Below are 254,440 nucleotides of genomic sequence, written 5' to 3'. Positions count from 1 at the left end.
GGTTGACCGGTGTACTAATGCCACATTAAGTGTTTGCACATTGTACGTTTATAAAATCAATTTTGGCTTATCATCAATTTATTTCCAAAATTCGAAAACTAAAGTACCACGTAAAAATTAAGTCTAGTCAATTGATCATTAGCTTTTACGATACAGGTCAGCTAAACATTTCAGTGTTCAAATATATCATCAGCAGCAGCCGCAGCCCATATTGATCCACTGCTGGATGAAGGCCTGCCCAAGATGTTTCCACTTGCTTCAATCTACAGCGTCCTTTTTCCATGTCACGTCTGCAAGTTTAAGAATTATTATTTAATCTTCCCATCTGTTATGTGGTCGTCTTCAAGGTCTTTTTTCATCTCTTGGGATCCATTCAGTAGCTTCCTTTGTCCATCTGTGATCTGTTCTTTTTTCAATGTGACCATTGCCATTTTAACATTTTCACTCTTTCAACTGTCATGTATTTTTGTTCTCAAATCCATTCATTTCTATTTCTTGTTATTTTTTAAGATATATAAATATATATATTTATATACATACATACATACATACATACATACACCCACAGTATATGCAGTATATTAATTGTCAAATTTAATATTTAATGTGAATATCACAATGAAAAACCTAATTTGTATTTCCAAGAGCAAAAAGTACATAAGTAAGTGAAGAATTAGAGGCTATAATATAGGTTCTCACTTTATGGTAATTGTTATAAATGAGATCTAAGGCAACTCACATTTGAGACAATTACAATTTAAAGAAGAAATTAACTGTATAATAAGCTAAAAATGATATAATGTGGAGTGGTTTATTCCTCCCAATTAGAGGTGCAGTGCAGTGAAGTATAATACAGTACAAAATAAAACAACCATAGAAAATGTGGGGATTACAATACATTTGAATAGCGGTCACATTGAACTAAGAAAGGCGCTTGTGTTCAGATCAGTGTGAATGTACGGTAGTGTTTGAAACAATTCACAGGATGCAAAACAGAGGACTGTGTGTAGGGTATATGGCGTCAATTTGAATAGAGGAGAGTTAGTGGTCAAAGATAGTCAAAGGAGGATGGCTCTCACTGTAATGTTGCTAGGCCTCATGGAAAAGGAAATTGGTAAATAAGGGAAAGCAACAGGACACAAAGAACGTCTGTCAGACATTGTTTAGGATTTTACCTTCTACGGCCTTGTCCTTGAAATGTTTACATTTATAATAATTACAATGATGATGATGATTATTCAGTGAAGGTAATATAGTAATACACCGTATCAAATTACCCCAATTCCCATTTACACTTATTTGACTTTGTAGTGTTAATTATTTTACTTCCTCAATGTTAATATCTTATTCTGGAGTCAGCAGTTGTGAAGCTGAAGGACAGGCCCAGCAGCCTGTGCCAGCTTCCTGTTTTGCACAAACTGAGCAACTGCCCATTGAGCCATGCCTAGCATGCCCTGGCCCCCCTGCCGAAGACCGTCAGTGAGAAGAGTTATTTTTAAAGCTTTGAAACATTCATAACAGTGTTCATATCATTCACGATTGTTATGTTATTTTTTTAACCATGAACAGCTATAGCAGCAAACAGTGTGAACGATGTCAACGACCTGCAATGAGTCATGTTGCCACAGTCATGTGACATGTTTTAGCTAATCATGCAAGCAGAGACATGTTGCCTGAGTCATTTGTTTAGGTAATGAAATCCAGTCTTTATTGTTTTGTACATTTCATTTCACACCATCCTAAAAATGAAAATGTCAAAGATAAAAAAGGTAATGACAGGAACATCGCTTCAAAGGGGAATGCAAAGTATATTATACTTGTAGTGTAGATAGCTTCATGCTATTTATATGACAAATGCATGTAAATATCTACATTAATTTCTCTTGAAAACATGTCATTTTGTTTTCTTGTTAATCCATTTGTAATTCCAGTATGGCTAATCCTAAACCTACTGGGTCAGTAGTGCTTTCTAGAAGTGCATTTCGACATTAGTTCGACATTACGACAAAAGCATCGTTAGGTTTACTTCATCTGGCATGACAGAAAACAGCAGGCTTTCAGCTGATAAATAGGAACTCGTATTCACATCCTCCTAAGGCTCCCTTCCGTGTTATCTGTTCATTGCCGATTACGAAATCATTACAATTGCTAGGCCCGTCTCAGTCTGGCTGTTCTTACCTCACTCACCAAGAGCTGCCATTGCAGTCATACTCTGTCATGTTGAGACGGAATCATTTTAAGAATTTGCCTGGAAACCTCAGAATGAGTGAGAGTGAAACAGATAGATGTCACTCTTAGGTTTGTAAGGTGATCGTGTTTTTATACTTCTAGAACTCCAGCTACATTGTTAAACTGCTGTGTAGTTCCACTCTTTGTGTACGAAAAGGAGAAGCTGAGTTTTGTCTTGTACCGGTGATTTATAACTTGTGACTACATGTACTCCCTCCTCCCACCTTCCTTTCCTTTAAATCAAGCATTTGAACTTCCCCTTCATGTACATTTCCAAAATTATTTTAGAGGATATTAATTTTAAACCATTGTGCTGAACTGCAAACTTTCAGGCATATCCTATATGTGCTATCTGGTGCAAGATATTCAGAAGACTTCAGTTATCCATTGGCAATCTTTCAAAACAGTTAGAGAGAGAGGGAGACAGAGAAACCAATGATGTTTAGGTCATACCAAACGTTAACCCCTATGCACCGTTTGTGTATGTGTGGGTCTGTACATACAATTAATTTTACATTCCTCTGTAGTAGAAGTTACCAAAGTATGACTTTTTGTTTACCTCTTTGTCAAAACTCCCCCTGAATATGATTGTAAGTTTATGTTGCATGTCTTTTTCATGTACTATTTAGTGCAGTTCAGTGTGCCAAGATAGTTTGCTTGCTTCACTTGCTTCCACTGGCTTAAAACTGCTAAAGCTGTTGTTCTGCTATAACAGCTGTCTTTTGCACAACACAGCAGTGAAAGCAGTTACCTTAGATACAGCAATAAGCCTACAAAAATACTTTCCTTCTATTATTATAATTAATTGTAAGCGTTATTACTGTTTAATATATATTTGATGTACTCAAACACTGTTGAAATAAAAACAATCATTATATCTTTATAGTATCTAAAAAAAGCAGCTGATTGAATATGTTTAGTTGGTGTGTATGACATTTACACATTACTTTCTACTTCCAGGTTTTATTTTCTGACATATGACTGACTATGGTTAAAAAAGTCCACAGAGTATCATTAAATAGAAGAACTCTATAGGCCTACTTCTGTAGGATCACATGACATACAACAAAAACACTTCAAAACCTAGTTCCAGTTTTAATGCTGTCAAGAATAGTGAGTTCTGCAAAAGTGTAAGAGAAATCAAGCCCAGGCTATTGAGTCAGTGTAAGTAAACAAAATATTAGAAAATGAGAATTCCAGATATCCACAGCTGGTTCGTGGTTGACTTGGCAAGGCTGTGTCTCGTGGGAATTAATTTGTGGTGGTTTGGTCTTTTTTTTTAAGTTTTTCAGCAGTTTCATGTTCACCTTTTTTTCATGTTTGTAAATTTCTTCTGGAGAATTATTGTTATTAGTAGTTATGGATGGGGAGGAAGAGATGAAGGGGAGGAGGGAAATTAGTAATAATATCAGTGGCAGTAGTTATATCAGAATCATAAATTATGATAATATAAACAGTGCTGTAGTGGTCACTGAAGTAGAAACATGCTCTAGATATCCACAATGTTCAGTCTGAGTTTGTGTTTCAGGGTTAATATATGTACACAATATACAATGTACACATCATATATATATAACATAACATATGGTGGGTTTCATCCCCATTAAATTTAACTCTTTAGAAGTTTGTATTACAAAATATATGAATTGCTGTACTGTGGATTGCCTTTTATTGGCAGGTAAAATCAATAGTAATCAGACTTTCTCTGTTATAAATACTCTTTGAGAAATAGCTTGAACTTTCCTGTGGCCTTCCCCACTCATTAAAATTACTCAGACTGGAAAGTCTCCTGGCTCCTACTTGTAAATGTTAACTGTTACATACCAGATGGCTTTCACAGCCAGTGACTATGGAAACAATACATATGTACGGTATAATTAAATATACTGTATATCCGTCCAGAGCAGGAAACTATTCTTTGCTGCTGTAGTTTTAGCTAAACATTGTGCTGATTTTCATTTCAGCTTTGTCTCCAAATTCCAATGGTTTCTATTAATTCCCTGTTCTTAAAAGTATGCAACATTGCTTGAAAGGACCGTCATATGTTTAATTCTCACCCAGCTGTGCTTGTTGTAATCCTTACCACGTTTATATGAGATTTTATTCACTGTATTAGAACGACTCAGTGCTTCAGTATGAACATGCTGGCAGTTGATCGGTTTTGCCCAAGCTCATGCAAATGCTTTCCTGCAACAAAAGTACATTTCCTGTGTCTATGATGTTTACTTTCCTCTGAAAGGGAAAATGGTGCAGATTGTGAGTGCAGACTTTGCACAAACACGTTACCGCTGCTGTTATGGTGCTGCATCTTATATTGCTTCTGCTTCACTTTCAGAATGCATGCAGCTTGTCACAGATGGTGTTGTGGATAAGTATTTTACACTTGAGGGACATACTGCTCTGGTCCAAAGATGTAAACTTTAGATACTGTATGTGGTCACAGCATTTAAGTTCTTCTGAAGTTATCTTACACATTGTTCGATCAACCATCCTGCTAACTACACAACTTACAACTTCACAATCACACCCTTGTCTTTCTATTTCCTCAGAATCTGAAGCTGCACTTACAGTCTTTGTGACAATCTTCCGAGAGTCTCTGCAGCTCTGTGTCCAATCTTCTTTTGGTTAAAATGTTCCAGATGGAGTTCAGGATTTCAGATTTGTATTCCCTGATAGATTTCATACAGTCTGCATGTGGTTTTTATTTTCATACACAACTTCCTTATGCAGCATCTGCTTCTAAATATGACCAGGGCGTGCTCATTCATTTTCTGTGGTAAGACTAGTCATAGAACTCCTACCGTAATGTTTTATTCTTCACATTTTTTCTTTTTTTTTTTGCTTTGTTTTATTAACCCATATCATGCAAAAAAATACCAAACATGGTCTTACAAGTTCTGTTAATGCCTTAAGAGTCAATGTGTACATGTATCTACCTGCATACAAGTGATTTCATGTAAATTTTTTTGATGTTGATGTTCTTGTAAGTTTCCTCATGGTAAAACATACCCTACTTTATTTTAAATACACTTCCATTTTATATCTTTTGACCTTTGTTTTGTTATTGTGCTGCTTACCCTACAAGGGTAATGTGAGAACTGTTTTACATTTGTTTCAATGTGACACAAACCACACTTTGTTCATTATGCTCAGTGAGACAATTCTGGTATTTCCTCTAGCTCTTGGAAGTTCTTTTCATTGTTATTAATAGTTATTTTTGTCATGTTTTCATTTTCTTTTGTCAGTTTAGAATCACTGCCCTTTCCCCTTTTGTTATTCAGCTGAAGGACAAGCTAATCTACCCCACCCTAGCAAAGGTCTGCCAAAAGGCCACTATCAGCTACAGTAAGCAGGGTATTTTGTGTGCTTATGAAGGATTTACTTGTTTTTATAATTCACAGTGGAAATTTGTGACTTACTGATGTTATTGATTGAAATTATGTATTCTCTCAGTACAGTAGCATTTTTCTCTAGTTTCTCAAAAAAAAAATTAATCCTTTTAAATAATACTGCTTTATGTATGTATGTGTATGTATGCACATATGTCCACATGTTTTAAATTTAAAATGAGCAAATCTGAGATTATTTGGATGTAAGAGTTCCAGCCAAGAGATTCATTTATTCTTATTTTTTAATAAGAGGGTCCTGTTGACAAAAGAGATGTGAGCCAGGAATCTGTCTTCTAAATCTTTTTCAAAGTTTGGTTAAAAGCTAAAGCATCTGAGATGTAATCCATACAAAGTCTTGTGCTCACTCAGACGAACAAATAAATGCAGAACTGTTGCTTTAAGTCCAATCCATGTCCAAGCTGACTGCGTGACCACATGGGGAGCCTCTTTGGCCTGCGATTTTTCACAGCCAAGAGAGGAATTCAACTGGGTTTGAATTCACTTCCTGCTGCACGGCCACCTTTGACTCCACACACACTAGCCAGGAAGAGTTTGGCCAAGCTGGAGTAAGTATGGCTACATCCCCTTATTGGGTGCCTGATGAGAATTGGATCAGGTATAGAAGTACTAAATACTCCATATACTAAATATATCCTTTATTTGTAAAGCAAACCTACTATTCAAGTAGTATATAAAAAGACACTAAAAAATGTAACTGGCACTTCACGTTGTATTTTGATTTACTGACCTTTAGTTACTTGAGTAATTACTCACTGAATAAATAGTCACTGAACAATATCAAAGCTGTCTGTTAAAGATGTCACTCTGCCATAAAATCTCTTTCATTGAAAGCCTGTTCCATGCATGCAAACCCTTCTACAACTATTTAAGAAGCAAAGTATGTTTATGTCACAGTCCATTGCTTTTCAATGTGACACAGCAGAAGACCACTAATAACAGCTGCCAGCACCAATCTGCAATTCTGATCTCCTGGAAAATGTAATTCCGAGTAAAACTGTTGCATATTTATAATGGCAAAACAGCTAAATGTACCATTACAATTTGTTTATTTATTGAGTCCCAGTCTTGATGCGAGGATTTTCGCTGCTCTGGTCGGCAGATGTTCCTACTCATCAGTGGAAACCTAGCATTACACACTCCAGGTTTTACCTAGTGATGTAATGGAAAGCTGATTGTGAATGTGGCTTTGGCAATTTTGGCAGTTTATCATGGCGACACTGTATAAACGTTCAAGAAAGAGTTTGGTTTGTTTGAGTTTCTTTTTCCCATCCATTAAATATTCCCTGACTAAAGTTCAGTATCCTATCAGTTAAGACTATGATAGTAGCTCAGAATTATGACTTATTATCCGTATTAATCAAAGCAATAACTATAACATATTGTCTTGTATTATATTATTCAGTATCATGAGACAGACCATGAGAAGTTCAAGTTGTAATTATTTTAATTATCTTAAAAACTTTGTTTCATCAAAAAGAATTGTGTCATTCAGAAATGTTCCTCCAAATTTGATTCTCCTACATGATAATGGTAATTGTGTAAAAAAGACAATATTTCAAATTTCATCACTGACATCATGATCCTTAAATGGACAATCTAATTGAGCCTCTAATAGAGTTTGTTAACAATCCCCATGATATATCTGCCTCATAGAGTTTTCCTCAGCATTTAGCCATTCTGTGGGTAAATACGTTTGGTTTTCAGTCATGTGGCTCCCTGTTCCACCATGAAATCCTTGTCTGATACTATTCCCTCTGCACTGTTACTGTAAATACTGCCAGACAGGAAGGAGGCACATAGTAAATTAAAGCACAGATGGGCCTTGTATTGATCAGAAGGGGATTTCTCCTTGAATTTATCTCTTGTGGGAAATATCTGATTTTCTTTTATTCGTAATCTACCGTGTAAGAACCGTTAGCGTGAAATTAATTATCATTGTCCCTGGGGATAGTCACCATATGCTGTTATAAGTCTAGAGATTATGAAATGTGGAGAAAGTTTCCTGTAAAGTAAGCATCTCATCTAATCAGCCCTAGTGAAGTGTAAAATAAGTTTAAAAATCAATGATACACAACACAAGCTTCTGCAAATCCTTCTCTGTTACAAAATGTGGACAATATTTTCTGTTATGCCTCTTTTAAACGTAATAGAGTAGAACAGAAACTAAACAGAGACACTGTGGCATTTCATAACATATCCCGTTAGGAATACCAGTAACACTTTATTTTAGGGCTCACCAACTATGCATGTATTGGCCTTTGACTGTTCACTAATAAACACAAAATAAGACATTTACTGGCACAAAATTAGGTTTTACAAGGACCTTATTACACGTGTCCTGTATTAATTGCTAATTGTGTGTTAATAAAGTATTTGCAACTCCTATTCTGAAGTGAAGATTTTTTTGCACAAAGTAACAGCTTATAAGCTGCTTATGAATCATCAATACCATAGTAATTAAACAACCAATGAATGAACTGAGAAAATGTTCCAGAGGCATACATATATAGGTTGTCGGTTACTATCAAAGGCTTTAGCAGACCCTATTCTGAAGTGAAGATAATATTAACATTAATTAAGATCTTATTAAGTATTAATACTTTGGCCCAAAATTGTCTTCACTTCAGAATAGGGGTTGCAAATACATTCTTATCACAAAATTAAGAATTAATACGGGATATGTGTAATAAGTTCCTTGTAAACCTTTATTCTGTGTCAATTAATGTCTTAGTTTGTGATTGTTAGTGAACAGTTAATGGCTAATACATGCGTAGTAGGTGAGTCCTAAAATAAAGTGTTAAGAGTAGGAGAACATAAAACTGTATCTGCAGCTTAAGAGGAGGAAAATTAGTCACAGCACACATTGTATCTTTTGAAATGAAAAATAAGAAATAAACTGTTTCTGGAACAATATATGTATTGTTTCTGTATTAAGAACATAAAAGTACCACAAGTGAAAGGACTTTGATGTCCTTTTAATACCTGAGGGGAGAATCTGTAATGACGTTCCCCTCACTATGAACCTACGAGATACAGAGTATATGATCAGAAACACAACCTGCTTCAAGCTGGAACTCCCTTCTGATTCGTACGTCCCGTTCAGAGACTGTTTTTCCCAGGATTTGTGTTGCACATTCTTTCTTTAATGTGTTTATAGTTTACGATTCAAATTCTACTTCTAGGTTTTAATTATTTAGAGATAGTTTTCACACCTAAAACATTTCCTTTGCTACTCGCAATGTAATAAACAAATCTCCACTTAGTTATCATATCAGATTCAGTGCTTAAGTAATACATATTCTCCTGTGTAGCTGCAGCAGTGACATTCAATTACATGAAGACGTTTAAAAGCGGTTGCTATGTATATTCCAGCCAGAACTCGAGCCAATACAAATGTGTCCATTAACACACCCACTCACAGTGAGGATCTGTGCTCTAACCATAGATCCTATCATGCTGATAAGATGAAGTCAGGGCTGACTGTGTTGTAGCCAATTTTCATCCCCCCCTTCTGACTAATAGATTTTTTTTATATTGCTCTATAGAAGAAAATATCCAATTATAGACATTTACAGACATGTTTTAATTTGAAGAATTCCTTATCAACAGAATACAATTAACACCACAGTGTGCAGTAATATAGTCTGTGCAGGACAGATGTATTACATAAACCCAGTGGAGGTCATGGAGTTCAGTAGAACACTTTTGCTAATCTTCTCCACACAGTTGAAGGTACCAAAAGAAAGAAACAAAGCAGAATAGAAAACCTGCTTCCTGTTGGGAGATCTTAAAAAACACCACTTGTCTGTCTAATATAAGATAACATGTCTTGTTTAAAATGTCAACAAAAGGGAACCAATTCCAAACAGTTTCTTTCTACTTCTCCAAACTCACTTCACTTTCTTGGCTGCATAGTAGCTGTTGACGGCGATCATCATTAATATAATTGTGGCTCCTGAAAAGTGAGCTTTAAGCCATTTGCATTGCTCTCAAGCTGACATGAGACGTGGTGCAAAAATAATTGCTTGACCCTAAGGCAATCTGGGTTTTACAGTCACATTTTTTTTGCGTTGTGCCAATCCTCCTTCAGAATCCTAAATTGAAAATACAGACACAATAGCAAAGTGGTAATTAGCAGATTTCATGTGAGGAACTGTATTTCACTGTCATTACCTTTTAGTCTTTCTGGGGGAGCATCCTGGGCTAGCTCAGTGACAGTTTGAGAACCATGATTCTGTAGAAAGTAGGGCCCGACAGATATATTGGAGCATCGATATTATCGGCCAATATTGGCCTTTTACAGAAATATTCTACTGATAACACCATGTAGCATTTTTTTTTGTTTTGTTCCTGGGTAGTAAGTGTTATTTCCTAATTGCTTATGCCTCAAAAGTATAGAAAATGGCTATTACTCCCCACAAACTTTGCTTTTGTGACCAGGACAGTGATATTTTGAAATGTATCTATTTCCAATGAGAAAATGGGCAAATTTGTGTCTTTTCGTTCACATAAAGTCTGAAAAAAACTACATATGAATTCAAATTCACATGTATTTATACTCAAGTAATACAAAAATGACAACACAAGATTTAGAAGTAATTATATATTTACAGTATAATCATAAATCTTGAAAATCTAATTACTTTTAAATCTTGTGTAGTCATTTCTGTATTACTTGAGTATAAATACATGTGAATCTGGATTCACTTCTAAATATTTTGTAGTCATTTAGCACTGAACACTATCTCATTATTTGCTCAAATGTATAGAACATGCACATTTCTCTATTTGTGTGTGAAATTGCTCATATACCTTGGTCTTTATAAAATGTTTGATTTGTGGTTGTTATTTATGATGAAAATTAATGTTAAGTTTATTATGTAAAATGTAAAAACCTGCCTTCAGTGCATATTTGACAATTTCTCTGACAGGGAGAGATCTGAGGGATCCATGCAAGAAAATGTCTGTGCTGCATGCTAACAAAAAAAAGTAAATATCGGCAGATATATTGGTTATCTGGAAATTTTACTTCCCAATTTTCTGTATCAGTATCGGACCCAAAAAACCTGTATCGGTCGGGCTCTAGTAGAAAGTAATAAGTCTTTTAATAAATCACAATAGTACTTGACGTTTGATGTGATCAAAAGGGAATTATCCCCTTAGAAAGGCCAAACAAATTTATTAACACTCTTTGAGGCGTCTGAGATCAGTTTACTGGCATCAGCTGTGTGGTCATGACTCTGATCCTCATGCTTTAACTACGATGTTTTTTTCACTCTTTTTCAAGTGTTTTAGGAAGGTCTGTAAATATATCTATAAATATATACAAGAAATTTGTGACTAAGACTAATTTAAATAATTCCCTCATTTTAAATACATCTTGAAAGATAGCGTGCTGAAGGGGTGAAAATCAAAGCTGCATGTAATCAACTTTATTTCTTTATTTTGTAAAAAGTGATTCCTTTGAAATTAGCACTCCAAAAGATATGATGATTGCAAGGCCACAATTGGTTTGAGCTTTCATACTGAACGCCTGTGGATAACACTTTTAAATCAATACTACATTTTAGGATTAAATTATGCTATTCAAAATAAGCTTCATACTCATGACTACACCAGCCATTAATAAGGTGGAATAAATAAACAAAGCTATGTTTTTGGTTATTTAAAACATATGTAAGAATAGTGTTTCTTGATATGTAATTTTAACTGTTTGCAGTTTTTGTCCTGAAAATTTGAGAGAATGGGAAAAAGCAAAAGGACATTTTATGGATAAAATAAATACATACATACATACATACATACATACATACATACATACATACATACATACAAACAATGAAAGGTAAATAATACAACAAAGCAACCCTGTTGCATATCTAAGGGACTGGCTTCCTTGTTTAACAATTTACTGATTCTGTATTTCTTTTTTTTCTTTTTTTTAATTAAACATAATGTTTGGAAAAAAAAAGTTTCCACTAGTTTTGTGTTTCTCTGATTTAAAAAGACAGATGCTGTCTCTGCTGTCAAAGTTATGTATACTGATTGTAAATGCTTCTTGATGAAATATAACCAACTTTTTTTTCCCTGTGGTTTTCTGTTAAGTCTGAGGTACAATGTATACAACCCAAACTGTTTTATACTACTATTTACTTGTTTTTAAACATGCATTAGACTGTTCTTTGTAGAAAAGCATAAACACTTTCAACCCAAGATTTTCCCAGAACAGTTTATGCACTCACATATATTAATTTCTGTAATAACAATTATGTTGATCAAGTCTGATAATGCAAACTATATAAAAAGATTGTCAACTCAACACCCAATGAATGTACTCTTTTTGTAAACATATGTCGTCTCAAAGTCGTCTGGCACTTTTAATGTTTTGGAAAATCACATTTGTGCAATGAAAGACATACAATATATTTAAGTTGTCTCTTTTATAATTGTACATACAACTACAAGTGAGGTACATTAAAAATTGCAGCATTTTTATTGCAGTTTAAGATTTAAAAGATGAAAGAGAAAAAATGCTCTCAGTAGAAGACCTAAATGTATAGAAAACTCTCACTAGTTTTCTGTACATATTCTTCAATCCTACATTATAAATACATTATAAAATGGCTCCAAGCTCATAACTAGGACCTCGTATTAGACGGACCCTAACTAATACCTGACACCACTGGAGTCTGGTTTAATAATGTGGGTAGATAGATTCTCCAAGGTCTTTTTAAAGTTCATTTGTTGCAAATTAAGTATTTGTAAGATCCACATATTAGTCATTGCTATCTTATTACATTGTAATCTCTTCTGAAAACATATCAAAGCACTTAAAAAAATATTTTACTGGGGTACAGAACAAAAAAAAAAAGAAAAAACATTATGGCACATTTTGTTCTGGTGCCCAAAGCTTTCAAAATCACCCTTTACATTTTCTAGATAGCTATACTATTTATAATGAAGGTGAATAACTGCATGAAAAAGAAAACAAATGAAAAATCTATCAACAAGTTATAAAACTGTGTGGGTAATGAATGATTTCTCAGTGGCATGTCAGGTGTTGGATCACTACACTTTCTTTACCGTTTGATGTGTTGAACAAAGAAGAGGAAGCCATATGAACCATGCTTCGGTGTCTTATGTTAATGGACACTACAACATTAAAATGGAGACCTCTCATTATGTAAAGCATAACAAAAGTACTGCACTCAGTTTGTATTTAAGTATAATGTATGCAGAGGAACGCAGTGAAAGCCGAGCTTATTAGTCCCTGAGTGACAATGTAGTTTTGAAGTGCAGCACGCTGAAAACCAGCAGGGCGTGATGTGGACGGAGTAAAGTAATACAAAGTAATTACAGGAAAGAATGTGAGCATACAAATCCCGCTGCCTGCTTGGAAATGTATTGAGTTCATTGGAGTAGGAGTAGTTTAGACCAGCCAACTCTCATTTGGGCAGCTATTAAACATAAACTTATTTTCCTTGATCCAACTCCACATTCGAATGGTTATCAGCATACCAGACTGGATATTTTTTTACCTGTTTACATTAAAACCACCCTGGATTCATCTCACTAAAATATGAAATCCTAAAACAGGAATTCCGTTTATGAATAGGAGAAGTTCAACATTTTTTGAATGTTGCTTTTACTCATTGTTATGTTCAGCATGTGTGTTTTATAATATCTTACTTCTCCAATGATGTTATTTGCCTTGTCATGCTTTGTGTTAATGACCTTTTAAAGGTCCCCCTGATGAATATTTGTTTTGCAAATGTGAGTGCATAATTAATTAAATATATTTTGGTATTCTGACTTGGTTGACCTCTAGCTTGTTTTTAAAACACAATGTGCAATCTCCAGTATTTGAAACACTCTCTGTTAATCAGGTGTTCATAGAATTACAACAAATGTTACCTACAAAAAAGCCATTGAATACCTTTGAGTACCTAAACTAACTAACTAACTAACTAACTAATGGCAAGCAAGCCAAGACAAAGGGCCAGATTCAATCAACACTTTGACCCACCCGCTAATCACAAACTACAAACCTGTACATCATAGCAGTTACATTTCTGATTAGAAGAAAGTGGCATCTAACTAAAAATGAAGCCGCAACTGAGTACAGTTCTGTAATTTATTATTGATGTACACAATCAAGAAAACACATTAACTAGCATGAACAATATCTCTGATTAAGTGTGAACTATTCTCAAGTTAGAAACAATTAAGTAGGACTGGCTATTTGAATTGGGGGCTAGACCTTGGCATTTCAATGCTCTATATAATTATGAACATGGTTCCTCCCTAACAGGTGTATCTGGCTGGAGAAATGGTAATACAATGACATCTAATAGTATAAATGAATGAGAGATGTACATACAATTTGAGAAACATATTCATCATAAAGGCCTTCCAATCTCTCTGACACTCCCCTGTAGAGAGGATATGCTCAAGTAATATTTGACCATAGATTTCTCCAAGTAGGATCTTATTTGTACGACTGGTGGTTCCTTTATTATCTAATGCAGTTGTTGCTTTACATGCAATATCTGAATCCTAGAATCAGTAAATGTTAGGCAAGTTACGCTGATTTGTGATTATTTTCAAACTTTACTTATTAACAAAAAAGACCACACATCTAATTCATTAATGCCGCTGTCAGTTCATGATTTTACAGAAGACAAACTTGCTGATTTACTGTGCCTGCTGTCCTCTGGGATTCACGGAGGCTGCTGTGAGGGGCTACAGTACAGAGAGCTGATGCTGGCTGTTTTTCACATACAATGGAGGAATCAGGCAGCAGCCGAGTTAATGGTTGCTATGATTCTGTGAGCCCCTGCAGTTGAAGGGAATGGCCAAGAATGTGAAATTAAAATGAAAAGCATTAATAGCATGACTAGTCTGTATCCAAGGGTACAATATTAATTGTGACAACTAACTCAGTCATGCACCTTTTAAAAGATACATAATTTCAATGTATGAACGATCCTGTAACGATCTGAGGACAGACTCATATTTATAAAGCTCTGTCATGTTAAAGGTTGCTATACAGTTTTAAATCATGATAAACCAAATGTTATAATAACAAAAAGAAGTGTCCATAGGGACCTGTAAATTGGAATCATGAGAGATGTGTGCCATGTTACAACTTCATTAAGTTTGTTTATAAGTAGAATAAAGCAGAAATAAAATGTCTCAAAGTGCACATTTAATTTTAATTGTCTTTTTAAGTTCCATTACTAATCCTGAATTTTGAATACATCTGTGTAGTGAGTGTTTTTTAATGTTTTGTGTCCTTTATGTGGAGGTTAAAAAACTTGTGAAGATCTTCTGAAGTGAATGACGTCCATTTTGTTGATTGGAGTGGAGGCTTCCGTCTCATAATAACTCATGAAACAATTGCAGAACACAAAGCATGATCAATTGCATGCATCATGGAAACTAAGCACTACACTATAAATAAAACTACGTCCATGAAAATCAATGAATCAAAAGAACATTTCCTCAGTTGCTGAGAAAGACAACATTTTCATTTAATTACTTTTGCTTTCTTAATCTGCTCAGTGAATCCAATCAAACCACCAATTAAATGTAGCCCCAATGCTTCAGATTATAATTGCAGTCCATAAGCATGACAGTAATGCTGTTATCAGCCTAAACTGGCCAGTCCATACCTTTCTAGGGATTAAGTAACATTAATTCAAATTAAGCCTTCTGGTTACCGTTTGGAATTTATAATTGAATTTCGGAAAAAAACAACTCCAATTCCACCCATGCACTTCCCCCCGACAATCTATAAATACCGGCTTCTAATGCATCGTTTCTCATCCCACCTCCTCCTCAGTCACAACCTGCATCCGATCTGACTGTCATCAGTGCATTGAAATGTCCCATTCAATGCACCGATGACAGTCAGATCGGTTGCAACCTCTGTAGCAGCTCCTTGGCTTATTCCTCTTAGCTAAGGGAGGTGGGGGGTCCATTCTGCCAGGCTGACGTTCCCCTCAGTCAAGCAAGTAAAACCAAATGCTTCACATAACCAATCTCTCAGGCTAACACTAAATCGGGGTTGTAAACTACTGAAACTCAGATTGTTTCATGCTGGAGACAAAAAATGTCTCTACTTTGGTGGAACTCATTAATAAGAAATTATCATTGCCCTAAAAGAGAGAATGTCTTCATAAATCTTAAAAATTAAAATTAAAAAACATATATCAAACAAGAAATTGTCATTTTGAGGTTGCAGCTGAGTAAAGTCAGTTTGGCACGTTCCCCTTTCCGCACCGATATTCCTATGGCTGGCGTGACAGATGCGTCGGCCGTGTACGTGTGAGATGTGTCTATGCTCGGTTTGTCATTGTCTGTCTCTCTCCTGGTTGGCATTGGAAGGAGCTGTAACTGGCCTGACACTGCAGTCTCAGAGGACAGTTTTGTTTTGTTCTTGCACTCCCACAGGCAGTTCCTGTTACTTTACAAAACAGCAGAAGTATTTTTTTATTTTATTGGCAAGCATTTTGTCATTGTGGTCTTTCAGAGAAACTAACCTAAATAAATCTAATGTAGATTTTGCTTTTGATAATAAAAATCTGCTTGCATTTTTGATAACGTTTTACATTTTTCTGATGTTTGACGTTCAATATTTCCTCTAATGTATTATATTTAATGGAGTGTTAAGGTGTATTCCTTGTTGTTTTTTGTTGTTGGTTTGTTTGTTTTTTAAATCTTACAGATACTCAGCTTTATTCTATAGCCTCTGTACTCTTTGCTGCCGTTACTTTGATGTGCAATGAAGGCGAATGATTACACTTTGTTTTAAGAGATAACAGGTGCAGATAGTTTAGTGTGATAATATCCTGCATGATGAATACATTTATTCTTTTTCAAGTCATTTATATTCAAATGAACAGACTTCTGTATCAGAGAATTTCACGTTCCACATCAGAAGTTTAAATGCATCATTGAAAAAACACAGTAATTACATATATGTGCAGATTAACAGCCTTTTGCACAGGTGAAAAACATCTGAAGCTCTTCACTGCATTTCAAACATGATTCTATAGATGCTGGAATTAGTCTGCTATTGAAAGGACAGACATCTTGCTAAAAATATATAGTTGTGATGTTGTGCATGATGTACAAAGAGATGTACATGTTGGATCAGTCAATGTTTGCTAAACTGTATTCAACTGCATTAATGTCCCACCCAGAAATACCAATTTGGCTAACTAAGTAAGCAAAGCCTGGCGATTAAGCCCATTAACCGTCTCATTGAAAAGTGTCATTTTGAAACAATCCAGTCAGCGTAAAGTCATTAGCCAATAAACTATTACAAATTATATAACGATTATTTCAGTACATTTCCTGCAAGACAGAAAATTATTTCAACAGAAAGTAGTTAACTACATGATGGTTTTAAATAGATAAACATTTCAAATAATTCAAACCCAAGAAACTATAAACAGCAAAACATTATCAGCTATTATGGATAAACAATTCAGTCCATAAAAGTAGGCAAGCACATCAACTTGCTTTCTACTACATTTATATATCCTTATTTACCTCAGTTACTCCCATGACATTTATTTGTGATAGGATTTGTATGGCAAGTTCCCATGGCAACAAGAAAGGAGATTAAAAATATAAGGGTTACTTATCCATAGTTATCAACAGGAAGGGTAAATAGAAGGAAAGGTGTTATTTACTTGACCATGATGAACTGGGACAGAAGTTATGCAAAGATATGTGTCAAAAAGAAACATCTAGAAGACAAGATGGAGTCCTTTCTCTGGTCACTACTAGCAAAGCATCACATCAGAAAGACCTAGAATGGCCAAAGATCAAAATATTCGGTGAAAAGAAAAGGAGGCCTGTATTATTTTGCTGGTAGTCAAACTGATTACATCCCCCCATGGTGCTACAATATATTGCTAAACACTTATGAGTTAATGGTAGCTGCAAAGTACAATTACCTACATTTATTAATTATATCACAATTTACCAGGTAATTATCCATGAAAATCTCTTCCACACCACAGAGCAAGAACATGCCAATATGTGGTGCTTGTATAACTAAATTACCAGGATTACAATCTCTCAAGTGCCCGGAGGTATTTCATGTTTATTCTCATTTACCTTTACTGTTGTAAACAGTACCACTTTATCTTGAAGGTCATGCTTTCTATGAAATGTCTAGTTAATCTGATTTAAAGTAGATGTATATTTGCCTGCTAGGTATTTAATTCCAGAGAAGAGTCAGGGGTCTGTGATTCAAACATCATGATCAAGAACTGGTGTTGCTGGATGTATTACAACACACTATTTCAAATATATGAACAATTTAAAGTAAATTAGAGCGAACCACAATATCCAGCCCCTAGTCCCCCCGACTCCCAATCTCTTGAGCCTCTCTCTTAACTGCTATCTCTGCACCTGCGTGATTGAGGAGGTGTTAAGTGCTGGTGACAGTATCAGCTGTTGGTGGATTTCCATTTCAAGACGGTGCATAGCTCTAGAAAGAGTGTGATATATAGATAGATAGATAGATAGATAGATAGTTGATAGATTTAGAAAGTCTCTATTCTGACGGGAAAGACATAACAAGGAAATAAGGATCAGAGAGGGGCTCTGCAGTGGGAGGTGGAATGGGATTTGAAATTGTGTTCAGCTATTTTAAAACTAGCCTATATTTTTTTGGACAGCGTCACATATGATTCCGGGGGGCTTCTGTCATGTCCTAATTTCAGTTGAAGGCTTTTGTGAAAAGCAGATGGCTGTTTCATAAAAACAGAGTCTAATCCCTCTTTGGATAAGCACAGAATACGATAGACGTCTCTGCACTTTTTACCTTCCTTTCCATTCACCTATGAGGGAATTAGTTAGGTCATCACCCCTCAAACATTAGCTGTGTGCGCAGGGGGCTATGAGTCTCTCATTATCTTCTCATTCAGAGTTCACTTTGATGCACTAAACAGAAAGGAAGAAAGAGGAGAGAAGGAGCTTGCATGTCACCTGCTGCTCATAATATATTATTATATGAAATAGTGTGAGCAGTTTTGGACATACCTATGTGTTTGCTCCTTAACTAGAGCTCTGAGATTGACAAAAATGTACAAGGCACCTAAGAACAAAAATACTAGAGTGCTGGGAATCATAAGTATATCATTTAGACATGAAACAAAATACATTGTTCTAAATTAAAATTATTGTACATGCAACAGTGTTTACAATGACCCACATAGGACTAGACCATTATGCAAAAATGTTACAAAATTGCAGATTATAAACACAGTCATGTTCTGTTTCACAAGTAGCCTCTGATGATAAATAATGATTGGGTACAAATACATAATTTGGGATTCATAGGTAGGTGAATGTTTGGACTTGGTCTGTGCCCTAGTTATTGCATGGCTATAGCTCTATCTGTTTGTTCTGTATAAAAGATTCCCTGAAATACATCAATTACTGGTTTCCTATAGATTCCTTACAATTTACAGATTCAGTCTAAATTATTTACAACAGCCTCTATTAACACTAGAGTTGATTCATGAAAGTGAAACCTGAAATACATGGTTGGCACTGGGGCTGGGCACAGGCTTTAAAATGTTACCTGTACAGAAACATGAGCAGGAAAGGCACCTCTACTTAAATAATGATGATCGTTCTGTCACAATAATAGAATACATATTGAAAAGCAGATTCAGGAAGTAAAGGAGTGAATAAATAAATAAACGTATCGAGACATTGTCAGGCAATTTACGTCACACTCAAAGCACAGTTTGACTGGAGCATCGTATGAAAGGTTATCTCCCTTAGAAAGAGGATTTTTCTCTGACTTAACAAGGGTGTTCAGTTGACAAAAAATAAGTTTGATACCTCTGTAATTGGTGGCCAGGAGCCTTATCAAACAGAATGATGGATTACCCATCCCTTTACACTGAAGATTGCCATTACAATGCATTTAGAATACACCTCCTTTCAGCTGCATCTAGAATAGTAGAATAAGACTTTAGATTTAATGACGAATATGGAATATGATCAAACAGTAGATCCGGGGTACATTTCACCTGTCATCGGTTACAGCTAAAACAGAGGGAGTCACAAAAACAATATAACAGTTAAATAATATATTGCATACATCATTTTCAAGAAGTAGAAATGCAGAGGGAATAAAGAGAAATTAATATATTTAGACTGGATAAATGAGTGACTCAAAAATGAGTATTAAAATAAAAATCTTAACTTAATGGGTGAAAATCATGATAAGATACACAATGGCTTATAGAATCAAAGCACCACATTAAATAGTGAGTGGATGTGTGTTACAAAGCTGGTTATGGCAAGCGGTTTGCGGATGGAAGTAAAATGTGCTGTGAACATGGCACTAATTCAAAGAGGTCAGACACAAGGGCATCCTTCTGGTTTCTGGATTACATGTGACCCTAAAGGCTCCAATTGAGGGTCCCCGCTCTTCAGATGAATTTGAAATAAGAAACGAATTAATCAAGACCTTGTAGCTTCAGGGTGTCATTAAGCCATGCACTGTTTTTTCTTTTTTAACTTTCTACCCAGAAGGTTGCATTGCCGCTGGGGCTCTCACACTGACTGCAGAAAAGAGCTGACTGCATGACACCAATTCGCAGCTTTTCATTAAAAAGAATAAACCTGAGCGAGGTGCACTCTTCCTCAGGAAACATCTTGTTCACTTTATTTTTTAAATATAATCTGATGTTTGAGAAGTTGGCTGATGATTTAATAAACTTTTGTGTCTGAAAGTTTACATTCTTTAATGTGATACATTGTTAAGAGCATTTGGAAGATTAATAATACAAAAATACCTTGGCCTCCGACATATAATGGAAACCAAACCTGCAACATCTACAAAACACCCCTCAGTTGGGACAATGAAATAGACTGATGATAGAATCTGGTTTTAATTTGCTTTCAACTGCTCTGCAGATGTTTAAAACGGCTGACTAGTCATCTTTTCTCTGTTCTGGTTTCCTGTTTTTTTTTTTTGTGGGTTTGCCAGCAACTTAGCTTTGCAGCCAATTTAAAAATAGGCATCTAGGCAAGATATTGCCAACAGTTTATTTATGTACACATAACATTTGCAGACACCTTAAGAACAAACAACATCTGCAGCACACAATAATTGTAAAGAATGTGTTTAGAGTTATTTTCACCAGATACAGTCATATTCAATTAGTTTAATCAAATGTTCACATAATTCCCTTTGTTAATCTCATTGCTGGACACTGAATCTCTCAGAGGGCAGGAGGAGTTCTGTAGGCCAGACTGGGTTAGACTGGGACAGCAGTGTGGAGTAATGTTCAGGGCTCTGGACTCCTGAGCAAAGTACTTTACCTAGATTGCTCCAGTAAAAACCCAGCTGTATAAATGGGTAATTGTATGTACAAAATAATGTGATATATTGTAACAATTATAAGTTTAAAACCATTATTTTTTTTAAATAATAATTGATGGCAAGAATGGATATCAATAATGTGGAAATATAACCCTAAGAGCTGTGGCTAATCGATGGATTGCTCTATAGGTGTTTTTGTGCACTTCAGGGCTGCATTGTTAAACGCAGAGCAGGGTGAAGATGAGGCAAAATATATACAGATTGTATAAAGAATATATGTGCTTATCTATGAAAAGAAATGCTGGTATGAAAGTGTCCCTGGAATGACAGTTGTGTTTGCTTTTAGTACTGCTTTACCGCGGAACTGGTTACGTAAACTCCCTAAATAAACTATCCATAACATTACACAATTTTCAGTTTCTTTCCTTCCTTAAAACAGAAACACGAGAGCAACCTGGCTCAGATCAAGCTTGTGATATATTTAAAATAGAATGACAACAGATACTGAACATGTCCCCAGCATACTTCAGTTCATATTTAATGGAATTAACTTATCTTTCTTCCTATTCAGTTTTATCATGATTTCAGGGAATATTAATCTTTATTTTAATTAATTCCCTGTTTTGATGTCTTGTCTATATGTGTTGTTAATTAATGAGCATAATGCACAATTATAGAATTAAATATTAAACTTTTGTTGATATATTTGTAGAAATACTTGGTATGTAATTTATTTTTAGATGTAAATATCAACTGTGCAGGATGTGTTTCTTAAATAGGGTGAAGGCTTTTGAAGCAGATGGGATTTTATTGGTGGAGATAGTTTTCAGGAATTGTTTCTATGGCAGCAGCAGCAGCAGCACTGCCTAAGCACAGTCATTCTATGCGTTTGCTGCCACCACACAGAAAATCAGATAGCAATGACATTCATTGTCTCTCGAGAACAGTTGTTTGAAAGTTAACCGGTGTATTAATAATAATAATATAACAATAATAATCTCTTAAAATGCAAGTTCTTTAGTGTTTGTTGTTTTGTACTGTCACAAAGCCATGGAAAATGACAGCAGAAGGTCAGTGTTCATAAGCACTAATTAAAATACAAACAGGGAAACTCCAAATTACATACAATTAGTATGAGTTGTTTGCATTTATTTTCTCACACTCTCACAGAGCCAAGGTCAGATCCCATGGACCCAGATTGTAGAAGCACGAAGGTTTTATGTTGAAGAGGTTATGGAGAGGATGCTGGGAAAGCGGAGGGAGTGGAGAGGCTAGTATTCAAAGGAGGCTTTCTTTACTCGGAGAACATTATAAAGTACAGGAACGAGAGCTTCATTTGTTGGCTCAGAAACCAAAGAAAGTGGCACTATTCTTTTTAGGTATCATAGAAGTAGCTGGTTTCAACACTGTTTTTAAGAAAGCCTCAGAACATTTGTATTTCACTTGAAGGAAAAGATCGTTTCCCAGGACGAATAGACGAGAGTCATAAACTGGGTAAGTGTGTGCTGCATTTTCAACAAATGTTGCAGATTTCAGGATTTATTCACATCTGTACTGCATGATTTCATCATCAACATGGTTTCAACAGGGGCTGCATTTTTAACCAGTGGGCACAATTTTTATTTTGAATGTACAGCTCATTGTGATGTCATTGGGCCTTACAAATTATTCCGACCCTCTCAAAGTTTTCAAATTTTGTCACTTTGAAGCTTGCAGTCATGACACTTAGGAATTCATGTTATATACACAACCTTCTCCACACATCCAAAGACAACACAAAAATAAAGAAAATAGAGAACTGACATGAATTAAACATTGAAAAGTCATGATTGCATAAGTATTCAAACCTTTGTCGTGGCAAACCTAAATTAAGTCAGGAGTACTGAATTACCTTAAAAAGTCACAGTGGAAATAGCCAAAACACCTAAAAAATTAAAAACACCTGTCTTAGTGAGGTTCCTTGATCAGTTAATGAATTTCTAGCAAAGACTCAACCATGAAGACCAAGGAGCTTTCAAAGAAAGACAGGGATAACATCATTGAAAAGCACAGATCAGGAGAAAGTTTGAAAAAATATCAAAGTCTCTGAATATCCCTATGAGTACAATCGTCTCAATCAACAAGATATTGAAGGTGCATTTTCACCCAGACACTGTCTAGATTAAGTCATCCCTCTAAACTGGTGAGGGATGCCAGTGTGTGAGGCCAATGACATCAGTCAACCAGATCCAGAACATTTCACAAAACTGGCCTGTGTGGAAGGGTCTCAAGACAGAAGCCATTAGTAAAAATAAGCCATCTCAAAGCAGCTGAATGATCCTGCAAAAATGTTGCAATGGGTGTTGTTGTCAGACATGACACCATCCTTACAGTCAAGCCTGGTGGTGACAGCATCATGCTAAGGGGATGCTTCAACTCAGCAGGGACTGGCAAGCTTGTTAGGATTTAAGGCAAATAGTAGAGGAAAACCTGTTTCAATCTGCTAAAGACTTCATACTGTGGCAAAAATTCACCTTTCAGCAGGACAATGATCCAAAGCACAAGGCAAAAGCAACACTGCAGTGACTGAGAATAAGAAAGAGAAAGATCCTGGTATTTAGTCACAAATTCCAATATGTGAACAAGAACAGACATGTTTTCAGAGGTGCTTACTTGCCTTGGTTAGTTTTGATTTGTTGACTTAGTTTGTATTGAATAGAGGTAGGGCACAGTATCATCACAAACTGGCAAACACCATGAACTACAAAAAAAAACTTGGAAGTGTGATAGCTAATTGTATTTTCTAGCAGACACCCTCATCCAGGGATACTTATAACAGTTATAATATAGTCCAGTATTTTTACATACAGTTACCCATTTATACAGCTGGGTTTTTACAGGAACAATTTAGGTAAAGTACCTGACTCAAGGGTACAACAGCAGTGTGTCATGTCCCCCTTTGAATTTGAACCCACAACCCTCTGCTTCAGAGTCCAGTACACTGACAAGTATGGCAAGCCAAATTATCATTTAGAGATATCTCTAAATGCATTTAAAGATATCTTCAAATATTTAAAGATATCTCTAAATCATTTAAAGATATCTACAAATGATTTAGAGATATCTGCAAACGGTTTAGAGATATCTACATAAGGTGCTTTTTAAAGATATCTCTAAATGATTTGCAGATATTTCTAAATCATTTAAAGATATCTGCAAATCATTTAGAGATATCTTCAAATGACTTCCTGTATTTTGTCTGATATTATCACTTCCTGTTTCCTTATTCAGTTACATAGAAATGAATGAACAAGTTAACAGGAAGTGATAATCTTGGGCTACATACAGGACGTCATTTGAAGATATCTCTAAATGAACAGGAAGTCATTTGAAGATCTCTAAATGATTTGCAGATATCTCTAAATGATTTGAAGATATCTCTAAATGATTTAGAGATATCTTTAAATATTTGAAGATATCTGGAATTATTTGAAGATATCTTGAAATATTTGCAGATATCTTTAAATGATTTAGAGATATCTTTAAATATTTGAAGATATCTTTAAATGATTTAGAGATATCTCTAAATGATAATTTGGCTTCCCATATGACTAGACATGTTGATATGCACAAAAGTGGTAGTTTCCTTTAAGAATTAGGCCTAATGGAACAGCGGATAGATGGGAAAAAAGTTGTATAAAAAGCATGTATTGATTGAATTAGAGTGCAACATGATTTCTAAGGAAAAGCATGCTATTTTCCCAAATGGCTAATAAATAAAAGCTTACAAAAGATCATTTGATGCAGGTAAGATGGGACAGGGTACAATTTATTGCATTGATAAAAGCCTAATCTACAGTACTTTGTGATTCAGGTCCTCTGTAGAGGGGCACTGGTGAATGTGCTCTAACATTAGAATACAATTATAAAAGCTTTTACATGACACCTTTTCCCTGTAAGTTATAATTTTCAGTTTTTATCTGTGGCAGGTAAACTACTCATAACAGCCTGCTCAATAGCAGCTCTCTGGAAGTTTTGTCACAGCAGGTAGAGTTTGGCCTCTGGCAGTTAATCTGTAATTTGAAGAAAAAAAATCCCCTGCTTTTACTTTGGACCCCCTACACTTTCATTTAATAGCACCCATTCACTCTCCTTTTAGTGAATGAAAATCAAAGAACCTTTTGGGCTGTTTGTATACAAACTGATATGAAATGACAGATTTCTGCTGCTGGTGGTTTCTTTTTATTTTGTCAAAGCAAATATAATACTGTGAATAGCAAATAATTGATCACTTAACAATCCTTCCTATTATGTTAAACCAGATTTTCTCTGTGCATAACTTTAATACTTCAGCTTTGATTTCCAATGAATCATCCACACTAATGGACTAAACCAACCCCCCCAGGCAAGCTGATTTTGTCCATTTCACAAGGAAGGAGCTATTAGTCTCTTGCGATTTAATCTGAGGTTTATAATATGCACTATGTGGACAATATGCGGACAAGGGGAAACACAGATTATAGAAAGTAGGATAAGGTAAATATTAGACACCTGTAATGTTCACCTGATTTCCACTGCATGGAATGGTTGGTTAGCTTTGGTTAGTTTTTTGCATTTTATTTAATCGAATAAATCTGAAAGTTGGTTACAATAAAATTATTAAGATTAATTTAGACATTGACAATCAAAACTTAACCCCAATGACAAAGATGGCTTTTCCATGGCAAAACATTTAAATGCAAGTTTTTTTCCTATCCCCTAACATCCGCTAATGTTACTTCCCACATCCGGTGTTAAATATCGTTCAAATATATTTTTAAAAATGACTTTGTATAAAACGCATTAGATATTTTTTCTTAATTAATAAAAAATAAACAAGCAGTTCATGTTTTGTAAAGGAGACAATGACAAAAAACATCCATAAATGAGGTATCGAGTGGGCGTATTATTTGCAATGAATGCAAGTCGAAACGGCTGTGGCTGAAGTTGTTTCCTCGAATTTAAATTGAATTACAGACAAATTCATGTTCATTTGGTAAAGCCCGAGAGGTTTGATTGTAAATCTTAATTATAATCCACATTTTACTGATTACTTGTTATATTCAGGAGGCAATATATGGTACGCTATATTATACATATGTGTTTTTATTAATTCAAGATTGAGGCAGTGTGTTTATATTTTTGATTTGATAATCTTACTTGTTAATTTTGATCCCATTTCAGATAACCGTTTTAAGCTCACGATGGCCTCCCTAAATTTAACAAACACGGCGGATATGTAAACTTCAAACTGCCACCCCCAAACATTCACACTAAGCAAGATCAATTTAATTATAAAACATTTGGATTCTGTCAATGCAGCAATCAGCATGTGTAGTGTGAAATGTACCTTGCCACCTTGCACTTGACTGTCTTCCAACTTCTTAATTACTCAACTTCCAGCTGCAACACCGGCAGATCCAAATGACATATGCGATTTTAAGGGCAGGCCGTATTTGAAACGGCGAGGGATCATTTTATTTACTGAAATGTTCATTTTAATAATCATAATATTTAAGCAGGCACCAGGTGCTAGCAGACAGTCTGGTGGATGTCTATGAAGGATACATGCATATTTATCTGAGGAAATTGGAAATTGCCCATCATTTAAATATTTATATTTTGCTGTTTTAGATTACAGTATAATTACCCTCCTTACAACCCACTTAATTCACTACATTAGTACACTTGTTAACTCTTTTTCAAGGGGGGATCCTGGTCCAATTCAGTGAAAATAACAACATGCACAAAAAATGCAGGGATTCAACATTACCAGGAGGGACCCTTTAACCCAGAATTACCTATTGAGATGTCCAATATATACCCTACCGTCTGTAGTACCTGTCCTAATACTGCAATCTGTCTGCCCATGTCTTATTCATGTTAGATTGTAACTGAAACTCTGCCAGGGGAACAAACAGCATGACGAGTTGAGCACTTATTGATAAATATTTCATCTGCCCCTCTGATTACAGAAAATCTCATCCCTCATTTCAATGAAATGGATTATCTCTGTAAGAGAATATCCTATTGCTTTCATGATAATGAAATTAATATGCCAGATAATATCATTCACTGGACTTCTGCTTTGCTTTATTGTGTGCCAATTTCCCATTGTGATGAAGACCAATTCTATTGACTCTTGCCTCGCTGTGTATTGCAGGGATGGATTCGACCCTTGAAGATCACAAGCATTAATCAGCCTGAGGAACAAAGGACAGCTTCTTGACAGGGAAACTGCATCCTGACAGCCAACTGGGATAAACACCAATTCTGTCCAAAACACTTTACTCTTAAAGGGCAAGAAGCAGCGGGTCTGCATCAACATTACCAATCAGATCAAAAATATTTCCTCAATAAATATTGCAAAGCAATAGCTGAATGGTGCGGTTGTATTAGTACAGTGGTGTTTGTTTGGGGTTTGTAGAATATTTTAAAGCCTTCTGTGAAAAGCTACCTGCAGACAAAGAAAAATTAAAGGTTAAGGTACCTCTAACTTGCCCTTATTGGGACCTGTGGTGGACATGTTTTAAACGGAATCCATGGAATAAAAGTCCAGTCTATTTGAATTATTATTTTAGTATCCAAAAAAGGCATAGTAAAAAAGGACCTTCTCTGCTCTAGTCAACCTAGGGTTTCCAACTGGGGTGGAGTTATTTGATGCTGTGGGTGCATATTTTAGGCAACATGAACTTCTGCACCCTTTCAAATGCCACAAAGCTGAGGTCCATGTGGCAAGTGTAATTACAGTACTGTAAGCATAAATAAACAGTGCCTATCTGGCCTTCCCTGACACCTGACACAACACCAACTAGACACTTTTGGAATGAACTTGGAAGTTGAGTGTTGTCAGCCAAAACCACAGAATTGCTGGCAGCTAGAGACTCTAAATTCCCAGGAGTGGACCTGGACATCCAGGGCAGTCATTCAGACAGTCATTCAATCAATGACCTCTGGATCTTTATTGACTGTATTGGGCATTACAGGTGTCACAACACCCTTGTACACTTCAGACAGTTCCTCATAAAGAATAGTTACTATTGATCAACAAACGACATTTTCACTCAAGAGTACACAATGCTACACATTTCTGATTCAGTTTGTTCCAGTGTTGTGATAAAAACATTCTAATCACAACACACTCACAGCTTCTTAATTTAGAAGTTGTAGCACTGTATATACTGTACTGTATACTCTTTATTTTGAACGTTTCTTCTTCATGTAAACTGATAGTCACTGACTGGGAATTTGGCTCAAAACTACAGCTGTTGCATGACATTTTGGTCCAGGACATTGTAAGTGATTTGCATTTTTTGATTTCCTAGTAACAGTTATACATTTGAGGAATTTATTTGATAACACACACATAAACAATGAAAGCTTGTTTGGAGCCAGAATGCACGGACACCATGCAAATGATTGTCAATTTCCCTGATGTGGAGAAGTCTTAGACATTTTGTATTATTCTTTTCAAATACCTAAGGGATCTAAAGCTGTGTGTTCAATGGAAATACACCTTTATGAAAAAGATAATCTTATTCAAATGACTAAATTGATAAGCATTATACCTTGATATAAAATAGTACTAAACACATATGTACCAATTGGTATATTTTTCTTTAGCAAGGGTACCAATAATTTTGGAGGTTACTGTATATATATATATAATTAAAGTTTCTTGCTTAAACACTAATCTTGAGTTGCTCACTGATGATCACTGTCATCTTGATGAAGGTTGCGCTGCCACTATCTAATTGAATCTAGTCGACAATTACCGGCCTCTGCTTCCTAATGCTCTTGGCTGTTCAGTCTGTTGGTCAGTGCAGGGGTCATATCTGCAGTCTTGTGCAATTTAACATTCTCATATTTATTTCTGATTTATTTTATCTTTGTTAAATTTTCGTATGTATTTATTTACTAATTTTGTATGTGTCTGTTTTAATCTGGCAGACGTAATGACATAGAAACTCCTTTTACTGCTGGGAGCTCAACCTCTGCCCTTCAGCCTCTGTCTGGAGATCCTTCCCAAAACCTGTACCAATCAACAACATATGGTTTTCCTGCAGACCCTTCGGTGTATGCTATAGCATGTAAAGCCAAGACATTAATTTTTATGGCAGGGTGTTTTAGGGTCATAGATAGCAGTTTACGTAGTCAGCTTCAGTTTTGTGGAGACATATCCAGCAGGCAGATGATTATTTGCAGTGAACTATGTCAAGAGCCAAGAGATAGTTAGACATAGACTGCATTTTACAGCTCCAGACCTGCGTGTGCTGCATTTTGATTGCACAATATGAACCCACCCTGATGATTTTCACTGCACAAATAAAGCTCCCCAAACTTTTTCAGCACACAGGGTCACTGAAGTCATATTCTGAAATACCTTTCAATCAGAACTCAAATTTCAAAGGTGAAAAGCATTATTCCTTTTTAAAAATGTGTTGGAGCATTTTGTGTGGTGATCCTGACACCAGTTTGTGTTTTGATGTTAGGGAGGAACATGGCATTTGGCCAAAATTGTTAATACAAAGGTGCAGGGAGAGGTTGTAATTAATAATCTTGCATTATATTGCTTCACATTAGTTTAGCTTTTCATTATATTGTACTGTCACAAAATGTATGATTTTATTTATTGCTATCTAAAGAAACTATAGAATTATACTATGTTTTATAACCATTCTAAAAATGAAACAATTAACTGACACACAGAAAATAACAAAGACAAAATCTTCCCACTGAGCACATTCTCTGAAACATGCTAAAATCATTCCTAATTATTCCCAATTAATGCTATGGCTGAGACCAAAGATGGGCTGTTAGTGGCCTCACAAAAGTCAATCCCAATGTGTAGTACACTTTCTTTTCTTTCTTTCTGCTATCTGGAGCAGTACTTTTTTATGTATGTATTGACTTTCAGACAGTCTGTGAATTTGAGTCCCATTACCTAGAGAATAATCTTCATCTAAGCACTTAAATTGCTTGTTCAATACACCAATTCAGATATTTAGGGGACACAAAGAAAAATAAATATATATCAAGTAAGATTACATCAAATAGACCCGAATACATGTTTGAAGCTTCTATTATGCATTCAAAGTAAAGTTATACAATTTTAGTTTAAGAAGAGAACAGCAAGGTCATCTCAGAAGTAGAGTAAAGCACATTTGTTTCAGATTAAATATACCACCACAAACAAGCAGGCTTTTATTTTTAGTTAAAAAGAGGTATACATTTTATACTGTATTGTCATATAATAACTACTGTAATATAACCATTTTACTTGAAAGGGTAGCAATGTACAGTACATAAACAAAAAGGTTTAAACCTTGAGAGTAAAAATGAATAAAACATTTTTTTTAATGTATATGTTGACTGCAGTTTATTAGTGAGATTTATTGGTTATTATACAGCCAATGTTAATCATATAGTGTTATCTATTGCCTTATCCCCCCCCCCCCCATTTAATAACCAGTGCTAGGTTATCAAAAGGCTATAAGCATTTAGAAAAAGTGAACTGACCAATTCAAACAATGGTATTTTGGAAACTGCTACATGGGACAACTACAGGGAGGCTTAATTTGATCACCATTTCGTCCCATGATGGATTTACATGCAAGGACATGGTACGTGCTGGATGATATATCCGTATAACATGTGCCTAATTTGATTGCTCAATGGGACCATTTTTAAAGTTGTTTGAATAGACTGACTACCTTAAAAAGGAACTTGTATATACAGTAGTTATCAGATCACTCTGAATCCTTTCATTTGTTTATTTTTTCTAAAACCAATCAAATGCATTTCCATTACATCATCTTTCCAAAATACTACATGGTTAAGAAAGGGAAAACAATAATTGTTGAAGGATGTGGTCAGATAGGCATGACATATCTGTTTGTGTACAATATGTAGTCTTAGATGTATTCCTGGTCAGACTTTGTTTGTGGGAATTACATACAATATTTAACTAGTACTCTATAGTCTATATGAGATTCTGGGTTAAATTACTGTATACAAGCTTCCTAAGAGTAATTAAGGCATGTAATGTAAAGCATGTAGTGCCAAATAGTGCCTCCTTCGTTGTCTGGACACTTTCTACTATGGGATTAAAATTGGAATCTATTTTGCTTCCACATTATCAGCACTTCATTAAATTAAATGTCTTCTTTTGTTTGTATCCCAAGCTCAGATAAACAGGAAGCGTCTTCAGTACAGGACCGAATTCACAGGCCTTTGATTACAGAGGGAATGGCAGTTAGCCAGATGCATTTTCTTGTTGAGCAAAATATTTCACCGTCCTTTTTTGAAGGGACATAACAGTTGCTTGTGTGTAATAATATAAAAAACATAATGAAATAAAACCACAATATTTTAATTGGAAATGAAAAAAATTAAAGTGTACTTGTATCCAGTTATCTGCTGCTGTGATAGGCAATGGAAGACCTTGGCCTTGAATAACTCCAAGTCTCTTGGACATTTTCCCAAAGTCTATGTGTTGCACTACCAAGTTCACGTGTCTCAAACCTTGGGAAATTGCCTGCATCTATGATATAAATTACTTCATTGCAAAAGTGGACAAACATTTGCGTTTTGGCATTCAGAATAAATTCTCAAAAGGACACGTCTTTCTATTGGCCTTAAAAAATACCTTAATACCCTATTTCCTCAGTTACTGCTTTTATACCTAGTCATTTACAGCTGGATATTTTATTACCCTAATTTTGGGGATGATATGGTACTGATGTCACAGGAGATGACAGATTGCTAAATAATGACAGTCTGATTCCTTTTTGTCCATATTGGTTTGGCACTTAATATTATTGGGGAATGACTTATTGGATCTTCTTCATGTTTCTGTTTTCTTTGCTCTTTGGCACTAATTGTATAATTGTTTCTGAGCACTAAGCAATCTAAAACTGACAGGCATGAGAAATGGTGCTGACCACTGATTTTCAGCAGCCGGCCTAGGTTGCTGAAAATCAGTGGTCAGCACCATCTCTCACACCTGCTGTTTAGATATAGAGCCCCTATTGCTTGCCTGGGTTATAAAGCACCGTTGAGCATGTGTAGAATTCCACTCCAGGGGCAGGAAATATGGAGGACCAGGTACAATGGATATTGTGCATCTGTTGGCATCCCACATTTGACTCTGACGTGCTTCTGTGTTACAGACTAACATGAGACTTGGGCATGGCACCTGTGCACCTGTGTTCCCTTCCCTTCAATTAATCCCCAACCTTTAAAAGAAGCCCACAGAGAACAGAAGACAGCTCGGGTGTGGCTTATGTGTGTGTTGCTGCATAGGGAGCAGAATTATAGATTGCGGCAAAACCAGACTTTGGCCATCTGGTTGAGATGTTTGAAGCATTGCCTATAGGTACAGTGATACAGACCAGACATTGATTTTATTAATCTGAGCTCCCTCTGTAAGCAGAAAGGCAGAGTTATATCTGTAATGAAAGGAAGAAACGGACACTGCTTGTGTCTGTTGGGCTTGTTTTCTTTTTTCTGCTTTCTGGATTCTGCTGCCTTATATCTGCACCTGTCCGTGATCGCGACCTGGAGGAGAAGAGAAGTTAATAGAAGTGATCCATTTACTTGCATTCCTTCACTGAAAGACTGCTGGTCCCCCAGGGGGGAGAGGAGACTCTGAGAGTTGAGTTCTGAGATAATGTGTAACGGAGGTCCTCAGTGCTCTTAAACTGAGGTGGGGGAGTCATTGTTTATCTTCTATCACAGAGGTCTACTGACTTTGTTGTTCTGCATGTAACATTTTATAGAGTTTAAAAAGGATGTTTCTGGCATCATCTTTTCATGAGCACAGACAGAATTTGGAATGACTTCATTGTCATTGTGGCGAAGTTAATCAAAAGCCCTGAAATTACATAAACCTATGTATTTTCTCAAATTATACCTCATCAATTATCTACCCATTCATTAAGAGTTCACAACCCCACAATTTAGTTATCTAGCCGTCAAATGGGCGTTCCTTGTGCAATGGGATTCATAGTGGATGAGCTTGTTGCAGTTACGTAATCACTCTCTGATTGAGAGTAGAGTGTACAAATCCCCAGTGTCAAAGGACTGCTCTTTTTGTTCAGTGAAGTTGTCACTCTTTTGGGGAGTCTGTGCGGACAGGGGTGCTGGCAGGAAGTCCAAAGGGAAGGTGGTTCAAAGCGGAGTGAGGGCTATGATTGCACATGACCCCTGCTAAATGAGTATAACAGGAATAAACCAACTGCTTGAAGTAAAACCATGTGAATCACTGACAGCATTTGTTTAGAGAAGTCAGTGCACTTTGTAGCAGTTTTATGCAAATTTCAAGACACCATGTACAGAATATAACACAATAAAGAAATGGCTATGAGGGGGATGCATGTGGCCATGAATTAATCTCTAATGTGCAAAAGTAAGTCGCTCTTTATTTTTTTATTTAATTTTAATGGTGCTGCTAATCAAATTCAAAGCTTAAAAAGAAAAATAGCACATGGACTGGAAAATTGTTTTCACTTTGCCATATACTACAGTAATTTAATTTAGCAAATGTGAACATTATGTGTTTTCCATATACTGGAACTGATTAACATAGTATGAGGGTAGAATATAAGAACAGGCAGACTAGTTATTTATAGCAGACCAAACTTAGTGTCTTTCAGCATTATGCGTTATTGTTTACCACTACAAGTCACATTGTTACATAACCCTTCAAGGTACCCCTGCACTCAAAATACCTTGAAGAGGCTTGGCAGGCCTGACCAGCAGCAAACCCTGGAGCCAAAAAGTTACATGGAAGCAGGGAAGGTTCGAGGGGAGTTCAAAAGCACAGCAAGACGTGTCGGCTGAAGTAATTTTCCCTTTCATACCACACTGTTCACGGTTTGTTTCTGTTCACTACTTATCAAACAGTCACTCAAGCTGCTAATGTGGTGGTGCATGTAGTAGTCTAATTTAATATGTCATGAATATGCCTCAGGTGATCTTAGCAGTTTGCAGTGCATATAAAGAGTTCCCAATCCCTACCGAAGCTTTTGCTTGGCTTGATCTCTGTAGACATTAAAGAAAGGTCCAAAGTCACGATTCTGATTGCTGTGTGATGAGAACAAGATCAAGCTAACAGACCCCTTTTTATAGTACGGTGTGTCCTTCAGTAATCTCTACAGATGAAAGCTTTTACATGGATCCGTGGCAGTCAGTCAGCAGTATTACAAATTGAAAACATGGTAAGTATACATGCACTACGTATATCAGATTTTATTTATTTATTAGGAGACTTATTCATGGTGAAATGTTTTCAAAACCAATATAAAGCACATTGTCAAAAAATAAATGAAGAAAAAACTAAAGTGGCTTTGAAATGCCAAAAAAGTTTGCATATGTATTGTCCTTTGATACTGAAACAAAGGATTGATTTCAAAATAACGTTTTGATCCGTCATTGCCCATGTAGATTATTTAAATGCAAATCCTTGACTTGAACTCGGATGCCATTTTAATGTGAATATTAAATGTCATTTGCAGTTGTTATGTTGTTTTTATTCTAATTGAGAAATCTGACCTTTAGTAATTTGTTAGTTTTTTTAATATATTACAGATAATATTACATATTAGCTTGGTGTAATTATTCTATTCAGGGACATAATTGTATTGCCATACCATTAAGTTTTATGTGATTGAAATTAATTACCAATTCCTTAGTGTATACGACCTCATTAAGCCATCCAATGTTTGTCCAATATTTAACATCTACTCAGCTCTCATTGAACTGCCGTAACTGCCTTAACAAAAGCAGTTTCTATCTGAACACCACTTCAATAATCTGCTGAAAGTCTGACGAAACATGAACTCTGTGGGAATGAAGACGAGCTGAATTTTATCTTCCATTGCATATTCTGAAACCTGAAGTCCGTCCTGGCTGCTGTCACAGAGGGGTAAGGGGCTCTTGGTTCAGACAGCAATAGTGTCACATGGTGGGTCTCTTTCTAATTACTGAGCCAGGCATGCTGTTGTCAGGGCTTGACTGCTGTACCCCTCGTCAGAATAGCTCACCCTGTACTAAAAGGCCTGTACAGAGGAGGTTAAGATAGTTCTGTGCTCCATATAAATCAGAACAGATGTTAAATCAGCTGGCAGCATCCTAATTGAGGATTAGTTTGCCTGTGACCTATCTCTCTCCCAAAAGCCTGCCAGGACCCTGACGTACAGCAGGTAGGGTGGCAGATGCTCTGTGGATCAATCGGGCAAGGTGTCCTGTGGTCCATAGATATTTGTACACAATCAATAAAATGAGATGTTATGTTTGAATGAAGCGTCGCTTTTAAATACAACCAATTATTGGTATTTTTAGTTGTAGTTTAATTATTATTATTATTATTATTATTATTATTATTATTATTATTATTATTAATAATAATAATAATAATGATGATAATATGGTAAGGCTTTAGATTGTGTGAGCCAATTTAATATTAAATAGATATTCAATTGATTATCAATTATTATTAAACTAAATTGATCATTAAAGTTCAAAAGAATGTTCATTTAATATTTATCCCAAACACTTGATCAATGTGAAAAACAATATCACCGAATGGAGATATCAAATTTCTTCCCACTTGTTTATTGTAACCTGGCTAATGAGTTTGAGATATCCACTTGGCTGATGTCAGATTGTTTTTTTCATGCTGACATTTTTGGTATAGATAGATATTACATTAACATTATTTTGAATTTCAAATTTAAAGTAGCTGATTATCAATGTAATGTCTGTTTAATAGAAAATTGGACCACACAATCCAAAGTGTTACAATTATTATTCATATAGAGGAGATGCAAAGGCCAGCATAACTATGTTCTTTGGCTGTTGACATACTTTATAATTTTGTAAAAGGCATCTGCTGCCAAAAACCATCATTAAATAAAACAAATCCATAAAACACAGGTTGACAGTGCAGGCACTCCCAGTACTCACAGGCAGTCAGGCCCGCATTAAACCATATTGGGCCCCGGGGCTCAGTCCCGGCGGAAAGATGAACTCGGGGGGTGCTGATGAAGTGCGGTCTGGGCCGGGCGGATTTCCATTGGTAGTGCCAATAGTAGCCTGGGCGCCCTCCCCAAGCCCCATTGGCCCCTTTGCTGGCTCGGGCCCCGGGGCTCAAGCTCCGGTAAGCCCTTGCATTAAGTAGGGCCTGTAGGCAATAAAATAGTTTTTTTTTAATTGAAAACATTCAGCAGCTTTTCTACATCAGCTTTTCTCACAAGGCCATAGTCTCACATGTTGTATTGCAGTATATGGCAACACTTCAAGATTAACTGTTTTGCTCCTTTAGTGTCTAAATGTGAAAAATATTCACTTAAACGGATTTACAACATTACTTGCAGCTGGCTTTTCTATGAGCAGAATTAAACAAGAAGCATAAAACCTCTCAGGAGAGTCACTTACCTTAAGCTTTTCACGTTATTGTATTAAAGATAAAAACAAAATGATTCAGATGTGCGGAAGAAGAAAGAGTCACCTCTCGAATATAATATGTAAAGCTATTAGGTACTCTTTCTTTTTTTTAAATAAAAACAAAATCAATGATCTGCCTTATCTAAATCCTTCCACCACATAATTGAAGATCATTCTAATTAACGAGCTTCAATTATAGGTGCAATTGGAAAGGTTTTACTGCCAAAATAATTTGCAGGAGACGGTCCTGAAACAATGGCTTCAAAACCTTACACGTTTTTTTCTTTCCTTTTCTCTTCATTTATAATTCAGTTATTTATAGAAAAAGACATTTGCAAGTAGCACAGAGGAATTCTTCAGCTTGTGTTCAAGGAAAGCAGCTTTCATTCCCTTTTTAACATTATCAGGTTTCACTTTCTAAAAAATATGAATCTGCTTCAATAAACCAATGTATCAACAAAGACAGGCTGAGGGTATTTACACAGGGGTCATGTGCCAAACTTTCTGCAACACTTTACAGTACAATCATGCATCCAGTTTCAGCCAAGCTGTGAATATATTTAGACACCTTGAAAACCATGAAAAAATGAACTAACAAAAAACAAAAGATCAGTTCTTAATTAATTATGAACACAATGAATTGAAATCTTGAAGCTTATCTTAAAATGAAAGCAGTTTAATGTAAGAAAGAAATCCCAGACCCTTTTTTTTATCACATGTAATCATCAATTTGTCTAAATGTGTTTTAGTTTAAATCTTTTTTAGTTGCCCTACATCTTCTCTTATGACATTTCTAACTTTGACTGAGTCTTTAAAAAGTGGGGCATTAGAAGACATTCCAGAGAAAACAAAGTTGGGCCGACATTAATTCAATAAATGTCTGAAGGGAGAGGCCTTTTCCGATTGGTGGTCTCTGGGAGGGACAGGGTCTGTGCACATTCTGAAATCACTTATGAATTTCTTCTCTTTCATTCTCTCTGTCTGTAAGAATGTGGTTTTGCTTTATATGTGGTAGCCATACAGATGATTTCAATTATAAATGCTGAAACATCAGAATTTTTGCCTGTGCCGTTATGTATAACAACAGGATCAGATAGCACACAGTTGGTCAAACACCAATTCCCAGACTATGACAGCTAAATGAATTCACTACAAAGAAGAAGAATATGTATATGTATGTGTGTGTGTGAGAGAGAGGAGAGGGTGTATATATAATACATTTTCATTCTCAATGATTTATTATAATATTTGAATTCTCTTTCAGGATTTAAACATCAGCACATCCGAGATCTACAAAATTGATTTAACTTCCTCATTTGAAAAGCAGGGATTATTTTAGATCTTAAACACAAAAAAATCATCAGACATTATTCAGAAAATGTAGATTCGCAGTGGAGCATTTTATCATTTTAATTGGTTTTGTGCTAAATAGGCTTTTCTTTAGTCTTTTCCACATCCCATAATTACTGTTTGAGCTTAGCACAATGGCTCAGGTTCCCCCCCGAAGTTACATAATTCACGGCAGGTTTTCACTGTAAAGACTCTGCTTAGAGTTACTGCTTAGATTTACTGAAGGCTTATCAGTGCACATTTGAGTCCATTTCCACTAAAATTACATTTTCTACTGACTGATTTATTTATATGTACATAACTGAAAAAACATTTGTAAATTGTTTGGAAGATAAAAATACCTTTTCAGGAGGACACAGCAGAAAGGAAAAAGGCATCTGACCTCATTTAAAGAGGGTATGTCAGTGGAACTATACTGACACGCAATATCTGAAAAGCTCACATCAATAAGAAACATAGACTGATGAGTTCATGTGAGGCACACTCAGGAGATGAGGACAAAGGACTTGCTTTGAAGAATGTCTTCACTCGGATTTGTTTTTCAGTCAGTCAATCAATAAATACACAGGCAGGAGTGATGCTGAATGGCAGGGATGTGTGAACCGTATCACAAACCCGAAAAATCGAAGTAAATGAAACAACAATTGGCTAATGAATTGGTCTGTACTTCCTCTGACAGTCAGATTCCTTTCCCAAGATGGAGATTTAGCGGACCGGGGCTGTCAGGGAGTCGGTGTGTGTTGTTCTCAGACAGAGAACAGTCCCTCTGCGGTTGTCATAGAAACTGATGATTGCACACTGCGCATTGTGGAGCCGAGCCAGAGGAGTTATCATGTGTCACGATAGACGGAAATCGAAAACGCAGGCCTCGGAGGCAACGCAGTCCTTCTCAGAGAGCAGCTCTCTGGAAAAAGAATGCCAAGTGTAATACTAAGGGGGGGAAGTGTGTGACTCAGTGACCTGACTTTTTATTTGTCTCTAATAAACCTTTAGCTAGGTGACTCATAAATGGCACACACTCGTTGCTTGTCACCAATAAAGCTAGTAGGATGAGGTAGGTATGGTATACAGAGGTACTTAGTAACAGCTCTTTCATGCTTTACGAACTTGGTCTGTCGTGCATGATAATAAATGACTGAATGCCTCGCATTGCAAGACTGAAGATGTTTAATTCTAATGTAACTCTGAGCATAGTTAAGCATCACTCATGAGACACAGCAGTCTTTCACTGCACATTGATTGAGGAGGGAAAGGGTAATAGTCATGTCCAGGTAGGCTGACTTGACACTATCTAAATCACCTGCCAACTTACATGACTTTAACATATGTCTCATCTTGGCAGCTCCAGCCATGATGTCTCTGGCTATATCTCAGGATCTTCCCTTGCTGTGTGTAACAAGAATATATTGGGCTTATCAGGATTCATTTTACTGTGTCCTGTCTGTACACGAGGAACATATTTTCATATTCTGCAGAGAGTAATTAGCATCTATGAATTCTTGTCCTTTTCTGTTCTGCTCTCAAAATGGGAAGCAAAGAGTTACAATACCTGGGCATTTTCTATGCATATTTATTCTTGATGGCTTTTCTTTTTTAAGTTTTAGTGAACCCGGTGTTTTAATTACTTCTTGTAGACCAAACCAAGCACTACTTAATCACGCCTCAATGGTGTCTCATCTGTTTCCAACCTGGATTCACGCTGGGAGATTGACCTATTTTTGTTTTTGTTGTTGTTTTCTTCAATATTCTGCAAACTAATTATTATAACTGGGGGGTGAGAGGATTTAAACTTAAAGTAATTACAAAGATGATGTTCTTAAATTTCCTCCAAATACAGACATGGTGATCTAATAGTTCAGACATGTTTTGCCATATTACAAGGATCATGAATCCACCTCATGGCAGTAAAAGCATTATCACAGATGTTCTTCTTAACAAGTAATTTGCTAACACAACTTTCAGCCTTTCAAATCTGAAAAGCAAAAACAAAAGACAAAATAGAAAAAACAAAGAAATTAGTCTGCATGTATGAACATGCAAAGTCTTGTTCTCTTGCAAAATCTATATAATTATTATATTATTATAATGAACAATAGTAATCCATTCCAACAATTACTTCTGTTACAGCTTTTGCACTAAGAAACCTAAGCAGAGACTACATAACTTTGTCCATTCAATCACAGTAAAGTGTAGTCTGGTGTACTTTTGAGATATAGAGAAAGGGAGGCATGAAAGAGATATAGAGATGTAAAGACGTTAAAAGGGATAGAGCGATGGCACGTGGCAATTGAAAGCTCAGTGTCTCTGCTTTTTAACAAGCTATGGACCATTTACAATGTATGAATTGAGTGGGTTTAAATCCAGCCCTGCTTAGTGTTCTGAAACAAAATGGAATCAATAGAGATAATAGTGTCTGTAAGTTATGTATATGTACCTCGAAAGCAGTTATATTACAGTGTGTATGATTTTACCATTATTTTACCACATTTGCACCATGATTTATCCATGTTTTTAACATATTATTAATATGATTTTACCATGCTTTTACCATTTTTTTTTTACCATGGTACTCCACTCTACACTTAGTAACTTACATACTATCATAAACATACCTGCTATTATACTACAGTTACTAGCTTTCTTTCTTTTACATACCATTACTGATGCTTACTACTTCTTAACATAAATTCTGCTACTACTTAGATTACAAATGATCACAGATATTATCCTTCAGATAATACATATCATCACTGGAGAGGGTGGAGAGGTACTAAAATGCTTTGTTGTTAATATTTGTATGATGTCCTGCTCGCACTTTTTAATGTTTTATTGTGTTGATTTTATAAATAACGCTTTGTTTACCTATACTGCAGCCCTCATTTATCATTCATGGTAAATTACCCTGTCAGGAATGCATGTCCATTAAATCAATATTAAAAGGACCCCGTTATACACTGATTCGATTAGCGCTCTCTTCCGCTGGAACACATCCTAACCTGTATTTACTTTTGTATTTGTCAGATGAACAAGCCAGAGTACTTTGTTACCTACTTTATTATTAACTCCATTTGCCTCTGCCACAGGATATAGAAACGAGAGTCACAGTGTATTTACATGCAGAGATGTTGAAGCCATATTCATACACACTGAGACAAATTGACTGAATTTTGTACAGTGGATTAAAAGTGCATAGTTATCAGAAAGGTTTATCATAAATCCCCGTTGGGATGTTCACTCATAAGCCAGCTGCTCCCCACTCCTTACTTCACTGCAGCAACTCAGTGGGGCATCTACTAGTCTCATGCTGGAAGTGAGTATAGTACAGCTCTTTGCAGTCAAATCATTTTGAAATATTGCTTTCTTGTGCACTTCGGATAAATCATATGTATTCCTCGTTCCATCACAGAGATTTACAGCCATCTACACGTATAATTCACTTATAGCAGTCAACACATTACACTGCCTCCCTGACCTCCATCAATTTGATTTGTTCTGTATATGAAACCAAACCACTGCACACTTAAAATCCAATGACGCAACATTAATTAGCAGTTGATTGACAATAGTGATGGTGACAGAGTTCTTTAGAGCTGGGGTGCAGCTCTTTCTTAGAAGAAGAGTGATGCATAATTCATAGAGCTAAATTCAACAAGATCAACTGCTTTCTGGAGTTTGCTTAGGAAGATAATATTAAAAATATAAATTAAAAGATTAAATGGGGGGGGGGTGGATCTGGATACAGAAGGATTTTACACAACAAATATACAAGACAAATATTTACAGTGTTTACATGTACATTAGTAGTGTCTACAATAGCCACTCACTTTGTTTGGATGTCCACTTAATTTATAGCATATCCATTAGTTGTATTTTTAGGAAAGAAAACAAATTATGTAAAGTAACTGATTGATGAAAGAGGTAATTGCTGCTTGTAAGGGCTGTTCTTTTATTGGGTAAAGAGAAAAAAAAACATCAATTCATCCATTCTGTAATTTCCCTTGACTTTTATTTAGTTTTACTAATGGTACAATAAAACAGGGCTAATAGAACTGCTACTTAAGATGTTAGTGGTTACCACAGAAACATTGATTGAGTGGATTTTGTGACGAGTCTATCTATAAGTCTGTTTGTCTTTCTGCCTTTTGCTATCCACTATTGAAAACAAAACAAACAAACAAACAAAAAAACAATAAGGAAAGCTGACCACACTAATAACAATGAGAACAAGTATATAAGGAATGTGAAACAATGAACAAAGACAGATTTGACTAAAATAATAGCTTGAAAATGGGTGTTCTAGCAAAGAAAAGTGCTGTACAGCTAGGTATAAATCAGTTTACCATGGAGCTGAAATGTTGTAAGGAAAATTTAGTAATTGCAGGAAAAACTTCATGGAAAAGTTTATAGTCATTCTCAATCTCAAATCATAGTTTTTTCTTGACTGTGTGTAATGAGAACAAGAACAAAATAAATGTGAAAATGTCTGCATATAACCAATGTTTTAAAACAGTAGACAAGACAACATAAGCATACAAATTTATTATAAGAGTTTTAATCTCTGAAAAGCAATTTAAAAGCAATGACTTACCTTAAGAGTGGTTTCACCTAGCAAACTCAGCCAGGGGCCAAGATTATGGAAAATCGCCATGTCAAAGTGTAATTAACACCACTGTGCTGTGAAAGAAAGGCCAATCTGTCAATGTCACAGGGAAATACATTAATGCTTCTTTGCATTCCTTGCAAACTTGAGCCAATTCTCACTAGATTGTTTATATTATCATCATCATCATTAGCCTATATTGATCCACTGCTGGATGAAGGCCCCCCAAGATATTTTCACTTCGATCTGTAGCTTCTCTTTTCCATGTCACGCCTGTAAAGATTACAATTTCGTCATCCCATCCTTTTCATTTCTTGGTATCCATTCAATAGGTTCCTTTGTCCATCTTTGATCTGTTCTTCTTGCAATGTGTCCAGTCCATATTCTGGTTTGTTCTCAGATCCATTCATTTATTTTTCTCTCTTCTTTCATCTCTTCTTGTTATTCCAATCATATATCTTTTCATGCTCCTTTCTGTACCATTTTTGCAATAAGTGACCAGGTTTCACAGCTGTAAGTGAGCTCGGCTAGTATGCATTGATCAATTACTTTTCTCTTCAGACAAGCGGGTAGGTTTCCTTTCAACAGCATGCTGATGATTTTAACATGTGCTCTTCCTTTTTCATGTAGCTGTCCAATTTCTTCATAAAAATCTTCTATTTCCTTGTCAGAGAGGTCTGACGTAGGTGCATAGGCTTGGACAATCTGGAGTTGATATCTCTTTGTTAGCTATTTGTTAACTATTCTTGCTTTGCTGTCAAATGTGACGATGTAATTCTTCAGTCTCCTGTGCATAATGAATCCAATGCCACTTGTGTGGCCATTTTTTGTGCCCTGATAAAATAAATGATGTCCACCCTTCAGTTCAATTCGTTTTCAAATCACATAGAGCATGAAATAGGACATCTTGAAATCTCACATCAGTTTCCATTTTGTTCCTTATACACAGCCATCATGATGATTTCCAACTTTCCCCAATAATCAGTTAATTCAAATGACAGTCCCTCCAGAAAACTGAAATGCGAAAAAAGCATCAATAAACTGTACTCCATGTTCTACCTTGTTTCACAAAATCTCTTGAAACTTCAGTTCAAAGATTATAACAAAGTCTGGCATTTCCCTGTGTCTTTGACGTCAACATAATACATGGAACAAGATGTCCAGGTTTTGTTACTTTTTATTATCCATAATCCATATCCATAAAACAATAGTTTTGTACATAAAAAAATGTATTTGATCTGATTTATCTATTTATCACATCAGAGACATTTACTCAGGAGAATAAGAACTGTTAAATTCTTAAGATGTTAATGGCATTTGTGATTTATAAATTATTCTAAAACTTGATGACATGAAATTATCATCTTAACACTCACCCTTTCATGCCAATAACTCCACAGTAGTTTAGCTAATAGATTCGGGCAATCCATTTACAAACCGATACAAACGCAGGGTGTGGAGGTCAGTCAGTAGATCAAGGAAAAAGCTTAGATGTTGCTTAAAATAAACAAGAGCAATGTATACAATCTGCACACATATAGTTAGGTCCATAAATATTTGGACAGTGACACAATTGTAATCATTGTGTCTCTGTATGCCACCACAATGGATTTGAAAGGAACCAATCAAGATGTTCTTTAAGTGCAGACTTTCATCTTTAATTTGAGGGTAGTTAGATCCAAATTGGGTGAACGGTGTAGGAATTTCACCCATTTTTATATGTGGTCCCCCCAATTTTAGGGGCTCAAAAGTAATTGGACAAACTAATATAATCATTAATTAAATTGTAAGTTTCAGTACTTTGTTGCAAATCTTTTGCAGTCAATGACTGCCTGAAGTCTGGAACTCATAGACATCACCAGATGCTGGGTTTCTTCCCTGGTGATGCTCTGCCAGGCCTGCACTGCAGCTGTCTTTAGTTCCTGCTTGTTCTTGGGGCGTTGTCTATGTTAGTTTGTCCAATTACTTTTGAGCCCCTGTAATTGGGGGGACCACATATAAACCCAATTTGGATGTAACTGCCCTCAAGATGATGAAAGTCTACACTTTGTTTCCTTTCAAATCCATTGTCGTGGTGTACGAAGCCAAAATGATGAAAATTGTGTCACTGTCCAAATATTTATGGACCTAACTGTACTTTCCGATAGATTTCAAAAGCATCTCATTTTGTTTTCTACATAAATAGTTACATGGAAATGTTCAGTATTTATTATGTTCACCTGTCCCATGAATATTTTGGTAATAAATAGAAAGCTTTTTGTAATTTGTGTTTTATATAACAGGTTGTTCCTATTTTGTGATATCTACTAGAGGATGGAGTCTGATAATGAGAACGTGACCTTTAAAGCACCCTTCCTTTAAGACAATGCATTTTTTTCTAAATATCATTTGGCAAAACATGGCATTTTTTTTTAATATTGCCTGAACAGATGCCTCTGTAAACCCTTCAACACGATCTCTAATGCTATTCATATGAGAGGGCTCTCCAGTCAAAATTGTTTAGTTACTGTAATAATTACATTGGCCTGCTAACTACACAAGCAAAGAGCCGAAACATTCACATGGCATGGAAGTAATCAAACTACTGTAGATCTTTGTAAAACCAGCATACTTATATTTAAAGTCAAATTAATTAATCTATAAAAGGATTTGATAAAAAGGAGAAAGTGTGTTAACCAACCCAAGCCTTTATCCCTTTAAATCAATACAAAATCAAAGCATGTACAGTTTTGGCGTGTGTCTACTGTCATGCCACACGAGCGCAGGTGCTTTCCTGTTCTGGGGCTCATGACAGAAGCCCATCACAAACTTCAAACACACGTTTTAATTCAACATCACATGTTCATGACTTTTTAAACAGGTGTTTGCCCCTGAATAACAGAGCAGCAAAAACACAGAATTAAATGGAAGAAAACTATTCTCCTGACGTGGATTTTTGCTCCTGCTGTGGTGCAGCTCTGATTGATCCCGTGGCATTTTCTCCATATAGATTATTTATCATGGGATTTAGTCTACATGGGATATAAAGTACAGCATGGATCACTATAATCTCAGAAGTAACATAAAACTGTTCTGTGTACATCACACTGTGAACAAAACGTGTAGCCTGTGATCCAACTTCCAAAGCAAATAAAAACCATCCCACCCTCTAGTTTATACAATGTGTCAGTCTGCACACCACAATTCCACTGCAGCACAATCAAACGCACTGAGTGAGAACATATGTGGTCTTCTCTACAGAGGATGAGTTTGCACACGGATGGTAGTCGAAGATGTTAAATTCCGCATGAACTCGGACTACAGTTAATGTTGGAACTTAATCTCAAAAGCACACATTCTGTAAAATAAATTTGAGGACCCTGAGGTGAAACAAACATTTACAAATATACAGATGAGCCTTTAGGGGAATGAGTGCAGCTGAAGTGGCAGGCTCTTAGAAAGTGAACATCAGTGTCTGTTTACTGCATTCAAATATTTATTTACCATAGCCCATAAATAGGGTTTGTCTTTTTTATGTTTTAAGTTGAGATTTCACAGTACAAATAACTATAACCGTAAAAGTACAAGTGTGACAATTCTCAACACATTTGCAGTAATTCTTTCCAGTGTGAGTTGATACGGCAGACCAGAATTTGTAACCCATCAGGAATAAATTCTCAAACAATTCTGCTGGTTTAAACAAGTCTATGCGTATGTTGAATATTCAGTTCCCTTGATATCATTGTTTTTTTGTTTTCTTAATACCTACAACTAAAATGCAAAATACATCTTCACTAGATTAATCACAGAAAACCTAATTGATGAGAACACAGAAGAGAGAGCACACTGACATTGAACTCTTGAAGCAAAAATGTTGATTTTCTAGCTCATTAGTTTACCACTTGTGTCAGTCTCCTGCCCAGTCTGTTTTATAATCACGCTTTGATGCTGTATTGATGTGTAAGTAATAACTACTTTAATGTTGCATTTTTTTTAGCTTTTGATCAGACAAACTGTAGAAAATAAAAGGTTCTTCGTGTATCAGCACCTTCTGTGTACGTGAAAAACTCTCTTAACAAATCCTTGTGAAGCCTGGGGAGATACTGATGGAAGTGGCATCCTGAATCTAGTTGGAATTTAGTTGTTCAAAACTGCAAGATGAATAAGACAAATTGTATATTGGTGGATTTTTGAGGAACTTGGCAATTTCTCAATATCCCCATTATCTGCCTGAGGTATTTTGCTGCTCAGGCACAGACAGTGTACATATAGAGGATTTCACAACCATTGGAGAGACAGAGACGATTAGTGTTTCAATCTACTGGGTCTATTATGTTTCTAGCTAAAACAATGAAAGAACAGAAAACTTAATCTGTCAATGAGAAGATGAACAGAGAATACAAAGAAAAAACACAGAAGTGAATGGCACAACAATTAACTTCCTCTATGCAGAATATATTAATTTAACAGGTCTTTCCCTACTTATATCTTTAACTATATATGTATGTTATGGTAAACCATTATAAGTTACATGGTCTGATAAGGAATCAATTACATAAACAAAAATGTAATGGGTTACTTGGGAATGGGAATACTTTTTCATTTACTTACTTACTGGTAGTTACTTCTATTCTGTCTAGTAAAAAAAAAATACAACAACACAACAACAAAAGATATATTGATCAAGCTACTGACTGTTTACAGGGAAAATGCTTTATTTACATGTCATACCATACCAACAGTACTGTTATTGAAATCTTGCAAGATAAACAAACAGGCAAACAAGAATACATTGTGAATGCCATCTCTGTTAAGATGATGAGTTTCCCAGTCTAGGGAGTACATGAGAAGATGTATCGTCTTTTGTTTTGTTTCACTTTGTGTCTAACAATAGGTATTCTAAATCTGATCCCCAGGCAAATCTTTTCCTCAGATACATTATTTGTGTTTCATATTTTAACTCAATTTGGTATTCCACACATACTGGCTTGCCTTTGTTTTTCCATTCATCTTAAGCCATACAATTCCTAGGTTAAGGCTAACAGAAGCATTTAACATTAAAATCAGTTCTTACCTCCATACACTGCTATAAAATTGATTTTGAATCCTCGGATTGATGTTGTTCATAAGTGTGCAGGGCCCCGCTTGCCCTCGATTATTACGGTTAATAAGAGCCAAGACCTGGAAAGAAAATGTAAAAAAAAATTATCTTGTGCAGTGAACTTTTAGAAACCTACCATTTCCTTCATATATCACCCAAAAAGCAATGGTCTTTCAAAAACAGCAGTGCACTAGAATATAAGCAAAGATGATTCTGTACAACGTATGGGCAGCACATGTATGTCATGTACACCAAAGGCAGATTTATACAACATTAATAGATTTGAGATCATTTTACAGCATGCATTTCATTGCATCAATTTCCAGTGGCAAATACACCTGTTGCCAATTTCCTCAAACCCCTTCAACACAAAAATCAATATTTGTTAAAATTTTACATCCAATTAATAAATAATTACTCTCAGTGGTGTCAACCTAATGTGCTTAAGCTTTGGGAAATGCTACAGAGGAAGACACAACAGGAGGATGTTTTGTTAGTAGGAAGTCCAGTACTGCTTAACCACATTTCCCCCCACAAATACGACATCTTTCTATTGGCAAACAACAGTTGCTTTAAAATTGTTCACTTTATCAGTTCAAGGCACTCATTCAGTACTTTGTCAAGTGTTAAAAATCTAACACACATTATAATAATATCCAAAGAATACAATATATACTATAGTATTATGTATCATTGTCAGTGGTATAAATTCAAGATGAAAGTCAATAAGTAAAACAAAACCAAGCAATAAAGCATAAAAAGGGTGTAGTACGGAATTAGTTCACATGGTGTTTTGTGACATCTTTCTATTCCTTCCTGTTTCTTCAGTGTTAAACTGATATTTTTATTTTGTTCTGCATAAAACTTCACTCAAGTCCTGTTGTAAAGCTCTAACGTTGAAAAGTCACTTTTATCCTTGTGCAAACCTGTTTCATTACTAAATCAGGTGCAGCAGGATGCCTGCCCTCTGAAATCGATATTTTTAATTATGAATCAATCTTCATTCATTCATTCAAAGATTTTAATTAGACGAGCAATTAAAGGGGAATGCTTGATTAACAAATTGGCATAATGTATTTTTGCCATGCCAGTCAAATGTGTGCCTATACACCAGACTGGGTTCTTAGGGGTTAAAAGTCAGAAAATAAAAAATCTATTTAAACATAAAATAGTCCGATAGAGTGCTGTGGTAAAGGCTCTACATTTTTTCCGTTACATTTGGTAGCATCTGCTCAAAATGAAGCTCCCACACACAAATTTCCTGCTGGATTACTACTACAAACAAATCTCCTTCTGGATGCCCACAGGAATCCCACTGGGAAGATCCTGCGAAACTCCTTTCAACAGGAAAAATATTAATGATTCCTGGAGGAGCAGTACAGGATCCTATACAAGTCCTACAGGATTTCTCCAAGTATTCTAAAGGGATTTCTTACGGCAACATGAAGGTTTTTTTGTGTGGACTTGAAAGTGGTATTTTTAGTCTAACATTTGGTGATGACAGCTGTGGACAGGCCGAACTCCAGGAGGACAGACACAAAAGACAATAATGGAAGCTAATAAAAATATGGTTTAGTGATGGCTTGTTCCAACACTATAATTGTCTAAAACATTTCTTTCCCCTCTCTTAAAAAAGGAGCAAATTTAGTCTGGGCTTCAAAGAGCCTTGGTTAAACTGCATAAATCTGCTTTTTTCAGTGAACGCTGTTTTGAGATTTAAATCCAAGGGAACAAAATTAAAATATATCTAAAAACAAACAGTATTTCCTTCACCAACCAAACTTTGCATCATATTGTTCATTTTCCTTCTACACTTAAATATTCAAGCAGGTGACTATACGAAGTCCCCGAGCATAAATTCCTGTGCTTCTGCTGACCGAATTACATCTCATGCATGTAGCGTACTTCCAGCTGCCAACACAAACCTGATTTGTAAGTAAATAATAAGTAACAAGCCTAACTCTGTGTTTGTAGCTTTGATGTTGTCTTTTTTCCCCAAAGGCCAGTTACAGCAAATACAGAGGATTAAATGCCATATGCAAAAATATAGTTGAAGGCAATCCAATTAAAAAAATTCAGCATATCATATCCAAACTTTTATTTTGCATTTCCTTGTTTATTAAATGAACTAACCTTTGTTCTAGCACTTTCCTAGAAATTATATACTTTGTGTAACAAATAAGAAATCACATCGTACATGAAATGGCTTTATTTTCAAACTACTGCCTACATTGAGTCTGTATATAAACACTGCAAACTAGATTGAATAAATAACTCTCATTCGGATTATGTTAAGGAGTATAAGTGGAATAGAAAAGTGGAGTGCAGTGTGATGGGTTACAAATAAGTGTTGGCCTAAAAGCTTTCCAACAGCTAAAGAAGGAAATGTATTAAGTGTTCCCTTGACACTTCTCATTTTGGTTTTTCACACACTTTTGAGGTAAACGGTTGTGTACGCATTGATACCCCACTTCTTCTGAGAGGAAATACAATTTCCACTTCAAACATGTAGAATGTCTTTTGTATTGGTGCAGTTTTATTTGCTGGACCTTTCATGTATTCCTGCATTTTTGGTAAAGATGTTGATAATATTGCTGTTATTGTTATTGTAACTATTATTAGTAGTATAATTTATATAATCGCCATCATATACATGTATACAGTATATCATATATGATATCATCATCAGCCTATAAAGATGTTTCCCTCCTGTATCAAACCACAGGGTTTCTTTTTCCAAATGTATCTATATATCTATAAGTGTGTGTGTGTGTGTGTGTGTGTGTGTGTGTGTGTAAACATAAAAATGTGGTGATACATTTGTGCTTTACATAGAACTGGTTCATGAAAATAAAAATAATATTCCCACAGTACAATTCAGTGAAATATATTTAAAAGATTGACACAGCTTGGGTTTTGTTGTTAGAAGGGGTAACTTAAATAATTTCTAAATTAAAGGCTTGGATTTCTGCTGGGAAGCAAAGCTTATAGTTGACATTCAATCTGATGCAGAACCTCATGTTTTTTATCATCTGAATCTGGGATAAAAGATCCCCTTGCCGTGTTGGTGCTGAACCTTTGTGTTTGATAGGAGCTGCACATAAACTGCAAATCTCTCTGTCATTTAAATTTTTTCAGTCTTCACAATTCTGCAAAGCCCCTTTGGTATGGAAATGCATTTCTATTCAAAGTTGAAAAACACTTCCGTTTCATTGAAAGATGTAGAGACAGCCTTATACCTGCAGGATAAATGTAATATGGAAGAATCCTCACAGATATTGTCAAAGGTCTTCAGATTCTATATTTGAGGTTTGATTATGATTTCTATCAGAGGCAAATGACATATATTGTATTATATGTTTCTGATAATAGACAGATTTGAAATGTCACTATTAATTCTAGGTATAAGTACAATTAATGTAACACCTTCTCCTGCTTTAAGAAATATGTTTTGCTTTTTATTTATCAAAACAGAGTGTACATCTGGCTTATTTTTAATTTGTTTTGTTGTTTTTGTTTGTTAAAAAAAAGGGGACAGAGATATCTGTATTATTAGTAAAAATAGCTCAGGTATAGTAAAGATGCTCAAAATGCTCATAAATGTAACTAAAATGTACAGGTTTGTACTTCGCTACACGGGTGGGTCAAAGTTTTGATTTAATCTGGCCCAAAGTTTAAAAAGAAAACTCAATTAAAAATGGAAAGATATCTAAAAATAAAGAAGCAGGTGAATTAATTAAATAATTTGATGGACTTTCAATCACCTCTGTTATTCTCTTCACACACTAGGGTTGAATATTTAATTTCACATTGAAATGAATTAGCCATTCATGCTCTTTGAAAGCTAGGCTTTTATAGTTTGTTTAAAGCTGATGTTAGTGCCTTTAAAAATCCTATGTACTTTGTCTATTGACAAACAAATCATATTAAATATGTCCAAGGGATAGATATTTCTTAGTATTTTTTTTTAAATACAGTAATTCATTAATACAATAAATTTCACACACTAAAAACTACTTTGTACAAGCCCTATTTTTTCATACAATGTATTTAAATCTTTTTGTTTTATAACCAATTGTGCAGCTGCTGTCAAAGCTTTGAGGGTTGTCTGAACCTGTTATGAATAATAAAAAGTAAATATCAAGGCCCCAGCTCAATCACAGATTAGTATTTGCAAACACATACAGAAATGCAATATACCTATATAACATCTGCTCCATCTCTCCAGGCTAAAGGCTGAAAAGGCCAGAAACTGATTATTTAGTCAACTGGATTAGAAAGAAAGGACATTTTAGGACTTTATATTATTAATATTTTTATTTGATTTCCTTCGTGTTGCAAACTATTTCTCCCCCCTGGATTTTCCTACAGCTATTTGCATCTTGTAGTCTTTCTGGATATGTAAGCTTGTTTTAGGATAAAATACGTAATCATAATTCCCCTGAACTTTACATAATGGAAGTCGGATGCCTGTTCCACTTCACACTGCATTCTCCTTGGGCTCTGTAAAGTGGACACCAGTCTACATGGTGCTAGAGAAATGTAGACCAGTATCCCCTCAGCTTAAGGAATATCCTTTGGAAGCTTAACTTTCACTCTGCAATATATATTGTCTAGGAGTCCAGTTGATTGGTTAGTATTATAAAGCTTATATCAGCTTCCTCTGGTAATTCATAGATTTGATAGAAAGATGTGTTCATCTTACTTTAAGCTTTACAACAGATATCAGTTTACATTGGGCCTCAGGTTACCTTCCAAAACCACACAGCACAATTCTACAAATATTCCCACCTCAGTAAGAAAAAGGATGACAAGCTTTGTGTAACTGTATTAGTCCAGTATAGGTGACTAATCGGATCTCATCAGAGAGAAGGAAAAGGGGAAATTAACACACTTTTAAAAACACAGAATGGTAAGGAGTTTATGTGTAAGGTTTTGGACAAACTTTGAAGGATTTTCTTCAGCTACCTAAAACGGGTGAATCTGGGCCCAATTATGAAATCCCCAGTGCCCCTTTGTGCTACAGGGCCAGTTCAGAAATCTTTGCTATTGCAGCACTCAGGAAATACTTCAGCACTGAAGTCATTTCTGTCAGTTCTGTGTAGAGGTAATGTGAATCACATTGATAAAGAAAGTGACTGCACAAGTGCACTTTTCTCAGCTGTGTAGATTTACATGATCGGAGGATATGCCAAGCACCAGTGTTTCCAGCTAAACAAACAAAAAAAACCTCCATCTATTCAGACATAGTCTGGGACCTCCATTCTCTGTATTTATATAATATATGTCTGGGAACACCAGGATTTCAGGGATTACACTAAATGAAACAGTTTACTGCAGAGAAAATAAAATTAAACCCAACAATCTGAAAAATAAAGGATATTATTTGGTATTACAAAGAATCTGTACAACCCTTCTGAAATTTCAAACTGAAATTGAAATCCATTTGTCACCCATGTGACCGCAACATCACCGTATCAATGAAGTGTTTAATTAACCTTCTAGTCTTTTAATTATGGCGTATGAAAAATAGCCAATACTCATAGCTAAAATTTGTATTTCTGATGTTACAATAAGGGTTATGCATGGGCATGGGTTATTTTATTTTTATTATTATTATTAAAGCAAGCTATTACAAAGGCATATTTGACGTTTCCTGTTCTATATTTCAGTTCAACATACATGTCTACAGTTTCCACTTGAACCTCTAGAAATATCTTTTAAAATGTGATACTAATATCTCCTGACATCATGACATTTTCAGGGAATTAGATTACTCAATGCAGTAGTTTTACTCAGTGGAATGGAAATTATTCAGAATTGTGCCTCATCAAGCTAGCATTGTTACCGATGAAAGTAAAGTGTGTGAAAGAAGCCAAATGGCAATTATGATAGCATTCTGAGCTAGTTATTACTGTTGTGTCAAAGATATGAAAAGGTAAATTGTATTTGTGGAGACCTTTTTCATGACACTTGAGGGAAATTATTTCAGTGCGATGACACATTTTAACAGAATATTCACTGATTACTTCTAATCAGATAACCATCTGTGTTTCTTTTTGCTGTTCATTCCTGTAGCAAAAAGATTTACAGATGAGGCCACATCAGTGTGATGGAAATGTTTAATCCCTCAATAGCCAGTTGTATCAGATAATTTGCAGAACAAACAAATATTAAGAGAATATCATTAGGTGTACTTACCCAGCATTGAACCATTTGATTACGAAATGTATCTATCCCATTAGATGATAGTGCTGTTTAGGTTTCTTATATGCTATATTCCATTGAAAGCTTCAAAATCTTCCCTTGGTAACCTACCCACCAAAGAAGTGGCAGAACCACATTACAATTAGGGCCAGGAATATTTATATCTGAGGTGGTAATGATGATGCCAGGAAAATAAAATGATTTCCTAGTGCTTGTGAGGAAGCATAGTTTAAAGAAGAAAATAAAATTAGTAAAATATAAAACAATCTTTTAATGCATGTATTTTATTTATAGGTATGTTTATTATTGTTTTAAGTAGTCATCTAGAAATGAAACATATTTTCGTGTATATACTCTTTGAATGGGCTCATTTAAATAATCAAATCATGTCTTGGTTTCTTCCTTCCTGCTTCTGTCAAGAATTTAGCATTTTAAATACAACTGGTGAAGTGGGCCAGATTTGGCAGCTGTGAAGCATATTTTCATCTGACTCCCGATCCCCAGCTGGGTTGAAAGCGAATCACAAACGGACATGATGTTGGGAAGCGATATCCCAGGTTGAAAATTCTGCCCTACCTGTACATTTTATAGATGAGAAGATTTATTGTTAAAATATGTTCTCACTAGGAATGTTAAGGAAAAAAAAGAAGAAAAAAGACATGGTTGCCAAATAGTGACATGAAAGGTATTGATCTAATCACGTCTTTATATGTTAGCAGTTTTAAGAAAGAAAAATACAAAATTAATTTCTCTTGGGAGAAAGACTTGCAGGTCCTTACGGACACCATAAAATGTTGTGAGATTTTCTATATTTTCCAATAGTCTCCATTCTTCTCTTGTTCTGCATGTTCTCTAACATTCTCACCATTTTTTTCTGTTAGAGAGAAATAAAAAGACCAAAAAACAACTGCAGGACCTTCTTAAATTAGTCTAGAAAGAAATTCATGGGGGGAAACCATGAACGCTACACAACCCAACGCTGCAGATGTGCCATTAAATACTCCGTCCTCTCTTGCAGCTGAGAAGTCTGTCAATTTTTTTAAATCTGTCACAGTAAATAGGCATTATAATGGCAATTTTTTTAGAAGTATCAATGGCAAAGCCTCCAGAACACATATTATAGGACTACAGAAGGTAGGGGAAGACAGACAATGAGTTTAACGTCAGGAAATTGGAGAATCTCTAATACTCACACATGGGAAGACCAGATTAGAGTTTGGCAAAAAAACATCTAAAGAACCCTGTACAGTTCTGGAACAAGAAAGTTTACAAATGAGAGGAGGCCATTCGACCCATTGTGCTCGTTTGGTGTCCATTAATAACTAAGTGATCCAAGGATCCTATCCAGTCTGTTTTTAAATGTTCCCAAATTATCAGCTTAAACCACATCGCTGGGGAGTTTGTTCCAGATTGTGACGACTCTCTGTGTGAAGAAGTGTCTCCTGTTTTCCGTCTTGAATGGAAGGAAGGAACTGCTCATGATCCGAAGCAAACCACCTCATCTGTGAAGCATGGTGGAGGTAATATTATGGCATGGGCATGTATGGCTGCCAAGGGAACTGGTTTCCTTGTATTTATTGATGATGTGACTGCTGACAAAAGCAGCAGGATGAATTCTGAAGTGTTTAGGGCTATATTATCTGCTTATATTCAGCTAAATGCTTCACAACTCATTGGACGGCGCTTCACAGTGCAGATGGACAATGACCCGAAGCATACTGCGAAAGCAACACAAGACTTTTTTAAGGTGAAGAAGTGGAATGCTCTGCAATGGCCAAGTCAATCACCTGACCTGAATCCAACTGAGCAGCATTTCACTTGCTGAAGGCAAAACTGAAGGCAAAACGCCTCAAGAACAAGCAGGAACTAAAGACAGCTGCAGTGCAGGCCTGGCAGAGCATCACCAGGGAAGAAACCCAGCATCTGGTGATGTCTATGGGTTCCAGACTTCAGGCAGTCATTGACTGCAAAGGATTTGCAACCAAGTATTGAAACTCACAATTTAATTCATGATTATGTTAGTCTGACCAATTACTTTTGAGCCCCTAAAATTGGGGGGACCACATAAAAATGAGTGTAATTCCTACACCGTTCACCCAATTTGTAACTACCCTCAAATTAAAGATGAAAGTCGACACTTAAAGAACATCTTGTTTCCTTTCAACTCTATTGTGGTTGGGTACAGAGCCAAAATAATGACAATTGTGTCACTGTCCAAATATTTATGGACCTAACTGTAAATATAGTGAGCATATCTTATAAAACATGAGAAAGATAAGTCATCCCACATTTCAAGAACATAATAGAATAATACCTCTATTTGTGGGTTATTTTCTGAAGAGGCAACTTTTGGAGGTAGTACTGCACACAAATTGTGATATGTTTTTTACACATGGTAAGGAAAAGGACTGAGACCCTGAGGCGAAGAGACCATTTATATGTATGAATAGACAGTGTGAGCATCACTCTTGTATACTCTTATAGGCAAAGCTAAAGTAAACAAACTGGTATCCTTAAGAGGGGTCAATATGTGACATTTGCATATGGGATAGGGAATGGAGCTATGTGTGTTTTTGTTCTTCAACCGCATACTTTTTGTAATTAAAGATATGATGCAATGTTTACATAAAGATGTTGGCATAAAGGCATATTGAAAAACACAAGGTCATCTATTAAAAAAAGTTCAACCTTCAACTTTAAACCTGCATGTTTTCCTTTGTGAAGATGCAAAGATCTCTTTTGTGGTGGTACTGTATAATTTTGCATGTTGGACACAACATCAATTCGTAATTATCGAGGGTTGTTTGAAATGGAAGAAAGGCTTTGAATTACACAGTAAAGCATCCAAATTATAATTAAATCCAGCTTTAACAGAAGAGTAAAACCAACATATGTGAATTTATCCCTCCCTCCCTTCCACTAATTGCAGTTATTGTGCCATTGTCTACAAATGGCAGGGGTGCTGCAAACAAAATATAGTTGGCTTATTTGAAAACCTTCTTGTAAAAACACCTCATAACAGAGGCTTAGCTCAAAACTCTGCTCTCATATGGGACCCCATATGCTTAAAGGTGTGCTTGCTCTTAAGACTTCCAGATTAATTGGCTCCTTTCTGCCCAAAGACAGCATGGCTGCTCTGTGTGACATCGGTCTCCAATAGCAGCCACCCAGCAATCAGTACTGCTGCCACACCAGGCTAACTGATAACTGCGTATATCGACAAGTAAGCATAACAACTGCTGTTGCTCTGTGGGAAAAACTGACACAGTTCACAGGGGACCCTGGCAAAAGGTTACTTTTGACAGTAGATCATAACAAACATTACAATGGAATCTTTCAAGACTTCGTTATTAATGCTGGAAACCACTAGTTGCACCTAATTAGATACAATACCGATAGAACAAAATAAACTCAAAAGTACCTGAAGATACTTTGTCTGCATGTTACAGTACTTTTTGCATGACATATTACTGGCTATGTATTATTTTTGTTGTAGAATGGAGGTTAATGTCAGACGTAGAAATAAAATAATTTAGGTTAAGAGTAGAATGCATCCAGAATAGTAGGTTAGTATCTGCACTATAATAGCAGGCTAGTTCATGTTTATGAGAATGTCTGTGAACTTTCTTATGTTTTTATGTAAGTAAATATAAGTATATTAAAGTATTATTACTACTACTACTATTATTATTTATCATACAACATAAATAGCCCCAAGAGTTAATTAAGCTGTTTTTACACCTTAACCCTTCTTACAAATACAATCCCAATAAGGAAAAGACAAAGGGTGGTAGAAGGCAACTTAAAAGTGTCACAAGGGAACAAGAAATGGACCATGGGCCAAACATGAGGCTGTGACACTTTTGAGATTGTAGTGTGGTGTACTGTGGTCAATCTATCAATCATACAGCTATAGAATGGCCTGCGCAAGAAGTAGATTATGAATAAATAATCAATCAAATCCATACAAAATGCACAACAAACTTTGGTAAGTGCAGCGCAAGAACTTTAGTGTTAATGTTTATCCAAATACAATAATAATCTTGCAAGAGAACAAGACTCGGCATGTTCTCACAGTCAGACTATTATGTTAATTAAAATTAAAATTAAGGTCAGTATAAGCTGCTTCCAGTTAGCTTTGGAATATGAACCTGTTGATCTGTGGCCTAGTTCTGACTACTGTATCTGAATCATGTTGAATTGTAATAAAAAAGAGGCTTTTATTTGTGTCATTACTTTAGTCTGTATTTTTGTTTGAGATGGTTGCTTTACTGTCAGCACAGAAAACTTCTTTAATTATCAGTTAATTAACAGACCAGCCTGAATGTGGATTAAACATTTTCTAGTATAGCAAACTATAGTACCGTTTCAAAATCATATAATACATTAATCAAATATATATAATGAATACTGTAATTAATAATAATATGGATTTTGGAATACCAGGTAGCTTTTCTGTTCCATTAGAAACAAATGGTTTTATGACTGACTGTCACACTACACAAGCCCTCTTCAGGTTTAACAATCAGGAACGCATATGGTAAATGAAACAAAATGAAAAGTCACATAGCTTAGATGTGGGGAGAGGGCACATTTAAATAAATATAAATAAATATGATTGCAAAAACACAACTCAGTGCAACAGCTCGTAGTTCCCACAGTGCGTGATTCATTGTGTTCAAGAAACCTAGAGGAATGTCCTGCCACCCCTCCAAGCAATGACTGTAACAAAGCCAACAAAAGCACTTCATACCACATGTATTAGCTATCATTATCTCTGCTTTGTATCCCACATCTGTGCAGAAGCAGTAAAGTCACAGTGTATACTGAAAATCCTACATAAAATCCTTATTGATTTAAGCCCAAGCAGACATTTCTTTCGAGAAGCTACAGTGTTCCTCTTCAGTGGGGTGATCTCGGGTTTGTAAAGTAATTTCAATAAACACAATGGTTTTCTGCAAGGAGGAAGCTCTTTGGAATTACATTAAACATCTCTGTGAACTTCTGCTAAATTCAAGCGTTCAATATTCGGTTTAACATTTCAGCTTACTCAGCAATTTGAGATACCAACAAAGGTTTGAGGTTTTCTTAGTGACAGTAGATTGATTCATTGTACTACTGCACTTTCGTAATGCTTACATATAATTTTGTATTACTACACTTATAATGTGCATGTAAACTAAATTGTCCTGGATAAGGCATCTGCCAATAAATAAATACAAATAATGCAACAGAAGGCAGTTTAGGTGTATGTATATATATATATATATATATATATACACACACACACACACAATAGCAACTCACAAGATAATGTTTTGGCATTCGTGATGTCCTTTGTTATATTTGTAGAGCATTTTTTTCAGGCTTCATTTTGTGATTTTCTAAAAACAGTTCCTAGAGGAGGGGGAAGCAGCAGATAGCACAACAACAAATTGCACATCAAACACTCATCAATCTGGCAAGAGCTTCAATGCCCTCTTATGTCAAAGCTCAGTCCATTTGTGATGCAGGGAGGCTCTGTAATTGTCTGTTTGTGTGGAAGCCCTTTCATCAACACCCTGCATTACAAGACACTGGAGCTACAGGAAAGCGTTTGCTTTTTGGTGTTTCCGTTTTTGGCATGAGCACAGGAATACCCCTTTCAGTGGGAGAAAAACATCTAAAAGTATCCTGTATCCTGCATTTCTGAGCTTCTGGGAAGTCAAAAAACACCACAAAACCTGATTTTCATTATGTTACCTTAGGTCTGCATTAAGAGATTGACTATAGAAATGGCCACTCTAGGTGAGTATTAAGTGACAAGACAGGAGAGGCAGTCATTACCGTTCTGCTCTCATTTTCTTCTTAATTGCCCAGTGGAATTTGATCGGTGAAGTCTGAAGGCACTGCTTGCTGGACTGCTTTGATTTGATTTCCCCAGCAACACAGGACCCTGTCTGTGAACCAAGGAATGCGTGTTGTAATATTTAATTTTAAGGAAACACATGGTAACATTTACCTACATATTTCAAGTGTGATTCTAATAAAAGAAGTTACACAGGCAAGCTTGAAGAACAATTGACAGCTTAATAAGCAAATAGGATCCTGAAAATACAAAGCCTTTATTATTTAATATCTTAAAGCAGTGTATATAACGGGGAAATCCCCATGCACAGAACTCCTCCAAATCCTCGGTATTGTAAAATTAAACATTTTGGTTCTCATTGTGCTCTTCAGAATCTGGGCCAAAATCTGAAACACCAACTGAATGCACAACCTTAGCTGGAATCTTAAACCATGGCAACGTTTAAAGTGATCCCAGTAGTTTTATTGCTGAAAGAAACGGCAAGCCAAAGAAAATCCCTTGGATAAACTAGCACTGGGCTGATTTAAGAGGAATCAAGGAGACTTTTCCAGAGCTGCACTATATATGACCTGTAATGAGCGAATATAATATGGTTGGGTCAGTGCAAATCCAAGTCTCAATATGGTCTATCAACCTTCATCTTCACAATAATGAAAATGGTCTCCACAGGTAGGAGCCGAGTGCTTTTCTCACCTCAGGGTTTTGAAAGGGACAGCAGCATGTCTGTCCAATATTGAAAAAAATTGAATTTTCCATAATGCAAGAAATCTTAAACCCATATCTCCATCTTCAGTTCTTGCCATTAAAATAAAGCACGTCTCCAGCTATGTGGGAGAAAAAAACACACTAGCCTTAACCCAGCAGGGAAAGACCAGTGAGGAAGTTAAAACATCACCAAGTAAAAAACATCTTCCAAGTGTAGGAGTTAGATTAAGCAAACAGGAGTTTAAAAGGTTAGTAGATACACTCAGTATCAGGAACTTTTCCTTCCTGCAATCGGACTAAACTGAATTGCACATGAATTGCCACACTTGCACACTGCCACCTACTGGCAAACATTCCTTCAGAAAGTATTTAATTGTGTGCATTTATAAGAAATTAATGAAAAGAACAGAAGTATCCAGCAGAAATGATTAATTATCGGTTCTATTGCAAGGGCACACATTCATTAGTGTTCATCTTTGAAAGAGCCGGCTCTCGTGATGGAGTGGATTGAGGGGTCAGTGTCAAAGCACTCTGCTATGGTAATGAGATATAAATATTGTAATCTCTAGGTGCTTAAATGTGGAGACATGGTTGTCTTCATTTTGTTTAAAAAAAAAAAAAAAAAAATTCTATCTATGCAGAGGCAAATAAACCATTATTTTGGGAGGTATCCCTCAAAAAAACTCCTTGATTATACGGCCACTACATTGAAGCACATGCCCCTGGGCACAACGCGACAGTCTAGTCTGTAATCAGTACCACTTGCATGTTACTTCATAACGCATCCCGACACTGTATACATATTCAATAACACGAAATTAATAAAACGTCAGCTTGAACTCTGCGTCCGTCATCCCATTCAAAATTGATCAGTGCTTGGAAATAGCTTTGACAGAAAGAAGTGAAATGGAAACTCCGAGCTCAGAAATCGATGCTGTGGCCTCGCAATTTTGGGTGCCACATGAATCGCATTTGAAGTTAAATCTAAGTATATGAATCCAATATCAGCTAAATAGGATGTGTGTATTATATTTGAAGGCATCTTTATACATTAGGAAGGTATTTTGTCCTCGCCATTTAAAAATAAAATTAAAGCATGAAAGGATTGTGCAGTGCATGGTTTTTCAAAAATCCAAGTTGCATTTATATGCAATTTAAGTAAATATGTAATTAAGCTAGATTATGTCATGTCTGACAAAAAAGGAAATCTTTAAAACTATCAGCCTTACAAAGGGATCTCCATGGATGAGGCACTAAAATGGTTACAATGTGAGGGGAATTGGAGTATTTAGCAAACTTTTATATTTTCTTAGCTTGATTGCTTAATTTACCATGCTGTATGGTTCAATATTTCCCTCTCATATCCTCCCATCTAAAACAAGATAAGGCTCATCTGCTAGCATGTACAATGTGATAAAAAATTTCATTATCAAAACCACTTTATATTGTGTGTTTACAAGGAAAACATGAAAGACCTATTTCATAAACCATAAACCACACTTTTACTGGTAATGTACAGTAGACTTTGCGTAACTTCCATTGAAGTTGTATAAAACACACACACAGGATGCAGATTTGGTAATTTTATTTACAAACATCACCGAACAATGTATAATTTGCTTAGATTCCAGTTATAAACTTGTTTTTCTAAGCAAAATCCTTGTTCCCACAAATCAAATTTAATAAATCTCAATGAAAATGAAAAACAAAAACAAAAAGCCTGTCCACAAGAACTCTCCCCATTCAAGTCAATAGTTTAAATACTCTATGTAAGCCATTGTGTATATAATAAATCTTTCACCCTCACAAAATAAATCACAAAGGCACATTTTAGATAATGTGACCAGAAAGACATCACACAATCAAACCTCGCAAGGAAATATCTTGAGGAAAAAACCCTAAGCTCTAGAGGAGGCAATACAATAGCAAGTTTCAAATACCTTTAATATGGACAAATTAACAAATGCTACTTTCATACCAGCTGAAGGTCACCAGAATGATTTATCAACCAGACAAAAGTATAATATCTAATAAAACTTCTATACATGCATATCCCTCATATAATCTGTACAAGCTTAATGCAATATTCTAGTATAAAGACATCCTATGACGCCTATTCTTTGCAATAAAAGGTCACAAATGAATTATACAATTATGTGCTACAGAATCATATCATATTATATATATATAGAGGATGTAATATATATAAGGTCATGGTCTAATTGTAGTCATTATTGCAACATTCATTTAATTTTCTCAGACATTTCTTCTTCAATCTGTTGCAGTGGGTCGTTTTTTCCAAAGCTCACATCACATGTTAGTGGGCTGTCCAGCTAAAAGGGAGAGAAACCAGGGTGTGGTTAGTAGAGCGGACATGGAAACAACCAAAGCAACTAAACTCTGTGATAACAGTAGATAGTGAAGACCTCACCCTGACAATGAATCAGCAATGATTAAACAGCTATTTGTTACTAGATTATTGTGTGTGGTATGTCATATGCAACACTGCAGTGATGTAATTAAGTAATTAATGCAAAATTTTATGTAGAAGAGATGCATTTAATTTCAGTTGTTAATAGTTTGATTCATGTCATTTCCAGTTCAAAATGTGATTTTGAATTAAGCCACCTTTAATGGCAATCCACACTGAGTTTTATGCTAATACATTGTAAATTTGCATGGTCTTTGTTGCATTTTTTAATAATACTGACTAAATGCAATAAGCCAACTTGGATACAGATCCCAGATACTGGATCCAAACAAAGGAGAAGAAAAAAAACCTTGCTTACTTTTAAATCGGACATAGCAGTTGTTGCAGTAGAGCTGGCGGTTTCGTATTCTGACTTCAGCTCCGGCTTCTGAGCCTCCAAGGTCCGAGCCGCAATCGATACACTGTGCACCACAGCAAGAAACAACCATTAAAGCATCACAACACCACCAGAACACACACACTGCACGAGATGCCTCAAGCGGTGAGAGACGTGAACCCCGAACCAGCACACCAGCCAGTCCAACACTGGGGGGTTAAGCACAAGCCAGCAATGTTAAAAGGCAATGCGAGGGAAAGAGGCAGAGATGAGCCAAGCAAAAATAAGATTTGATTTTGATGAAAGCTGAAACCAAAATGTTATTAGGAAATACATCGTAATCGGAGAGGTTTCTGAAATTAAAACCACACCCAAAGGTAAACCAAACAAAAAAATATTGGAGAGATTATGAACATACAGGATTCGCTGAAGCACTGGATTTGGCACAAAAGCAAATTTGGAGTCTGGAATGAAGTTTGTAGCTTCCATGCAATCTATAAAGACATTACAAATCTTTTACAGATGTATTAAATTCCACCAAGATTTGTTTAGGAAATTAAAGAATTTTAAAAGTTTTTAGAATCCAAACTTGGGCTCGGGATATTATAGTCTACTCAAATGTAGTAATGTAATGTTCAAATGTAGCCCTTAAACCTAATCATTTTGTGAGATAATGGCATAAACCTTCAGGACTGTAAAGGTCTCAAATATTTGGAGGGAAAACAATCATGCATGCAGCTAACCAACAGCCCACACCAGCTTCAGGTGAAAAGGTCATATAACCAGTATTTAGGGTTACATCTTTATGGCATTGCATGGAGCTCACACATGGCACATATGCACTGTAGACGGATATGGCAAGTACATTAATTTGAGTTTTAGTACACAGACATGCAGATGCGCAGCAGAACAGCACAATCTCCCCATGATGCTGGATCCATGGTCTCACCTTAAAACAAGTCAAATGATAACAAAGACCCAGAGACTCGATGATCATAGCGGCTCCTTTGCCCAAAGGTTCACCACAGTATGTACAGATTTTCTTCCCACTGACTGACCTAGATTATAGAATGGAAATGTGACTGAAGAGCTATAGTAGCTAAACATCACATTTAAGCTAGGGAAAAATAAAAATCATAAATACAATATTTTGTATTATTTTGTGTAATTTAACATCACTTTACCTTAGTAAGAATGCAAGCAATTTTACTGACAAAAAGACAAATTTACATCAGTTACATATCTTTAGGCAGAAAATTAAAGTAATATCCCACCCAACACTCAATAACTAAATTCAATAACTTCACACAGTTTATTGAACTAGCAATCAGCTTATTTAATATTCCTGGCCCTGCAGGCCACATTATATTGATACTATAATCGAGTGCACTGAAGGCGATGCCATTGGCTGATCTTACCTGCTGCGCTGCTGCAACTGGGAGTGTGATGAGTGCTCAGCAGCCTGTAAGAAGGAAGGCTGGTTCCAGGGGCCCTGCTTCAGAGAGCCAGTGGACAGGGACGCCGGCAGGGTGGAGGAGGGTGAGCGAAGGTAACTGCGGTTGGAGGTGGACAGTGCAGGGGTGGTGCGGCTTAACTCCTGACCAGAGGAAGAGAAGGATGGCGAGCCAGACGCCCAAGGAGGCTGCTTCCACGAGCTTGATCGAGGGGAGTCGAGGTTGTCAAGAGACTCGCCTCTGGAATGAAAAAGGGTTTTATGCCTTTAAACCTTACAATATATTCCCATGTTTTAGCAGCTTACATTTTCACCATATTTAGGAAGGTTAGCGTAAGCCCAAAGCTCATGTCTGGAAACCTCTTCTTACCTCCTCATCGGCCCGGCCAGGCTGACGGGCTCCTTGTTCACGCTGGCACTGCGCTGCCTGATCCAGCTGCTATCAGTCAGCAGCTGGTTCTTCTTCTTCATCTCGTCGATGATCCTCTGTCTCTCCTGCTCTGCCAGAGACAGCTGCTGCTCCTTCTTCTTCTGTGAATCTCTGCTCCAGGAGCCATCCGGGGCACCGCTGCTGGCTGAGTAACCAAGCCGTGCACAGTTAGCAAGAGGCCGGAGGTGAGGGAGCACTGCACACAAGCATCTAGGACTGAATACTTAATTGCAGCCCAGACCACTTTTGCCACATTGATACATTCTGATCTGATTGATTGAGTCAAGTATGATCATTGAATTGCAAAAACTTGCAAATCAACGGCAGGGAAATTATTCTTAGGGTGATCAAAATTATTAGAATGCTAAATTGACTTAATTGATAATTATTGCATTTCTTTTTTCAACGTATGGGGTGTAAATTTCAGAATATATGCAGGGAAAATTTTAATTGTTGAAATTTGCTGGCTTCATTGCCATGATGGGGGGTGGAGGCCATGGATTACTGGCCTTGGCGCACCTCTCTCGGGGTCAGCGTATTTCATCAGATTTACAATCTGCTGTCTCTCAGCCTCCAGCTCAGACACTGCCACCATCCTCTGGACTTTCCCGCTTTTCTTTCGCTTCCATTCCTCATCTAGCAGCCACTGGGCAATGCCCCAGTGTCTACTCTGTGCACCTACGTACATGGTCAAGCAGAGCTAAAGCACCATCGCAACAACTGTGAGCTAAAGCTGACCGCTTCTACAACAACCCTCTTCTGGTCCATCTAATCTGAGAGCAGGACTGTAGAGATGGTATTACCTGTGTGAATATTTTCTTTTAGAATGGAGTACAGAAGGTGAATTCCAGTTCAGTTAACTAATTCTGAAAATAATTTCCTGTGTAACATTTGCAAATTTGTTCTAGTCCATTATAAAGCATTCATCAAAATACTAACTATTGCACAGGTCAAGAAAAATACTGTAAGTATAGGACATTTCTATTGAATGTTTAACGGTTTGCGAACATGGATCACAAGGCCTGAACTCTACAGTAAGGTAATCTTTTCAAAGTGTCGTTTGGATAAAGACTTAAAATGTGATGTTGACAACTTTGCTAATTTGAAAAGCTCTACAGTCCTTCGCAAGATGTTCAGAGTCCAGAAACACCTTTCTAAACCTTCAATCAAAATGCCCAATGTTTATTCAATCTTTTGTACTTATGTAAAATGCATTTTCTTTAGGTGTACTGTAACTGACTTCTTAAACAGGAAATATGCAATTAATATTTAATAAAAAAACATACCCCTGCCATCTGTAGTGTAAACATCGTCGAGCTCTGAAGTAGACTTGGACTTGTTCCTAAAATAAAATAAAAAAAAGGATGTGAATGTTAGTTTCAAAACAGGCAGAAGTTCACATTTCACAGATAAACTGAGAATTTGACGATTGGCGATTCAGTCAATAACGTTAGGTGACTGTGATTAGGAAAGTGCTGTGGTATTTACACTCATACTAACCTGTCTGACTTGGCAATTTCAGGTACGATTTTAGAGAACCCATAGGATTCATCAGACCTGTTAGAACAGCAGAGAAAATAGCAAATAGAAGCAGGTTTTTACAGCAAGCGTGTGTTAAGAGAGGAGAACAGAAAAGAGTTAATGTAAAAGAACTTCAGACTGAGTATTAGAGAACAAGTAGTGGACAGCCTGTGTTGGGAATTAAACCCTTTTTAACCTGTACCTATACTTGAAACTTCCGTACATTAATGGAAATGCTGGACTCTCATTGAAGTAACAGATTTCCTGAAACAGGATCTTACCACTGCTGCTGTGGTTGCTGCTGCCTGATCCTCTCCTGCTCTCTAATCCTCTCCTGCTCTCTACGCTGTTCCTCAACCATCTCCTGGCGTCGTCTCTCCTCCTCTTGCCGGCGTTTCACCTCCTCCAGTCGGCGCTGCTCTTCCTCTCTCTGCTTCCTCTCCTTCTCCCGCTGCTCTTCCTCCCGCCGCCTCTTCTCCTCCTCCAGACGCTGCTGCTGCTCCTGCTGCTGCTGCTTCTGTCTCCTCTTCCTCTCCTCTTCTTCCGCAGCCTCCTGCTCCTGCTGCCGCAGCCAATGGGCCTCCTCCTCCTGGCGCCTGGCGGCCTCCTGCTCCTCGGCCAGCCTGTTTTGCTCCTCTCCCAGGTGTTGGTGGTCTTCCCATGGGGGCACAGGCTGGCGTAGAGGCGAGGCTGGGGATCGAGGGGTTGTTTTGGTTTTAACGTCTAAGATCTTGCGCTCCTATTGGACAAGAACGAACAGGTTATTAACAAATATATCAGACACTGAAGCAGATTTGCACACTACATGCACTGTAATGGTATACCATGACTTTATAAAACTCATTGCCAAGACTTGAGGGATGGGAGGAAATGACCCATACCTCTTCATAGTACTTGGTCCCCTCCTTCTCTGCTTCCTGCTGGGCTCGACGCCACTCCTCGTTGAGCTTCTCCTGCTCTCGTCTGTACTTCTCCTTCAAAAAACAAACACAGACAGGAGGTTAGAGCCACAAGCCAGGGAATTGGCCACACAGCATGTAGCTGCCCATGCATTTTGTGAAAGTGTTGTAGACCTGCGAGATGATGGGTCATGGGTGGGGAGGGAGAGAAGGGGTTGAGTTTCTGTAGTGGGGGATTCTATGATATAGAAACTCTATAGAAAGTTTAACAAATATTCAGACTGATGATACACACACAGATGTATGGTAAATTTCTCCAGTATCTACAGTTACCTGTAACAGGCGTTCCTGCTCTTTCTGCCACTTCTCCTGCCGCCGCCTTTCCTCCTCTGGGTCCCAGGACCAACGGTTAGAGGATGTGCTGATGGCAGGGACTTGCAGCTGATGGGTTAAGGTCAGACAGTGATTTTAGTGATAGTCATGACCCTCTGTATATTATGTATACAACAAGTTTATGCAAAATGTGTAAAAGATGTTAAAATGTAATTTCTATTTATTGTTCCCATTACCCTGTTCTTGAGCACTGGATATGTCTATCAATGCTTTGTCAACACTGATTTCAAATTAGTCAGGCCAATAAACCTTTGAATTTATTTTGCTGCATAAATGGCTAAGACTCAGTCTAGTTACACTGCAGAAACAATCACACCCATTTTACAAAATGATGCGGTTATATACCATACGTCCTGTGTGCGCTTACACAAGTTGTTAAACAACTTAAGATTCCTAGATTTACAGGCTTCATGCAGATCCCATGCTGATGAAACCTAAAAAAGATCAGTTCAATTGAAAGGAAAAAACATGCATTTAAAGAATCTGTGCATGGTAGATAGCAAGACTTACATCTGATATTGCCGACTCCGAACCTCCTAAAAAATAAAGTACAACTGATTATTTTTTTCAGATCAAATCTGAATATAAAACATCACACCTGTGCCCTTCAGAAACGAAGTATATATTCTTGCTTTTTAAAGTAAGATTCTTTTATGAACAATCAAATAAAATATTAAATATTTTAACTGAGGAAAGTCCCCAAATACATGCCCAAGCACTGGATATTAGTAAGCAAACAAAACAGGACAATCAACAACATGCACAATAGGAGAGGGACAGTTTATACAACCTGTAAACCATACCAACATATAGCACACGTGTGCAGGATTCACTCAAAGTAGTGCAGTGCCTTGCAAAAGTATTCACCCCCCTTGGCATTTTTCCAATTTTGTTGCATTACAACCTGTAATTTAAATGGATTTTTTATTTGGATTTCATGTAATGGACATACACAAAATAGTCCAAATTGATGAAGTGAAATGAAAACTCATTTAATTTTTTTTCTAAAAAATTAAACTGAAAAGTGGTGCATTCACCCCCTTTGCTATGAAGCACCTAAATAAGATCAACCAATTACCTTCAGTAGTCACACAATTAGTTAAATAAAGTCCACCTGTGTGCAATCTAAGCGTCACATGATCTCAGAATATATACACCTGTTCTGAAATGCCCCCCGAGTCTGCAACACCACTGAGCAAGGGGCACCATGAAGACCAAGGAGCTCTCCAAACAGGTCAGGGACAAAGTACAGAAGAAGTACAGATCAGGGTTGGGCTATAAAAAAATAACCATAACTTTGAACATCCCACGGAGCACCATTAAATCCATTATTAAACAGTGGAAAGAATATGGCACCACAACAAACCTGCCAAGAGAGGGCCGCCCACCAAAACTCACAGAGCAGGCAAAAAGGGCATTAAATCAGAGAGGTAACAAAAGAGACCAAAGATAATCCTGAAGGAGCTGCAAAGCTCCACAGTGGAGATTGGCGTATCTGTCCATAGGACCACTTTAAGCCATACACTCCACAGACCTGGGCTTTATGGAAGACTGGCCTGAAAAAAAGCCATTGCTTAAAAGAAAAATTAAGCAAACACGTTTGCTGTTCACCAAAAGGCATGTGGCTCCCTAAACATATGGAAGATGGTACTCTGGGTCAGATGAGACTAAAACTGAGCTTTTTGACCATCAAGGAAAATGCTCTGGCACAAACCCAACACCTCTCATCACCCCGAGAGCACTGTTTTGCCATCGGCAGGGACTGGGAAACTGGTCAGAATTGAAGGAATGATGGATGGTGCTAAATACAAGGAAATTCTTGAGGGGAAACCTGTTTGTCTTCCAGAGATTTGAGGTTCACCTTCCAGCAGGACAGTGACCCTAAGCATACTGCTAAAGCAACACTCCAGTGGTTTAAAAGGGAAACATTTAAATGTCTTGGAATGGCCTAATCAAAGCCCAGACCTCAATCCAATTGAGAATCTGTGGTATGACTTAGATTGCTGTACACCAGCGCAACCCATCCAACTTGAAGGAGCTGGAGCAGTTTTGCCTTGAAGAATGGGGAAAAAGTCCAGTGGCTAGATGTGCCAAGCTTATAGAGACGTACCCCAAGAGACATGCAGCTGTAATTGCTACAAAAGGTGGCTCTACAAATTACTGACTTTGGGGGGGCTCAAGTTGCATCTAATTTCTTGTTTTTTCACAATACAAAATATTTTGAATCTTCAAAGTGGTAGGCATGGTGTGTAAATCAAATGATACAAACCCCCCAAAAATCTATTTTAATTCCAGGTTGTATGGCAACAAAATAACAATACCAAGGGGGTGAATACTTTCACAAAGCACTGTAACTAGTATGAGCATGAGTACAACTAAATATTAGTATTCACCAATAACCTTGAGTTTTACATAAGATTTGTATTCAGTTAATGCATCCAATACCATGTCTCAAGGCAATACATAACACTTATTGGATAGTGTTTCTGTATATTTCCTACAAATTGTTTTATCAGAACATCTTAAAATAATTGAATGAAGTAAGCTCTTAATAGCTACGTGAAAACCTTACAACACATTCAATTTGCTTTGTTTTTCTATTTTAATACTATGCTCATACTGGTTAAAAATATTTTCTGTAAGAGTAGGAAATTAAGAATATAAAACCATTTCAGTGTACAACAACTTCACTCTTTATATGGTGGTATGGTATGAGATGCTGTTGAAAATACTCAAAACATTGTTGAGCAGAATATAAATAAACTGTGTAGCAACTAACACAAAAGTAATAAGTATGGCAATGAGAGCCAAGTTTTAAATCTTTAAAATTATATTTTCTAATTATACTGAAAACAGCATCCCATTGCTGTAGGCTGCAGAGGTTAACATGACACACAAAGCCCCATTACCACAAAGGTAGACCAATGAACTGAATGCAAACCCAGATGAGCCTGAAGAAAGAACAGATGCATGATGTTGCTTTTGTTACATGAGATTAATCAGAGGCCTTGAACCCAGCACCTTATTTGCAATACTAAAGAGAGGCAAAGGTTCACCACCACCAAAATAGACAGCTTTATATTTTTACCTTGTTCAAAAAACTCTGATCTCCTTTTTAAGTTTTTCAAAGAAATTGGTTCAGATTCTACACAAGAAATAAGAGAAATATAATGGACAGAAAATCCACAAAGTTAGCATACCTTCAGAAGGTTAAGATAAAAACTAGTATTTTCAAAATATTGACTGAGGAAACTGGAATAACCTTAAGTGGCCACAAATTACACATTTCATGCATTATATATACACGCACACACAATCATAACCACCAGCCTTTACAAACTAAAACTTGCAAGTGTAAGTTCAAACTACATTCAACAAATCAATTTCATACTTGCTGTTACATAGATACAAATCAAGCATCACAATCCAGTGCACACAATATCCTTATTTCATGGCCAACATCATTCTTCATTTCCCATTCACATTAATTCAGACAGGAGGACAGTGAAGTGACTGTTTTGACTTTACCTTTATTTCTTATGGTCACAGATTCCTCACGGAAACCACCATTCAGTCCTTTAGACCCCACATCCTACACAGAGCAAAAATATTCTGTTCAAATCTATTAGTTATCAGTATTAAAATCTGATTTTGCAAAACTATCTGGGTAAGTGCTAGAACTGAACTTAAACTATACAACTGGGTAGGCTAACAGAAGTCCTTCATATACAAATTTAATTAAACCTTAAAGTCTCATTATACATGTTGATTTAACTTGCTCTAAAGCAAAATAAAGACTAACATGAATTTCAATGTCACTTAACATTACCATGTGACCATTATCATCATACGAGATCGGTAATTTACTCTTTGCTCCAGAATGCTCTAGCAGGAAGTGTACTTACACGGACAGGCTGGTGGCCGAGATCTGCATTCACAGTCTTCTTTGAGGATTCGTGGGAAGCAGTTTCTGTGCTGGTGCTGATGTAATTTTCAGGAGAACCTATAAGTGTTGCATCCGTACTGGTCAGATTGACGGTTTTATGGCTTTTAAATGGTAGGGAAGGTAGGTCTCTGCCCCAGTCTGAATGATGTATGATGGTATAAAGTCATAAGTTTAATATAAACCAATGCCAAAACTTATGTTATAACATACAGAACAAAAGCAAGCCAGACAAACAGCAGTTACTACTACAAGAATGGGTGTTACGCACAGACCACCTTCCCCAAAACAAAGGCTACATATAGTCAAAGCTGAAGACAGGGTACCAAACAAGTTTACACACCGCAATGTTTGATATAATATTCGGGTTCCTTAGGTTCTTATTTGGGCTATGGACTTTAGTAGGCACCATTTGTGCAATCCATCACATACAAGGGTCTGATCGGACATTTTCCAAGGATTCCTTTGATAAAATCAGACATCAAGAATGTACTCTCAAAGGCTTAAAAGAATAGTGTGTATGATGATTTGTTTTCTTTTTCTTCCTCAAATCAACTGCCACAATAGATATAACAAGGACTGCCACTGTATCTGTAAACTTGTTGGTAAACACCTCAAATAAAACCATAGCTATACCACAGAACAAACTAAAATTTAACCATGTAAAGGTGCAGTTAAGTTAATGAAACATGGTTGCACATGGAGTATGGAGACCACGAGCACCAACACCACAAGGTGGACAGGCACAAACACACATCAGAAAAAAGGGTCATCTGGGTATAAGCAAACGGTCATAATTAGATACCTAAAAAATGGTGAACAAAGTGTGCACCTACTTGTTGCATATCTGTCTCTTTCACAGGAATTTCTGTACCTAAGTGGCCCTTTACATTTAAGATGTGTATTTCACAAGTGTTACAAATGTGAGCAACAAAGCATTGCAAATTCCACCATGTGTTTTTTCTTGTTGTTTGACCTTACTTTTCTTGCCATATCTACGGATGTCCATCTCAAGGGCTCCGTTCTGCAGTGCTTTGTCAAGGCTCTCCTTCCACTGGCTGTAGTCCATGTCCGAGACGTCATGACCATTCACAGTGAGGATCTCATCGTTGACCTGTAGCTGGCACAGCTCAGCTGGACTGCCTAAGAGGTGGAACCAAAGATGCTCCATTAAGCAAACTGCTATTGTCAGTGAACAAGTCCCGTGTATTTTGCTCACTTCAAAACTTCCTTTTAAATGCATGAAATAGCAATCTGAGAGGAGATTTTCCAGTGGAAGCAAATTAACAAGCGTGTCAAACCCAGGGGTAAGGGATAAGAATTGGAACAAATGCGCAAAAAGTTCAGTATGTATAGAAATAGACAAGGATATAAAAAACTAATCCATTAAGACAAGTTAATCAATTGGCAAAAGTGACTTGTTTAATATGCTAACCAGTGGGGTTTTAGGGTGTTTTATATTGGTATTTAGTTGATGCGTCACCTGCAGTGTAAGGAGAACTCTGTCTTAAGTCTATAAATCATTCATGGTCAATTCGTAAAACTAGCACAGCCGGTGCCTGAACTCCCAGTACGATATGTAATCCTGATACTGCCGATCCCTTAACTCAGCTTTTCTATTATAGGGATACCGTGGAATCTCCCTTCGATTAAATTATCGGAATTTCTTTGCGTCAGAAGCCGATTTGATATTTGGAAAGATTAATGCCTCCTCCACCTAATCAGCTGCAGGAAGGTGCCACACTTCACTGCACAATGAAACACACCCATAAACTACCTGCAAAGCACTCTGAGGTCCTCTGGAAAGAGAAGCAACATAAAAACAGTTAATAAAATTACTACCATTCTATTCTGACCACTGCACTGCAGGAGATGCACTTTTTTGTTTTTGAGATGCTAATTTACACAAATGGAGAATTGTGAAGCAGGCCACCCACCAAAAACAAATGATACATCTTCAACTCTGGTGCTTCACAGCTCGGAGAATAAATATGAGGAAGGAAATCGTATCGTATTGCTTACATAAATGTACTTAACATGTTTTTAACTCATAGAACAATACAATCCATTTTGCAGCGTTTTTTTTTTTTTTTCACGCCGTCAAAAAAAAAAAGCATGTGACCTTTGCTAGAGATATGATAACTTATTAACAAATTACAAGGCATTACCTGCATCAATGGACTTAACATAGGCTCCAGCAGAGTCCCAGCTGGTTTTGAATCCAAAGTCTCGACCGCTGTTCGGTTTCTGGTTCAGAATGATTCTCATGTCGCTGTACTGCTCCTGAAAAACAGAATGTGACACCTGAGGATCTAGTAACATTTCCTGAGGGAAAACTGATCCCTCCATTAAAACTAACTGGATTTAAAACCGTGCACACTACAATACAAATAAATATATTTCTAAACTGTTCCCATTATGTCTCAGGCCAATGGTGCTCACATTAGTTGGACTGAATTAGCCACTGAAGTAGTATCACTACTGTGAACAACTCTAAACGGATTCAAAGTTGTGTTTTGGTACTCTGCCGGTTTCTAACACCACCCCTCCAGTGAAATAGACAAATCCACACCTATTAAAAAGTTATGGATTTGTGCAGCTTTCATTATTCTGGTAACCAACTGACAACTGCTCATTTATGCAAACTAAGCCTTTTCAAACATGTAGCTCAGAGTGCTTTTTTTTATGGGATTGCTGACTCATCCAGGTAAATTGTAAATTTGGAAGATGTGTTGCAAGTTTAACAAAAAATAAAAATGCTTATTACTACAAACATGGTGAGGTTAACAACCAGAATTTGAGGATGAAAGAACTTCAACAGTTTAATAAAAACTCACATTTATCATTTTATTAACACTGGATTCCAGTTTAATGAAAATTACAAATGAGAACAAATTTGTTAAACTGTTCCCCTTTTTTTGTGATGTATTAAATGTCTTGCAAATATAAAGTTACAGTGAAGAGCCATCCCACTTATTTGGTTCCAAGTATCATCTCCTTCACAGTAAAGGATGAGAATGTGGGAAATTAAAAAGCAGAGCGTTCTCTCATTCTAACTCACCTGGGGAGCCACTCTGGCTTCTGGTGGCTTTGATGTAGCTCTCACCAGGGCAGGCAGCGCAGTTTCAGAGCTCATGGGAACAGCAGGCTTCAAGTCAAGTAGACTGCCTCTTTTCTGGGGCACTGGCGCAGGCACTGGCGCAGGCACTGGCGCAGGCACTGGCGCAGACGCAGGTACCGGGGCAGGCACTGGCACTGGCTCAGATGCTGGTGCTGGGGCCAGGGCAGGTTTTGTGGCAGGTAAGGAGGCAGGCACTGGGCCTTTCACATCCTCTTCCTCCTCCTCCTCCTCCTCTTCATTGCTGCTCAGAACGGAGCTGGACTGGGACCGGGCATCCTCCTCTGGCGTCATGAATTTGCTGTAGACACTGGGCACGCTGGACTTCTGAGAGCTGTCTGTCTCTCCATTAAAACGGTTATGTGCATCGTCCATCTGAGGTTGGGGGGGGGGGGGGGGAAGGGGGGGATACATTTCAGGGGGAATGTCTTTTAGAGATATCACACCTGGCTCACAGACTACACAACATGCAGGTTAAAACTTAAAAAGCTAGCTAGAAGGAATTTAAACAAATTCCCCGGATCAATAAACTGTAAACTACATTTTTGGAGTTATACTATTAAGTCTGTAAAGGATATATATTGTAAATAAAAACAAACTACTGTACACCGAAGTTAAAAGGTTTTGAAAACTAATGTTGTATATTATTTATAGGCACTGTAAATGGATCATGGAACAGTAGGTAACATAAAACGTACAAAACAGATCCACAAAAGAACTCGTACATTAAATTTGAAATGAAAGATTAAGAATGATTCAGGAACATACTATTGAAAAGGCTACATATAAAACACCAAACCAAAAAACCAAACCAAAAAACACTTACAGCAGAAGTCCTGGGAAGGGATGAAAGTCTGCTTGTTTGTGTCCCGAAAGGTCTTGGCGTAACTACGGAGGTTAGCCGTGAAGTATCAGGTCTCTGGTAGCTTCTGGGGAGGGAAGCTGAAACCCGAGCCACCCCCAGCTTTGTATCCATTGAATTGTGTTTATACAAAGGAACAGAGGTCTGTTCTTCTGATGGCTTCTGTAAAGGGCGTTTGAATTCAGTGGCTTTACTGGTTGTGCCAGGGGTGGGATGGTCTGGCAAATCGGTCTTGCCTGTGGTAACTGTGGTGGTTTTGATGGAGGAGGTAACCGCTGGGTCCTTAGATGTGGATCGCACAGTGGAGGATGTAACCAAGGTGCCACTGGTTGTGGAGGTGACCGTTTTGCCTTGCGGAGCTGGCCGAGAAGCGGTGAAAGGGGCTGCTACTCTGTTTGAGCCAGTGGAAGGATTGTCTACATCCACAGTGTAGCTTCTCTGAGGCAGGGTCCTGGAGCGGGGTTTCTGCTCGGTGAACACGTCTTCATTTGATGAGTGAAGGTCGCTGCCGTCAGACGCCGGCTTGCTCTGTTGAGAAGTCCTCTGCAGTCGGTCCTCCCTGGGGAAGGAGCGACACACTTTAGAATGAACGTGAAGAGGTAGGAGTGGTCTCCATAAACCCTCAACGGTGAGGCTATACCTTTTACACATTTAGGCTGTACATATTGGTTTTGAGCAAATAGATGAGCTATTCTCTGGTGAAAGTTGACAATCTAAGGCTGTTTCAATATTCAATTGTAAATAAAACCTAGAAAAGTTCAAAACCGAAAGATCCTGCCTTGTTTGAATAAATGCACAACATTGTGAATCTCTGAAGTAAATTACCTCGTAAAAAGGCTGGATATGAAATCAATTTATATAAACACTAAATCAAAAAGATATTTAAAAAAATAACATATTGGGGACATCATAATGATGAGTCCAAAACTTAATTTTTCCATGTCATTTCAAATACCTGGTTCCACATTTATTTTCTAATATATAAGTTTACATTGTGATTATTTCCTTTGTACAAACACTTTATAACCACTAATAAAATAAAATCTCAATTCAGAAGGTATATGAAAAGGACATTATTCCAAATTGAGTGAATGCATAACTTCCCTGAGCTGCAGTTCAATGGCTATGGGGAAATATTTGACTTCAACATGATACATGTCAAAGGACTGCAAAATACTGCCTTGATGTGGGAAAGTCTAGCAGTTTTAACAATCCTGCTGTTTCACATGAATAGCAGATAGCATGCTTAGTCCATCACACATTCCAGAGATGTATATTTATTAATCACTTGTTATTCACAGTCACAGATAATCCATATAGAATGCATTACTTGTGCAATTATGTGTTGAGAATTAAATTAGGTTGCCTAAATGTGGCCCAATTTCAAAACAAAAGGAAAAAACATTACAAAAAATATAAAAACACTGGGGAGAAAAAAAAAAAAACTGCTTGTCCTTGTTTAAGATCTTCAATTGCAGCCACACATTAATTCAAACCATATTTCTCCAATGGGGTTGCTGAAATCTGTCAAATGGCAGTGACAGAAGTAAACCTGTGCATGTTTTTTGTATGATTTACCTCGCCTCCTGCATGTCTCGGAAGGTCCTTGTTTTTCTGCCTGTATCTCCACTGTTTGAGACCAACTCAATTTGTTCCCTTTCTTCTTTCTTTTTCACAAGGTCAGAAGTGTAGCTCTTGCGACGATTTTTCCACTTGGCAAGATCCTACAGACAAAATGTCAGAAAAAATGTAACACCCATGCTAGAAAATCACTGGTATTTATAAAACCGTAATACATAAATCCGACAAAAATAAAAAGCAGAGGCAGAAATGGTCAACGCACTGATCAAACTGCAGCACGAAAGGACCTGATTTGCAGGTGTCCCAGTTCTTTTTAAAGTAGGATGCTATTCCACCCTGATTGGGTCCCATGTGTTTTATGATGCTGAGCCTGACCTAGATGCTTCGTTAAGATGGATTCCTGATCTCGGAGGTGTATTAAGAAAACTGAATACAACTATGTTAACAAGTCAATGGACTAATTAAAAGGGTTACTTTTAATATTAGCCAGGAAACATGCAATGCATAAAAGGTTTAGGTTGTAAAAAAAAAAAAAAAATCAGTAGTGCTTCCTTAAGTTACAGGGCACTAGGGCAGATTGGCAGCATAATTCAAATGTATTTTGTCAGTCTGAAATTCTGGGCGTATCTGACCGTGACTGCAGACTCCATATCTGGCTTTTTTCATGCAGGGGTGTCTCCTGGGTGTCTTTCTGGGTGTGAGGATAGAGCCACCTCACACCCAGAAAGACACCCAGGAGACACCCCTGCATGAAAAAAGCCAGATATGGAGTCTGCAGTCACGGTCAGATACGCCCAGAATTTCAGACTGACAATCAGAACCACAAGGTGACCTGAGCACATCTAGTGCTAGCAAAGGATACCACACCATCTCCACACCCCTTAGATGCAAAACCTTTATCATGTCCATTAGAACCGATGCACATTCCACTTCTGAGCTGAATCAAACAGTCCAATGAGTCGTACTCACATCCTGCCACTTGTCATCACTGTCCTTCACCATCTCCCTGATCTTCTGCAGCTCTTCAAAGCGAAACTGACGGGCAACTGGAGCCTCCTGTGTTACATCATTCATAGATTTGCTCCTACGAGTTAAGGAAAACATGCAGGTAAGATGCATCATTCCAAACTTTAACATAAAATGAGCACAACTGACACTTGTCCATAGTAGAACCTTTTAAATAGATTGGATACAAATTAAACTGTTACATTTCTATTGCACAATAGACAATTCAGTTGATAGTAAAATGCATCTACAACATTCTGGAATGTTTTCATATATAAAACCCACCTAAGGGAATTTTACTTACAGCCACAAATCTAAAAGTTTAATTGATGTGCTTGCTTTAAAGTGTCACTGGATGGCCATCTAGTGTCCAAGCAGAGTATTCATTATTAGAACGAACTGGTTTTAATAAACTCATTATAGACTATATCAAATATGAATTAATTGTCATTCCATTCCAGAATTCTATATTTATTGTAGAACAGTTTTCCAAACTAAGAGGAGTTGGCAAACCTTTTTGTGCACCAGCTAACCTGGTTCAGGATTTTTTTTTTCTTCCATAAACCCTTTGTAATAGTTGTCTCCCCTAATCATAAAATAGATTTAATTTGCAGCATTATAAACCTTGCTTACATTATAGTAACACACCCAATGCAAATTAGCCTTTGTAGCTTTTGGACAAATCAGAAAACCTGCTGCGAAGCAGGTGCTGCCCATAACGTCATTTACAGTACCACACTAATTCAGTGGAGGAAATGAAAATGCACTGCACATGAGAAATAAAGGGAGTAATCAGGTTTCATTTCCATTCAACTATACATTTTTTGTACATTATGGAACCTACAAATAAACAGAACTCCATGTTAAGCACAAAAAACAAACTTCACTTTGTCAACTTCAGTGAAGCCGATGCATTTTGCTCAGCAGTAGCACAAAGACCCCGACCCCCCCCCCCCCCCCAAAAAAAAAAACACACTTATTAGTTATTGATTACAGTTAGAAAAACAGCTGCTGCGCAAGACAAGACAGCCTGTTGGCATTTCATCCTGAAAGCCCATCAGCCAACCAAAACAAAACTTTACAAGCAAATTGCAGGTCTGCAAACAAGCATTTTTTCTTTTAACCCAATATCGACAATAAAGCTTTCAGTTAAACTTACCATTTTATTGTAACTCATGAATAACATCATGAGTAAAACTATCAGGTACCTAAACAATTGTAGAAATTCTGCTATATCCCTAAAATTAAAGGTTCCATTGGCTTACCTTTTGGTAATCTTAATAATTAAATTGGTTCTATACTTCTCTGTGAGTATCTGCTTACTCAGGTTTGTTTTCCTATTGTGAGAACTGAAAATTCCCAGCCTGGGAAATGAAGCCACAGAATCCAAAGCAATTTACATGTCAGCATTTAGCAGTGTGCAAGCTGCTGAACACAAAGCAATTGGCAGCCTGGCAGGACCACCTGATATTGAGGGAGCTATAAAGGGCATAAAACTGCACACAGGCAAACAAGCAGCATTCCTTTCTTGTCCATAATAAACTCACCCGTCGGCAGCAGGGTACATTTGCCGCAGTCTAGAAAACCAAAGAGAACCATGTGAAATTTATCAGAAATACATTCAGTGCTTGACAGGTTGCTCACCTGTTTGTGACACCACCCATCTCTGAGTTTACCCATTGGGGATGTGCTAATTTAAGAGCACATAAATGGCCAGATCATCCCTACACACTGTTGCATAGCCTGAGAATCATATCAACAAATGTTGGCTTTCAGCAAAGTATCCCCATCTGAAGCAGACTATAGGGGAGCAGGATGTAATTTGAAAAGCATCTGTGGTGGGGCTCCCTACATATCAACCAGCAGGCCTCACACAACAAATGACCAAAAAGGGAATGGTTTTCCTGCAGAGCCCCCAAACGTTGCCAACATTAGGTTAAACAATGATTAAAAATTGAAGTAGAGAAATGAGTTGCATACTTTTATGAAATACCAATGCAAAAGTGAGCCAATCAGAGTTGCTGTTAAGAAAGGTCTTCAATCAGGGCCTAATGTTATCACCAGTCAATACTACACCATGGCAGAGTGCATTAAACACTCCTCATTTAGAATACAACTTTAAACAAATACTTAAATGGAAAGTTATGTAAATCTTAAAATCATTGGATGGGATAATTTAGTAGCCTACGTGGATGTAAAAAATAGGTTTGTTTTATAGGGCGGTGTTGGTGATTCTGTAACGGACTGGAGAAAACTGGTGACTACATATGTCTATCATAACTGTGACAGGGAGACTGACTTTCTGGGTGGGATTCTGTACAGACTTCAGCAAGGGTGAATCTCTAAAGGTGACCTTGTTTAAGCAGTTTAGACAACAACCATCCCCCAAAAATGCAAAATCCCCTGAGAACATGAGCTGAAATGCCAGCCACTTCTGCAGGAAAACCTCATGGTTGGTAGCCTAGTATTTACAATGTCTCCACCCAGGCCTTGCCTGTGCTTGACCCCGAGAAATTAGACATTGGCCTCTACGGGGGGTTTCTTACAGCTTCCCAGAGTCGCACATAATACAGGTAGGGGCAGGCTCACAGTCACTGAGGGATGAATGAGTAAGGAGGGAGGTGGGAGGGAACATGAACCATGATCTATATCCCACATAGGTTCACAACCAATCAGTGACACCTGCTGCTGAATTAAGTAGGTACCAACAGTGACTCGGTTGGTCTATGCAAACCATGCACATCCATATCATTGGATCTAAATTCTGCTCAAAACCACCCCAAAAGTTTCTCCTCCCGACTCCGAGAGTAACTCCCAACGCCTGTGTGAACTTCTAGAAAACCAAAAATGACATGCTGCCTAATTTTAAAGTAAGGGTAGATGAAGGTTTTTTTTTTTTTTTTTTTTTTAAATGTCCATATTTACTCACACATGCAAGAAACTTTCAAGCAGTTTTTATTATCCAAGAGTACAAACCAAATCCCAGGCAAAAAGTAATTCCTAAAGAAATATAATTAGTAAGAATACAAGTAAACATTTATTCTGCTGGGGAAAATCATGACTCCGTGTCCTTCAGAGCCGAGAATCCACATTTACAACCATAACAGACACCATGATAAAACAAGCAAGCACAGTCAGCTCCTCTTCCTGAAAGCAGTAAGGAATTGTCAGCTGGGGAGCAATGAAACAGCCAAGTCTATTTTCAAAATATTTACAATCAAAATATTCCCAAAGTAACCCATTCACGTGATGAATCTGTGCATGTGCAGACGTGTTTTCTAACTGCCACCCTATTGGTTAAATTACATTTCTCACCCAGTTTCTCATTAAATACACTTTCTATACAAAATCCTAGAATAATTGGTATGGGGAAATGTTTATAATGCTGTATCTTGAATGTTGCCATTTTGTTTTCTCTTCAGTTTTAGTAAACAGTCCATGAGCTAAGCTACATATTCACAATATAAATCCTGCTTTTTGTTCTTGAAATAATAAGAGTAAGCAGGAAAGCTAAGAAGGTTTAACTGTTTATTCTTCACAGTTAAAATACAAGATATTGGATAATGCTATGCAATGAATGGGGATTTATTTGTAGGACATACTGTACCAAAGGTATTTTTTAACCATTATATTTGGTGGGATTAAAGGCTTGTTTAAATTTTAAGGGGAGTGTAGATCCTTCTGTCATATAGAGAATTGTGTTTATTACATTGCTGTAGTTTTAAAATGTTCTATTCTTCAAATGTACATGAACTGAACAGTCAATAACTCACCAAAACCAGTTTCTTGCTTTGGGAATTTAAACAATGGTATGATCACAAAATTATCCCAAATCACATTCTTCAGCATGCTTTTAAGGCACCGAAAGCGCAAAATGTCAAACTTCGCAGTCTGCATGCCGAGTTAGATCGCGAATGGGAAGCAGTCTCGGCAATCGAAGCAGAGGACACTGAAAACACACTCCTTACAAGTTCAAAAGCCTAACCTCTCCACCATTAGCTTCTTCTTGTATCTCAGCTGGCTAGCTTCTCGAATCGCTTTCCATTTCTGCAAGTCATCCTCACTGCAGGAAGTGGGAACGGAGGGCATTAACTGGGCTGAATCCTGGGGCTGCACCGCCCCCAGCTTGCGAAGCAACATGTCATCTGTTTTGGGATGCAGAGTACATGGTCTCTCTTCATCCTCTTCAGCCTTTTCTTCAGGAATGGGTGGATTGGGGTTGCAGAGCAGTTTGGACCTGAGGCTTGGTGGCAGTGCCCATGGCTCTGGGACAGGGACAGCATGGTACACATCAGGAGCTCCAGAAAGGGGGTGTTTTCTCTGAGGGCGGAGATGGATTTTACGGAAAAGCAGGTCATCTTTCTTAATATCTGGGGTCACCGACTCGCCCCGCCTGGGCTGGATAACTAGGTTGCTTTCAGGCTCTGGGGTGAAGCTATAGTCTTCCCTACTTTCTGCAGTCAAACTTGTGAGGTCCACAGGGTTGTGGATGGACCGAGTCCTACGGGCAAACATGTCGTCATTCTCCAGATCTGGAAGAAAGCCTTCAGAGGCACCTTCTGTATCTTGGGGGTATACTGGATTAAGATACGAGTTTCTTTTACATTTTATGACTCTAGGACCAGCAGTGGGGTCTAGTCGGGGCAGACCGTCACAGGACTCCACTAATGGCGACTGTTCAGTATCACATTTTACAGTGTGTGGCGGCATGAAAGGACTGGAAGTGAGTAACAAGAAAGAATAGAAAGAAACCTCGTTTAGTAACAGAGACCCAGAGCCAAGCCAAAAGGTCAGTTCCAAACAGTGTACAAGAAAAAAGCCTTTCAAGCAATTTATATGCTATATTTAATCAAGCTTCAATCAGACTACATTAGAACAAGGCATAAAACAAAACTTATGAACAGAAATGAAAAGCGGTTATGAATTTAAGGAAAAGCATGGATACTGTATTAAAAAGTATATGCTCAGAATTTTCAAATGGTATTAATTTCAAATTTCCCTTCAAGTAAATAAAAGCAGCACAGTACAATAATTGTTTGGGCTAATGCTTTTATATTTATACTACACATAAATAGTGATCGAAGATCAGTTAAATGCTACACTAAAAAAAAAAAAATTAACCTATAAAATGTATAGAAGAATGGCACAACTTCTCAATTGCCATTTTAAGAGGAAGCTCAAGTCTTCAAATGATCATTCAGTGGTATCGACCTTTGTTGAGCTCTTGTGTCACTGGAACAGGACATGATTTCGAGTCCGCTTTCCCCAGACCCAGCTTTGTACAGGCGATTAAGGTGCATTTCAGCAGCAGACTGGGGCTTCTGCTGCTCCCGAGCAGATAAGGGATTGTCATCACTATCAGAGTCCTCGGACGATGACCCAGACGGCTTTCGGCTACAGCAAGGACAGATAAAGATGCAAGAGAATCAAAAGGACAGAACCAACACCAGGGAGAACCAAGAAAAGATGAGCCCACTGAAATAAAGGGGAAAGTCACTGCCACAGCATGCCAAAATTCACCTGAGGATAAGTACCACCCCCATTCCCCCTACTGTGAAAGTGATGAAAGTACAGAGAAAGCTTTTAAAATGTACTCATTTGGATGAGTTTTAGAAAAGGTATATGAAAGTGTAAGAGCAGTCACAATAGGATGATGTGTTTGTAAAACCATTGTGTGAACTGATACATCTTGAACACAAATTAGCCCCAACAAACCTGAAGCCCTGGATCTTCCTATACCATGGTCTGCGCTGAGACCCCAGCTTGATCTTCTGCACATGCTTGTCTTCCTCAGGTGTCCAGAACTTGGGCAGGAATTTGTCATAAGGCACATTCACAGAGGGTTGCGGAGCCAACCCCACTTTGCGTGCATAGAGGTCATCTTTGTGTGGGTCAGCATAACCTCCTTCCTCTTCCTCCTCCTCCGAGTAGTGGCCGAGGTCAGGCATGAGGGGCTGCTCCGGAGCCAGTGGGGCACTGTCCACCTTGACAGCACCACTTTGCCGCCCACTACTCAAAAACAGCCAACCACATCATCTTTACGAGCCATGGCATAGTAAAGAAATCAGAACGATCATCATGCTCGTGATCATCATGTTCAGCACAGAAAAGTTAGTGGACGTTCAAAAACGCAGAAGCTCCAGGATTTGGTTAAGTTACATTACAGAGCAGGGCTGGTTCATTGTGTATACAGTAAGTAGCATTCCTTTACCGTAAACAGTTGACGTTACATACGTACAAACAAAAATAAATAAGTGATAAAACCAAAATTAGATTAAGCGAGCAAGTTAGAAATCTATTACTGCAAGATTTCCCAATACAGCCACGCAATTCAAGCGTTTTTTCTGTTGCAGTTTCTGACCTTATTGACCCCACTGCTGGCCCAGGTGCTGGAGACACAGCACCCGGTTCTGAAGGTAGTGGACTGCTCCTTGAAGAGCCAGCCTCCACTAAATGCGAAGGCACGGCATAGTTGGCCGGACTCGCAGGCGTGTTCATCTGAAACCTGCGACTTGCCAGATCATCCAAAAGCACATCTGGCTGCCTCCCTTCACACTCAGAGTCTGTGTCACTTTCATAGTTGTAAGCCAAGTGCAAGTTTTCCACAGCAGAGTAAGTGTGCCCGTTCTGAGGAGGACAACTCACGTGGATATCTTCTTCACTGAGGCCATCCAGAACAGAGGGCGATACCAAACACATTGGAAAAGACAGCAGGGGTAAAATCATACCAATTTCAAACCAATGAGACATAAAAAAAACAAAAAACGATCACTTAAAATAATAAAACATGAGAAAATCCAAATGTTTTCCAAATTATACGATTTCTGGGGTAGAACAGCAAAAGCAGTTATTGCTATAAAAGAAGGAATTAAGATTGGAGTGGTTTAAGGGTAGCGCTGCAGAAGGACAATTATTAGTTCTCACATTTTTATTTATTTCTCACCAGTGATGGAAAATTCCACTGGAAAGGCTAGAATTACCTGGAAAAGGACCCATCCACCTCTGTGTACATCGGGCTCGCCCAGCTCCTCCGGTTGTCTTCATGTCGCTCAGCCCGTTTCCTCCTCAGCGGCGCTGGGACGTACACGGGTTGCTTGTCTTTAGTGGGTAGAAACTGGTTGAACTGCACCGCAGGCTTTGGCTCGATCACAGCAATACGGCGGTAGTGCACGCTGTCCTTGTTCTCAGTCATCCTGAAGGCCGACTCAGACTCCACGTCGCTCCCACAGCCTGCGGAGAAGAAGCACAGTGGGTTAGCAATGCTTGGAGGGCACGGAGAGACTGCGAGCCTCAGAGCTGTGCCACAACTGAGTGCCCCGCGCAGCCCAGTGCCGCTCCATCTAGAACTTCACAAGCTACTGTTGGCAATGGCTGGAATGCTTTTCAGAGTTTTGTTAATAAACAGTGACAAACCCCCCACCAATAACATTCATTTGCAATCCCCTGTTGAATGCACTGGAATGTATCATGGGGGTGTACAATGGTGTAGAAACAAAGAGGCAGGTCCACTAATTACAACAAAAATACATTTCCAGATTTCAGATGCATGTCAGTGTCTGGTTAGATCTGGTAGATCAGCCTTCAAAAAAAAGTCAAACCACCTGCAACTATTATTAGTTATGTTTTGACAAGCATCAGGAAGGGATAAGATTGTTTCCTCACAGATTATGAAACAGGAAGATTTTTTACAGAAGATGACCACAATCTGCTTCTCGCTACTGCGGTTTAAGATAAAACCCTAATGTAAATATACAGAGAGCCGAGTTGTACTCCAAGCAAAACCTCCAGTGACTATAAACAAAGTCGTGTCCAAAAAAGCCTTTTACTTGCCAGCATATTAAGCGGTTTGTTTTGAAAGGTTAAAGTAGAACATTCAAATTTTCAATATTCTTAAACTCAAAAGAAAAACTCAAAAGTTCAGATACAAATCATAAAATCTAGGTTTTTAAGCACCTAATACTGTAGGTTAAGGAAACGCCAGAGGAAAACAATTGCAGCAATACTACCCAATAATACAGTCTCAATCCACTGTAGACCTAAAAAAATTAAGATAAAATAACCCCATGGCTTTATCAAATAGCATATTGTTGCAAACCGCATAGACTGCCACGATGTACATAATTACATAAATCACAAGAACTGCTTAGTCTGCTTGTTGGGTATCAGGAAAATGTACAAGCTCAAAGGCAACAGTACTGGGCATGACCTAGTAACTGAAAATCTGGAATGCCAAAAAAAGTGTTTTGAACTTAACTAAATGTTAGGTTTTTGGATTCAGTATTGTTAGAATTTCCTGCAGTGAATTCAAATATTCAGTATGGTCTTGTTTCAGAAACCTACTGTGGGCAAACTATTTGTACTTGTGTTGGAATGTGCAAACAACTGGCCGTCAGAAGTGCTTTGTAGCTTCGTGCCCTCCGCATTCCATGGCTGTCACCCTGTCCAGATTTTATACAGGGGTTAAAACAGTCACACTGCTTTCATATTAACAGTAATAATTGCTACCACCAGAGGGCTTTGTGCTCATACCCTTCACTCTGTGGAGTTCCTAATGACGTTCCAAATCCTTACAGGTGGTTGTAATTAAGGACTGTTAGATTTTAAAACTTTACAGTAACCATGTTCCATATACCGAAAATAGAATTCAGTTCAAGTAAGCGTTTTATTTAGGTTGCTTGTAAATCACGTCCATTTTTTGCTGCACAATGGAACAATTGAACATAAATGGAGAATCCACTGGCGTTGGAACATTTTCCAAACCTTTCTTCATGACATCCTGGTTCAATTCAAACAGCACTTGTTTTCTCATACACCTCCAAGTAATTTATTCTGGCAATACAGCACTCAGCTTACCCTCACTGCTGCCTTTCAAGGTTGCTTCTGAAGAGATGCTCAGTGATCTTGAGCTGATAGAGTCCAAGCTGTCGAGCGAGTCGTCTCTCTTGTGACTGGCCTGAATCGAGATCAGCTCCCCTTTATCTGTGTACCAGCTATCGCCGTAGCCACTGTCCCTGCCACTTCGCTTGAGACTGCCCGAGTCTTCTAGTGCCTGAAGAAAAAAGCGGGGGAGGGGGACGTTTCAGCTTTGCACTTCACATATTTGAGATGATCCGTAAAGCTGACACCTTATTTTAATTTGATCATTCACTTCAGGGTCACATTACATTGTATTTTGAGCCTCCGAATGTGTGAGTAAGTCATGACACATCTCAGCACTACTCCTTATTTTATCACTGACACTAAGTCTTCTCGGTTTTAGGATCTGTCTGAAGGGCCAAAACCACAAATGGCAAGATGTTTTTCAGGATTTTCAAAATAAGATTTATAACCGCATACTGTAGCGTCAAAACTCATGACAAATTGGATTAAAATGCCAGGCTGCGACTAATTTGACTCATTACTCTGAGCTATTATAATAAATAAGCTGCACTCTAACAGTGAAAGTAAAATACCTCAAGGGATAGAAGTTTGGTGTTCATGCAGCATTGAAATAAGAGAATACTAAAGGTGCTACAAGGAGGATTTGGATAAATCTCTGTGCTTTAAAGAGATTACGCACATTTCTTTAGTTCACCTGCTTTGACATTAACCACATAAACCCAGATGATTCAGATCGTGAGTGAACTGTGAAAGAATTCCTATTGCCATAAAAATAGCTTACCTTAGATAAAGCTGTACCCAATAGTCCCTCAAAAGCTTTTAAGTTTAGGTGAGATCCATTATAGAGTGGATCAGTCTGTGCTTTCCGACCAAGCCAATATATCGTAATTAAAACCTGGAGGGAGAGAAAATTAAAATAAAAGATTAAATAAGGACAGAAAGCATCAAAACGTATTTTAACCACTATGCTATTAGTATTTTAGCTATTCATGTGTGGTATCAAGATGCTGTCATGGGTAGTGTATGCTATGACACTTCAGAAAGGAGTGAGCTTGGCACACCCTATGAGAAATGCAACAATCTGTACCTCTATTAATCCAAGAAACATTTTTCTTTTCAGCTCTACTTTGACTGCTTTGAACACAAAAAAGGCTGTGCCATTCAAGGAATGTACACATACTACAGTACAATCAAACAGGTTAGATCACCAACATTCATTATAGACAAACCCCAATACTTACATTTTTTAACCTCCTGCTGGTCTCTTCGTGCCTGAAACGGGAAGATTAAAAAAGTTAATCATTCACAAACCCCCAGCTGGTAAAATGACTATAAAAGAATTGCAGGCATGTCCACCTCCCAGGTTCACTCACTGCCAATGCTTTAGTTTTCTAGCTGCTTCACTCACACCAAGCTCCACACCCACCTTTACAAAAGGTCACGCTATCTGTACCAACGAGGCTTGCTGCCTCCTCTGCACCGCAGAATTCCCGTCATTCAGGGCATTGGGAAAGCAGAGCACCTGCTCCACACGCTTTACACAACCCTGCTTAACCAGGAGTACTGGTCATGAGCCTGGCACATCTAAAGTTAAAGTCAATACATGGTTCTTTGAAAACTGAACAGAGAAGAATGTTTCAGATGTTGGTAACTTCTTTGGATTTTTGATTTCAATTTTTGATTTAAAGAAACCACACAATTACAAAATAGTCTTCTAAACATCGAAATAGAGATTTACACTCTGCAATCCTACCAAAGTAAATAATTAACCCAATGCATATAATCAATAGATTCAATTATAGTCAGGATTATTCGCATGACAATACAAATGGAAAATGAATTCTGCTTAACTGCAGAATATAAAGTTGTACTTTCCACCACATTCCAGCCAGCTGAATTAGTGTTATTTTTCTAATAACATCTGGCTGAAATATACCCATACGACCACTAGCAATACAATGCCTTTCCAGGATAACTTTTCTATTCATCATCTTTGATTTAAATGGCTCCATTGATTTAAAACTGCTGTGTATCTTTACCCTTGATTTATTTTTTTCTAAAACAAGGAAAGCATTTTGGGTTCCATATTTAATTTTCTCCCTCCATTTACGGCCTTTCATATTAAAATACTCATCCCTAGAGAATATGAATTGTTGAATGCAGAAACATCAGGCAGCACATTTACTATCTGGTCTTGAAGCGACATCAATACAATCACATTCTAGAGCCCAAGCGGTGTATAGATGAGAGCAATTGTGATTTTAATAGGGAGTCTGTCAGGATTCATGGGCTCTGTCAAGACAATGACCTCGACTGCACAAATCTGGAACCTCATTTAAAAGCAATTCAAACTTCAGACACCCCTCCCCACACCACATCCACTGTTCAATCAGCAAAGTGATCTAAAACTGGGGAGTTCCAAAACCAGCAAATAAAGTGTAGCAGGCAACCCCAAGAATGTGTTTGGGTCAACAATAGACAGTGCCAAACCCAGGATTCCACAGTCTTAATCGGCAAAGATTCCACAGCTGCCTAGCTGGTAACCAGGCTTGCCTAACAATTCCAGCCCACAGTCTCAATCACAACCATGTCTATAAAGCACTGCTTATACTTTGAATAGCATCCAATAATAACAGTGATCCATGCTGGGGGAGATTACTGATGGAGAAGTATGACATACTATGCTGGTCACTATGCAACCCGTTCCTGCAGTGTAGTGTAATACAGTCACGTGACATGGCTTGACCTTGCGACACATTCATTGTCCAGCTGCTGTGGAGTTTCATGACATCTGTGAAACTGGAAATGCCAGCCATTCAAGTACCAAATTCAAGTAATGACACGGTACCCAGAATACCGGTCACCTTTTACATTGAATTCATATATAGATTTATTAAGTGTCATACAGGCTACATTGAATCACCTTACAGCTTGAACGAAACAATGCAAAAAAGAGCCAGAAGGGCAGACTAGTCCATGCTGGAATCAAAACCAGGAACATGCATTTGGCAGTGTTCTCATGGGTCCCTCCTTTGTTTGTTTAACAGCCTTTTATTACTTGTGAACTTTACTACATTAAGGAAACGTTAAAGCACCAGCTGCCAGAGATTTATAGCTACCATAAAGACTATACCACGGCTTTCTAGTGTTAGAACAAAGTCTTCACTTATGGTTTTATCCAAAGATGGAGAAGTTCAGTCACATGGTAGCCTTATTAATAACAAATCATGTTTGACACTATTGTATGTTGCCTCAAACTCTGCTTCCAAAAGTAATCTGTACAGTAACATTCATCACCTATTGCTTTGTATGAACTAAACTTCTGCTGGTTATTAGATTAAGATGAGGAAATAGCCACAGACTGAGGTTGTCATTTATGAGCACCTCTCAAATACTGCTGATGAGAGTAAGAGTAATGTACAAACTTATAAAATACAACAACTTCAAAATTTCAATTATGCACAGAAATAAAACAACCAACTAGTCTTCCACTACAGTAACTATTAATAGCAAACTATCACAGGCTCCGTCAATTAAATGGTACCCAATACCCAGGTAATGTGAAATCAGGTCAGCTAAATAAAAATTGGGATTAGACAATAACATCCTGCTATGGATAAACCCAACATGACAAATGCGGCTGTCTTTACCATAAACACTCATTTCCTTCAAACAGACCTACAGTAATAAATCTCCGGCACCAAATGACAGAACATTTGCAAGTTTGTATATGAGATTTCCTTCTCCAATGAGCGAAAAAGACCCCACAGGTGTTTAAACCATTCTATAGAGAATTCTAGTGCGGAGGATATAAAGGATATAAGTAGTATTTAAGCAGTCTCTTGCAATCAAGAATTTCTACCTTTGCCCCGTGACTCAGATATCCTCTTCTCCCTGCATGCCAACCAAGGTCAGTACAGTACACTCTCAGGACACCATACCTGAATTTCATTACTTTGTACAACCAGTTTTGGGAGAGATTTCATACGGATGCTCTTACACTTACTCGAGTTTGCACACAACAGCAAAAATTGAACATGCAAGTTAATTTCAGGTCACAAGAATCTTTATTTTCCTACTAGTTTGGTGAAAGGATACATTTTTACATGAAAACTACTTCCGATACAAATTTTATGGCATTAATAATTATCCATATTGAGTAATATTCATGAATTCAAAACAGTCTGCACACTAATTTCGTATTATACTCTTGTTTTTGTTTTGCAGAGTCTAAAAATAGTTAAATGTATCGAGCCTAAAAGGTAGCCTGCTTGGTCTGTTTAATATCCACATCGGACTGCTTTACAGCTACTATTTTACACATGCCTTTGTACAGATACCTTTGTTTTACATTCGTCAGTGTGGACCGAATCTTACATCAAATCCTGAGGGTTCAAAGGCGTTCAGAAGGGCAGCTCACAATGGACATAATACACTCCAAAAAAAGAAAAATAGGGTGTGCGCACACAGGCTAGCATGGAGTGAGAGGATGGCAACAAAAACAGGTGTAGCCTTACTTGTATCCTGTATGGTGCCACACAGATTATATTTTCTTGTCAATAAATCAGTAAAGTAATAAGTAAAACATTGAAGTTTGCTTTTCCCCAAGAGAATTAAATCTTTACAGTCAGGCTAGTGAGATGAATTAAAAAAAAAAAGCAAAGCTGGAAAAAAAACAATGTCAGTGCCTTGGTGATGAATTAGAGATTGCCATGGTTAAGAAGCCTGTAATGCCATATTCTAACATTGCGTGTCAGGGACCGCTGCCAGGACTGATCACCACATCAGGTGTGGCTCTGACAGAAAAATTACAGGCCAGGTGATGGGAACTTATTATCCTGTCGTGAATCTTTCTTCAGCTCAGGCAAGTCAAGCACTTGGGACTGGCAGTCTCACAGAGAGCGCACACCCAATACAGTCCAAAAGAGGAACAGACAGATACACAGAAGGCCTATCAAAACACAAATCGTAGAACACAGCCAAAATAAGCTGCTCCTGAGGGTGCGGAGAATAAAGGATAATGTCACCTGAAGAGCACCCTAACTGTACAACGCAAAAGGCCACCAAGACAGTATAACAAAAAAAGCCAAATTCCCAGGAAATAACTCAATGTACATTGGGGTGGGAAGGTCTTCAGATTTGTTTATTATTAGGAACTGAAGATAAACCTTAAAAATCACAAGTATTCTAGCAACTCCAATCAATTAACCAATTTATATGTATTGCTATTTATTAGTTTTATTTGACCCAGCTTATGCATTTTAATTGCACCAATACGATTAAGATTCACACCTTGTCACAGGGTGGGAAGGAATTCCAAAGCTGTGTGTAATTATTTTGAAGGAGTAAATGTTGCATGCTGCAGTCTTATGTTGGGCAATGATCCAACACATCAAGGAGACAGTATTTTAGCATGCAACAGTTTGTGTCAGCTTTAAACATTAAGGTCACTTATAAACCCCCCAGACAACATTCTTGTATACGAGCCTATTGGGATAAAGCCACCCAGCTTTACAGCATCTAGAATCGCTATACTATAAATGTAGCCCAATTCATGTTAACCATAAAACACCATGTCTTGCCCCCACCCAAACTGCAAAGCAAACGTATAGGCCTAATATTTCAGATTATAGGTGTCTTATCAGCAAAAGCAAATCATGACAAGTTTTGTTCGGTCTCAGGTTAAACTTTTGTAGTTTGCCACTTCTTATCTTACATGTTATAGCAGACTATGTAGATTTATTAATGAAAATGGGTGCTCTACACTGTTTGAACAATATTAAAAGGATTTTTCAGGAAGTTATTATGAAATCCTTTTCTATTCATATTACTATACAGTTTAAATTACTAGACAATGAATCCCTGTAAAAACATGTCTGTGTCCTCATTTGTTTCCAGAATCTGCATTTTATACATTTTCACATTCTAAAAAGTGGTTTTGCATGAGTTATGAATATGCAAATGCATCCACATCTATAGGCTGATAAGGCAAAGGGACACTGCACAGCCCCACACCTTTGTCTTTTCCCACACTATTATTTATTTCTTAGCAGATGCCCTTGTCTAGGGCGACTTACAGTAGAAAGACTTCCCTTCAGAAGCAGCAGATGCCATCATGTGTCACTGGATGAGTGTAGCACAGATCTGCGGTTATCAAACATGCATTACTTATGAAGATCAAAGCTGCTGCTTCTTTGAAAAATAAAAAAAAACGGGGTTTTCCTTTTTGGATAGGGTCTCATGTCACCATGCCAGGTAACAAAGCAGTAAAGGAGAAAAATGAATAAACAAGGGAGAAAGGGCCAAATAAAGAGAACAGGCTACTGCCACAAGAACAATATATAATTTCACCACCACTAGACACTATTTCACCCTTTTGTTGTAGAGTACTATAGGTTTCGATGGCTGCAAATCTTCACCAATTTGTATCAGCCCATTAAGTCAACACTGAAAACACAAACTAGTCTGGGTAGTATGTGCAAGCATGCACGTTAGAGGTGCGTAAGGGGGTGGGCTGGGAGGGCAAAAGACAGTACACACCCTCTTATACCAAACCCTCTTAGACAATAGCAACGAGACAGCATGACAATGAACGGACGAGGCTTTGTTCTGCCAGTGAGTGAACTAGGTACATTTTTATCTTCTCGCCACTGGACTCCATGTAACATAACCCTTCCACTTCTGAAAGGCTGCCAATGAGTGGTTCTCTGGCGGTCTTCAAAATGAAACTGAACAAAACTGAGTCTTCATTAACCACTCTCTAAGGTACATTTTTTGGCTACAGAACATGGTCATAAATTAGACTTTAAAAAGATGAGTTAGGTCTTCACATTCATGTTCTATTCAAAGCATCAAATGTGTGAGCATTCATATCTCACCCAGGTTTATAGCCTTATCAGACAGTACAGCTACTATTCAAAAGCAAATCAGGGTGGGGTTGGTATTGAAATGTTCATACGTGTCGGTGAAGGGGCACACATACTGCCCTTGTTGCCCATTTATGGTAAAGATCATTTCCATGGCAGGGCATTTATTGGCTATATGAACAGTGGTGATGCATTTCACAATCACTCCATACAGAGCACGGTACAAGGAATTTGGTTATTTTAATAACTCCAAAACACATTACAACAAAGAAGCAGATCTGAATTTAGATAGGCTTATTAAAACCCATATTCAATTATTCATACATGTTTGACAAATTAAGCATTATTGATGTATAGTTTATGTATTAAGGTATTGATTAAGCTTATTTTCACAATTCTGTCATTGAGGGAAAAAAAATAGTTCAGAAACATCTGTATGACTAACACAACTAGTGTAATTTGAGAGGCACCATGTGTAAATGCAAAATAAATTCAGTGCATTGTATAAAATTATAGAACTAAAATGTGTGAGTACCATTATTTGATTTATATCATTAACAAGACCAGGTAGTTAAACTGTACAACACTTAAAACCTCAAAAGAAAAATCTCAAACAGGGCTGCTATAATTATATCAGCGGTGGGGTTTATTTTTTAAAACATTTTAAGAAAAGCCACAGAGAAACTGAGGGAATCACATGAGCACAATACCCAAGGGCAGTCCTACAGTATACTGTAAGGCTTTGTGATGAAGCTCTACCACCTGACTGGAAGAGGGAGAACTGTACAGTTTTTACATCACATAATTCTTTGCCGTCTCAAGTGCCCTTGGAGATGAAGGGATAGAAATCTGGGACACTTTTTAATAAATGTCTACAGATACTCTAGAGAAACTAGTTATAAACACACATCTGTCTAATTACATTTCAGTTTGGAGTTCTAATAGGACCCAAATGGAGCTACCCATAAACAATCCCCGAGAACCGCAAGAAGGGGAGACGGAGAAGACCCACACAGTACAGTGGGGGGAGTGGCACAGCATTACAACATTTGTCATGTTGTGCAATAATCCAAAAGAGGCTAGGGGCAAAGCTGACCTGTCACAAATTTGTCAAACATCAAAAAGTATTTGGCAAATTTACTGCCACTTGCATCTAAAAAAGTAGTGGAATGTACTTGGGGTGTTGTTTCCATCTAGTACCAGTTTGTTGCATAATCAGATTTAAAATTATAGTTGCTAAATACATGTTGGTGCTCATTCCTTTCGTAGGTAAAAATATATTGCATTCTATTCGTGCCCAAGTTCAATAACATGTACATAAAAGCAAATACAATGTATAACTGCATAAATACCTTAAAGGCGTCATCCTTTTGTTTAATTTCAAATCTAAAGAAACTGAATAGGACTTTGAAGTAGGCCTATATATAAATAGCTGTGACATGCCTAATGCACAAACTCAAAATCTGAAACCTCAAATCTAGTACAGCTCTTACACAATGTTATGATTTAGCCAGATACTCATCAAATTGGGGACTCTGGCATTTAGGTTTCCCTTTCAATTCAAATATGGAAGCTATTGCTAATTAACAATCCCCTGTGGGGGAGCGAGACATTTCCAGATGACTTGGAACAGAGATCCGTGGGAGTAGCCACTGAGGAACTGAGAGAAGTGTCAGCAAATCCACCATTAATTGCTAGAATCTAGTAAATAATTATTTACATAGTTCAACCCAGCAGGGAACTAGCCTACTCTTTGGCAGCATCAGTAGACTGATGTGTAGAAAATGTTTTGCAATGCAAAACGGATTAAAAAATTGAAATCCTGTATATCCATATTTGTTAAAAAAAATATATGTAAAAAAAAAAGTTAATATGATTTACCCAAGAAAGGGAACAAGATGTTGGAGACTAATCTTTATTTAAACAATATTTTAAGCACAGTCCTTAAAAATCAACCAGTCCATTTTGCTACTCTAAAATGGATGGAAAATGCTTATTTGACAATCTGTAATGTAAACCACATTTAAGAGCCATTTCAACCACTTCCATTGTCACTGACTGACCATAAAGTAGCCAGCTGTGCCAAGAGGTACAATGGTTTGTTGGTAGTACTCTAGGTGTTTACAAAGCAGTACTGAATTTGCTGAACATATTATGGAACACTTACTTAAAAAGCTCAGACCTAAAAGCATCAAGGTATAGTAGATTAAATGTCTAAATGAGGAACCCAGGGAAGAAAAAATAAAAGACTAATGTGTTCAAAGGCTCCGATTCATATTAGTTTGCACCAATTTTAACAGTTGCAGCTTATATAACATGCTTTATGAAACTTTAAAGCAGCTGGAGTGAAATGCAGCAGAGGAAGCAGTCTAAATAAAGCAGACACTCACTGGAATCTTGTCACCATTCCAATCAATCCAATGTCAAAAAGTGACCTTCCATTTCTAAAATCAGGGGCAGCTGCAGATCAGCAAGTCCCAGTGCTTTAGTCAGGACACGCAATGCAAGTGGTAGTTGGCTTCAGTGTAGTTGACAACAAGTCTGTTTTCTGTTTAGTATAACAGCATCAATCATTTTATTTTATCAGAGGTCTTCCGGGTTGCTAGGGACAATGGGGTGTGTCTGTTTAACTTTTGCTTGCAGCACCAGTTCTGACAGCCCTGAATTCATCAGTAAAAGGCCAGAAGATTATATTGCAAGTGCAGAATAGAATGGAAGATCACAGAAAAAAAAATATATACATTTGAGACCCATTGACAGGAACGCATCCCATCCTCAACAGGAACCAGATTACATAATGTAATGAAGCTAATAGATCATTTTAACAGCTAAGTAAAGTTCTGTAGTAGGCTCTATAAATACTGCACAGTTTAAAATATGAAACTTTACCACTGATTTAAAATAAGTTTCCCAAACAAAGTAGCCTACATAGACCTTCAAAATAATTAGTTCATTAATCGCCTAGCAATACATTTTAAAAAGACAGTCAACAACTAATTGAATCATACAATATCATGGCTGGTATCTAGCATGCAACCAAACTACAAATATAAAAAACATCTGCTTTAATCCAACCATCAAAATCAATTCTAGAAGCTTTAACTGTGCCAGGAGGGACAGGGTGTTTAAATCAGTAGGTTTTAAAATAATATTGTGAATTTCAAAAGGCTGGTTTTGTTGCCCTTTTTTCCCCCCCTTCTCCCCACGACACAAAATCAGTTGACACACCTGTAAGGGATGCTGAACAGGTTGTTCAACATACCTCATCTATCTAGCTGGTAACGCATTCACTGCCATGACCTAAAGTCACACCTCCTTGCACTTAATCTACAAAACCAGCAAATTGATAAGAAAAATAGTTTAAATACAAATAGGCTAGTACATCTTGTTAATGTGGATTACACACATGAAAATGCTATGTAACACACATTCCTTTATAACTTCTATAGCGTTTCTTTATTCTGTTCCATTGTTTTTATAGCATGCTGATCACATTCCAGGAATACTGTATGTGGATCTCCTTGGTAGACTGCTAAATAAGAAAAGACACTTGAACCTCCAGTTTAACAGAAACCTACCATGAATGTTTTGTTAAAAACACAGAACAAAAATCACCAGAAAAGTTAGGTACACCAGCTCCCTGGGATCTGAAGGATGAGTCTGTACGCTGGGCAGTATGCAAATTATTTTGCAAACAGTATTCAAACAGGTTTACCGAGTAACAATTTCCACTGGGTTCCAGATAAAATAAAAATAATAGATCAGCAGATACTGTACAAATCATAAAAGTTTAAATTCACTGTGTGGTAAAACATTGTACCAGTGTGTATATTTCAGTAGTATTACAACCACAACACACTGCTAGAAGCCATACACTTGTGAGCTGTCACTTTGAATTGTTCTCATTTCTTCAAAAACAATCTTTATATTCTGTCTTTAAAAACTATGCATACTGCCGTTATAGAATTAAATAAAACTTACTTGACAGTGACTCGTGTGGACAAGTCTTGTAGATCACCAGAATGAAACAACTGTGCTTCTTTCAATCCAAGGCGTCCACAGGCCTTTAAGAACACATTAATATTGTCCTGTAAATGGAGAGGGATAGCAGCTGTTTAGGTTCACAAAATCACTGAGAAATTCTCTTGAAAACTTGCTCCAGAATTCTTATGATCCAAAGTTCAGTTCTTCAGTACGCCAGAGCAGCAAATAAACAGTGACACAATGCAACATGAAGGCAGCACTGCCTGACAACAATGACTGACTCTTTAAACATTACCTGTTTTAGAGCGAGTGCACTGTGAGTGGGAAGGCACCAACAAGCCAGACGTCAGCAGTGGACCCGCCCTCATCCAAGTAAAATGCTCTACCCTGAGAGCCACACTGCCTCCACCCCTTCATGGCACCAACAAACTCACTCACCCACCCAGAAACTGTCAACTATTCTCGGGTGTGAGCTGTGAAGAATTCCACGCCTGTACCTTACCCAGAGCTGAGGAACACCTGAAGAATTTATGCAGTGGCTTATTATTCTGGAGACTTGTGGTTGCCATACACACTTTCCTTACGTCACATAGGTATGGTGACAAGAACAAAGCAGTATGGAAGAATATTTCCTTCAAGCTAATACAAAACAAGGGAGTGGTGACACCTAGGAATGTCTGCACTGGACCGAACTTGTGCAATCTGATACGCGAGAATGCAAAAAAAAAAAAAAGAAATTGGGCAGATAGATGGCAAGTAGTTGTCGGTACACTTGAACCTGCTGTCGGTCTCAAACATCAATCCTCACTGTGGGGCTCTTGCAGGCTTTTTAGCAGACATGAGCATTACGTGTTTAAGCAGTTACAAAAACAAATACTGGATATATAGAAAAATATGTATTACTTGGCGACATATTGTTAAGCTTTTGTTTCAATCTCTTAAGTGGTATGTTACAGCTTGTAGCAATGTCAGCAGTTTCTGGTATTTAAGTTACTGTAGTGTCCAAACATTGTAACATTGCATTGCAATGTTAGAAATCTCTGTAGCGAAGTCAACCTTTTGGCTCTGCAGCATAAGAGTCAAAGGGGGGTGGGGGGAATAAAATGTGGTCCTGGCTGCAGTACCATTTTATTGAACCACAAATCAGGTCAGAACCATGGCAGCCAGTACTACAAGATAAATAAGTGCTGCATGTATATCTATAGCTATATAAATAAAGAAGCAGGATCTTCTTATGGAATTAGTTCTAATTCCAACTAACTCCTACAATTACACAAGGTCCCCAATAATTACAGGTTTCTTACTTCTAAATATAATCCATGCTAATTAACAGAGTATGGAAAGGCTATGCTCACAGGCAGATGCAGCTCACTACAGAGTTTGAGCTTTTATGGTCTGTTCCAGTGTTTGACCAACTGATCTCATGTGACTACAGAGACCGTCTGGTTTAAGAATAATAACGGTGCTTTATCACATACAATATACCCTGTGATTAGGCTAGCACTAGTTCCAGTGGATTAGCACATGAAGGTCACATATCAGATCAGAAATGTGACCTTCACGTGCCTAAGAAAATGTATATGCATTTATTACATACACATTAAATAGCATGTTTGTTAACATACACCCAATGTATTCTCATTTACATTCTTCCAAAAGCCTTTATGGAAGTTACGCACAAGTCTGACACGTCTGCCAACAAAGTGCATTTGCATTTGACTGCAATCTTGCTTCTCATTTCATTTGATATGCTACAGGAGTCACCTCATTTTCATTCAGAGTTGTTTAGCTGCTAGTAGCAAAATACAAAATAAATGTTTTTAAGGAAGTTGTAATTGACATTTCTATTTTAAATGGAGTAGGTTAAATAAATATGACCTACACTAGTGATGAATTTGAAAACATCTCAAAACTACTTACAATATAAGAAAAGTATATTCTAAATTGTACAATATACACATTTTAGGATTATGGATAGATTGAGTTTCCTACAATTTGATTTTTTCCTGCTGCCTTTACCTCTGCTTTTTCTTCCTTCTACAAATGCATTCCACCAGCCATATTCTTGTTTTTGTCAAGTTTGCCTATGCCAGGACTGAACAGCATTCCACACAAGCAATCAAATTATTAGTCTTAATAAATAACACCCTATGCTGCAAAGTTCTCAAAAGCGTTTACAGACACACCTGTCACACTATAAAATGTTTCCTGGTTTCGGTAGGATCGAATTGTTGCAGTGGTTTAATATGTATTTTACACAGAGCTCTTAAACAAAAGGCAGTTAAAAGATCTGGCAACTTCATATTTTAATCAATGTCCAGATATTTAAAGGGATCAGCCAAAAGACTTAATATACAATCAAATGATTCATTCAACAATGTTTGCATGCACTTCCTGCCTAATACTATAATCAGTTTTTATGCCTGAAGTAGACTTGATCAGATGTATTATAGTATTCTCTTTACAGTATAGAAATTTCACATTTGTATAGTTAAAGCATAATTGTAAGATTTGAGATTTAAGGGTTTTCATTTGGAATGCAATATAGATGCATATATAGGAATATGGGGAAATGACAAGAAGTTAAACTTGCACTTGTCTCAGTTGCAAGAGGTAGTATCCTATTTTGATTTACTTCTTGCTGCATTTCTCAAAAGCACATTCCTGAAAACATCATATGGATAATTCAAGCATTCCTTGTGGGATTTTGGCTGCCACTTTGTAGGTCACAGGTCTGTTTCTGGTGTAAACAAATCAGCCCTGATGACATAAGGTACAATTATCACTTGCCCAGTAAGGCATGTCATCTAGTGAAGAAGCCTCCCCACCAGAACCTGGAACCTATCCTGGGGAGTCTAGCAGTCCCTTATGTCGAACCATGGTCCTAGTGTTGGAGGAATTATTTAATTATAAAGAAGTTAAGTTAAATTAACCCCAAGAGTAAAGTTGTTGACAATTATGTTGGATTCAAATCAATTGCTTTAGGTCTGCAAATCCCTGACAGACCTCAATTCTGCTTCTGAAGTGATGGGTTGCATAACTATTTTTTGGAAAAGCATCCGCTTCAAGAGGCTTGGAGTGGAAGAGTTTGTGATAACTCATTCATTTGGCATTCTGCACTTACAAACACACAGATCCAACACACACTTATCAGGCAGAAATGTTCTTATCAGCTCCACCAAAGACAAGTGTGCCACAATTCAGCTCTCAGAGTGACATCTGTCTCGCATCATGATTAAGCAAGAATTCACCTATATTAAGCCCTCTTCAGAAGGTTAAATCAATTTGCCAAGAATCCTGCTGGTTTGTTATGCGTGTGCTACTACATTATATTAGTGACAAACTGCTTAAAATATACATTGGAAGTTGCTATGGGCGGAAAAACAGAGAACATGTTGCTGGTATAAAAAAAAAAAAAAAAAACCTGAATAAGTACCTGTCTGGCTAACAAAAAAAAAAAAAAAATGAAGCCAACAATAGCATACCATTTTCAATACACACCATGGAATGAGCACTGTATGGTTTTCTTTGGGTAAGCTACATTCCTTACTGGAAATTACATAGGTAACCAGAGTTTCTTCGTTTGTATTTTTAAGTTCACATTTGTGAAGCACCTGTAAAACTCAACCATTTTATCCCAACAAGGGACTGATGGGTAACAATGTTCAAAACATCTTAAAGTTTCTTAAAAGATTGTTTCACACTAAATGGATCATTGTCTCACTTGGCTAAGGCAAGCTGCCAAACCAACCCCTATCTACTATAGGAACACAGCTTCAGAGATCAGGTGCTAGAGAGCAACAGTGGCAGAAGTGGTAAGGAATGTGTGAAAGTTATGCATGATATATAGCCTCCTCAGAGTCTGAAACAGCAGAGTATACAATGCTAATTAAGTTATTCTGTGATGTGCTCCCTTACAGAGGCTGGCCACCTGCCACCTGCAGTCATGAGTGTTTTCTATAAGCATTGTCTGATCTCTTCCGGACTTTGAGACCAGAATGCTCAGTGGGGTGTCTGTTTAAAAGAGGCAGATGGCCTGGTGATGATCTCAGTGGCTGCATGTGCATCTTTGCGCCTCTTACATGCTGGCGCCAAAGGCTATCATGTTCGGTCAGATTTATTAAATCTGAATGACTCAAAACCCAGATGCACCGATTCAACACCTCATTCCTGGTACCCTGCTATATCCATCTAGTTCAATTGTACCAGAGCAGGATTTTTAATCCACAGTCAAATTCTGTGATGCAAGGAATCGCATGAAGCTACTTTAGGCAAGTGTTTCAAGAGTCACTACAGTATACAAATCTTGTCAAAACACTATGTCCATCAAGCATCAACTTTCAAATGGTCTAGATCAGTGCTTCTGGATGGCAGAAGTAAGCTTTTGTAGCTTGAATGACCAATAACAGGTTTAAGAGTTTGCTCAATTAGAACTGTGCCAACAAACTTTAGAAATGTTTAGATGGGTTCCATCTAAAATTACTTTTAGAACCATTTAAATTATGTTCATCATTGGAATAAAAATGTGTCAGTAATAGCGGTTGCTGTTAAATAATTTCAAGGAATACTCAATTAATTGAAAAGCCCACTAAACTAGTTTAAAAGTGAAGTGAGATGCAACCAAATGGATTTGATTTTAAGTAAATAAAAATCAAATTCGATGCATTAAAATTTTAAATTTTCAAGTTAAGACATTTAAGGAAACGTATTCCTAAATGTCAACCCTGTGCAATGCAGGCTCATTTTCTGTGGTTCAAACACCATGAAGTAATCTCTAACTCCTTCCTTAGTGCAGAATCACTAAAATTAAATTCTCATGTGGTAAACCAATAGCCCACAGAACTACAGGCTGTTTCCAGATTGTTAAAAGGAGGTTCAAATATATAGGCAAATATGATGGAAACCACAGATCCTAATTTTCAGGGAACTTGCAGTTATTTTTCAGAGGAAGCACACAACAGCAACTATACAAGTACTGCAATTTGAGTAATGAACTTAAATCAAATATTGCATCAAGTAGTGTTCATTTTCTACTTGCTTAAAGAATAGAAAATTAAAAACAGTTATAAACAGACTGCAGTCATTTACTTACAGAATGTCTCCACGAAACAATGAATTAAAACTATTAAACTGGCAAAAGCACAGATAAATCTGTTGTGTATGCGAGTTTTCATAATTTAGTCCTAATGAGGCATATTCTGAAAGCAGCTATTATTCCTGAACATTAAGTTTATCTTCCATACAATACTGGTTCCAGTAAGTAGTACAATATGCCATTTTTCACTGTGGAAAAAAGCAGCTTAGTAAAACCGTATAAAACTCAAGTTTTCAGTTCACTGTGAAACTGCCGAGTGTCTTCCCTAAAGCATCAAATTAAAATGCTGTGCGGAACAGAGCAAACAAATGTACTCACAATAATATTTTGTCAACGCGATCGTGCAACTTGTCACAGGTCCTCTTCACCCTACATCCTGTGCGAGCACCAACCCACTCAGACACAGTAACACTTGTGCAAACAGGCTCTTAAACTCTTGCGAATTAGATTTTACCAAGATTTAAGGATATTCCAGAGCTCTGGCACATTCCCATGCCTCTAAAATTGTGCTTTATTTTTTTGCAGAAACTCAGTAAAATCACCATTTATTTTGGTGTTTTTGTGTGGGACGGCCGTCTGCAATTATATAGAGTCCTGTTCACTTTATAATGGTCTGGAAGCAGAACTAGCAGTAGCCTTTAATCTTGGTCTGCAGTCAGAGTGGATATGACATCTTTTAAAAGAACCACACTGCTAGCCCACTCACAAGCCATCTTTGCCATCAGGCATAGTTTCTGGATAGAAAAGTAAAAAGTTTAATGCCATTTAAATTTGCTTCAGTAACCACATCTAAAAATGTTGCAGCTCAAAGTCTTACAGAATTTAGACTTGCATCCAAATATTGAATGGAAGCACTTTTTGTACTCTGCAATTCAAAGCATAGATACCCGAGCCAAAATTCGAGCACGAACCCTCAGATACTAAATTGGTATACTGTACACTTCTTGTTTCCAAAAAAGACATGTGTATTTCCAGGACAAACATTGTGGATCTTCAACTGTTTTTAGCTTAACTGCATAGAGGACATAAGGAACTGTTAACCCTATATTTTAATAGCAGTGGCACAAAGAGGTATCTGAGGAACCCATACCCCACCCACCAGATGAACGGGTCTGCAAACTTACCAAACCAGCGATGGGAGTGGACAGCCTGTTGACCTTCCTGATAATCCCTGGTTTAATCTTGTTTATCAAACTGGAGAAAGAATAGAAATAAATTAATTCTGCAGTGAACACTGCCAGTAGCACTGTGTGCAAACAGCTAACATTTATTACTTCCTTTAGAGCTGGCCACCTGGTTTCAGTTTAGTTAATTTCAGGACCTTCACTCTGAAGTGAGGAGCAGTTACTTCTGTAGAGCAACACTTCACAGGTTTTTCCAGCCAATTATGCCCGAGAGCCACAAACAGGTTAAAGAGGAATGTCTTGAAGACCCTTAGAATGCAGAAATACTGAATTATTTCTAACAAAAAAAAAAAAAAAGATTACTGCTTTTTGGGGGTGCTTGGCAAAGTAGCTCTAGGCATACTACATGGTCATTTTTACAATATAAGGTCAGTGTTCTTTTGTGATGACATCTTACAGGATGACAAGTTTGTTTTACTCACCCCCTTTATCAGAGGCATGTCTCGGATTAAGATTAAGGTCAGTCTAAAGTACATTGATGTATTATGACCTATGATTCATGAGATAAAATACTACAATGAAGAAATATTTAAGCAAAGGCAATAGACAATAGGACTATAAAAAAATAAAGCATTCCTTTTCAGCATGTACGTGCCAACTTAAATTCTGATTCAATTCAAACAAAGAATGTGGAAAACAGGCCGATTGTAATCGGGGGGGAATGCTCATTAGTTAGATTCTTCTACCACATGACACCACCCACTACTTTCAACACGTAACCAGGAAACCTCCAGCAACCATAAAAGAAAAACAGCCTAGAGAGAAACAGTTTGACACCTTTCATCAAGGATAACTAAAGAAACAAACCTAACATTTTAGAAACAAAACAAACCATAAAGAAGTCCCAGCTGAATGTGCTCTACAACAAAAAAAGTCCAGCTGTAGAAGCGTTATTTCCAACACTAAGAATCATTACATTCACATAAAATATCACGGCTTGAATTTGTATCATTTTAATTTCACCTTCAATAGGTTTTCAGTAAAATCACTAATTAAAAAACAATTTTAGACATGCAGGCCTAAACCATGGTTGATGACCTAAAACCTATTGGGATCATGTGAAATCCAATAATGACGTTTATATTGATGCAAATTCCTAGGTTTCTAGATTGACACTTTCAACAGTACTGTTCTAACTTCTAACCCAGAACTTGAATCTTCATTCATGTCTATTGCATTACTAATGATTATCAAATTTCTTCTATTATAGCTGATAAATCTGTCAATTTCAAGCACTAAAACAACTAAAAATACGGGACTGTTAGCCTGGTATATTCTATAGTGGAAAGAATTTGCAATATAGAGGAACATTTTTTTTTTTTTTTTAAACTGCTCAAATTACAGACACTCCCAAAGACTGGAACACATACGTTAATCACAAATGAAAGTGAGGGCTAATTTTGGAGCATTAAAATCAAGACGCAATCCACCTCCCACCACTGAACTAGCACAGCAGCAATGTGCAACATCTGACCACATTAATTAGACTGCCGTGTCATAGAATTGGCACCTGCATGTGGATCCAAAGACCCAACCCACGCAGAGGGATCAGCCACAGCTAATAAATTTGGCTATCATCTCTGTGAGCTGATGACCTTACAGAATCAAAGGGGCTCCCACATGGCCAACACATCACCCTACTGCTGCTCAGTGCAGAATTTCTTGGCCCAGATTTCTTTTCTTAGCTATATCAGTAAACAGTTGTCATGCACAAGGGACCCTACAGGAGGTGAAAGGTGCCTTCAAAAGATACTCTTAAAAATAAAGTGCGTGTCATCCTCAGGACCACCAGCATAGAAATAAGAGCCCATTAGTGTCATTCCGAGGACCTTTCATTAGATCACATGATGTGTGCTTGCAAAGGTGGAACATGTAGTTAGAATTGTGTGACGAGTTACCAGTTCCACAGTGTACAGATATTCTGGTTGATTGGAACCATTACAACAGACTCATGAAGAAACCTGTTTTATCCCTAAGATTTAAGATAATCCATAAGGTTTATTTACATCATAATAAACATTTCAATCTTTAATTTGCTATATATAATGCGACATTCATGAAAGAAAAACAGAATGGAAGCTTATTTTGATAACCGCAACACAGATGCTGAATTACAGCAGAAATCCCCAGCCACCGTTTTAAAGCAGGGCCGTTTGAAAAGCACAAGGATTTCTACACTCGTGACTTACGTATCCGGATACAGTGGGTCACCGTAATATGTACAGACGGTCTTAAAAACCACTTTAATGCAGCATAATACACTTAATTTAAAGTTTTTTAAATTAATTGACCATCATTTGACAAAACCTTTGCAAATTGTAGGAAACCTGACTTGTGCTGTGTACTGAAGTTTTTCCTTATTTTCTTAGATCCAAAGTGGGATCTTTGGTACTTGTCCTTTGCAATAGTTATTATAGAAGGGATAGGCACTACGAGGAGAATCAGTCTGATGGCTGAAACGGCTGGAGGCACTGAAGTGAAGTGAGTCGCACCGCAACAGGCTCAATTCATGTGACCCTAAAGCCTTACCTAGAGTCTTACCGTACAGTTCAGAATATCACAGTGTAGAGATTTGTCATTGGTTTCTATGAGGCAGTTCAAAACGTGGATTTTCAAAAACACAAAGATTCAACAATCTCAGTGACTGCACTGTACAGGTCTAGATTACCAGGAATGAATTTCACAATTTAGGTTAAATACACATTTTTAAAATGGCTGCCAAAAATTGATTTATAGTTTCAAATAGAAATCTGATATTTTTTCCAAACACAAATTAGGGTGTCCTGCACCAATAAGAATTTAAAAGACTACGTTACCTTAAATTGAAATATTAGCAATAGCTTAAAAAAAAGTTATAATTTAAGTATAACTTAAAGATTTATGGAATAAAAGTTTACTTACTCGCACAGCAAAACCCCGTTTTCAAGGGCTGATCGAAAGTCATTGTTCCCAAACTTTTTCTTGGTTACTTCCTGTATGAGAAGAGAAAGAATTATTAGTCAGGAATATTTACCTGCAATAAATTCTGCAAGCTATTTTGGTTTTTGACTAGACTAAATGGAGCGTATGAATTCTGAGAAGGAAAATTAAACTCCAGCCCTCTGCTGCCAGTTTCGCTGGGATCTTGTGAAGTTTTGGTTTGTGTCAGTTTGCTCTCAGTTCTTCAGCAAACACTGGTGGACTCAGGCTGCTAGACCACAATGGACAAGAGCTGCCCAAGGAATGGCTTCAGATTACTTTCAAATGATACAACCTCTAGCTAGACGATAAAAAAAAATACCAAACAGTGTATTGTATACAGAAATCAAATCTCCATAAACCCATGTACAGTGTGCCCATTAAGTTCATTAGAAAAAAGCAATACCAAAGCACCTCGTATCATTCTGAACAGCCTTGAAACTGTAGGCTATACAATAAAGACTTCAGACAACAGTTTGTGAAAGCATATATACTCATTTATACAAAGGATGTTAGTTGTACGGAAATAAAAGAACTATGATCTTTAGTTTTTAGTTTTACAAAAATATGTCAACTGCCAAGAGAAAGCTCTGACCATGCATGAGTAAACAAATACATGTACTCTATTTCCCAAATAATTTAGATTGTGGTTTAAAAGGCTATTGTACAGCACAGGAGCTTTTTCGACTGAACCTTGAAAGTATTTCACAGAATGCGATAAACATGATGAAACCTATTGCAAGTCTAACCATGTTCCTGCAAAATATGGGTTCATCAAGATCATGATTACATTTTAATTCAGGTGCAACATCTAAATCTACAATATTGCCATTTCACTTATAGGTCAAAGAAAAGCAAACTTAATTAAAGCATAAGTCTTGTTGTGGGTTAACCATAATATTTTTAAAAATGCATTATTTGCACATTTTCCCATACTGTAGTATCTCCAAGTAGTTCTCATCTATAGAATAGCATTCCTTCGTTTCATAATTAACTGCCAGAGCTTGCTCTCCACCCTGTGAGAAATCAAGGCACAAACTGGTTCAGCTAGCAGTAAGGAAACTAACCAGTCGTGATGGGTTGATTGGTCTGGGCATGTTCCCCTAATTTTGTATGTGCTGTGCTCTTGGTAGGATGCAAATCATGCGTCACGCTACTCTTATGGCAAGTCGCACCCCTTCAAAAAAAATATTCTATTCAGAAAGGATACTGCATAAATGGCATAGCACAAAACACATTGAGCAACAAGCCTTCCCATCAGAATAACCTTAAACGGTTTACAATTCAACTGCTTTTTAGTTTATTTTAAATTATATTAATATACTGGCTAAACTTAACATTTTTGTACTGCAGTTGCTAAGATTTGTTATCACATGCCTATGAAAAGTAGGACATCCCATGCAAGCTATGCTTTAAAGAGTTCTGTGGTTTGGATCCAAAATCATTTTGTCAAATATCCAAACCTTCTGGAATACAATTGACACTGAAGTTAACCCATTATTTAAAGAGGATAAACTCACTTAGGTATCCATAACATACCAATGTGCAATACATGTAATATATACCTATTCTATGCAAAGAAAGGAAAATAAACAATGCTGCAGTTTTATTATTGCAATTATAAATTAAAAACTCAGACATTAGCATTTTATATTAAAATAATGTCAGTCTATGTTCCATTTTAAGCATGATTCTATATATATTTTTTTAATTAAATCTTGAATACAAAATATAATACAAATGAAAGGATGAATGTTTATAAAGTCATTGTATAGCTTTTTTTTTTTTTTTTTACAATTGAGTACAAATACGCTCACTTGCCTTATTAATAACTAACGGGTTATTTGCCATCCATCAATAATATAAAAAATTACTCTGAAGATAACCTTTCAAGTGGTTTCCATGAACCGATCAAAGAGGCGCAGTAATGGAGGGTTGTTTGAGAATGGCAAAAACTGTTATTAGAGGCTCATAACAGAGACTCTGGGATTTCCCAGTAAGGGAGAAAGGATTAACTTTGTTACACATCCCTTTGAATTCTAGAGCAGATACACGTTTACTATTATGTAGACAGGTTATTCTTTTTTATTTCCCCCCCCACCCCCACCCCACAGTTAAACTAGACAGTTGGGTTCCGTCTACATATGAAACCCTGACCCCTACTGTTTTGTCGGAGAACAAGTCATATTTCTTTGAACTTTATACCCAGAAGCACGGCTGGAAAGTTCTTCAGCATTCTATGAAAATACATTCTCTCACCAAAAAAAATACTGTAGCTATTTAAAGTTTTCGGTGAAGACAAGTATTCAGCCGTCTCCTCCAATTTTCCTTAATAACTACAGGAGTCAGAGTGGGGAATTTAAACAATTTAAACCAGCTTAAGTAGTAGTATAAGCAATTCAAATATGTTATGTTGTCTTACTGGGTTCATATTCCATTGCACGTTCTAACTCTCCACTTTCGGGTTTTCACCTTCACAAAATTGTTAATTGTGGATGGCAATCTAAACGGAAGACATAGAAAATCCCTTTGCATAAGAATTTATTTTGCAGAAGGATTTTGGAAAATTTTACAAATTGAGTATTTTGTTTATTGTACAAGAATGCAGCATTATTATCAGATATTTTTCAACTGGCTTCAAACCACCATACACACCACTCAATAGTTCAGTCCTCTGAACATGTCATGTCAGATTTGCTGTAATCCTATTTAATGTGCTTAATTTCCAGCACACAACTTTTCAGGGAGAATAGTTGCCACTATAAAATCAGCCAAGAGGAGATTTAGTGGTCACAAATAAATGCCATGAAACAGGCCAATATAAAAGTAACTTATTATCCAATAGTAGAACAGCGATTAATATTCTTCCAAATCAAGGTTCACAACACACTATTTAATACCTTGAATATAAGCAAGACCACTTCCATTTCTGGACAAGCAGAACTAGCACTACGTTTCCTTAGGAGTCACTTCTAATAACCCATTCTGTGCTCCTGGTGGCTTACAGTTCTCATCTCTCCACAACAGATATTCATAAAGCCTACATGGTTAACCTCTTATCTCACAATAGAAAGCTCCTCATGTTAATCCCGAAAAGAATTACTTATAAACCCAGCATTAACAGGATTAGAAAAAACAACTAAAACCGCTAAGACCGAAATACACTTCTTAATGCTTTTACTCAACCCATAATCAGATCACATTTACAACAGTAGAACAGGTCCAAGGCTAGAATCGCTATTAGCCCATTAACCACAAGACACTATGAACCCACACAATCCATGTCACTTTCCATATTTTCTGAAATGTAAATGTTTTCTTGCTATCCTCCAAATAGTTTATTGTGTGAGAATACATTAAATATTAAAAATTACAAAATATAGTCTAGCAATATGTTGTAAATCTAGTTGAAAATGGGGGGAGTGCTTCTATTTGAGTTGGGAGACTCCCCTGACATTGATACATTTCAGACCTGTTGAACTGTGTAAAAACTCAAGGACGACCTTTGAATAACAGAGTAGACAAGAGCATGTGATGGTTTGAAATCTTACCAATGATTCCAAATTAAGAAGGGGGAATCGCATGTCATGGACTGAAATCCAAAAACCTTGATCTCAATAATTTTCTAAGCCTTAGAATACAGGCAGCACAGGAACTAACAAAGTATAGGCATCTCACCAAGCGATGAGATAACAGGGTTATAGTATACAAACATTTCACTATAATTTAGGGGACACTTACATTTATGCACTCTTTAATTGTAGATTTGTAGTGTTCAATGTAGATCAATACCATTTCAAATATTGTTGTGAGATTTACTAACTGTGAGAAAGCCAAAAGTATTGTTTAATAGGCAGGACTACTCCCATTGAAAGCAGTTAGAAGTATCAAGGTTGAGTATTTGAAAAGCATTCGATTTTCATCACACAGAAGATAATGTAGGCCAATGTTACAATAGAAGAATGAAACTATTTGCTGGTAATACTAACAAAAAGCAGCTACTCTGAAAGTCTGAAAATGACTACCTTTCACAGGTGAAAACAAGGTATAACTTACTCTTCATCACGGAGGATCCTCTTACAGCTGGTTCAATTTAAATTCCCTAAGGAGATTTGCTACACAGAGGTGACAAAAATTCAGTGAATCCAAAACAAAAGTTAACCCTAAGGCCATGAGAACCCGTTACCTTCACAAAAGCAAATAATTTAGACTTTGCAGATAACCTTGAATTCACAAAACATTCCCAGCCTTCATCAAAATAACCATAAACAATTGGTTATACATCACTGAATGTAATTCAAAAAACAGCACAAGGCAAAATAATCATTTTATGTATAGTTCAAACGGCAAAATGAAATGCTCAATTTGAAATATTACTATTAATTCAAACGAGTTTTGCTCCACCAAGTCTGCATCTGAACTAGTTGCGTAATTAGCCCAATACCACACCAGGCATTGTTCATTCATGCCAGGACAATGGGAAGCATTCCTGTATCTTTTGTTTGGTTCCAGTCCTTCACTAATTACTGCTCAACAGCTTCCAGTGCTTTAATCCATATGCACAGACGGGAATTAGCTACATTTTTTAAAAAGGAGAACCAGACTATGACAAACCAGAATTGCATGGACCGTCCTCACGAAGAATGGAAAACCTATTTAAGTGGTTCCTCATGAAATGTGGTTGTGGCTTGGGAAGGGTTTCTTTAGCATATCCTACTTTTAACAAAGTCATCCAGAATGTGCTCCGTTCTACAGAGATATTTAAGTTTCCCTTTTGCAGGTAGAACAATAAATGCATTGAACATATGTTGAACATAGAGCTACTGAAATCCAAGAGAATACAATTAATTCAGAATGATACATTAAACTGCAATATCTTATTCAAGAAAGCATTAAAAAAAAATCACTTAATGAATGTAAGCACTGATACAATGCTACAAATCCTGCACCTGTTACAATTATAAACCCTTCTGCCATTGGTTCTTAAATTTGTGTTACATACAGTATGCTGAAAAATGTTCCATTTACATCAAAGACTTTACTCTGTAGATCTAGAGCCATTACAGATAAGCAAACCAACATCAAATTTCATGTACATTAAAGTAGCAGTACAGGTGCTTTACATGAGCACTTAAGGTGCCATCGTCAACTTCCTCAATAGTTATCAAATCAGTAAAAAAAAAAATGAAAGTCATATTCCCATTTTTGATATTCCCCTGAAAAAATGTCATCAGCACATCTTTCATCCTTTAGAATATCTCGGTAAAGACCATAGCAAAGGCATAGCATCTTAGTTTCAAACGACCACACACACACACACACACTTCAAATAAATTTCTTACCGATCATTAAAGTCATTACGCGGTTCAAGAGGCCAAACTGTCATTTTAAATGATTTCTTTTCAATCCTTAGGCAGCAAATGAACAAGCTAATTAAAGCACCAAAAATAAGAATTCCCCCCCCCGTGCTTCAGATTTCTCTGCAAATCAGGCTACACATGTTGAAATAACCTTTGACCACTGCATTAACTAGCATTCTCTAATGCCCAGAGAAAGGCAACAATTGTTCATAAAGGTATTCTAAATATTCTAGATTAAGCATTTAAAAATTGCATGGTTAGGGGGAAGGGAAGTGGGTGAACAACCTTGTTAACAGTTATTACTTGAACACAGGCAATTGAATCTGCTCAAGAACATTTCTCTGCATTAACTCCCGAGAAAATACTGGTCATCTAAATAGCCTACCTGACAGCATTTATGGAATTAAATGTGCACTTAAAAATATTTAAATTGAAAGGAAAGTTTAAATATAAAACTATCTGGTTTTACATAGAACCTGTTAAGCTTATATTTAGGGATGCACCAAATGTTCGGCAACCGAAATTATTCGGCCAAAAATAGCAAAAAGCACTTTTCAGTGTTTGGACGAATAAGTGAAAAGAATGAATAAATGTTACCGAAACAATTTATGGGGAAATTATTTGCGATGGAGATGTGCATGTTCGTTTAGCTGCGCAGCAGGGAAGCGTGTGGTTTGTTCACATTGCGTCTTTGCTGGCATGCGGTACTGACCAATGGAAAGGACGTTACGGTCTGTCATCATTCCTAGAGATTATACATTTTTTACCCAACCACAGACCGCGACTCAATGAATATCTAGCCAATCCAATTAAATCCTTTTAATAATGTGCACAAACCCAGAGAAGGGAGTAGCACTGAAGAGAAAGAGGAGTATGAAGAGCAATAATGCGTCACCATATAACACTCCTTCTCATGCGTTAGTGTGTTGATACAGATCCCCATTAGCTGCCATGTTATTGAATGCGATTGACTGATTTGAAAAAGATGCTCCAGCACAGTCTCTACTAGCAAGTGTTATAATTCAATAGAATGCAATGTTAGACCTTATAACACTTGCAAGTAGAAACTGTGTGAAGGCATGTTTTTTCTATACAGATGCATTTCCCTTCGGCCAAGCGTTTCATTATATTCGGTTTCAGCCAAGAGTTTTCATTTTGGTGCTTCCCTACTTATATCAATATCAAACCTCCTCCTTCTCCTCATCAATTGACCATTGGTTCAACATGTTATAAACAATGGTACACTATAGTAATATCCTCCATCAACTGGATAAAATGACAACTTTTAAACAACCCATGAAAGACAATCTCCATGTTTCAATTAACATACAATCATCACACCACACAATATGCAGCTACATTATTAAATGGCTTGGATATAAAAGTGAAAAAATCCGATTAATAATAATTTGTATTTATGAACACTGAACACAAACGTATTAGCATACACCCGACAAGATGTTTGCGACTCATCAAGGGTGACCAACTTGATGAGCTTCGTTGGATCAGACTTGAAATTGGGTAGCTGTATGTACCTTGTAAATGTACTGTATTGCGATTGACAACTTTAAATGAATAACCACAATAATTGTGTAGAATGACATGTCAGTTTATTAGCACTCGAAAGGATTATATTATTTCACAGTAAGTTTGATTTTATTACAAAGCCCAGAGTAGATTGTCAGCTGTACTTTGATTTTAATATGTCACATTAATTTTTACGATTCTGCAGCCGACACACCAAATGCATGTTTAATTCAAATATTTAGTAACCCTTAAAAACAAACATGCATGAAATATAAACAAAGATATTAAATGGCAAACCATGTTCAAAGTGTAGCTAGGCCGGTTCTAGTGTTAAGGATTCTGAAATGTAATTATGCCTGTATTAACTGAAGACAAGGTGGAATAAAAAAAAAGTTTGGGAATGTTAGGTTTTAATTAAGGATACAGATAAAGGTAAGTATGGTCTTATGGTTACATTTAGGTTGAGTATTTGTAGTAGTAATTTAGCTACATTTCACACTATAATTAAGTTTAGTGCTCAAATTAGGATTCAGTTTTGGTGTGGGCTCGGGTCACAGTTCCAGTTCATAGTAAATATCTGTTAGGGTTCTTCAGGGATAACAGATGCATACATACATTATGTACACACACACACACACGCTTGCCTAGGGTTGAAGCTCTGGCTGTTGGTAGCTTTTAAAACAAATTAGATAGTGTTTCCTAGCCTTTTCAGGCCAAAGGCACGCCTACTTGTACTGCAAACCATCTCCTCTCGCATACCTCATATAATAAACACTTACTTTGAGAGCTGCTGGAGCTTCACTTGATGCAGAGTTTTTTTGTTTTTTGTTTAATAAGTTCCTGTTAGAAATAAAGGTTTATTCTTGTGCATGATAAACATAAAATAGATGCACAAGTTCTCAAATTCTGTGGTTGGCACACCTGTTCACAGCTGATGGCACCCAGGTGGTGAAAATCATTGCATTACAATGGTAGGTATCCTATTAAGCCAATAGCAGACCTAGGTAATAAACTGTGTACACCTACCTTTGTGATGGTATTCATAGTTAATGGATTATTTTTTAAATCGCTTCTCTGAAGGAACAAAAAACATGGAAGTCTTTCTTGGCATTTAATGCGTGAATTAATGTTCATCCATGCATTAGATTAACATTTTATTTTAAATATTAATATGGACACTTTGGCAGACCACCATATTTCAACATATTAGTTAGGAAACCTTAAAAATGTAAATACACTCATCACATTAAGACAGTATGCTGTAATTCTATTTACTTTTCTAGAATTCTGTAAATTAGGTATAAGATGTGATTTAAAGTGCTGTGACAACATAATTCAATAATGAACTTCAGAGGCATGATGTCAGTTTTGCAATTTCAACCATGGATTAAAGTGCTTCCCAACAAAGTTGCTGCTAAGGCAATTACAGCATATTTGACCATCTCTGGGTTGCAGCCGTAATCATTAGGCACACAGTGACGGAATTCAGAATAGGAATGCTTGCATGCGATGCATTCCAGTCAATTTCCTTCATTTTTAACAACCTCCTATCTGTCATAATCATTAAGGGTGCCGTCAAGCCTGACAATCCGTTAATCATTGGGTCTAAGGCAAAGGAAAACCTTCTAGCTAGTCCAATCAAATTGAGCCTCCCCCTGCATCGAGCAAACCAACAAACCCGTTACGTAATGTCCCTGCCAAGTTTCAGTGGCCACTACAATGACCCAGTGTGCAAACTGCAGGAGGCCTGATGTCACAGGGAAAGCATTTGCATTCACCCCTCATGAAGTAAGAACAATATTTGCTTAGTTACAGCAATCACTGAAACCGCAATACCCTGCTGGGACGAGCATTCAAGGGGCTAAACAAAACCTTTAAAAATGTGCCCCTTTATTTATTAGTTAGACTAGAGGATAACAGTTAAATAGCTAGGACTCAATGTAAATGTAGTTTCAGAGGATATTTACATGTATAAGATTGATTTGCTGCATAAAGAGTACACATATGTTTCTATACCCCCCATAGACAAATATAATCTAAAAGATAAAGGATCACCAAAATAAAGCATATTGTAGGAAAGATTAATTCAATGTTCTTAAACTGTGGAACCGGGAACATTCAAGCTGGAAAATGCTGAATGCACTCCGTCTATCACCTATTTTTCTAGTTAGTGTTGTAACCATTATGTATACATCCATAAACAGAGATGTATTATACCCCCTTCCCTTACCTTTTAAACAGAAGGTAATTTGGCCTCTTTGAAATGTCTTGCAAAACAATTCCATCCCTTTACAAATGCTTAACCAATGCTTAACAAATGCTCCCCAACAGGCCCAGCACAGAGATCATCATTAGTTAATTTTGCTTATACTGCCACATGAAGGATTATACAAATATCAGTTTTAACAATGCATTTCATTCTTGAAATTCCTACACTCAAGGCAAAACCAGTAGGTTATAAAACAAAAACAAGCTGAAGCTGGAATACGGACATGGCAAGATGTAGGCTATAGCTTTGCAATTAATTGACCATGGGCCGAGAGGTGAATAGGAGAGATCACAGGGCAGATATCTTCTAAAGTAATTTTGTGTGGTTGTGAGTTACTTTGTTGAGCAGGTAAGAGAAATACAGTAATGCTACTTGCAGTCATCTTAATCACTACTGTACCAACAGGTGTCAACAAAATTGTTTATTTTGAAATTATGAGATGGAGATATATTTTGCACATTCATGAGTTGTATGATTTACAGTCTGGTTTTACTTAGCTAGTGTTAAGTTAATTTTCTAGTATTCGTGAACATGTACAAACTGAAATTGACAAAATGTTAATGCTTAATTAAGCAAGAAAGACAATCCTATGCAACATACATTTAGGTTGGTTTCTACTCTGCTAGGGGAAAAGCTTTGGTTTAAACTGTTCCAAGAGTCCAATTTAGTTCAAAATCATTTTGCTTTAGCTGGATCTTGCTCAAATATTTGAGCAGACCTCATAGCTGACTGCTGGGACCGTTTTTCAAGCCCCACTACCTTTCCAGAAACTTGCAAACAATTTAATATTTATAGGCTACATCATGCATGACTCTTGCCGTTAAAAGTAGTTTGTACCCTGAGTAGCACAAAAATCCAATATTGAATTTTGAGCTATATGGATATCAGAATGATCCTTATTTACTCAAGTTTCTTTATTCGCAAATGGCAAAAAAACATCTATTTTCCGGGTAATTAAATATGACAAATGCCTAGGAAAAAATAGAAGGAGGGTAGTCTTATTTTTCAAACTTGGAAAACAAGAAAATACCAGCAAAACAGAACAAAGGGGCCTGTTAGAGCCACAAACTGAAGTACAGGAAACCAGAGATTAAACAGTGTTAGAACTGTTTTTAAAGAATAAATAAGAAAAGAAAAGAAAGTGCCACTTTCGAATCTTTTAAACCTAAAGCCAAAGAACTGCACGCAGCGAGGAGTAACAGTATAGGCCACAATGAATATCTTCTATAAAACCAAGCCACAGCAGGAATAACAGGATTGCCATAAAGTTTCCATGCGTCAGATCTTGTGCTCTCAGCTCTTGGATATGCGTATATTGGGGGGGGTGCTTATTGTACAGTCCAAAAATGGTCTTAAAATGGCTCTTCTGATCATGGTGGGACAGTGGTCTTCTAAACTAATGCTACATTTACCTACACATTAACCACTTTGCCTAATTAACACATTAATCAAAAGTGCTAGAAAAGGGAATGGCAGAGGCTAAACTATAAGGGGTTCAGTCTCAGAGTACAAAAGTTTAATCCAGTCAAGAGCAGGGATTATCACCAGGATTAGTGACCCCTATAAAACGGACTTGAAAAGGACTTCTTCCCCTAATAAATCTACAACAAATCGATTTTTTTTTCTAGTTCTACACCGTAAACAAATATGCATGTCACTATTTTGTAAACTGTGAAGTGTGAAGTCACTCAATTAATGAAAACTACACCTTTAAATTTTGTTTTTAAATCATATTTCCTAAAAGCAAACATTTAAATAACTATAAATGTGGTTAAATGTTTTAGTATGTGTGCACATTAGATGGCGTTCAAATCAACTGCATTTTCCTTGATGATTTAGGTAGAGATTTGTTTTTAAAGGAAAAATATTTAAATCAATGATCTAAAACTAAATTAAGAGATGGAATTAGACTTAAATTTAAGCAACCAAAAGAGAAGATTAAAATAAACCAGGGACAGCACTCAAAAGTCAAGGAAGCAGGAAGTCATTGTGCATATTAAGAATCAATAGATTGATATTCCCACTCAAAATAATGTGCTTTTTGTTATCTGTTCCCAGACTAAATATAAACATGCTATTCACCAAATTAATGGGTTGAATGTTTAGTGGATATTTGGAATATTTGAAAACCACAAACATCAGGAAGTTTTTATTAAATGTTTCCCTAAAAAAAAAAAAAAAAAAAATTCAATCCATTCCCATATTTGAATGAATACTAAATTGTCTAAGCAAAACAAAAAACAGTAGGAGGGGGAGAATTCATAGTTATATATATATATACATACATACATACATACATACACACACACATATATAATGCTATACTGTATGCCAGAATAGAATCCTATCCATTTCATAGCTGACTGACCAGTAAGCAATTGACAGTGTTCCCAAAGTTGGATAGAGCAACCTTGGATTGCACAAAATTGAACCCTGTGGTTTAATGCGTGCCTATGAGTCTGTAGTGTTATCAGTGACAAGTGCATTCGTCATCCTCATGATAAAGAGTTGCCGTTGCACTGCATTTTTTTCCGACGTTCACAAGTTTGTTTGGCCAGACTACTTGGCCTAAATATAGCTGCGAGAAACCATGCAATATATAACTGACATTATTGTAGTCACTCATATTGTTCTAACTATGCACAGTTTCACAAAGACATCATATGAATCATATTTGCCATTTCAATGACCATTTTAAAACCCAAAATGTGATTTTCTTTATGACTTATCTATCAAAATAGGAAGTAAGGTGTGCTGGGGAGGGTGAGAAGTTCAGTGCTGTCATACAAAGTCACACGCAGTTCCTAAAACAGTCGACAATCTGTTTAAGATTATAAAAATGTATTTTGGGAACACTATTCATCATATGTACTGCTAAATACTACATTAGGACTAATCAAAATACTCAAATAATCTACATAGACTTCTTCACTTCTGAAATTAGTCCTACAGGATAGTCACCCTTTTTATTTTTTGGGAAAGACAACTGAATCTTCCACAGAAGTGAGTGTGCTAGATATCAGGGTCAGTGAACATAGATCCTTCCTCCATTTTTCAATGGAGAAAACAACTAGGCCTACACAAACACATAGCAGATACATTAGTAATCATATTTAAAAGTTTCTCAGGAAAGCATCAAATTAATCCTTAAAAAAAAAAATCCCCATACAATCCCAAAGCATACTAGCAAACTAATACTAAAGGTTTTCCAATACAATAATTATGCTTCTCCATCCAATGCATTTTACACTATCATTAATGAAGGAAACAAAAAACGGGAAATTTTAATTTACTTTGTCAACAGGCATTTAAAAAGTAGGATGTTTTTCATCACAAAGCAGTGTAAACAGCCACATCCAGTCAACATCATAACTGAACTGTTAAGAAGTTTGCAATTAGTGCCTACTAAAAATAAAATGGGCGTTTTCAGAGACTTCAGAAGGTCTGAAGAAAAACACAGGCGCCGTTGAAGATTTGACTACCGTCTAACGTGACTGAGTTCTTCTTTTCAGCACCAATAATTCTATAAGTAGTGCCTGCTGCTCAAAGAAATGCACAGCAGGTCGAGGCAGGAGCGTCAAAAGTCAGGGTTTACCAACAGCTAATGTAGTATACATACCTAGCAGGGATTCACAGAAGTCACAAAAATTAAGACCAATATACACTCACCTAAAGGATTATTAGGAACACCTGTTCAATTTCTCATTAATGCAATTATCTAACCAACCAATCACATGGCAGTTGCTTCAATGCATTTAGGGGTGTGGTCCTGGTCAAGACAATCTCCTGAACTCCAAACTGAATGTCTGAATGGGAAAGAAAGGTGATTTAAGCAATTTTGAGCGTGGCATGGTTGTTGGTGCCAGACGGGCCGGTCCGAGTATTTCAATCTGCTCAGTTACTGGGATTTTCACGCACAACCATTTCTAGGGTTTACAAAGAATGGTGTGAAAAGGGAAAAACATCCAGTATGCGGCAGTCCTGTGGGCGAAAATGCCTTGTTGATGCTAGAGGTCAGAGGACAATGGGCCGACTGATTCAAGCTGATAGAAGAGCAACTTTGACTGAAATAACCACTCGTTACAACCGAGGTATGCAGCAAAGCATTTGTGAAGCCACCAACACGTACAACCTTGAGGCGGATGGGCTACAACAGCAGAAGACCATACCGGGTACCACTCATCTCCACTACAAATAGGAAAAAGAGGCTACAATTTGCACAAGCTCACCAAAATTGGACAGTTGAAGACTGGAAAAATGTTGCCTGGTCTGATGAGTCTCGATTTCTGTTGAGACATTCAGATGGTAGAGTCAGAATTTGGCGTAAACAGAATGAGAACATGGATCCATCATGCCTTGTTACCACTGTGCAGGCTGGTGGTGGTGGTGTAATGGTGTGGGGGATGTTTTCTTGGCACATTTTAGGCCCCTTAGTGCCAATTGGGCATCGTTTAAATGCCACGGCCTACCTGAGCATTGTTTCTGACCATGTCCATCCCTTTATGACCACCATGTACCCATCCTCTGATGGCTACTTCCAGCAGGATAATGCACCATGTCACAAAGGTCGAATCATTTCAAATTGGTTTCTTGAACATGACAATGAGTTCACTGTACTAAACGGGCCCCCACAGTCACCAGATCTCAACCCAATAGAGCATCTTTGGGATGTGGTGGAACGGGAGCTTCGTGCCCTGGATGTGCATCCCACAAATCTCCATCAACTGCAAGATGCTATCCTATCAATATGGGCCAACATTTCTAAAGAATGCTTTCAGCACCTTGTTGAATCAATGCCATGTAGAATTAAGGCAGTTCTGAAGGCGAAAGGGGGTCAAACACAGTATTAGTATGGTGTTCCTAATAATCCTTTAGGTGAGTGTATTGATCCAATAGGTTTAGATTCTGAAGAATATTAGAACTCCACGGTTTCCACTTGTACGGCGATAATATAATATACATGCATTTACTTTATAACATGTTTTAAAGGGAGGAAGATAGGGATTCACACCATACCATACCAATCCATAAAGGCAACTTGGAGAGAAGCCTAGACTGAACTATACATTATAATTTGTCTGGTCAGATTTTCGAATGGTGTGCATCTGTAGCACAGTTTAGATTCAGCAGGAACAAAAAGTAGACTTTATTCATTACATCCTCTTCCTTTACTTAAACCTCTGACCATGCGAGTGGTTTAAACATTGATGAGCTTCCTTCCTAGTTCAGGAATGATGTGAAAAGGGTTGAATATTTGTAATGTTTGCTTGTATTTTTATCTTGTGGTTTAGTTGTGGAAATATTTACTTTTTCTACTGTACGTTTTAACTGCAGATATATAAATAAAGGCACGGTGCCCTGAAAACCTGTTACCCTGTGGGGATAAGAACAGTAGTACTACTGCTCTCCATTCATGTCTTGTTTACATCTCTGATTGCCCGAGTTTCTGCTACAATGATAACAGACGTTTGTTTTAAATTACAAAAGTTTTTTTCCCTAGACATCTGCAAAAGTAATGGCTTATATGAGGTTAATACAAAAAATGATGCAATGCACTAAAATTAGTTTGAATTGTATGCGTTTGCATTACTCGTTTCCAGTAGGCAGGGGAGCTCATGACACATTTGAGAAATATGTGCGCTCAATCCCAAAAGCAGCCCAAGGTAAAGCAGTGCAGACAGGGGACCCTTCCCTTTCAATTATATAAAGAGCAATTAAGATAGGACCATGCCATACAGCACAGACACAATGAAAGTGTAGTTTCACATATACAAAGCGTCTTCATAACTAGGCTACCCCACAAAAACCTTGTCATGAACATACGATGCATTTAAATGTAAAGCATGCATTTGCTTTACAAGGCAAACAGGAGTAAGAACCCATACACAATCTGTCCAAAGAAGAGAATAGGAAATCTTGCTGCGAGGAAAAAAAAAAAAAAACGGAAGAAGCGACAAAAAGTGAAGTCGCGTCCGCAGATCTGCGCGAGTCTGCGCTGCTCCACCAATGGGATCGGCGGGATTCCGCAGATCTGCGCAACAAGAGCCGCGCAGGTACATCTGCGATCAAGCGAAGTGCAAAATGAAGGCAAATCTCACCTCCACCCAGCGCTGCGCCTCCGAAAACGCCAGATCGCAGCCGACGCTGGGGCTCTCTCTCCACTCCATCGCGCAACACAGATGCGTCTGCGTTACCTCTGCACTGAAACGCACAAAACAAAACAAACATTTACTGTCCGGAAGCACGACATAGCATTGCTAAATACAACACACACACAATTGCGTGCACAGGCAAACTTGTTATAATCGCCAAATAAATACCTGAAACTAGTCAGACAAGTGGAGCGGGACGCCTGGGTGTGATCCCCAAAGTATGCGATTTCAAAATCCAACTAAGTGACCAGTCAAAAGCATTGGAAATCAGTTCACGCTTACGCTTCGCTTAATCAGGAAAGGTTTGCATGCAACTTTCCGCACGAAGCCCATTATTAACCCACTTATCTTCTAGAAACTGCTTCTTCCCTCTGCAGTGGAGGAACTGCGCTTACACATTTCACTCGCACCGAGTCGCTACAGGTGCTGCCCGTTATCCGCTAATAACATGCACTTTGAGACGCTTCCTCCGCGTCTCCCTCCCACCTGTACAGACTGAATGGTCGTCGGCGGCCCCCCTGCCCCGCTCCCTGCCGCCGGACAGCACTGCCTCCCGGGCGGGTTTACCTGTCCTGCTGCTCTCGCATGGGTCTCACAAGCGACCTCGACTACAACCGCAGGGCTGCTGCTCTCGGACCGACTGAGCTCCGGCGGCACAGACCCGGCAACTCCGGCCAACTTGCACAACCTGCGAGAGGAAGTCCCGCCCTCTAGCGCTGACTCCGCCGCCCCGCAGCGCCGCTCTTTAAACGCCCCGCTGCAGCCGACATCAGTCCTACATGCGCATCTTTCATGCCAGGTGTGCTACCTGTGGAAGCAGATTTAAATCCGAGGCAGGACAAAGCATCTGCCAATCGTCCTATATCCAAAAATGCTGAATATCCCTCTCCATGTACCCCCACATTACTGCACTTTTGTTTGGCCTTGAGGTTCCAGTGCTGCTTGGGTTTGATTTATTCATTTGCATGGCATGCACACGAAAAAAAATGGGAACCAAATTAGGAATTAGACTTATTTGACAAAATCACATTGCACACTCCTGTGTGTGGGCACGGCAGTTCAAATCTCCTGTATTGCCTAGGAGAGTATGGCACCACATCTGCGCACAATAAACGAGGTTTGTTTGAGGGAGGTAGGTGAGGCAGAAGTATGTGTTGTTATTAGATCAATTACTGAGTTCAAAACAATGTTGTCATTCCTATTTTTCAGCAGGTCGGACTGCATACTGTATCAACACAATGATACCTTCCTTATATAGCGAAGTATGGAGTGGATTCATACGTTCCTGATTGTTAACAGCAGTGTACAGAATTGTGCTGATTGTAGCCAACGATCATGATAAAAAAAAGTGAAAAAAGCTTTTATAGTTTGAGTTATCAGCAGCACAAAAATGAACACAGGTCTGCTTGGCCTCAAATCAGTTGTTGGTCATTCCAAAACATCTTAGTGTGGAAAAAAATTAAATACGGTTGCCAGTTGCCACAACAACAAAAAACAGAGAAACATGACTTAACCCATCCCAACATATTTTGCCTGGTATGTACAGTAATCTTGATAAAAAGAAGTTTGAGTTTTAAAAAAACAACCCATAAACCACCCCCACCTGGTTCAGAGAGCAACAGCAAGAGATAGAGGGAGCACCGAAGAATAAGAATGCCACACCCACAAGAGAAATGTGTTAAAGGATTTTCAGGTATGTATAAAAAACAGATTGTGATTCAGACATAAATGTGTTAAGCTCATACCTAGACATATTTAAGTCTTTAACATGTAACATTACAAAAGCATTAGGCATTATTCGTTTTCACTCCTTTCACACTCCAATATCCAACAGTTCATATTATTTTTCCAAAACTGGAGTAATGTTAGCCTTTTTTTTTTTTTTTATAAAATATTTATTTTAGGTTTGGGGGCATAAAAGAAACAATAAATGTTAGTCTTTTCTTGATGATATCCTTTTTACTTTGGATAGGTTTCCTTGTGTGATTTCTTCCACTGAACTGTTCTTAGGGTTACTCGGTGCTGAATGTGAATGTACTTTTTTTTTAAATGTAAGTATGTATCAGCAAAGAAAAAATGTAGAATTTCACAGGACACAATGAATTACAATGAGCACTGTTCAGTTTAATATAGGTACCTCAGGAGTAAACTTAAACCCAAGTCACCTTCATCTTAACTGGAAACACAGTCAAGAACACAAATCAAAATAAACTAGTACCAGCATATTGAAAAAAAAAACTTGCATGCTTTCCAAACCCCCGAGGGAGATTCAAAATGTATATTTTTTAATAAAAGCATTTCTGATTAAACGTGATTGAAGTCAGACCCTATTACTTAGCTTATAGAAATCCAGTCTTTTGTAAAACATGATACAAACAAATATATAAATCACAAAACACACATAACTGAATCTTATTTTATTTCTGTCAGCAATAACCTCTCAAATTGTTTGGTACTTGTTTAAGCACTGCTTTTAATTGCTAGAAGTGAAACATCCTTTTTGTTGTCAGTGCTGGAGCAGTTCAAATACAGATTAAACTTACCACAGTAATACTGAGCAGCCGTTAGCCAAATAAAACCACAGGATATGTTCAATATTTGTTAATACAGTACAATATATCTATATCATTCTTTAATTATGTCTCAGATGTCTCACTAAATTAGATATGGCCAATTCAGGCAGAACCATAGGTGTTATCATTCCCATTTTGTTTTTGGTAAGGTGGCTACAAACATCATGGTTGAGTCACAAGCTTTAATAGTTTTTAATTTCAGTCTCCACTACACAATGTAGAAATGTTAATGTCTTAAAACTTGCAGCACTTATGAATGGTTGGCAGTATTTCTTAAGAGTTTATCAAAAGCATAATTGGTGGTAGCGTGCCTTATACTTTGGAAAGAGCCACCACGGTAAACCTCAGCTCCTCAGGATCGCGTGCCATGAACTTCTTACACACCTCTGTAGCATCCTGGAAAAAAAAGACCAACACTATTATTATTATTTTAAAAATAAAACATATTATTATTTAGCTTTAGGAAGGAAATTGAACATTAGGCTGCCCTGATGAGATCTCCACTTTTGTACTTTATATTGCAAAAACAAAAAACATTTGTATGTTCTCATTTATAACAAATAAAAGCAAAATAACTAGAGCTTGCGAATGAGTTTATGTCTGAAAGTTACCAAACACTGTGCAAGTAATCTGACCCGAATAACCTGCTCCACAGTGACATGACAGTTGCTGTTGAAATTAAAAAAAAAAAAGCCTAATTATCTGGTTTGGCTCAGCAGTTGCCGGTCCATCAGAGGTCACTCCTGCCAAGCTGAGAACAAAACACTGTGGATTTGTCCATTTCACAATGTGTGACACTAAGGATATTCAGTTTAATATTCACAGGCTAATCATTTCTTTACATGCAACATGCCTGTAGAAACAATGTTCAGTAACGGAACCTAGCTTGTTCAATTAGACTCTTATTAAATTATACTTCAGAGGAATCTTTTCACAGTACAGGTCTGAGCAAATGTGGAATCACTGCTTCAAGAAACCAAGACAAGAAACTGGTTTCCTTGGAGACTCATCCTAAGTACAGATGATTATGGTAATCAGACTTGAGAATGAAAATAACACACCTTCAAATGTGACCATTTGCCACTCCTAGAACAGGAATGCTGAGGTATAATAACCTTTAATTATGTAATGTGTCAAATCTTCAAAAGGTCAATCTGTGTCAGTCAGTTTCACATAACTCTTTGAACTTTATTTTGTTGTACTTCAGTTGTTGATAAGGTTAAGACAATTGATTTAAAAGGGGGACTTAATGATTTAAGTCATAATTCATTGTATGTTTACTACAAGTATTCCAAACAATATACATAATGAAGTAATCCACATTGAAATTAAAATTATAATGTTAAAATTACAATTTGTTAAAGTGCGAGGAATAATTAAATTAAAGAATATTATAATTAATTACCTCTAGAAAAGTATCTTCTGCAGTTTTTCCATGAACAATTGGGAAAGGCTTGCGGCCATCTGTTAGTAAATTAATATAAAAAGATTATTTGTGACAACATAGAATATTATAACAAAGTCAGTATTCAATTCCTCTATTATTGTAGTCTGCATTGTGTCAGAAGAGTAATGTTTACACAGTTTACAGGCAATTAACTCCAATAAATGATTGTATAGGACCTCATCTTACACCATATGCTTACAGAGACAACTTAAACTGTAAAACATACATAAAATAAAATTAAGTAAATGATTCTCGTCCCATCTCAAGATATGTATTAAAGCAGTGGCTTGTGTAAAAAAAACAATTCACTGCCTCTCATTTGGTTTCTAGATAATTTAGTTTATTTGTTGATTATATACAGTCTTAGGTTCTATCCTAAACTTAGTCTTATATGAATGGGAATACGATTACAAACCACACAAACTATATATATATATATATATATATATATATATATATATATATATATATATATATATATATATATATATATATATATATATATATATATATATAAAGACACAGGAAAAATGCTATGCTTACCCAGTTCATATAACTGTCCCCCAACATTCACAAATGCAATGAAATGCAGGTCCACTTTTTCATCTATACTTGGTGCCTAATTAAAGAAAATCATAATCATAATAATTTTGAATATTCTGTGTAAATCCTAGAACTTCCATGTTCTCACATAATGGCATTTATATAGTTAAATCAAGATAGATTTCTATTGCAGTATTGCAGCACATAGAAAACGCAACAACACAACTGCCCATCACTATGTTTGAAATTTGGGGGAAATGCTTAGGACTCCTGGAATTTTCTTAATTTTTCTTTCCAGCTGGGGCATTCCATCACAAAGGTCAGGGTGAACCCTGAGAAGTGATTGACTGACTGTACAAGAATAAATTAAATACACATTTTAAACAGCATGAATAGGCTGTAAACAATAACAGTAAATCATAGTACAGCATGTATTAAAAATAAATGCTAAATGATAGTTCTGCTTGATGAGACTTCTGGTTTGGTAAACCCACCCACAATTAGCATCACATTAAAGCAGGAGTAAGCTAGAGAGGTTTCAAAACCCATGTTTCTATTTATATACCATCAAGGATCACAATAATTACAGGACTCAAACTGTAATTTTGCAACGGGGTCAAGAATATCTAATAGTATATACTTATGAGATTACTTCAGTGACGCTCAGAATTATAATTTTATTTTAGGGTCTACAAATAGGATTTTCCTTTGGAAGTCCCTAATGTACAAAGCTGTATTGTACTTCACAAGTAACACTAATTTGAGTCTTATGTAGACCTACAGTGTTTGACTTTTCATTATCAACTACATAGAACACGTACAATGAGATGCAGAGCAATAAAGAAGTGAAACAAAGGAAATACACACTAATCATTTTAATTGACTAATGTATATTGTATTTATCTGCAATTGGCTGGTTCCCTGTCCAGATCTGAAATCTTAGTTGTCAAAATCTAAATTGGGTTCCATAAGCCTGATCATAACAATAATCTGCTAGCTTAATACAAGCATGAACATTAGTCTAAATTAAAAGTTGTTAAAGTTTTAATATGCATTTGTTAACCGAGCTTATCTAATATTCAGAACCAGCAAACCAGCAACAATCTAAAAGATTTCATGACAACACTCCATGATTTGCAAGTAGATGTACAATTGGGTTTTATGATGTCAAAACACTACTGTAAGCAAGTCTCATTAAGTCCTAAGCAGATTGTCCGATGCCATTTATTGTTGGGGCTGCCTGTATCACAAATCATGTAAGTCACATTGATTCAAATATGCAGCAACTGAAGGCCATGATTTAATGAATGGAAATACAGTAATACTAAAAAGCACCCACCTCTGTTTGTCCTTCCTGTGCACTTGATTCATGTGTTACACGGATGCTCTGAAGTAATACAACCGTAAAATAAGTTTTATAGGACATCAAACTAGTTCCCACATTTAAAATAAGCAAATTAATACAGAATATCTAATAAAAGGAGATGCTGAAGGTGAAATACAGCTGACTATCTTGCGATCTTCAAAGGAAAAACTGTAAACACATTGAACTGTATTCTAGAAAGTTCTTAGCTTTCTTTAAACTTCTTTAACCCGAAACTACATAAGCATTTTGAACCATGTATTCAAACACTGTGCCATTCAGATATTGTTTTCATTGCATCTTTTATAAAATAATGTTTCTGCAAATTCATTATGAAGGTCTTAACATGCTTTGTAATGGAAGCACAGAGGAATGCATTTTTTCTTTTATGCTCAAAATACTGCCATTAGCTGAAATTCATCCTAGCACTCTCTGTAACCTTATGCTGACCCAGGAATGCAAAAGACAACACATACACATGTATCCTTAGACCCAAACATGTTAGCAAGGCAGATGTGTGTGCACTGTGATTCCAAAACAAAAACTGTGCATAATTATTGCCTGCCAAATGATGGACAAAGCTTCTGTTTTTACGGTTTTATCCAATATGGTGCACTGAACTGAAGATACCCCTGCAAAGTCAGCACTCAGATCATTCTTGCCAATCCTGGCCACAATCAACAGGTGGTCATTTTCACATATACAGAACATTTTAGAAATATAAACTTGAATTCAGTTTGATACATGTTCTATTATGAAACATTTCTAATATGTCCTACCTCATCCTTCTCCAGGAAAATTGCCTTTTGTTCTGGGCTCAAGGAACTGGACTCAATCAGAAACTTTTTCAATGCAGAATCTGGGTCTGGAAAATAAAACAGGACATATGTAAACAAAGAAAAGCTGTACATGAAAATAAAGAGAATTAACCATAAATATGTACTCTATTACTCCTTAGCAATTTAGGCTTGGCCCAAATTTAAACTTTGACTTACCACAACATTACAAACTTGGTCTCTATTTATTTATATGTAGTAAACAGTGACGTGGGTATAAGTGTAGTTTATTATGAGCGGGTAGGTCAAAGTTTAGTTTGGGCCTTTAATTTTGGGAAATCATATTTTGCAATAAAATAAGTTAAAAGCACATAAGCATATAGGCTACAGTTAGTATTTGTTTAGTTTATTTATTGATTGGAATTAAATATAATTTCTGTAGGAACAAAGAAGAGTGGCATTCAAACAAATGTATCTGAAATAATACTGATTGACAAGAAAATATTACAATGCTACTTTGAAAAAAATAAAATAAAATAAATACAAGCACTGTCTTTGCTTGCACGCTCATATTAAGGCAAATTTAGGGTGCCACCTATTGCACTGTGAAAGAACTACACTGATGGTAGAGAACAGTATAAAAGGACTGAAGTGCTTACCAAATTCCAGTCTGTCTCGGTTGTTCGCCACTGCATGAATAAGGCCTATTGTCCCGCATGCATTGCCTATTGTTTGTTTCATGAAATAAACCTCTGAACTGACTTCTTGTCCCTGTGATTTGATTTTCGCCTCCTCTTGCAGTCTATAGGACTCGTACTGGAAAAAAAATTAAGAAAATAGAGGTGATTCAACACAGTCTTACAGCATACTATTTATACTCAACAGCTGCGTCAGAAGTACCAAATAAAGATACATTTTATTTTTAGACAACATTTATTTGAATACTATTTAATAGCAGGGTTTATTCACTCTTTACATTCTCAAAAGAAGGGCTCAAGCTTGATGCTTTTCCCTTCAATTTTAAAATAATAATGTAGGCTGTCTATTTTCTACTGAAATTAAGTAATTAAGTCAATTAAGTGAACAGCTGTACCTTTTCTGTAACTGGGAAGAGAAGCAGGACTGCACAGACAGGTCGTGGGACCATACTGAGGAGCTCGGGATCCATGCCATACACATCACCAAACTGCCAGGTGGGCAGCAACCCTAACTGTCGGAGAAACTAAGGCAGAAAAATAGCAAAACATGTGTACAGACATAATATACAGAGGCATGCACCAGGTTAATATAAATGTTATAATTTTCTATTCAAGTGACTAATCTTCTTTATGAAGTATCCCACCTGACTGCTTTATTCAAGATAGACACTCTATAGAATTAAATTATATATGTTCACTGTTCTAAAACGTATGCATAATCACATATTCCAATAAATCAGATCTAATAGGTAGGCTATATAAAATAAGCTAAAATGCATACAAAGTATAGTATAGTAAATATTATTATTCATAATACTAATAAATGCATGAATGGTTAATATATTCAAGATTTGATCAAATAGGTTCAAAAGGATGCTGGTTTATTCTATAAATTATCATGGAAGTTCACTGGAACTGTATACTAAATTATTAATACTAGTTCGGCATACAATTTCAATTATTTAAAATTATTATTATTGTCTTAGCAGACGCCCTTACTCAGGGCATAAGAGCAACACAAAAGTGCAATAATACAGTTCAGTTCAAAGCATAATGCACTTACAAGTGTATAGACAAATATACGCTGTTATATTAAAATGCTCTAATACAGTACAAGTACAAGTACAAGGCCGGGACAATTGATTCCTGGATTGACATTTAGCCATGCCTAGGCGCAATAGTGTATTTGTTACACTTGGAAATTGTATGTCAATTCCTCTATAAACAGATCCTTCCAGAAAGAAATAGTGTGATTTATGCGTATTCGGGAGAACTGAAAACAAAGATGCAATTATGACCAAACTGAATCAAGCGCAGTGTCTGTGTTGCGTTGATCAGGCGGATCACATTTTTTATTTCACTCTTACTGACGGCTTCTGCGTTGACTTTCACACATTAAAGACTCACTTGGTTCATAACCTGGCGAAAAAAAAGACAAGAAAAAGAAAAACCGTTTTGCCATTGTTCAATGTGCAAGTGCTCATGAATTCATATACAGATGAAATGAATGAACATGTGATTTTATGAAAGCGAATAAAAGTAGATACGTACATCGGGGTTGGCTTCCAAAGGCAACCAGCGTTGGCCCTCCATTTCTGCAAAGATGAAACCGATCTGTGTTGTTTTAGCTTTTCTTTAAAACGTGAAACTTCCCAGCCCGTCCGCACGCCAGCTTGACAGATGAGACACGCTTCCGCCTATGTCCGGCGAACTTGAATTTAAAACACCTACCCGCGGGGGTTGCTGCCTAAACACGGACTAGTTCAAAACTGCATGACAAATATGCTTCCCTCGATTTCTATTCCAACTTCAGGGATACGTCTTGTAAACTGAATTTCTGCAGACCCAAAAGCATTTAATGTATGTATCGGTATTATTATTGAGAATTAAAAAAATCGACCACCCCTAAAATAAGAATGGAAGATGCGAACTCAGGGGGTCTGGGTGAGCGCTTTGCAGGGAGTGAATCAGCGAGATTGCGCGACACCGCGCCGCAGGATCGGCCGGTAGGGGACGCGTTTCTACCGGGAGACATAGAGAGAGGCATTGCAATGACAAAGTGAAGTAAACACACCTGACAACAATCAAAACAAATACATATACGCAATGCAAAGTTCATAAATATAGCCTACAGATAAGAAACCTGCATAGACAAGTGTTGCGCTGAGTTTCATCCAGTACTCTTGACAGCTATGCATATATAATCGTTTGCACAGTTATATTAGCTATCTATTTAATCATTTGTCCTACTAGCTTGTGAGATAAACCTAAATCATTCTACATTTTTCTAATTAAAAACATCAACAATTCCTGCTCTGATATATGCACTGCTGGAGAGTTCGACTGATGACGTCATTGACCGCTCTTAACCAACCAGCAGAGAGAAGGCACTCTGTACCCGGAAGTGTAGCTGCTGATCGGAGATGTTTGAACTGGGGCAATCTGCTGGTATGTTTAATACTTTTAAACAATTATTTTAGTCGGAAGGTTGCTGTTTATTGAATTAGCATGTATGCTCCCGAAGAAAACTTTGCTTTGAGGTGTCACAGAATGTCGTACACCATCGGTGGAAATGTCACATTAAAATGCCATATGAAATTACGTTAGTCATCGTAATCTTCCCTTTTAATATCCCCTCGTCTTCCATTCATTTAAATAAAAATAGTTTCGTTGCAATTAACAATGCATAGAAGCTTGGTTAAATGGCATCGCAACTCTGGGCAAGATCAATCCTCTAACACATGATCGCAAATACATCCTTAATGATATAGCCTACCCTGTGAAAAATATAAATCGGTTCCTGCAACAACGTGTAATAATGAGCAATCTGATGAAAGCATAAGCAAGAGAAACCTCATCCACAGCAACTTCTTAACGGGAAAAAATAACTGTTTCGTGTCGCGGAAGACACATGATTCTGCTCCCTTACTCCCTCCCTCCCATGTTAATAGGCAACATGAAGAAATTGCACCGCGCTGTTTTGAAAATGCATTTAATGCGTTACTACTTACACAGCAGTTGTAGTTGTTTGTCTGAACTGCAAGACATGTCTCAGTTTAATGGCTGGCTACGTATTGAAACCAACACACACATTTGTGATACATATAATCACAATTACCATCTTTAATCGATCCGCTGCCATATAAAGGCATCATCAAGAAATGTCCGTGTTTTTTTTTATGTACTGCTGCTCCAGATACGCCAGCAAAGCTTCTTATTTCATTTCCTTATCTTTTATGTACTCTTCTTCTAGGTCATTTGTATTGATCGGTTTTGATTCTATAGCTTATTTTATATAGCCTGTATATTAGATCTGGTTTATTGGAATAGTTTATTATGAATATTTATAGATATGAGTAAATGCATTATTCATTTATTCATTTTAGATTTTGACCACACTCTTGAAAGCATTGGAAGGTTACCTTCAGACCTGTTTGCTGAAACAGTAAGTATTCTTTGAAAAATAAACCAGTTCATTCTACCACTAATTGTAATTAATGAAACGAGGGTCACATGATATCTTTTAGGGCAGTAAAAGCCATGTTACATGATTTTCCAGCATGTGAAAAACACATACAATGAGTGACTTTGTAGCTCTGCATTCCTCCTTTTTCCTTTCACACTCTTTCCTACATTTAACCTCTATGGGTCAGCAAATCTAAGATATAATCAGAGCCAATGCTGTGGAGGGTTGATTAGGTTAAGGTGATGAACGTGATTCAAAACCTGACAGTCCAGATGTGGAGACAGATAAAGGCATAACAAAGAGTCCTGATGTATGATCCTGCTTTCTGCATCTTGCTTTTCATGTTACCAGAAAGGTACTGCCATATTTGTTTAAGTAACTATATATTGAAAAATGTAGTAATTTCCAAACTGTTGTTCCTGAAAATAAAACTTTAATTAGATATAAAATCTTGTATTATGTATTATGCAATGAGATTAGTCAGGCAGGGAATGTTATACATGATGGAAAATAAACAGGAAACATCTGAACTTGGGGAACATGTTTAAAGTAGAATATGAATATAACAATCTGGTGAACGGTTATTAAAACTAATAACCATAATCAAGTCTTGTTTTGTGTTTTTAAATAAGCTTAAACTACTTTTATATTAATTACAATATTAAGTCATATGCATTTAAAAATGATACAATTGTTATTTAAAGTAGGTGAGCAACCCAGTATTTGTTCCACTAACTGAACTATTGTTTATATGCAAATTGTATGACACTTATTGTAGGTACTGCACATTATCAATACACATTGCAATTACAGATCTTAAAGTAATAATTGTAATTATTATATATACACAGCTCCGGAAAATAAAACAAGAGACCACTGCAAAATTATCAGTTTCTCTGGTGTTACTATTTATAGGTATGTGTTTGGGTAAAATGAATATTGTTTTATTCTATAAACTACTGACAACATTTCTCCCATTTTTGTTTTCTGCTCTAACAAATTATCACTGTTACTATATGCACTTAATCATTAGTTAAATAACAACAATAAATCTGTGCTTATTTTCCTTTTCTAAAAAATAAAATTATACTTTGATGTAATAAGGTAACAAATAAAAGAAAAGAGCCACCAAACTTATACAGCTGCATGGAGTTTAACTGTGTAATTGTTTCAGTGTCAGCAGGTTCTGATTCACCTTCAAGGCCGGATACCTGCTGTGGATTCAGCTAATATCTGTGATGTGAGTCTATTTCTGTCCTTCTTTACAACTTCAAATAGTGCTTTGCACCTTGATTGATTAATATATAGTCCAAACATGCCGTTTTCTTTTTGGAACAGAGACTTCAAAATGCTGGTATCAGATTGGATTTGGCTGCTCTTGAAAAGATCATTCACATGGTTTTATTCATTTTCAGGTATTATTTTATGTTTTTTAACTCTGATGCGTACTGATCAGCATTCCTGTTATTACACACCCACCTGTTGCAACTTTTAATTTGTTTAAGGTGTTTTTATTTTTTTATTTTATATATATACACATAGAAATCTTGCCATCAAGTACTGGTTTGTGATAATATGTAAATAACACAACGTCATGGAAATACTGCACTACAGAACTTTAGATCCCAATAAAAAAAAATTGTAAAGTACATTTTTTTCAATTACAAAAATCTTATTAGCATTTAACTAGATGTCGTTTTTTTCTATTGCATTTCAAGGAAAATTTGGATACTTAATTTTTGTTCTCTGTTTTAATGCAGAACTGCAGCAAAAAACAATTTGTCTTCAGAACAGCTAGTCACAGAATTGAGTGAAAGAAGCAGCAAGTGGTCCAAACAATTTCTTCAAGTCATTCACAAGCTCTGGAATGAACAGGGGAAACTGGTCTTAGTGCATCAAGATACAAAAGCCATGATTAATGTTGGAAAGGTAAGATTTTTCTTCTGCTTTAATCGTTTAGTCAATTTTGGGTCTTAGGTTCAACTTGGAAAGGAACACAGTTTAAAGGGGAAAGAGCTTTGCAACTATGAACATTTCTTTATATCACAAGTAGATTGCTAAATCTAAATTATTGACAGTATTGATTTTTCCTCATATACTCAATCTTCATATCTTTATTCTATATTCATCCCATGTTCCCATGTTAGAGGCATGATGAGTCTAAACTTTAGAGTTTTTGCCCCCTCACTTTTCACTTGTGGTATAAATCACGTAATTTATCTGCCTATTATTTGTATTGATACATTCCTGTATAAATAATCTAATGTGCACAATCATTTGCGTGACTTGGTATTAGCCTATATTCTTATCTCCTTAGCTGGTAGATTTGCAGTGGAGACTTGGGATGGCTGTGAGCTCAGACACCTGCAGGTCTCTCAACTATCCATATGTGTCCATGACATTAAAAGTAGCTGACTCTGCAGGACAATTATCAATCAAATCTTTTGAAATGACTATCCCACAGTTCCAGGTAAGATATTTTGTCTTATTTATGCATTTTATTTTAATTTTTGAAATGTATTTACAGGTATATGTACGTATAGGAATATAATGTATATTTGCATACACACACGGTTCCAGTTCTACAAAGGTCACCCGGAAAGTAATGCCCCACATTGTGTTCTTGTCCAAAATGTAAGGGAAGTGAAACTTACCTATATAATTATCAGACTTATTATTTGCATGCAAATTACTGTCTGAAAGGACACTGAGACATTACTTTGTGGGTCACCCTCATATGACTGCAATTTGTAAATATGGAGTAGACCAATTCCATTTTCAAACAACCCCAATTCTTACAACGTCTTATCATCTTTACTTTCAGAACTTCTTCCGACAGTTTAAGGAAATGGCAGCTGTTTTGGAAACGGTATAATGAGAATGCAATGGGAATTCTAAGCATTCTGTTCAAGTCTGACCCCTCTTGCAATGGTAACAATAATGAGAATGTTTACATGTATCAGTAGTTGCAAGGTCACCTTTGTATAACTATTTTGAACTAACCTTGTGTTTCATTGCTCAGTGGGCATAGCTGGGATATTTAAAGGGGAGAAACAAATTATGTATTTTCATTTGTACTAAATACTAAAATGCATGAAAATTGTGTAATTTGATAATGCTATTGATAATGACAATTTTTGTCCGCCTCAGCATTCACGTTTATGACAAGCTTAACGACAGAAAGTGTGTATAATACATAATATTTTTGTTTTCATATGTATGATACTATGTTATGTACATCTCTTTAGTGTTACCCTGAATGTGTCCCCAATGGTACTGTGAAAAAACATTTAAAACTGTAAAAGGATCTCCATTTTCCTGTTTTATACCAATGTCAAACAAGTGTGAATGAATATGCATTCCCCACTATGATATCTCTTGCATACTATTTTAGAATACACTGATGGCCTGTTATCAGTCATCTTTAAAAACAATTCCCCCATAAGGATTTATACACCCCCCAAAATACTGGTGCCACTGTTTTCTGGGTATTTAACCCTCATTATACCATGGATTGTCATCTGGATATTGGCTTCATGTTCTGCTTCTTTGGTTTCTGCTCCCAAGTCAGCAGACTCTAGCCCACTTAAATGGTATGGCGAGAACAGAGGCTGTGCCCTGGCGCCTGCATGAATGAAACCGAACGAGGGCTCTGATAGGAGCTGCTGTTCCTATGCCAGTCCCTGTGGGCCGACACCACGTGTTCACAGAGTGGTGCTAGTGGGATTACATTGACTGCATATTTGATCTATTTCTGGGAGATGGCTTGATACTTAAGGCATCCTGTTACAGGCCTCAAGGAACTCCAGGAAACCTCAATCTCAGCTGAGAGTCCTAATACTGTGTAATGTTTCAAAGCCATTAGAATCCACAGGACCAAGAAGTAGATTTCATTATTGTCTGTTATAAATTAGCTTTGTAGAGAAAGAATAGGGCAGTACACGCCGACGGCTAACTTCTGTGTGCTTGTACTGCTCTTGTACTACAGGGCATATGGCAAATAATTGCTATAGCATTGTTTTAAGTAGAGGAGGAAAGCTTCTATTAAGTGCAATAACAGCTGCTAAGATAATGCATGATTTAAATGGGAATTTAATGGTTATTGAAGTGCCTTTTGCTCCTTCCTCTGCTCATTTTGGTCTGATCTAAATAAATAAATAAATATCTGGGCCATCTTTGATGTACTGTAGATATCCAAGAACTTAGCTTAGCATACAGCAGCTAGCTTCTTGCAACTTAACATATTCTAAATGTGTGTGTGTGTGTGTGTGTGTGTGTGAACACCAGTGCATATTTAGCACCACTGTGAAGGCATCTTGAAGGCCTCGGAGGGGTGTGCGACGTGCAGTTTCCCCTCCTACCATGAGGACGCAGCAGTGCCTTTTCCTTGCACGGTGTGGGCAAAGGGAAGCCTCCTCAGGCGTGTCGCGTACAGCCAGCCACTCCTCCTCCCGCAGCTCCAGGCCGAGCGGACCGGTCCCACCGCCGCTGCGCTGCCACACTGCAGAACAGAGCAGACAAACACCGCACAGTGCATGCAAGTTCGCAATGCAACGAAAGGGCAGCTGCAGGGATATCCCAAGCGTACAACATGGGTTAAACATGTACATGCATTTATAGCCTATATAAGCAACTTGTCAGTTTTGGCGTTTTGTTGTTGTTGTTGTTTATTTCCCTCTACGGCTGGAAAGGGACGCCACGTTTTAAAGCCGACTTGCTAATGCGGTGACGGTAAAGGAGTGCAAGTGAAAAGAAAGCCCTCCATTGCCTCTTCGGGACGGAAACCAGCAGCCAAGTCTGTCAATTTGAAGACAGGGCGGTGGAAAGGACACAGATCTGCAACCAAGAAGAGAAAGCATGTTTCTTTTTTTGATATAGTTGTATTATGAGGAGCACATGTATGTGACACGCTTCCGTATGAATTAACTTTTCTTTTCCTCCAAAAGGAAGCTTTACAGTGATTTTGTAATTGAATAAGAGCAATGATTCATATTAGTATCAGAACTACTTCCAATTCAAAGCAGTACTTTACAGATCTGTTGTCAACTTCAGTGTAGCCCGTACTTGTATACCTGCAGATCGCAGCCATAATACTTCCACGGTTTATCGGGTCGGCCTTGAGCTAAGCAGCCATGGAGGTGACGAGTAATCCGGATGACAGAGTGGCAGAGAGGAGGTTTGCGCTGTGGTACATGGGCTGGTCCTCGCTGGACCGCCGGACCACGCTGCCCATGCTGCCCTGGCTGGTGGCGGAGATCCGCAGGAAGAGCGAGAAGAACGAGGCGGGCTCCGCGCAGGCCAGGGAGGTGCAGCTGCTCCTCACGCCGCCTCTCGTCCGCTGCGTCCCCGCCAGCAGCAGCAGCCTGTCGGTGTTCATCTTCGAGCATAAAGCCCAGCATATCTCCCGATTCATCCACAACAGCCACGACCTCACCTATTTCGCCTACCTGATCAGGACCCAGCCCGACCACCCGGAGTCCGAGCTGGCGTGTCATGTTTTCAAGGCGTCAGATCCAAACCAGGTTAGTGGTGAAGTTGGTTGACTGGTACACACACCTGGCATGGATGTATATGCCTAGATATTGCCTCGCTTTGTTTTCATGGATTCATATGTATCATCTTTATTTTGTTGTTTTTTAATATTGGCATTGGCCCGGTTTTGCTGTTCCTGGCATGCTGTCACTCTGTCTGTAGTTTCTGCGCAGCATTCAGTGGGTGATGGAGTTTATACAGGATTTAAGTTACCGCACTCAGAAAGCAGCACTGGGAGTTAAATGGTCCCGTTGTTGTAGTGCAGATGTCCGCAGTTCTGCGCAGATCTGCAGAATTCCGCCGCTCCCATTGGTGGAGCAGCGCAGAACTGCGGACATCTGCGCTACATGGATGAGATCATTGGATCAGTTCTTGTTTGGGTTGTCTGGACACTTGCAAAACTAGTATTTCTTTACAAGAAGAGGATGGTATCATGCATGTGCATGCAAAACAACATCATTTAGACGCGTAAATTGACGTAAATGCTACAATTGTGCTTTATTTCCCCCTGAATACTAGTGTGTGCACAATTACAAATCAGTCCCCTGCTATGAATGAAAGGACATGAGTGGGTTTTGCTCCTTGTTTTCAGATCACAGCTAATGGTGGAGATTGCTTGTATGGGCCAAGGGTTTGGAAACTGATGGGTTAAACAATGCCCCCTTTGTCTCTCTTACAGGGATAGTTGTGCACATTTATAGGATTATCAAATTAAAATGAAATGCAGTGTTGGACGTCAGACTCATTCTAAGAGCCTTGCACATTTTTAATATTAACATCATTATTATTTTAGCCTATCATTTTCCATTTTAAGAATATTATTAATGTGATTCGTTCATTAAGAGTATATCTCAGTGGTTGAATGTGAATCAGGTTTTCTATTGCTATGTATTTTTACATCCTGATGTGTTGTCTGTAGAATTGGTTGTTTGATAATGTGATTAAGTTGTTGTATGTAATCCAAGAAGTCTCTCTGGAGTTAGGCAATGAAAGATATGCAGGTGGATAGTACAAACTGAATTGCTTTCTTTAGGAGATTGAATTATTTGGAAGCATATATTTTATTTTTTATTTTGCAAGCACATTTGCTTCAAAAGGTTTACTATGAAAGGAATGTCAAACTAGCTGGAACATAATACATGAAACGGTAAAGCTTTTAAGATTAATATTAACACAGCATCCCTTTGACTTCCTTTTACAACCTAAACCACACACACACACACAGTGCAGACTATTCCCAAATTTGCGGTTTAATTACTTCTCCTTTAATTAACTTAAATCTAGAAGGGCTCTAGAAATGGTTTGCAAAAGTCCAATACAATTGTAACATGTTGTAACAGTTTTCCTCCCATTTGTTTTGTTTTTGTATTTGGTACATAATGTATTTAAAGATAACACATGATTCCTATTATGTGTCTGTTTACCCAGATAAACTGTGCTGTTTTCTAGGCTGTCTTTGCCGACTCCCATTCATTATTTATAAAATTATCACCACACATTCAGTAGATTATACATAGGCCTAATTGTCTTCACAGCTCAGTTAAATTCTACTTTCATATGGCTTAATTCATGATAAGTAAGATACTTGTTTTGATACCAGAAATTGTTTTGTTATTATGAGGATACAACCCCCCCAAAAAAAATAAATAATTATATATATATATATATATATATATATGCTTTTCATAGACATAAAAACATGTCTGGAACTGTGTGGACGCTAAGACTATGCTGTGGAGAAGGTTTCTTTTTTCTCACTGAAACATGATCATCTATGATGCTGTTGTCTCTGCTCTTGTTCTGTAGGAAGATGTAAAAATGTATTGATTCATATGGCATTTGCCAGTTAAATCAATGTTCCATGTAGATTGTGGCATTAATACTTTATGTAATAGCCAGTACCTCGATGTTTAGTGGAGAGAGCTGCAGAAAACTCAGCTTTTTGTGCTGAAAGACCTCTGGGGGAGTGTTGTATGGAAATCGTTTTAATGATGTTGCTCTTGTTATCTTCAGCATTTAAGAATCTGACATCATTTCTGAAAAGCTGTGAAATGTCTGGTTTTCCTTTGTTAAATGCTTTATTTGTTTTAATGAGACCTCTCTTCTAGCATATCCCGAAACAGATAAAAGGCTATTGAAAACAAGGTCTTACCTTTTTTGTTTCCACCTTAACTAAATTAGAAAGAACTGTAGCCAGTGAGTCATCATGCAGCTAAAATATTTTTCTGGCACACAGAAGTTGCTGAAATTACTTTTTCACTGAGAGCAAGCATAAGTGTACTTTATTTTATTTTGGGTTTATTTATCTTTTTGACATTTATTCTACTGCTAAGTTTTCTTGAATTCTGCCAAATTCTGTGATTTGGTCTCGAGTTTGTGATCGCATCATTCTAGCAAAGCCGACTGAGATATTATGTGATTTCATAAAAAATAATATATAAGGTAATAGTTTCCAGGTTTGACTGGTAGAAGCCAACCTACTGTAAGCATTTGCTAAATATATTTCAAATAAGGAAAGAGATAAACAATTGTATCATTGAGATAAATGTCTGTTTGGTGTGTCTTCCATTCTAAGAGCAGTAATTCTATGTTTTTATTTTGAGATGTAACCAAGGCATTCTGTCACCATGTATTTACTGGACCTTGTCTACCTTCCAGGAAGCTGTGATTGTAAAGTCATAAATATCCAGATGACCTAAAAGTTTAAATTGCTATGTTCTGTTTATCTTTTCGGCCCGAGGTTTAGGATGCAGATTATTGCTTCCCCTCCCTCCCAAATCCATCTTGATGAAAAGGTAACTGTATCCCTGTATATTAAAACCTTTATGGAAGATTCTATTCAGAAGATATCAAAATATTATAATAGTTGTTAATTAGGAAGGCATCTCAGAATTGTACTGTAATTGTAGTGGGGAAAGTAAATGGGAAATCTCAAAGATCTGAGATTCAGGTGTCATGAAAATGTAATTTTCACACACATGCCATGCTTTAAAGGAATTTACTATCTAGCTATTAACCTTATCACTGAAACAACATAATTGTGTTATCATTTTCCTGTCTTTTTTCAAGGTATTGTCAAGTGTTCTTATGATAACATGATATACATTTATCTTACAGACAGAACATACACATTGTGTGAGTGAAATCACCTTGTATTTTTCCATTAGAAAGAGAGACTCATACAGAACATCACATAATGTATAATTTCCCAGCACTGATAAGCCATGAGAGATCACAGTAACCCTTCATTGCATTACAAGTAGTCTTTGTTGTTTAGAAGGGAATTAATTGGAAAGTCTCTTTAAACTCTTTTGAAGGTCAGGTTCAGAAAAAAATAAAAATAAATAAGACCTACTCTAGAGTCTTTGATAAATAAAACCTCTAACTAACCCCAAACATTTAATGGTATAATTCAGGAATGGAACAATCTAAACACTCTTACTGTATTTGATTCACATCATGTTTACAATGACATTCCCTGTGAATCAGCTTTCTGTCTGCCAGTGACTTTATTTGCATGATGCCCTAACTAATGAAAACCCCCATCAGCCACTGGGTTTGAAGTTTTGATTTAATGAAGGTCAAGGATCTAGCACATGACTTAGGTTCTGTAGCTTCTAAAACTTGCAATTATTCAGTCTGTTAGGAATTGGCATTCCACTTTCAAATTAATAACGGATTCATGTGTAATCAGAAGACCATTTCAACTAATCTACTATTGCAATTTGTTCTTAAATCTTTGAATTTGTGTATGTCTGTAGTTCTGTATCATCAAAAAAGACAAGTTTGCTTTCCCAGTGGCAATGCATCATTTAAATAACAAGAGAAGTTTCTTACACATTGTAAACTCCATTTAACCCTGAGAGCATTTATGGAGAATTAAAGAACTCTACCTTCCATAAACGAAAAGCTTAAAGGGGACATTGTATTCGGTTAAATGTAAATACACGCCTTGATATTTTTCTTCATGTTCTCTTTGTATTACTCCTGTTTACAGAACAACAGTATTTATGTACAGCTAATAAATACAGTTATTCATGACATAAATAGATTTTTCTGGAAACTAGCCCTTTGTGGGAATGAACTTTATGTAATGGGAGCTCAGTGTTTAAGAGTTTGTGGCAATGGCATAATCCCTCTCTAAATTCAGAAGAGTGTATAAATCCCCCGCCACGTCATGAAACTGGTCATTTGGCCTAGCGGGTTTGTCGCTCTGCTGGTGGAGCTGTGTGCTGCAGGGCGCCCGGAGGTGTCCCCAAAACGGTGCAGTCCGAATTCGAGTGGGGGGGTCTGGACTGCACTTGGCTGCATTTGTGTAGCAGTTGAATAATTTACAAATACAACAATGGTTTCACAGAAAATATCAGCAGGGAGTAGGGCTATATCTCCCAAACACATGATTTTAAACTAGAGAACATAAAATGTTAATAATAATCTTAATGATGATGACAAATGCAATACGAGAGAGAAAAACGTATCTTTCTTTCCATTTATTCACTCTTACGTAAACTAGTGTCAATGTGTGTGCAACAGAGCAATGCAATGTGGATACAAAACCACAAACCGAAACTTTTAAACAAACTAGATCTCTGCTTCCTTCTCTCCACTGCTTATCAACCAGCTCAAGGGACACTAACATTTATTCAAGCCACAATTAGTTATATAACAGAACAGCTATTAACCCAAATTATGTTCACAGATTTAGAATAATAACTCTTCTTTTATTTATTTAAATGTCTGGGTTTTTTCAGAGGCCATTTTACATACGCAGCCTCTTTATATATGCAGCAGAGTCTTTACCTGGACCATTGTCTGTTCACAACAAATATAATTCAGATTGATAGCTAATAAAATATCTAGATATTTTACAGACCTTTGACCATGTGTGCTGTACTGAAAGTGATCATTGCAAACATTTTGACTTTAAATGGCTGATTTTGTCAGTTGCACAAATGTTTTCCATTGCAAGCTCTTTACTTTTTTTTGACTGAAATACGCAAATTCACTCTATGTTCATGATTTGTTTTCTGCAAGAATTTACGCAACTCTGGCAATTGTAGGTCTGTACTATTTTTAGATTAGATTATTAGACAGAGAACACTCTTTTCAGCACAGACTTTACAGTGGTTGATTAAATATGACATTTTCTCTATAGATTAAAGTTTTGCAGAAGATTTTACATAAACCTAAAACAGATAGGTAGAGAGTTTATTTTTGAAAGAGACCTAATTTGACCTTTAAAAGGAATTTGCCTTGTTAACAGGAATGGATTTTGTATACATAAGGGATCCAAGCAATTTATGTTTTTATAGCTTATTTTTAATTTTTTGCATTACACTTTCATGATGGCAGATGGATTAAATGGTAACTATCCCATTTAACCTATAAAAAAGGATCAGCTTTATACTTTTTTTTTCTAAATTACAAAGCAAATTAATTGTGTACATTGTTTAAAGTGTTAATTCTACATCAATGCCATAGTTGCAGAACATCCAAGTTGTATTGATTGTTGGAATCAAGTAAAACAATTGGTCATCCATTATGCTTTACTGTTCGATGTTATCTGGCATGTGACTGATTATTTGTAATGGCTGTGTGATGAAGCTCTTATGTGTTGTATTTTTAGTTTCATGTGATTCACTGCTACTTCCAATGACAACAGAAGTGTTATTGACTTGCTTGGTAAAACCATTGTAGGGAATGTCTTTGGGAGTTTATCAAAAGGCCATGAGAGCCAAATGGCATTTTAATTCCTTAATGGAACTTATTTAGCAGTTTTGACAAATTGAACATGTTTCAAGAGTGAAGTTTCAAGTACTGTATGTGTAACTGTATGTGAACTGCGGCCCTCTGATACAAAGCTTTTCAGCCCAATGGATTTTGTACTACTTTTGGAGAACATTTAGTAGTACACAAAATTCTATTTTTAAAAACATACATGACTTAGTTTGAAGTCACTTAAAAAAAATAAAATGAAGATCTACCGACAGACTTTCACTTTCAGGAAGTTATACCCGAGAGAAATCTTTCTCTAAGCGCACACTGGCGTTCCCTTTTTAAGGAAGAGGAGCGCAGTCTAATGCACTGTTACTGTTGCTCTGCAGTGTTGAAGCATGTTTCCCCAAGCAGGTGACGGTGGAGTTGCTGCACAAGAAAAACTGGATTGATAGCAACACATGCCAGATGGGTCTCAAGGAATTTTCCGTTGGGCAAAAATATGTAAAGCTGTATTATTCTGCTGCCATGTGTTTAAACCAAAATGTGATTTTTCTTTTATTAATTTCTGGATTTTTGCAGAACCACAACGCATTCAGTAAGATAAACAACTCTCATTTTCAGATCATTAATCTTACAGAGAGCATAGTATTAAAGTTACAGTTTATAAACTTTAATACAGCTGTCTTACAGAATACATTACCTAAGGGGTAATATAAACCCCATGAGCTTATATGAAATTACATTACTTACTTATCAGGATCCCTGCTGGTTTCGCTATCCCTGTTTTTTTCAATTATAATAAAAAAAAATGCATTCTGTAGTTACATTTTTAAGGATGAATATTTTGGTAAAATACTGCAACTAGAAATTCATATGAACTTCATAATTTAGAATCTCAACATTTTCACAATTATTACATTACCCTTAACAGGGAATTTTGATTGATAGTTTAAAGTACCAGAAATGTGTGATTTAAATGGGATGATTAGTGTGCATTTATGGTGTCAGGCACTGCTACTTACATTTCAAATATCATATTTATCTGTAGCAAAGGAAACTGTAAAAGGACTTATTTGAGGATGTGGAATGATTTGCAGAATTGTACCTTGGGAGACTTTTTTTTTTTTTTTTTTTTCTCAAGGAATCCAGCAGAAATGGTTAAAATGGGCACTTCAAAATACTGGTTGGTCAGTTAAGCAATGGAGAACAGTGTAATGGGCAGCATCAGATGCATGGATATAGGTAAAAACTGGTAAAGGTAAAGACAATAGGCTATGTGTTTTGATAAAGAATGTATCGTCACAGAGGATAAATCTGATGTAGTTGTTGGCGTTTCCTGTTCAGTGCTTTCAGTGCAAGTGCTTTTCCTCCTGTTAGAAACGGAAACTGGGATTTGCTAGTATAAATGCAGAAATGCATCAATTGAAGTCTGTTCTATTTATCCCCCATTCTTTTTGTAATTGGGATATAGCCAAAGCAGCATGGCCACATTCACTTTTGCGTGTGTATTTTTGTTCTTATTAGTTTGCTCCTACTTTAAACATGCACATTTTAAGTCAGCCACATTATAGATTATACAAAAAATAACCAAATGCAATAAAATAAACCAGACAATTGCAGTGCTAATCTACAAATGCTGTTTACTTTTTATTTTTTATTTTGAGTAACTCAAATTTCAGAGTTGCTTGTTTGATATGATCCAGTGTCATGTTTGTTTTGACTCTGCACTGATGACGGAGGCACCTTGATCTTCACTCCTTTTCCACTAGACTCAGGATTTCTGATTGTTGTTTTTTCAGGTAGGTAGCAGGGAAAGAGTTAAGAGAGTTGTTTGGACCTGCATGGACTGTTCAGGACAAATTATCTGCAGCTCTCATCCGCCACACCTTTCCTGGTTTTGTATATGGTTTGAACTCGGTTATTACACAATGTAAATAATTGCAATGGATTACATTTTACAGGGTGTCAGACCTAATTTTTATACAGACCCAGCAGTCCACAGGTGAGACATGATGAAGTGAGACTTGGCTGTTCAGCACTGTAAGGAAGTTGGCATGGCGTATCATTGCATTGTTTTTTTCTCTCCACCCAATTGTACTCTTGTTTTCTGTCATGCTCATTACAACTGCAGCAAACTGTAGATTTATATCAATACTAAATTGCATGTACAAGACAATACATTAGACTGCTACCAACATAATTATACTGCACTGCAGTATGTTACTGATTACTTAATATCTATATCTCTGCTGAGATATAGTCAGTTTTAGACCAGTATAATTATTGAATTGCACAACAAATTAGTCAACATTTGGACCAATACACAGTAATGACTAACATGCATACATGCACCTGACAGTTTTTGTTTTCATCTTTTTTTATTAGATGTGATTAGATTAGAAAGTGATTTGGGAATGGGTAGTTTTATATGTACTTTGTATCAGAATGTTTGGAAGACTCTTGGATTGGAAACAGCCATGTTGCTCCTCTCCTCTTGGACTGGAGGAGGAGTGTCCATAATTGAGGCAGGGCTATAGTTTCCAGGATATTAACCCAAATTCATATGTGACATTCAGCTGTTAACGATCTGTTTACTATGTGCAGAGAGGGTGAGACAGACATGAGATTTTTAAAGGTACAGGTTGATTGCTTATGAACAAGGCTGTGTAAATAATGTGTTAAACTGAATAGTTCACTATGGACACAGTCAACTGCCAAAATTATTAAATAATGTGGAATGAATTTTGAGGCATTGAGCTGGTATTTCCAGCAGTGCATAAACACCTACCTTCAAATTCCTTTCGGAGTGGATATATTATTAATGTTTGGCAAAAGACTAAATAAAATATAGCATATGTACAGTGGGGGAAAAAAGTATTTGATCCCCTGCTGATTTTGTACGTTTGCCCACTGACAAAGAAATGATCAGTCTATCATTTTAATGGTAGGTGTATTTTAACAGTGAGATACAGAATAACAACAAAAAAATCCAGAAAAACGCATTTAAAAAAGTTATACATTGATTTGCATTGATTTGCGAGTTTGAGTTGATGCCAAAGAGCTAAATTTTGCTCTCATCTGACCACAACACTTTCATCCAGTTCTCCTCTGAATCATTCAGATGTTCATTGGCAAACTTCAGACGGGCCTGTACATGTGCTTTCTTGAGCAGGGGGACCTTGCGGGCGCTGCAGGATTTCAGTCCTTCACGGCGTAGTGTGTTACCAATTGTTTTCTTGGTGACTATGGTCCCAGCTGCCTTGAGATCATTAACAAGATCCTCCTGTGTAGTTCTGGGCTGATTCCTCACCGTTCTCATGATCACTGAAACTCCAGGAGGTGAGATCTTGCATGGAGCCCCAGACCGAGGGAGACTGACAGTTATTTTGTGTTTCTTCCATTTGCGAATAATCGCACCAACTGTTGTCACCTTCTCACCAAGCTGCTTGGCGATGGTCTTGTAGCCCATTCCAGCCTTGTGTAGGTCTACAATCTTGTCCCTGACATCCTTGGACAGCTCTTTGGTCTTGGCCATGGTGGAGAGTTTAGAATCTGATTGATTGATTGCTTCTGTGGACAGGTGTCTTTTATACAGGCAACGAGCTGAGATTAGGAGCACTCCCTTTAAGAGAGTGCTCCTAATCTCAGCTCGTTACCTGTATAAAAGACACCTGGGAGCCAGAAATCTTGCTGATTGATAGGGGATCAAATACTTATTTCCCTCATTAACATGCAAATCAATGTATAACTTTTTTGAAATGCGTTTTTCTGGATTTTTTGGTTGTTATTCTGTCTCTCACTGTTAAAATACACCTACCATTAAAATTATAGACTGATCATTTCTTTGTCAGTGGGCAAACGTACAAAATCAGCAGGGGATCAAATACTTTTTTCCCTCACTGTATATGTAATGCATTCAAGAAGCCAAAGCCCTGCTCTGATGTCCAGGGTGTGAACTGTTTGAGTGTAAAATCCAGTTCTATGATTGAGATTCATGTGCCATTTTTTTAGCATACCACTAATCCACATTTTGACCTCTTTAAGACTTTTAACCCCTTGACCTGATTATCTTAAAACCATACTTTGTTTGCCTGAAGCACAGTCGCAGTTGAAGCATTATTGGTGTGTAATTTAAAAGATGCAATATATAAAATCAAATCATTGTCATAAACTTTGCTATTGCATTTGTTATTTGTTTGGCATGAGTAGAGTTTATTGGTAGTTTGGCTCTAAATGTAGCTGGGATAGTAGGTTGAGTGAATGTTTTGTTTCCACTCATATCAATTTCTTTGTGATGCCTGCGCATATGACCTGACATGACACGAACATTGTTCTCATACCTCACCGGGAATGCAAAATGTTGCCATACTGCTGATTTCAAAAGAGCAGTGGACATCACAAGCTCAATAGTTTCACCTCCTGCTCCCGAAGCAGCCATCGTATTTTCTAGAAAAGCGAATGTGTGTGCTCACTGCGCCTGCGCCTTATTTAGTCGCTAGGCAAAGACATGGAGGGTGTGTGGGGAGTAGAAACTTCACACGGATCTGTTTTCTCAATGACTGCATACAAAACGTAGCTTATTAAAAGTAACGACTCTTCCGAAGTTAAATAAAAAATAGGCCTGCAGGTATAGAGCTGTATAGTTGCTTTAAACTGTTTTGTGAGTGCAATTAGTTTAATGCCAACTCCTTTACATGAACTGTACACTATCAGTTGCGTGGATATGGTGGAGGTGGTAACAGCAGGCCACAATCAATGACGTGCGGTCACTTAATCACAGAATCACGAACTCCTTATACATTTCGCTGTTCGAAATCGAACCTAATAATTTTCGATTTTTGAAATAGAATTGAAATCGTTACACCCCTAATAAAACCCTACAAAGACCCTATGAGTAATATTTTATAAATAACAATCTTAAAACATTAACGTGTAACAAGCACAGCTCAAAAACCCCTTCACATGTATTATACAATGTTACCATATCAAGCAAACCATCTGGACCCCATTCCTAACTGAGCAGATAGCTTTGAGGATAACTTGACAGAAGTCTGTTTTTTTCTAAAGGCTTAAAGTCCAGCTGAGTAAGTTGCCATAGCAATACATGCTTAATCGTAAACCTTCTTCAGTGCAGGTTAACTTTGAGTTAACTGGATCTGTGCAGAAAAGCTGGTGCTCCTACCCAATGAAGCCCTCTTGTAGCTTGATTTTAGTATGAATAAGACTGAGCTGTCAAGTAAATCTTGTCTCTCAGCTTTCTGTAATTTACTAACCAAGATAAGTATTGCACAATGTGTGGAGATATAGTATCCATAACTTTACCTTGTGTTAGACTAGTGGTTCTCAATCGTTGGAGTGGAGTACACCTGTATCTGCAGGTTTGTTCTCCAACTAAGCTCTGAATTAATTCAAATGAAAAGTTAATTTTACTAAATTTGCTTAATAGGACATTTTTAAATGACTCTCAGGAGTTTCATGATTGGAGACTGGGGTCCGGTTAAGGGTTTAATAATTAAGTTAGTAATAGCTCAGCTCGAACACAAACCAGCTGACACAGGTACTTCAGGAACCATGATGAGAAGTAGATAGTACCATCATCTTTTTGGCACTTGAAAAATAAACTGGTTAAACTTGGGGTTTTGTGACCAGTCTAATAGGCCAATTTGATATCTTCAGTTCTGAAGATATTTGGTTCCCCTTGCAGATAGTGCTATTGGAACTTAGCCCAGATGAGGTACCAAAAATCAATTCTCTTTCATGATTTTTTTGGAAATAAAATATGAAGTTATTAATGCAGCCCCAAACTATTTTATTGTTTAGTATATTAAATGACTTACTATTGATTGTACTGTGAAATTGATAGTATCGTAAGCAAAATAATAATTAATACATTTGAATGAAAAACGTAATTACTTAGCAGTGATGTACAATCTACTATTTTCCCAGCCATCGTTGTCAATGACTGGGTTTTGGGATTGATTCCTGTGCTAGTGTAGTCCTGTAGTGACTTTTACTTTTATATAATTATTGATCACATTTAGTGACCCATGAAAACGTGACCCAAACCTGATTTAAGGTTGAGTTTGCTTTGTTTGTAATTGTTTTGTTTTCACATTTCAAATATTCACTCTTAGGGAACTGGTTTCTCCAAGTTAACAACATTCCTTTTCCTTAATAGAAATTCTGTTTTTGATTTTGTGATTTTTAATTCATCATTGATTTCTGAAAATAAATTGTAAAGTAGATTATTCAGTATTGAATAATCACATGTTCTATCATGGTTTGAATGTAATTTATTATGGTAGGCCTGACATTTGCATACCAATTATGGTATAAAAACTAAAATCTTTGAAGGCACAGTTGTATGGTTATGATATGGTTCTATAATCTGTATTTAGAAGTTCATGTCTGCTAGCTAAATGTTGTGGATCCCTGAGCAATATTCTGGCAAGCAGGAGTTGATTGTAAAAATAGCCTTGATCTCTGTAAGACAAAAATCATCCCCAAAGGTTGTCCTATGTTTTGCATTTTGAGATCTAGACCAAATCAAAACTTTTACCTACTTGTGAATTGCAAAGTACAGACTTGTACCCTATCACAGTTTAATTTATTTTTAGAACTGAAGCCACTATTTATAAATGTATAAATCAAAACACAATAGCCCTTAGTTTTTTAAAAGTGCATAATATTATCAGCGTATTTGCCATAATTTGAATACTTTAACTTTTTTATTATAAAAAATAAAATGCCATATGTATTCCTTTGCATGCTCCAGGGAGAATACCCTTTACATAATATAAAAAGTAGTGCCAATATCAACAGTTGTACACTTATTATCACTTAAGTGATAGCATTGTATTGCAGTTATTTATTAAACAGTGGCAGGGAGATAAGGTTACAAATACATTCTTTGCTTTTTAGGTTTAACAGTTTTTGTCCTGAAGTATTTGTGAATAATTAATACATTTATTATAAACAACTCCATATTATCCATACCATTAGAGAAATTATACAAGACAGATTTATGTTTGTGTCATGATTTGTTCTCTCTCTCCGTTACCTATTCATAAGGCTTCTTCAAGTGTGCTGCAACAAGCTTATATAATTAAGTTATCACAACATCCCACATAGTCAGTTTAGTCATTTTCCTATCAAAATAAAGCTTTCATCACAAGCCTAGTGTTAATCTAACACCAGGGTGACTGAGCAAGGAAACTTTCATAGCTCAAATGCCATAAGTGAGCATTACTGGGAATGGTTCTCAGTTAAATTAAATGTCATGTGTGTACTGCAATACCATGCTGTCTAAAGTAACACTTTGCAGCTAAAATTCAAGTTTAACACAGTAACCGACAATTTTTTGTCTCATTTATTGTATTTTGAGAGTCCTAAAATTAGTAAAAACACACCTTTCTCCTTCTTCATCAGTACCAATGTACTGTACTGTACTGTACTACAACTGAAATAATATTCTGGGCCCATTGTAGATACAGTGGGGGAAAAAGTATTTGATCCCCTGCTGATTTTGTACGTTTGCCCACTGACAAAGAAATGATCAGTCTATAATTTTAATGGTAGGTGTATTTTAACAGTGAGAGACAGAATAACAACAAAAAAATCCAGAAAAACGCATTTCAAAAAAGTTATAAATTCATTTGCATGTTAATGAGGGAAATAAGTATTTGACCCCTTCGACTTAGTACTTGGTGGCAAAACCCTTGTTGGCAATCACAGAGGTCAGACGTTTCTTGTACTTGGCCACCAGGTTTGCACACATCTCAGGAGGGATTTTGTCCCACTCCTCTTTGCAGATCCTCTCCAAGTCATTAAGGTTTCGAGGCTGACGTTTGGCAACTCGAACCTTCAGCTCCCTCCACAGATTTTCTATGGGATTAAGGTCTGGAGACTGGCTAGGCCACTCCAGGACCTTAATGTGCTTCTTCTTGAGCCACTCCTTTGTTGCCTTGGCTGTGTGTTTTGGGTCATTGTCATGCTGGAATACCCATCCACGACCCATTTTCAATGCCCTGGCTGAGGGAAGGAGGTTCTCACCCAAGATTTGACGGTACATGGCCCTGTCCATCGTCCCTTTGATGCGGTGCAGTTGTCCTGTCCCCTTAGCAGAAAAACACCCCCAAAGCATAATGTTTCCACCTCCATGTTTGACGGTGGGGATGGTGTTCTTGGGGTCATTCCTCCTCCTCCAAACACGGCGAGTTGAGTTGATGCCAAAGAGCTTGATTTTGGTCTCATCTGACCACAACACTTTCACCTAGTTCTCCTCTGAATCATTCAGATGTTGGCAAACTTCAGACGGGCCTGTACATGTGCTTTCTTGAGCAGGGGGACCTTGCGGGCGCTGCAGGATTTCAGTCCTTCACGGCGTAGTGTTACCAATTGTTTTCTTGGTGACTATGGTCCCAGCTGCCTTGAGATCATTAACAAGATCCTTCTGTGTAGTTCTGGGCTGATTCCTCACCGTTCTCATGATCATTGAAACTCCACGAGGTGAGATCTTGCATGGAGCCCCAGACCGAGGGAGACTGACAGTTATTTTGTGTTTCTTCCATTTGCGAATAATCGCACCAACTGTTGTCACCTTCTCACCAAGCTGCTTGGCGATGGTCTTGTAGCCCATTCCAGCCTTGTGTAGGTCTACAATCTTGTCCCTGACATCCTTGGACAGCTCTTTGGTCTTGGCCATGGTGGAGAGTTTAGAATCTGATTGATTGATTGCTTCTGTGGACAGGTGTCTTTTATACAGGTAACGAGCTGAGATTAGGAGCACTCCCTTTAAGAGAGTGCTCCTAATCTCAGCTCGTTACCTGTATAAAAGACACCTGGGAGCCAGAAATCTTACTGATTGATAGGGGATCAAATACTTATTTCACTGATTATCATGCAAATCAATTTATAACTTTTTTGAAATGCGTTTTTCTGGATTGTTTGGTTGTTATTCTGTCTCTCACTGTTAAAATACACCTACCATTAAAATTATAGACTGATCATTTCTTTGTCAGTGGGCAAACGTACAAAATCAGCAGGGGATCACATACTTTTTTCCCCTCACTGTATATGGGAGTAAAAAACCTTTTGCCCTGTTGTCAGTTTATCTTTGGCAGGTGTCACCTGATCCAAACTAATTGTAACAGTGTGCTTTTACATTGTTAAAGCAAATTGCTGGACAAAATAATGTCTACATATAGAATTGGCTCCAGTACTGTAGCCTATATTTTTTATTGAAATGTATTGATTTAATGGAGCGGGGGGAGCGATTATGTAATGTTTTAAGGTTAAAAGCTGCATGGATTCCCCTTTTCTGTACTTGATTACTTGTGTGTCTGTTAAAAGAATCTGGGAAGTGAGAGATATTGTGAGGTCTGGAGGGTGTCCAGGCTGATAAACAATGGGTTACATGGCAGTTAGCTGTATGGGTGTTTGTTGGGGAAGAGCTCTTGTTTATCTCTACTTTTCTGTTGGGCTGCACTGCCAAAATAAGCCATTTCCATTGCTGACTCATGTTTTTTGTGTTTTGCAAACCAGGAACACCCTGTGGTGTCCTGGGATCAGTCTGGAGTGATATCAGCATATGGTTCTTGAAGGCAGTAAAAGGGAAATGCAGAGCTGAGGAATTAAACAATGATTGTGTACAGAGTGTTTTATTTCACAGTTACATCAATGTTTGTTCCTGGTTTAGAAAGATACTCTAACTGATAAACACAATATATTATGTAGTATATTGTCTCAGTAATGTAGAGATTAATGGACTGAGTCATAGAGAAGGGAAAAACTTTAAATTTTGGTAATTGAGAACCACTATACTAAAGGATCTTTGTTGAAAAAATGTGGAGTCCATTTCTATTTTGTGGAAACTGCTGGCATACATCTTAACATTTTGATATAGCTTAGAATTGCAGATGCATTGTATATCATCATGCTGCTTTATTGCTTTGTGAACACAATACATTTCCTCTTGTTTCCTCTTATTTTGCTTTTTTTTTTTTTTTTTCTTTCCTTTCGGGTTTACACTTCACTAAAAAGACCAACAGCTGTTGATGTTGAAATTCTCTCAGCGGTGTTGACTTTAGGATTGATGTTGTGCAGGTGACTGTTGTTGTGTTTGAGCACTGTGTACAGATGTAGAATGACGTGAAGGAAAAGTATGGAACAATAAACACAAAAGGATTATTCCTGTGATGGATGTTGTAGTGTTTTCTTTTTCTGCCCATATACTTGCTGAAAGATAACAGCTTTTTGCTGGTTTTTAAATGTATAAAATGTTATATTTCAATGTGAAGGATAGGTGACATATATATATTTATGTTTATTTTTGTCATGCTGTTTTGGAGCTATTTGTATGCCATTATTCATAATATCTATAATTCTCACAGTGAGGTGGAGCTGCCTTTTAATTTAATACTTTACCTTCTTCACTGTTTTCTTGTAAAACTGTATTGTCAGACATGTTTTGTCCTATTGTGATACATTTGCAGTGATAGACAGCAGGAGCTGCCAAGCTCCCCAAGTGATTTACAGTAAGTGCTCAGCTGTGCGTATCTTGCGAGGATAGCACTCGATTCTGTCTTAAATATTAATAACTATACTCTGGCTGCTTTCAAGGAGACAGAAAGAACATTCTTAAGTCATAAATATCCATCATTATTATTTATGCTACTCTATGCCTAATCAATTCTAGGGGGGAAAAACTCATTATTACTGCTTACTCAGCAGAAAAAAAAACAAGATAATCAGAATTAGTCCCCAAAACTAGTGTTTTTGAAAGCACTATTTTAAACCTGGGCATTGTAATGAAATAATCTTGCATGTTATGCTTATTTCAGAAGGAAATATGCATTGACATATTTTTCAAAATCAAGAGATTAAAGATTGCCACCCCAGCATAATGGTCCTAAAGCAAAAAGAGGCAAACAAGCAGAAATTGGCCAGGACTGTTACAGGTGCCGTTTATGTCTTTAAAGGCTGAAATAGTGTGAGTTTTGCCCCCCGATATGGAGAGTATTGATACTGGGCTGGCCTGTTCTATGCTCTCATATTTGTCAAGCGATTTCTACAAATATGGACACAGTGACAAAAAAACTGATAGCTTGTGTAAACCGTGTTTCTTTTAAGGGCAAGGATATGATTTAATATAAATTATTCAAGTGCTTTGAGTATTCAAAAATACTTTGAGTGTGAAATAGGGGTTATACTGGGGGTAGTAGGTTGTTCCAGCCTCCTTTTGGAGCAGTGCCATTCCATTAAGGCTTTTCTCAGAGGACTGCCTTATTTGTCTGTCTACTTACATTTCTCAGCTGAGCTGGTACTGGTTGGTATGTATGTATGTGTTTGTTTGTTTTTCACCGATTCAGGTTTCTGCAGGGGAGTGTGAAAATACAGGCTTTGGTTCAGGAGAAGTGTGATCTTCTGCCTCTGTCATTGAGTTTTTTCTTGTGTTCCATGGGTGGATTCGTAATCCAGTAATCTGAGCCAGAAGACAGAGCTGTACATTTACTCTTCACTCAGCAGTTCAACCAAGTAGCTTCTTTCACTGTGACTGCTGAACTCCCTTCCCAGGTTCATTATAATGTTATTTTGGTAACAAATCTGTCAGCACCTAAAGGTTATGGATAATATGTAGATATTGTTAAAAATATTGTTTGCAGTGAACAGTGTAGACTAGGTTATGTAGTTCAAACACAGGAACATTTTTTTTTTTTAATGTTGGATTGTGTACACTGAATGGAGTCATATATCAATTCAAATAAGATGTACAAATAATGTAAATTACATCTGAACATATAACACCGGAAACACAAGAGAAACACTAAAACAAAAGAGTCTTTTACAGAAAACGACAATGATTTAAAAATGTAAGACAGCTCTGATTTAGGCTGCAGCATTTTTCCAGCAGCCCATTGTTATACTTACACAAACAAGAAATCCCCTGACACAGAGCATGCTGTACACACTAATTTCCAAGTTGTTTTTCATTTGCTCTCTAAAGTATTAATAGCTCCAGAGTGGCTTGCCTTTCCAGTAAGAGTGTGCTTATGCTAGGTTAAACTCCATTAACTGCCAATAATAATTTTCTGCATTAATAACAAACACTTTGTTTTGTGCGCCTTTTATCACCTCTTTGTGAATTGATCATTTCACTGGAAAAGGGAGTGTTGATAAGATAGCAGTTCAATGTTGCCGATTCATGGAACAGGTTTGATGACGGGCATCTTGCTTTTCACACAGCGAAGGGTAGGACAATATGCACTCCACAGTCCCTGCCTACAGTGTGATTCAGAGACAGGCTACTGAGCTTGTTGTCCATATTTGAAAAAATCTGTGGGTTGTGGGATCAAAGTGTACCATATGGACTCATAATCCACAGGGTCCTAAGAGACGGACATGCAGTATTGTAAATTACTGCAAGGCATCATTGCAATTCAATTATTAGGCTATTATTTGGTACTAGTAGTAGCAGTAGTAGATTATTTTGCTGAGTGCTGACATATCTGTCCATAGGAACTCATATTCACAGTGATTGGTGAAATGTACCCTGCTAGCAGAAAGGGATTTTTATAATTTAATGTGTGAATCAAGACCTTTTTTGATAGAGGTGGATCATTTAAAATTGGAAGGCAATAAGTTTCCAAGTGGATTCTTTTCATTGCAATTGCTTTTGAAATACTTGCCAACCTTCAGTTGACCTCCAAAATGCTGTATACAGTAAAAGCACATGACAACGCCTTTATGGAGTGGTTAGACTCCAGTAGGTATTTTATTGACCAAAACTGGACTCATGGCAAACGGTTAGTAATTTCTAATACCGGTGCTGTGAAGATTCCCGATTTGTGATTGGAATGTGAAATTATTTCTAGTAGAATATTTGGCCCATGAACTTTGACTTCCCAAGAATCGTAATGAGGAGGACTACTGTTTATTTTCAGTTACTGGAATGCCATTAGTAACACACTGTGGGAAGACTTTGCATGCTTGTCAATTCCCAAAAGCTTTCTGTCCAAGAGGAATCTTACAAGCTACTACTGTAATTTGATTACAGGTTACAAAATGTGAGAATTAAAGAAAAAAATAAGGAATATTTGAAAAGGGTATACTTGGAAAAACACATCTAAATATATTTGAAAGTTAGTAATAGTTTGGTTTAAAAAGAAGGAAAAGTTATATTTTTGTTGGCATTGACACCTTATTTAATAGCAATGTTGGGTAGCCTACTTTTTAAATTGTTTAATGGTGGTAATGATGACATGGTCAAATGTATTCTTAAACAATGCTTCATATGAATTCTGTTTAGTAAATGCAACAAATGTGATGTTAGTTAAGTCATTCAAAGATCCCGTCATCTTTGGCACCTGAATTTCTTTTGAAAACAATAACAGTTCACTTCTGCAGTGTGTGCTGTATTTATAGGTCACAGATTGTTGTACACTGTTCACTGTGACCTAAAGTCTGTATGAGTTCCTGTAAAAGGAGCCAATAGTCATATTATAAATATACTTGCACCAGTTGTATGAAATACATCTATATTTTACCTTAACTCATGTTTAAACCATGAATTGCAAGCTTACAAACATTTCCATCAGTAATTCTGTAGTGAGGTTGAAATTCTTTGTGCTGTTCACCATCTTTATTAAATATGTCTTTTAAGCTGAGCTCAAAGTATTTACAAAAGTCAGAGTAATTAGATTTTCAGCTTTTATCTGCACTTTTATTCTGCAGATAGTAAGCTCTTTTGTTATTTCCTGTGAATGTATGATCAGAAATGAGGCTAATCCAGATGTGTGATCCTGTGTGATCTTTGATTTATGTATCCTGTTCAGTCACCTCAGTGTTTAGATGGGTCAGTTCACCTCTCTTTCCCATTGAATTGTTTTGGCTTGGAGCTGAAAGATAAAGTAGATCAGTAGCTGCCCATCTGTTTCAAATAAAAACACAACAGGGACATTTCAGCAAAAGGTATTTGCTCTGTTAAGCATAACATGCTCGGACACCCAGGACAGAACAATTAATGTTTTATTGTGGCTAATCAAATCAAATGTAAGTGTTACTCTATAATATCGCTCTGTTGTGTATCATGCAATGCGATATACTTTTGAAATTGTCCAATTTATACACATTGCTGCAGTTTTGTGCACTACTATGACATGATTGCAGTAATATTTAATCAAATTTGTGTTATTTTTTCTGTATTCAACTGTTTAGCTCTCTGGGGATGGACAGCTAAACACTGTACTGACTTGACCAGCATCTTGAGAAATATTGATTTTACCATTCCACAAAATTTGTTCAATTTAAATATATTTATATCAAATAGACCTGAAAAATTTAATGATCTAACTATACACTAGACAGAAAGAAATATATTCATTTTGATAACAGATTCATGTATTGCAACTTTTTATAGCTGTATTTGGTGCTTCTGTTAGGCTGTTTATGTGTACATGTATGTATGTATTTTCTTCATAGGAATAGTTTGTTGAGACTAGGTTTGCTATATAGGTGTTATGCTTTATTGGAATACATGTTTAATGAGATTTAAAAAATGTAATATTTAAAATTGAACAGTGCTTTTGGATTCTGGTTCATATTAACAAAATGTTAAATGGTCAGATATTTCTTGCAGTGAAATACGGAATGTGTTTGTAGAAGGATATTGAACAGGTGAAATCAATGCTTGTTTAGGAAAACCAAGCTTTAGTTTAAAAGAAAAAATAAAAGAAATGTAGTGGGATAATTAATCACAACAAAAACACAACAACATTTAAAGAAACCCCCTGAAGTAGAATCCACCTCTGTATCAATGAGCTCTACAAGAATTAGGCTGAAAAAATGGTGAGTGGAAAATGACCTGTTCCTGTCAGCTTCATTCATTCTTTGCTAAATAATGAGTTCACTTTATGCAGAGTCACGGCAAGTATTCTGAGCACATCTCACCGAATCTGATAACATCACAATGAGGGTGTTCAGTAATTAATCAATTCTGACAAAAGTGCAACGGTTCTGCATCATGAAGTGTCATCATTTCCCCCCCTTGTGGTGCCTGCCTCAAGCCATTATCTTGCAGTGTTAATTTGTCCGACAGAAAAATCCTTGTCTTTTCAGAGATTTTTATTTTTGTATTGTTATTTCACGGCCGTCGTGATTCATATTAGAGATTTGCAGTGAAGCAATCTATCCATCATGCTGCACCAAAATGTGCATCTGACAAACGAATGCTTGGATTATAATAACTTCTCTCAGTGTAATGCTCGTGATTTTTAGCTTTAGCTTTACACTGAGAGTTATTCTGATTCTTAATCAATTCATATTTACTGTTGTTTTATTGGGAAGTCACAACAGGAATACACCATATTATGTCTAAAGTAAACTGTCTAATCTCACATTTGCAACCTTGGTTGATTATTTATATATATATATATAATTATATAATATAATATATATTATGTTCTGTTCTGCCTCCATTTGGGGAAAAATGAAAATAGCTGCTAAAATCAGACTTCTGTTCATGCACAATTGCTCCTACTGGATCTGTGCTTTATTCATTATACCATTAAAAATGGACTGCTTGAATTTCAATTACTTGCATGGCCCATTTTTATATCTGTAAGGGATGGTTTCCTAGGAGGACTGACTGGGCAGTCTTTACTTTAGTGTATTGCAGATAAGCAGTTAGAGGAATTATCCCAAAAAGAGGTTCCCTCTTTGGCTCCTGTTGGCATTGATGTCATGATTTGTCATTCCCTTTGTAACCTGGATTCCAGTCTCCCTTGCCCTGGTCACATGACCCCACTGCAACCTTCTGCAAACTGTTAGTTTGAGTTAGTGTCTGTGAAAGCCAAAAGTGTTCATTTGAGATAATCAGTCTAGCATCTGGATGATGAGGTATCACACCATGTTGCACATTTTAGTAAAACATGTATTTTATCTTGGGCAGCAGAGAACACCAATGGGTGGAGCAGTTAAGCCACAGAAAAAGAAAAGTCTGAAGGTGATTTTCCTTAAATAGCCTCACTTGTTTCATTAAACAACACAAAAAATGTGTCCATTCCAGGGTTGTTATTTGGGGAAAGGGTCAGCAATGGTTTCCAGTAAGTTAATGTAAATATGGGTGTTTCTTTAAGAAAGGCGTGAAAACATGGCCTTATCATAACTAATTGCTTTACCCCACTTTCCGGGAGCATTTCTTATAGAGGAATAAAATGTTCCCAAGATAACAAAAAAAAATCTCCTACCTAAGTAAAGTACATTCTCTGGCTTCAGGTTTTTTCCGTGTATGAGATGCCAGTAAAGTTGGTAATGTGCGGCTTTTATATATATGACCTTGTTCAAGGAGTGAGAGAGTTGTATTTGCCACCTGTTACCCTCGAATGAGTTACTGGTTAAAGGAATCGCCGGTGGTATTGTACTTCTTTATCTGATTAAATTATAATATTATGTAATTCTCTCACTTTGCAATTCCTGTAATTTTCTTTCTGTAAAAGCCTCCACAATATCAATGTAGGAATAAGTTTCAGTTTGTGAATTATAGTGTTAACAAGTTTGTACTGTATTACATTGTGTTTTTTAATTAATTTGATTTATGCATGTTTGAAACGTATGTGAATGGTGATATTATTAGCTGTTCAGATATATAGTAAAATCAGATTCTGTTTAGGTTCTGAGAATGTAGAACTTTTCCTACTCAAATTTATTGTCATTGACATCAATTTAGATTAGTGAAGCAGGGTTCAGCCTAGTGAATTTTTTGGCTTCTGAATACTCTTCTCCTTTAGTAAGATTTGAAATATCTAAGCCTTGTACTAAAAAAATAAAGAAAAATTCAACCCCTACAAAATACATACAAGTGTTGACTTAGGCTTTATTTAATAGCTGATCCTGATACTCTTAACATAATAGACCAACATTGCAGGTTTATATCATCTCTTGATTAAATGTAGAAATTTAATTATGTTTTTTTCTGGACCTAATTGAAATATTTCCGACTGGTTCCAGGGATATTTTATATAGAATAATTTATCAAAGGTTATCATAATATACTGTGTAAAAACCCTACATCCGGTCAGTCTGTAATGCTTCAGGCTCACAGTATACAGCAACATTCTTGCTTTCCTTCCACACAGAGGAACTGTGTTGGTTACCAAAAAAAAAGTTACAAAACAAGCAGATGTATACTGCCTAATCACTTAACATCTTGTAAAGCTATAAATACATAACATGTATTATACCAAACATATTCTGCCCACAATTCAAGTTGGATTATCTGAGGAAAACTGTTTCTGTTGTCTAAGAAATTGTGCAGTTCATTCATCAGCAACAGTGACCATCAGTGAGCCAAGCAACGCACAATTAACTCCCCTTCTTACTTTTACTTTATGTTCATGATAACTTGCCTAAACATGTCGGCTGTTAATCTGATTTTTGACTTCCTTCAAAGTTTTCATGCCGTGTGCTTTAAAGTTTGGTTCGGTAATGAAGCTACATGCTCAACTTCCACACCTTGATTGTGGGTCTGTGTTATGAAAGGTAGCCTCAAAATGCCCGAGTCTGTAGTTGACGTAGAAAACGGGAACGCTGTGTTCCGGCTGTGTAATAAAATCTCGCAGGTCTGTCAGTTCTCCTTTGAGCAGAGCTACTCTTCTTAAGCATGTGTATCAGCTTGTCTTGTCTCCTATGTTGTTTTTGGCTATTGGCCCAATTCTGTTGCTGTTTTTATAGTTTTCTGCCAGGGTGCATCTGACTGTCTTAAATCAGTTTTATTACTGTAAAAGCTTTTCATTTCTTGATCAGTCCTTCAGGAGGGAAAGGAGTCAGGTTTTTTTAACCCATTTTGAAAATCATTATCAGCCTTGGTGCTCTCTGTAGTATCTTGATGTACATTTCAGCATGTTGGTGCCCTTGACAAAGTTTACACAACTGTCTTATTTACAGGAGATGCTTACACACACTATCTGAAGTACATTTTGAAGTAATGCAATAGTTTTGGTCAAATCAGGGTGATGCAGTGTTTTTGTTCACCATAACTGTTACGGTTGTTCACCGTAACTCTTAGTATTCTGTATCGCATAAAGACCTATAAATAAGCGTGAATATTATTAAACTGATGTCTTTGGTGTGTTGTCTTGAATAAACTTTACTGGCTTTATTATGATTAATTTGGAGTCCTGATTCTTGTTTTTCTTTCTTCTAAACTATGATTTACTAACACTGTCTTTACAAGGTTACTATTTATGCTGCAAAGCTGTGGCATTTTAATGTCAACAAACTATTCTCCCAACAAAGGTCAGTACTATTTGCTAAGAGCTAGGAACAACTTGGAGCACAGAGTCTTTTTATCTGAAAAGCAAATATCTCATGGCTTGGGCTTTGAACCTGGAGTAAAACTTGACTGCTTGATGTGTTTTATTAGAAAAACATGCAGAGGGAAAATAACTTCTTGAAATATCAATATATACATTCAAGACATTTCAAAAGAACTTTAATGTATCAAAAATGTAAATTATTTTATTTTTATTATAATTATTACCATACATATATAAATCAAATCATATTAAATAAGATAAGAGAATGAGGCTATACTGCAACTTATGGTGTTTGGACCTCTATTTGTGAAACAGTGGTTTATGGAAAATATATGATGCAAAAGTACGGATATGTAGGCCAGTAATCATTCTGCTGTTCTTCACCAAGCACCAGTAATTGTAAGTGTGTTGTGAAGCCATTCAGATATGTATTCCTTCTTTTAAAATGTATTTGTTGATAAGCCTCCAGTTTAGTAGTTTGAATGATGTAAGCCTCAATTTCAGTAATATACAGGCTCGGTTACAAAACTGTATGATACAGTAAGTGGAAGATGGGGTATTTCTGTAGTTTGACTATATTGTATTGCCTCTGTTCTCATGCTGATAAAGTCCTTTATCAGGTGGTTAAAAACAAACATAACGGACTGCATATGGGAGTTTATTGTGTATTGTAATTGGTACTTCTTAGTCAAGTCAGTTGGGACACCAGTAATAATTTAAAATAATCTTCTGTGGTAAGATGTTGAAACACGAGGGAAAAGGTGTGGCAAATTTAGGATGGATATTTTGCCAGCAGTGAACTTCTGTCTTTTAAGTCAATTGTTGACCTACTCAGTTGTAAGTTTAGCTCCTGCAGAATTGTTCCAATTTCCATGCCAATGAAGTAGAAAGTACCGGGGCTCTATTTGATTATAGTCATGTAGATTAGATTTATTTGCAATAAACTGTGCCGCTCTGTCTGCAACAGAAATGTTTGTTTATTTATAGTTTCATTTATCAGTTGAGATTTACATCCAGTGTTTTTCTGGTTTATTTTCTTAGTTGTTATATAGTAGCTTTTATCCTTTAGGTTTTGACCTATAACATGCCCACTGCACTAAAAAAAATGTATTTCCTGGAGTAACGGTCTGGCAGTGCAAAAATATAGATTACATCATACTGAAGAGTTTGTGAGCAGCCTTTCATCTTTCAAGTATTTGAGGAAATGGTCTAAGCATAATGAAAAACTAAGACTTCTGGTTGTTTTTGTTCAATATTACAGCAGTTCTCTCTCTTCATTTATAACATGTGATGAGTTTAATTTAAGAGAACAATGGATTTTGTTTTAAAAAAATGCTGTTTTTGTCAGGAAGCATTTTGCTAATGAATAAGGTTTACATCCACAAATACTGCTTTAAACATGCTCCTCATCTCCATGTTTAAGTAGTCACAGTCAGTGCTTCACCATACATTGATTTAGGGTATGGGTTTGAACATGCATTGGGTGCTTCTGTGCAATGACTTGCTTCTCTTGTTGTTTGCTCCAGGTCCCTGATGTGATCAGCAGTATCCGGCAGGTGTCAAAGACAGCCCTCAAAGAGGGTGCAAAGGCCAAGCAGGAGGGGGAGGAGGCTTTTTATAACTCTCAGAAATTCGAGGTCCTTTACTGCGGGAAGGTGACGGTCTCCCACAAAAAGGCTCCCTCCACCCTGATAGATGACTGCATTGAGAAGTTTAAACAACATGAGATAGACAGGAAGCGTCTGAAGTTGTTGAACGAACAGCGGGAGTCGACAAACTCCCATGCTGAGTTCACCATAGGGGATGGAGACCCCCTGATTGACCCGCTCAGCAGTGTCCTGGATTCCTCTGAGGGCTGTGGGGCTGCAGAGGCTGGGAATGGGACCAGTGTCCTCTCTGTCAGCACCAGCCAGGCCAGTCTGTATGGCTCGCGTAGTGCCTTCCCAGAGTGCATCTTGGAGGACTCAGGGCTCGATGACCAGCAGGAGTTCCGCACCAGGTGTAACAGCTTGGCTGCAGGGGTGCAGAAGAAGATGATAGACGGCAGCTCAAAGGGTCCAGTCCGCAGGAGGCATGCCAGCGCACCCACCCATGTGCAGCCCTCAGATGCAGAAAAGAACAGGACGATGCTTTTCCAGGTACAGCAACACATTTATACAAGGCTTACGGTGCACCCAGGTTTATAATTTAATTATACACCATGCTGTTAATTTCAGATGTAATGTAAACATTAAAACCATTATATAAATTACACAGAAGCCCTCATAAAACTAATTTGAGTATTGCTTCCTTTGCGTGAGTACTTTAGTTGTATTTCACAAAGCTTTTCCATCTTCTTAATCGATCTTAATCTTCTCAGATTGGTATATAAATATACAGTACTGTGCAAAAGTTTTAGGTGGGTGTGAAAAAATGCTGTAAAGTAAGTGCTTTCAAAAATAGACATGTTAATAGATTATATTTATCAATTAACAAAATGCAAAGTGAGTGAACAGAAGAAAAATCTACATCAAATCCATATTTGGTGTGACCACCCTTTGCCTTCAAAACCACATCAATTTTTCTAGGTACACTTGCACACAGTTTTTGAAGGAACTCGGCAGGTAGGTTGGCCCGAACATCTTGGAGAACTAACCACAGTTCTTCTGTGGATTTAGGCAGCCTCAGTTGCTTCTCTCTCTTCATGTAATCCCAGACAGACTCGATGTTGAGATCAGGGCTCTGTGGGGGCCTGATATGTTTGGGGTCGTTGTCATGCTGCAGAAGAAATTTGGGGCCAATCAGATGCCTCCCTGATGGTGTTGCATGATGGATAAATATCTGCCTGTATTTCTCAGCATCGAGGAGATCATTCATTCTGACCAAATCCCCAACTCCATTTGGGAAATGCAGTCCCAAACGTGCAAGGATGCAACCTCCACCATGCTTCACTGTTGCCTGCAGACACCCGTGTACCAGCTCTCCAGCCCTTCGGCAAACAAACTGCCTTCTGCCACAGCCAAATATCAGTCCAGAGCAGCTGCTGGCATTTTTCTGCAGCACAGTTCCTGTGTTTTTGTGCATATGGGCCTTGTTGCCACATCGGCTTTTGAACAAAAAAGACAAGTATTTGATGGTAAATTTTGCAAAATGTAAACACAGCTGGAGATGTGTAGGGAGTCTTCACTGAAGGGATTGGACATCGCTTTCCTTTGGCATGGTTCCTATTGTCCTTTATAAATGAGTAACTAGAGGACCTCTTTAATTATGCATGTGTTCACAAAGAGAGAGGATTACAGCCCTGGGCTCCATCATTTTTGTGGCTTTTTGACCACAAGTTTTCCATGAAGGCCACTTCTGACCAGACAGTAGATGGGTATACCAGGGTCCCACTGTTTTCTGCCAATTGCAGATGGCACTGCTGGACATCTTCCGATTGTGAAGGGAAGTAAGCATGATGTGCCTTTCATCTGCTGCAGTAAGTTTCCTTGGCCGACCAATGCCTCTACATTACTTGTCATTTAGCAACTTACATTTGTACCCATTTATACAGCTGGGCATTTTACTGGAGCAATCTAAGTGAAGCACCTTGCTCAAGGGTACAACAGCACTGCTCCACCCAGGATTTGAACCCACAACCTTCCAGTTATGAGTCCATAGCCCTAACTACTACTCCACAGTGCTCAACGTTGCCCGTTTCTTTGTGCTTCTTCAAACGAGCTTGGACAGCACATCTGGAAACCCCTGTCTGACTTGAAATGTCTGCCTGGGAGAGACCTTGCTGATGCAGTATAACTACCTTGTGTCTTGTTGCTGTGCTCAGTCTTGCCATGATGTTTGACTTTTGACAATAAACTTCAGTAACCTCACCTTGTTAGCTGAGTTTCTGTTCCTCACCCAGTTTTATTCCTCCTGCACAGCTGTTTCTGATTCAGTTAATGATTGTGTTTCAACCTACATATTGAATTGATGATCATTAGCAGCTGTTTGGTATAATTGTTTAATCAAACACTGACTATATGCCTACAAAATCCCTGACTTTGTGCAAGTGTACCTAGAAGAATTGATGCTGTTTTGAAGGCAAAGGGTGGTCACAGCAAATATGGATTTGATTTAGATTTGTCTTCTGTTCACTCACTTTGCATTTAGTTCATTAAAAAATATAATGTATTAACATGTCTATTTTTGAAAGCATTGTTACTTTACAGCATTTTTTCACACCTGCCTAAAACATTTGCACAGTACTGTATATGTAATTCTAGTTTAATTATTGTAGAACGTAATAAGAATCAATAGATGTGCATTGAACAAAAAAGACAAGTATTTGATGGTAAAGCACAGTTGTTGCATTTTCATTTTGCAAAATGTAAACACAGCTGGAGATGTGTAGGGAGTCTTCACTGAAGGGATTGGACATCGCTTTCCTTTGGCATGGTTCCTATTGTCCTTTATAAATGAGTAACTAGAGGACCTCTTTTGTTAATGCCTTTAATTATGCATGTGTTCACAAAGAGAGAGGATTACAGCCCTGGGCTCCATCATGAGATATTCTACTTATCAGAAGATGTTATGGACTTGTTTTCTCTACTTGTTCCATCAGTGAGATGAGAGCTGAATTCAAAATAGACTTATTATTGTGCTTCTTTTCATAGGTTGGCCGTTTTGAAGTGAACCTTATTAGTCCTGACAGCAAAACAGTGGTGCTTGAAAAGAATTTTAAAGATATTTCTTCTTGTTCTCAGGTCAGTATGTATATGATATGTATATAGAAAGTATTCCTTATATATTTTGTAAACATTATCTTGCATACCTTTCTTGTTCCTAAATCTTTGTTGTCTTGCTTCAATTGTTTTGTTATAACATGTAATGCTTGCAAAATATCTTTGCTTCCAAACTCCCATCATTTTGTGAAAATAAAGCATTACAAATCCTCTGGTTCTCTGCCTTCACTTTGACTTAACGTTAAAACTGACAAGCGGCGAGGACTTCCTTACAGAAGGCTTGCAGTTTGTGTTTCGGTAATCGACTTGACTGACCGGCTGCAAATCAACAATGCAATGCTTGGCTTTAGAGTACCTTGTTGCACTTTCTTCCAAAAGCGATAAGAAGATAAATTCCTGAGTAAACCCCATCAGAGCTGGAAACACTGACATGCGCTACTGACTTGAGAGCAATCTAATCCTAGATGTCCAGAAGTACAACATGTGACAAACAGTTAGCAATGCTAAAATGTATACAATGCTACTGTTGTGTGTTTGGTCTCTATTGAAGATGAATCAGTGTATTACTGTTTTTAAATAGAATTCCACTTTAGCTCTTTGAGTATTTGTTTTTTAAATGTATTATTAAAACACATAAACACGTGTTTTAGTTTTCTAGGGAGACACTAAATGCTTCACTTTTGCACTGAGTTTCTTTTTTTCCACAAAGCACATTTTGAGGTACAGGTATAAGCAGTTTCTTGCCACTGCTATAAAATATATGAAAAAGCTGTCTAATACTACAGTCAATGCCCATCTGAAACAAACACCATTATTATAGTATTTAAGATGTATGCATTTATTTTATTTAGGGAATTAAACAAACTGATCACTTTGGGTTCATCTGCCGTGAAGCCCTTGAATCCGGTCCAAGTCAGTATGTGTGCTACGTGTTCCAGTGTGCAAGTGAGTCTCTGGTGAGTACTGCCCTCCACACGAACTCCCTCTGCTACAACTCGTGCTATTTTTCGCTTCTCTTGTATTTCTTATTCCCTAAACTAAACTGTAGGTATTGTACCAAACAGAGAATGTGTAGTTTGCTTAAGTATCCATCCTTTGAAGTAAACAATCTGTTGTATGGCCTTCACTTTTTTAAGATACCGAGCTATTTAACTTGAAAACATAAAATCATTACTGGTTATGTTAAATATTTTTTGCTTTTGCATATTGACTTACAGTGCTCAGTTTTCTCGACTTTTGTCTAACATTTAAAAACAACAGTTGCATTGCAAAATCTTAGCCACCGTGTTCTTGTTTCCCTGGCAGGTTGATGAAGTGATGCTAACTCTAAAACAAGCGTTCAGTACTGCTGCTGCTCTTCAGAATGCAAAGACCCAAGTGAAGTTGTGTGAGGCCTGCCCCATGCACGACTTACACAAACTCTGCGAGAGGATTGAAGGTAAACTGACCCAAAGCCTTTACCCCTTTAAAACATAGATCTAATTTATCATAATAAATATTTAATTGAATACATTTACATTGTTTTTGATATTTTACTTGTTTTTAAAGGTCTGTATCCACCTAGAGCCAAGCTCGTCATACAGAGACATCTCTCCCTATTGACTGACAATGAACAAGCAGACATTTTTGAACGTGTTCAGGTAACTACATTGATTAGCTAACGGATTAGTGATGAAATGGCATCAGGAAAACCAGTCCATTAGTTTTAATCTTTTTTTACTGCATGTTTCAGTTTACTGCACGCTTGTTCTAATTACATATCTGCATGTTTCAGTATGATTATAACAATGACATCATATTTAATTTAATATTTTCTAAAGCTTGCCATAGCAGATTTCAGTCACGTCTCATTGCTGCCGGGCAGAAATTAAAAATATCTGTCTGGTGATTCCATCAAGACAAACCCTCTTTACTCCACAACAGCCTTGTCATCTTGTTCTGAGCTGTAGAGCCCAATAGGATAGAGCTCAGCTTGGCAAACTCCCTCTGGCCTCATGAGGAAGTTAGTGGATTTAGTAGCAGATCATTTCAAGATAATTGTTTTCATTCCTATTCTTTTCAAAAGCATTGGCACTTTTTCCTTTGTGCTGGGGTACCTAATAGTCACCTGATGTGACTTTCACTTTATATAATGCTTTTGCTTTAATTTGTTGCATCACTAGTTGAGGTTTTTGGTATTATGAATGCTTTCTATGTCGTGAAAGGTCTATATTATTCTTTGAAAAAAGTGAATGAACTCCATATTCATGTTTATTCATTGATAGATTGGTTGACGATCAAATCCAAAACTGAGTATAAGACAATGCAGAGTAATACACAATTTAAATAAACATGACAACACTGTTTTATCTTGTGTAGAAAATGAAGCCAGGCAGCGATCAAGAGGAGAATGAGCTGGTGATTCTGCATCTGAGGCAGCTGTGTGAAACCAAGCAAAAAAGCCATCTTCACATCGGAGAGACTCCCCAGGTACTGCACCCCCCACTGCACTACGAGCTTCACTGCCAGGCTAAAGCAGCTGCGGTCGCACTGGATGATTCATTGTGTCTGCAGTGAAGGCCCACCAATGGTCATTACTACACTAGTCACCATAATGCAACTGGTGAAATACTGCTCACGTAAAAAGGACAATATTGTTGTCTATAATCTTATTGCTCTGTTGACAATACAGGATTGAAAGCAGTTTCCAGTCAACCTGCATGAAAGCAAGGCTAGCTGTATTTGTCAGCTTCTCTAATGAAGGGCATACACTCACTGTCTTCAGCTGACCAGCCGTGCCTAGTTCATTGTCTTTGAGATATTTAAAGGGACAGTGAAGCTGTTGCCTTCTTTGTATGGTTCCGTGCTATAGTACTGTCCTTCACAATGAACAATTATTTTAGTGAAAGAGAAGGGATGTGGTTGAATGCTGCACTTAATATGTCACACTGTTTATTTATTTTGTATTTTGAAGTTACAGACTTCTGTAAGTGCTCCCTTTGAGGGATTGTTTTAACTTCCTCTTTACGCAGGGAGTGCTAGGGCTGTCACTATTTCACCCTTAACCTGTGAAATGAATCTGCTTCAGAGCTAGTGAGTCTGGATATCTAGTAAAACAGGCGACACACACAACACCATTCTGCTTCCTACTTCAGCATTTATTCCATTTTGTTCTGTAAGGCAAAAGCTTTTACTCTTAATCATCCATTAGTGTTGTGCTGTAGGGCATAACAGAACAGAGACATCATATTTGCGATCATCTGAAAGGCCAGCCTGCTTTACATGACACCACTATTACTGGGCAGAAAGGCCTTTTAGAGGTTTAATAGTAGAGCCCAGAAAAGATTGATTAATTGTATAAATTCTCTGTAGTATTATTTAAAACCATGTGTCTTACTATGAATTAGTGATGTATTTACACTACCGGTCAAAATTTTTAGAACACCTCCGTTTTTCAATTTTTTATTGAAATTTACGCAGTTTAAGGTCTCAGTGTACTCTGAAATTAAAGCATAGAACAAATACACAATTGGAGATAAAGAAATCATGAAATCGATTTGCTTAACAAAATGTAACCCCTTAGCTGAGAAACCTCTCTGGTACCCTTGAAAGGGCACCGAATCCGTGTGCTTCTTTTTAATCCCTAATTATTCACTGGACTTGATCTGCTTAAATTTCAATAAAAACTGGAAAAATGGGGGTGTTCTAAAACTTTTGACCGGTAGTGTATATTTGACTTAAAGCATGGGTGTGTGTGTGTGTGTGTATATATTTCGTTTATATATATTTTCTTTTATTTTAACCCTCCATGTTCTCTTGTGCATTTAAAGCCAAACTCTCCAAACAGCGCGATACCGGAGAACCTGTCCACCAGCGGCCGGTTTAAACTGGACATTCTGAAGAACAAGGCCCGGAAGTCACTCACCAGCTCTCTGGAAAATATATTCTCACGGGTATGGTCATCTGTGTTTGTTTCTTAAATTTGCCAACACAGAAACCACAGCTGCATTTGTCTTAGTGTAGTGTTGTATTAATTTCAATTAATGTATTTTAATTTGAATTAAAGCATAGTGTTTTTCTATCATTGTGACATTGTGAGTAATTTTGAGCCCAGAGTAATAACTTTCAAGATGTCAGCTTGTATTTGTCCTGGGATGTGTCTTCAATGATGCTGTCTGTCTGAATTCTCTCTCCGCTCCTGGAGAAATGCCAGCTACATGGCAGCTGCAAGTGAATGTCAGACAGACAACAGCCTCCAGGACAACTTTTTAACAATGGGAAATATGAAAAACAAAATGTATGCACGCTCCTTAAACAATTAAACATGTTGGTTAATGCTTTATTTCCTGAATTATACACATCAGAGGAAACAAACATTCTAGTGAGAACTGATATGTCATATATTTGAATATGCAAATCTATATGCCAGCGAAGCCTAAATCTGATTTCATGTAGTTCAGTTTTTGTCACTAGTTTAGGGTCCTCAGTCGGCACTCTGTGGGCCGCAGTCTTGGCAGTGAACTGTTGGGATATTAAAGGTTTGTAGAAGATACTGTGCTCTGCTCCTAATCTTTGAGAATTTGCATGCTTTCGGGTCTGGAAAGATGCAGAGCTTCACTCTGCCTCTTTAAATTGTTGGGATGAATATATTCCCCCTTATTTAGTTTTTTTTACCTAAATAGTCCTGACTTGCTTGCCTTCGTTGCTGTTATTGATGACTAAATTGCCTTCTTGTTTTCCAACTTTTAAGATAATTATTAAAACCACAGGGATTTCTTTTTTTGACCTACTTACGCCAGAACTGATGGATGAATACATACTGTTGTGCGAGTACTTGATGCAAAAGCCATTATAGACCCAACCATCTGTTTGCATTTTAAAGCACAAAACACTATTTATATTGCTGAATATGAAGCTGCTACGTTTTAATGTGTGGAATTAATGGACATGATAAGAATGTGACTATGGGGTCCATTATCAACAGTTGTTTTCAGATCAGAGCAGCTGGTTTCTGTAAATCCATAACCTTAGCAAGAAGCAAATGTGTGGGTAAAGCATAGTTTCAAATTTTACTGTTGGGAGTTGTTAGTTTGCTGTATAGTTTCTCCAGTATTGCATTAGAGAAGACAAGGCCAACTTTCAGGGGAAATAAGTTATATTGGTATCGAATCTCCTTCATAACTTGGGTTTGTGGTTAGGGATAAAAATGTTAAAAATGTTTTCTTTCTGTACTGATAGTATTATTGTTGTCATAGTACCATTAAACTGCAACTAGTTACAACTGTAATTGTAACAATAAGGCTAAATGCAATTTGTTTTAGTGATAATATTGCACATTAATTTATATGTGCCTTTTTCTGTAACTAAAATATAAAAGTAATTAATGAGTATTGTTATATCATTGAACAGGGGGCAAACAGAATGCGCGGCCGCCTTGGGAGCATGGACAGCTTTGAGCGCTGTAACAGCCACATGTCAGATAAGGTCTGTAATTCAGTTGCTTTTATCCTTTTTCATGATAATGTGAACACCACATGGGTACCGTAACACACAGAGGGGCTTGGTGCAAGAGGGACGATATATTAGGCAGGGCTGGGACTCTTCGCTTAACTTAATCAGCAATAATTGGCAGCCAGCTGTGCTTAATTCCCTCTGGCACCTATCAGAGTGGCTGGAGAAACACACACCGGCCACTGGTCCTTGGCCCATATAAAGGAAGATCGTCCCCTGCTTCAGGGCACCTGAGGGGGAGTGCAGGAGGGCATGGGAGTGCTTCAGAGCAAGAAAAACAGTTTACAGAGAAATCACTTTACTGTGTAAGAACCGCCTTTTGTCTGAGAACCCGCCTGATTACTGACCCTGGACTAGACCACGACACCCAGCATGACTAACGACCCCCAATTACGGATACGACCATAGCACTGCCCCACAAGGTGCAACCTTGTATTCAGGAAACCGAGTAGTGGCCCGACGCCAGTCAGGGAACAGAGAAGAGTGTTAGTAAGCGCCCGAACCCAGGCTAAATACCCCTAGGTATTTATTTGGCTGCATTAGCCCTTTTAAAGGACCCCTTCTGTTATTATTCTTTAAATGTATTTATTTACTGGCAGATGCCCTTATTCAGGGTGAATTTCAGTTTTCACAAGCATTACAACAGTGCAGTAATACAGATCAATACAGCGCCTGAGAATCCTCCCAACCCGAGTGCAGAGTTGCAGGTTTCAGCTGTGATCACCATCCCTCTACACACAGTGTCACAATACTTACTCAAACCACAATATATGCATGGGGTACTTTTGATGAAATTGACTTTCTATTTCAGTGTTGTTTTTTTATGTCATGAAATTGGATGGGGTTTTTTTTCAGTGATTTCAGATTGATTTTCTGTACTGTTGTAATCTACCTACAGTAGGCGCTGTATGTTAGCAAATGTGTTGTACTGCAGTCATAATCTTATACGAACAGATCTTAAATTAAACTTATTGGTCACTTTCTCTGTTGCACAGAATCTCTGACTTTCCATGTTTTCCATGCAGTTTATAAAGTTTTTACAAATCATAAATGTTTTATTTTTCTTTCATAATTTCTAAAGTCCCTTTTAAATGTGTTGATTTACTGATAAGCTATTTAAAAGACTGGCTTTTGTAATTTAAACTTATCCAAATACTGTGTGTCCTAAACTGTGTGTGTAGGTAATTAATATTCTAGAATATATTGTTTTACAGTTTGACATAACTTACTGCAATGAAGAGGTGTCCAATGTGGTTTTGGTAACAGCTTAACTGTTACTTATTTGGCACTATCAAGTCATTGTTTTTCTCTGTTAACAGCCGAGAAGTGGGGTCCTTATTTCAGGAAGTTAACCTCTTAGTTTCTTCAATGCCAAGAAGCTGTATTTGTATAACTGATGTTAATTGAATGTATGGTCTGTTTTCATATAAACTGGGATTACAGGAGCTTCTTGCTATTTTTATACAACTAACATATTAAGGGTTTTATTTCGTTTTTTTGTATCTTGCCAAGGATACTTTAGGCTGTTCGTCCTTGCTTGTATTGCTGTGAGGGTCCTGATATGACAGGTTGTCAAATTTAAGGAGATTTATTGTTTGGAAAATGCCTGCCTTACTGAATTCTCTTTTAGCTGAGTCATGGTAACCCAAAATAACAGGATTGTGTATTCCAGGATATCTTGAAAGGTACAGGAAATTGGCTGATATGTGAAGGAAACAGAGATTGTCAAGGGCTACTTTCCAACTGCAGAATGTCTAGTTGACTCCAGAAAGTGCCCTTCCTACAATGTTGTTTATGAAAAATCGCTGTTAAGGAAATTAAAAAGGGACTAATCTTGGTTCCAAGTGTGTATCGACAAGAGCATGAAGTGGCGTTAACAGGATGTGAGCACAGTAGAAAATTTGCATACAATAGATCTGCAAGTCTCTATGCATGGATCCTGAGAGTTGCGCGAGTTGTGCTGTGTTTCCTGCCACTAGCAGTACAGCGCACTAAAAAGCAGCTGTGGTGTGATTCCTACTGCAGGACTGCTCCCCCGGGGACTCTCCCCCCACCACCCCCCCAGCCTCCCCGGTGTCCTCGCTGGGGCAAGCCTTCCCCGAGGAAGACCCTGACTCGCCGCAGTTCAGGAGACGTGCTCACACCTTCAGCCACCCGCCATCCAGCAAGAAGAAGATCTCGTTCCCGGACTCCAAGGCTCACAGCACCAGGTCCCCTCTACTGAGGCAGCAGTCCCTTGCCCCCGAGCTGCTGCAGAGCAGGTACAGAGCAACTTATCTACTTTCTTTTCAAATAACTCTTACATCATTCTACCATGTGACTTTCCTTTCCTATCCTTTCTTTATTTCACATCATATATGTATTTTTTTCTAATTATCGACAGAATGTGACTGAAGATATTTTTCTGATTATCATTTCTACTGCTATAGAAGCTACAGTGTGGTTTTGTATCTTGTTCAAGTGTCTGATCAAGTGTAGCATTATTTACCTGCCAAGTTCAATGTTGACATATTTTGAGATTCATAATTAGAACAGTATTATTTTAGGGAATTGCTATCAGATGTTTTTATACTAAATAGTGAAACATTGGGTGGGGAAACTGATTTCCTGAGAAATGTATGACATATAAATAGAATTTAGGAACTGTTTTTCCATTTAATTTAATGCCTGTTGACACCTGAGCTAACATTGTTTTGAAAAAGTGCATGTTTCATGGTACTAATGAAAAGTATATACCGTATAAAACTTTAATTGAGAAATGTTTATGGGCATTTAAAATTTTTTAATGTGTTTAAAAATCTTAAAGTTACGTTTTTGGTTATACTATAGTTTAGAACACAAGTGTTACTTTGTACTTAAACTAGAGGCATGGTTAAACCCCTTGTGGTGTGCATTGAAGTTTTCTACTTACATAATTGTTTCTAAACTCACGCAGGGCCCAATATATATTTGTTCTTGTTTTACAAATTGTAAACATGCTATGTGACATTAGGTATTCATATAATTTGATCACAATCTTCAGCAGAATGTCATTAATGAACAGTTATAAGGGAAGTGTTTCTTCCATATATTGTAATACAAATTCAGCAACAATCCCGCCCACCTCCGCACGGCCTGCAGAGGAAATTGAACTTACGCTAGGGGTAATTTTAACTTTCCAGATATATCTTTAACCATATGATTAAGTATCACATGTTTATTCTGAATTAAATATGCTCCTGGAAATTCCCCATTTTTATTGTGTTTATATTTAGGAGGTAGTTTGTTAGCCACAGAATAACATAGTTAAAGGCTTGTGCTCAAGAGTTAAATTGCACATGTTGAGATTTTTTGGGGATATTCTGTAATACACTCTAGGCTTAATGTCCATTTTTAGTCTGATATCTGTAATCCCATCAAGTTGCATTTTGGTTTACCACCAAGTTCACATTTTGTAGGTATGGTCATTGCCACCCTCAAGGAATGACCAGGATTTACAGAAACCTCTTCCTCTAATGTTTTTCATTTTTTTTTTTTTTTTTTTTTTTTCTCAGTGTTTAATCTTTTTATTTTTGAACACCGTTTTAATCTTCTGTATTTTTTCTGTTGAATGTGCGGATTTATTTGTTCCCCTGGGTCTCACTCAGCCCCGTCCCGATCTTGAGCCGCACTCGCAGTGTGTCAGAGAGCGACTCCTCCTCCTTCAGCCTCCCCTCCACGTTCTCAGCTCCCACTTTCCTGAAAAACTTTTACCAGGGCTCCAGCCGGCCACTCCCTCTGGCCGACAGTGCAACCCCCAAGAGGTGAGAGGGGCCGCCCTCCCGCTCGGCCCCTTTAGCGGTCTTTTTAGGGAATGACTGGTCACATCAACTGGGTTTCTGTGTTCGGTGTCTGTTTACACTGTTAATTGTGGTCTTAATTTATGTAATTTACTGTAACACACTTTCATACTGGAAAACTGCATTATCTTTTTTCTTTTATACATGACTTTCTAATTGGAATTGCTGGGCTATAACTCAATGTGGACCCCCTCACTTGTTCTGCATGTCCATGGCTGTCAAACTTTACATAAGGGTGTCCAGCATGCCCGTTTCAGTTTTAACTGATAAAAATCTTGTGAATGAATTTTCCACTATGAAAAATCACTGTGAAACCATTGTGTTTGTCATATAAACTAACATCTGCATTTTGCTCCTTCTCTTTACTAAAATCTGTTCAAGATTTGTACGTAATCTGAAAACCAACATAGATTGAGCTCAAGTAGAAACATTTTCAATACTGGTGTTATTGTTATATGCAGAATTGTATATTGTTGAAGTCTCTGTATATTGTATTTGTTTTTAGTTTTATGATTTAAATAATATTATTTATTTATTGGCAGACTTAAAGTGTCAAATGATTCACAACTTAATAACTATTTTATACATTTTATACATAACTACAATAGCAATTAACAATAGACACGAAAAATGCCTCCATGTCAGTAGGCAAAAACCCAAACTGATCTGAGTTTTTAGGGAATGGGATTCAGAGGACATACACAGTGTGACTGTCCTCTCTCATGTCAATCTAGACTTGTCTGTGGGGAAAACTGCTCTGCCAAGGACGAACTAAAGCATGAACAACAACTCTGAGGGCTAGACTGGGTCGAAAGCCTAGAATAGAAATTGGAACTTAAAATAACTTAATAATTACTGTATTCTGAACAAAATAGTCATATTCTGAAGAGAATTAAAGACACAAGGATAGGTGAATCATCTAAATCGCATCGCAGATCCTGCTGGAGAAGCTGCATTTTAATGCTCCTGTCTGCGCTTGTCATCGACTAATGCTAATTAAGAATAGAGGAACTTCAAATGAAAGCAGCTTTTCAGAAAAGCGGTTCTGCTTTGCGTGTGAACTTGATACAGGAAAATTGTGTGTTCTAGAATGTATCTGGGTATGACCTTAATGAAGGTAATGTACCTGTTTTGTCTTTTTGTTTGTATAGTGAAACTAGTTTGAACCAGTGTAGTTTCTACTTTAAAAAGAGCTTAAAAAGAAAAACAATGTTAACTTTGATATGCTTACACAAATGTAAAACAATGTGTGTGTAAGTGACTGACTGCAGCACCAGCTCTTGCCCAGTTCAGTTTTTTTGTTTTTTGTAAACGTTTAACCAGATTAGTATTTTACGTATTTGTTTCCTATTGAGTTAATTTATTTAAGACTGAAGCTTTTTTAATTCAGTTGTATGATTGATAGGATCAAGGAGTAATACTATGCTCTGTGATACAGTACTTACATTAATTAAATGATAATGAAACGATCATATAATGCTGATGTTTCAACAAAATTTCCACAAAAACAAACTGCTTAAGTTAGATTTTTCTTCTTTTATCAAGTTCAAGTTTTGAATTTGCTCTAAAAGGACATTAAAATGTAAATTCCAGTCAGTTTTTGTTTCACTCTGGGGAATACCACTGGGTAAGCACCAATTTCTGTAACCAGATCTTTATCTCTTATGTATTTTTTTCTCTCCTATATTACTGCTTTTTCTTTGTTCCATTATTGGACTGACAGGTTGACTCAGTGCTGGGTAATGCTAAGATTCTGAACTTATTTTTGTGTGTCAAAAGGACAGTTATTACACTTCATATAAAATAAGATCTTAAGATCTTGTCTGTTTTTTTGTCAGCTCTTGCTTAAACGAGTTGCGCACAAGAGGTGCCTCCTGTTGCAACAGTGTGAAGTTAGAGTCTCTCCACAGTCTGCAGAGAGGAAGCTGTGATGCATTACATTTTTTTTTTCTTTAAGTTTTTATAAATCTTTTGCCCAGCGTGTTCTTGTCGCAGTTGGACAGTTCACTCCTGCTTTCCAATTCAGAACTGTCTCTATCATTCTGAGGCAGGTTAATAGAGTTCACCGCTAGTTACAAGGCAATTAATAAAATGAGACGGAGCCAGCTGGCTTGAACACAGCACTCTGCCGCAGTGGCCAATTGAGCTTTATGTGTGTAAGGATCCTCGTTATCTTGCACATTTTACAGGTCCCATCCCCCCCCCCCCCCCCCGCAGCCCCAGACTTTGATAGCCTCATTCACCTTGAAAAGTCTGGGATAAAGGATTCAAATTAAAATCTTGGCATGCGTCTTAATTACCTTGTACCTTCTCTTATCATTTAGCTGATTGCATTCAAAATTAAGGATTCATTTTTTGTAATATGGTAATAATCCAATTATATTTTCCAGTCTTTATATACACATTTTTATATATTTTATTGTAAGTTTAGCTATGTCATATATTTAAATATATTTTCCAATTAGAAATCTAAAGATGTTGACAGCCTGGAGCACAAAATCGTAGCAGTTATATATGTATTTAACACGGCCTTTTCCATTTTGAGGAATGGAAGGGTAATAACATTTGTCATTTTGCAGTAATTAAACTATGTCCATGTTTGTGCACTGTGCTTAATATAACCCCATGCTTGATAATATCTGGACTAAAAAGTAACCATATCTGCTATGTTCAGCAGACTGTTTTCTCAGTAAAAAAATATAATTTGCAATCATCTGTAATCTGTGTGTCAGTGTTTACTTTGTTATTGTTATTCTGAAAGCTTTACAATACTTTACTAATCATTTAATGACTAATTCAGCTTTGTAAATTACAGCACATTAATCATTGATTTTGTAAATGTATGCTGCTCTAATGGCATTTCTTTATGACATACTGTGTTGATATTTAGATGTATGTTATGTTTCTATTAAATCATAAGGCTGTACGTATTATAATTACACTCTCATTAGACTTTACTTGTATATAACAGTAATTATAAAGTTGGCAGTTTTGGAGTTAGAGACTAACTGAAGTTGGAGTTTCCTAACAATATTATTACATTCTTACTAAACTGTTTTTGAAAACATAATCTTACAGAATTAGGGCAGATGTAAAATCCTGAACAACAGTTGTTTATAGTATTTACAGCGTCAGACTATAATTGTGTAGATAATTGTGTAATCACGTCAATTTCCAGAATGTACGAATAGTTGGTAGAACAAGGCCATTGCCAAAGTCTGCTTTCAAACCTGTTTAAAACAAATCAGTAATAACACTTGAGGACGGGACGGTGCTTCACTTTGAAAGCACTCCATTCTGACTTGTTTAGCAAAATGGTTGCCTGGTCACAGCTTTAGCATTAATTTATCACAGCTCCAGCCTTGGCAGTCTCCTGTGTTTGCAGGGCTTGCTCAGTGGACTGCTGAGCCGGAGGGGGTGTGCGCGTGTTTCTCTGTGCCCTGACGATGCTGTTTGCTTCACAGCAATGGCGAAGGCAGGAAGAGGACCTTCTCCGGGTGCAGCACTGATTCCCTGAACACGGGGGGTCCTCCCCTCACCCCTCGCCGCGTCTCTTGGCGTCAGAAGATCTTCCTCAGGGTCGCCTCGCCCATGAACAAGTCTCCAGCCACCATGCAGCAGAAAGGTTTATCTTCATAATCAATTTGAAGCGTGACCTCCCACTCAACCACAGCTATAGACTGCATAGAAGATATCTTACTTTTGCTTCCTTTGAAGCGATTTTAGTTCTGCCGTTAACTTCAGACAGCAGTATCAGCACTGATAAATCAATTTTGTCTTGAAAGGTTGCGAATGCTGAAGGATTCCGACTGTCAACTGATAATATCTATACAAGTCTTCTTATGGTGCCCATGATTCAATATAGCCATGGTATGAAGGGCACTTCTCAAGTAGTCCTGGTTTAAGTGTTGTTTTGCCTGAGAGACCACTGCCGATGTGCACAGTTAACAGCAGCGTTTCTCTGTGTTTGCAGACCGTCTGGATGGGAACGACCTGCTGCCGCTGTCCCCACTGGCCCCTGCTGTGGAAGAAGACCCCCTGGCCACCCTACTACAGCCCGAGGAGCTGCCTGCTGGGGAGAGACCCAAGCGCACTCCAGAAGAGCTCAGAGTGCTGTGGAAGAAGGCCATCCACCAGCAGATACTGCTACTGCGCATGGAGAAGGAGAACCAGCGTCTGGAGGGTCAGTCACTCTCTCTCTCTCTCATGGGCACTCACACACACTCATACACAAAAACACATACATGCAGAACAGTTTACGAATAATTACACTTGGGTTTCTTGAGCAGGGGTGGACAACCACGCTGCTGGAGATCAACAATCCCGCAGGAGTTATGGGTGTCAAGAATGTAACTTGGGAACAAGAATGACCTTGGGAAATATGTAATTTTGACCACTTAATGCCATATTCCATGAATTAATTCAGTAAGTGCTTGCATACAAAAACCAGAAGCATTGCAGGAATGGGAATGGCCAATTATTATTGACAAACATATAAATAATTTAATATGGCACCAGATCTGTGTCATATTTGATATTAAGTCTATGAGCTGGGATAGGATTTAATATCTTGAAAGTATCAAAATAAATCAAATGAATGCCAAACGGTTTGCTTTCAAACCTCACTGTTTTTCAGTAGAAAAAAATCATTACAATGTGACAGAGCAACAGCACCCAGCACCACCTTGGACACAGTGAAAGTCACATTTTAGATGTTTACAAGGTGCTGTTGTTTTTCATTTCCAGAAATGTACACATTGAAAACGTAAGAGATGTTTACAGTGATCCAGTTGAGTTGACTCAATGAGTTCACATTATTCTATTCACCATGGATCAATTGTCCAAACTGTCTATTTTATACATTAAATATGATTCTTATCCTTTTGTCAGTATATTTAAATCATTTTTTTTTAACTATTACCAATCTAAACCACCGATTATGATGCAATGATGAAGAAATCATTGATGTTAGTCAAAAGTAGTCGAGTGTTGTTGACAGAAATGTTGACACTCTGGCCCTGTTCTAAAGGACTGAGAGGTTGAAGTGAATTTATATGTTGAGATCAGCCTCTTGAGAGAGGAAATCAATCATACATAATCACAGTACTCCTTTTTGTATAACTGAAGTCAAGTAAGATCATATTTCATTTGATATTCAGTTTTATTTGGTCACTTGATATTTGTTTTGTCTTTTTTGTGCTGCTGAGATGAATTAACAGTGAATGTTCACTTTAAATAGAAGGTAAGATAAACCTTCACATTGCACTGAGTTTTGTCTCTAATCCAATGTAATGCATGTGTTGATTTTATTGGATGGAGGGGGTACTGGATTTTTTTGGCATGTGGTCCATTTGTTTTATTTAATTTATTTTTAAATTCACTGGGTCCTGAAGCAGTTTAGAATCATCATTGCATTGCTGGTGTTATTTATTATTAGCAACCAATTGTACAAGGCTAACTTATTTTGCCATCTGTAGTCTTCATAATATTAACTATTTCCATAGCTGGGTGTTTTAGTGTTAGGTGATGGGATGGTGGGTGTTTGTCTGTGTGCCTGTTTTATTAGTGGTGGATTTCCGTTTTTTGTTTTGACAAAGGTGTTTAACCGCAGTGTCGTTAGACGACATTAGACATAGATGTTCCATATGTTTGGCAGCCAGCAGAGATGAACTGCATACTCGGAAGATCAAGCTTGATTACCAGGAGGTGGGCCAGTGTCCGAAGGATGTTCTGGCTGCGTGGGACAAGAGGCTGAGCGTCCCGGTCCGAGCCAAGACCAAGTGTGACATGGAGGAGATCCACAGCGCCCTCAGCCAGGGTGAGAGCTGCACTTGTCACTGCGCCTCTCTCCACGGTGGCAGACACACACATTGTACAAATGCATGGCAAACAGAAGCAGAAAATTAAATAAACCAATCATACTTGTGTGTGATTCCATTCATCTCCCTTGCAAAAGTCAAGCATGGTATATTCTGGCCGGATATATACTAAACCCAATGATGGAACTTGTAATCCAGTGAGATGACTGATATTCCAGCCGTGAGCTTGAAATGTGCACTAACAGTGTGCATGTGTAGTGAAACCGATCTTGCACCTTAATCTTCTTGTAACAACCCTGCCAGACTAAGAGTATGGCATGCCTTTCTCGTTTTTGTATGAAGGTGTACCAAAGACTCGACGTGGTGAGATCTGGCAGTTTCTGTCGCACCAGTATCGCCTGCGTCACCGGCTGCCCTGCAAGCAGCAGCCACCGGACCTCTCCTACAAAGAGCTCCTGAAGCAGCTCACTACCCAGCAACATGCCATCCTCGTTGACCTGGGTAAGCTTTCTATTACGGGACCCCTGCTCTCTGCTGAAGCCAGAAGGGTACTGTGTCCTACAGCGATATATTATGATGTTTTGTTTTCTTTTTGTTTGTTTTTTCTGAAACTATCATGAAGATAATATTTCAATCAGTGTTTTCGTACCCATGACAAAATGATGACTACAAAATAAGTACACACACTGGAGAGTGAGAGAAAAATAATTTTATGTTGCTCTGCAGTGCCATCAAGTGGTACAGTATGTACAAAATGCTTGCTGCTCCTAATGCCTGGGAATAGACAGACATTACATCATGTTAATGGCGTTATTTTTGTTTCACAATCAAATATTAATCATGTTGAATATATCCTATCTTCTGCCAAATTGGAAAATGAGTCCCCTGGTGTTTTTCGTAAATGTTTAAGTATGGTTTTTCAGTGATTCCGTTCCCCGACACTTCAGTAGGTAAGAAAGTCTAAGGCCATATACAATCATTATTATAAACTGGAAAATAAAATGTATGTTGAGTGAGAAAACAATACAGAATTGTGTAATTCTGCTGGGAATTATATTTTAATTAATGTTTTTTGTATCTCGTGTATCTTTGAGAATTCTATGGCACCTCCAAAATAAACAAAAAAGAAAATGATTTTAATAAGGGAGTGGTAAGCTAATGATGTACAGTGGTGCATAGTATAAGGTCTCTCTATTCAGTATCAATCACAGAAAAAATATTCTGAAAAAATAAAATGGTTTCATTAATGATAGAGATGAGGGTGGGAGTGGTCTTAGTTCAATTTAGGTTGTTTTAAATCCATTAGTGTTAGAGTCCCCAGGAAACATAGGCTTTCGTTAAGGTTAGGTTTACTTTTCTGCTGAATTTAACTGTATTAAACATGGATTGTTATGGGCCTATCTTGAAATGTTGTTGTTGGCTAAGGTTTCAGTCCAGGCTGCTGTTAATGATGTAACACAATTGTGTATAGGTCTCTTCTATTGACACTGCAGTGCTGTTTCATAGTTCAGATATAGATATAGATTAGGTTAGGTTTTGAATATTTCAGGGTTTAAGGTAGATGAGTAACCTATTGATGTAAGATAAAAAGGTACATACTGAATTTAAAATAGCACAATCTTTGTTTTATCCTGTCAGGATCTTATTTAATTTTGGAAAAGTTGCTATTTAAATGTTGCAATGACTATGTTGCTGAATTGTGAGTGTACATGTTGGCAAGACCATGGCATTCGTAGCATTCATGGCATTGTCTCTGGTCTTTCAGGACGTACGTTCCCCACTCACCAGTACTTCTCGGCTCAGCTCGGGGCCGGCCAGCTGTCCCTCTTCAATCTGCTGAAAGCGTACTCTCTGCTGGACAAGGAGGTGGGCTACTGCCAGGGCATCAGCTTCGTGGCTGGAGTCCTGCTGCTGCACATGAGCGAGGAGCACGCCTTCGAGATGCTGAAGTTCCTCATGTACGACCTGAGCTTCCGCAAGCAGTACCGGCCGGACATGATCTCCCTTCAGGTGTGTGAACCTGAGCTATGACTCTGACAGCTGTATTCATTACTTTTTAAAATACTTCATTAGAAGTTAAAATTATGTTTACAGTAATCTGGTAAATAAAAGAAATAAAGCAACACCAAGAGAAATGTGGAATAAGGATTTATACAGCCTGAAGTGGGAAACAATTCATAAGTATTGTTGGTTGTCATAAAAAATAATCTATTCAGTTTGGACAGGATTTGTGAAGGTCTCTGGAACGTTTCTCCCTGACAGGTTTGTTAGTTATATTGGGCATAAATCAGTTCAACAGTCTTCGCAGTTTAAGTAATCCATCACCAGATAGTGTAATAATTAACTCCTTAAACTGAGCACTTACTTGCTTTTATTTATTTTGCCCCGGCTGACTGCAGGTTAGGTATTACGTCTTAAAGGACCGGCTCAAAGTCTAATTTTCATTTCAACACATCTCACAAAAAGTAAAGCAAGCGCAGCCCAGGAAGAGGCTGTGGTAACATCTCCCTTGATGGTTTCAGATCCAGATGTACCAGCTGTCCAGACTCCTACATGACTACCACAGGGATCTGTACGATCACCTAGAGGACAACGAGATCAACCCCAGCCTCTATGCTGCTCCCTGGTTTCTCACTCTCTTCGCCTCCCAGTTTCCTTTGGGCTTTGTAGCCAGTGTGTTTGGTAAGTATCCAAACAAAATGCTGTTGTTTTTAAAGTTTTTTTTTTTTTTTCAACTGCTGAGTTGAACTGCTCAGTTGTGTATTTTTCAAACTAAAAGTCAACCTTAGTTTTTAATTCTAATTAGTTTTAATTATCCACATTTGATTTGTGGACAGTTTGATTGTAAGATGAACAAATGTGATTCAGTTTTTTTAGTTTTTTTATCAATTTCACATACATACATATTTACAATTAAAACCAAGTTACCAGCCTTTAAAAATACAACTGTTACATTGCATTATAATTATTCAGTTACTATTATAATGGTAATGTGATAATAGTTAATAGCAATATGAGGGAAAAAAATTGGCTTGGGGCGACTGATTGCTTTGAGAGATGCTGTCTGTATAAAACTAAGATGAATTTGCAGGCTTTGATCATTATGGTAAGATTCAGCTCTCATATCTCACTGGCCAACTGGCCAACATTCAAAAATAGACTGGATAGGATCCTCAGGTCACTTAGTTTTAATGGACACCAAACGAGCACGATGGGTCGAATGGCCTCCTCTCGTTTGTAAACTTTCTTATGTGTCTACACTACAGAATATTTAATTCTCTCATGGAATTAAATTTTATTGCTGTAATTAGGACTATCAGGAACCAAAGGAGCATGATGTTTTTGACAATAAGGAAGGAGTACCAAGTATCTTTTTTACAGGGCAAATTTCTGCAGAAAGATAGTAAATTCTTTAAAGCTGTACATTCAAAAATGGAAAAAAATTGAAAATCTCCTCTTGGTGTTAAAACATTTTGTACTATCTTTATATCAAAATATCCATGTGCCCGTACAGCATCTCTTAATGGAATTTCTCTCTTCTGGAGAGTTTATTTTTATTCTTCAAACCATTCTGATTTAGGAAAAAAAAAAATGTTGATGGTGCTACGTATAAATTGCAATGATGTCTTTTCAACTCTTTGTGACATTTATATTCAGGCTTGTCGGAGTGTTGATATGCTGCTGTCCTCCCTGTGTCCTCCATGCTATGAATCAAGGAGTCACAATCTAACCTTTACATGAATACTGTTATTAGAGCTGCATTGGGGTCTATAAAGGAACAGCAGTCAATCTTTCCTAAGGCTTCAGGAACTGAAGACGAGCTCCACTGTCTCAACAGTGACTGCTCCATTATGGTTAATGAACCTTGTCTCATTTTAGCTCTAACAGAACAGATGGAGATAAAGAGCAGGTCACTTTCAAAGAGCACACATGCATGCTTAGTTGAATGGTGTCCTCTCCCTGGGTTCTGCTTGGTAATAACTCTGGTTCCCCATTTGATATGAATGACCTTTAATACTAAGGTTCTCTGCTCTGACCATGTAAGAGAATAGATCTGTATTTATTTAAAACAAGTAAGCATTTACCTTTTGTTCTTTTCTTGAGGAATCCAAATGATTTCAGTGTTAATGTTATAGCAGGTAACACTTCCTCAAGCTATGTGCTTAGAAGACCACAGAAATCCTTGAGCAATCTCACTTTTTGTAGTTTATGTTTATTTCATCCCAAGTAAATTTTGCTCCTTTGTGATTCTTGCAGATCTAATATTCCTTCAGGGGACAGATGTGATTTTTAAAGTTGCTCTGTGTCTGCTAAGTAACCATGAGTCTCGTATTATGGAATGTGACACCTTTGAGACCATCGTGGACTTTCTGAAGTGCACCATCCCAAACTTGACTGTAGCCCAGATGGAAAAGACCATTTCTCAGGTATCGTTGGTTTAATACAATTAAGAAGTGAAGGGAGTTCAAAAGTGATTCTCATTCACAAGTCAGTTGCTCCCTACACAAGTGGTTTAAGCTGTATTATGAAATTGACAATTTCAGTAAGTAGTCAAATTCAATTATGAACTAATGGTTCTAAAATTGATCGGTTTAGACAGTGATGTGAGCTGTTGAGTTGAGCTGCTGGTGGTCTATTTGGATTGAACCTCTCATTTGTTTTTTCTTTCAAAAACGTACTCTCTTACACTAATTTCACTTCCTTTTCATGCTTTTCTCTGATTGTCGTTTCCCCGTTTCAAAGCGCTGAAGACGTCTTTCGATTTGGAGTATACGTGTGACGCTATTGTCATGATGTAATCATACAGTAAACCAAGCCAACAACTACAGGATGGTGTTGCTCATGGTGTTGTGTGTCCACAGGTGTTTGAGATGGATATTTCCAAGCAGCTCCATGCCTATGAGGTTGAGTACCATGTCCTACAGGACGAGATGCTGGAGGCTTCCCCCCCACCTGATGACAGCGACCGACTGGAGAAACTAGAAAGGGCCAACAACCAGCTTAAGAGACAGAACATGGACCTGCTGGAGAAACTGCAGGTGAGACATTCATGTGCACTGTTGCTGAAATGTCTTCTGGGTCAGAGCAACCCGCCCTTTTGCCCCCTTACCTCTGTGCTGAAACAGGAAGTGAGTAAAACCTATCCAAATCTTTTTTTAAACCACCATGTCGACATTGCAAAGCTTTTTCCAGAGAAATACAACAGTACTTTTGACTGCATGATACAGCAAGTAGCAACTGAATATAGTTTTGTCTTTATGCTTGTATTTAAAACTGTGTATCTTGTAGATTCAGACAAAAGCATAATAATGAATTGCTGGTGTTGATTTTGAAAGCCCTCAGTAATTAATCCATGGCTCACAGGGCATGACAGAAGCTATAGTTTCTCAGGAGAGCAGTTTTAATGTGGGGTGGGAATTTGTGATCCTCTTGACATGCCACCTCCCAGCAGATGGCGCTATGGTACAGCTCTGGATGTGCGAATAAAATAAAGACAAAGAAACTAAGTACAGTACTTAGTCATATATTAGGCATGGCATTGCACATAAACACCAGCCCAGTTTTCATATGTGTATTTCTGAATGTGCTGAGTTCACTGGAATAAGAAGTATTGATAACATGCCAGGATGACTCAATGTTTGACATTGTCTGTCTAATTAATGTAATAATTAGTGTAGACCGAAGGGCTGTTCTGCAGATTTCAGTGCAGCTTTGAGAGCAGAGTTTTAATTTGTACTTACTGTAGTTACCATTGTCTGGCAATTAAATATGATCAAGCTGACCAAACGGAAGGAGTGAGATTATAGATATTCAGGGAAACAGGATGGGATTTAAAATGAAAACTGTTAGCACTTTTAAAAACAAACTTTGACTGAAGGGTGCAGATTGATCTGTGTGAAATTAAATAATTGCATTTGGTGTTAGAGAAGCAAAAAGTGAACTTCTTTCTCTGCTGCAGGCTGCCCGCCTTAAAATCCAGAACCTGGAGCATAACATGGAAAACTTTCTGACCCGGGAGAGTAAAATGAAGCATCTGATTCGTTCACTGGAGCAAGAGAAGGCAACCTACCAAAAGACGATCGAGCGCATGCGGAGCTGTTTGCCACCAGACATGCTGTCTGATGTCGAACTCACAGAAATGAAGTACAACCCGAATGTCAAGGCGAAACCAGGAAACAAAAAGCCATGACACTGAAATGTGGTAATGTGTAATTCAGTATACTGCTGTTACATTGGTATGAATTAAATGGGGAAAAAACAAGCTCGCTTATAGAGGCCTTAAAAGCTTTGGCCCATGGCATTGTAAAAGCTAAGTGTTATGTGCCAGTGTAAGCTTGCAGGTCTCTATAGTGGCTTTATTGATAAACAGGGCTATAGCTGGGTAACCTTTGCTGTATATATGTATATCGTACAAAATACGGAATAAACAGTTTGCCAAGGAGTAAGGCGTATAGTAAACAAGTATTTTGAAACGCGAAAACCTGATTCTGGAGAAATGCGTTTTCAGTGTTGAAAACTCTGTGGTTGAGGTACTTTAATAATACAATTCAAGGCGATATTGAATATAAATTTTGTTGAAGTGTAATCATGTCCATAAACTGTATGTAGGGGGGGAAACAGGAGACAATGTTGTGTGTATTGCAAATACTTGAAAATAAGATGAATGTATTTTCCTTCCAAAGAACAGCATGTTTCAGGTCTGTGTTGTGAAAACAAATTATATACATATATATCTATATATATGTTGAATTATATAAACTTGCAACAAGGCTTTGCTGTTGACACTGACTATTAAAGCTGTTCAGCTTTCTATCACAACATAGCTCTTGCAAGAAAGGGATGGTTACTTCTGTAGCTCTGTGTGATAACCAAATATTTACCATTTTCACTCTTTACAGGAAATGCTTAGCCCAAAGTTCAACCTGAATTCAAATCTATAGTCTGTCTGGCAGTTGGTTTCCTGTATGGCAGACTGTGGTGTCAGACTGGCAGATAATTCATATCTACAGTCTAGTGATTCCTTAACCAGTTCTCGTTACACAGAAAAGAGTAATGTGAGTTGGGCACAGTTTGTGTGTTATGCAGTTACACAGCACATATCTGTAGTAGCTGCACTGAAACAATCCGAGTGCTGAATTATATGGATTAAGCATATAAGTGACTTTCCACATTTCTTCCTTTTGAAGATGTCGTCGTTTGATTAAGATACACTAAAAGAGTTTCAGACTTACGAGTCTGTCACTTAATATATATTTTTTTTATGACAGCTATTAGCTTTAATTTTTCCTTTCAATATTGACTGGCATTAAAAAGTCATTTCACACTTCAACGTGGGAAGCTATAAGCAGTGCTTCACTTGATCTTAAGCAGTGAGGTTAAATCCTGGGTGAAATGGAAAGTTTTGTGTTTTTGTAAAGTTATTTTTACTCTGCTTTTTGTTAAGTTGAACATCTTCTTGGTTTATTTCCTCTTTTCAATATGGGTTGCATAAGCTCTCCTTAAAAACACAAACAAGAAAAAACAACACTCCGTTGTCATCCAGATTTGAGAATGATGTGCTAATCTTCTCTTTAATATTATTAAATCAAAGTTTTTCACAAAGGGAAAATAGTTTTCTGGTATCTTGTTACATTTTCCAGTTTTAATATTATAAAACAATAATGCAAAATACCATGTACACTATTAGTGTCTTTTTTCTAAACTTCAATTAAAATAAACAACAACAAAACACAGATTTGTCTGCTGTTAAGAAGCTGAAGGCTTATGAAATGCTTTACTCATACCCAGTTTAAGGGTAAAATCATGACTATGGCACTGACATTTTTAATTACCATCCACAAGTACCATCAATGGTATAATTCTCCACAAAATGCATTTTAAAGGCTTCACAACATTGACATTTTATTCTTGACATTTTTTCATAATCTTAAAGTTGCTTAAAAAAAATTGTGTAGCCTTGTTATTTTATTTAAATAATTAGAAGCTGCAAGACGCATTTGAGTACTTGGCAAAACCACCATTTGCCCTTTCAGATCCGTTCCAGAAAAAAAAATCTATTTTTTTTTCTGACAAAGTGCCAAAACCAGCATTGGTTTCATCAGCCAATATTGTGAACGAATGTGTACAATGATTTTACTGAACCTTATGCAATGTAATCCTTTAAAACTTGAAGAAAAGACTATAAAAAACAGTCAAGGATAAACTCATTTGCTTGTTCAATTTCACTTTTTGTGTTTTAAGCTTTAGTTCTACTGTCAGTCCTGTTTTTGATAAGTTTTCCTGTACATTACTTACAGCCACAATCTACTGTATGTTTGTCTGGTGCAGGTTTTATGATGTTGGGGTTTTCAGGAGTCATGTGGTGATGAAAACATCACCATAACATATATTGTTACACAACTCCAATAAACAAAACAAAACAGATATAAATCTGCACAGTTTATTGTGTACTATTGTTTCATTCTTTTTGTTTCTGATGTATAATAAAGTTTAGTTTAAGCTGGAAAAAGCTCACATACAATTAACAAATTGAGAAAAGTGTTTATGCAGTTACCAAAAAGTAGTAGCAACCACAGTATTCCCAAGATTGAAAGGTAGTCCATGTACCAGTGGGTTAAAAGTATTATATTTCTTTACACACTGGCAATTCATAAATTGTGTAGCATCGTTTGATGTATTCAGAAAAGGAAAGTCTACCCAAACTGTACATTTCAATAGTCTGTCTAAAGAAACTGTCACAGCTACGTAAGAGTGTTCTATTGCGTGCAAACTATACCTGTTGTTTCCCATCTACCCAACTGTCATTTTCCGGTGTGACTGCTGAGGTCATTTGGAAATACTGTTTTACCTGCACCAGTTAAGAAGCATGTTCACCTCTACTGGCATCTATTTAGGTCACATTCAAGCCTCACTGTGAGAAGCAGGGCTCTTCCTTCTATGATGTCATTTCTCTGCCTTCTCAAGAGTGCAGCACCCACCTTTTGGTATCACAGGTTTGGCACTTGTTTGAGCATTCTTGAAGATCTATAGATTTCCCTCCCAATAGAAAATGAATGAAGTCTCTTGTTGATATTTTAAATGAAAATGTGTTTTGTATGGTTTTAATTAGCTGGCCTTTGTACCCTTTCACTATTAAAGGGGACCTACCAACGCATCATAGAAAGGCAACTTCTAAATCTATGTAAGAAAACTGCAATGCCTTAGAAACAACATTCATAGTGCAAAGAAAGTTTCAAATTGAAAATGACAATGGCATACAAGTATGAAGAACTTTCCTGGCTGTTTATGTATTCGTTTGACCTTTATGCTTTTTATTTGACTTCAGGGCTGCCCACGTTTGGTTGATCTGCTTTAAGGCAAACTGCTAGGTCACAATCTCTCATTCTCTACAGCCTCTGTATGTTTGTCAGCAGAGGAAACAAAGGAAAAGGGTTCTTAAAGATAGCATCTGCTGTTTTGCAGCTGCACTCCTTATTCATGGAAATAGCTATCCTTTAAGTGGTAAGAGCAGTGTAGAAGATGTTTCTAAGCGGAAAAAAGTTACATGGGACACATTCTTAGTCTTTGTGTCAAAGATTATCGTGCATCCCAAACAAAGGCACACATTCCAGTCATATTCCCACATGTGAACACATCCGTTAAAGGGGAAATGCCTCGATTCTCTTCGTCATTTGTTTTGTTGTGTGTGGCTGTTTTTGTTGTGATTCGGAGCGCTAAATCAATTCTTTGGAAAATGGGTTTGGTTTCTGAATGAAAAATGTCTTTCCAAGTCGGTAGGAGCTCTACATTGTGAGCACAGAGAATTGAAAAGCAAAGACTACAGTGTCTTGGGTTGTAACTGTGCTCTCGGTGGGGGATGGGGGAGAGGTAAGTACCCCCTTGCCTTATAAGGGTATTCTTATTGCATGGCTTGTGTCAGAGTACATTGCTCTCCAAGCGCTGGAAAACAACACTGGGACATTTCCACAGACCAGGCGAAACCACTGGACTGAAAAGAATTAAGGTTAGAAGTATAAATTAGTGTAATATCTTTGTGTAACCCTAGGCTTCTGAATGTATTGTGAATATACACCCAATAACATACAGTATCATATTTACACACACACATGCTGAGGATATTAAATATTTTTGTTTCCTGCAATTCCAATATTTAGTGAGGAAATCATTATTGGAAAAGGCATTAACATAGTTAAATTTTATACAGCTGGACAATTTATATTGTGCATGGGGAAGGCATTTGCCAAAAATAAAAAGGGGGTTTCTGTAAGTATGATTATTATCTGTGAGGCTGTTGTTTCTGTAAATGTGATACTGGTAAGCTGACTGCTGTTCAGAGGAGCGTTCAGGGAGCAGCTGGATGGGAACACAATGAGGCGCAGGTGCTGTGAATTCAACCCACAGAGCCCTGCCAGCCTGCCTGTGACCTGAGGGACGTGCAGGGACGCGCGCTAACTTCCTCTCCGCGCTGTGCTGTGAAAGACAGCAGGAAGTGGGTCGAGCATCATATGACACTGAGAAACCGGGTCCAAGCGCCACAGCATCCTTTATTAGTCTGTCCTGTGTGGAAAACTAAAAATGTTAGGATCCCGTCTAGCTGTGCGACAATTCAGCTCAAGGTGTGGGGTATGAGCACCAGCACAGGTCGGTTTCAAGCTGGCAGGAGTGATCCAACTCCTCTATTTATCCCCAACTGTATGAAAGAAAGAAGCTCCTAAAATAAACAGGATGACTGAGGCGCTGTGTCTTTTGAAATAACGAGCACGGAAAAAAATAAAGTGTTTTTCTAAACTCCCTGATGGTTGTGACACTGAGTGAGCTCTTCAGAGGATTTTATCTAGAAGCCACATTCGGGACACAGGAAGTACATTTTTATGAGACTGGACGTAGCCACAGTAGCTAAATGACAATAGGCAGAATGACATTATCATGTTCGTTAAATGTATTAACCACATTTTAACAATGTAAAAGTGTCCTGGACTATTTGTTTGAATAGGGATTGTCGCCACACACCCTTTTGCCTCGTGGAGGCCATCTTGGGGGAAAAAGTCATTAAATGGTCACAGGTGGGCTCTACAGATGTGCTGTACCTGTAATTCCTTAAAGAGACACTTCACTATATAATCATAATATAAGGGGACCATTGTTCCCCTTCAGGAGGAATAAGATAAAGTACAGGTTCACGTATTTCTTACACAGTGAATCCTGATTGCTAACTTCCCATCTATCACATCAATCAGAGGATTTAATGTAGACCGAACAGCTTGATACCCGAAATGGTGGGCACCTGGAGAGACACAGGTGTTGCTCGAACAGAGAGCAGAGTAATCCCCAGCTTCTGTTCACCCTCCCTCCGTCGATGGTGCCTAGCCAAATGCGGTGTGCTGCCGTCCAGGCAGTCCGGGCCAAAGCCAGCAATGGCACAGCTGGAACTTGACCAGCTCACTCTTGAACCACTATGCCAATCGGGAGTCTGGTTTTTAGGACAGCTCTCTCTTTAACTCTACATGTACGGGTTTTGTTCTAGCTTGTTATAGAATAAATCTTAAAAAAAGAAAAAAACTTAAACACCGCATGATTCTTCAAGAAGGAAACATCCTTGTGTGAAGCCCTATTTATAGTTTAGCATTGTAAGTTTCAGATTTCTTAATTCTTCAAAGTTCAAGGCTCTTCTGCAACTTGTTACTGATGTGACACCTAGGAAATATATAAAATATCCTAATTCTGTATTTTGTGGCACTTACTGGCTGATGTTAAAATAGAAAAGGCAGATAAAAGGAAGGCAAGCCTACATGTGCTTATTGATGTCTGGATGTAACATCAGGTAATGAATCCCACAATCTTTGTGTAAATGTCCCTTTTGCTTTTGGTTTCCTCAGACACAATTGGAATACCAAAGTGTTGAATATTTCTTGTTTTCTCGGCCCTGACATCCCTGCTAACAGCACAAGCAGGCAAGCATATTTTTGTTACTCCAGCCATAATGATTAACAAAACTGTTCGAGCTCTTCACTAACAGACTGAAAATATTGGACAAGCACACCAAGAGAAAGAGGGAGACAAAGTAGTGCAGTCAAGGGACACATTAGTTGCAGCCTGACATCAATATTTTGCCACAGCACGTATAACAGGACACAAATGACTCCCTTTGGGGACAAAAATGAGTCTGGAGTAAACACACTTTCCTACAGCTTGGTTAATAGTCGTTCCTGATGTGAAGCAGGTTGTTAGAAAGTGATAATTTTTCTAGGCAGGTAGTAACCCCACAATCAGGCCTCACGTTCCCCCATGTTAGGAAAAGCTCTTTGCCCAAATTAGAGGGAGGTTTTAAATGAGCATTCCCTAGGTGGGGATTAACAGAACAGTTCATAGTAATCCTATATAGCCTTTTCCTCCTTATCAAGGATCCCAGTTATTTCTGGTTCCAGTGCGTAATTATGGTATTCTGCAACCAACGGATTGTTTTATTCTTTTGTAAAAAAAAAATCATTACTTTAAAGACCGAAAAGACGAAGGGTTGGATGGTATCTAACATGACTTATAACATTCTTAGCCTTCCTGCTTTAAATGTGCCACAGAAAGAAAAAAGAAAAGTAAACGTGCAAGGCTGGCCATAGTACCTTGAGGGTTTTGACAGGTTTTACATTAATGATGCAGAATAAAATGTAATGATGGGGGCTGAGTTCATTTAGTGGTCTGCCTTATCTATAGCTATAGGAGATATCTAGCAAATTAAGTTTTTTTTTTTAAATGAATATGGCTGAAATACACTATTAGAAATTCTCAAGGATTTCTCAAGGATTTGGGATTTTAATATTCCGTTGCAATGATACAATTGGATTCGCGTTTGCTATTAATTGCCTATCGCGTTCATACGTTTCAGAAGATCTTGTGCCTGTTGAAGTGCTGCACAAATCGTCAAAACACAGGTTTTCACTCTCCCATTAATAACCCAATACTAACGGGCAGCATAGCGAGTGCTAATTCCTCTCACATTGGACTAATGAATGAGATTTATTATATTCACTGGGCACTTGACTTGCCTCAATGAATATATGCTAACAAGCGTCAAACAACGAGGAGGTGTATTTTGGTGGCTGCTCAGATATGGGGCAATCGAACAAAGCCAAAACCCTAGTTTATTTGGAAGGCGATTAGTATCAACCTTTATGCAAGCAAGGTGGTTAAATGACACACCACTTCACTGCTTCCACTAACCAGGCCATTTCACAACACCAGCTGGAACAGTGTGAGGTATTTCATGGAGAGAGCAAAGTAATACACAAGTGAACCTGTACAAGTATGTGCGACCACACAGGCAATGAGATTACATGGGCAATGCTCAGTGAGCTGGGGGGCAACCCTGAAAGCATTTACTGTGGGAGACCAGAAGTAAACCACAATGCGCTCATCTTAAAGCAGAAAGAGGTATGGTAAGCCATCGATATAAACCATTGGAAACCAAACTAAAGCCATACAGTAACCATGAATTACAGTGATAATTCACTCTGACAAACCTCAGTGCAGGAGGCTGCTGTAAGTGAATGGCTGCTTACAAAATGCAGCCATCATCTCCATCTTCAGCTGTCTTTGAGTGAGACCACATCTGGGTCATCTGACTGCTCAAGCCCCCTCCAGTATTCACAATTTGTCATCTGGGCTCAGTGACGTCTCAGCCACTGAAAGACTCGGGCGTTTCTTAACATTTGGCAGAGAACAACGGCCACTGTCACCAGTCTGAGACGCTGACCAGGAAGGGGACCTATATAATCTTTTGTGGAGGAGGTTGGCTAGCTTTTTAAATAACAGACTGCACAATTGCGTTCGTATGATTGGCATCATTGTGTTTTCTTGAAATACCAAATATGCACTCAGTAGTGTGGGGCTCTTCCCGTTATTCAATTCAGTGCTTAAGTGTTTTCTTTAGATGTGAGAAGTCACACACTCTACTCTACATGTGTGCCTAAATGTGAAATTATAAGGTGAATCATTTTGGAGATGTATTTTGACCTAGACAAGCAAAACAGAAATATGGCAGGGGGGTGTTTTAGGTTTGTAGTCTGAAATGATAATTGTCTTCCTTTTGTATCAGGTTGAGCACAGAACATTTTAAATTTTAACTACTTATTTATTTGAAAATAGGACCTGTTATCATGCAACCTAACATTTATTTTATTTTATTTTTAAGATACAGGGTCCAATTAAGCCTTACCAAATGTTGCAGTCATGTCAGTTTTAAATGCACCAAAATGCTGTTTTAAAGCAACTGTATTTGACAAGTTTATTAATTTATATTTGCAATTGATAAGCAGCGGGCTTTCAAGATGAACTAAAACAATGTCAGGTGTGTGTGGGTAACAGTGCTATAACGGGGAAGAGAAGGGGGGAAACACATGGTGGGGTGGTGATATTTAGTGATTTGTATTTGTACAGACAGTGTTATACACAATTTGTGTTCTGTCTAGTGTACCTGTCAAGCAATTCTGCCCGAGGGTCTTTCTGAGCAGCATTTTCAGTCACAATCTACAGCTGCTTAGAAAGCACACCAATCATCTCTGGAGACGGACTGCACATCCCCTCTAAAATCATTGGGCTCACCTGATATGGTTCAGAATTAATCATCCACCCTCTCGGGAGGAGAACAAAGCCACGGAGAGCCCAGGGGGAGCTTCCCAAGATTCCACCTTCCCAGCGATCGCCAGGAGTCATTTTGTCTCAGGCTGTTTGCTGTGACCTTTTTCTAAAAGCTTTCATTTTGAATACTGTTCTCCATTTTTTCTGGTTATATTTTATTGCACAAAACTACATGTTTAACTCTTTTAGATGTTATTCAGGAGTCAATTTAGTCCAATTGTATAGCTATGCTGAATAAATTGCAGCTCACAAAACAATTTCTTGTAAATTATTTTGTTATCACTGATGAACAAAACAGTGTCTGACAAGTAGCTCTTATTGTACATTATTATTATTATTATTATTATTATTATTATTATTATTATTATTATTATTATTCTTTCAATCAGGTTTTGTTCTTACCTAATAACCCTTGCTAAAATTATTTTTATTTTGAGCCATTTGGTGTAATTCTGAAATGTACCACAGGTCTGATAAGGTAATCAGTCCTCAGAACACACATTAAACATCAATTGAACTCGTTCCATTTATTGGATAAAGTTTATTGAGATTAAGACCAAGTGTAATCCTTAATGTTCTACAAATCTAGAAATGCTGGCTCAGAAAAATCTTTGTTATGAGCTAAAAGGAATTACACAAATGTGATTTGTATTGTTTAAAACAGTGTCATTTAGCTGTTGAGACTTGTGTTTGTGTTGTGTTTAAGCTGCAAATCATCACAGTCATGGTTCTGATCTCCCGAGTTATTTCGTAATGCAATTTAGGTTTGACTGTAGTATCAATGTAAAGGGTCGACATGTGTTTGAAGATTTGATTAGGAATGCAGGAAGAACAAAGTGAAGTGCACCATAGACAACTATTAAGAATGACTGGAGACATTACAAGTTAATTTGTGCCAAAATAAAGGATTTATTATTTATCTAGTTTTAAATTTTGGCACCATCTTTTCACTCTAGCATTTGTCATTTGTGTCAGTCGCTCTAGGGGCAGGATAATGTGGTGAGAAAATCGGTTACCCCTGGAGTTTGCCTCTGGGTTGTGCAGGGGTGTGCAGTCGGAAGATTACAATAACAGTAAATGCATTGTGTTGTTAAAAACGCAGACCCTTCATACGTGGTTTATAAAGAGTTTCTACCAAGATGGTGGCTATTGGATGGAACATTAGGCCGCTTCTTCAAAAAACTCTTCCGTAATTATGATGCGATCTATGAATAAATAGATTTATTTCAGTTTTTAAGCTGACATTTACAAAAAGTGGTTAAGAATCAGATATCATAGGAGTGTAGCACAAGTGATACTAATAAGCTTTAAGGTTCTTACCACGCGGTCTCATTGAAAACAATTTTCCAGTTGAATTAAGGACTCTAGACAAACGTGACTTAACAGTCCCTGGTGACCAGCTCAGACCTTGCACACTGGAAGAACATCCTTCATAATCCCATTTTCTGTTAATCAGACCAGATTGTTTTAACAATTGCTAGGGGTAAAATAAATCAATCAATCAGAAAGCAATAAGAATGGAATCCCATGATTAAGAAAGAAGCTTAAAGTTCATCAGATACATTTGAAAGATGTTTGCAAGATATCAAAAGCAAGCCGGTGTTGATCGGTCTGTGTCACTACAAACTTCACTTGTTTGCTATGAGAGACAAGGCAGAGAATATCTTAAAAATAGCTGCAGTGAATTAAACTCAAAAGAGGCTGACGTCAGATATAAACTATGAAAACAGCATCTTGTGTGCCAACAGAGCAAAAGTTCACAATGGTAGTCACAGTTTGTGTGTGTGTGTGTGTGTGTGTATGTGTGTCATTTAAAGAGATAATGTCTGTTTTTAATATTATTTTTCACTATGGACATATTTTCTTCAAACCAAATTCCAAGTGAGAGTATGTGAAATGTGATCATATCTAAATTGAGCTACCTTTTTAGTATATAACACTTTGTTTTGATTAGTAACTTTAAGATAATAATAATAATAATAATAATAATAATAATAATAATAATAATAATAATAATAATAATACAGCCAGTATGTTTTTGCATGCAATTCAGTTCTCATTACCATGATTATAATTGCAATTAATTTACCTTTATCAATGGCATTAGTCTATTTCCTGACTCACCTCCTCCCTGGTTTAATAAATTAAATATTTAATAAATACATGAATAAATAAACTTTAGTATTCCCCCATTTCAGATATACAGTGCATATCCTTCTGCAGCTATTGTGGAAAGTGGAATATCACCCAGTTGAGCCTTTATAAGGAAACTGTTCAGTGCTCATTTTGCCTGGGAACCATGTTGATTTGTGCACATCCTTTAATAAAATGAAATGCACAGTAACAGCACCCTGAACTTGTGAACATAGCATCCTTTTAAATGTAGAGCTGTTTCCTTTGCTAAACGCACAGTATTTTATTGTGCTGATGTGACATTTCTGCACAAGCCGAGTGCCAGCTGTGCTAGTGCTGCCCGCGGCACGCCCTGAATTAATGGCAAACAGCCCCCATCACGTCACACCCTGATTACAGCCGCGCTCAGACTGGCAGAAACACACGGGTGTGGTTTGAAATCCAGACTTGCCTGAAGTCCTATTATTCCTATTTCTTTTAAGACTAGTATGGTACATATGCATAGATAACCTGCCAGTCTCTTAAGGAAAGTTAATAAATAGTATAGATAGGTTTTTTGTGATCATGGCAGTTTTATGTATATATAAGTAATGTAGGGGAGAGGTTCCAAACACGGAGAGTCACAAGTTCAGGAAAATAGATTCTTACTGGCTGTTTTGTTGTAAGCACAATATGGAGTCCAAGGTTGCATTTGGCCCAATCCACTGATTTATCCAGGACCAACTAAAAGGTTATTAAAAGACGCAGAGAAATTAGTTTCATTATAAGAAAATAACTGTGTATAACAAAACAGAAAACAAACACAAAAACTATACTACAAGGATTCACCTCATAATCTCAAGACAAAACAGACCTACCACCCCTCTGCTACAGGGGGCACTAACTCTTTTATAGCTGAGGATGTACCTAACTCCTCCCCAGCTAAACCACTAGACAAAATGACATGTGATGATGTGGTTCATAATAATTAATATAAACATATTTAACCTCAAAGCTCATTTGAATGTTTATCTATGAGGACATCAACAATCATTCTATAATCATATTTGTATCAAATAACCTTTTAACATACCCTAATACAGCACATATCAAATCACAAAAATGGTTCTAGCACCTCCCTCCACCAGAAGGCACTCTTCCCAACACTTATAAGCTCATTTGTGCATGTGCCCGCCATAATGGTGATAAAGTGATATTTGAACTGTGGAGATTTGTTTAGATTAATACATGGTAAATATTTCATCATAGAACCATTTGTTCATTATGTGTGCTCCATAATATGAAGGTGTGCAACCCTTTCTTCTCATTCACGTTTGCATAAAATAACTAACAGTGGATTTAAAAACAAAACAATCACAATTTCTCTGCGCTTCCATTGCAACAAACACTTAAACGCCACATCAATGTAAATACGCTATCATTAAACACCATTGAATAAATATATTTATTTCGACAAATTATGTTTATTCAAGTTACATATTTAAACTATACACTTTGGAACTGATTTAAATACAATAAAAGTCTGTCTCTTTATTTGTATAAACAGTGGCACTGCACTGAGGGAGTGCATACTAAAGCCGATCCGTCACAACGTAAAACTTCCTTTATTAGAACAGAGAGTTAAATATCTAGAATTCATGAAATGGGACTGATTTTGCTCTATCATTCACGGATACCCTTATTTGCATAATGGAAAACATGCATTATGATCCCATTTTGCAGTGAAGGGTGATTCTGCTTTATAGAAAATAAATACATTGATAGATAGCTGTAAGAAACATATTAGCTAATTGGATAAATACATCCCCATTGGATAACTATTCCACTTTTTCTATCAAACATGTGGGCTGAGATGTGTGCAGATTATATTAGAAGCAACAAAGATCATAGGTTAGATGATCTGAATCAGATAATTACTTGTTTCCCAAAACCAACAAATGCTTGACTGTCTTTACTGTAAGCACCCAAACTAAAATATTGAGAATACAGATGCTTTCTGCATTCAACCATAAAGTGAATAGAAAGTTTTAGATTTTTTTAAGATAAAACAAATATGGATAAATCTGACATTTGAACAGTTATCACTAATATAATTTTATGGAGTTCACCTAAAGGAACTAATTCTGAAATTTGGGATGATAATTCCCTGATTGTATCAGTTTGTGTAGGACTATTTCAATGAAACCAATTAATACATTTTTATTTACATTTCTAGTTTTGCAAAATCAAAAATGTTCAGGGTGGGTGTGGTAGGCCATGTTACTAGAAGCTTGCTGGCTTAATTTCCCGGTGGCACCGAGCTGCTGACATTGGCTTTAAGCCCAGAGGGATTGCTACATTGGCCTGGGTGTTCCTGCAGGCTGGGGAGGGAAAGCTGACTGTGGTACAGTATACTGGCCTCACTGTGCTTCAGTGAATCTGACTTTGCCAAGACAGAGCCCTGCCTGCTTATGTGCTCGCCTCCTTTGGCAATACTTGCTGGTTATTTTCTCCAGCTGAAATAAGGATCTGCTTTAAACATGACCCACCCTCCCTCACGCCATTCCTGCTACAGCAATACATTAATTAATAAGTGTGGACAATTTGCAATAATATTAAAAAAACAACACCGATTTTGTTTTGGATCTGGAATTTGAAGAACTTGCATGCACATAAATGTGACACAAATTAATCCAAACTTACTACAAAATTGACAATACCATAAAGAAAACAGTCAGTAACAAACAATACCAGGGTTGTCATGCATTTGAGTCATGCAAATAATTATAAATAAATAAAAAACATTGCTGAAGTATTGACTGGATGTAATACAAAGAGAAAGAAAAGAACAGGCTTTGAATATTTTTCTTCTATTTTCTCTGTTTTCTTAAAGCTGTTTTTGGAGACAGAGCAATGTCCCCTTCCTAACAATATCAAGCTTTCCTCATGAACTGAGAAGCACACATCCTGTTTGTGTTTCCAGGCCCTGATACATCCCCTGGCTGCACACAGTCATGCTCCCTCCTGTAGGCTAGTGACCTAGCTGTGCAGCCTTGCAGGGTGGACTGCTGTCCAGACCCAAGAGATGGCTCCCTGCTGGGACGGAGGAGGAACCCTGGGCCAAAAATGCACCACAGTTCCTCACTCGTCCCACATCTGCCATTGCTGCAGTCCAATTTCTTCAGGGTCTGTAAAAAGTGGATGTTAAAAAGCACACGTTAAAAACAGTATTTGCTTGTGTAAACTATCAAAACCCTTAATTTTGTGTAAACAGGAAAATAAACACTGTGTCCTGTATGTATGCATTTGAGAATTTTCATGCACATTCAGGGTAAACAAGAGAACTGTGACAAATAATTGCTGCTGGGCCAAAGATTTCTCTCTCACAACTGAGATATTGTGTGGATAGCAATACAGATCCTCTCCAGTGCACACAGACATGGAAAACTCCCAGATCCAACTGGTCGGTCTGCAGGGAGACTGACTGATTGATTGATTGGCCTGGGAATTTGAGGAATGTGGTTCCTGATTGGCTGGACAATCAATTGGCTGCCCCTAACAGACACCAGGTAGAAAGTCCTCAGTGGGAAAGGTTATTTTTCTCTCACTTCTTTTCACCCCCTACCCCTCACCCCTCATTTTTTGAAGTCATATGAACTGATTGCCTGGTTTTGCATTAAATGTTTAGTTGCCTGGTGCATTGTGGTATTCCTTATGGTCATTACCTGACTGGTTTAGACCAGTGATTTGTATTTCTGGATGTATTATTATTATTATTATTATTATTATTATTATTATTATTATTATTATTATCCACATTGCCTATTTGGCTCGGAAGGGTCCAGTGTTAACATATTTGTATTCAATTCATGTTATTTAATTTACTGATTCCTTGAAATGTATGTTCATGCCCCAGCTATGCACCTTCTTCTATTTCCATTGTATTTAAATGTCAGAAAACACAGGCTAGTGTACTTAACTGTTTTTGCTTTACGTTATGAAATTAAATGTAACAATATCTGACAAAAATGGAGGGAAAAATCTGAATTCAGGAAAACCCCTTTTTATTAGTTTCAGGTGCACACAATCTTATGGAAAGTGAAAACAAATGAAACAATTGTTGATGTATGAATCTTAGAGGGCTGAAATTACTAGAAATATGTATAAGCAACACAGAGACCTTAAATCCAAAGTGTGCTTATTGATGTAAAAAATATTACTTTATCATTTATTTAAGTGAACTGATGCAAAGCCTAAATTTAACATGATCAGTACATATATAACCGGTAATTAAAAGTGGTAAGAAACAAGAAAGGTATTTATTTGCTCTTGAATTTCCAGGTAATTGCATACTTCTTACAATTTAAATATTAATTGAACAAGCTTGACAGTATTAGAAAATGCCCTGGTTGTTTTATTTTAATACAATTTACAATATTAACTGAGTAATTTAGAGTAACAGAAAATACCTGTCAATGTCATATATATTTCTTTAAAAGGACAATTTTCTGGTTCCAAATAAACCTATTATTAAGACTTAGCAATGCAAATGGAAGTCCAGACATTAATAGCTTCCATGTGAATATTAAAACTGGCTAAATTTAATTCATGAATATTGAAACAAATAGAAAAGATCTAATCCGGAGATTATGTAGGGTGTGTGTTAGCTTTTTTAATGAGCACATATCCCACCCTTATGGAACAAGAGAAACTGCTAGACTGTCAGTTCACTGGGCTGTGGATGTGGAAATTGAATGGAGCCTTTCAGTTCTGCTGCTCGTCTCCCGGGGGGTGAGAGACTGGTTGCCATGGATATCTTGGATTCATGCAGCTAATGGGTGGGAGTTGTGTAGCTCTAGCAACCTGGTTCGTCTAGGGCAGAATATGCAACAGAGGGCTGTGGGTGTGGTGTTGGTGGACTAGGATACAAGAGATCGCTCAGATTGCTTCACAGAATATTAAAGCTTTTTTTTTTGCTACACCCTTCTCTTGTTTTTTTGCTTGTTTCACTCATTGGTAGATGCAAATATGATCTGGAATCTAGCAGAAAGGCACAATTACTGACTTTTGCTTCATTGAACTCTTTCTAATTTGACCTACTACAATTCTAATGCAAATATGTGACTTTTTTCTCCTTTATTTATTATATTGATATGTATATGTGTGTGTGGGTATGAAGGTTAGACCATATGTATCGATTTGAATCATATGGTTGGTAACAATGTTTATAGGCTATATGAGGCAAAGGTAAAAACGAAACAATTTTGTTTATAAATGTATGGATTTGTGATCTATATACAACAACTTTACAACTAGTGGTGCTTTCTGAACAAGTGTATAAGTTCATACACTTAAATATTTCATGTTCTGGTTCACAAATATTGTTTGACACAGTGCTCAATAGATTTACACTAAACTTAACTCTGAATCTTTTTTTCTGCTAACGAAAGGCAAAAACACACTATTAAAATAGCAGATGAGGGAAAATATATATAGGTTGAGTCTCAGTAACTGACTGGAAGCCAAGAGACCTCTGTCCTGGTTCTTCCTCTCAATGGACCACAGCCTTGTTATAGATGCTCACCGGTTCACTATTGTGCATGTTGTGAATGAATTGTACACCTACTTTATTCAGTTGAAAAATATGTACGTGCCTCAGGGGGATTTGAAACAGTACTGTTTTTGTTCATGTATATTCTGATTTATAATTTTTGGAAAACATGAAGAGGACGGCTAACAGGACCTGGGCTGAAAACTCTGTTTGAAAAGGGTGCCTGTTTGTCTTAGATGGTTTAGATTAATTGCATTAGGTTGTGTTGTGGAATAAGATGCCTTTGAACACTAAGACTGCACAATGTCTTATCACCTTTCACCAGACAAATTTGTGTCATCACAAGTTTTTGCTGCTTTGCACATTAATTATCGATAAGTGATAATGTCAACACAACACCAGTCTGCTAATTTAACAGGAATATCTTCAGGCACCTTGTTGAATGGATCTAAATGTGTTATATAATCTTGCTAGTGGATTTTCTGTTGACTTTTTCTCAAGCAGACAAGAACAGAGATACAGCAACTATGGGGTTTACCATCCCATGAACCCACCTTTCAAAAGCATCAGTACAAGGATTGTGTCATAACAGGTTCTCATAAAAAATTATTAAATTAAATTATGAGGCATCAATGGAGAGTGACCTCACCCTTGAAACACACACCGATGGTGCCTTGTTAGTGGAGTTATTTTTGTGCAATACAGGTATTTTTATGGACATTGAGTCCAGTGCTGAGAGTTGATGAGGGCCCTTACATTTTCAACATGTTATAGATGTATTAATTACACCAAGTGCTTTGAACTGAGGACTTTGTAATTATGATTATGTTTTTTTAAAGATGATTTTATTACACTTGTCATAAATCAAGGCTAAATGTGTTTCTCTGTTTTGGATATTAGTTTGTTATGATTATTTTTATACTATGCACAGAATTAAGCTATACACATTAAAATACTTATTACCAGATTGATTCTGCAAATTACATGTGCCAGGGAACCATTTCTAGTAATTACTACATATTGCAATCTTTAAACAATAGAGAAATATGCATACATGATTAAAAGTGACTTGAAATAAACGGATTTGCTCCTGGAATGACATCATTGTGGTAAAAACACAATGCTTCCTACCACTAGAGGCCACTGGAGAAGGATCTTTCTGGAGAGCAGTGATGTCATTTCAAGAAACCAATATTGTGCTGAGTGGAGAAAGGTGGTTAAAACTATCTCCATCTTCAGTGTGGGAAACGCTTGTTGTAAATAATAAACATTTTGAGGCACTTTCTAGAATTTTCCCATGTGTTTTAGAGGTCTAATGGGAGTATTTTTGGAAAAATATATCATATCATACCATATTGCAACCATAATCTCTCTCTGTCTGTCTCCCTCTTTCTCTTGTTTTCCAGTTGAAGCCAATTCAGCATTCTGCACCCATTTGAATTCGAACCTGTATGAACACACCTGTATTGCCTGTTTCTGATTCTTTGGCATGTTTCAGCTGTAGCCCCACTATCTTGTATTTACAAATATACTGCACAGGAAGTGCTTGTCAATTGTATTCTTTCTGTGGTTAGATGGACAATTTCAAATTCTTGTGTCCTTGAAAATGCTGACTTTACGTGTTTTATATAAGGGTGGGTGGGTGGGGGTTCCTTATTTGGGAATGGGGAACAACATTGTGTTACTTCTTCTTTTTCCTTTTCTGATAGCTGTGCTTTTGCCTCCTTTAACACTTTGTTGTGAGTGTAGGAGTGAGGAAGAAGACGACGACGACGACAACTTTGACCAGTCTCTTTGATTATCTGGATGTTTAGAGAGGGATCTGCTTACAGTGTGTAGGTAGGCCCAACAAGGGTTATGTTTTGTTTTTGTTTTGTTTTCATTCATGCCAACACTATAAATAAGGCCCTGCCTATTTCAAGAGCCCAGCACAGTGGAAACCCCCCACGGCGTACTACATATATTCATACACACACACACACACAGTTTCCTCAACAAGAGATATGTACTGTTTTATTGATCTTTTTGTTTGCTTTTTGCTAGAAAACCATCAGCAATTATGTGTCATGAAAGAGAAAAAGACAAATGGGTCAAAGCATAACAACAGTCTTACACAATTCAGGTGTTTTCCCTCCAAAAAAGTCTCTAGACAGCCTATGGAAGGTTTTGTCCAGGTCTTTTTGAGTTTTGTACCATTTTTAAAAATAGGGTATTACTTGTACAGGGTTGTAAGGTGAAGGACAAGAGTATCATGACATGTCTCAAATATAGTTCCTATATAAAATAGATTGTTTATAGTAACCCTGATTGTCTTAATTGGAATCAGACTTTGAAATCCTGAGTAACCCACAGGTTTTTTGAAACAACCATAGCAACCGCTTACATAATCAATATGGAAACATTCTCCACAGTTTACCACCTCAAGTCAATCACCGTCCCCACCCCCTCAGAAAAAGGATACCTGAAAGATGTTCAGCAGTGTTCATTATGTAGGGCTAGTGAACGATAGCATGGATCTTTAATCCTGTGTGAATACTGCCCCTCTGCTGCCACAGTGGCCTGTGTCATGTGTATGTCTAGACTATGTTACTCCCTCAACCCACTGCATCACCCCCGTTTACTTCAGGGACGGAGAATAAAGAACAATTCTATAGCAGCCTGGAATTCTGTAATTGGAATGCGTCATTCTGCTGCAGATGTCTTCTCTGCACATCTGCAACTACTACTATTGCTGTAATACTCTTCTTATTGTTTGTATAATAATAATACATTTGGACAATATCCACCAGATGGGGGGCCAGTGTAAATTAATGGCCAATTTGAGCAGCAAGTGATGACATCATTTCTCATGTACAGTGAGGGAAAAAAGTATTTGATCCCCTGCTGATTTTGTACGTTTGCCCACTGACAAAGAAATGATCAGTCTATAATTTTAATGGTAGGTGTATTTTAACAGTGAGAGACAGAATAACAACAACAATAACAACAACAAAAATCCAGAAAAACGCATTTCAAAAAAGTTATACATTGATTTGCACTTAGTACTTGGTGGCAAAACCCTTGTTGGCAATCACAGAGGTCAGACGTTTCTTGTAGTTGGCCACCAGGTTTGCGCACATCTCAGGAGGGATTTTGTCCCACTCCTCTTTGCAGATCAAGTCATTAAGGTTTCGAGGCTGATGTTTGGCAACTCGAACCTTCAGCTCCCTCCACAGATTTTCTATGGGATTAAGGTCTGGAGACTGGCTAGGCCACTCCAGGACCTTAATGTGCTTCTTCTTGAGCCACTCCTTTGTTGCCTTGGCTGTGTGTTTTGGGTCATTGTCATGCTGGAATACCCATCCACGACCCATTTTCAATGCCCTGGCTGAGGGAAGGAGGTTCTCACCCAAGATTTGATGGTACATGGCCCTGTCCATCGTCCCTTTGATGCAGTGCAGTTGTCCTGTCCCCTTACCAGAAAAACACCCCCAAAGCATAATGTTTCCACCTCCATGTTTGACGGTGGGGATGGTGTTCTTGGGGTCATTCCTCCTCCTCCAAACACGGCGAGTTGAGTTGATGCCAAAGAGCTTGATTTTGGTCTCATCTGACCACAACACTTTCACCTAGTTCTCCTCTGAATCATTCAGATGTTCATTGGCAAACTTCAGACGGGCCTGTACATGTGCTTTCTTGAGCAGGGGGACCTTGCGGGCGCTGCAGGATTTCAGTCCTTCACGGCGTAGTGTGTTACCAATTGTTTTCTTGGTGACTATGGTCCCAGCTGCCTTGAGATCAAGGGAGGGAGGGAGACTGACAGTTATTTTGTGTTTCTTCCATTTGCGAATAATCGCACCAACTGCTGTCACCTTCTCACCAAGCTGCTTGGCGATGGTCTTGTAGCGCATTCCAGCCTTGTGTAGGTCTACAATCTTGTCCCTGACATCCTTGGACAGTTCTTTGGTCTTGGCCATGGTGGAGAGTTTGGAATCTGATTGATTGATTGCTTCTGTGGACAGTTGTCTTTTATACAGGTAACGAGCTGAGATTAGGAGAGTCCCTTTAAGAGAGTGCTCCTAATCTCAGCTCGTTACCTGTATAAAAGACACCTGGGAGCCAGAAATCTTGCTGATTGATAGGGGATCAAATACTTATTTCACCCATTAACATGCAAATCAATTTATAACTTTTTTGAAATGTGTTTTTCTGGATTTTTTTGTTGTTATTCTGTCTCTCACGGTTAAAATACACCTACCTTTAAAATTATAGACTGATCATTTCTTTGTCAGTGGGCAAACATACAAAATCAGCAGGGGATCAAATACTTTTTTCCCTCACTGTATGCCTGGGCTCCTCCCACCAGTCTGGGAGATATACATTATAGTTTGGTTGAAGTTAAAAAACTGAAAATTATCACATTCATAACAACAAACTTTGGTGTGGAGATAAATACATATGAATTGAATGTTGTATAAAGACCTGGTTAAAGGTTTCCCATATATACGGGTTGATGTGTTCTATACATCCTTTTGATCACAAAGCATGTTTGTTTAGTTAGGTGAACCAATCATATAATATGTCCTTCAAGATGGGTTTTTACTATCAAAATGGCCATAAGAAACATTTTATCAAAAGAAAACAACTGGTAATATCAAGATCCTGAGACAGATGATCTGGTGATCGTGACATAACCAAGGCCTTTTTACCTGTTTATGGCCTCAATGAGTCTTCTACGATAGAGATTTAACATATGAAAATACAATAAAAATCTGTTCTGTACTAAAGAGGGTGCAGACAATAACCAAACAAGATGGAGTGGAAGTGTCTTTTACTGGGAAAGGGATACCAACACCAGGGAACAAGAACTCTAGCCACCAACTGCCTCCTGGGACAAGCTTCCTCTTGCAGATGCCACTTTACTCTCCACTTCCTTAATGAGTTGAACCTCTCGTAGGAGGCAGGCAGCAGCCGTTGGCCCCTTTGACCCCTCTCTGGTGACCAGGTGCTGTGGTGAGCTCCAAAGCGCTCCCCAATCTGCTTTCCTTGCTCTCCGCTGCCCTCTTGCCCTGAGATCACTCTTCTTTTAGTGCTTTAAGACACTGGTTCCCAAATCAGTGTCTTAGTGTCTGTGAACCATGGCTGGTCCGCAGTATATTTAATCACATTCATCTCAAATTCAAATATAAAACATCAAAATATTAAGAAAATTATTCAAAATGCATTGTATTGGTAGTACTGTGTACTATTAACATGTTAATTATTAATATTGTTTATTACAATAATAATAGTGTTCACAGTCTCCTAAACAGACCATGAGTCATTTTCAACAGCAGTCTTCAGGCTGGATTTGACCCCAAAACCCTTGTTTTATACTGGTAATTAATTGTATTAAAATGACCCTCTATGCTCATTAAGAATGAACATCTCTGAAGTTGGCATGTTCCGAGAGAGTCTAGCATCCCCAAAACACATGTTCTAAGGCCTAAATGGACAAGCGGATTATTTTTAGAATGTAAAAGCATACAGACAATGGTATTGCTACCTTTGACTGTCACCTGGCTCCAAAGAACTATGAAACATCTGTCCCTGTGTTTTTCAAAAGCATTACAGAAAATTTATATCTGAGGCATCTCCCTTTGCTTCTGTGAAGATATAGAGCAATAATTCTGATATATAGACAGTGAATCTAATCAGACATTATTGTAAAGCTAAATATTTACATCACAACACAAAACTGTTCTCCATTCTGTATGTTGGACTATGCAACACGTCTGTGCTGGTCTATTTTGTTAGCCGAGTGTAGTTGTGTGTGACTTTCTGGGTCAGTGGTGTTATCCTGGTGTGATACACAGGATATTTTCCAATGCTTGAATGCAGGGGGAGAATGCAGTTAGTTCAATATTAATGCTAAACTTAATTCATAATTCATTTGTTCAATTATAAACAGATACAGTACTGGAAATTGCCTTCTGTTTTAAAAGACATTCACAAACATTGTAATGGACTTTCATTAAACTATACGTATTAGTGTGTTAATCCTTCTGATACATGTTTAAAATAGTCTTGATTTGATATTTTGATATCACTTTAATAAGACTGTTTAGATAAGTAGAATCTTTGAGATTTATAGCTTAACTGTAATTACTTTGGTAATTCTCCAACATTTAATTCAGACCACTAGATGTTCATGTTTAAGGGGCAGCTGTGAGGAGTCTATGTTGTAGTTTAGGAACCTTTTAAATATGCAGCTACCTGGAAATACAAGGTTCATTGTAATTAACACTAACTAGCATGCTAATTTAGTTCAGTCTTGAAGGATTAATTTAAGCGCATCTGCCACAAATACAGTGCTTTTCTTTGTCAGTCTTATTGTGTGCTTCCCACACTGAAGGCGAAAGCTCTCCTTAAATAGTGTGAGGTGCCTGTACAGGGGATAACTGTCTGATTGGCTAACCATACATCACTGAGCATTTCCTACATTCTCATGCTGACCAATCAATCAATTAATCAAGCCTCCTGGGCAGGCAAATGTAAAAGTATTTTTAAATAGTATAATGTGTGTGTATATATATATATATATATATATATATATATATATATATATATATATATGTATGTGTACACAGATAGATAAATATAGATCAATACATTTTCCTCATATAAATATAAAATTACTATGATGGCACGTACAAGTGGATATCAGCTGGGTTTTTCCTTTAGTGTGAAATGTACTTGGCAGCGTACAGTGTAGCAGCATGATGTAGCAGTCACTAAAGTGAGAAAACCGTAAGCGCTGTCACAGTGCAAACAAAAAACAATTATATGTTCAAATGATGTTTAATTCACTTTAGGCTCACTGTGAAATCCCATAATAGTTTCTACCATATGGAACAGCAATAATAATAATAATAATAATAATAATAATAATAATAATAATAATAATAATATACTGTGGAGCTATGTATATATATTGTAGGGTGGTTGCTAGTTTACTGGATTCACCGGCTACATAAAACCACAATAATAAGAGAGTGCAAGTTGGTGGCTCATGCAACAGGTTTTGTCTTCCAGAGCAACCTGTCCTTGTATTAAAAGTTTTGGATTCTGAAAAAGTCTCATTGTTGTGACAGCAGAATGTTAGAAGCCATAGATGATGTGTCTTTAATAATACCAATGTAACTTCTCTGACATACTAAGATACAGCTGTTGTCTGTTGTGACGTATTTGTATGTCCAATGTTTTGTTTTAAATGGCAGTGACCTTCAACTTCCCCAAGCCAGACTGAAATTAAAAATAATATGCATGTGCTTATTGTGTTTTCTTTTACTAAGATAAAACTACATTTTGTAATACATTTCATAATGTGTTTAAGGCTATTTAAAATATTGTATCTGAGCTTCAGTACATTAAACAACAAATTAGTCCAAACCCCATGATTTAATATGTCTGTAGCACTGGACTCTCGGACAAGCCAGCTGAGAAGTCGCTCAAGTCGCCGCAGCTAAGTATCGCTTTTCCTCTCACGTTTCCTCGTTTAGTTAAGTTACATTGACTGTTTACGTGGTTTGTTGTTTAGCTACGAATTGTATATCTTGCACCTGTTTTGTAGGAAGAGCAGCGACTGTTTGTTAGTGAATTTAGCCAGTAACTTAGCGCACTCGACACGCCCTGTCTGCAATCAGAAGCGTTACACTGTGTAGACTGTGATTATTTAGCATTTGTTTAACATTACTACGAGCTATTGTTTAGTGTAACTGCGTGTGTCTGGCACTGTCTTTGTCTGTATTCAGATATTAAGCGGCCATTAATTGTGCTATTAGCAGTCCTGCGTGGGAGGGAGGGCCATTCTGACCAGCCTTGTGTCATTCAACGCAACACAGGTGTGCACTGATTTAATTAGTTACAGGTGTCGCCCCTCTGTGCCAGCAGTCAGTGCCAGCAGTCTTCAGTGCCCCCCTTCCGAAGGGCCACACTTACAAAGGGCAGGGACTCTAGCTGCGGGGCCACACTTACAAAGGGCAGGGACTCTAGCTGCGGGGCCACACTTACAAAGGGCAGGGACTCTAGCTGCGGGGACTCCAGCGAGGAGAAGACGACGAGGAGATGCTGCACAGCAACAGCAACAACAGGCAACCATGACGATCTCTCCGATTCCTGTCCTGGTCTCTCCTTCCTCTCGGTGTGCACCTGCGTGTCATTGTTTCCCTAATCCCTCTAACCTCATCTCTCTGCTTCTCCCCCCCTCCTCCTCCCTCCCCGCTACTCCACTCTCTGGGGGCCTGTGGAACTGCCTTCACCTCCCACCAGTCTCTGGATTTCCTCGCTCTCACTGAGACATGGATCTCCCCGGACAACTCTACCACCCCTGCTGCCTTATCCTCTCTCTTTGTCCTGTCCCACTCCCCTCATCTTACCGGGCGGGGAGGAGGAACAGGGCTCCTGCTCTCCCCTTCTCTCCTCTTCTCTGTCCCCCCCTCTCTCTCCTCTATCTCAACCCACAGCTTTGAATTTCATGCAGTGGAAATCACCTCTCCCTCTCACCTCTTCCTTCTAGTTCTCTACTGTCCACCTGGTCCACTTGCCTCCTTCCTGGATGAACTCAACTTTCTTCTCTCCTCTCTCCCCTCGCTGTCCTCACCTACCATCCTCCTGGGAGACTTCAACATCCACCTCTCCAACCCTTACCACTATGCCAGATTTCTTCCTCTCCTTCACTCCTTTAACTTCTCTCTCTCCTCGTCTCCCGTCTAGTCTGCGTGCCACCGAACAGAAGTGGAAAAGGACCAAACTCCCAGCTGCCCTCGAACTTGACCGCTCTTTACTGTCCACATTCTCGTCCTCTCTCACCTCAGCCAAGAAGTCTTACTTCCAATCTCTCTTTGAATCCACTGTCAACAACCCCCGCAAACTCTTCTCCACCTTCTCCTCCCTCCTTGCCCCCCCTCCTCCTCCTCCTCCCCCATCTCTCACTGCTGATGATTTCGCCTCCTTCTTCTCCTCCAAGATTGCAGACATCCGCAGGTTCTTCAATAATCCACCCTCGTCTCCCATCACACCGAAACCTCCCACCGATCAAGCTTCCTTTTCTTCTTTCTCGCCTCTCTCAGATGCTGAAGTTTCTGCTCTCCTCCTACATCACAAACCCACAACGTGTGCTCTGGACCCTCTCCCTTCTCGTCTCTTCCAAGCAACCGCTCCTGATCTTCTCCCCTTCATCAACTCCTCACTCCACTCTGGCTGTTTCCCCTCTGCATTTAAACAAGCTGCTGTCATCCCACTGCTCAAGAAACCAACCCTTGATGCCACCTCTCCTCAGAACTACCACCCTGTCTCCCCTACTCCCCTTCCTCTCCAAGACTCTCGAGCGGGCGGTCCACCGTCAGCTCTCTGACTTTCTGCCAACACTCACTCCTTGATCCTCTGCAATCCGGCTTCCGCACAGCTCACTCCACTGAGACGGCTCTCCTGGCTGTCACTGACTCCCTCAGCTGTGCTCGGGTGGCCTCCCTCTCCTCAGTCCTCATCCTCCTTGACCTCTCCGCAGCATTTGACACCATTGATCACTCCATCCTCATCTCCTGCCTCGCTGACCTTGGAATCTCTGGGACTGCTCTCACCTGGTTCTCCTCCTACCTCAGTGACCGGTCCTACCAAGTGACATAGCGAGGCTCCTCATCAACCCCCCAACCTCTCCTCACAGGCGTTCCCTAAGGCTCCATCCTGGGCCCCCTCCTATTCTCTCACTACACTCGCTCCCTGGGCCACCTCATCGCTTCCCATGGTTTCTCCTACCACTTCTACGCTGATGATGCCCAGATCTTCCTGTCTTTTCCCTCTTCTGACCCTCTCATCCCCTCTCGCATCTCTTCCTGCTTGTCTGCTATATCTGCCTGGATGCACTCGCACCACCTCAAGCTCAACCTCTCCAAATCGGATCTCCTCTTTTTTCCCCCCACTCTTCCTCACCCTCTGCTGACCTCCCCATCTCGATCCCCTTGTAATCCACCACTCTCTCTCCTTCTTCTGCTAAAAATCTAGGAGTCACCCTCGATCCTGCGCTCTCCTACACCCAGCACATCACCACGCTGATACACACCTGTAGATTCTTCCTGAGCAACATACGCCGGATCCGTACCTTCCTCACTGACTACTCAACTCAGCTACTCGTGCAGTCACTGGTCCTCTCCCGCCTGGACTACTGCAACTCCCTCCTGGCCGGCCTGCCTGCATCTACTACCCGCCGCTCCAGCTCATCCAGAACTCTGCGGCTCGTCTGGTGTCTCTCTGCCCTGATTCGCACATGCTACTCCACTGCTCCGCTCCCTCCACTGGCTCCCGATAGCGGCACGCATTCAGTTCAAGACATTGGCCCTCACCTACCGCTGTCTTGACCACACTGCACCAAGCTACCTTCAGTCACTCGTCTCTCCATACATCCCCTCCAGACCACTGCGCTCCTCCAGTGCCAGAAGACTAACTCTGCCTCCTCTCCGCTCTCCTTCCTCCAGAGTCGCTCCTTCTCATCCCTGGCCCCTAAATGGTGGAACGACCTGCCCACCGAAGTCAAAACAGCAGAGTCCTTGACCTCATTCTGGCGCTTTCTCAAGACACATCTTTTCCAACAGCACTTGTAATATTAGTCCTCTATCCCTGCTAGATAGCACTTCACAGTTTTATTATGCTCCTCGCGTTCTTGATTGTTTTCCTCCTTGCTTCTTTTCCCGTAGCCCTTGACTGTGACCCTACATCTTGACAGCACTTAGCTTTCACCGTCCAGGATGTAGGACCTCACTTACTGTACTTGTGTAAATTGTAAATTGGAATTTGTAAAATGTATTTTGAATTGCTGTTTTAGCTAAATTTAATTTGTAATGATTGATGCCTTGTACTTGCACTGTATTTCTGCACTTTGTTTTCACTTATGTTGTAAGTCACCCTGGAAAAGGGCGTCTGCCAAGAAATAAAAATAATAATAATAATAATAATAATAATAATACTGTTTAAAATTATATAAAGATAGAATTGTTTCTTGGTTAAAAAAGTATGAAACAAAGACATAATTTAAGTGTAAGAATTTGAGGCATTCTTTAGTACCAGAATGGTCTCTTCTTTTCTATTTATATTGCTACATGGAAATTAAATTAGGTGATCTGGGATAGTCATTAATTGATCACGAATAAACTGGGAGTGACCACAGTGAATTATTCTGTTGGGAGTGACTTTCCAAACTTTTGTGTTTAGACTGCATGCACTGTGCTGTGGATCTTCAATAGCTGTATCATGCAAATAAAATGACAAGTTTATATAACCAAGAAGCTGAAAAAAAGGCAGGCTGTGCTTTTGTATATGGGAGTAGCATACCATTATTTGTGTATCTAGGCAGTTTTTCGATATTATGTTCCTAAGTTTTCCTAAGTTCCTATGGTGAGTATTTTGCTTCACAATCATACTAAAACTATGTATCATTCAGGATTGAAAAGTATATTTCCCTTTTGACCAAAAACTTTACCACAAAACTCAAGGGGAGATCCCTTAGTTTATTTATTGTTGGGTCAATCTTCTAATTCTACACAGATGATTGTAACAGTTTATTTTTATTTTATTTTATTTTTTGCTCTGCAAACAGTACAGATGTTTTGGCTGTTTCTTTACATGAAATATTAAACCGCAGAGCCATTTGTCCTTAGTAGATTCCTAAAGGAATTACAAAATCTCTCGATACTCTCAGTGCATTTATAATATTTTAAAAAGGCGTTTCTCATGTTAGTTCCTATAATTGCCAGATTTAGCAAATTGAAATAAATTGTCATTAGGTGGAATACTTTGTTCTGAGTTTGAGTCAGCTGTTTGCCATTTAATAGCTAAAGCATAGAAACCAATGAAAACCAGCAGTTATACAAGTCATATTTTATATAGGCTCAATTATGTTTGAAAAAATATATATATATGTATATAAACCCAGCTAACAAAAACAGGTCCCCGCGACCTTCCCTTAAAGGATCTCTAAAGTTGTAAAGACGTTGCACACTAATGTTACCAGAATGTTTTTTGTAGAGTTCCCATAGTGTTTCGCAGGACGTCTTTTGTGACGTTCCTATGACGTTCTATGAATGTCCCGGTACCATTCCCAAGACCATAAAAGAACATCAGAAACTAACGTTACCAAAACATTTTTTTGTAGGATTCCCTAAGTGTTTCGCAGGACATCTTTTGTCATGTTCCTATGACGTTCTATGAATGTCCCGGTACCATTCCCAAGACCATAAAAGCATGTCACAAGCAAACATTACCAGGAAGTTATTTTGTAGTGTTCCCTAACTGTTTCTCAGGATGTCTTTTGTGTCCTTTCTATGATGTCCCTGTGCCATTACCAATAGTTTTAGAGGACATAAAAACATAAGAAAGTTTACAAATGAGAGGAGGCCATTTGACCCATCGTGCTCGTTTGGTGTCCATTAATGACTAAGTGATCCAAGGATCCTATCCAGTCTATTTTTAAATGTTCCCAAATTTTCAGCTTCAACCACATTGCTGGGCAGTTTGTTCCAGATTGTGACGACTCTCTGTGTGAAGAAGTGTCTCCTGTTTTCCGTCTTGAATGCCTTGAAGCCCAATTTCCATCTGTGTCCCGGGTGCGTGTGTCCCTGCTGATCTGGAAAAGCTCCTCTGGTTTGATGATTCTTTCTTGATTTTGAAGACTTGAATCAAGTCCCCACGTAGTCTCCTCTGTTCCAGGGTGAAAAGGTTCAGTTCCTCAGTCTCTCAGTAGGACATTCCCTTCAGACCTGGAATAAGTCTGGTTGCTCTCCTCTGAACTGCCCCTAGAGCAGCGATATCTTTCTTGAAGTGTGGAGCCCAGAACTGTCCACAGTATCCAGATGAGCTCTAACTAGCGCATTGTACAGTCTGAACATTACTGCCCTTGTTCTGAATTCTATACTTTTGACAATATACCCTAACATCCTGTTTGCCTTTTTTATTGCTTCCCCACATTGTTTGGATGGAGAAAGTGAGGAGTCCACATAGACTCCTAGGTCTTTCTCATGCGTTACTTCATCTAGTTCTATTCCTCCCATGGTGTAATTATAGTAGACATTTTTGATACCTGCATGTAATACTTTCCACATTGAATTTCGTCTGCCAGGTGTCGGTTCACAACTGAATATTATCTAAGTCCCTTTGAATAGCCTGTGCTGCTGAGATTATATCTGCTGAGCCACCTATTTTAGTATAATCTGCAAATTTGACAAGTTTGATAACTATCCCAGAGTCCAGATCATTAATATAGATTAGAAAAAGCACAGGCCCTAGTACTGATCCCTGTGGAACTCCACTAACAATCTCACTCCAGTTAGAAGCAACTCCTCTAATCGACACCCTCTGTTTCCTATACATCAACCAGTTCATAATCCATCTACTTACATTACCCTGAATGCCTACAGCTTCCAATTTGAGTATCAGTTTTGGTGTGGAAACTTATCAAAAGCTTTCTGAAAATCACATGCTTTCACATGATCTACAGCTGCAGTTGCATGTTCAAAGAACTCTAATAGATTAGTAAGACATGATCTGCCTCGTCTAAACCCATGTTGACAATCACCAAGAATATGGTTTTCATGTATTACAGGTTACCTAAATGTTGCCTAGCACTACTGTAGGATATTGGATGCCATTTTTCCTGTTGGCTTTTTTAATAAAAAATAAATTTAAAATGTTAACTGTTAGCATTCGTACATTTCTGTAACTCTACCACATTTTCTAGTTCCATTAACGCCAAATTTCGCTGAGCAGTAGGCTAAATTGGACACATTGTTTTGCAATTGAATAAATATACTACACATCGAAAACAGTTTTATAATGTAGGCTAAGTTATTTTTAAGAACATTTAACACAGTAACCAGACTACTTTGCTGCACTATTCCTTGTCATAGGCTATTGTTGGTGTTATGGGCGGGGTGTAACGAGCCAACTGCAGTCAATTATCAATGTTTATTTATTTAATTATCTAATTTAAATTCACTTAAGTATTGTTTTCTGAATGATTGGTTTCACGATTGTTTATTTATGAAGTATGTTCTTGTTTTCTTCCTTAATTTTTACATTTGTGGTTTTTGGTGATTGGGTTAATTATTGGTTGATTGATTGATTGTTTTGGGTTGTAAGCGCATACTGCCAGGTTACATTCCACGTGGACTCATCCTGCACGTCATCTCAGTGATTGTTTTCACCTGTACCCCAGTCTCTCTTAAGAGTATTTAAACATAGAGAGATGATCAGTCAGGAGGCAACCAACCATGGAGCAGCACATATGCCTGGACCCAAGCCAAGGTGCAGCGCAGGAGGGAGGAGCACGGCTGAGAGAGTGGAAGATAAGGAACAGTGGCGAGTGCTGAAGATTTCCCCTATGAAACGGATTATAAAGGAAGCTGGAGAGGCGGCGGACATTGCACTATGGGAGCCGATAGAGAGACTTCACGGAGCGTTAAGTACTGTGCTTTATTTTCATGAGAAAAGGGAAGAGTTAAAAGCAGGAAGCCACACCAAGCGAGAATTGAGCTTTCTTCATTGAGACTTCATCAGGGTGTTTCAGTTGTCTGTTCACCTATAGAGATGGAGCGCTTGTGTTGGGGTTGCAGAGACTTTCCTGTATCGGCTGGCCTGTTATCCTGGTGGGCCTGGCGTGTGTCCGTGAAATAGGAGGATTATTGAACACTGCATTTTAGGTTGTGCAATTTGTGACTTGATATTTGCTCTTCCCTACAGTTGCTGAGGTCCCAGTAGGTCGATGGGTCCCGGCACTACCGAACCGACTTGATGATATCCTCTGAGGAGATGAGATTCTGCCTGCAATACCGCACTTTCCTGTGGATCATAAACTGTAAACTTTGGTTGCTGCTACTTGTATTTTAGAGTAGGAAATTGTTTTTTATGATAGTTACCTTTTCTATTTTTCCTTGTTTGGGTAGGGTTTTATTGGTTTTAGCGCCCAGTTTTATTAAAGGTTATTAATCTTAAAAAAAAAAAATGTATATTTCTAATTAGTCTATGCTAGTGCAGTCTTCATGCCCTGCCCTAGCTAAATAAATTATTTGCATAACTTGCCTTCTGTGTGGTGGTGTTCTGGGGTCCAGTTGAGCCTGCCCAGGGAGAAAATTCAACGGGGGTGTACGAGGTCCTCTCTCATTAAACAAAAGAGGTGGCGTGGTCGTGAGCGTGTTGCCCTAAGTACCCCATAGGTGGTGACATTGGCGTTGCCTGTTGTGGCACAATTTTAAGGTTCTGTTTATTCTTTCGGTACTGAACGGGTCTTTTGGACTCGAACGGGCATGGATCCATTTAAAAAAAAAAAAAAAAAAAACCACCTCTAAGTTACATCTGTATCACGCACCCTTCTCATGGTGTCGTGCTGCCAAAATGTGATTGGTTGAAATGAAACCTGATTAAACTAGTGACAAACAAAGATAAGTTAGTTTGGGAGTTCAAGATGGAGATGATGAGAAGAGCAGAAGGAAGAGAGAGAGACACACCTGCTGCCTGACAAGACTGACCTAAGCTGCCTTGTGAGGAGAAATCGGGTATTATCTGTTTCTTTCTGTAATCCAGCAGAAGCTTAATATTTATTTTCAGTAATATAATTGAATGATTAGGTTTCTATTTATTTCACAAATAAATGATTATTGCACTGTGACTTGACCGCATCTTCCCTCTAAAAAGAATCTTAAAAGAGAAACCAATTGACCTACGAGTTTTCAGTTCAACTATTTATTTAGATTGACTAACTGAAAAACCAAGCATATCAATTCTCTTACAATACAGAATATACTGTTATAACCCATATATATGTACAAATGTATAGTAACGTACTGCATTCAGTTAACATATGCACACATTAAAAAGGAGTAGACAAGTATACATAGCACTATTATTTTATAGTCTATCCCTATAAGCACAGCTGAATATGTACAACATAACTGAAATACACAAACACAATTGTTTTAAATTTAGTTTTATTTAATATTTTTTATGAAATTGTTTACTTTTGTTTTGGAAGTCACATTATGTTATGCACTTTTTCTCATTGATCTTTCCCTCATGGTTTCCCTCAGGTGTACTGGCAAGCACCTGCTTAATAGTGTAAGAGTACTAGTAATAGTATTAGTAAGACTGTTCCTGTAATAGTTTCAAATTAAATATATTTGACTAACATGTTAAAAGAAAGCTCAGGCTTAAACTGGTTTTCAGTTCTCTGTTTACTGTATGATATGCCTTTGAACTGAGTGGTGGATGTTTACTGGATATAGGTATGAATGGTGTTGTTCAAGTTGATGCTGGAGCAGTAATGTAAAGCAGGAAGTATTATTACAGAAAGTTTAGTTGTAGGGCGAGAGAAAAACAAAGATGCGTGTATGAAGTCGGTCAACTAAAAACACGTTATTAGAGTTAAAAAAGTTTGCATCCAACCAAAATATTATTAAAAGAAGGATCTGCTCACCACCTCCAGACCCCAACATTACAATAGGATGTTATAACTCAACAGTTCCCAACCCTGGTCCAGGAGGACGCCCTACCCTGCTGGTCTTTGATCCAACTGAGCTCTCAATTACTTAAGTGCCTAGCAAGTTGAACATTATAGAAAGTTCATGTAAATGGTTCATGTATGTTTTTCACTCAAAAAGGTCAATTGAGTCTACATCATGCTCCTTACTCTTGGCCTTGGCACACAGCTCAGAGGTTGTTGCATTAATTGCTGGGCTGATGTTCACTGGAAGGGTATGCAGTCACTTCTGGACAGTAGCTCCTATGATAAAAAAAGAGGAAAAGGAAAATAAGTCAACCCCTTCAATAAAGAATGAGTTAGTCAATGTATAAAGGCCTGTGTTCCTGTTTGCAATTTTTTTGCATAAAGCTTTCAAACTTACTGTAAATGGTGTCCAGCTTTGCGTTCTCTAGCGGCTGATATGGTGTTCCACTCCCTTTGGACATCCCACAGAGGTGCAGATATGACAAGAATACACTAATCTTATATGTGAATTTGCTGCCATATATATTATACACTCACCTAAAGGATTATTAGGAACACCTGTTCAATTTCTCATTAATGCAATTAGCTAATCAACCAATCACATGGCAGTTGCTTCAATGCATTTAGGGGTGTGGTCCTGGTCAAGACAATCTCCTGAACTCCAAACTGAATGTCTGAATGGGAAAGAAAGGTGATTTAAGCAATTTTGAGCGTGGCATGGTTGTTGGTGCCAGACGGGCCGGTCTGAGTATTTCACAATCTGCTCAGTTACTGGGATTTTCACGCACAACCATTTCTAGGGTATACAAAGAATGGTGTGAAAAAACATCCAGTATGCGGCAGTCCTGTGGGCGAAAATGCCTTGTTGATGCTAGAGGTCAGAGGAGAATGGGCCGACTGATTCAAGCTGATAGAAGAGCAACTTTGACTGAAATAACCACTCGTTACAACCGAGGTATGCAGCAAAGCATTTGTGAAGCCACAACACGTACAACCTTGAGGCGGATGGGCTACAACAGCAGAAGACCCCACCGGGTACCACTCATCTCCACTACAAATAGGAAAAAGAGGCTACAATTTGCACAAGCTCACCAAAATTGGACAGTTGAAGACTGGAAAAATGTTGCCTGGTCTGATGAGTCTCGATTTCTGTTGAGACATTCAGATGGTAGAGTCAGAATTTGGCTTAAACAGAATGAGAACATGGATCCATCATGCCTTGTTACCACTGTGCAGGCTGGTGGTGGTGGTGTAATGGTGTGGGGGATGTTTTCTTGGCACACTTTAGGCCCCTTAGTGCCAATTGGGCATCGTTTAAATGCCACGGCCTACCTGAGCATTGTTTCTGACCATGTCCATCCCTTTATGACCACCATGTACCCATCCTCTGATGGCTACTTCCAGCAGGATAATGCACCATGTCACAAAGGTCCAATCATTTCAAATTGGTTTCTTGAACATGACAATGAGTTCACTGTACTAAACTGGCCCCCACAGTCACCAGATCTCAACCCAATAGAGCATCTTTGGGATGTGGTGGAACGGGAGCTTCGTGCCCTGGATGTGCATCCCACAAATCTCCATCAACTGCAAGATGCTCTCCTATCAATATGGGCCAACATTTCTAAAGAATGCTTTCAGCACCTTGTTGAATCAATGCCACGTAGAATTAAGGCAGTTCTGAAGGCGAAAGGGGGTCAAACACAGTATTAGTATGGTGTTCCTAATAATCCTTTAGGTGAGTGTATATGTACAAGTTTCAAGTAGAACATATAACAATCTTGTTAAATGTGTGTTAATATATATATATATATATATATATACATCCCATGTGGGAAGCTAGTAGAATCAGAAGTAAAGTCTAACTAAGTTAGTGCTGTCTGTTAAGTCATCTGCATTACCATTAACCTGCAACTGTCAGCTAACAAACCTTAATCGATGTTAACAAGTTATTTTAATAACACATTATCTGTCTGTAACAATTAACAATAAACGATAAACTGCCTCACCTGGCTGGACTGCAATGTTTCCACCCACTTGAATGACTCTTGGATGGCTGTATCCAATGAGGACGTAATTAGAGGCGGGGCGATGAGTTGCGGAGCCAATAAGAGCTGAGATAATGAATTAAAAAACTTTGTGCACAGAAAAATATCCAACATATTTATAACTCAAGATTATCTTCCAAGACTCCACATCCCTTATCATTTATATTTATATATGTATGTATGTTATTTACTCATTCCTTGAACACTGTTTAATAAATAGGTTGGTTAAAAAATGTGTTGTATCCTGTTACTGTTGTGATATTGGACTGAAACTGTATTTATTGCTCATCCCATATGCCAAGTATTTGTGACATGTTTTGTTATTTTTGACATTATATTCCAACACATTGGATTTGAATGCCCTGTGAGTGTCCTAATTGTATCGTCCCTCCATAACCAAATGGGAACATTTCGTAAAGTCCTGTTAATGTCAGGATTGTAACGTCATAACAAAAAACAAAATGGGCCCAAACAGGAATGTTTCTAAATATCATGTAAACGTTAAGCTCCAGCTCTGACCACTGTGCAACCACAAGGGTACGTCTCTTAATATCCTGTGCAGGTCCGCTTTGTAACGTCAAGTAAGGACCTAAAGCGGACCTGTTTATTCAGTAACATTATTCATGTAACATTCAGTATGTTTGCAGAACATTTTAAAAACGTCCCATAGAGAACGTTACATCTGGGACCTAAATAAAACATTCCCTAAAGTTCCCAGGACGTTCCCTGTTAGGGAGGGAAAATAATAACGCAAAATTCCATAATATAAAGAAACAGCTAGAAGTGATAGAACAACCAGGTGCTAGTTAAAAATGACTGAAATTATGGGACAATAGAGGCAGTAGTGTGTTGTGGAATAGTAATGCTGGTTTAAGACCATAAGAACTTGTAGTGACCAGCCATGAAAAACATTGACAACACAAGCTGAATGGACAAGTTAAAAATATAGACTATGCATGAGGTGAGATTTGGCAAATTTATAGGCTGGGAGAAAAATATAAAGCTTTGCAATGCAACGAAACCCAGAACCCTGAATACATTCCAAAACATTATGTAATACCGGCAAAACTGTATTGCAGTGTTTAGGTGTGATTACAACGTAACCCTGGCCTGCTAAAGTCTCACTAAAACTGAAGCCTGTGGAAACTGTCACCAATGCACTGCTGGCAAATGCTATATAACAGAAGGTCAGAAAACAGAAACTTTAAGAAAAGTTGAAAAAAAAAGGTACAATGGAGAAAACTGAAAAATGAAACCGTGAATTTCTTCATTCTGCCTTTCTAGAAAAAATGGATTCAAGCAAATGTTAAGCAACATTTGATAACAATATGAGAAAACATTTTCTTAAGGGTTGATCCAGTTCACATACATTTTTTTTTAATCAAATATAATTTATAATTTAACAAAAAAACGTATTGGGGTCTATGACATCGTTCATCTTCTGATGGCTATTGAAAATGTCTCCTCTTTCTGTACTAAAAGTATGCATGAGGTTTTGCTTAAATAGAATGAGTCTCATTCTTTTCCTGATCCATTATTTACACATTTCGCCTTCCCTTTTACTGGCTCTGAATTTACACAGGCTGCCCAGTCTGCTTTGAGTCGTCGCCACAACATGCTCTCATTGTCCAAGTATTTAAATAGCCACAGTGAAGCAGCTTTAATTTCATCATCATTTACTAGTCTGCTTTTGGGTCTTAAGGATACCCTGGGTGAAAACCTAAACAGTGCAGACATTTTAAAGAAAGAAAAAAAAACTTCAGTAAAACCAGAAACTCCACAGACAGATTTATTAGTCAGGCAGTACTCATTTAGGTTGTTTGGACTAGTTTGCCTGCATTTTTGGTTAGTGATATTTGACTGGATAATTATAAAAGATGATGAAAAAGAAAAGGAATCTACCAATTAAAACATGGTTTACAAATCTATCTATCTATCTATCTATCTATCTATCTATGTTTTTTTCATGTCACGGAGAAACCTAATTATATAATTTACAGTCATGACAATTTGTTAATGGTCTAGCAAAAGGTGATTAACAAAGAAAGATGAATAAATGCAAAACTTTAATAATCTGTGGGGTGTGAAAAAATAACTGCCAGCTGCAGGAACTTTACCTTAGTAAAGGCATATAAAAGAGGTAGCTGTAGTCTACGACTAAGATGTGGATTCTGAACCTTGAAAATATATTTTTAAAAAGAAAGTACTTAAATTTCCATTGTCATGCACAATACTATTTCCCCAGCTGCATGTAACTGTATTGCATTCGATTGCACTCCTATTCATCACAAGCAATCGCAGCCAATTGCTTGAGATGAAGTTCTGTGCAAACAAGTGTGCTGCAATCAAGTGCAATCCCAGTGCACAGGGATACAGAGATTAACAGATTTTGCTGTCAGTACACAATATCCACAAATGGGGCACACATGACAGGTACTATAATTGATTGTTCTTAATTTTACTACAAACATTATCTAACAAACATCAATTTTGTTTGAAGTATCCAAATTGCATTGAAAATAATTATGTAACCAAGAATGCAATGAAGGACTTAACATCTTCTGCAACATATATGGAACATATTATGATGTTTACTGGTGAACAATTCCTCAAGGATTCTCTTCTTAAGAAGTGTTTTTCTGCTTCCCCTGCCATTTACAGAGTATGTGTTGATTTCAAATGAAGCTTATGCATATTGCCAGTAATACAAATATATCTTAAGATATTAATAACAGTATTTATTAATGCATTGCTTTCAAAATTAAACATTGTAAATAATCCCATTCTGGATTCAGGGCTATAAAATACATTGGCCTTGTCAGTTGAGCTTCCATGAAATGAATACAAAAAGTTTTTGGTAATTATTTTCTATTTATATATTGTTGAAATTTTTTTTTTTAGTTTTTTTTTTTTTTTGCATGTCTTTATCAATCTGCAGAGCATATATCAGATGTCTCAGACCACAAGGATTTTGTCTTGGTGTAACAGGACTTTCCATGGTGGCTATCTTAAAAGGCACACAAACAAATGTTGCTGGATGGGCCAACCACCTCTATGAGGTTCTGCATGTTTGATTTAAACAGGTTTAAGGATTTTTTTTTTTAAATACACAACACGTATTTAAGCAATGTTTTAGAAATCTGAATCTTTAATTATTGGATGACATGTACATGCAACACAGTTCCTGTTCTGTTTGCTGCACATTTTTTTTTAAAAAAAGGTTGATTTGTGCTACATTGATTTTTTTTTTTAATGTAACAGCTGCAGAGAGTACTAATTTTCTTAATGGCTCATTTACATCAATAATTCTTTATTACTTGACTTTAGGCATCAAGAACAATACAGGAATACTATAACCTTGACACATTTCTTATGCCAGTAATAGAGATCATGTCACATAGCCTGTAACATTGATTTCTTTAGATTTTTAAAAGCTCATTCACTTTGCAAAGGTCATGAAAGCGATTCAACATAATTGACTATATTAGTCTTGCATGTATACATGTATGCCCAAACGCACATATCTGTATTGATCTAGGCAGGGGTTACAATTATGTATTGCTTCGGTAGCATTTACTCAAAGTTAAACTATAATTAATGGGGATACATGTTTTTGCATTTATTCATGATGAGTAACATTTTAATTTTAAACTACTGGATTAAGAGAGTTATAATTAACTTTCTGCATTACATGCATGTGTGAATCATTTTTGGTGGCTGAACAGACACTGTTGTTCACAAGTGTTCACAGCTGTACACATCAAGCACTTAAAATCCAGATGTTTTCAAAGTTTTGTTTTTCACACACAGGGGGACACAATTTCAGTACTTTATGCATCATCCCACTTGCTGATTTTGGGAATCTGGTGACTCAAAATGATAAAAGGCCAGGCCCTACTCTCACATGTCTAGAATTCCTGCAAGATAAGTTAATTTCCCTTACTGTATATATGTTGTTGGGGTGATAGTATGTAATACGAATTTAGGTGTATAATAGTAATACATATGTATTTTAAGTATAATTCAAGATTTTTAAAAGGTTTTAAATGTAAATCGTAAGATCACGAAATGGAACCATTCCTTGTTATGGAGCCATTCACAGTTTTGAAACAAACATCTCACTCCCAATCATTATTCCTTTCTCAACAGTTTAGATACTCAGTGAGAGGACTGGTTTCCCATGGGACTGTTTTTGCATTTACCACCGTCTGCAGTGAATGACGCATAGACAGTGACCTGCTATTTAATGGTTTACAATCCCAAGACATTTTAGTGGGTTTTTCAGAAGAATAGTGATACATGTTTTGAAATTGTTGCCATGCAAACCCTAGTAAAATTAATTTCTAGTCATTTTCCCTCACTAAGACTAATGAGTCATAGCATTCCTGTATGCCAAAGTGGTAGCTTGATCAACATGGAGAAATTTGCTTGAGCAGAGGCCCACTTATCTATTATTTGACCACTTTAGTACTTCATGTTCTAAGTTGCAGTCCTTTTTATGTTTAAGATAAATAAAGTAGCCTATGGGTTTGTGTGACATGAGTATATTCTTCTCACTTGTAAATATAAAATTTCAAACGAAGTCCAAACTGTGTGCTGGGACTCTTCCATGTGACCTCTTTATCAGGAATGGGCAGCTGTAACATTTGATAATATTAACCACACAATGGGAAACGTGTTGTTACTGGGCAGAAAGACAGCATGCAGAAAATCCTGAACAGTAACCTGAACAGTTCTATCCGGCCTGGAAAACTCAGATAAATACAATCTTTCCTGAATATGCGCTTTGTTGTTTATCAGTTATGTTAGACTAGTCAACTATTGGCATTTAGTCAATTAATGTACTAGTTATTGTAGCCCAAACAAAGGTGTGCGGTGTAAAGCTTTCAGTGTACTATTAGTCTCTGTAGATAATTTAAATGTTTCATATACATGTTTCTTTCATTTGTTATAAATACAGTACAACATTTAAACAGCCAGCAGTCTAGCAAAGACTGGAGCGGGGAATAAATGCAGAGGTGGGACTGACAAAATTATCTACCCCTATCCTGCCCCTTTCCTCATCCCTACACCACAGAATATTATCAGAAATTATGCTTAGGTTGATGTGCAGAGAGTGGGTGAGAGGAAGAAGAGTATGAACAAGAGATAATGGCCATCGCGAAGGAAGTGTGAGAGGTGAGCAGTGAGGGTTACTAAAGAGAATACAGTGAAAGTGTGAGGGGAAATCTGCAGGGAGGTCTGGGAGGGAGAGGCAAAGAGATCTGTGCATTGTGGGATGACGATGCAGTAGTGGAACACAAAAAAAAAGCTTAAAAAATACATATAATGATAAGAACTCTGCTAAATGATTCATTAAATATATACAGAACCGTGCAGATATTCTAGTGGTAGGAAATCCAACGTTCATGAATACAATGGTATTGGTGCATGAGAATAGGTCACTGCCAGGGAAAACTCAATATGTCCAAATATAGTGCTCCAAAGTGTTTTAGTATGTGCTGAAGAAGGGGGTGTAATGTAATTAAGAAGGTGAAATGTACATTGGCACTTATATGCCTTGCTTTGTGGCTTGCTCTGTATGATGAGGTGCTCTTTTTCTGTGTATTAATATTACGCACTGTACAGTGAACACCTGGAAAAATATCTAAATTGTATGAGAATTTCTAATGACATCACAGACTTTGGTAAAGCAACAATCTATTTTGGTTATGCTAAAATCCAGGGAAAAAGAAGTACGTTGAGACTAAAACTTGGCTTTAAATAACAGGTTCATCATCGAAGCTTGGCACAAAGGAAGAGCCATAGGGAAACCTAATATGATACTTAAATAAGTTAATTTAATATGCAATGGAGAGCTTGTATTGCGCTAACCCTGTGTGTGTATATTGAATGAAATCAAAAGTAATGGTGGGTGCACAGACATTGACTGGAAGGCACAATGTAATATTTTTATCAGTAGGCAAATATAATACAGTTACATGTTGTCGTGCAATTTGCAAGTTTCTGCAGAGCATGCTCATACACTACAGAATTCAAAACTGCAGTGATAAACAATATTATTGTACAAAGTGAAAACATAACATCAAATAATATCATCTTAAGCAGACACTGAACCATAAAAGCTTTAGCTCAAACTGTGACATTTTCATTTTTTACAATATGCATGGTATTTATCTATTCATGTGATTACATATTTCTGTGATTCATTCTCAATACTTTACAGAATTTTCCAATCTGTATTCCAGTTAAAATGGAGGATTTATTGTCTGTTGTTTTTCACATTAGAAATGCTGTGTTATCTTGCTTGGAAAAACTGTCTGGCCCCATCTGGATGATGCTTTGTGTTGGCATACCTCAAGGTCCTGGTTGCTCTCTGCTTACACAGCCCACTGGGCAATGCCATGACTGCATAGACATTGTGGTTGCTGATATTGTACTACACAGAGTCTCTTTTGATGGGATCAATAATTTAGTTATTTCTGATTTCACTGGTTACTTCAATTTGTATGCAGTTACCCAAGTAAATGTTGACGCTCATAAAGTCACAAAGTCATTACTGTATCTTTAGCTTCTTGTTTATTTTAGGTATTCTTTACTGTGGATACCACAGGTAATTATATTTGCAATATACAGGTGTTTATTGGAGTCACAATTTACTGTTTACTGTTATTATTTATTATGATATGTTCTTATCCTACAATTAATTCTGGCATATTCATTTAACCTTAATAAAAATTAAGCATTTTCTTTTGCAGATTAGTTAGTGATATTGATGTGGTACATGCTGAAGGAAGGCAACTTTCAGTGTAACAGTTTGCATACGATTCTATATAAATACAGAAGTGACTGTAGTACAGTGTTTAAATCACACATTATGTAATTTTGAATTTACTGGATTCATTATACAAAGTTACTTTTTCCAGCACAATATTTGAATCCCTGTGAATTATCTTGTTTAAATTGTGCCACCATATGCACCACTCAAGAAAAATCAGAATTAAAATCGCTCTATATGAATACAAGGTATGTCTGGGTTGGTGGCTGATAGGAGCGCTGTGCTGAGTGGGTAGGTATTGGTATTGTTGGGCTCAAGTAGATGAAAAGGATGCATTTTCTGAACTTCAGTGCTGAAGCCCAAGTGTGCAGGTGACTCAAGGGCCTTGTTATCCTCCTCTCTGCTGCTGCACACATTTCAGTTTTAATTAACTGCCTTCTAAAATCCTATTGCTGTGATCACAGGAGTTGCCCAGGCTTGGCTACCTGGACCTGCCTGTTGGCCTGATCTCTTTAGGCCCTCTGCAAGACTGAGGGGGGGAACATCATGTTCCTGGTGTAAGTCAGAAAGAAAGAGAAAATTACTAAATGATCCATGGATTTGGAAGTGTTGCTGCCGATGTTCCCTGCAGCACAATTATATTGAACCATTGTGTAGACTTGTATGGAGCATAATTTGTGCCAAGATAAATAAATAAATTAAACTACATTTATAAATGCATGTATTTATTTATGGATTGATCTTGTATTTAATTTAATTATGTTTAGATAGAGGATCTTTGGTAGTAACATTTTCTAATTATTTATTTGTCTATAACTTGAGACACATGGTGATATTTACAAATCTAATTTGAAAACAGGTAAATTAACTTTTAGAGTCAAATTGAATGTTGGGCAGGACACTACGATTCTTCCCTGAACAGTTTATTGTTTGCTGCAGCACCTGGATAAGCTTTAGTTAATTAACTAATTGATTTATTTTTAAACTTATTATGGTAAAAAATATCCTCCATAGACTTGGAAAAGTTAGAAATAATTTAAACATGATCACCACATTTTAATACATCTTAAATTTTAATTAAGTCAATTTGACAAATGCAGCATTGATATTCTTAACAATACATTAAGACCATAATAAAAAAAACTAAAGTACTATTCATGTAAAATAAATGTCTTAAATTTGACATTTAAAATTCACTATGACTTTTGTCATTGTTAAGTACATTACCAATTATACTGTACAAAAGCTTAAAAAGCTTTGTCCAATTTAGCTTAAAAAGGTGAAATACAGATCTTCACTCTTATCGTCCTAAGTATTAACACTGTACTGCACCATATACTAAATGTTTGTAGACACAAACACTTTATTGGAATGCAAGTGCCCTGATGAAGAAATGTCTACTGCAGCCTCTGTCACTTCAAGGTTTGGTGAAATTCATTTATGGTACAGCTTTTGATGATGCTAAAAGAAAGCAAGCTTATGGACACTCCTCTGCAACACAGAACACAAGATGTAGAATGTGATTATGAACGTCAACATTGTTAAAATCTAAGCAATTATAGCAACATGTATCACACTATATTTTTTGGAACCATTTAACCATTTGTGAAATTCTGTGAATTATGTACATTTATGTTTGTATATGTATTTATTATTAGCATGCGAATCGTGTTAAGGCAGTGATACACAGTGGAATTTGCATAAAATCAGATTGCATGCAATCTGAATGCAACCCACGATTGCATCAAAATTTTATTTACATTTCAACGTGAAAAAGAACGAAATCGCCCTGAACAAGTATCCAATCAGAGAGCAAGAAGGAGTCACATGACACCACAGCAGACCTTGAACAGCAGATAGGAAGTTGGACAGGAAAGGAGAGCCAGAGAAGCACCAGTTTTCATGTTGCTTAGATACTGTCTCGTATACACAAAACTGTGGTAAATTGGCAAACACCATTCATTAAATATGAATTAACAGAAGTGCATGCTCATACCAGAGAATACACAGTGGTGAGCACACAAGGACAATATAATGGTATAGCATTTTGGTGGCTTTACTGGCTTATGTTGTTACCTCAATTATTTTTGGTGCATTTACATAGCGATAACTGACCGAGAGTATTTACATTTCACTCATACAAGCACCCCATGTTATATTCAATTGTTTATTGTAACATTGTTTAAGAATGTATCCAATAGATGTGAATGCTTCGAATGATCGGACATCTTGCAAAAAAGAAAATGGACAGGGCAGTACATAAATATACTGGACAGTCCAGTAAATCTTTTAATTCATAAGCAGTTCAGGAATTTTAATTGATTATTAAAGATTCATTTTAATAATTTAACATGTATGTATATTAATACCCAAAATGTTTTTACTCGATATATATAAAAACATATTTTTTCACATAAATGTAACTTGAAAACATCCATGCACTACAGCGTCTTCACCCCCATGAGGTGCTGGCCCAAATAAGGCAAAAATATATAAAGAAAATGTAATTTTGTAGCCACACTCTCACTTATTCTGTATTTAGAGCTGGGGCTGGATTAAATCAAAACTTTGACTAACTCGCTAATAGAAAACTACAGAACTGTACTCAGTTGCGGCTGCATTTTTATTAATATGCCACTTTCTTCTAATCATAAATGTAACTGCTATGATGTACAGGTTTGTAGTTTGCTATTAGCGGGTGGGTCAAAGTTTTGATTTAATCTGGCCCCTGATTTATTAAAATTTATATATTTTTTCCTTATTTGGGCCAGCACCTCATGGGGGCAAAGACACACGGATGTTTTCAAGTTACATTTATATATATATATATATATATATATATATATATATATATATATATATATAAATGACCCCACTTCTCCACACTGGGTCCTTTTTAGATGTGAAAAACCATTGAGTTAGTGGCATTAAAGAGGACTAAACACAAATGTATAGAAAAAGGGGGATTATTGGGGTGTGGAAAAAAACTTTAACATAGTGTGGTGCCTCCACTAGCAGGGTTAACTATATTACTGAGAACAGTCAATTACTCTTCTAGAAAAATGAAAAATCCCATTGTAAGCAGAAGAAATGATTATAACCAAAAACCTTTAACTTTCATTAGAAAAAACAACAACAACCATAATCATGGCAAAACAATCAATAGATTTATTTACTAGAACTGGAATTGAAAATGAACTGGTTAGACTGAGGTAATTTATAGACAAATCACAAATAACCTGAATTTCATTTCACTTGACCCCCCTTTTTAAATTTGCACACAATATGTAAAGATATGGTAAGAATGGATAGTCAGTCATAATTTATATGCAACTGTCTAACTTATTGTTATTGTCTCATATAGTTGTATGCAACCAGCCCCCTAAGAATTTGTTGAAATCTTTTAAATATTCTTGATTTTCTCAGAATTTTGTTGAGATGGTTTGAGAACTATTGAGATGCTCTGAATGTTCTGAATGTATTATCTTCCCCATCCTCAACACGGGTACCCAAACATTATTGTGTTCTAGGGTTTTCTGCAATTTTTAAAATGTGTTATATATTCATGCTTTTCAACTAGTCAAAAGGTCAGCAAATGTAATCATGATATATCTTTGTCTCTCTCTGTAATGTAGCACTGCCAACTCAGACTAGCTGCTAGACTGACAATGTAAGTACCATGGTAATTCACTGTGAGGAGCTTTTCATATTTCTTAATGGCTCCTAACTGCTACAAACTGTAGTTGCCAGGTACTTATCTTTGGAAATATATACTGTGAATATTGTAACATGACTGACCGAGACCCCCTGCAGTGAAAACACCAAGACCACAATCCCAGTACATTAGGGATCATGCAATAAGTGCAATAACATCACTTAGAAACAAACAAGATAATTCCATCCATTGTTGAATTTTTCAATACACATAAAGTACAGTTTAAATTATTATATATATTTTTTTACAATCTGGCAGGCAGGTGCACAGCCTTGTGGGGGGGCAGTGGCTGTAACAAAAGAAGGGGGACTTCGGTTCGGTGGGGGGGAGGGGTGTGTGTTGGCGAAGTGCGGTCTGGGGGGGTCATGGGAGGGGCATTCAGGACAAATAGGGCACTTCATGGAAAAAAGGGCAGGGGAATGAAAAGGGGCAGTGGCTTGCACCACACCTGCCCCCCCCATCCCAACCCCCCACCCCCCCAGGAACGTCCCTGCAATCTGAAAGAATCTGAGAAAGTAAGATTGAAGTACTCCAAATCTCAAAATTGACAGTAGACTGTGGGCCCAGTCAAATCAAACTAATTCACCAATAGCAAAGTACAGTTTCTATACTTAATGGCAGCTTTTTGTTTGACAAAGGATTTGCCCTTCTACCTAATCAAAACCAGCCATCAGGAATTGTTTAATTTCAGATTGGACTGGGTCAAAGTTTAGGCTTGTCAATACACGAACATATCAATATTAATTCCACTCTGTACTCGTACGTGTTGATAGCGATGTGCTAGGAAATTAAATTATATTGTAGTTGAAATGCTGAAAAAAAAAAACAGACAAAAAGGACTGCTCCTGCAAAAATGATTGGGCACATGTGTACGGTTCCATATATAGCTCAGAACTCATTTTTTGATTACGGAAAAAATCTAAAACACTTTGTTTGGCTCCTGATGCTTTAGCTCTGAACACTATAGGTGAGGCTAGTGCCTTTCTAGGAATTTTATGTCATTTTTTTTATACAGTGAGCTGCAAGTCAGTTGCAAAGGCTATATGCCAGCTTGATTAGTATTATTGCAAGGGCGTGTTTCCCTTCACAGTGCCAAGAAACATGAGGCAATACTTCATATTTTGAGGTTGGAAATGTGGTTTAAATCAAATTCTGAGTAACTGGGTAGCTGGCATCTCCTGATCACACAGTTTTTTTCTCAGTCCACATACATGACTCCCATGTGCATATTTTGTTTGTAACTCTAGATTACCTACGCAGTTCAACCAGCTTCTCGATAACCACTCTTCAAGTATTGATCAGGCACCAATAAAACACCAATAAAAATCTCCAAACCAGCAGTAAACACTATATTTGACTTGCCCTTACACTATCATTGGAAAATCTTATAAGATGTTATTTGCCAACTTATTTCATACACATACACTTGTAGTTTTACAGTACTATATTAGAAGAAAACATATTCATTGTACGTTTAGCAGAGGGTGTGATTTTTTCCTCCTCAAGAGCTCAACACTTAATCTTCTGAGATCACTGTATCCTGTGTCCTGCCTGCATACACGCCTGATGGTGAAATGTCTAAAGATGTTTATTTTTATTTTTGAAATAAAAACCTTCTTCTACAATAATAATAGTTATCCTAAAACTTTTAAGCACTTTTAAAAAGGCAAACAGTTTCCTAAATCTTGCAGAACCATTTAGGGGTAGAACAAGCAGGTCATAAAATGTTTTGCAACAACATTGAAAACGTAGCCTTACTTTTTTAAAGGGTATGATTTGAACATATTCTATAATTGGAACCAACTAACCATTTTTTCAGTCCAAACCTCAAAATGTCAATCAAATCATTACAACAAAAAATTAAGTAAACAACATGTCAACTACTTTTTACTATTTTCCATAATCACTATAATGCAATGAATTAACAGATTGACAAAAAAGATAAAGATTCCTTCTTGGATAAATAAGATAAGAAATGGGAAGCATGCATAACAAATAAATACCTAATACACTCACATTATTACATGCTGTTTATGGGGCGTAGTTATATTAATGCAAAGAAAATAATACCAATACTAAGAATAATAACATATATATATATATATATATATATATATATATATATATATATATATATAAAACATACAAGAAAACACAACCTAAATGATTATGCAACAATGGCCTGACATATATGATAAATAATATTCATGTTACTTCAAGTGAACAATTTGTGCAATAGACCCTCACAAGATCTGTTTCTTTAATTAGGATAAGAACATTTTCATAATAAATATTTGTATTAAAAATAACTATAGGAACTGTGCTCCATTACCAACTTCATTTGATAAACAGTGTTAAAAAATAAAAAGTTTGATTTCAATAAATGCTTAATGTTATGGTTTTATTTTATGAAAACATGTTCCTCATGTTCCTCAATAAAAAATAACTGGAGAAGGTACAGTTGTGTCATACATTTTTACATGTATTTGGAAATAGTTGCTGTGTGCTTAAATGAGACATTCTAGCACACATTTCAGTAGTTAAGATATAATGCATGCAGTACATAGCATTGTGAGCATCAAAGGGGCAATACCGGGACAGGGATAATCAAAGCAGTTCTGCATTTATCTAATCACTTGCTGGCAGGGCAACAGTAATGTTAACAGATTCATGATCACTGGGTGACAATCTGCTTATGTTAGTGTTTTTTGTGTGTGTGTGCCTAACCAAAACAATGCATGGTAAAGAAAATGTGCTAACACATTAGCTCAGATTGGTTGCAAAAACAAATCTATTAGTGCATCAATATACATTTATAAACCTGCTATGTTATTAACATGCAGTTAATAATTAGTGGATGTCAGTTTGTACGTGTTATTAAGACTCCATTAATACTTTATTAACATACTTCACATTGTAAAGCATTTATACATGTAATTTGCAGCCCCTGGTCTAAATTGGAACTGGAAATGTTGTAGAGCCAGCTTTAAACAATACAAGAGACTCTATTTCAATTCAAACATGTTTTTGCAGGCCTTGATTGTGACCTTTACCAGCTGATGGTACACCTGCTGTAACTGTAAATGCATTTCTGAAATTCATGTCCCTTTTCTTTACAGCTGATTCTCAACTCTGATGACGACTTTATCAATAAAAGCTTAGCTGTCAACATGTAAATGGGGATGAAACACTGAAATCTTACTAACATCTCAGCAGAAACATTAACTTTATCAATGAGTGACGGTGATCTTTTTTATTTAGTTTATCCGGAGGAGTTCAGCAGGGAAAATAACAATGTCTCACCGCTCTTATGGTGTCAGCAGTGCTCATTGTGACTCAGCTTGCCTCTCATCTAATCTCCATGGGAACAACAGATGTGTTAGAACAAAGCATCATGAAGTCAAGAACTGAGATACAAACGGAGCGTCATTGTAATACAATCACGAGGATGCCAAACGTATTATCTTAAAAGCTTACTGTTTTATCCATAAAACTGGGCACCAAGCCTAGTACCCTCCAAATTTGAGGTCTGGACAGCAGAATTGAGTGGTTTAAAAATGAAAATCATGAAAACTATGATAAGAAAATCTTTATCCATGTATGAATACTATGGAGGAGCTCATCCTGCACTGACAACATTGCAGAAACCCAAAACAACACCATTATTTTAATCTACACTATGTCCTCAGGTGATGTATGAAGAGATCTTTCTTTGACTGAAACGACAGAATAATTTTTGAGCTCCAAAGGAGGGGAAAAAAAAAAGCTGTTAGAGACCTAACACTTATGGAATGCCCCCTGCAGAGCCTGGACTTTAGCATCGAGTATGTTTATGGAATAGTGTTGGCAGCGAGAAGCATGACCACGAGCCAACGTAACAGAAGAACTTTGGAATGTGTTGCAGCAGGGAATATCCTGAGAGAAAAACTTCAGAATTGTATTTTTAAGACTTTTAATGCAGTCACGCCACAGGCTTTCTCTTGCAATCACTCTTTATATTTCTTTAAGTTGGAACCAGTCTTATTTGTATTTCGAGGAGATTAATTCAAATATGTCTCAAATGGGACTTGCATAAAAAAAAGCCTCTGAACTTGTTGTGTTTGTCTTTGTGAGGTACCCCCCAAAGTATTTGAAACTCTCCAGCAGTTATGAGAAATTCAGAGTTTGAGAGCATATAATAATCGTTGATTTTTATGATCTGATATATACATTTCAAAATGTCTGCAATACTTTCAAGTCTGCGATACTTTCAGTTCAGTACCAATTATGACCCGTGTCCACAAATAAATAGATGATTAATAGTAGTAGTGATTGGTAGATGTACTAAGCTCAAAGACAGAAACATCAGAAACATCTGTTTAACACTGTTCTTCTTCTCAGTACCAAAAGGACAATGTACAAACAGTGCTGTCCAAATGAATGCATTATCAGTGCAATAACATTCAAATACGGCTTCCTTTTTCGAATCATGTCCTACTCTGCTGAATCTCTCTATAAAGTCTGCAAGATGTACTGCTGGTGAAATGATCTTATGACACTTATTGGAGGAACAATACATAACCGGAAACATTTTTTAGCTATTATTTTGACTGCAATTTTCAGTCAGGCAGTTAGGAGCATCTATAAAGAATGATCCATATATACAGGTTTAAAAAAATACTACAGTTCATAGCTCGTGTTCTTTTCAGAATGTTTAAACTGAATGGGATCATTGATGATAATCACCTTCAATGTGAAATATCTCTGTTCCTTCATAGGCTGGAAACACAGCCAGATGCCACAGACCTTCGCCCACACCCCACCCACGGAGGAACATTCACATTCTGAGGGAAAATGTGATGCACAGGCTGCTTTCTGTTACTGAAAGATAAAGACAATCCACCAATTTAGGGGACAGGAATAGGAGTCTAATCTAAAAGAGAATATTTGTCGAAACCCAGTCAACTTCTTTATGTTGGAAAGTGAAAAATATTTTAGGTTTAATTCTGAGAAAATCAGTACGTGGTTTGATTCTCATTATGCTTATTGTCCATTCATATATATATACAGTGCCCATAGAAAGTCTACACCCCCTTGAACTTTTTTCACATTTTGTTGTGTCAGTTCCTCAGAGTTATGTGTTTTGTTTCTAAATAATGATTTTGAATTATCTAAAAATATCATATCATGATTTGATAAAGTTTCACACCTAGATCTGACAATATTTGATTCTTCTTCTTTGCAAAACTGGTCAAGCTCTGTTAAGTTCCTTGGGGAGTGTTGATGGACAGCTCTCTTCAAGTCATACCACATATTTCCCAATTGGACTTAGTTTGAGACACTGACTGGGCCATTTAAGGACATGTACCATTTTGTTTCTTAGCCTTTCCAGTGTAGTTTTGGCTGTGTGCTTTGGGTCATTGTCATGCTGAAAGTTGAACTTCTCTCCCAGTTTCAGATTTCTTGCAGAGGACAGCAGGTTTTCCTCAAGGACTTTTCTATGCTTTGTCCCATTTATTTTCCTTTTTATCCATCCCCATAACATGATGCTGCCACCAACAATGCTTCACAGTAGGGATGGTGCTCTTTGGGTGATGTTGGGTTTATGCCACACATAATGCTTTCCATTTAGGCCAAAAAGTTCTACTTCTTAATAATCATCTTGACCGTGCTCCAAGAGATTTTTTTTTAAACCCATCCCTGTATCTGTGCCTCTCAACAACTTTGTCCTGGAGTTCTTTTGAAAGCTCCTTGGTGCTCATGGTTGAGTCTTTGCTTTGAAATGCACTACCCAGCAGAGGGAACCCACAGGAATTGCTGAATTGATCCTGATATTATGCAAATCACTATAATTTAACACAGGTGGAGGCCACTTAATTTGGAGTATGATTTTGAAGGTGATTGCTTACATCTGAAGTAATTTAAGATTGCTATTACAAGGGGAGTGGACACTTATACAACCTAGCTATTTCAGTTTTCATTTTTATTTCCATTTCTACAACTTTCTAGAATATTTTTTTCACTTGGAAGTTCTGTGGTTTGATGTGAAAATAAAGAAAATACATTACTTTAATGCATTTTAATTCCCACCTACATGCCAACAAAAAGTGAACATTTTAATGGGGTGTAGGTTCTGTTTAAATATAAACATATATGTATATACAAATAATAATAATTATCCATGAAGTAATATAGACACATGAGAGAAAAATCATGATTTTAATATTTTGAAATTCTTTAATGAAAAAAAATGTAATATAGCTTTTAAAAATGTACTTTGTCAGGGAAAATAGCTCATCCTCTGAAAGCGTCCACTGGGATGTGAGTTGCAGGATGAGGCCTACAGGCTTGAGGCTTCAGATGACAATGCTGGCTGAGTCTCTCGCCAACTGTGGGTGGGGTTCCTAAGCGACTGTACTGGCTTACAAACTGTCATGATTGTGGTTGGTACATTCTGCCTGGGAATCCTCCCTTTGTTCAGCAGCAAGGACTGGGATGGTGTACAATTGCATGATGCAGCTCCTGCAGTCTGATTCGGTTCTAGTTCCTCGAGGTGACCAGCTGCCTGTGAGTAGGGTGCATTCGGCACTGCAGCAAGTCCCACGCCATACTAAGTTACTCCAGTGCTATAGGCTTTCCTCATAGGTATCACTTACAGTTGAGCTTCCATCTACATCTAAAAAAACAAAACAATTACCTTTTTTCTGTCTGTCATCCCCTGCAAAATAAAGTGCAGGGCTCCGTCTGTGCAATCAAGACAAAGTGGCCTAAAATTGCACTAACTATGCTGTGAAAGGAGAGGTGAAGAAAGGGCCGCCGCTGCCTGTCCTTGGAATAAACATTAAGCAGAGGTGCTCTCCGACGACACGCAGGCATGCTGTCACAGCAGCCTGGATCCTCATGCCACACAGACACACACACAACATCCCCTTGGCAAGCACACGACAGTGACGGCGGCGGTGGCAGCACTGCAGAAGAACATTAGAAAGAGATACACTGCATTATTAACAAGAGAGAGAACAAAGTGAAAAAGAGACAGCTCCACTGCTGGCTGAAACTGTACACTTAATCAAGGAGACAGGCACATTGAAAAAACAAAGACACAGTGGCCTGCAGACTTTTTTTTTTTTTTTTTCCGAGGTAAGCAAACAAAAATACTTCTGCTGTATCCACAGGGAGATCAATAAGAAACATCTGGAGCCTGAGCCGAATGGGCAGTTCTTGTTTGCAGGGAGTGATTCTGTTTAAATTTAGCCTGACAAATCGCAGCAGCCTCTATCTGGGTTGCCAAGGAGAATGTGGAAGGTGTTTGCTGAAGGCAAAGGCTGTGTGCCCTGGAGTGAAAGTAACCAATTGTGCTGTGTGTTTGGATTCCCCATGCAGTCAGGGAAAAAAAAAATGAGTACTGCATCTGAATGATAAATACATCACCCGCCCTGCCCCTCCCCTAACAACTAAAAAATGAAGCGCTCTTGGTTCTCGGTTCACAGTTCTCAGCATAACTAATGTAGGTGGAGTGTTTTAAAAGATAATTTAACAAATGTCACAGAAAAAGCAGTTGGTCCTCTAACCACGTGCCTTCAACTTTTCTCACCAAGCCCGTATTCTTTCATCAGATAGGGAAAGTAATCAGTAAATGTTGCAGGAGGAGAATAATGGGATTAGCACCTTGCTTCCTGACTAGGAAACGCTTGGGAGCCGGCTCGGAGGCGTTGCAGGCCCGTACGCATGAAACTGGAGATATGGCATTCCAGCACTGTCAGAGGGGACTGGCTGTGATTCAGTGCCACGCTGCTGCACGCACAGGCTGATTTTGATTGCACGCGGCAGGGGGTGATTCTCCAAGGTGATGGGTTGAACACTCAAATCCACTGGGAGGCCAGTGCGTTTCTGACGGTTCAGTGCAGCTCTGGCTCCTTGTGTGTGCCTGCATGTCTGGGTTTGTGTGCGTGTGTGTGTGTGTGTCTGTGTGTGTGTGTCTGTGTGTGGGAGGAAAGGGGGGTGCGGGAGGAGTGTGTGTGTGAAGGGTGGTAACTATGTTTTTTTTGCTCAATCTAGAGAGAATGTCCTTGCAGAAATCCCCATTGGAGAGGTTTTCTGTATAGACTAAAATGTCTTGGAGAATATAAGGCTTATTTCTCATTTTCATCTGTATTAACTGAAGTTCAGATGATTAACATATTCAAGTCTAAAGGATTGTGTCTTATAAAGATATTTAGGCAGATTTCATATTTTTAATTTTTTCGATATTTAGACTACTATGTTTTGTTTTGGTAAATTAGTCTGCTTTGGGAACTGAAGATCCCTTGTTTAAAGAAAAAAAGGGAGAGACAAAAATGCAAATTATTATAAAATATATTGGACAGACATGTAATTTTGTATTTGTATTAAAACAGAGAAAATAGGCAGCATAGGTCAAATCCAAAAAGCTATTCCTACTGATAACCAGTATCAAAGACAGTTTATACATTACTGTTCTTGGTGTTGAATATTTTACTCTTTACATTAAATTGTTGCTCCAGGTGTGTATGTAACAATGAGAGTGTAAACAACAATCTACACTGCAATCCTGCTTTATGGACCAAATAATTTTGGGAATGGCTTTATTGGTTAATTGCATAATTGCATACTAAAACATGAAGAAAACTGGTGTGTGTTGATGTATTTGAATGGATTGCAACAACAACCACTGAAGTAAGTACTATTGGATTTAAATACCATACTCTCACTGTTAAGGGGAAACATTTTTATAGTGATATATACACTCACCTAAAGGATTATTAGGAACACCATACTAATACTGTGTTTGACCCCCTTTCGCCTTCAGAACTGCCTTAATTCTACGTGGCATTGATTCAACAAGGTGCTGAAAGCATTCTTTAGAAATGTTGGCCCATATTGATAGGAGAGCATCTTGCAGTTGATGGAGATTTGTGGGATGCACATCCAGGGCACGAAGCTCCCGTTCCACCACATCCCAAAGATGCTCTATTGGGTTGAGATCTGGTGACTGTGGGGGCCAGTTTAGTACAGTGAACTCATTGTCATGTTCAAGAAACCAATTTGAAATGATTTGACCTTTGTGTCATGGTGCATTATCCTGCTGGTAGTAGCCATCAGAGGATGGGTACATGGTGGTCATAAAGGGATGGACATGGTCAGAAACAATGCTCAGGTAGGCCGTGGCATTTAAACGATGCCCAATTGGCACTAAGGGGCCTAAAGTGTGCCAAGAAAACATCCCCCACACCATTACACCACCACCACCAGCCTGCACATTGGTAACAAGGCATGATGGATCCATGTTCTCATTCTGTTTACGCCAAATTCTGACTCTACCATCTGAATGTCTCAACAGAAATCGAGACTCATCAGACCAGGCAACATTTTTCCAGTCTTCAACTGTCCAATTTTGGTGAGCTTGTGCAAATTGTAGCCTCTTTTTCCTATTTGTAGTGGAGATGAGTGGTACCCGGTGGGGTCTTCTGCTGTTGTAGCCCATCCGCCTCAAGGTTGTACATGTTGTGGCTTCACAAATGCTTTGCTGCATACCTCGGTTGTAACGAGTGGTTATTTCAGTCAAAGTTGCTCTTCTATCAGCTTGAATCAGTCGGCCCATTCTCCTCTGACCTCTAGCATCAACAAGGCATTTTCGCCCACAGGACTGCCGCATACTGGATGTTTTTCCCTTTTCACACCATTCTTTGTAAACCCTAGAAATGGTTGTGCGTGAAAATCCCAGTAACTGAGCAGATTGTGAAATACTCAGACCGGCCCGTCTGGCACCAACAACCATGCCACGCTCAAAATTGCTTAAATCACCTTTCTTTCCCATTCAGACATTCAGTTTGGAGTTCAGGAGATTGTCTTGACCAAGACCACACCCCTAAATGCATTGAAGCAACTGCCATGTGATTGGTTGGTTAGATAATTGCATTAATGAGAAATTGAACAGGTGTTCCTAATAATCCTTTAGGTGAGTATATATATATATATATATATATATATATATATATATATATATATATATATATATAATTAAAACTACAAAATTGAAATATCATGATTGGATAAAGTCTCCACCCCCAAGGACTTTTCTGTGCTTTGGTCCATTTATTTTCCCTTTTATCCATCCCCATAACATGATGCTGCCACCACCATGCTTCACAGTAGAGATGGTGTTCTTTGGGTGATGCGCTGTGTTGGGTTTGTGCCAAACATAACACTTTCCATTTAGGCCAAAAAGTTCTACTTCTTAATAGTAGACAAAAACAAAAACAAAACAGCAACAAACCAAACAACCAAAAAACCAATTCGTGCTGCAGAATTCTGAAGAGAACAAAGTAGGGACAGAGTGTCAGCAACACCTTGGCTGAGTCATAAGATCTATAAACCTCAATCAATTTTTATGTTATAGTCTATAAAAAAAAGAAATAATTATACATCCAATATTTGATTAAAGGGATTGTTTAAATGTACCTTTCTAGCTGTCTCCCTTGGCAAAATATAGGCACTTACACCCATGTAGGCATAATATAAATATTTCTATATGCACACTAACACACAATTTGTATGTATATACAATCACATTTATAATATACCTAATATGCCCAAAATATGATAATTTGTGTGTGGAAAAACATCATAACTGACCAATTTTGAAAACATAATTCTGGCATTTTTTCTGCTGTGAAGGCATTCAGGGTGTCTTTCAAATCCAGGTTTTGTGCAAGTTCGTGTTGAGCTGAAATTGTCCATTCAAGCAGTCCTGTGTCATTGTGCTTCGCAGATCATTTCTGGTCAGTTTCAATTGTGCATTGCAAACTGTGCTCCTCACTCACTACTGTGACTGGCAGTGTCGGTGGTATTTGAGAAATAAATGCATTTAGAAACACAGAAGACATACTGTTCTTGCAAATGTATTCCAACCCATCCTTAGGTTTGGATCCTGGACAGAGAATTGAGCTTATCGCAGATACTGGATTGCCTTCACTGCTTAAACTCAACTTTCCCATCTCACTTCACTGAGTGGTTTCACTGTAGGACTAATGTGTTCTTGAGCATCCCAGCAATGAGGAAATAAATGCATATATGTTTGGTAGCAATCTAAAAAACTAAACAGCTTCTACAGAACAATTAGCTACCTTGTTTCACACTAAGTTAAGTGAATGGGAATTCCACAAAACAAAGCATACAAATTCAAGTCTCGTATCCGTCTATGTACTCCACTGTCTATCCCCTTCATGTTGGCCCCATTGGCATCGACCTGTCGGCGCTTCTCTGCCGCACCATGTCTTAGCTCGGTAAGTTTCCACAGACGTAATTCCATCATTCCAGGCCATTCTTTAAATTCCGGGAATTCTCTTTAAGATGTTCACATTTCCTGCTACATCGTCGTAGTTCTTGGTTACTGTCACATATCTAACTCTAATTAATTAGTTAGGTATTCTTTCCAAGATCACTGGGTAGTATTTCGTCGTGTTTAGACAAATCTCATTCTTGATATATTATAAGTAATGGCCATGGATCTCATGTGTTTGATTCTTCTGAGACGTTATTTTGTTACACAGTCAAACACCCCTATTAGTTCCACAAATATGAGAAAGTCTCCATTATGATGCTTGAACAGTTTATCTGAACTCGCATGCAGCACTATGTTTTGAGTGTCCAGACTCCTTATTTAGCCAATTAGTCCTTCCAACATATTCTACGGGTACTGCGTTTCAGCTTGAGCAATCCGTTGATTTTCATTATCAGTAGCCATGTTGTTTTTGGTCTTGTTTCCAGTTAATTCCATTTTTGGAAGGATGCCAGGTGACTTTTCAGGCTTGTTTAACATTGTAGACATATTTTTCCAATCTTGTGTACCATTTGATGGAAGTACATATTTTGCATCGGACAGCTAACAGCTAAACCAGCCACTGCCTTACCTCTTCTCGTTGTGCCAAAACTTGCATAAACCTTTATGTTTGTTCTGGTCCCTATTTCTCAAAATGTATTTGTATTTTGAATGACACAGTAACACAGAATGCATTCAACTCAAATCAACATTGTTTTAAAATATAGTTTAATTTACTCTGTTGTCATACACTATATATAATGTTAGCAGATCTCACAGTATAATGCCAGCTGCAATGCACAGAGAAGCACAATACTGCTGTCTGAAATGTGCTGCCCTGGGCATATGTCTACTTTTTCTACCTGCTAAGGCTGGGCCTGTTTGTGTTTTCATCTTCAAAACATTCAGGCACAGCAGATTTAGTCACTTTAAAAAGCTAATATAATTAATTTGCTGTGAAACCCTTATGGAGATGGCACTCTTCGGCAAGCCTCTCTTTATGTAACACCTTTAAAAGAAATGTTGAAATATGCAACTAATTTAAGAGTGGTATTGAAACACATTCTGTTATGTAAACGTGGTTTGATACAACTCAAAACCAACCGCCGTATAACTGCATTTTATGGAAATTTGGGAAAAAATTATGACATGCCATGTGAGAGCAGAATTCTTCAAAATAGTGCAGTGCAGCAATACGTTATTGCAAACAGATGCTGTCTGGCCTTGGTGGTTTAGGAAACCCCCAGAAAAAGCAATGTTGAGGATGATAATATACTAATTTTGGTTAAATATATACACCAAATGTATTCAGGAATGTTAGAAACGTACTTCTCAAACATAGTTAACGTGACAAACATTTGTTCTAACGTTTACCACTAATGTTTTTTAAAATGCAATTGTATATTTCCACTGCCACTGTATATACAGAGATGTTCACAATCTCAATCAGTGGACATTTTTATTACATTGTTTAATATAAAAACAAGACATCACTTAATTATACACTACGTATATATCTTTAAAGAAAAAATAAAATGTGTAACATTAACATTACCTGCACAGGCCAATATTCATTATAAATTCTATTAATGTCTTACATCACCTTAACTTTCACAGTTACATCTTGTGTAGAAATGTGTGTAATAATAATGCAGTACTGCTAAAATAGCAGGATTAGGATTTAGTGAGGTATTTACAGCTGATTATTCAAAACCAGAAACAATGTTTACCTAAAAACTTTCACAACAAGAAAGCGAGTGTCTTTCATATTGAACGTGATTGAGGACTACATGTGGCACTGAGAGCTCAAATGACAGTTCTTGAGATAAACTGAAATTCAACAGAGAAAATGGGGGAGCCAAGTGTTATAATGTTCACATCGCTTCACTGGAGCTTTCTCACGTGGGACTTGCATCCCTGTAACATCTTTTTTTACTGGTGTCATAAATTGTCTGGAGATGTACAGAGTGCCTTTTGCATCCCTTTTCAGAAACTTTCTCACTGCACTACTACACATCTGGCATACACACTAACAACATTGGAGCTCACTTTTACAGGACTGTTTGAATGGTTCCTATCTTCATTCTATTCGATAAATTAAACTAAAACTAAGACTTTTGATAACAAACACCAAGGAAAACATGTAATTCAGTACCCACTAGAAACATAGTTGTTTAGATTACAGTAATGCATCACTATATTTAAAACCCAATTAGAAAATTATAGTTAATACTTTATAAGATTAAAACAACACATTATTCTGAATGTTCATAAAATTAATTTATAATTCATGTATTTATGATTTATGAAGTTTTGTTTATTTGTTTGCTTAGTTTGTATTCTGTGAATCTTAAAGAAAAGATGTGTAATGTACCTTGTTTCTGTCTGATTTACAATCACTAATACAGTGAAAGCTACTGCCTTGGGCTCCTTATGGAAAACGCATTTGAAAGAGGGTTGGGTGGTGGTGGTGATGACATTGATGTAGTAGCAGAAACTGGTTATTAGTTTGGTTGACTAAACCACTGTCTATAGACAACAAGCTGTTAGAGCAAAAACCAAAACCCCTTAAATATGTTTGGTGGCCTTGGGTTTATGTTCAATTCTATATTGTTTTTCATGCAACATGTCCTGTTCCGTCAATGCAGTCCCTCTTCTGAGGTAAAAAAACTAAACTCTGCCACAGTTCTTGAGTCATGCATTGGACTATATTAAAATAAAGCTTAAAGTAAGTACTCGCTTCATCTTATTGCTTAGGTTTCCTGATTTTACAGACTGATCTACAGAATGATAGTAATAGACAGTAAATAGGAATTTTACAGACCTTTGATTGCTCTCAACAACAACAGAGTATTCATATGCTCTGTGTTCAAAGTGTTCAGTACAAATGACCAAACATGTTTTTAATGCAAAATGTTATGTAATTTGTTTTGTTCACCTTTTTTTGATGTTACAAGTAGTGATGCAACACACTATATAGCATAGTACAAACACTTAAAGATACATGGTGCCATAGATATCAGTATAAAGACAGTTTCCCTATATTTTTCAATAACAATATTTCAGTTTTGCTGAGGATTTGACACAAACCTTAAGGCTTAAGCATGAAACATGTTTACACATAATGGTAATGAAAAGCACTTTTATTTCACAGAGTGAACCAACCTTTAAGGGTTTTCCTGAGGTCTGCAGCCACACACTCCCAAATCCACATACTGTGTATATGCTTAACTGATTTATTTGTATATAAAGGTGTATTGAAGTAAATCACATACTAAATATCTGGAATATCAGGAATTTTATTGAGGGGACAACACTAAATGCATTCTGAATACAATACTAAATGCATTCTATTCAGACACAAAATAAGTACATTCTAAACATGAGGGTGCATATTTATTGTGGGAGTTGTGGCCTTTTCACATTTCTGATGAAGGGCGCATCTGCAGACAGCTTTAGCCTTAGGCGGGATTCATGAGGCCAAGAGTGGCCCATTGCTTGTCTATATCAATTAGGTTCCCCCTCTCTACACCGGCGATGGATGGTGCCGTTTCCATGTGTATTGTGGTGCCCCAGCTCCTCCCCTGTACCCTGGCAGTCCTGTCCTTCTGGGGGAGGGTGACATTCGGCTGCACCTCAGAGCCTGGACCACTGACAGGTCTCACTCCTCTGAGCATGGCCTCCCACAGGGACAGACAGGGACCCCACAGTCAAACCTGACTCTAACATACAACCTTCTCAAGCATGGCTTTGTTCTGCTTAATGTGTCAGTTACTGTATTTAACCTAACTTTTCCTGGTAACACTCTGGGCTAGCTATTGACGGTAAAGTTAGGTCATATGACTATATCAACATGATATATATTTTTTTTGTTTTTTCTTCTCATTTTAACTTATGGTTAAGCCAACTGAAAACTCATACTGTGGTCTGGGAACATCTGTGCTCTCATTATATCACATTAGACCAAATAACAGTCCAATAACATCTGAAACTGGGAGAATGGGAGAAAGGGCTGATTTCTCAGTGATTGATTTCTTTAATTTGATTGCATTGCCTGAAGTACCGACACAAACCTGAGCATAAAAGCAGACTTATCCTTTACTCTCCCTGGCAGATTACATCCCATGTAAGGAGCAATGCGATGGATTGAATTCATTTGAGCACTTAGTTTTAATTTTATTGTGAGCAGTACAGATTATAATTTGAGGACTCTGTATCTGTGAAAAGCTATTGTGGGTATGGTTGGTATCAGACTATAGCATCTATGATCTCATATCATCATGGAATTTTAATATTTGAGAGTGTGTCGAGATAAATGCTCTGATGTGGAATCCACTACACTATACACTCACCTAAAGGATTATTAGGAACACTATACTAATACTGTGTTTGACCCCCTTTTGCCTTCAGAACTGCTTTAATTCTACGTGGCATTGATTCAACAAGGTGCTGAAAGCATTCTTTAGAAATGTTGGCCCATATTGATAGGATAGCATCTTGCAGTTGATGGAGATTTGTGGGATGCACATCCAGGGCACGAAGCTCCCGTTCCACCACATCCCAAAGATGCTCTATTGGGTTGAGATCTGGTGACTGTGGGGGCCAGTTTAGTACAGTGAACTCATTGTCATGTTCAAGAAACCAATTTGAAATGATTCGACCTTTGTGACATGGTGCATTATCCTGCTGGAAGTAGCCATCAGAGGATGGGTACATGGTGGTCATAAAGGTATGGACATGGTCAGAAACAATGCTCAGGTAGGCCGTGGCATTTAAACGATGCCCAATTGGCACTAAGGGGCCTAAAGTGTGCCAAGAAAACATCCCCCACACCATTACACCACCACCACCAGCCTGCACATTGGTAACAAGGCATGATGGATCCATGTTCTCATTCTGTTTACGCCAAATTCTGACTCTACCATCTGAATGTCTCAACAGAAATCGAGACTCATCAGACCAGGCAACATTTTTCCAGTCTTCAACTGTCCAATTTTGGTGAGCTTGTGCAAATTGTAACCTCTTTGTCCTATTTGTAGTGGAGATGAGTGGTACCCGGTGGGGTCTTCTGCTGTTGTAGCCCATCCACCTCAAGGTTGTACGTGTTGTAGCTTCACAAATGCTTTGCTGCATACCTCGGTTGTAACGAGTGGTTATTTCAGTCAAAGTTGCTCTTCTATCAGCTTGAATCAGTCGGCCCATTCTCCTCTGACCTCTAGCATCAACAAGGCATTTTCGCCCACAGGACTGCCGCATACTGGATGTTTTTCCCTTTTCACACCATTCTTTGTAAACCCTAGAAATGGTTGTGCGTGAAAATCCCAGTAACTGAGCAGATTGTGAAATACTCAGACCGGCCCGTCTGGCACCAACAACCATGCCACGCTCAAAATGGCTTAAATCACCTTTCTTTCCCATTCAGACATTCAGTTTGGAGTTCAGGAGATTGTCTTGACCAGGACCACACCCCTAAATGCATTGAAGCAACTGCCATGTGATTGGTTGGTTAGATAATTGCATTAATGAGAAATTGAACAGGTGTTCCTAATAATCCTTTAGGTGAGTGTATATATATATATATATATATATATAATGTTTTTGTAACAGCAAAATTCTGTAAGAATCTATGTAAGAAAATATGTAATTTGAATATGTAATAAGTGGTAAGGCAATTATTCTACAGGGTTTGTCTTAGAATTATGCTAAACCGCAATAAATGAAAAACAGTGTTCCATAAAGAATCATCTTGGAAATACTGAACATTTAATTTCCAAGATAGGAGCTGCAAACAAGAAAACCGTAATTTTCTATAGAGGCAAGTTAATGATAAGTCTGCTTACACATCTGTTTATACTTTATTATATAACATTGGTGCCTTGTGTGCAGTTTCATGTTTTACACAATAGCACACTGCACCTTTAAGACAGATGCAAATTGAGCATGTATCATCAGTAGCCGTCTCCCAACACTCCCAGCTACACCTGGCTGCCTGCAGCAATACAGCTCTGCGCAGCTCCACAGAGTGACAGGGGCCCCGGGCAGAGCCGCAGAAATCCCAGGATGCATTTGTGAAACACCAGCAGCAGCAGACCTCTTTGTCTGAACTTCAGTTGGAGCTGCAAAGAGCTAGGGATTCACAAAATGGTATCACAAAGACAATGGAAAATCAGTTCACCAAAAAACATTGCAATATATAATTCAGAAACATCAGTTTAAACACACTTATATTTAAAGTAAACAAAACATCATAAAAAATGGGGAATACAAGATATGCATATGTGTAAAAAAACATCTGGAAGCTTCTGAATGTCATATGATCTGCAGCAAAGTGTTTACCTTATTGAATCTATTGATTAATATACAGTTAATCTTTCCAAATACATTGTTTTATTTATATTAGATCCAAATACATTTTATCAGCTATATTTTCATTGGAAAAAAAACATAATTAAGTAATTAATTCATGATAAACTAGTCAGAGTTTTTGTAACACTGTAAGTGACAGTGTATACATTGCTTATGGACTACAGAAGGAAAGGTATAAAAGGCATTGCAATACTGTTAGAAACTGACGATTCTGCAAGCGCACATGTTGGAAGTCATATTATTATGGAATTATAAGTAGTAGTGTATGCAAAGCAGGGCTATTTTGCTGGTTATTTGCATTCTCATCCTCCTCAATTGCATGCATCTTCAACTCTAATGAAAACCACTAGGTTAGAAACTGAAGTACTCCAGAATGAGTCACTGAAGCAATGGTAGCAGAAGGTTGACAGACCCTGTTACGTGTCACACAGGCAGGCTGAGCGTCTGAGTGTCACTGCGCTGCTGTGTTTTTCAGTGAAGCCAGCTGCTACTGAAGCTTTGAGGATGCTGCGAATGCCATGGTAATTTAAAAATGGGTGCAGTCAACACTCGCCTCTGCTCATTGCCCATGCAACGGCATTGATAACAGCACCAATAATATTGCCTGGCTTTTGTGAAGTTCAGCTGAGGACACCTACTGCAGTGTGGTGTAATTAAATAAATCAGGTTGAGGAGATGGCTGTGTTTTATGTGTGTTAGAAAGAAAAGTACTCCAAATATACCTTTCCTTGCTAGGCTAATGTGAGCTCTGATAAATACTGAGCGTACATATGGAACAATGGAACAATAAGGTAATGAACCTCTTGACTTGTTTTACACCACATTTCTTTTGAAACTAATTGGGAAAAAAGCTGGAGGGCACTCATTTGAGCACAGTGCTGGGTAAATGTAGTGCAACGGAGTATGAAGGGTAAATCAATTCATTACTGCACTCCTAGATGTATTCTAACAAGTTGGCCTGACAGAATAAGAAGCTTTCCAATGACAACGGAAAAGCATGGATTGTTTTGTCAAAGGTACAATGGGGAAAGAGTATGCTCTGAAAGACCACATTCTGGGACCAGCAGGTGGCAAGAAATGTGGCATCGGTCCAAGACTAGCCCACAGGGTCGTGAGTGGAGAGTGGGGAAAAGGTAGCAGAGCAGGGGAGTGAAGGCATGCAGTGATCTGTTGGGTACTTATTGGGTACAGCTGAAATGATGTCACGTTAGCTTATTTTGTTATGTATGTATAAGCTTACAGAGCTGTCAGATATGTCAGTTTGCTTACAGCCTGTACACAGTTTCTCAACATCACAATACTCTTGTAAAGTTTGTCTACAGCAATGAATGAATTGGCATCCTTGGTGACAAACTCTGTAGACTCTGGGAATGTATTCTGCATGACTGTTTGCGCATGCACACTTAATTTGACTAACATACCATAAAAAATGCAATTAATCTCCCAAGGGGCTTTTATCTTTAAGTCCCTTAGATAATTAGAAAATGGGAGGATTATTCTTAAATAATGGACTACTAACGATTGTAACCATATTCTGTATGTTACAATTTGAGCATTATTAGGAATAGAATCCATAAATGTATATAGTTGCTTACAAATATAATCATATTGTTAATAAAACGTATCTTAAATGTATTTAACAAAATAAAATTGTGGTGTATAATATGCTGGGAAATAAAGAAAAAATGTTTATAACCCTGTCTATTTGTGGTTTTTAGTTTAATTTTACTGACATCGTCTAAGGTCCATTAATTATTTTTAGATATAATTGTAATACAATTTAAAATGAAAGTTTGAGTGGCAGCATATCCTGCAATCTTTGTGTTCAGCCCCTCTGCTGTGTTGACTTTGCCTCAGGTATGAGCCATCTCTGAGCCGGAAAGACTGTCTCAGCATGTTGAAGTGGCACTGAAATGTCCCCTCTCCTGACTTCGCTGACTGACTGGAATGCACCTGCCCAGGTCAAATTGATCTGAACTGAACTTGGAGCTATTTTTAACTCTCAGGGGTTGGAAAAAATACTGCAGATTAACAGAACATGTGTACAGCTGAAAAATAAACAAACCAAATACACCTGCACAATTTACATACCCTTCATTTTCATTTGTTTTTATTTGTTTATTTATTCATTCAGAAACACAATTGAAAATTATGCTGTGAAAAAGTACCCATTGCAAATATAACAGAGCATTTCAACAGCAATGTAGAATATGTTGTTTCACTGAATGTTACACAATGACACAAGACACAGTATAAGCAACAGCAACTATCACCAATGAGATTAATGATTACAGTGTAATATACTTACATAGCAAAAATAATCTGATCTTCAGTAGTGGGCTTGGTGAAGCAATACTTTAATTTACTGGTTATAACTGTTGATGACACTCATTGTTTTTAATGTTTCACACAATAGAAATGAAAACAATGATTTTGTAAAGCAAATTTCCCTCATTGTGGCAAGTTCAGCCTTTCTCTGTGAAAATTATTTTATGTATATGACAACATGACACATACATTTATATATATATATATATATATATATATATATATATATATATATATATATATATATATGTATATATATATATATATATATATATATATATATATGTATAT

The 254,440-nt window shown here is 37.5% G+C and overlaps 4 protein-coding genes and 1 long non-coding RNA gene across 17 annotated transcripts; 3 read left to right on the top strand and 2 right to left on the bottom strand.

Annotated features, from left to right (window-relative positions):
• Positions 1-61,828: 61,828 nt before the first annotated feature.
• Positions 61,829-123,253, bottom strand: lmo7a (LIM domain 7a). Of its 10 annotated transcripts, none has more exons than XM_066706573.1 (31): positions 123,113-123,253; positions 122,492-122,594; positions 107,181-107,251; positions 104,220-104,289; positions 97,998-98,104; positions 88,392-88,422; positions 87,932-88,045; positions 87,124-87,319; positions 85,251-85,500; positions 79,818-79,847; positions 78,235-78,349; positions 77,263-77,408; positions 75,649-76,243; positions 74,766-75,197; positions 73,873-73,987; positions 72,686-72,847; positions 71,667-71,845; positions 71,290-71,353; positions 70,850-70,906; positions 68,272-68,297; positions 67,702-67,809; positions 67,351-67,443; positions 66,751-67,208; positions 66,449-66,505; positions 66,235-66,290; positions 65,468-65,626; positions 64,889-65,093; positions 64,484-64,759; positions 64,015-64,123; positions 63,048-63,150; positions 61,829-62,591 (listed from the first exon to the last, which is right to left on the bottom strand). In XM_066706573.1, the coding sequence occupies exons 1-31, from the start codon at positions 123,130-123,132 to the stop codon at positions 62,569-62,571; spliced, it is 4,530 nt and encodes a 1,509-aa protein (XP_066562670.1). In that variant the 5' UTR covers positions 123,133-123,253; the 3' UTR covers positions 61,829-62,568. The 10 variants fall into 10 exon arrangements, with proteins under 10 accessions (XP_066562670.1, XP_066562671.1, XP_066562676.1 ...); XM_066706574.1 differs by lacking the exon at positions 70,850-70,906 and adding an exon at positions 70,671-70,712; XM_066706579.1 differs by having other exon boundaries at positions 71,667-71,764.
• Positions 123,254-124,947: 1,694 nt separating this feature from the next.
• On the bottom strand, positions 124,948-131,658 carry uchl3 (ubiquitin carboxyl-terminal esterase L3 (ubiquitin thiolesterase)). Of its 2 annotated transcripts, XM_066706569.1 has the most exons (9): positions 131,497-131,658; positions 131,353-131,364; positions 130,341-130,469; positions 129,907-130,063; positions 129,251-129,336; positions 128,448-128,495; positions 127,109-127,184; positions 126,524-126,582; positions 124,948-125,514 (listed from the first exon to the last, which is right to left on the bottom strand). In XM_066706569.1, the coding sequence occupies exons 1-9, from the start codon at positions 131,536-131,538 to the stop codon at positions 125,431-125,433; spliced, it is 693 nt and encodes a 230-aa protein (XP_066562666.1). In that variant the 5' UTR covers positions 131,539-131,658; the 3' UTR covers positions 124,948-125,430. The 2 variants fall into 2 exon arrangements, with proteins under 2 accessions (XP_066562666.1, XP_066562667.1); XM_066706570.1 differs by lacking the exon at positions 131,353-131,364.
• Positions 131,659-132,097: 439 nt separating this feature from the next.
• commd6 (COMM domain containing 6) lies at positions 132,098-136,937 on the top strand. Of its 2 annotated transcripts, none has more exons than XM_066706571.1 (7): positions 132,098-132,393; positions 133,332-133,390; positions 134,586-134,651; positions 134,720-134,826; positions 135,172-135,340; positions 135,729-135,881; positions 136,236-136,937. In XM_066706571.1, the coding sequence occupies exons 1-7, from the start codon at positions 132,369-132,371 to the stop codon at positions 136,284-136,286; spliced, it is 630 nt and encodes a 209-aa protein (XP_066562668.1). In that variant the 5' UTR covers positions 132,098-132,368; the 3' UTR covers positions 136,287-136,937. The 2 variants fall into 2 exon arrangements, with proteins under 2 accessions (XP_066562668.1, XP_066562669.1); XM_066706572.1 differs by having other exon boundaries at positions 132,106-132,393; positions 134,750-134,826.
• An 886-nt stretch (positions 136,938-137,823) lies between these two features.
• tbc1d4 (TBC1 domain family, member 4) lies at positions 137,824-191,240 on the top strand. Of its 2 annotated transcripts, XM_066706567.1 has the most exons (20): positions 137,824-138,933; positions 164,499-165,110; positions 167,604-167,693; positions 168,524-168,628; positions 168,978-169,110; positions 169,221-169,312; positions 170,031-170,141; positions 171,482-171,604; positions 173,061-173,135; positions 175,188-175,423; positions 176,789-176,944; positions 180,445-180,605; positions 180,954-181,163; positions 182,637-182,798; positions 183,142-183,300; positions 184,565-184,809; positions 185,322-185,481; positions 187,057-187,226; positions 187,662-187,838; positions 188,759-191,240. In XM_066706567.1, exons 1-20 carry the CDS (start codon positions 138,544-138,546, stop codon positions 188,987-188,989), a joined length of 3,798 nt encoding a protein of 1,265 aa, XP_066562664.1. In that variant the 5' UTR covers positions 137,824-138,543; the 3' UTR covers positions 188,990-191,240. The 2 variants fall into 2 exon arrangements, with proteins under 2 accessions (XP_066562664.1, XP_066562665.1); XM_066706568.1 differs by lacking the exon at positions 176,789-176,944 and having other exon boundaries at positions 137,826-138,933.
• Positions 191,241-219,373: 28,133 nt separating this feature from the next.
• LOC136751789 (uncharacterized) lies at positions 219,374-220,172 on the top strand. Its single transcript, XR_010817070.1, has 2 exons — positions 219,374-219,744; positions 219,839-220,172. It is a non-coding gene; the product is annotated as an uncharacterized LOC136751789 (long non-coding RNA).
• Positions 220,173-254,440: the final 34,268 nt, after the last annotated feature.

The sequence above is a fragment of the Amia ocellicauda genome, chromosome 6, assembly GCF_036373705.1.
Source record: "Amia ocellicauda isolate fAmiCal2 chromosome 6, fAmiCal2.hap1, whole genome shotgun sequence".
In the NCBI taxonomy this organism is placed as follows: domain Eukaryota; kingdom Metazoa; phylum Chordata; class Actinopteri; order Amiiformes; family Amiidae; genus Amia; species Amia ocellicauda.
This window is presented reverse-complemented; position numbering and strand designations above follow the sequence as displayed.

Bases quoted from the DNA above. Each gene is read 5' to 3' on its own strand.
- lmo7a (XM_066706573.1), bottom strand. From the start codon at position 123,132: ATGCGAGAGCAGCAGGACAG. The intron at 104,290-107,180 runs GTAAGTAAACTT...TTCTTTCTCCAG, and splicing joins AACGGGGTTTTGCTGTGCGA to TTTGATAAACAAGATTAAAC. The intron at 87,320-87,931 runs GTAAGCTATTTT...TTTTTTCTTCAG, and splicing joins TGGGTACAGCTTTATCTAAG to GCACTAGAAGACTCGGGCAG.
- uchl3 (XM_066706569.1), bottom strand. From the start codon at position 131,538: ATGGAGGGCCAACGCTGGTTGCCTTTGGAAGCCAACCCCGAT. The intron at 130,064-130,340 runs GTACAGCTGTTC...TTTTTTTTCCAG, and splicing joins TCTTCCCAGTTACAGAAAAG to TACGAGTCCTATAGACTGCA. The intron at 128,496-129,250 runs GTAGGACATATT...GTATTACTTCAG, and splicing joins TTTTCCTGGAGAAGGATGAG to AGCATCCGTGTAACACATGA.
- commd6 (XM_066706571.1), top strand. From the start codon at position 132,369: ATGTTTGAACTGGGGCAATCTGCTG. The intron at 133,391-134,585 runs GTAAGTATTCTT...TAATTGTTTCAG, and splicing joins CAGACCTGTTTGCTGAAACA to TGTCAGCAGGTTCTGATTCA. The intron at 135,341-135,728 runs GTAAGATTTTTC...TTATCTCCTTAG, and splicing joins CCATGATTAATGTTGGAAAG to CTGGTAGATTTGCAGTGGAG.
- tbc1d4 (XM_066706567.1), top strand. From the start codon at position 138,544: ATGGAGGTGACGAGTAATCCGGATGACAGAGTGGCAGAGAGGAGGTTT. The intron at 167,694-168,523 runs GTCAGTATGTAT...TATTTTATTTAG, and splicing joins ATATTTCTTCTTGTTCTCAG to GGAATTAAACAAACTGATCA. The intron at 169,111-169,220 runs GTAAACTGACCC...TTGTTTTTAAAG, and splicing joins ACTCTGCGAGAGGATTGAAG to GTCTGTATCCACCTAGAGCC.